This window comes from Protopterus annectens, chromosome 3.part1, assembly GCF_019279795.1.
Source record: "Protopterus annectens isolate FY-2018-M chromosome 3.part1, PAN1.0, whole genome shotgun sequence".
Classification (NCBI taxonomy): Eukaryota; Metazoa; Chordata; order Ceratodontiformes; family Protopteridae; genus Protopterus; species Protopterus annectens.
In genome coordinates this window covers 305,033,450-305,321,807 of record NC_056732.1, presented here as the reverse complement: position 1 = coordinate 305,321,807, position 288,358 = coordinate 305,033,450, and positions in this window count along the sequence as shown.

Genomic DNA, 288,358 nt, shown 5'->3' with positions numbered 1-288,358 from the left:
ATCGATACTGTCCATCAGACTATACATGGGAGTGTAGCTGATGCACATGAATGCATGTCAGAGGATGGTCACTTATTATTACTGGCAGGTGAACGTTCACAGCAATGTCATAGCTCTGGCCTGAGTGCACTTGCCTGTGCCACTGACACTGATTGTGCAGCACACCAGCTACATGTGTTACATGAAGGACAGGGGCACAGACATGGAGAGGTCATGGCAGCACTGACTGCACAACATGACAGTGAGATATGTGTTGTATGCTCTGTTGAAAGCCTTGTTACAATGGTGCTAGAGCAGTGCCATAGCACAAACTAGGTGTGATGTACCCTAACTGTAGTGAGCAGATTACTTCCAGTGGGGAGAGGCAGACCCTTTCTCAGTAGAACCACACATGGCCCTTGGACATCAGTGTCTGGTGCTGTAACATGTGCACACATTTCCTCTTTGTTACTCAACTGTGAGCCTAGCAGTCATGTCCAGACACACATCAGACTATTGCCCCAACCCACACTGTGTCCCAAAGTGCTAGTGTCCTGGGTATAGCATCATGGGCCAAGTGTTTCTGGATGTGGCAGGGGCAGCCAGGACCATGGTGTGAGCCATCAGTGTGGGTACCCTAGACTGTGTTAAAAGAACACTGATGGTTGATCAAATGTGTACCCTGTTGTGTCATTCTGACTCTGTGGCAATGATGACCACTGTGCTGACCACTGACTAATCAATCTGTACGTGGGTTTTCAAATGTCTGATGCCATAGGGTTTTTTTGCTCATTTCTCTGACTTAGGTGACTAGCTTCAAGTTGTGAAATGTAGTATCTATTTGTCATTAGTATATGTTAGTACAGATACTGACAACAGTAATGCTTTGTGTGGCAATATCCATGTTTCTATGTGTGTATCCTTTGCTAGTTGACATATAGCACATGTTTAACAGCATGTTACTTCAGTCATCCAGGATTGATTGCTACATCACACATTTTCTTGTCAGCCATTCCTGTATGCACAGGTATGTCTCTGTTTGTATACCTGTATTACTTATGATATTTTAATATGGGACTGCACATGCCTCACCCTCAACACTCATTGCACTTCTGTGGACCACTTTACATTTGGTATCCTCTTGCTTACATGTAGTTTCCATATGTGCCTTCCCATATCTCCCTAATTACACACAGACACACACACACACACACACACACACACACACACACACACACACACACACACACACACACACACACACACACACACACACACACACACACACACGCACACACATGCACACACACACATACACACATATAACTATGCTTCTGTATCCCAAACATTGCTGGATGTTCAATGGCTGCTGTGTAGTCACTTCCATTGATGTTCTGCTTGATTGAATGCATTCTTACCTCTGAGTCATGTTGCAGAAATAACCTGTGCAACAAAGTGTTAACTTACATGTGAAATTCCATGTCAGGCATGGGATGAGAGGCTTGTTTGTTTTTTTTCTATTTGGCCGGTCCTTAGGATGTTTGTAATTACTCATGCTACTGTCTACTGTTTACTGTGCTGTACTGCACTGTTACAGATCAGATAATGCTATGTGTGATGCATCAATATTAGTGTATGACCCCTGCTTTTAGGTTATGTTTGTGCTGAAACATTCCCATACAGTGCATGGGCCTAGATTTCTATTACTACTGGTTATATTATGGCTACATTCTTATGCTAGTTATCTGTATGATGATATCCTACCTGTACAATGACACCTTCTGCTGTGCACACCTCCTGCATGGCACACATTTGCCTTTGTGGTCCTCTTTGGTGATGTACCTTGCAGAGAGACTTCCTATGATGATGCATCTTCTGTATACACCCAGATGTGTTACTTGCTGAGTGTTGTGTATACAGCTATATCAATGCTTCTGTGGTGTATGATGTTCAGTGTGGACAACTAATGGTTTCTTTCCATTAGTCACACTCTGTGCTGCTGTTGTGGGGCAATACATAAAGATGATTGTTTAGTCTGTGTACATTTGCACTTGTTGCTTGTCATGACTCAAAGTTGTGTATCAGATGCTGCAGTGTTGCCTGAGCTCAGACATATGGCCACATACTCTGTCATCCATGCCTATTTCTTCTCACCCCTGTGTCCTTCTGATCATCCTGTAACAGCTCTGATAGCTCAACATTTTGGGGTTCTTGGGCTAAGACAGCCTCACCTGCAGCTAGCAGGCCGCCATGTTTTGATGTTATCATGTTGTGAAGCATGGCGCACACAGTCACTATTTGTGATGCCTTTGCTGGTCTGTATTGTAGTGCACCCCCAGATGTGTCCTATACATCTAAATATTATTTTCAGCACACCAAACACATGCTCAATGGTGTTTTGTGCTGTGGTGTGTGCTCTGTTTTTTGCATCTTCAGCAGAGTTTGATGGATCTCTCCATTCTGTCATTAACAAAGGCTCCAGTGGATAATTTCAGTCACCTGATTTCAGGGAGATTAGAAAGAATATTTGTTAATTTTGTTTTCTGTGGCAAGGTCTGGCTACTGATGACTGTATAGTGGTGGCCATATAGTAACCTAGTAGGATCCTCTTCAGTATTTTACCATCTTGGAAAGCAGAACTCACTGCACTTTCTCTCCATATTGCTACATCATGCACACTACTGCTGTATGTTGCCATGATATTAATAGTGAGGCCATCTGCACAGCATGCATGACAAGCAATGGCCACCCCTTTCTATTGATATACCATTCAGCATCAGTTACAACTTGGGCATTGAATGGGACATGAATGCAGTGTATTGCACCAAGGACACAGTGGAAGTTGTCTGTGGCAAAGGACTGCTGCATGACACTTGCGTGCTCGAGGAATGTTATTGGGAATTTGATGTATTCATCTACCTTGATGCACAGTGTTGCCAGGAACTGTGCAAGAATGAGACTGAAAGCTGTTTGGGACACTCCTATGGCATCTCCTATATGCTGCTGAAATGACCCAGAGGCCAGTATACCTAGACTCAGGCACACTTTTGTTTATGCCTGTACTGGATTAACCCTGCATACTGTGAGCATACATGTGGGGTGCACATGTCCTGCACAAAGACTGCATTAGCTGTATGTGTAATCTGTATCTATCTATTATTTCCTGTCCAGTGAGCTCTCTTAACTGTAGGCTGTCTCTGTTCCTGGCTGGCTTTTTTTTTGGACGCCTTTGCAGATCATCCTCCAGCATGTTGTAGTGCATTTTTTAAAGTTATTTTGTGGAATCCACAGGATTGCTTTGGAATTTGAAGAATAAAGTAGCACTAAAAGTAAGTACAAATTGCCTCTGCCAAGTTATTCAAGACAATTGTCAACAAAGTACTCTGTAGCATTTAAATTTCATTAGGTGGACCTGTTGCATTTTGGGATTTGGTGGGCATGCAAGGAGCCTGCAATTATCACAGTGAAGGTGTAAGCAGAGGTAAAGACTATAAACTCCAATGGATAAAATACTCTGCAATAGGAGACATAGCCACAGTCACTGCCCAGTAAAAATGCAAAAGTGAAGGAACTTTGAGCAGCACATGAAACCATAAAATATAAATAAGAATAATTTTATTCAGAACAAGTTTAGCATTTTCATCCAGAGCACCTCTAGGACTCCCCCAGACCTACATACAAAAGCTACCTGATTCCTAATATATTAATAAAATAACTAATGCTTTTCATTTAAAGAGACAGTTACACTAAGCTGAATCTCAAGCCTTCAAAAGAATGTATAAAATATTATGCAATACTTTAAGGAATACATTCAATCAACACCTAAAATTATTATCATTCCTATGTTCTTAAAGAGGGTAACCCTATTAGTCAAAAATTGGAAATGTACAATAATTATTCTGTGGTAATGTTTCCTTTCATTACTTTATGTAAATAAATATAAGATCTTTTTTCCAAAATTCATCAGAGTTTAGCAGACCTCATTTAACAAGGGTGATGATATTAATGGTTTCATTTAAACCAGAATTTTCTATTAGCCTGTGTGACACCCCACCACTGGACCAGTAATCAAGGATCCTCAATCCTCACCACTGGCACCAATGGATGACTGTACACTGGGAGGATAGCAAGTACACACACAGTATTAACAAATGCAGCTCTCTGCATCAAGTGCGTTTTCCCCAAAGAGGACACAGAGACCACAGTCAGTCCTGGGCTGGTTTCTCCCTCTTTCTCCAGATCCCCTGTAAGACTCTCCACTGGCACAGCTATAGGGTTGTGATCTCAGCTGAGTGGCCAAGTCAAGACCTCCAGCACCGTCTCTGTCCAACCAGTGCATTGTATTTCTGCCCAAGTAGCTGTCACACACACTCTTTGAGGTTTGATTTATACACACACACACACACACACACACACACACACACACACACACACACACACACATATACCTGGGAAAGGCTGGCACAGGTTTACTAACTATGACCCCTTTTGCCCAGACTATAAGGTAGTTATCACTGCCACCAGCCAACTCTTTATCAGCTACTTTAAAGTCCTTAATAAAGAGTGACCAATCTTACTGTGTAATATTAATTTTAATACAATACAAATCATAGTTTGACCAAGAGTAAGGCTATTAGGAGTGGCCCACAATGTCACCAAATAAATATGCAAGTACACTCAAAATTTAAATATGTCTCACAAAGATCAGCCACAATGGAAGGTTTAAATATATTTAATAATGAATAATAAAAGAACAAGAAAATAGCCATTATCTATTCACAGTGACTTCAGAGTTCAAAACCACAGGAAATATTTAAAGCAACATTGCAAGACAGTTTCAAATAAATAGAGAAAACAATCTAAACTATGCTTCACTATATTCCTGACTGAATCTAAGAGAATTACTATATCCTATTTAACTTACTTAAGAGCAAGGCAGATGTGATGAATGGATCTTGTTGTTGTCAGGTCCAAGACAGAATACAGAGTGCTCTTTCTCTTTAAGAGAATTTTTAAATTAATATCTCAAATATTACTGCTGTGATAGCTTGCAGAATTACATAATTTTTTGTCATTTGACTCTGTCCCACTGCTGGATGCTGGCAGTATTTAGCATCTACCTGTGAAAAGGGTCTATATTATGTGAATGAAAGTTCATAATCTTGAACACTCTAAAGAGTGAAAATGCCAGACCTCGAAGCAGCCCCCCACCCCCCACTAAATATATATACCAACTCTGAGATCACACTACAGTGAGGAAAGGGCAAATATTCTGACCTTCACTGTACTGTGATCCCACAAGAATCTCTTCGAGGTCCGGCATTTTTGCTCTTCAGAGTGTTTGAGATTATGAACTTTCGTTCATATAATATAGTTCCTGTGAAAATGCATAGACCTCAGATCTTTGGTAGAGGCTAGAAGTCATAAAACAATTGTAGTAATTAGTTCACTCCAAAGACAATACAGAAAGCTTCCTAGTATAGACATTCTGTCTCTAGCTGCCATAAAGTAATTTAATTTCAACTATTTTTCTGAAGTTAACCTCCTGTATTCCAGTTTCCACTATTAAAATATATACATTTAAACAGTTACAATAGTGTATGTACATTTCTGTTCTCTTCCAGCAGGGCACACTGTGGATACATCTTTAAGCTCAGTACATTGTGAAATACCTTTTTCAAAACACATCTGTACAGACAAGTCAGATATATACATGACATACACTTCTAATACATTTGTACAAAAGCATCTTATATGAATCATGTTGATATTCACAAGTAACATATAATTATTTACAACATTCCAGATAGCTGGGCTGGAAGTATCCCTTTCATCACAGCCTGTAAAAACAGTTGCCAGTATAATTTTCTGTATTCTATTAGATCTTCCCATTGACCTCCTCTAGGGTTTTTGTACCTATTCTAACACATAGAATTTAAACTGGCTGTCGTTACATATTCTAGTGTGTTTAAATATTAAACTGGTTTCAACATTGTGTAATATATCATATATGTGATCATAGATTCATTTTGTAATGCCATGTTCATTTTCCATATATAAAAGATGTACATTTTTCACATATGCATATATAGACCACCCCTGTACTATTACAATTAAAGTACTGTGATGTTCTAATTTGTCTATTCTGACTTATAATGTCACTAATTCCCATGTAAGGTTTTTGCTTTCAGGTACCACACTTATAGGTACCATTTCTTAACCTATTATTATTTCGATTAACGTTATCCTGTAACTCAAATAGGTTCTTTAAACTTCTATCTTTCTTATATGTGAATTTTAGAGTTTTTTGAATATACTAAGGTTTCCTGGTATCTAATCAAAAATGTTCCAGTATTTTGTTGTAATATTCTTAATAGCTTTATAGCCCCTGTTGTATTCCAAGTACAATGCTGAAAAAAATGAGTCATCTCTGCTTTACCCTATATTATTAATACTAATAGCTGTAGTTATTAACATGTTGTTTCCCTTACCATTCAATATGGGAGTAATTTTTTCTCCCCAACTAGACATTACTTCAGAAATAATATTTTCCTAAAGGTGTGATGGATATCCTCTATGTAAAAACATATTTTTCAAAACATCACATTCTCTCATAAAATCTTGAGTGTTTATATTACGCTGTCGAAAGCTCAAACTGCCGACAGTGTAATAATAATCGACACAAAAATGTCGAAACCCCCGAACATCGAACACACACAAAAAAAAAGAACACCCAAACACAACACAAATTGATCTATGCAGGGGGGCAAGCCCCCCTGCACCACCCACACCCCCGCTACTTAAATATACCAACTCCGAGATCGCACTACATTGCAGTAAATGGAAATCTCCCTTTACAGAGATTTCTGTTTACATGCGCGATGACTTTTGCTTTTGACATTTTGGTGCAGACAATATCAGCTTCGATATTGTCGGCCTTCGACAGGGTGAAGTAGACCCAATCTTGATACATGGAGATTAAACGGGCAGCTCTAACTAGTTGCTCATTTACAGTACTTCGCTTTTGTGAGTGGGGATTCTCACTATCAAAGTGTAAAAATGTGTTACTGTATGTAGATGTTTGATATGCCCTTGAAATACATGTCTTTGTTTCATTATGCTTAATAACAGAAAAATCCAAATAATGAAACTGCTCCTCAGATATTTGATGTGTAAATTTGAAGAATGGTGTTGAGTTCCCTAAATAATTAATACATTCAGTAAGAAGGTCCAGAGAACCTTATCATGACACACTAATGTCTTCCAGAAATCTGGTATAAAAATTAACAGTGCTCATAATATGAGGAGTTAACTAAAAATTTCTGTTCCCATATAGATAATACTAGATTCACAAACATGGGAGGGCAAGATGTGCCCCTAGCTCCTCTACTATTCTGTTTGAAGATTTCCCCTTCATAAAACACATAATTATGCTTAATATTATTTCCATCAGATCACATATGATACAACATTCTGATTGTGTCAAAAAATAACATCCACTGATTGCTTCCTCAAACTACACCATACCTGTATCATGTGGTATAACAGTAAATAAATATACTACATCGATAGCAGCAAATAAGACCTCCTCTTTGTAAGATACTTGATTTATTTTATCTAAAAAGTCTCAAGAATCATGTAATATATGAGTTTTTGTATTGTAAAATGGTTTTAATTTTCAATCGATATATGCTACCAAAGGATAGGTTTTTTGATTCATTGACCAAGACTATCAGTTGTAGGGGGGAGTCATCAATGTTCCTATTATGTTTTGGGATACCAAACACAATAGGAATACATGAATGCTTATTAGTTACAAAGTTAAAAGAAACATTCTCAATAACATTTTGCATCAACATATCATACATTAGGTCAATTTTCTGATAGAATATAAAAACTTTGTTCTTAGAAATTGAAGTGTATATGTCTCCCTGATGTAAAACATTAAGCACCCTTCCAGCATATTCCACTGTGCCCATAATCACCAACCCAACCCTTTATCATGTCTCATAACCTGCAATTCAGAATTGTGTATTTCTTCTAAAATATGTTTTTCTTCTCTAGTAAGGTTGTATGCCTTTTATGTATACTTTTATGTTCAGCTAAGTTGTAAAGTTCTGTTTCCACCATACACTCACAATTCTGTAAAACAGGGAGTAATGGTGGATTAAACATACTCTTTTTACTCATGTACAGATGTATGTGTCAAAGTATCAAAATTAACTTTCCTTAAAAATGTTTTAAAATCCATTAATGTCCTACTAACATTAACATTTTCTGATGGCACATATGGTATGCCTCTTTTAAAAAGTGAAAAATTAGTTGTGCTCAATTCAATATTGCTGCAATTAAATATTTTAAAATTGTATTGTTCAAATATTATCCCACTTTGCACAATATCAGTTATGGTATTGTTCCTACCATAATAAATAGTAGGTACAAATATTTTTGTCCTCTTCCTTTTCCCCTTTTTCCTCTGTTTAGGTTTGTTAGCAAGCCCATATGATGCTCCTGGGGTTGTCACAATCTGATTGTTGTAAGGGGGAAATTCTAAAGGGTCACCTAAATATATTTGCATGCCAGAACTGTCATTATTATTAAGTGGTACATTGAAAATAAAATCAGAAGTATCATTTGAATTATACATATTCTTAAATGTACCATCACGTATTGTAAAAAGTATATTTGTTGAGTAGCTGCTGTTCCTGGGTAAGGGGTAGACTTTGCTAGATTCATAGTCCTTCTCATCTCTATACAATTTTTCAACCTTATGGCTCATGGCTATAGCACACTTTTTGTCTGCTTCTTCAAATATAAATTGATACCTGTTTTTGTGTTCATCAAAGGTGTATAACAAATCATTTTGCATTTTATTGTAGAGTCTCAATTTCATTCAGTAGCGTCTGCATTACATGCTTATTGTGTGGTATTATGGAACCCATGAACTCCATATCCCAGTGGTCAAACATACTTATTATTTCCTTGTGGTATGCACTTTCTAGAGTGACATTGTCAGGGTATTTAAAAATTCTTAGACCCCTTGCTACTTGTTTCCTAGGGATACATTCTGTTATTAAACTACTGTCAATACATAATGAACAATATTTTAGCAAAACACACTTTAAATTGTTGTCATTGTCTGACTAAGACAGAGTGTCATTGTTTTGTTAATTGGCAGTAAAGTTTTCATATCAGTGTTTAACCACGTAAATAAGTCACCTGGATTTTTTTGAAGACCAGAACTGTTCACTGTACCATAACCTTCAGAAAAATTATTTGAAGTGCCAGGTAAACCATGTAATGTTTCCAGGATCTAGTTCTATGTGTAATCTGTATCTATCTATTATTTCCTGTTCAGAGAGCTGTCTTAACTGTAGCCTGGCTCTGTGCCTGGCTGGCTGGCTTTTTTTGCAATTTTTTAAGTTATGTTGTGGAATTTGCAGGTTGCCTTGGAATTTGAAGAATAAAGTAGCATTAAAAGTAAGTACAAATAGCCTCTGCCAAATCCTTTCCGAAAACTATCAGCAAAGTACTCTGTAGCATTTAAATTGCATAAGGGGAACCTGCTATATTTTGGAATCTGGTGGGCATGCAAGGAGTTTGCAATTATTGTGCGCCGAACAGATAATTACTTTGGCTTGTTTTAGCATATATTATGAAATTGCATCTGTCGATGTTGCTCTGGCTTCTTCCTTCAGCATGCTGCTGTGTCTGCAACTATCATTTGGAATCTGGCCCCAAATTTACAAAGACAGAGTTGGAAGGCAATGCTAGAAACATTTCATACATTAATACCAATTGTAACCAAATCCTCCCATGTGAAAAGAACAGGAAAAAGTACTATAATTTGTCAGGCATTATTAAAATGATATATATGTAAAGCAGACAAACTGACAAAATTCTTGACAAAGTAACTGAGGTAGTGTGCAGGTGCTACCGATGGATGGCCAACATTGTCCATATAACAATACTGATTTTAATCAAAGGCAGTGGGAACATCAGTTAACAGAAGTATTGGTGTGGGAATAACATTGTATCAACAGACACAGAGAAACACTGCAAAGTGCATAATCATTTATGACAAAGGGCAGAGGTGGATAGGGGCTAGGTGATTTTTAAAGGCAGTAAATAAACCGTTTTACAAAACCTTTGTTTTTTTTTTTTTTGTTTTTTTTTGTCATGCTGATCACATTTTCATCTATCAGTCTCTCTTTTCATTTAGATAATGCTGTACTTTTTCTAGCAGCTGTAGCCAGTTTTTTTGTTTTACATTGTTTTTTTTTCCTTTCACTTTTGCTTTGTAAATAAATATTCTGGAATATAGCATTTCAGTTTAAGATACCACCATACTGGATTTTCATGAACACTGTCCTAACCAATAACCTTACTATTATTATTTGATGTGTCTTGTACTTGAAGATTTGAATGATAACTTGTCTTGTTACAATTAACCAATCCCACAAGAAGACTCCCTTCAGGGTTTTATAATATGGTATAGTAGGTAATTTGGAAGTTAGAAATGTTCTACACCCACTATATTCATTTAATGTTTCTAAATGTGAAATATATAATGATGGCATTGTTTTCCTCTGCCTTTAAGATCAGACTGACTGACAGAAGTTTGTTTGTGTCTTACGGCTTTTCCGGGTTAGGGGTCGCCACAGCGGAACTCCGGTCCACTAATGATTGGCAGTAGAGTTTTACGTGCTGGCTTGCCAGGCCTAATGCACAACCTTCAATGAAGGAATGCCCATTCACGCATGTCGCCACACAGAAGACGCTCTAACTGAGAATCGAATGGTCAACATCTAACTGTGAGGCGACAACGCTACCGCAGCACCACCACTGCAGTTCATTGACTGACAGAAGTACTGTTTCAAAAAGATGTTCTCCTGTTTTGGCACTGTCACATCCCAAATAGCGGAGGAAGTAAATTCATCTACCTAGGTAGTTACCTTAGTTATTTATTTAATCATTGTTAACCTGGGTGCAATACTGATCCAGATAGACTGTTTTCAGACTCAGCCCAAAAGGATTACAAAAATGATAATAAGTGAATAGTAAAAAAAAAATGAATTGCTACTGATCTCTTGCACTTTAAAGTGACTATATATCACAAATGGGATGCCTTATTACCAGATGAGCACAAGCGCTCCATAAAAGTCAGTGAAAAGTCTTGGTTAGCTTCACATCCATTTTCTTCTTCTAATGGATGAATATCATCCCCAGAAGACAAGAAGTGTTAATGGTGGGAGATTCTATTGACTTTCAAGGGAGAAAAAACTCAAAATCAGGCAAAATAACTAGGAATGCCATATCTTTCAATAGTGAGGGGATTATTCCTTTCATATGGGAATTTCACTAACTCTGTAAGTGAATCATCAATTAAGTCAAATGTCAAAAACTTTACTTCTTCAAAAATAAGCAGAAAGGGGGCATGGCCAAGATGGTGAAAGGCTAACAGCTTAGTTTCTCAGCTCTGTTATTTGAGTTATATGTCTGACAGGAATTACGTTTTTGACATTGTGGACTCTTCAACTTTGAAGATTATCTCCTTTTTAAAATTTTATATGATTATATCTGAAATTTACATCTTAAATTATTTTAATTCCTGTCAATATTCAAACAGAAAGGGTTTTGCTTATTCTTCAAAATGAGCTATTCCAAAAGTAACTCACAGGACTTGTCATTAAAGAATTAAGTACAATCAGTTCTTACTAGCATATAAGACCTTTCGATAAAATTGGATAAAATGGACAATAAACTCGATAATTTCAAAGAAAAATGCATAAAACAACTGGAACAGCTACATGAAATAACGCAACAGAAGACTGAGATCTCTAGTATTGAAGATGCACTAAATTATATACAAGGAAGGGTTTCAGAAGAAGAACATAATATTGAATTTTTATTAAAGCAAAACATATCTTTATTAAATGAAATAGATGATCTTGAAAATAGGTCAAGAAGGAACAATATATACATTTATGGTATGCCTGAAAAATAGAAGGTAACAATATGGTTAATTTCCACTCATCTTGGCTCTGTAAAACTTTAAATCTACCCGAGTCTTTATCACATGGTATTGAAAGAGCTCACAGGTCTCTTGTGGTCCCTTTATCAGCAAAAAAGTAAATACAAATCCGAGATCCATAATTGTGAAATTTTCTTCCTGCCAGGATAAGGAACTGATCCTAAAAACTGCTTGGACTAATTCTCCAATTAAACTAAAAGAGAGTACAATAAGGTTTGACAATGAGTACTCTTATCAGTGATTTCAAAGAGAAAAGAGTTCCTTCCTTTGATAAAAGACCTGGAAAAGAGACAGATTAAAGTGCACCCATTACTTGTAGTTAGTTTTTCTTACAGAAGGTACTAAAACATTTGAAACACTGGAATCAGCTATATCCTTTTTAAATCAAACATTTTGGAACAAACAGAAAAAATGGAATGAAACAATATATTGAAAAAACAAGCCAAAAAGAATGGGCGAAAAACAACTGACAAGAAGAAGAAAGATTTTAAAGACAAATAAATATGTATCATTGTTGTTTTTCTCCCTTATCTATTTGGTTTATATTCATATTTTCTTGGTACTACTTTCCATTTTACAATAAAAAGGTATAACTAATTCAGACATGAAAATAGAGGAAAAATATATACACACATACACAACAGTTAGGTGGTAAAGTGATTTAATGTTCTATATCATTCTTTATAACATCATAAACTGTCTAATGTAACCAATATTTATTTAAATATCATTTGAAAATATTCTATTAGCTATAAGTAAACTTTGAATAACTACTTTTTCTTTTCTTCTTTTTTGGCTGGATTTTATGGTTGCATGTGTCTATGTTGTGAGTGAGAGTTATGTTTTGCAGGATGGGTTCTTCTTAGGTATTATGGTGATGGCATAGCAATTTTTTTGGCTGTATGGGTTTCTAGAGGTTTGGTTCTATGCTGGATGGTTGTGATGTGTGTTCATTGCTTGAGTGGAGTTGTAGGTTATATGGGTTTTTGTTTTATTTTTCTTTTTTCTCCTTTGATTAAAGTTGTGGATTTTTATGAAAATGATGGCTTAGGCAGTGTCTTTTGTATGTGGAGAGATGAGTTTTGCCATTGCTGTGTGTGTGGGATGGACTTTCCTTCTCCTAGATTGTGTGAACAAGTTAGTTTTTCTTTTTAAAAAACAAAAGCTATGTTTGAGCTATCCCTGGAGCCGTTTTGTGCTGTGTTGTTACTTGGGTTGTCTCTGCATTTACCCACCAAGGTCACAAGCTAGAGGGTCTTTTTTCCCCTTCTTCTTTTCTATTACCTTTAGATAACTTTGTAGTTGTGCGGACTGTAGAGAAGGAAACAGGTGGCAAAGCGATGATGTCATGTTCATGGGTCAAAGGTTATACAAGTGGTGATCCTGGTATAACAGTATTTAAAGTGATCTCTGCCTTTATTTACATTACTTACTGTAGTTTACTCTTTGCAATCAGACTGCCTGCAATATAGTAAAGAGTAAAATGCTCATATCAAGAAGTTATCTTTTTAAGACAGATTTACCACCCTGCTCGTATGTTCTCCAAATTGCTTTACTGAGTCTTACCTTTCCCCATCTCGCATAATATTGTCGCACACATCCACCTGGTGGAGGGAGGGGGTCTCTTTTTTGGACTGAGTAATACCTTTCATGAGCCTCAACTTGTGCCCACATGGTGGACAGAGACAGAGAGGTGCTGGCCTCCCTTTGCACATAACAGGCTCATAATTTTCTTATGTTGTGTGCCAGTCTCTCCCTGACATCTCCTTAACTTATTGAATTCCTGCTATGTTAAACTCACTGTGGAGGTGAGGCTGCCATCCACCAGTAACTCATCAAGCTAGAGGGTACTTATCAATGGCCAAACTTCTTTCAGCTAGACACTGAGATTGGATTATGACCTCTGTCAAAATGAAGCTTTATCTCAATATTCCTCATAGATGAAATACACTTTTAATTTAAATAAATGATTTTGGTCACTGCTTTTAAGTCTCTGCTTAATAAAGAGTACAGCACTCTATATTTTGCCAATTCTTATGAAAGGGATGCTTCATCAGTTAATCTGCAATCTACTTAATGATTTATAAATAAGAATTATTTTCAAACTGAAAGCTGTGAGTGGAAGTTATACTGTATGGTTTCTGACATTCCAGATTTGAGATAAATACCTTTCTTTTTTCTCTGTTGGTTCATTGATAAGACCAAGGCACATTTAACAAAAGACTTAACATAAAAAAATAAAAAATAATTAAAAGAACATTTTATTAGAGGAACAGAAGGAAAGAGTACTGTAGCAACCTTGCATAAGGTGTACTGACCTTTCTTCACTGATTGGTTCTTGCTGATGAGACCTCCATAGTCTGGCTCAGCCTGCTCCGTTCACCCTCACTACACCCAGGCTCACTCCGCTCCCCTATCCTACCTCCATTCCCACCCACTCCTATTTTCATTTAATTTATAGCTAACCACACAAAACCCCTCCTCCAACACCATCCAGTCCAACCTACACCATACTCACAATTACTAATCCATTCACAGGAGCAGACACACTCACACATACTTCTAAAACTACTAATTCTAACTTAACTGTATAGCACTACCCCAACCTAATCCACTCTACATTTTCCTTTCCTTTAACACCTCACACTCAACCAAACAGAGGTATTCTAAAATGCACTTCCTGTATGCCTTATATATTATAACACTCTCATTACTAACATACCTCACCTCATACCAAGATAACCTTGACCCCAACCTCCTAAGACAACCACCCACCCTGACCTACTCTATTCTTCCCAACCAAATAATATTTCATATCTCTTCCCCTATCTACAATCATTCTAACCTAGATCTAACCCCTTTCCGGATACAACATAACACTACAAAAGGCCGCATTTCGCTACAATATAACCAAAACATATCAAAATATCTCCAGTCCATTGTGTACATAGCTGCACAACTAATACTTAGTGGAGACATACATCCAAATCCTGGCCCCTCAACTAACCCCATAAACAGCATTAATCAGGTCAAAATCAACCTAACACCCCTAGAAAAGCAACTGACCTCTTAATTCTCAACATTAACATTAGAAGCATTCTTAACAAAATCAATGAACTGCACATCACCCTATCCTTTTATTCCCCAGATATTATACTACTTACTGAAACATGGCTTAAACCACATAAAAAGACAATAAAATACTTCCACCAGGATACACCCTGCTTGTAAAAGGCAGCACTAACACAAGAGGTGGCGGTGTCACTATTCTGTTCAAGAACAACCTTACAGTCAACCTTATTAATATAAACTTCCCTACTTTCAACAACAATGAAATCCTACTCATAAAGGTAAAGCTTCACCTTCAAAAACAAATAAATACACTAGGCTCATATATCCCTCCCGGGGACAAGATAAATACATTACAATTCATAATCCACTGGTCATCAGAATCCCTCCCCCATGAAGCAGTCATGTTAGGGGATTTCAACATAGACCGGACTTCAATAAACTCAACCCTCCCCACTACTCATACAAAAACCTGCATGGCTTTACTCAGATCATTCAAACCCCAACTAGGATTGACAAAGACATCAAAAAGGAATCAATTTTAGATTGGATCCTCACTAATTGCCCATCCATGACACGACACACTGGCATATTACCTGATACCGTAGTGACCACCTCCCTACACTTCTCTTAAGGCTACAAATCAAACCAACTAAAAATAGCCTCCTCAAACAAATATGCTACACTAAAAACTTCAGAGCAGAAGACCTAATATTAAAACTACATCATTGCAATTGGTCGCCCCTACTTCACCTTTCCCTCAATAGGGCAGTTGATTATTTTGACTCCACATTTCTAGACATACTTAACCAACTTGCTCCCCAAGAATTGTTCAAACAAAGTCCGACTCTGCACCATGGCTCACTAAGAGTACCCGACTCCTACTAAAAGAAAGAGATAAAGCATGGGATACTTGTCGAGACAACAAAACTAATACTAATAGGCCAAAATTTCTAGAATTAGAAATAAAGTAAAAAACAAATAAGAACAGATTTAAAAAGTTACATTAATATCCAAACAAAGCACAAAACTAATCCTCAAAAACTCTGGGCTACCATAAATCATATTCTCTAGCCAGGCAAACTAGTACCCCAACCCCAAACACTGACATATCTAGAAATAACATTGTGACACAATTCAATGAATACTTTATCAATTCCATCTTGAAACTATCAGAAATTCTCCACCCACAACCCTCCCACACTTATTAATCTCTGTATACGACCAAAGCTATTTCTCCTTCCAACCAGTCCAAACTAGTACAGTCCTCAGATACCTGTCCAAACTAAAACCTACTACCCTGGCTGCTGATAAACTCCCAGCAGAATATCTCTGTCTCACAGCCAAAGCTATCTCATACCCTATCTCTATACTCATAAATAGGTTGATCTTGGAGCAACACATCCCAATCCCCTGGAAAATAGCACATATAATACCTCTACACAAAGGGGGAAACTTGACTGACTTATCGAACTACCACCCAATAGCCATCCTATCCCCACTCTCAGAAATTCTGAAGAAATGTATACATTCCCAAATATTAAAATTCCTCCTCTCTAATGATCTCCAAAACTCAGTATGGTTTTCGACCTGGCCATAGGACCACCACTGCCCTTATCAGTTTTTCCAAGCATCATGTTAATCAGCAAAGAAATGCAGGCAATCTAGTATCAGCTGTCCTTTTGGACCTCTCAAAAGCATTTGACACAGTCTCCCATAGCCAAGTATTGTCTGCCCTCTCAGAACTGAAACTAAATAACTCTGCACTCCTATGGTTCAAAGGTTATCTTTCTAACAGACAACAGACTGTTAAATGGCAGGCCAATTTAATCCCTCTTCTCCCTGTCACCTTAGGAGTGCCACAGGAATCCATACTCTGTCCTCTGTTATTCACAATATTGACAAACAACCTCCACAAAGCCACCCTTCATGCAAGCTTAGACCAGTATGCTGACGACTCTACCTTAATCTGCTCCAACCCCTCTCTCCAACTTCTACAGAAAATAACTCAAGAATTCTTTTCTGGAGTTGAAACATGGTTAACTGACTCCAAATTAATACTCAACCCCTAGAAAACCCAGCTTATGCTCTTTCATCCCTCCAAAGCTATACAGCCCATTTCCTCTTTCATTGTCATTGGCTCTGACAACACCCATATCACACCAGATGCACATACCAAACTATTAGGTGCTGTCATTGACCAAAACATGAAACTTTACAAACACATAGCTCAAACCATAATTAAAGTGCACAAAAAATTAGATACACTCTGCAGATGTAAAAACTACCTAACCTCCAATAATATAATTACCATAGTAACAACTCACTTACTCTCCACATTACTTTATGCTTCTCCAATTCTAGTTAACCTAAAGAAAGGCAAACTAAACAAACTATCCACGTTATCACTAAATAGTTAAATTTGCTACTAACTCTTTCTACAGAGATATCACCATTGTCAAGCCCTCCACAAACTGTTCTGGATAGAATTACCTAACTTACTTACCCTAAATCAACTCACCTTGGCTCATCAAATTCTTTATCACCCCAACAAAACCCCAGCCCTATATGGCCTAATCAACCAGTACACTAACAGCCATCAGCTAAGGTCTGCCTATAAAGGTCTGGTTGAAGTATCCAAAAGTACATATAACTCAGGGGAATACCTATACTCCTGTACTGTCACAAAAATGTGAAAGCCCCTCCCACCCAAAATTAGGACCAATCTAATTAATCTCCATTTCCAAACACAGTTAAAATTCTATCTCAACAGGTCCTGTATTTGTAAATGCTCCAACCTGGGATAACTCCTATAATTATCTATCATGGGATAACTCCTATAAGACAACTGTAGGCATATTATCCTCCATATATTCTATTATAAGGACCTCCAAAACTTCAATACCTATATCATTTTCTTTCTTTTCTTTTTGTAATACAAACTTTACTAATGTAATAGAATTTTGCATCAAGTCTTTCAACTTAGCAGTGCTGCCTTAACTAACAATCTTTGTAATTGGAATCCTTGACAGAACTATCAAGTTTCTTTCTAGAGTGTTAGTTTGTATTTTGTACTTTGTAATGTGTATTATAATGGGTGCCATATATTATCCAGTATGTATGGAACATTCTTTGTCTTGTTTTTACATTTTGTAGTAGAATATGTGTCATGTATTTTTGGCTTATTGTATGGGGCTTTTCTCCCTGGGCCTCTGCTGAAAACGCGCAACACCTGGCCAGTCAGATTTCCCCAGTAAACAAATTTAAAATAAATAAATAAATACAATTTACCATACATGATGTTTAAAGTTGCTGGTATCATGGTTCTAGACTGTCAAACAGGATTTATGTTGTATGCATCTGTTATTCGGTAAAGATATACCAGCTTTGTTCATTTATGATTTTATATCATTTTATTCACATACACACATACACATGTATTTACACCCATACTATCTCAATTTGTAATATGTAAGATTATAAGCACTTATCTTAATATATTTTCATAATTGTGTTGTACACTAATATAAGTGTGTTCCAGACTAGCTTCAGATGTTAGTTTTAATCGATTTGGTAATGTTATACAATATATTTCTATTTCCTTAGTAATCATATAGACAATAGATAAATTAAGATATGTATAGGTTTTCATTTGAAACTGACATGAGTATTTAAATAATTAAGTAATGCAGACACTGATCGACCATCTATATGTTGAGTCTGTTCACACATTTATTATTGGACACATATGACATTTTCTTTAGTAATGATTAGTTTTAATAAACAAGTTGTACCGCGGTGGTGGTGCTGCGGTAGTGCTGTCACCTCACAGTAAGACGCTGTCTGGTTCGATTCTTAGCTAGAGCGTCTTCTGCGTGGAGACATGCGTGAATGGGCGTACCTTCATTGAAGGTTGTGCATCAGGCCTGGCAGGCCGGTACGTAAAAATCAACTGCCAATCATTAGCGGACTGGAGTTCCAAAAGCCAAAAAACACAAACAAAGTTGTAATAAACAAGTTGTTATCAAAGATATATAGATTCTATATAGGATACATAACCTTTTTTTTGTTCATATTAAAATTGTATCACTGCCAAGCATAGCACTGAAGAAGTGAATTTTACATAGTTGGGATTTGAGAATGGTCACAGCAGTTGATTTAAGAGCTCTGAAGTGTCTAAGAAACTATGTACCATATCCTTGTTAATGTTATTTTCATTTGCAGAACCTTATTATATAATTCAACAGTTTACTTAAAGATACAAAGTGAAATGCATAAAGTATTATATATGGATGAACTGAAGCTGTCACTTCAATCTGTTGCATATTATAAGATAAATATGAAAGGTCATTGTGATGGTGTGAAGTAATGCCAGTGATGCCAGGAGAAGTAAGGCAGTGTATGTGTAACATATGCCAGCACACACAGCTGGAATTTAGTAAATAATTATGTTATTTAAATATCAAACTGATTTGTACAGATGCCTGTGTTGAAAATGGGTTTGTAAAGTTGCTTGTGTAGAAAATGTACCACCAGTGGGTCCTGACTGTATTATAATATATATCACTGTGCCTAGGCCATAAAGATGTCATCTCACAGTTTTGAATGAAGCCAGAGATGCAATGTCTGTAAGAAGCATGGTTTGTTAGTCTCTGTGGGAGGAGTAGAAGTTTGTAATTTTTTATGATTTCCAGAAGCTGCATCAGATCTGAGCAATGCTCTTGTGTATGCATTATTTACATGTAGTTGCTAAATCCTGGCAGTTTCTAGAAATGGGGGTTGCATGGGAATTGGAAGTCAGATGACCAGATGTATGTGATGTCATTCTGTACAGAAATAATGTTTTAATATTAGGTAAGACAGAAGTCTCAGGGCAGTCTTTCCCGGAACTTGACATAGACGGACCCCCTTACACACACATCATCTTGCCTTGCTTTATTAAGTAAGTAGGAACAGTAATTCTCTAGATCAGTCAGGAAAATATAGTGAGAATAGTTAGGTATTGCTTTTCTGTAACTGTGTGAATCTTTCCAGCTATGTTATTTTTAATACTGTTGTGACTGAAACTCTGGAGTTTACTGTAAAAAGATATTTCATATTTTCACGTTCTTTTATTATTTATTATTAAATATGTTTAAGTTGTTCATTGTGGCTGGTCCTTTAGACAATATTTTAACCTTTGAGAGTACTTATATCTATTGGTGACACTGTGGCCACTCCTGAAGCCTGGCTGTTTGGTCAACATTACCATTTGTATTAATATTAATTTCAATCTGTATAATTGCGTACCCTTGCAAGACCCTTAGGTAGCTGGCTTTGTAGTATCTGGTGCCGTTGAAAACTACCTTATAGTCTGGGCAGAAGGGGGCACAGCAGGAATTCTTTCCCAGGTGTGTGTGTGTGTGTGTGTGTGTGTGTGTGTGTGTGTGTGTGTGTGTGTGTGTGTGTGTGTGCATGTGTGAAAATCAAATCTTGCAGAGTGTGTGTTTGTGTGTGTGTGTGTGTGTGTGTGTGTGTGTGTGTGTGTGTGTGTGTGTGTCAGCTGTTTGAAGCAAGGACCCGAAGCACTGGTTTCACAGAGAGCATGTTGGAAAGTTTGGCTTGGACACTCGGCTGAGGTCTCAACTCTATAGCTGTGCCAGTGGGTGCCTTACTGGGGATCTGGAGGAAGATAGATAGAAAAATCCAGACCCCAGACTGAGTGTGTTCCCTGTGTGCTCTTAAGGGAAATTGTGTTTGATGCAGACAGCTGCATCTGGAAATGCTCTGTGTATACATTTGTATTCCAAGTAAATGTCTCTCTTCAGTGCCATTGATGAGGGTTCAGGCCTCTTGATTACTGGTTCAGAGAAGGGATGTCACAGTCATATTACAATTTTATTCATAATTGACTGCTTTTCACTCAACTATTGAAATGTATTCATTAATATTAATGATGTATTTACACTTATGTTATTATTTAGTTTTAAGGTACATCATTAGTTACACCTTTATAGGTAATAACTGTTGACACAGTAATAGTTGTAGGTGTTGTGGTTTCAAGAGTTCTAGTTAATTTGATTTGTGCATTCTCCTTGCGTTGTTTTTTTAAGTATTAAATATAACTAGAGTAAATAGATCAATATTATGTACAATTATTTTTTATTTATATATTCTTAAAACATAAATATAATAAAATAAGAAGTATATATAATTCATTAGTTAATATTTGTTTAATAAGTATTCTTTTATATAAGATTAATTCTCAAATAGTTAGAGAGGGGGTTAGTTTTAGGTGGAGACTTTAGAGGGAACGCTTGAACAGAGATGTTATTCAAATGTGGCATCTTAAACTCCAGGGATTGTGCAGTTTACATTTTATTTAAATGTTTAATATTTCATTGTTTAACTACTTATAATTTGGTTTCTATGAATAGTAGTAACTTCAGCTTGATTGATAGACATATATACAATAATTTTCAGACATATATTTTCCCTATATTGTTGTGAGCATATGGCTAACTATACTACTACTGATGCATTGTATATGAAGTGCATTTTGATCAATGTTAATGGTTTGAGTAACAACTATAAAGGGGAGGGGGTTAAAGAAATACTTAAAAATGTTTAATGCCCAAGATGAATTCTTACAGGAGGCACATGTATTACAAGAAGATATTAATATACTTAATAGAAATATCTATTCAGTACTTGTTAGCTCACATTATTAAAAAAAAAAAGAAGAAGTGTTGCAATGTTATGGGAAAACTCTGCATTAATGCCTAAAATCATAAATACATACAATGATACATCTGGAATGTTCTATCTAGTATCTTTGGAATTAATGAGAAATATACACTCTAATATTTATTGGATATCTGGATTAGGAGTTAAAAGTGGTTAAACAGCAGTTTGAGAATATTATATAAGTTTCTAAAGGGAGTATAATTTTAGCTGGTGACTTTAATTGTATTTTGAATGATTGTGAGACTAATACAATAAATAAGCATAGGAAGTCAGTGTAATCTAAAGCATTAATAGACATTCATAGACTTCATAGATATTTTTAATATTAAGGACATAAATGCATTTTCAAAGACAAATTCGTAGTTTTGAGACATTTTTTACATTGACGTGGCACTCAATCTAGAATATTGAATATATTTCAAGTGATATAATAGGGAAATTAGATATAGTTAAAGTTGTCACATGTGCATTATCTGATCATAATGCAATTACATTTGAGTTGAAAATGAATGCCAAAAAATCCTTCTATTAGTAGAATTCCACCATATGTAACTAACCAGCAAGACTTTAAGGAATTTTATGACAAAGAAATTCAATCCTTTATCAATGTAAATTTAACCAAAGATATAGCTGTGATTTATGTCTGGGGTTCTTTAAATTGTACATATATGGTAAAATACTATCTTGGTATATTAATAAGAGAAAAACAATGTAATAAAGAAATATTTGACCTACAAATGAAAATACATAAACTTAAATTGAATATTCAAAAAGGTAATAAAAATTTAGCAAAAGAACTTGATGAGATAAATAAAAATATTTAGAGACATTACATCATAAAACTATATTTAACTTAGAGAAAATTAAAATGAGTTCTTATTCTAAGAGTCCTAAAAATCAATGTAGATTAGCAAATAGAACAAAGAAGATTATTAAATCTAATGAAATGAAAAAAGTTTATATTCCTGTAACTAAAAAAAGTTTCAGATTTAGAAGGCATTTTAGTGGCATTTAAAATTTCTTTAATTCAATTAATTTATATAATCCAGTAATAGAACCACAAAGCATACTAAAATCTTTTTATAAAACATATCAAAAATAAACTAATAGAAGATCAGACAAAATTAACAGATATGCCAATTTTAATGTTTGAACTTAAATCTCAAATTAATAAATTAAAATTAAACAAAGCTACTGGAATTCACTGTATTATTCAAGAGATGTATAAACTATTACCTAAGGAAGCTCTTCCAATATTGCTAAGATTGTTTACATTAGTTAAAGAAGCTAAAATATCGCTCCATTTTGGGAATATATACTAATTTCTCAAATTTTAAAGTCAGATAAAGATGGAAAAGAATGTTAATCTTATAGACCAATATAACTATCAAGTGTTGATTATAAGATTTTTATGGCAATACCAACTAATAGAATTAAACAGTTTCTAACTTTGTTGATTGATGAAGATCACACTGGCTTATACTGAATAGAAATTCATATAATATTAAAAGAGTACTTATAATAATTGACTATATCAATATTACAAAATTATGTCTAGACAGCAATAGTGTATTTGATTCAGTTCATTTGGGATTATTTGCTATTGGCTTTGGAGGAATATGTTTTTCACGATTTTACACGATTATTTAGACTGTTATATGAAAATTCTTTAGCTTATCTAAAGATTGGATCTTATACTTCTAGACCAATTACAATTACTAAAGGTACTACGCAGGAATGCCCATGTGTTATTATTTGCCCTGGTCATGGGATCATTTGTGAATTGTATCAGATCAAATGCTAACATCAAAGGCATACAATTTATTAATCACTTAAATTCTAAAATTCAATTGTTTTTAGATGATATTTTATTAACTTTGAATGATTATGGCAGCTCATTGCAAGTTTTATTTGAGACAATGGAACTCTTCCAAATGATTTCTGGCTTTACATTTAATGATAATAAAACTAAGATATTGCTTATAAATTGTAATAAGCATAATATAAATAAGAAATTTTCCGAATATGTAGTTCTAGATAATGGAATTGAGTATCTAGGGATTATATTATCAAATGACATTAATGAAATATTAATAATTAAAGGACAACAATGGGCTATTAAAGCAGATTGCTCAACCTGCTGCCTCTTTTAGCCCCTGTTCATTGATACAGCATCAAAAAATCACACATACAGCTTTAAAAATTAATCCACTCAACTGTTTTTCTTGTTAGGCTTCCTACCTTTCTGTACTGTTTTACTTTCACTTTGAAAACCAAGTTGAAAAACCTCTAGCTGGGAATGAAATGATGATGTCACATCTGCTAGAGCTCTTGCTCTAGCTACCGGGAAGTTTCCTTCCCCAAACTGATGAAATCCCTGCCTGATTTGTATGCTGTATAGAAGAGCCAGTGGACCTCCCACATTGTGTTGTCAGAGCTGCCTTGCCCAGCCCACTCTTAACCTAGCAAACATGTCAAACTATAATCTCACTTTTTAGAAGAGCCCTACTGATATGTGACAAAGTACAGGCGGAAGCACAGTAACAGCTGCAAAAATTAAGAGCATAAATTTGCAATGACCATGCGTAGACATTAATTGCATGTTTTTACATAAGAAGTAGATGTTTGTCACAATTAATCGACAACACTACATCAGATTACAAGAAGTATGCAATACCATAATTTTCTTAAATTACCACTTAAAAAAAGCATGTGGGTGCTGTCATGCAAGTCTGTGAAATATTTTGTGATTATAATGCATCATTTGTTAGATACTTAACCAAACAGGAAGGAAAATTAGTGGGAGATTCATGCTTTTCAAAACAGTGATTATTCCCAGTGCTATGGAGCTTGGTTCTAAGTTTGACAGGAGGAGTGCAACAAAAAAGTCTCCCACTGTAAGGAAGGAAAGGCTGACAAGAAAACAATACATTAGTCTGGTTGCCTGCTGTGAGTGATCAATCACATGCAGATAATGGGTCAAATTGCCCTTAGCTCTTTGACAGCAAGGGAAGGTAGATGTGAAGGGGGAGTGGAGATACCTTGAAAAACTAGATTTCAGCCTTCAGTAAAGAAATCAAGTTAGCATTTCTAAGAAGAAAGAGCAATAAAATGCACTTTTCAATTCTGTTCTGTAGCATTTGCACTGTTTGTGTTTGAAGTAGTCATTGAAAAAGGATAAAATTTGAACCAAAAGTAGGTGACTATAACATAGCAGTGAATGCCTTCAAAATCAGTGCACTGACAGGAGCTTTAGGGAAAATGTGGCAGATCTGATGCAATTTTTTGGAGACAAACAATGCATTCTGGGATACTTAGAGGCAGACTAAACAGTCAGAATTATTTCAAGATGCCAGACCCTATGTGGTCAGAGCCAGAAATCACTTATAAAAATATCTAAAAAGCTCTAAATAGTCCCAGAGTGGTGTTAATATGTAGGAAACACCAAACCATGATGAAATAAACATGTTTTTGGAGTCTGTGGGTGCAGTTGTCCTTTAATTATACTTGTATTTAAAATAAAATAAAACATATTTTGGATATATGGAATACTTTTTTATAATGGAAGATATTTTTTCTTAATTAAAATGATTATTTTTCCAAAAATGTTATACTTTATACAAGCTTTTTCCTCTTCCCCTTTCTAAAGAATGTATACTTCAATTTAATAAACTAATGTTGAACTTTTTATGGTGCCCCTATAAACCTAGAATAGCACTAAATCATCATCTAAAAGATTAGACAACAGGCAGAATTAGCCTCCCAGTTATAGAAATGTATGCTTTATAATCCATTATTAAGACAATAATGTTATGTTTAAATTCTAATTATTCTGCTAGGTGGAAACAAACACAAGAATCATTTTGGTTAAAATCAAATCACTCATTGCCAGTACAATACAGTAGAATATTTTCCAATAATTTTCACTGGTTGGTAAGAGAATATATTCTGGAGATAAAAATAGGTTTATAGGTAAGTACTATTGCTATTGGCCCTACGGCCTATACAAGCTTAGCCAAAAAGGTACCCTGGCTTTCACCTCCCAAGAAAATTATGTAGCTCTATATGTTCCAAATATATCACTAATACAATAAATATATTTTAAAATTATTTGAATGAAAATCCAAGATTTAGAACATGGTCATTTCTAATGTATCCTATAGTCTGTACACAGAATAATATTAACACCTTTAATGTCTGAAAAAATGATTACATTCAGGGAAAAATATAATATAGTGGCATCAGTTAATGAATTCTGGAAAGTTGTCTCTATGGAAGACATTATGAGAAAATATTATATAAATTGTAAAGTGTGGCTAGAAATACAAACTTTAATGCAATTTATTATTAATAAACTAGAGTTAATGCATATAACTATCAAATATACTGTTCCAAAATTTATAGAATCTATGATTACCATAGGAAACCAAATGTAACAGGAAATGGGTACCTATTTAAAATACATAAAGTAGTTAACAATACAAAATCATATTCTAAAGGAAATGTTTGGCATTATTACAGATTAATTAATCAACTTTCTAGAGAAAATGATAAAAAAGTTCATGTTAATTTATTCAAAGCAAACAACTATTTCATTGCAATGGAAGCAGTTTTCTTGGAAATGTATGCATGGAACTCATTACTCCTCATAAAATGGAATTAATGTTTAATTATGATTTTGGGTATTGGAGATGTAAATTAAAATTAAAAGCAGATTTGCAATATATGATTTACAATTGTAAATTGCTTAAATCATTTTGGGGAAAATTGAAGTTTTTCTTGCAAACTGTTTTATGACAGATTTCAGTTAATTAAATCTTTGATTTTGTTTAATGTTCCAATACCTAATTGTATTTCCAAATCAAAATATACACTTTTATGGAGTTTACTAGCTATTGCACATAAAGTAATTACTATGACTTGGAAAAGTGAGACTACTCCTTTCTTTAAAGAATTCAAGAATATTACACTTAGTGTTTCTCAACTAGAATTATCTGCAATCAAGATGATAACTGATAGAGTCACTTTTTATCACAACTTCTGGATAAAAATAACATGACATTAAATAAAATTATAATTTGAATGGTCAACAATTGTTTTTATTTAAGTAGACACCTATGTAAATAATTTTATTTTAATTTGCTGTTATGATTTTTTTCATTCATGCAATTAATTTGTTCTAAAAATTGTTTCTTTTTTCTGTTATGAATTGTTATATTCTTTAAATCTTAATAAAAATATTTGAGTACCAGAAATAAGGAGAAACAGGAATTTCATAATTGCATTTAACAACATGTGGACCACATCTCTGGTTAAGCCAAACAGCAGGTGACATCCATGATAGAGGTGGATTTAATTTATTTAGATATGGCAAAGGTGTTCAACTGCATAACAGCTATAATACAACTCTTTATTCTTTGTATGTTAACCTTGAAAAGCAAAATACCAAACTGTCATATTTGGCCAACATCCCATTCTGTCTGCTGGTACAGAATAAAACAAAATTAAATAACTCTATGCCTCACCTTCACTAAATGCAGTGAAAAACAAAGTAAATAAGCACTTGTGATATGTACAAGGAAGTAAACTACACATAAATTGTCAAAAATAAATTCCTGTATGTATTTGGTGCTCATGCATGTATTTCCTGTGTTCCATTATAAATTTAATACTACTACACTTTTAAAAGCATGGCTATCGCGTGGCTATATATATATATATATATATATATATATATATATATATATATATATATATATCAAGGGTGTACAATACGTTATATTTGTATTACATTATCACAACAGTTACGTAGTGGTACATTAAAAACTTGTACCTAACTAACAGCATGGTTTAGGTTTATTCAAAATAAAATGAATGACATTTACATTAATTTTGTTTAAATAACATTTGAAATTTACAGTTTTGTTATAAATAACTTGGAGAAGTGCTTTAGAACTTGTACGGAATGCCTCAGTTACGCACCACGTGACTAAACAGAGTGTGACCAACTATAACAATTCGGTATTTTGCTTTTCAGCATTTTAACATTTCAATAATGATGCAGTTCGATGTTTATGTGTTGACGTTTTAGTCGGTTATTTTAACGTTAAATAAGGTAATATAGACCTGCCTGATATATGCATCATCCAGAGTGCCTCACTTTATGGATGTGCAACTAGCCAATCATGCACAAGTAACTAAGGAAGTTAAATACCTATTAAAAGAGGTCATGAAATCAGGTTGTGTTGGAGTAATGGCATGCAAATGAAATTGACTAAGGCAAGTGAAAAACTTATAACAGCCCCTTATCATCCGTGTCCTGTCAATTGAAACTGGAACATATTATTACAGTATATGAAGGTGATAACCCTTCTCCTACCTTTAACAATTAGCAGATCAGATATCTCTGCCATTTGACCTTTCTATGACACTAAAACATTTATCTCCCTACCTTTGACCTATTAAACCCTACAAAAGCAAAGGTTTAGTGCTGTAGTGCCATATCATTGCTGCTTACCCTTAGATACCATTTAAGGTGGAATGGAAGAGGAGAACTGAAGTTGTTGTTCTTCTTTCGGCTTTTCCCAGTTAGGGGTCAAACTGTTATTCATAAAAAATATGAAAAGAATAACAGACTCAGTGGACCACTATCTACTCCTTCATGAACTATGCAGGATTGACTTTCTGTAAAATGACTTGGTAGCTAAATAGCTCACAGATGCAGGCTTGCAGCCAGTTGTTTATGCCATATTTCCTAATAGCTCTGCTGCTTGATCATAGTAGCTTGAAATGGCAGATACGCATGTGCTACTGCTCACTTCATGTAGAAGTTATAAAATACTGCTTGAAGTGTAATGTATTTTGTGATGTGATCTCACAACATGCGAGAGAAAGAGGGAGACAGATTTTGCACTGCCTATCATTCATTGTTCTTTCTCTGAGTCGCTAGTACTTCAAGTGAAAATAATAAAGTAAATAGTTGTGGGGACAACTCCCCTCCCCCATGATGGCTGCAGGGAGGCTTGGACACCTTCAAAAATGGTTTTATTATTTATTATGTGGTGTCAGTTGCTCATAACTTGACGAGCTCATGTGTATGTTTTGAGCATCTGTGTGCTTGAGATGTCAGTTATATGCAGTAGTTGCTTGACAACTGTGACACAAACTTGGATATTGTAGCACTCATACTGGAATAATAGCTCCGTGATGCTAAAAAGACATGAGATTATCCACTGGCTAACTATTAGTACTTTTTCTTTCCATTCATATAATACCCATACCATAGTGTCTCCCTAACTTACAACAAATTCTATAAGCAGGCAACCACTTAAGCATATAGTCCCATAAATGCCAAGTTTTACAGAAAAAAATTGCACATTTATACCAAAAAAATAAATCTATGCTTTTTGCTTATGTCATGTTGTAGAAGACACCATGTGTATATGCTAGAAACTATTACCAGTTTTAAATACATGAGCACAAAACTGGATTCCTTGGTTTTACCACCCATGTTGACTTACTTCAGGTAATGCTGGTGGTTGACATCAGAACTTGTAGAAAAAGCAGCAGATGTCTTCTCCATAAAGTGAGACTGGCTATGAATAGGGAGGTGTTATGTGACCAGTCAGAATCTGGTATATTGCTTGCTGCTCATGTCAGAGACAGCTCCTGGTTATAGCCACTTTAAAATTAGATACTTAGATTCCTACTCTTCTCAAACTAATTTATTATTCACAAGAAAATAAACTGTCCATTTGCTAGGCTCATGGCCCAAAAGCAAACATATCTTTATTTTTAATCTTCTAAACCCACACCACTGTCATCTAGCGACCATTCATACCCAGCTCATACTTCCACTCGTCTTATTCACTAAACTCTACTCCATGGACCTCTCCCCAGTCAAACACCCTCCTCATTCTCTGTTAAGACATTTTTTCTCCAGCTTGACTTTCCTCTGTCAAGCTCCATGGATCTAGAATAGAGCTCCCACATAAGCTGCTGCTGTCCCACTTCAAATAAATCATCTGTTCATTCCTACTGCTTTCTTGCTGCTGAAAGAAGTATGCCCTGTTATTAATACCCTACAAATGCCTTCAAGGAAAAACATTATGTTACATAGTTAACTGACAGTAGTAAGTAGCCTTCAGGGTATTATACCATGCATGAAAAAAAAAGTTTCTTTGAAGCTACTGATGAATGACAGGATGAGAACAATCCACAAAAAAAAACCTCATGGTAGTTCGAAGTCAATCTAAAAGGACATTGGTTAGAAGTGGGCTGCCAGAATCCTTTTCTGGCACCAAGCCTAGGGGTTGTCTCCACTTTCACGTACTAGATGGGCAGGTTACCCATATAACCTCTGCAGGCTCAGCCAAAAATAGCTTTGTGGAGCCATCTTGTAGGCTCACCATCTGGAATGCAAAGGCTGGGGAGCCAAGAGTAATGGGATCTGAGTGACATGTTTGAGCAAACTGATTCAAGCAGCCTAGACCCTAGCAGTGTAAAATGGCCTAAAGCACTTAAAGCACTATGTCATTGGTGGGGAAAGAGCCTGAGCTGGTACACGAGTTGGATGAACTTGGCTGAATTCACCTCTATGTACAATGTGGGCTCTAGAACCTGACCTCAATCAAAAGTGGTCTGTTTTCTTTTCCAAAGTTGCTTTTTACAGTTGGTGCTGCAATATGGGGATATCCAGCTCCATATTAGCGCTTTCATAAAACATAGTTCACGAAGACAGAAATATACACAAAATATACACAAAATAGCATAAGGAAGTACACTGAATTAAACAAGACAGAATGCATTTACACAGTTCAAATGAGGTGAGGTCCTGTACCATTAATGTTTGACTTTACTACTACTACTGATTTTCTTTTTAAAGATTGATCACTTTTCATATACCTCACTGCATTTTAGGGAGATTCTTTGTCTGTTCTGTATACATGTTTAAATCCATTAATCAAACTTGATTTCACCACATTCTGCAAGATTTACCTGGAGAAGTAACATTTTTTCTCATTGATCTTACCAAATTCTGCATATACTCATTGCATTTAGTTTACATGTTCATTAATATGGGATTAATAATGCTATTTATCCATGCCTATGATATACTAAAAATTGCAGTTCCATTGCTGCCACTGCTTTCCAACATGTACTTCTATCCTCTCATAATATGGCTTGTGCTCATTCAAGCCTGCAACACCTTTCATATATACTTCTAGCTAGCATCCATAGTTCCTTATGGCGTTCAGACCTTTTTTCAGTCAGACTTTTTAACTAAGTGGCTTACCAGATTATAATAGGCAGAATTAGAAAGGGCAAGGACTCATCAATTGAATGGCACTAAGATTGTTAATCTAGCATGTCCAGCAGTAGAAATTATTTTATGCTTTTATGTTGATTTTTCAGAAAATGCTCTAGAATGCAAGGATGTGTGGAAGCTGCAAAAGGTGCAACATTCCACAACACATAGGTGTTAATGAGTTAAGTCTTACATCACCTCTGTCTCTACTTCATCAATTAACTCAGAGTTCTATTTGCTGTCTTTGTCTTTTTTTTATCTGGCTTCCTTTTGGTTCCTAAGATTTATTTTAGTTAAACACTGCGGACCTGCCCTTGTCTTCTTCCTGTTGCTAATGTATCCATAGGTTCGTAAGTTCATAGGTTGGTACTAGGCTATCAGCCCTAGGGCCTATACAAACCTAGCCATAACAATTCCCTGGATATTTCTTCCCACAATATTTACTTCCCTGGAACCCAGTCGAGCAGCGCGACTGACATGATCCCCAGGGTGAATTTCTTTTTTATATATGTGTTCATTAGTTCTTGTATCTGTAAGTTTACTTCCCTCAGGCTCACCTACTAGTATTGCATGTCCTGTTTACCTTATATATTTTTGTACCTCTGGAATGTTCTTCTTTTGTTTCACATCTTGAATGCCACTTCTTGCAAGCCATAACTCTCCCTGTGTTTTCTTTCCATTGCTTTTGGATTTACAAAACAGTCTAATAGCTTCTGGAAGTCTATTTTTTACCTACCAAACTTTGTTCCATTTCTCCATCTCCCCTTTTCACAGAAATACCTGTCTTTCTACACTACATTAATTTTCATCTTGCAGGGATCTGGCCCCTGAAGTCCACAAATTGCCCCCTGTATGGCTATTTCTGTGTTGTTTTTTCAGCATCCTTGCTTCGTAAAGTGAAAGTTTGTAAATACCAAAGACTATTTTTTCCATGCACTCACCTTTAAATGATTTAGGAGATATTTCCTGACTAAAATGATTTGTACTGAATCCAGAAATCTTAGCTACAATAATGAAAAAGTACAGAAAACATATCTGATAAATTCTGAATTAAAACACTATGGAATGTAAATCTAGTTAGAGTTTAACGTTTGATTGAATTATTAAGTTCTCAAATGTGCTTTAAAAGAGATGAGCAATCACTGGTACCAGTACAATACCATATGACTAACACACATACACCATGATAAAAAGTTGATTTAAAGATTTCACTTCCAGCTCCATTGCAATAACCACTGGGTGTCTCCATGAACATAAAAACGATTCTTTGCATACATCAACTATATTCAGGACTAAACTGCACTGTTTAATCTTTCTTTCTACCTACACTATTCCTGATGTTGTATTAATATACTTTTCAACATTAGTAACCAAAATGCAACCTATAATTGAAGAAAAATATGCTAGATAGTTTCAGATTTCACTTCTATTCTGCTATTGCATTATTACATTATATATAGTTCTACTGTCCTACTTGCCCTTTGTTTTTTCTGCCTGTAGGCAGGAAGCTGAAATTATATATGACACAGAGATAAAAGAAGTTAAATGGCTAATAAAGCTGCCTTTAAAGAAAAAAGTATTTGGTCCTCCTGAGGGAAGGGTAGTAAAACACTTTTTATTAACTTTTGTCCTGTTTCTCAGCAGTCACAAAAGTGCAATTGTTACTGGAAACCGCTATTGTTGCCTTACCAAGATGCTATGTCTTCTTTTCAGAAAAGTAGACAGTCTTAAAGGGAAAAAGCCACTGTTTTAAAAAAAGTGCAGCTAAAGTTCAATTCCATTTTATGTTCATAGTCAACACTGATCTGTAATCAATGAAATAAGAATGGATACTCTGCTGTAAAACACAGTTCCATAAATAAGTTATGTTAAAATCAAGACAAGCATAACTGTTTTGGCAAAATAGTCTTCAGAGTAAAGAGGGTTGATTTTGTAGAGCTGGGCTGGGGATTTTTAAGACTCAGCTATAAGACAAATAGTATAGAAACTACCTCTCAGTTCCCAGTCGGTCACTACGATCCAGTGACCAAAAACGTAAGGCCTGGAACTCCTTTCTTTTATTTATCAGGTCAATACCCTTTCTCCCATCTTTCAAAACCACTCTGAAAGACTTCCTAGCTAAAATCTGCATTTGTTCAAATAAGGAGAGATTGGGATTTTGAATGCAGACTCTTAAGGAGAACAACAAAATCATGCAGAGTATTAGATTCATAAAATAGCAGGGAGTATTCTAAGAACTAAATCAGCACAAGAATGAAGAAATGAGATTCTGCCTCTAGGGATGACTGTGGTTAGGGATACAGCTAATAGGCAAGAGGGGGCTGAAATTTATTGGAGAAAACTGGAAAGGGAACCAAGGTATTATGAGCAAATAACTAGAAAGGGAAAGGTAATAGAATGGGAAGAGGCCAAGAATTTATTTGGACTGCAGGTTTGAGATTGCCTTCCTTATCAAGGATTGATATTAGAGTATAGGCAAAGACAAAGAAATTAGGGGGTCCTAAATAAAAGACCAGCATTGATAGAGTTTTTAATAGAATCTAGAATTGAAGCTGCCATTAAAAATGAATAATTAGTAGAGCATATAAAATATTTCATAATAATTATAAAAAATCAATCAGAGGTGCTTAGAAAGGATTGGGAAGAGAGATTGGATAAGCAGTTCACAAAGAGACAATGGGGGATATATGTATATCTCCCAAATAAGTAAAACTGGAAGCCTGGGAACAAAAATGCTGGCAGCTATGAGATAACATTTTCTTGCATTATACTAGTTGCCATCCTCACCATCAGAAACGGGCTGTCATCAAAGGGCAGATGGTGAGAGCTGCAAGAATGGTTTCTGATGACATCCAGTTTGAACAAGAATGTAACTTATTGCAAGATATGTTTCTCAATAAATTATTTAGTTTCAGCAAACTCTGGATTCTATCTTCCATTATTAAATCTAAGGCATAGATTGGAACAAAACACCAACGGAATACTAGTTGAGACCAAGTGAGCCTGATATTAATTTGACAACTTGTACAAACAAGTTGTCATTTAATATTAGCTTCTTGCACACTTTTTCAACTGACCATGACAAGATAAGATACATATTATGCAAAAATTGGGCTCTTATCAATGGTAATGAAGCATTGTTGGGAGTTTTGGGTGATAAACCTAAATTAACATACAAAAGAGGTTTAAATCTCAAAAATATACTCGAAAGAAAGAATGAAATATGTAAAACACACTCTAAGATCAAGGGTATGTTTAAATGTGGTTGTTGTGCCCAGTGTAAAAACATTTTAGTAGCAAATAATTGTGTTATCAACAACATTAAGTATTACATTAATTCTAGATTTAATTGTGAATCTCAAGCAGTAGTTTCAATCCTGTAAGGCATTTTATATAGGCAAAACGGAGCGTAAATTTAAACAAAGAATATATGAACATTGTTACGCCATTAAAAACAGGGATGGTAACAATGCTCTAGCAAAGCATATTCTTGTAAACCCAGCACATCATTTTAAGTTTCTCATATTGCAAAGAAGAATTAATGACATTAGAGGGGGTCCATGGCAAATTAAGTTAGAAGTTGATGAACTTAAATGGCAGATTTTGACAAATGCCCATGTATTTTGTACTGAATTTATTGTCTCTTAATAGAAGATGAATTTGCATAATCATGCATAATTCATATTTTTAATGTATAAAATTTATTATTATAATAATTTATTTAGACAAGATAATTCTTATATTAGTATGTAATAATTTTTGAATTTGTGGTTTTAATAGGTAATGTGATTTATAACATATTACTAAGTTAAGTAAACTAGTTTTAACAATAAAGCAGTTTTTATCTCATAGCTGCCAGCATTTTTGTTCCCAGGCTTCCAGTTTTACTTAGTTTTAATATCTCCCAAATATGCAACAAAGTCTAGAAGATTTAGGATCTTTGCCTGGAAGTATTTACATAGGTATTTTTATACCCAAAGTAGACGACTCCAAACAATTTTTTCTCAGATGGATAGCAAATGTTGGAGGTGTGACAGACAAGAAAGAGATGACTGGGAACATATTTTTTGGGAGTGTAATGAGCTGGATGACTTTAGGGATTCCTTGCGGCCCATTCTGTCAGAGATATTGGGTCAGCAGATTGTATTGACTGGGGAGATGACTTTTTGAGCTATGATATAGAATTGGAATTGCCTAGACATAGTAAAGCCTTGCTGAGTCTAACTATGTTGGCTGCCAAAAAAAAAAATATTAGAAAATGGAAATCAAAGTCCAGACCAACTTTATTTGAAGTACTGGATATAGTAACAGAGATAAAACAAATGGAATTGGAATCTTTAGAAAAGAAAAATAGCAAACTACATAGAAAAATGGGAATTGTGGTAACAATATATGTAGAGAAGGAATGAGGTTTAAGAGACAGGATTTCAGTGAGCCATATAATGCTTAACTGACAATTACTGGCTAGATTATAAGTGATATATAATGTTTGCAACTACAATTGTTTCAGTGGTGTCTGTGATGTATAATGTTTGCAACTAAAGTGGTGTCAGTGTTTGTTTTTCATTTATATAAATGTAAGATTCACTATGGGCAGGATTCACGAAGCCTCCGTGTAAGAGTTACAAGTCTTACACGGAGGCTGCAGTTAAACGGTGTGATGTCAGCATGCCATGCATATTCATGAGGCTAACACAGTCTATGTAAGAAAGTAGGGGGCGTGTCTGCAGGGTGAGTCCTGCAAACGGACACGCCTCCAGAAGAGTAACAGTCCCGAAAGTAAACCCCACGAGAGAGTCTGCGTAAATGTCAACAAACACAATACAACACATGCCCCCACAGACTATAAACATAAAATGTAAAAATTAACATGTTATATATTTTTTATAAGTTGTAAAGATGTTTGCCCGTAATTGCGCTCGTTTGTGCGGGCATGACCATCGCTTAGCCACAGTTAGCAGTCAGTGGAAAAGCATATAAAATCTAAATATGCAAAGTAAGCCAGGAAGCAATAGCATAGCGGTAGAGATGTCAGCTGAAGAGGAGGCAGTCACGGTTCGAGCCCCCACAACATCAATTTTTATTTCTAGTGAAATAAGCACGAAACAATTCCCTGACATATATGTACATATATAAAATTATATTTTATGTAAAATGTAATGAAATGGGCCATGTATTTTGAAGAAATGTGAGATAATAAAAAAAAAATGTCAGAAGTGCCTATAGCTGAGCTACACTCTAACAAGCTGAGTATATCTGCCCGTAGGTGAGCAGTGGTTTAACAGGTGTAAAATGAGTGCCTGGGGTTGAGCAGTGTTGTAACACGCTGAAACTGTGTGCCCGTAGCTGAGCTGAGCGTAATATGCGTGCTGACAGCCAAATGACGCGTAAACCAGCGTAACCCATTTGCGCGGAGGTGCCAACAAGCTAACCGGCGGGCAATGTTGAGCAAGCTGTATCAAAACTGCCTTTACACAGACACACCTCCTAGCCTGTGTAGACAGTCATATAATAAAAAAGCAATGGCCAGGCTTGAACTCAGGATACCATGCACCATAGTCAAAGTACTGAACCACTAAGCCATGACAGTTGCTCTTAGAAATGCAGTATTAGCATATATATAGGAATGAATGGAAAGAGAAGCATGACAAAGCAGGTTTTGTGAAGGTGATACATTTCCAAAATGGCCAATCACAGATAAGTGCGGGAAAAATGGCATATATAAGTCCCATAGGCGGGAATACACAGCATAACTGATTGTGGAATAGATTTGCAGTCAGGATGGCAGGTGTAGGAGAGGGTAGTTGCTTCCGAGTACAGAGGTGGGGCATTGAGGAGTCCAAATATATGGCTTGGCTCCTCGTCCATGATCATGAGGCCCAACTCATGCAGGGACAGGTCCTGTGGGGAGCATACAAGGCTGAGGCATGGGACCGGTTGGCACATGATCTCACCAGTGCCACAGGAATACCAAGGACTGGTGAACAGGTCCATCACCACCATGCGGACCTGAAGAGACAGAAGCAGGACCAACTGAACCATTGGATCCAGGAGGCCCGGCAAATGCCCAGTGCCCCACTACTGAGTAAGTTACATCTAATTATTTATGTAAGAAATTAACCTAGCTGATATTATGGAGATGTGTATTCCAATATTACTTCATTTATATTACAGCTGCAGGTGTCCGTTCCATGAATCGTCGAGCCTATGCCGATAGGCTTGTGCGGTTGCGCCACCAGGCAGGTTAGTAATTCTCTCCCTGTAACTGTTAAAAATATAAGTATGACAGCTTGCAAAAGAGTGCAGTGTAGTCACTTATTAATAAAAAGTTCAAGTAACAGTGTAAGAGAGATTCTGCTAGTACTGTGTGATTACATAAGTGTGATGCAGCCTGTAATCCAAAAATAAAAATGAAACAAGTCTGAAATAAAGATGTTCCACCTGTAATGTAATAGTACATAACCTGCAGCAGGCTGTAAATTACAGCTACACAAGCTGAGTACAACATGTGTGAAATATATCCCCGTTTAAAATCTGAAACATGACACAAGTGAGACTGTTGGAAAGGATTGTTGTAACCAAGTAAAACATGTCAATAAAGCCTGAATTAAGTACCATCCTGAATTGTAAAAATAAAACAAGTGAGAGTGTGAGAAAGAGGTATGAATCCACCAAGAAAGTTGTAATAACTCATGAATAAAGTATACTGCAGTCAGTACAGAATGAAATGAATGTGACAGGCACAATCAAAGAGTGAAATGTGTGCAATAAAGTACTGAAGCTGGAATGTCTGCCCCACAATTTGGATATGTTGCTGTACCTTTGCAATATGCAGATAGTATGGTTGTATGAAATACCAAACATCCACAGTTGTCTAGAGCCATATAAATCAAATGTAGCAGGATGCTGTAGCTGAACAGAGCCAGATATGAATGTGTATGAATAAAAATGCAATGTATATTAATGTAGCAGTAACATTCCCATCACCAACATGCCTAAGTTTACACATAGGAAACTGTAGTGAGACCTGTAGGGTGTATATATCTGCAGCTAGTAGAAATGTACAGCATATGTATAGGTATTTGAAGTTGTTAATGAAATATTTCTTCACCCTACCCTATAACCACAAATAATCCATTCCACATGAAATGGGTATGTGTATTCACAATTAATTCCCCTGGATATTTGTCCTGTTGGTTCATACATATTTGCATGTACGTTGATGCATGTGCCCTGTTCATACATCCAAACCTGATGGCCTGTTGCCATCAATCAACCCTGCATGCTGTTGGATTGTGTACTGTTGTTCAAATTATGCATGTGTTATGCTTGCTGTTCAATGTCTTGAATTTATGGGTGTTTGGTTAATGGGAATACTAATGCATGCTGTTACAACTAATTGTGAATGGTATTGTTTGTTACTAACCCAAACTGTCATAAAATAATGCAAAACATAGGACAACAGGGAAGGCGGGTTCCAGCGGACCCACCTCTCCCACCTCAGTTGGCGAGTGCACTTGGCACTAGTGCCCAGGCCGGACCCTCCTCCGGTGGACCTGTGCCACCTTCAGGTGGAAGCGCTGCAGGGGATGGGGCTCGTCCCCCCCTCTGCAAGCGTGGCCGTCGGAGACCATCCACTCACCCTCCGTAGTGTCCGGACTGTGGTGCGTAGGGAGATCAGGCATTCTGTGCTTGAGCCCCTACGCCAGCTTGAGGCGTGGGTGGCACAACTTACGGGCTTGCCTGCTGCCCATCCTACACAGTCCCCAGCACAGCCCCGTCCTGGGCAGTGAAGGCACAGTGGCAACTGCCCATGGGTGGGGATCTCAGTTCCACTGTTGCCATCTGTGGGCTCATGGGCTCGAAATATCCAAGCATCCGTCCCCGTCAATTGTGTTTCCCCCCCCCACATGTGTCATACACCACCCCTGTATGCGTCTTGTTTGTCTTGTCTGTTAACCTCCCCTACCTACCTCCCCAACTATACCTACTTCCTGTACCTGACATTCCACTCTCACCTGAAAAAAAAAAAAAAAGGGCACTCTGTTCCCGCAAAAAAATTACGCCCCATACATAGCTGTCCATTTCGCAGACATGTCTGCTGGACATGTAAACTGGCAATTACAATTGGCTGTACAGCAAATATTGTTGTCCTCACCCCTCTCTCAGGGGTGGAAGGTTTCAAATTTCACACCAAATTACACACATATGCACAGCTGTTGCTGATAAAGAAATGGGCAGCTATAGGCCTTTCCTACATCCTTCCTGCAAATCCTGAGCTTGTTTTCCTACTGTCCTACCCTCTTTGTGCCCCCTTTTTCACCACTTTCCTATCTCACCATTTTCTTTTCTTTCAAAGATATTAGCATGGGTGGGCGCGAGAGTAAACACTTTTAAGCAGTTGTAAGCGGGTGTGCACTTGTGTGTGCTTAGCTAAGCATGTGTGCGCGAAGCTAAGCGACAGTGCGTATGCGTGAGCTCTGTGCAAACCAGTGCTAACCTGCTTACAAGTGCTTAAAAGTGCCTTAGTCACTCTGAATGACAAGGCCTGTAGTCTGCTCAGCAGCAAAATAAAATTCCTCTGTCAGTCTCAAACCCAGGACCTTGGAAACACTAGTCTGCATGACTTACCACTAAGCCATGACTGATATACAAGAACATTGTGCTGAAAGAAATATATCATGAAATAGTAGGAATGAATGTAAAGGGAATATAGGAAGTCTAGTACACAAAGCATGTCATGTATATTTACTGTCAAATCTAGTGGATTTGTAAAATATTACTGTGTGAAGAGAAACAGCCATGCTAGTTGGTAGCTAGTAGGTAATAATGTCACAGTAGCACCTTGCAAGCCACACACATACTCAGAGCAGGATAAACACTGCCATAGTTTAATAGTTAAGAGCCCAGACATAGCAACTGTGACTGAGTTACAGGGATGTCCCTGATTTGAAAACAAATGTTAACTGTGCCCCACTGACTCCCTGTGAAATGTACTAACAGTAGGCAGAAATGTGTTACAACACATGCAATGGTAACTATGAATTACTGAAAGTATGCACCACTTGCATATCACAAATGGTGTAGTAATACATATGCTCAAAATAACCCACAGTCACAACTGCAGAATATCAGAAAATTTCATGGGTGTATCCCACTGATATGTACCATTCCATGAGGCTGATAAAAGATGCACCTGAGAGTATCTGAGGCCTGCTCAGCAGCATAATCAAATACCCTTCTAGGTGTCAAGGCCCACACCATGGCCAGATCACACTGCATGCAGTACCACCCTACCAGAACAAACACATAGGGAATTGCTGCTCAAACAGATATAGCAAGCATTACAAGTTGTGAATGTAAATGGAAAATAGGAAAGCCATAGCAACACATTACAGTAAAGACACCTAGCAGGCATACAAGGAGTGAATGTAAAGGGCAAATATTGAAGCCATAACAACAAATTGCAAGAGCCACTGCTATATACCAGTTACACCACAAGTCCCACAGGAAAGCACACACACCCATATACACAGTATTACTAGTCTTAGGTGTCAGTTTACATACACACTGAGAAGGGGAAACTGGAGGAAGGAATACTCAGGTTACAGTACAACATGCATTGCAGTATCTACAACACAGCCTGAAATATGAGAGACATACCAACCGTTACACTCACAGAACAGTGTCCACAGCATACCAGCATGGTCCCCACCCTGATAATCTGAAAGGGCTACGCCTACCTAACAAACCTTTTTATAGCACTGTCCTGAAATCACAGTGAGAACTGCAATCACTACACAACAGGCTGCATGCAATTAGTAAATGCTGGCTAACAATTGGTGCAGAGGCCATCACATGGACATGTGCAGATACCTACAAAAGCATCCTGTACTCCAAGTCCACACATGTAATACTTTCATTGCACCCTCTGGAGGTAGAGACAGAGAGAGAGAGAGAGAGAGAAGAAAGGAAATTTAAAACAACAAAACAAACAGGTTGTCATCACAAACTGACACTGCCAAGCCAAACTGAAGCTGGCAAGAGAAGCAGCAGCAGGCCAACTATCACAAAGCCAACGCAAACAGTTGTAACAAACACAATAATGTAAAGTAACAATATAATAGTCTACATACTGTGAACCCTCCATATGTGTTATTGGTCTGTATCTATGTATATGAAGATGTGCATAGGGCAGGGGACATACTGCAACTGTCACTGAAGGCTGTACATACATATGTATGTGAAGGTAACTATGTGCACATATCAATGTAGGTTGTAGTGCAATGTACAATGTAGGTTGTACAGTAATGGATGTTTATCAGTATGTTAGTGTGTGTATACATATGTGTAAATAAAAAGGTTTATATATATATATATATATATCTATCATATGTATACGTATGTATATCAAGATATGTATGTATATATATATATATATATATATATATATATATATATATATATATATATAATATGCATATATGTATACATAGATAGAGAGGGATGTAGAAATACATAGACATATATAGATAGATAGAATATGTACATACATATATATCTAATACACACATACATATATAGATATATCTAGATACATATAGATATACGGACACATCTGACTGTCTACAGATATGTATGTATATGACTATCTCTCTCTCTGTCTCCCCCCCTCTCTCTCTCCTCTGTCTCTGTCTCTCTCTCCCCCTCTCTCTCCATATCTACATATATATATATATATATATATATATATATATATATATATATATATATATATATATATCTATATATATCTATCTATATATATATATATATATATATATATATACTGAGTGAGGCACATGTGTGCAAATGCATTGCAACAGGTGCCTGGTGACAAAGGCATGGAGTGAACACCAGTGTGGATACTGGAGTACCATACCCCATTCCAAAACACTTACACCAGTAACCACCACATATGTGCTTGCCTGCCCACCACTGCATGTGTCAGGGGGGAACAGGGGCAACAAGTGTACAATAGGCTCCCCATTGATATCCACAGTGGCACACTAGTCCTGTAATACTTGTACATGGTATGTGTCAACAGACATGGTGTGTCAGCTATGGACATGTAGGTCACTGTACCCCTCTACACCCTACAATGTCCTACATGGTATGTACCTCCCATGACAGCTACAGATATGGAGGAGGACACAGTCATATGTAAGAAACTGTGACAATGCACTCAAACACATTACCTATGCAGAGTGACTGACAAGACCAAAGAGCGCACCCATACTACCTACATAGAGGTTACCACTGCTGGATATACATAGTTAAGTCACACCCATGACAGTTGTCCAACAACCATGGTAACACCTCACAACATCCACAACCTAAATGACCTATGTCTGTCGTCCTTGTCACCGCAGTAAAGAGCACATGGTGGAGGTACAGGTTCCTACCCACAGATAAGACATACCCTGGAGTAAACCACACAGCATTAAGAAGCAAAGCTCCCCATGAGTAGATGTCAGTCATATCCTTGCTGAATGTTATGCAGATAGGTAATATGCCATATGAGTCACCCTGTGTAACTGTTTGACAGGTGCAGGTATGATCACATCACATGTGTCACAAGGGGCAGGGTAGCATAACAGTATGCTGCTGTAGGCCCAGGGCCAATAGCATACTACCTACCTAAGACACAATGCACACCCACGAACCCATTGCAAACCAACTATGTGAGGTGGAATGAGTGTGCCAGTGACTGGGTGCATGTTATGTAATGGTGTGATTGCTCACCATGACTGTCTGTCTGTCATGGTAGTGTGTCCATGGTGTGAGGCCAGAGACAGATGTGAGGTATTGCGATCCAAGCATACTACATTGCCATATGTTGTGCTGTGTTACCCTGTATGTGACTGCGGTGTAGGTAGGGTTATGGCAAGTAAGAGTAGTGTGCATTACCAGTGAAATATGTAACATGCATTGCATGCATTGCATGAGTTGATAATATTCCCCATACAGTATTCTTGATCCTACAGGAAAGCACACACACCCATATACACAGTATTACTTCTTAGGTGTCAGTTTACATACACACTGAGAAGGGGAAACTGGAGGAAGGAATACTCAGGTTACAGTACAACATGCATTGCAGTGTCTACAACACAGCCTGAAATATGAGAGACATACCAACCGTTACATTCACAGAACAGTGCCCACAGCATACCAGCATGGTCCCCAAACTGATAATCTGAAAGGGCTACGCCTACCTAACAAACCTTTTTATAGCACTGTCCTGAAATCACAGTGAAAACTGCAATCACTACACAACAGGCTGCATGCAATTAGTAAATGCTGGCTAACAACTGGTGCAGAGGCCATCACATGGACATGTGCAGATACCTACAAAAGCATCCTGTACTCCAAGTCCACACATGCAATACTTTCATTGCACCCTCTGGAGGCAGAGACAGAGACAGAGAGAGAGAGAGAGAGAGAGAGCGAGAGAAGAAAGGAAATTTAAAACAACAAAACAAACAGGTTGTCATCACAACCTGACACTGCCAAGCCAAACTGAAGCTGGCAAGAGAAGCAGCAGCAGGCCAACTATCACAAAGCCAATGCAAACAGTTGTAACAAACACAGGTAATGTAAAGTAATAATATAATAGTCTACATACTGTGAGCCCTCCATATGTGTTATTGGTCTGTATCTATGTATATGAAGATGTGCATAGGGCAGGGGACATACTGCAACTGTCACTGAAGGCTGTACATACATATGTATGTGAAGGTAACTATGTGAACATATCAATGTAGGTTGTAGTGCAATGTACAATGTAGGTTGTACAGTAATGGATGTTTATCAGTATGTTAGTGTGTGTGTACATATGTGTAAATAAAAAGGTTTATATATATATATATATATATCTATCATATGTATACGTATGTATATCAAGATATATATATATATATATATATATATATATATATATATATATATATATATATATATATAATATGCATATATGTATACATAGAGAGGGATGTAGAAATACATAGACATATACAGATAGATAGAATATGTACATACATACATATGTAATACACACATACATATATAGATATATGTAGATACATATACATACAGACAGATATGACTGTCTACAGATATGTATGTATATGACTATCTCTCTCTCTGTCCCACCCTCTCTCTCTCTCTCCCTGTGTCTCTCTGTCTCTCTCTCCATATCTATATCTATATATATATATATATATATATATATATATATATATATATATATATATATATATATATATATATATATATATATATATATATGTGTATATATATATATATATATACTGAGTGAGGCACATGTGTGCAGATGTATTGCAACAGGTGCCTGGTGACAAAGGCATGGAGTGAACAGCAGTGTGGATACTGGAGTACCATACCCCATTCCAAAACACTTACACCAGTAACCACCACATATGTGCTTGCCTGCCCACCACTGCATGGGTCAGGGGGAACAGGGGCAACAAGTGTACAATAGGCTCCCCATTGATATTCACAGTGGCACACTAGTCCTGTAATACCTGTACATGGTATGTGTCAACAGACATGGCGTGTCAGCTATGGACATGTAGGTCACTGTACCCCTCTACATCCCACAATGTCCTACACGGTATGTACCTCCCATGCAGCTACAGATATGGAGAAGGACACAGTCATATGTAAGAAAATGTGACAATGCACTCAAACACATTACCTATGCAGAGTGACTGACAAGACCACAGAGCACACTCATACTACCTACATAGAGGTTACCACTGCTGGATATACATAGTTAAGTCACATCCATGACAGTTGTCCAACAACCATGGTAACACCTCACAACATCCACAACCCAAATGACCTATGTCTGTCGTCCTTGTCACCACAGTAAAGAGCACACGGTGGAGGTACAGGTTCCTACCCACAGATAAGACATACCCTGGAGTAAACCACACAGCATTAAGAAGCAAGGCTCCCCATGAGTAGATGTCAGACATACCCCTGCTGAATGTTATGCAGATAGGTAATATGCCATATGAGTAACCCTGTGTAACTGTTTGACAGGAGCAGGTACGATCACATCACATGTGTCACAAGGGGCAGGGTAGCATAACAGTATGCTGCTGTAGGCCCAGGGCCAATAGCATACTACCTACCTAAGACACAATGCACACCCACGAACCCATTGCAAACCAACTATGTGAGGTGGAATGAGTGTGCCAGTGACTGGGTGCATGTTATGTAATGGTGTGATTGCTCACCATGACTGTCTGTCTGTCATGGTAGTGTGTGTTCATGGTGTGAGGCCAGAGACAGATGTGTGAGGTATTGCGATCCAAACATACTACATTGCCATATGTTGTGCTGTGTTACCTGTATGTGACTGCGGTGTAGGTAGGTTTATGGCAAGTAAGAGTAGTGTGCATTACCAGTGAAATATGTAACATGCATTGCATGCAGTGCATGAGTTGATAATGTTCCCCATAAAGTACCTTGATACAAACCTCCAGTGTGAGGTTGTGCATTGGACCTGAACCAGTGTGCTGACTGCTAGAGTATACTAGTCTGTCGTATGGAGTGTGCCAGGTACTGTTGCACAGTTGTTGGCTGAGCACTGATATCTGGTCATTTACATGTGTATCCCCCAATAGACAGACAGATGCTATATATGGGAGTTAAGTTATATCACTACAGTCGAGTATTATGTGTATTATGTGTGCCATATTTTGCTGACATATATTGCTGACATATTTTTCTTTTCCTTTTCAGGGCTAAGGTTCACCAGCGAAGCCCAACCTACTCCGCTGCGGAGGATGAGGAGATACACCAGAGCCTGGTGCGGGATTTCGCAATACTCTTTTCCCGCACCAGCCAGAACCAGCAGGAGAGGGCTGCACTGTGGCAAGACCTGGTCCGTCGGGTAAACGACATAGGCACACATAACCAGACATATGAGCAGGTACGCCATCACTGCAGTGATTTAATTAGAAATGTCCATCAGCGTGCGTCGGATATCCACAGGCAACAGCTTGCCACAGGTGATGAGGTGGCTATACATCCCCCCTCACCAGACTGGAGGGACTACTCCTAAGTGTTGTGGCTCCAGCCCAACAGCAACAACAGCAGCAGCATACATGCATAATGATGGAGGCTGGAGCCACCCAGCAGCAGGACTCGGAGTGTGCAGGTAACATGCCATATGTATAGTTGACTGTTCTGTACACAGGTAGTTTATGCATGTGTGAGGTGTGTCCTCGGTTTGTAGCTGTTATCTTGGTAATTATTGTGCAAGAGTGATATTCTCAATATCAGCAGTAGACCTGTGGAAGCCAACTGTTGTACTACTGAACTGTATCATACTCACAGTATCAATGGCACAGTTGTGCCCACTGACAATAAATGTCTAATTTCTGCAGGTCCCTCTGGTGTAACAGCAAGGCAACCTATCCATGCTGGTGAGTGTGTAATAACAATACCTTCAATACTCTTGATACTAATAGTAATAATAGGCTGAAGCAGTAGTGCTCTGTGTTTGATTGCAGGTATGTTTGTGTCTATGTGTTGATATCTCATATACTGAGGAGTGTGCATGTGTGTATGTGTGCATGTGCGCCTGTGTGCATGTGTGCATGTGTGCATGTGCACCTGTGTGATTGTGTGCATGTGCGCATGTGCACCTGTGTGCATGTGTGCATGTGTGCCTGTGTGTATCAGTGGTGACATTGTGTACACATTGTAAACTGTGTTTCCTGTCTTACTCCCACAGGTTTTGGTGCTGCTCTGGTGTTGTGCAGCAGGGAACCTGAATCAGCTGCCGTGGATAGTGATAATGATGATACCTGTGTAATGGCACAGGGAGGTGTGCCAGGGTCCATCGTTGGTCAGCCAGTTGACAGTACACAGCTGTCGACCCCATCAATGCGCACAGTCATCCTGCCAATACATCCTTTGTCACCAATGTCCCTAGATGATGGACAGGATACAGTGGGCATTGACCAGGGTAATGTGGTATCGGTGGCACATGCATCCCCACACAGCAGCCATGGCCAGGGTCCTGACATGGTACCACACAGGCAGATGTCCAGGGGTTCTCGTGGGAGCATCCATGGGCGTACTGCCCCTGTCAGACGTGCCCACAGAGGTCTTTCAACCTTAGCCATGTTTCGGGCTGTAATGCAGGCACAGTCACGTATGGAACGGTACACCAGACAGAGTCTGAGGGAGCTGAGAGCATGTCGCACAGCTATGAATGACACTATGCGTGATGTTGCGGCTGCCATCCATAATTTCACCGAGGTCATTGACAGACGTTGGGGGGACACATTAGATCTGTTCCACAACTACATGTCCATGAGCCAGGGCAATGGTGGATGGTTGAGGTGTCGATGTGGGCGTATGCCAGCAACAGCAGCAGCTGGCAGTCATCGCGGATGACAACAGGCCCACGGCCGCTCCCATAGTGCCAGCAGCAGCCCCAGCAATGCTGGGTCTGTGCTGTCATCAGACCGCCCCAGGAGACCACGTGCACGTGGCTCTGGAGAGTCCCAACAGGGACCTGTCTCCAGTCACCAACCACCTGCTTCTGATGACAGTACCCAGTCTGGCTTAGTACCTGATACGGTCTGTAGCACCCCTGCCAGACACAGGTACCGTGTCTGTGGCCAGAAACAGTGATCTGTATGACCTGGCAGGTACAGTCTGTGGCTGTCCACAAACACCTGTATATGGCAGCCATGAGGTGGAACTGTGTGCATGCATACACACATGCGAATTGATAACACCTAGGGCTACTGCATACACGCACACACTGCATCAACATTGCCCTATCTTGTACTGCTGTCCCTCACCAACACACACACACATACATGTCAATTGGTCGTATCAGTGGCAGACTCAGGCATATATGATGAAACTGTGCCACCTCCTGCAATCTGTAACATCGGTGCAGGAACAGGTTAACATGGTGCTGATGCACAGGGTGACTACATAGAAGTGTAGTAATAGTATCATGTTGTCAACAGTACAGTGTAATGATATCATTGTGGGTATATCCCAGCATGCCTGATGCAGTAACAGTATGATTGTCACTGTATTGTTTTGTACACCTATAGTAATTACCATAGTGTAATGTCTGCACATCTTTGCATACTGGTGGTGAGGCTGTCAACAGAAGGCCACCTACATAGGTAGCACAGGGGATAAGAAAATGTAAGTAATGATACTCAATGATGGACATGTAAACTGCAAGTTGCATGCTGTCCACACTCAACTCTGCAATGAGGATGTTTGAGGATGTTGATATCTATGCAGTAATACACAACAGGTTCAAGGCTCACAAGAGCATCCTAGCACTACAAGGTCACACCTCATACCATGCTTGACAGCCCCAAAACACAGAACTAACTATGACAGGAGGGAGAGTCTCCATACATGTCAAGGATACTGTGGTGCCAGGGCAGGTAGCATACATCCTACTAAGTTTGGAACTGCTGAGTGAGGGCTCAGTGTCTGTTATTTGAAATGTGTATTAGTTCAGGTATGAGCACTTGGGTTTCAGGCCAATTATTCTACATTACGAAGGTACATGGTCTGTACACTTGTGGGAGGTGAGGCTGGACCCTGCCCGTCTGACCTGTGAATTTCTGGGTACAGGCTTATAGTGCCTGCATATTTGCACTGTTACCTACTGGAAGTGGTACACCTTGTTTGTTGTAACATAGACTAGATCCAGGCCTGCTGACTGTAGCTTTGTTTGTATGCATGTTTGCTTATTTTCCTGAAACACTGATTCCACCGGCAATGCAAATTTACAGTGCCTCTGTGGATCCCTAGTGACATCTGTATTGCTTACTGTACTGATGTCCATGTCTCACTTGACAGAACATCACTGTTTGTCCTGTTTGCATGTAAGTTGCCTGTAACACATTGCATATGACTTACCTGGCATTTGCTCATGAAAGCATTTATATATGCCAGCACTAACAAATCAGAAGCACTACACCCTCACATACTCACCTTGAGTACCTTGTTCCCCATTGGCCCTATGTGTTGTTAATTATTATGGAATTCACAATACTATGGTAGCATGTGCAAAGGTCACTTGTCAATCTCCTATATGGTCTAGTTGGTGAATCTGTGAGTCATGTGGCAATGTTACAGCTGCCTCATGTACACAGACAACCCTCTCCCCTTCCCATAAACTTACAACACATGTGAGAGATGCAACCATATAGCCAAACTGGGGGCTAAGCTCTCTTAACTCAGTACTGGCATAATCTGTCAGGTGGAGTGGGATACTACAGTGAATACAATACCAGTCTCACATAGACCTACCACGACAGCAATCCAAACACATAAACACACAGGAACATTCTTGGAGTCTCAGAATAGCATCCTGCCTGAGCAGCAGACACCTGCGAAGCAGACACACAAGCAAATGTTACGCCAGAACAGAGCACGTGCAACACATAGCTCACAAAGCATGTGTGCCGAACAGTCACAGCCCGTATGGCTAAACAACACACCTGCTACAGTTGTAATAGGTACCTCTATCATCAGGTACACTGAGGTCCCGCTCACCAGGCTGAACAAGGAGAAGGTCATGGTGAGATGCCCATCGGGCACTATGATCCACCACATAACACAAGCATACAGGTCACTCCAAGGCATGTGCAAATATGACTCAGTCATTGTCCATGCCAGTGTGAATGACCTGTGACGTACCTCCCTGGACTACATGATAGGGGACATAGAGGGGCTCTCTGAGCATGTGGCACAGGCTGGTATGACCCTGACCTTGAGTAGCATCTTACCCTCACCAAGAATGCTACCACAATATGTAGACAGGATGATCAATTTCTACAATTGGCTTATGTTTCGGTGACATTCAAAGGGGATCCAATGCCTGTCAGCGTGGGATTACATGCTAGACAAGCCAAGATGCTTTGCTAGGGACAGCTTGCACCTGTCACCCATGGGCCGTTGTATATTGGCAAAGGCTCTTGCTACACACATAGTGCCTTTTTATGCAAGACTCAAATTACATAGCCACCTACAGAGGTATCACATGGGATAGGACACTAATAGTAATGCTACTCAACGCCAGCAGTGTAAACCTCAAGATGTATGCACTGGAAACTGTCCTTAGCATGGAGAACAGCAATATCTGTGCAGTAACAGAATCCTGGTACAAGGCTTCCAGGTGACCCCATCACTACCAGGTCATACCTCATACCATGCTTGTCGTCCCCTAAACATGCACCAAACCAGAACAGGGGGGAAGTATCCAAAGGCACCACAGATACACACACCTCCAGGTTGGTGGCACAGCACAAAGCATCAGAGCCTATCCATGTGCAACTAACAGTGGGTTAGACTGCCTTCAGGTTCATAGCCTGGCACACACCACCCTCCCTTACCCAGGAAACCCACTTGACCTTCCTGACAACACTGGGAATATGATGGTCTCTACAAACACCATTACATGGGTGGACTGCAACTACCCAAACATAGAGTGTGAGCATTACTCTAGCTCCAAGACCCTAGCTGAAAGGTTCCTAGCATTTATTCACTGAATTGCTATGGAACAACTTGTTACCACTCCCACAAGAGGTGAAAACATGCTGCACCTGTTCATCAACAACATGTGGATTATATGCTCCAGACCAGACGTGTATCCCTCGCTGGTAGGATGACACCATATACAACTCACACTGTATATTCACATACCACATGCAGCCCCTGCACAGAAAACCACTGTCATAAAGTTGTCTAATGCAAATTCCATGTATTCACATGAGGCAGACTTCAGACATGGGAACTATTGAAGGTCACAGATACATATGTGTATGTGGCACACACATACATCAAGTGTGCATTGACATTACTGATATAATCTATGTCGTGCAATATTAGGAACAACACCCCACACACATGGACAAACTGTGTGACAAAAACACACATGGCGTTTGTAGGATACAAACCCCTACCTAACTGTGTTATGACACTTGTGAGAGACACAGTAGCAGAGCAAGCTATTTGCATTACTGGGAGGCTTGCTTTCTCCTGCTGTACTTATAGGGTGCTGACATCATCAGTGTTTAGACAGTGGAATATGCAGCATGTGGTGTGTTGTACTAGTTGCCAAAAGGGACATTTCTCGTACACATAGAATTGCACACACCCTACTCCACCCCCCACACACATTGAGCATTTGCAGGATTCAAACCCCTACCTAACTATGTTATGACACTTGTGGGAGACGCAGTAGCTGAGCGTGCTATTCAGATTACTGGGTATCATTTGTGCTCCTGACATATGTATAGTGTGCTGACATCATTATTTATGAAGAGGTATGTACATCTGTTACTATCCATCAGTAACGGGGAGAGCATATATATGCATTAACTTTGCAGAGGCACAGTGGCCTACTGTACTGCGGAGGCAGACGCCAAATACACTGTGGATAGCCTTCTGTATGCCCGAGGGACAACAGCCTAGTATTGAACTCTACGGACATATGTTTACCTGTCAGATGCAAGTATCTGTTGCTCATAAACTGTTTGTGGGTCTTTATTGCCATAGCTTTCCCTATCTCTATGAACAACTTGTGTACTGTGGCAGATGTTTGCATATGAGTGGGATACACTACTTTACTTATGTCTCTGTTGTAATTTCACTGTGTGCACTGGGCAGATTTCTGTATTGTGGGAGGTTCCTGTATTAACACATACAAATGCCAGATATGTGTGTGCAACTGCTGAACTGTGACATGGCCTAAGTGTGTGAGCATGCCCAGTTCACAGTTTATATGGCTTCTTGACTGACACGTCTCATTTATCTAAGTGTGCGAGCATGCCCAGTGTGAACTTTCCATATGTTGAGATCTGTGGTCCACCACATTTGTGTTTGTGTGTGGACTTCATCTATATTTCACATGTACAGTTGAGTGTTGGACATCAGGTTGTGTTCTTACTGCCCAACTGCTTTGTGTCTAAACCTAACAGGCATTATGCTGTGCCTGCAGGGTTGCCATGGGATAGTTTGCATACAGTTGTCAACATCCTTTCATACTGACCAAACAGTGTATTGTCGTGTAGTGTACTGGTTCAGTACTTTCACTGTGGTGGACAGTATCATTGGTTTCAGTCCTATCACTGCTTGTAATATTTATAGTGAGCACACCAGACTGGTTGAGGGCCAGTTGTGCAGATATGACCTTGTTGCTTTTTGTTCAGATATGGACAACATAGAACAAGATTGTCCGACATTGTTAATGTATTCCACAACTTGTGTGGACAGTGACAAACAATGGCCATGTGCCCTAGGCCATTTGTAATGCTAGTCAGAGAGTGTTTGTCCTTCAACACACATATTTACTGGTGTTTGCCATGACATATTTCAAGGTTAGTGTGCTGTGTCTCTGTCTACCCGTGACATACAGGTGATATCCAGGGTGCACCTACCATCTCCCATCCAGTCATCATGATTCCTCTGGATGACAGTCAATGAGGGACTCCCTGGATAACCTGTACTGGGAGTTTAGCCATGAGTGGAGTGAGCTTCTGGGTTATGGACCAATCAGTACAGCATGTCCTGTTTATGTCTGTGCTGGGTTTCAGACCTGTCATGTGCATAGGTCACCAGCATTCAGATTTTACATGGTGCCAAATGTCCATTGATTCCAGCTTGGTCATGGCTTTATACATCAGGCACAGATCACCTCTAGCCAGGTGGTATGGCACTGTGTGGAGCTGCAGTTTGTTTAATCAGGCAACACATGGCATCTGTTACAGCTTTGAGATCCTCCTGGTGGGGTATTTGTGGGGTCTTTCCAGTTGATGCAGGTGTCTGCTAAGTTACATCCCACAAGGGCCATTGTATGCAATTGTGAGGCTGCTGATGGATGACTGGAGAGGCACAATGACCTACCCTGACCTAGCTGTGCTTACCTTCATGATTAGGTGGGTATATGGTTTGTTTCTGTAACCACTACAGACACATGGTTGTCACATGCAGGATATCTATCACTTTGTGTCCCCAGGTCTCTTATTACTCCTGATGTACTTAATGGGTTAACACCTATGTGGTAATTTGTGGCCACGTACTGTGTTTCCACAGGGGATGACTATACACTATTCTGCATTTTGCTTGTTGACATGGCTGTGGCACCACTTGTCTGTTTCTATGTGTGCCTTTTGTAGGATGCTTGTGTCAGCTGGAGGGTCCGATATGCTGGGCAGTTTGTAGTCATCTGCGAACCTGTTCAGACACAATCCTTCCATGTTGGCCTGTAGCTATGTGACATATATACCATACAAGAGAGGTCCCAGGACTGTGCCTTGTGGGATGCCAGTTGTACCTGGCTTGTAGTCTGACATGGCTGCAGCATTTCTGACCAGGTCAGTTCTGTCCTTGAGCTGGTTTGCAACCCATCTACTTGGATAGGGGTTTATAGTTAGGCTGGTGAGCTTATCTGTACTGAACAACTGGGGTATTGTATGGAAGGGTTTAGCAAGGTCCAGATAGGCTGTGTGAACCACATTCCCCTCATCAATGGCCTTGGTGCGTGTTTCATATGAGTCAGACATGTTTAAGGGGCAGGATCTGCCCTATGAAAGCCACACTGGGTAGGGTCCAATGTCTGTAGATACCCAATTTCGTTATTCCTGGAGTCCATGATCATCCTCTCCATTACTTTGCCGACCAAGATAGTCAGGGTTGAGGGGTGATAGTTTGCAGTATCCATTCAGGCACCACCTTTGTGGTGAGGGACCACTGTTGCTGTACACTGCTCTTTGGGTACATATCCTGTGGTAAGACTGAGAGTGAGCAGTAGTGCTACTTGGTGTTCCATTCTTCTTACAGTTCTTGTTGGACTCAACCCAGGACACCATCTGGTACCACTGATGCTATGTGGTGTGCTTTGTAGATGCTGGCTGTTACCTCAGCATCTGCAATGTCAGGGGGCCAGCACTCTGCTGGGATAGATATTTGGCAGTTTGGTGCTGGTGGGGAGTTTGCAAAGAATCTGTTAGGCTGGATGTTGGCAATGTGTGTGGGTTTGGTGTATTGTTTGTGATATTTGAGTAATGCAGAGCATATCTGTGGATTATCACCATGGTTCCTACCATCAGTTAGGACAGCTGTGTGATTATCCTTTGTGTCCTGCACAATTTGTATCGTCATAAGTTCATAGATTCATACTAGGCTATCTGCTCTGGCCATGTTTGAGCCTAGACAGACTGTGTGTGGCTTTTGACACCCCTTGCAATGTGCATATTATGCCCATTTAGGGTTTACTTTACTAGATGTGACACAGAGATGGCTCCCAGTGTACACCTACTATCTCCCATGAACTTGACCGGATTTCGCTTGTTGAGTATGAGTGTGGAGCTCAGCCTATCATGGACTGGGATTCTGTTCTAGAGTGTAAGGAGCCTCTGTGTTATGAATCTGTCCTTCCAGCACATCCTATTTATCTATGTGTTGAGGTTCAGATATCTCACTGTGGTGTCTCTGCTGGATTTGGAGTTTCTGCAGTGGAGCATGTCCATTCATTCTGGATTGGACATGACCTTGTACATCAGGCATACATCGCCTCTGACTGGGCAGTATGCATGTGAATTGGGCTGTGGTTTCTTCAGCCAGGCAGTAGATGACAAATGTTTGGACCCTTTATCCTCTTGGTGAGGTACGTTTGGGGTCTTTCTAACTGCTGCAGGTGTCAGGTAAGGTACATCCAAAATGGGGCATTGTTCTCAAGTATGGGCCTGATAAGAGAAGAGTATGGGGGCACAGTGACCTTTCTTGATCTACATGTGTATCCTTTCATGTTAAGGTGGGCAATATAGCAGGTCTTCCTGACCACCTTGGCAATGTGAGTGTCACATGATGGGTTACTGTCCACTTGTGTCCCTAGGTCCCTGATTACTTCTTCCGTACATAATGGATTACCACCTATGTCATACTTTGTGTGTCCCTTGTTTGGTATTTGGTGAGACATTCATACTCTGCAGTGTCTTCAGGAAGGCTGGCTGGGGTTCCTGGGTTTGGGAGGGTGGTCTGTAGCAGGCTGCAAACTGGGATGCAGTTTGAGCCACTGTTACTTGCCCGTGGATAGTCCATGCTGCTTCTTGCTGTGGTACCAACCTGGGGGTGTGGTTATTTTTGACAATTATTGATAGCCACACTCCTATTGTAGTTTGTTCCATGTTTTGGGGCTGTAAAGCATGGTATAAGGCATAACCTGGTAGTATTATGGTGCTCTTCTGAGCCTTGACTCAGGTTTCTGTTACTGAACAGATATTACCATTCTCCATGCTGAGGTGGGTTTGGTCTGCATGCATCTTGCAGTTTAGACTTCTGGCATTGGGTAGCATTACATCCAGATTGTTATCCCTTGTGCTACCTATGGTGGTGGGTTTGTGTTTCCAGCCTTACCTATTCAAGGCACAGTGGGGGTGACAACAGCCTTTGCCAGTATCCACACAGCCAGGTGTGCTGGGTGCGTGCCATCCCTAGCAGGTGGAGCATCATGTCTTGCTCGGCATGTCATCCCAGGCTGTCAGCCATTTGTTCCCCTTTGACTAACAGCAATACTTCAGCCAATTATTGTACTTGATCTTGTTGTCTTCATAGTGTGGCATCATGCTTGGTGAGGGTGAGATGTTAGGCAGGGTCATCATGTTTGCATATACTAGATGGTGTTACATTGCTTAACACATGGCAATCATGCCTCAGGTGGTGCTGCAGGGCTGCCTATGTCAGATGCACATATTACACTCCCTGTACATGTTTGAAAGCAGGTTGTGTCATGTTAGGCATCCCTTTTACTATATGAGTGAGTCAGAGAGGGGTATCATTCCCAGGGTTCCTACTGAGCCAGTGTATGTGCTATGCGTTGCTTCTTTGCCAAAGCCAGGGCATACTGGGCATGCCTCCTTCTGCCTACTGGGGTAGACACAGGTTGTTCCTCCTCCGAGTCACACTCTAGCTGTGATGGCCTTGGCAATGGTGGGGGGCTGTTTGCCCCGGCCCTATGCTGGTCCTGCTGCAGCTGTTTTCGCAGGATCATATTATGTAGCATAGCACATACCATGACAATTTGGGTACTTGTAGTTGGTGAGTACTGTAAGGCTCCACCAGATGTGTCCAGGCACCGGAACCGTGACCTGAGCAGCCCAAACACACGCTCTATTACATTTCGAGTTTGTGCGTGTGCCTCATTATGGCGTTCTTGTTCAGGTGTGTGTGCGTTTCTGATGGGTGTCATCAGCCACGGCTCCAGTGCATATCCAGCATCCCCCACTAAGTGACCATGTGGGATGTCCCCATTGGCAAATGTCTGGTACAGCTGCGTCAGATGCCAGATATGGGAATCATGGTAGCTTCCAGGGCAGCCAGCATACACATTCGTTATTATGCCCTGGGCATCACACATGACCTGGCAGTTGATGGGGGGGAAGCCCTTGTGGTTAATGTAGGCCCTACCCCACTCACCAGCTGGTGCCTTGATGTGTGTATGCGTGCAGTCTATTGCACGCACTACCTCAGGGTATTCCGCTATTTGCTGGAAGAGTCGCATATTGCTGGCCAATGCCTCATGGGAATTGGGGAAATATACATGATCTCCGACATGTGCCGACATGGCATCCAGGAACTGGTGCAGTACCCTGGATACTGATGCCTGTGAGATCCCCATCATATCACCAGTTGGTCTCTGGAAGGTACCTGTTGCTAGTATTCTTAGGACAACACATACCTTGGTTTCCACTGGGATGGGTTCCCCTCTGTTGGTTCTGTGTGTGAGGCATGGCCTGCACAGCTCAACAATTTGCTGCAGGAGGTCCCTGTCCACTCTATAGCGCTCCACTATCTCCAGCTCATGTAACCCCTGGTAGGTGACCCTGGGCCTGTACACTCTTCTCCGTCTCCTCACTGTGGGTTGTCTGGCAGCATTTACATTGTCACCACCCTCAGCAGGTCTCCTATGTCTCCTTATAACAGCTATGGCAGCCCCTAGCATGTTTGGTCTGAGTGCAGCTTTTTCAGTTTTCACTTCTAATAGCTTACTCCTGTCTTGCAGTGTCTCTTGAGAGAAACATACTGCAATGCTGTTTGCAGTGTTTTAAGTGCTGGGCTGGGCTAGTATTCTGCCTGTGTAATTGCCTGCTTCTAATTGTTTTCACCTGCTAGCTCTACCAATATTCCCTGCTAGCTTCCTACTATTTCTTCTGCTTCCTTTTCCCTCTCTGTTTCCTCAGGGGGGAGCAGCGCACATACCAGCGAAAATACACTCACAGTGGCTACCACGCATGCACACATGCTTACATGGACTAGAATCTGCTTATTCGGGTTATAACGCTCGCACACCAGCGCAAACAGGTTTACAGATCTTTAAACAGGCTCCTACATGCTTACTCTGCCTTACACGTGCGCACTCTGTCTTACTCACACCTCCCAGCACGCATGCACGCACAGCAAGAAACTTTGGTGTTAGCCACAGTGTACACCTTCCATTTCTTGACTTTCCCATGCTTATCTGTTGACACTCCTCTTTATATGCTGTGGAACTGACATCTTTCACATACCACTTTGCTCCAATGAGCTTGATTTCTTTATAACATTCCCCCCTGTGATGTCACCTATCTCCTACTCTGTTACTCCCCCTTATCCAACTCTTACACTACACAGAATGTGCTCATTTGCTATGTGACAGTGAGATTCACTATCCTACCACTCATTTACATAGGATTGCCTACTAATGCTTAGTTACGTGTCTTACACTCAGCTTCCCCCCTTGGCAACCACTAAACGGTGGCCATGTTGTTTTCGGTCTGCTAGTCCCTGCTTTGTAAATCCATGCATTGCATAAAACCCACATTTGTGGGTTTAAAACCTTTATTTTTATGTTTTATATAGCGCAGCCTGTTTGCACGGGGCTGCGCTGTGTTTAAACATCGCCGATCGCGGAAATTTTTTTTAATTTTTTTCATGTTTGCATCGGGGTCACCGTACCAATGGCTACATATCTGGCCATTGGCATGCTGCCTGACACATATGCACACTTTATTTGGAGCTGACATGGCTCCATTGTGTTATTTGCAGAAACGTACTCAGTTGTCAACTGAGTACATTTCTGCACCTAACACGACTCTTACACGGGCTGGTTTCAGCTTTGTGGATCGCTAATCTACCTCATTTGCATGCCTTTTGGCTGCAAGTGAGGTAATTAGCATATCCACGCCCTGCCCGTGTAAGAGATGTTTTAGCTGGTCTCTTACACAGTATTTTGGGCTGTTCCTGGATCGCTATGGCTTCATGGAGTCTTACACGACTCTTAGACTCTGTACAAGCCATGGTGAATCCTGCCCTATGTCATACATGATAATTTAATAAAGATGTTTATTGAAAAAAAATCTGGTTTTGTTCTTACTCAAAACCAGAATAAGATATATCCCTAAATGTGAACAAGTATCTTTTCCTTCCATATACTGCCTTACTCCCTTATTCACTTACTTCCTTACTTCTATTAAATTCTCTTCCCTGACTTTCTCTCTGAATATACCAAAAGCCTATTATCCCTTACTTCATATTGCAATTCCTGTTTGTATTAGTGTAACTTACCTTTAATTTCTCTACAAATTGTCTAACATTTCTATAAATATTAAATGATTGTTATATACATTGTACTGATTATTAACCAATGCTTTTATATCATCATTAATTTTTATAATTATTTAAACTGCAGATGTTTTTGTTTTATTTTTGAAGATTGTAAAATTATTGTTCTTAAAATGTTTTGTAATAATTTAGAGCTTTTCTCCCTGGGCGTCTGCTGAAAATGGGTGCCTACTCAGTCAGACTTTCCAGATAATCAAACATCAATAAATAAGATACCTCTGTTATAACATTTTACCTCTTTTGCATCGTTCACTGCTTAATTCAAGTATTGGATCTTCTTTCCCCTCTGAATATAGCTGGAGAGTTTTACTTCTAATGATTGGCATTGCCAATCATACATACATGAAGTACTGCATATATATTCTTTTAAATACAATTTATTTTGTGCGGCAAGATGTGATAGCATTTAAACAAAAATCTGTACATTTGCATAGGTATGCTTAGATATTTAAATGAATATTTGCTCAGACTACCTGGCTAACATTTTTTATTAAAAAAGTATGTTATACAGCTATCTTGAAACATGCACTGCCTGAAGTGGGTGGGTAAGAGTTGCATTTGCGGGAGGGGTGTACATTCTAAATCTCAATACATAATTTAAAAACTCCTAATTGCACCATCTGATAGCAGTTCCACCTCTTACAAATAAAGATTACAATTTTAACTTTCCCCACCTCTTCAGGTATACAGATTATGTTCTATACATCCTTCACATTTATTGCTGAATTCATGTTCTCACTCAATACTTAAAACAGTCATTGCTGTTATCCCATTAACTGAAAATTAAGTTTTACATTTTAATTACATTTATTTCCTGTCCAGGATAGTCTGACTAGGAATGTCCCAATTTTGTAAGAGACTTGTGGTGACATTAATATTGACTGGTGGGAATTTGGCAGGGCATTGGAGAAATTCACTTGCTGTTCTTAATAAATGCAATGATGGTTCATCTGCTGTTTTTAATAAGTGTGATGATATATTTTGCATAGGGATGACTACTACAAACTCATACAGATGGGGCCATGGCTTAACATGTCATGGGAAGGATGGCACATTAGGAATACAACACCTCCCATGTTATACTACACTGCCAATTCCAGAAAAGTCAATTCAAGTACATGTTGTGGGAATGGCACCCATAACCCTCAGAACTTCCTGGCATCAAAAGGGAGGGAGATACCTGTTTAACCTCTGATGGGATCTACTCTTTAATTAGCTTTCAATCTGTGTCACAGATGATGAAAACTTGAACTAATTTTAGATGTATGACTTAACCAGTGTAAAACATTTGAAGAACATCTTTCTAATATGGTGATACTTATTTAGTCCCTTATTTCATTTTTTATTGTCTGTGAATGATCCATTGTGACATGTTCCATTTTTAGTGGTAGACAAGATAAGAAAGTACAATAAATAATATACAGTATAATAAGGCATACAGCAAGCACAGAAAATGAGAATAGAAATGCATTCTGAAATATTGTAAGCATGCAGTAAATATATTTATATATATATATATATATATATATATATATATATTTATATATATATATATCAATCACTGGCGTGCACATATAGTTTCCATACTGGTATTTACACTTACTGCAGCTAAACAGGTCTACAGAATAAGCATAGTGTGATACAAGAACAAACAAATTTTGAAGAAAATTTCTATAAAGATATTGAGCATAATAGGAAACCTTTTTATAGATACATAAGATGTGGAAGGAGTAAATACACACAAATAGATAAAGTGGGTGAACTGGATAGGTTGGGACTTGAAACCATATATCAGCATGCATATGTTGAAAACAGATCTATTACCACCTGTAACATGATGTTCTATAACAATATAATAACAGCTATGAATGAAAAATTGTGCTGTGTGAAAGAATATTAGTACTCTGTTTTGCTAGCATAATTATTAGCTTGAATAAAGAGCTGCAAGAATGATATGAAATATAAAGGGTTAATTTAGAAATAGTATAAAATGGTGAAAAATAGAAAGTAGTAAGTGTGCTGGCATAGCTTAATTAGATATTGGCATCCATGCAAAGGAGTATGTTATTGAGAAAACAAAGTCTGTAAAAATAACTGTGCAGATGGCAGCTGGAAGGACATCAATAAAGTAAAGAGATGTAATATCAAGCAAAATAATGTTGGAACATCAAGTTTCAGATAGTGCTGGAACACCATGTTTCACATAATGCAAGACTGAATTTCCATGGACAAAAAAAACAAGGACAAGAGAACAAAGGAAAACTGTTATACAAAGAAAGAACTGTTATACATCAGACTTTGAGAAAAATATCAGACCTTTTGGTATAAATATGAGTGTGTATAAACAAGCTTTGGGAATTTGTCATAGAGAGCTGACAGCATCTGTGTTGCATGCTTGTAGATTCAAAAGGAAAATGTAACAGTAAAATGTATTAACTGAAAGATTGCCTCCGTGTATTTATTGTACTCAGTACCATACAGTAATAAGACTAGTTGATTACAATAAATAGTTAAATAAACTGTGGTATGCATGCATGTAAATGCAAGTAACCGCAAGAAACCAACAGAAGGCAGAACATAATTACTCACTGTGATGTAATTTATATAGCTTTAACTTCAGCATTTGACAGGGTCATAAACATAACACTGATCAATAAATTAGTACAACTAGGTATTGATGTACCCTTGATAAGAAGGATAGCTGTATGGCTTACAAATAGGACATGGCAAGTATCATACGGCAACTGGACAGGCAAAATCCTTGGTTACAGTCAGGGTATCCCACAGGGCTCTGTCCTAGGCCCTTACTTGTTTAGATTGTAACTTTCAGACCTAACTTTTTCATCTGAGGTGTTTTACAGTCTATATGCAGATGGTCTGAAATTGGGTAAACTGACTACATGTGTTACAGATAAGGCATGTCTGCAAAATAACCTGACTAAATCAACCATTTGGGCACAGGAGAATAATATGCTGATAAATACGTCAAAAACTAAGCATATGAGATTTGGTAGGCATAATCTGAAAGGTGGTTGGAGATGATACCAAAATGAAAAAACTTCCCCACACCAATCAGCTAGTTATATCGACACATCGATCCACGAGAAAATGTAATTTAACGGTTTTTTCATCATCAACACATCACCAACACATCAAACAAAAGAAGACTGGTCAAGACTGCCAGAAGATACTCCACACATCAGCCTGCTACATCAAACATGCTACATCAAACATAATAAAATTAAAAATACCAAAGGGACACAAGCAAAGCGAAGGCGCAAGTAACTGGTCTTCCTCAGAACTAAAGGGAAAAAATCATCAGTAACCCTTTAAATAATTTTGGTTAAAATAGCCTTAATTGTGTTTTAAAGATACACTGCAATATAAATGATGCTATTGTAACACCATTATTGTCCATGTAAAAATACATATGGAAAACATACATTCAAACAAATCTAATATAAATAGATAAATATATATGCAGAATATATGGAAGATTCAGATATGCAAAATGGAATAAAATATACTAAAACGATCAGGTTAGTAAAAACTTAAAATGTAAGGTGTACATCAAAACGTTTGCCTTCTCTTTATAATTAATGGGTAGTAGGAAAATATTGAATGGGTAAAGATGGATGTGATAATATAATACTCATGCGAGTACTATAATAATAAAATGATCTAAAATAACACAATAATAAAAAATCTAACAAAATTAATAAAAATTGTTATATGTGAATAAATATTCAAATATATGACTGGGTTAATGTTAAAAAGAATTAATTAAATATAATTAATATATAAAAATTCAATGATGTATATGAAAACAAATGAAATCGACAGGACTTATAAATATGTATATGATATTATGTAAAATATATTTATGAATGAAATATTGTATAAAATTGCATATTTAAATTCTATATAATATATATATAAAAATGAGAGAGACAAAAAAAGTTAATAAAATAAATATCCATCCAGAGGGGCTAAAAAAAAAAATAGCTTTTAGAGACTAAACTTGGGTTATATTATATCTTGATGCCACCAACCCACCTGGCCTCAACGAATGCATTTCAATTAAATCATTGCTTTTGTGCCGCTTTTGCGAAGCTTTTTGAAGTGTTTTTTGAAGTATTTTCGAAGTATTTTTTGAAATATTTTATGAAATACACTACTTTTAATTATGTTTTACGAAATGCTTTATGAAATGTTTTATGAAATACATTACTTATTTGCAATATTTTATGAAATGCATTACCTTTATGAATTATTATTAGAAATGCATTATTTTTAGAAATGCATTATTTTTATGAAGTTTTTTATGAAGTATTTTTATGAAATGCATTATTTTTATTAGTTGCTGTATTCTCACTATCCTCATTTTATTGATTGTATTACATTTTAAATTATTGGTTAGTACTGTATTTACGATGCAAGGGTTATATTATTCTATTTATTATTATTTTTTACTAACCTGATCGTTTTAGTATATTTTATTCCATTTTGCATATCTGAATCTTCCATATATTCTGCATATATTCTGCATATATATTTATCTATTTATATTAGATTTGTTTGAATGTATGTTTTTTTTATGCATAAGCATATGTATTTTTTACATGGACAATAATGGTGTTACAATAGCATCATTTATATTGCAGTGTATCTTTAAAACACAATTAGTGTATTTTGCAAAAAAATTTATTTAAAGGGTTACTGATGATTTTTTCCTTTAGTTCTGAGGAAGACCAGTTTATTGTGAAAGCTACTAAACTTGTGTCATATTACCTTTTTTTTATATGATGCACATATGTTGATTGTATGTAGCATGATGTGTGGTGTATGCTTTCATACTGACCTGGCAGTCTTGTCCTGGTGATGTTTGATGGATGTTTTGTGGTTGATTGGTTTAACCGTGAGAGTTATTACTTTCTCGTGGATCTTTGTTTCTTTGTGTCAGATAATGGTGGAAGTTTGGTTTTCATAATCTGAAAGGTGAATATTTAATACAGCACACAGTGATTGAAACTGTAGACTCATTTAAGGACCTGGATATATGGGTAGATTCAGCTATGAGTTTTTCTAATCATATCAACCAATTGGTTAATGATAGTTATAGAACTATAGGTTGTATAAAAAGATTTATAAAGTCTAGGAAATCAAAGATAATGAAGTCATTTTTTTGTTAGTTATATTAGACCCAAACTTGTGTATGGAATAAAAAACCCTATAAGAAAACAAGCATGAGTAAACTGGAAAGAGTACAACGGAAATATACCAAGGATGTCCATGGATGTGAAAATTTAAGTTATTATGAAAGACTAAAATATCTGAACTTGTACAGTGTCTTTTACAGATATCTAAGAGGAGATCTTATATGGGTATATAGGGCATTTAGTGACAACTACCTCTGAGAATGTTTGGGGTTAATAAAAAGTACTAGAGAATCATCAGATAACCAATGTAGAAAGTCTATAGGAATGAGAAGTGAACTAATTGGTTCTCTGACAGAGTAGCCGATGAATGGAACAGACTACAAAATTACATTAAAGCAAGTACTAGTTTATATATTTTTAAGATCAGCCTGGATACTTATTATGGGAACAAGTGTTTTGGCATATTGGCAAACTTAAAGAAAATCAATGCCAGTGTTTGAAATATTTGTATGCATGTACCTTTCTTGTAAGTAAATAATTCCTAGGAGCCAAAGAGCAATGTGTAGCTGGTTTAGCAGTTTGATTCAATGTGCTGGTAGACCCATTTTTCTAACATGAGATGGTAGGTCAGAATATGCAGTAGTGAGAAATTAGCTGAGGAAAGACTGCAGTGATATAGTGACAAAGGCAGTGCTTCACTGACAAGAGCAAAATACAAGCTAGTGAGCCAGGCATACATGAAGACGTGTAGTCAGTTGTCAAAGAAAGACCAACCTAGAAAACCGAGAACACTGCAGAGTTGTTAAGAAGTAAGCAACGTGGCTATAAAATAATAAGTGCTGTTGTAGTGTATTTGAAAAGATAATATCAAAGAAGAAAGCAAATATAAGATGTGTGCTGACACATGATACAAGACACAAGACATGACATGCACAATATTACACTGCCGATCTGCAAAGACTTGATTATCTTAACATGAAGAGCTGAAGATCTAACAAGGGAAACTCTACAAACAATTGGCCCTACTTTTTTGTAACACTGCATGAGCTATACTGTGCTCTTGTACTGCCTATTACAGACAATACTTAGAACCAGACTATAATTGTGTTTTTTGTTACAATACTGTCTCTGCAAAACCCTGAGTTACATTGTGGCTACTAACAAGTTCACAGCTAGTTATTAGGTTTGTAGTCCAGGGGACCATTTAGGAGCCTAGCCTAAATTCCAAGTTGCCTCAATCACTGTCTGGTTAAGTGACTTGCTCAAGGTCACACAGTAGGTAAAGGAGGGCTGAAGGAATCAAACCCTGTACCACAGCTCACAGCCTTAACCCAATTCAGTTCTGTCTAGTTTTTTGTTATAAGGTATACTGCTGGTCTAATAGCCTATCTGCTGCCAGTGTGTGTGTGTGTGTGTGTGTGTGTGTGTGTGTGTGTGTGTGTGTGTGTGCGCGTGTGTGCGCATGTGTGTGCATTTGTTTGAGATTATATTACATATTTCATCATACAGCTTGTATTTTTTTATATTTAGCTATGTCACTGCTCCTCTCTGATACTAAGAGGTATAGGCTCCCTATTAAAATTTTGGCACTCAAAATACAGAGTGCTGATAAGGCAAAAAAAATATGTAAGTCCATTCTTTTGACCATTAGTCTCTCTATTTAGGTTATAGCTAGAGTAGGTCATTGTGAATATTTTACAATTTAAAGATAAACTCAGAATCTGAGAAATAGTCTTCCCTAGTTATTCTATGTATGTAACTGATCATGAAAAGGAATATTTGATCTTAGCAGGCTCTGCGAGCTTTCTGATATCTTTTACAGTGTCATACTTCAGATGTGCACAATCCTTTTTTCTGTAATCTAGTACCTATATCCCATTTACAGTATGAATTATTGTATCTGAGTTTAGAAGAAAATAACCCCACAGTGAGCTCTGACAGCTAAAGCCATATTCCTCTGCTTGGACTAGTTTGTCACTGTGCCCTCTTTCTCTTTCCTCTTGCCCATTTCCCACCGGATTCACAGCTGTGAGACTGCGCAGAATCTGTGTCTAATACATTCTAGGTAAGGAGTTCCTAAGCTCTTGCCATATGTTATAGACTTCTTCCATCCTTTACTACTTCATTTTTCTCTGTAAACCATATTATCTTTGTATATCCTTCCTTTCCTTCTTCCCCCTCTTTTCTAAGCTTCTGCCATTAGTTATCTTTTGCTCCAACCTTCAGCTGCCTCTTTGTTATATATTTATAAAAGGCTTACCTTACGTTTGCATTCCATAATTTGCGAAATCTAGCCACTGAAATCCTATGCAGTCTATTGATTTTCCTCTAGATCTGAAGAATTATGTAAATATGTTGAGCATTGTTTACTGATAGAACATTGTTTTGTATAAACATATTAAGATTCTTTTCTAATTTAAAAAGTTTTAAATGCCACATAAAGGTAAATAATATAGCAATAACCCACGCCTGGGTGTGGGTAATGCTGGATTTACCCACGGTTGGTGTGGTTTGGTCACGAGGGCCAGTGGCCAAACAAAGCCAACCGTGGGTAAATCCAGCATTACCCACACCCAGAAGTGGTTATTATTATACAATGACATTATTTAAGAAAAAATTACTTTTCGTAAATAATGGCATTGTATAATGCCTCCTTGCTGCCCTTCTGCAGCTGTCTGGTATTCTGCGGCAGTTCTGATGTACTGCGCATGCCTACACAGTACATCAGACCTGTGGGCAAAAGCAAAAGCAACGGAGAAAGCAAGATCTCTGTTGCTTTTTAAAAACTGCTTCACTATGTTAAATGAGTTAACATAGCGAGAAAGCTTTTAAAAAAGCAATGGAGAATCTCTGTTGCTTTTTTAAAGCTGTCTCGCTATGTTAAACTCGTTTAACATAGTGAGACAGTGTGAAGCAACGGAGATCTTGCATTCTCTGTTGCTGTAAAAAAAAGTTATAGTAATGGAAAAAGTCCGGGCGACTGGACCTTTTTCCATTACTATAACTCTGATTTACAACGTACATGCTCACCAATCAGCGTGCACGTTTTTGAATATCAATTGGGGGGTTGTATAATAATATATATTTAACATGGACTGTGCTAAGAAAGAAGGCATTCTCATGTTTTGGATTGTGGCTAAGCTGAATTAAACATCTGATTAAATGCTTCGCAGAATTTGAACAGCTTTGTTGCTGAAGCAGACTTGACATGGCTGAATATGAAATCTTGCAAGGAGGCAGACATGTCAGTATGCATCTAAAAGGCTTAGCATGAACTCATTCATGATAAGAGGGCAATCTAGGGTTATTATCCACAATAATTTCAGGAATATGATGTTGCTCTTTTTTTCCAGATTTATTTTATTCAAAGCAGATCTGCCTTCATGACTACCACCGCACCAACCACCACTGCATCAAGTACTGAATCTTCTCATGCTGTATATATTTAAAATGTGCCACATAAAAGAGCAATACTGATCAGCAAACATATGGCTACAAAGGCAGAAACTGTGCTAGTTTGGAAACAATTAGTAGGGTAAGAATGTATATATATATTTTTTGAGAGGAGACTGCAGTATCATCCACTTATGAATATGCAGAGAAGAAATGTTTGGAAACTACTGTGGTTTTCTGGTGGAAAATAATTAAATTATTTGATTGCTATATGCAGAGAAACAGCAGTATGCAATATTGTAGATTTGTAGAAGAATGATTTGGTACTTGCAGTATATACACACACACACACACACACACACACATATAAATAAAGATGACCAAGCAGTAATTCTAGTCTGTTTTGGAAGACAGATTTTAAATCACATTATAATGACTGAAGAGGATTCTCTATATTAGAGAAGCAAACACTTATAATCTACAGCCAACCCATTTTAACAGAAAGTGCATTCAGAATGCTGCTTCCTTTTAAAAGAGGTATTATTTGTAACAAGCTACTATTTTTTTAGTAATATATTGTACCTCATTTATTATGGGTAAATAAATATTGAATTATCCTTGGGTAGAAGTCTGTGTCACACTTAGTCATACAAAATGGATACAAAAATGGTATCATACTGTGAATGTCTTTTTCACCTATCTTATTTACATATTTTTTATGATTATAATTGATCTGCATGGCTTTTTTTGCAGATAATGTTTTTAAAAGTTTTGCAGATTCCTAGAAATGATTGTTAAAATTTGAAATTGCGCTTACACATCTCTGCGGTGCTATGCCTCAACAAGATGACCTATATTTACACCATATTCTGACTGCATTTGGGAAAGGGTTTTGCAAACAATTTTCATGCCAGGGATGTGGGTTCAAAAATAAATTTGATCATTGAAGGAAATAAATGGGTAGCTGGGAATGAACGTCTAACAGTCTACCCTCCCATTTCAAAAGAAGTATGAGGACCCAGGCTGTCTTTAGTGGGCTTGGAGGTCCAAAGTGGCAATATTACCAACTTTGGATGCATGATGTCTAGAATGTTTGTATGAGGGATGTATCTGGTTACTCCACTGCCACTCTGACTAATGCAGTGGGAACCCACAGGAGAGTTAGATAAGTAAATTTTAGGATACTAGGCTGCATGAGTTTGTAGGTCCTGTTGTCTCTGAACCATTAGGTGCTCGGTTAAGTTATGGATAAACCTAGACTTTGACATGGCAGGCAGGTGAACTCATATCAAGTTTATTTAAATGCTTATGATCTAAACACTTTACAGTATACAGGTAAGATATAGCAACTTTCTCAGTCATCATATATACAAGGATGTGCTATGATCAGAGATATAGGAACAGAAATTTACATATTCAAAAAGGGTATACATTAACATGTCCTTTGACTTGAACTGAAATTTCTTTTTTTCTGATGTAACTACAATCTCTCATGTATGCACAAGTGCAAGATGCCTTCTTAAGTTAGTTATTTCATAAGAAAATCATTAGGTATATGTCTTGTAGAAGTGATCTGAACTTTTGTGTTAGCTAAGTGTTACTACTGTGAAGTTTGGTGGACAGGAGCTATGTGGTACAAAGGTCTTCAGACCTGTTCCATGGCCCACAAATAAATTATCATGATCTAAAATCTGATGGCCACCAGGGTTATGTTCTCTTTCAAGTCACACCACTGATACTAAAGAGATTAAGGTATGAAAAAACACATACATATGGATCACTAAACAACTCACCAAGTGCAGCTTGGCCTCCACAGCATGTAGGGAATATATATCATATAAGAAATATGCACTGTTGTCTTGGATATGGACCAACACCATCCACACCCAAATCGTTTTATTTATTTGTTTGCATTAGTTAGTAGAAAGGTCTAACTAGGCACAAAACATCTTTTTAGCATAGGCCACGGAAGAAAAAGGTCTAATTTATACATAGTCAGTATATATATATATATATATATATATATATATATATATATATATATATATATATACCAAAAGAGAAGTAGTTCTTACAGAAAGATATTGTATATTTAAACAAAAAATGATTCCAAAATGGACAAAAATATAGATTATTATCTATTGAATCTAAGCAGTTTTGTACATTATTTATAGAATTGGAATTTTGAAAACAATAGCATTTATTAGAAGTAGATAAGTTAAGAAAAAAATCAAGTAAGAAGAGAAGTTTGAGAAGTACAGTTCCCTACAAAACGGTGTCTACAGGACTGCAATCAGTTTCTCTCAACATTTAAACAGATTGAACTCTACAGTTCCCTACATAACGGTGTCTACAGGACTGCAATCAGTTTCTCTCAACATTTAAACAGATTGAACTCTACAGTTCCCTACAAAACAGTGTCTACAGGACTGCAATCAGTTTCTCTCAACATTTAAACAGAGTAGGTTACACACAAAAAGCATTTGTTAAGCTTTCACTTACAGTGCTTCGTAATTAAGCAGGTCACCATATTAGTCAGCCATCATAGGGCTGTTTGTTTCTACTTGAGTGGTTGCCTCCTTCCCCTGTAACTGAAGTAAATTGACTCTTACATTAGAGCTGTAATACTTACCTTATAGCTTTAGGACACCTTAGGAAACCTTGTAAACTGCAATAGCCTGACATTTGAACAAGCAACCCTTGCAAAAATTCCCAAAATTGTATACTGTTGGTCTGTCTTTCCTGCTAAACATAAGTGAAATTACAGTGCTGAGTGCAAGTAACATTAAAGTACTGAGTGCAAATAACACAGTGCTGAGTGCAGATTTTAGGCCCTTACATTCAACTTATCTCTGGTGTGGTGTCTTGAGTCAATCAGGGTATTCCTTGTAACCACTCCTACTGCCTTCTCTTTTCCCCCACCCCCTCTTTCCTCAAACAGGTTAAACTGCTACAATTCAGTACAGGCATCATTTTCAAATCTAGGTGCTTAGGCTTTCCTCTCTCTTCCCCCCTTGGCTGACCTGGTGTGACTTAGTGTAAGTTTCTTCATTGTATGGATCTTTTACTGTTTTTTGTGTAACTGAATGACCTGCAGCTAAATTCTGGTTCTGCACAGACTGCTCTATTTTTTCAGAGGCTCTATAAGTAGCTAGTGACTTTACTGAATTTCTGTGGTAATATTTGTGTTTAAACTGAACCTGTACCTAGAGAAAGTGTATAATCAGAGCTCCTCCTTGCTGCATGTGTTTTTTAATGTTTAAATTGCACACACACATTGAAGAAGTGCTTTTATGACTTGAATAACTTGGGCTAGCTATACCTGAAGTGCTTTTACTGGCAATTTTCCAGTTGTACAATTGTGAATAATTGATTTAGTTTTTCTGGCATATCTTTAAAATCTGGCAAGTGTTTATTTACTGCATTGCTCTCTTGCTTAGGTTTCTTAGCTATAAATCTTAGTTAATTCTGAAATATGCTACTTTACCCCCCCACCAAACCTTTCTGAATGCATTATCATATAATACCTGCCTGTTGTTGCCTTCATGCTTACCCTAGAATTTCTGCTTTTCTCTTTTCCTAGTTGAACTCTACAGTTCCCTACAAAACGGTGTCTACAGGACTGCAATCAGTTTCTCTCAACATTTAAACAGAGTAGGTTACACACAAAAAGCATTTGTTAAGCTTTCACTTACAGTGCTTTGTAATTAAGCAGGTCACCATATTGGTCAGCCATCATAGGGCTGTTTGTTTCTACTTGAGTGGTTGCCTCCTTCCCCTGTAACTGAAGTAAATTGACTCTTACATTAGAGCTGTAATACTTACCTTATAGCTTTAGGACACCTTAGGAAACCTTGTAAACTGCAATAGCCCGCTATTCGTTAAGCCTCGCTCGGGCTCTCTTCCTCCCTCCCTGCCCCCAATTTCCTGCCGCCCCAGTACCTCTAAATTTATAGTACTATAGCCACTCCCCCACTTTCTAGATCCTATCTGCTTTCATCTGGGATAATTCCACCCACCCCTATTTTACTACCTACATTTAATAGCACCTATTAGCTTTCATCTGGCATTCTCCCATCCCCCTTCCAGTACCTTTACCTCACCACTCTATCTTCTGGTGTTGCATCACCAGGTAAAACAGTTCCTTCACTCACTAGCTGAATCACATATAATGATATACTCCTCTTTACTACCCCTCTTGTTCACACCATACCTCCTTACCTTGTATGAAAACCAGGTTCTTACGGGATTCCAGGTCCCAAAAGGCCATACTATCACCCCAGCTGTAAATCCTTCCACCTTCAACCATACTTACAGTACCAGATCCTATCCAACATCTTGTTCAGTCTATCAACATCTCAACCCCAGGTACATTAGCTCTAGATCCAAACACTACCACAAACTAATAAACAAATTCCTGAAGTTCATCACCAAGTATAGACTCAACCTAATACTACTTAGTGGTGATATTCACCCCAACCCTGGCCCACTCACTTCAGATACACATACCCCTCTACTTGTAATCTAAGCTACAAACCTACAATTAATAGGCCAACTAACTCTCTCCTAGTCTGTCATCTCAATATTAGAAGCATTAATAACAAGGTACATGAATTGCATGCACTTCTGGATGTCCACTCCCCTGAGATTCTCTGTTTATCTGAAACCTGGTTAAAGCCTAACACTAAAGACAATGAAGTGTTACCACCTGGGTACAACATACACAGGCTGGATCGTGCTTTGAGGAAGGGAGGAGGGGTAGCTGTACTCTATAAATCTGAGTTGAATGTCACCATAGATGTAATACAACCTCCTCAGATTAATAACTCTGAGATTCTTGCCACCAAATTGCAACTTAATAAAAATAAATGCATTAATATCATCTCTATGTATATTCCCCCAGGTAACAATATATCTACATTTGAAGATATCCTGCACTGGTTATCATGTCACTACCCCCTACTACTTGGAGACTTTAACATAGACTGGGGCACCTGTTCCTTAGAATCCCCAACCACCCATATTAACCTGCATGCATTTACACAAATCATATCCACCCCTACCAGGATAGGTAAACCCAACCAAAAAGAAAGTATACTTGACTGGGTACTCATAAACAGTCGCCCCCAACTGTACACCTCTGGTACCCTCCGTAATGGCCTAAGCGATCACCTTCTCACATATGTAATTAATCACAAAACCATTAATTCCCAACAACCCTTACTCAGAAAGGTTAGAAACAATAAAAACTTTGACCCTGCCAAATTCCAACAAGAACTAAACTCATGTAATTGGTCTGTTCTAAAACACCTCCCCTTAGAGGAAGCAGTAGCATACTTTAACAACAAATTCCTTGAGATCCTTGATTTGCATGCACCTGTTCGTTCAAAGAGAACCAAGGCAAAAACTGCACCATGGCTTTCTATAGAGTCTAAACTCAAAATTACCCTTAGAAACAAAGCATGGGCTTTATGGCATTCTTCTAAAGACCCTCAAGATCACATTAAATACAGGCAATCCAGGAACGAAACCAAAAATCAATTTTACAAGACAAAAACAATACTACTGTAATTTACAGACAGTAAATCAAAATAACCCTCAGAAGTTTTGGGCAGGTTTAAATAATCTACTACATCCTGGACAAACTTCAACCCCAATCCCTGCTACTACTATTGATAAAACCCTGAAGATGTTTCTGATAGTTTTAACCAATTCTTTAGTGAGAGAATTCAAGCGCTAGCTAGCCAAGTAGCTCCTAGCTCCGCTGGTCCTGAAAGTAGCACCCCTAGAAACCTACTCGCATTCATCTTCCAACCAGTTGCCACTTCACTTATCTATACCTTGATCAAAATATTAAACCCACTACACTTTCTGCTGATCAACTCCCTGCCAAGTACCTACAAAAATCAGCTGATGCTATTGCTTACCCTGTCTCAATACTAATCAATCAAACCATAGTAGAAGCTAAAATTCCCACCATCTGGAAACTATCCTATGTAATTCCACTTCACAAAGGAGGCAGCTCTACTGAATTCTCCAATTATAGGCCAATAGCTATACTCTCTCCACTTGCAAAGATTATGGAAAAATGTATTCATAGACAACTCATGCACCACCTAATCCAAAATTGCCTTATGGCAGACACTCAGCATGGCTTCCGTCCTCATCACAGCACTACTTCAGCCCTCCTAGACTTTACTAACACCACAAACCATAATCACAACAATAATTATATATCCTCAGCCCTCTTTTTGGATCTTTCCAAGGCATTCAATATGGTTGATCACCAACTTTTAATCCACACCCTGAAAACATTCTGTCTAGATACTGGAGCCCTCCAATGGTTTCAATCCTACCTGAATGGTTGACAGCAGGCTGTCCTCTGGCAGAACAAACTCTCTAACCTTCTACCTTACACCCTCGGAGTACCACAAGGCTCTATACTAGGGCCCTTGCTGTTCTCCATCTTCATTAACGACCTTTATACTGTCATCCCAAAAGTCAGCTGTATCCAATATGCTGATGACTCTACTCTGATTTGCTCAGCCACATCTCCAGTAGAGTTATGGTCAGCTACCCAGACCACCTTTAATATAATAGAAAACTGGCTTTCTGAACATCATCTAATCCTAAATCCCAAAAAAACTAAAATGCTGTTATTTTCACCAACACGTAGGTCTACTGCTTTCACCTTTACCATAAAATCAAATGATGGTACAATAATCTCCCCTGACCCATCTACAAAACTATTAGGTGTCATCATAGACAATAATCTCAAATTTGACCTACATGTTAACCAAACTATCAAAACCATCAATAAAAAACTAGGGTCACTTTACAGAATAAAAGCCTTCCTAACCCCTCCAGCTAAAATTGCCATAGCTCACTCTCACCTTCTTTCAACCCTTCTGTATGCATCCCTCTACTCGAATTTGAACAAGAGTGTCCTTAACAAACTCTCAATTTGCTACAACCACATTGCCAGGTTTGCCACTGGGCTGCCTTTTAGGACACATCATTGCATCAATCTAAATCATCTTGGTTGGCTTGAACTACCCAGCCTAATCCAGTATAACCAACTGATTATGGCCTATAAAATCCTCTATAATCCGGACAATACTCCTGCACTTAAAAATATTATCACCCCCTATAACAATCCTAGATCGCTTCGATCCTCCAACAAACTACTAATTCAGACTAGCAAAATTAATAACACAGCCAGTGATTCTCTCTTTGCAAACTCTGTAAGTAGATCCTGGAACTCTCTTTCAGCTGATATTACCTTACTTTCCACCTTAGGTCAATTTAAAACTAGACTCAAACAACATTTGTCACTTAACTGGCTATGTCAATGTATCAAGCCTGGCTAACTCTCTCTAGAATGTGTAAAAATATGTTAACTAGTTTACTGTGTAATTTAATTTAATCCTGACTTGTGCTCAGGATTAACTGTAACCTGTGGAACTTGTTTAACTTGCTTACTTATGTAATCTCTGTAAATAGTCTGTTTGTAATATGTAATGTTGGTATTATGTAATGCTGTATCTGCTTACCCTTGGAGCTTTTCTCCCCGGGCCTCCGCTGAAAATGGACATGCATCCAGTCAGACTATCCCGGTCAACAAATGTAAAATAAAAATAAAAATAAAATAAATGAAAGTATCACAATGATGTATAGGAAGGAACAGTGGTGAGTGTGAAAAGTAAGGTTTAGGAGGTAGAAGTATTGAAGGCGAGGAAGAAAAATGAAGAAGCAGAGGGAGGGGGACAAGGAGACTTGAATGAAGAAAAATAAGTTATCTTCCAAGTTGTACTTAAGTTAACAGTTATGACTGAACAAGGAGTAGAGGTAAGGAGTGGTAGTATTCTTTAGGAAAAGTGTATGGGTAGGTCCACGTGGTTGTTAAATGTTTCTTAATTATAATTTGTACTTGTTTAGTATTTAGTTCAGTTTGAAGTAAAGCTGGGCTTCAGATTCAGCCTCCCACTAAGCAGACTGTTTGACCTACATTACCAGACCTCTTTCTCACCACTCTGTCTGGAGTTCCATGCCTTCTAGTGCTCACTTGCCCATACTAACTGCACTTTGAATAAATTCTTACACAGACACACGCACACACACACACACACACACACACACACACACACACACACACACACACACACACACACACACACACACACACACACACACACACACACTCATCCTAGGTAACTTGACTGATAAACTACCAGTTATTATTCCACTTGTTAATAAGCCAAATAATTCTAAACACTCATGGTAGTGCATAGTAGAGCAGTCTGGCCAGTTAATGGTGGATTCAAGAAGCTTTTTACAATACAGCAATACATACCTCCTTATCAATGAATAAATAAGCAAATGAATGATCAGCCACAGCCACAAGCTTTTTAAAAATAAATTAATATACTTTATTATGAAAAAACAGGATTAGCACTATAGTTATATATAAGGAAATATAAATCTACATAATGAAAATGGAAATAAGTCCTTTGAACAAATATATTACAAGAAAGGAAAACAGTTGTATACAATTAAAAGTTTTCTATGTGTTTTTAACTAAATGTATTACTGAGCCCTAAGCTACAGAAAACACCACAGGCAGAGATATAAGTGCAGAAACAAACTCACAAGCCTGTACACTAGCAGCTCCTGGATACTTCTTCTTTTTGAGTCCTGTTCTGTTTCTTCAGGTGCATGCCTAATATAGTTTCATATCAAAACCAGAGATGCAGTCTAGCAGTTTCACATTTACCTGCTACTGAATTTGTTTTCCTGAGCTTGGCTAGCTATCTCCTTTTTAATCGTCTTTAAAAGGTCCTTAGCCCTGTGGCCTAGGAATAGTCGCAGATCTTATAATCACCGGACATAATATTAACAGTGAATGTTTTATATTTTTGCTGTACATTTCATGCCTTTTGTATGCTTCCTGTATTTCCCACCAGAAGGTAGTTACAATTTTATATACTTTTTATACATTGCATAGAAAAAAGGTCACGTTGTCACATCATTTCTTGCCACAGAAAATACATATTGCAAATTCAATCACATATCTTCGTTTACCTGCAGGTTTTGTAATGCTTAAGTGCAACTCACAAATCTTTTACAGTCTGACTCAAAAACAGTGACAGATTTATTTTCAGACATTACAGTAGCACCTTTACTTTCCCAAATAATCTCTTCTACTTTTATGTTAGAAAAAAATGAATTATTCAAAGTTACTGCCTGTATGTAAACATCAATAGTTATGCTAAACTATCCAGGGGGTCTATAATCAAATTAAAATAATTTATTTTGCCAAATGAATAAGTGAATTTTAATATTATTCACTGAGGTTTTGTAATAGTTAACTGTTTCCACCAAACCTTTTGAAATAATGCAAAAGTGCATTTGTAAAAGAAGGTCTACAGGTGCTTCAGCTGTTTTTATTAATTTATCAGCTAGAGACTATCCCATCAGCACATGTGCTCTTTCCACAGATGACACAGAAGCATTATTCTATTTAAGTGATGTGGCATGCAAGTAAATATTAGGAGATGTGAACCTAGGACAACAAGATATTGCTTGAAAGAACACTTTTAGATTTGCTCTTAATCCTTTACTGGCACGCAGTTCCCTATCAAAAGTTTAAGTCCTGACATTGTAACTCACAGTTCAAAACAGAACCTGGAATTCAAACAAAAGAAAGCTCTCTGTTACACTTTTCTTACTCTGCACCTCAGTGGGGCTGCCTGTACTCCCTCACCCCTGCTGCTTACCTACAGTAATTCCAAGAATACTGTGTCTTGGAGGGGGAGGGGGGCTATTTTGAAGTACACTTGCAGTCCTGCAGTTCTGAGGAGTGCAATTACAATCCACAGACTTTCAACAACCACCCTTATCAGCCATACATAGTTACTTCTTTAGACTGTGTAAATCTTAGAATAAATAAATAAGCAACATTTTAAAAAAGCTTCATCTTTACCACATTGATCATCATCATGTTTAGATGAAGAGGTTTATTTGTTTATCGCAGTGAACTTTATTGCTATGTAATCTAAAAATCTGAAGTTTTGTGCTCATGGTAGAGGCTCTCTTAAAATAGATTTGTTGGAAAGGGGCCATTATACTTGTCTAGCATAAATCTAAGAGAACCATACCTGCATAAAATTATCAGGAAACATCTCTTGTCCCAGCCAGGGGTGTTGTTCACCTGCAAGTGCCTGGTGGCCAGGCTACCTATGTAATCTGGCTAGACTCAGCCTGAAATGGCTACATGAAGCCATCTTTTGGGTTTGAGATCTCCAAGGTGAAGAGTAGCGTTTTGCTGAGTTAGGTGATAGGCATGAACTGGACAGAAATAGGTAATCTAGATCCTAACAATAGAAACTGGCTTTGCAGATGTGGAATGTCAGCTCATTTGTAGGAAAGTAGTCTGAGATGGTGGAATATGTTGCAAAGTACAGTTCTCTTATGATAATATCACCTCTATGAAAAACTTTTGCTTTGGAACCAGACCTGGTTAGTCCATGACTAGGAAGGTTGTTAGGAAATATAAGAAGCAATTTGTAGAACTCAACACATCAGATATGCAGTGCCTGAAATCACTAGTGTTTTGGGGCACATCAGTGTTACGGCAGAGGTTAAAGTTGCTCAGTATGAGAAGTCTTGGGTGATTGTGGGGATACGTACAAGTCCCTTGCTTGGGGCTGTGCAGTTTGAGATGTTCCCAGTGGACAAATGAGTACTTCAATATGGCAAGAAAGGTAGACAGGAACACTCTAACAGTCATTTGTGCATATTCACAGCACAGTTATAAAGTGTTTTCAGCCTTCTTGGAGAAGGTGAACAAAGTGCTCAAGAGGATTTATCTCCTCAGCAGACTTAATGGGAGACTTCAGCATTCATATAGTGAGCATATGAGATACCTTGAAATGCATGATTGAGAGGAGCTGCATTTCTAATTTGATCCAGAATGGTGGGTAATTATTGAACTTCTGCACAAGTTGTGGACCATCCATTGCAACCACTATGTTCAAATACAAGAAGGCTCATATGTGTTTGGAGCTAGTGCATCACAGGTTGAAGTTCAACAATTCAATTATGGTCATGTCATCCTACCTTAGACTACATGTTCTGGATGCTCCCTCTTTAGCACTTCATGTTCTGGATACTTGGGTAAAAAAAGGAACAGGGCTCCCAATTAACCACCACATAGTACTGAGATGGATTCACATTATATAGTGTCAGTTGGGCAGACAGAGGATGCTTTATAAGCAAGACACAGGTCCCCTCTCAGCAGTACGTAGGATACTGAATACAGTGACAGTGCTTTGAGACAGTCTGTGTAGGATTTGTGTTTTAGGTCCCGAATCCTTGTGGATGTTCAAATTGTTTCACATTCCTGGCCAGATACATGCCAAAGCTGGTACTGAACTCAATGATTGACTTAATGAGAGCAGAGTTAAGGGGGATAATGACATCCCTGGATCTGGAGTCTATCCCTTGGTTTATAAGCTGTGCAGTATAGAAGGACTTTCTTACTGCTGTGGACACAAGTTGGTCAAATTACTATCCACATATGTTCCCAAATCCTGAATTACAGGGATTACTCTCAGGGTCATATTGTCAGTGTAGTCATTTCCTAGGGTAATGGGTTTCTCAAAGTATACAATAATGCACTTTTGGCATTTAGTTGTAGTCAATGGATCTAGCATTAGTTATTTGTTTAGGACAACCCTGCAGTCATTTGGGGACTCAGTGACTGCTCCTAACTTACAAACATATGCAAACTTTATCAGACAGAGACCCTTAGTGTTTGTCGTTACTTCAGAAACATAGATATCAAACAGAAGATGTCCCAGTAATGAACCCTGTGGGACTCCACTAGTGAATTTTTTTTTGTTGATGTAGTTTCCCCTTTCCTGGCCTCTTGAGTCCTATCTGTGAGCCAGGTGGAAATCCTGTAGGTGAAGCAGGAGTTTATTCCCACTTGAGTAACTTTCTCCCCTATGCTTGAATGAGGTAGTGTGTCAAATACTTTGGTCAGATCTAGGTAGATGGTATGCACCATCTTGCCTTTGACCATTGCTTTGGTAATCTTTTCAAAGAAGTTTAGTATGTTGAGTAATCAAGACCTGCCTTTAACAAACCAAACTGGGATGGGTCCAGTATTTGGAGGTTCCCTATGCCCTTATTGATTAATTTCATGATGAGTTTTGCCACGGCCTTACAAATGAGGATCTTCATGCTTATGCTTTGAAAATTACCTGGGTCAGTGGACAGCCCTCCCTTGTGCAGGGGTATGACTGTTGCTGTCTTCCATTCACTTGGTACAAAGCCTGTGTGGAGGCTGAGATTGAACAATATTGTTAGGGAGCACAGATAAATTATGCTTCTGATATTACAGCTATGATTCTCTTCCTTTATTGTAGAGCTTGCTTACATTGTGGCTCCACCAGGGAGGTTTGTTTTTGGGGTTAGCCCTATGCTTTTTCCTACAGGGTACAGATGCTTCTATGCAGTTGTTGACAGGCTGGTAAAGTTAGTGGTGTATGTTTCCTTATACTCAGTGGAGTTTAATGGGTTTGAAGGGACTTGAAACTTTCCAGGGGTTCACTTAGAAGTAGGAAGTTTGCCTTGGAGAAGTTTCTAAAAATTCTAGGTGCTGCTGATATCCTGGTTTCAATTTTATTTCAAAGGAAACAGTTTATGGTTTGACCTGATGAGTGAAGATGATATGCAAGTTGTGGTCATGACTCTCCCATATTAGTAAGGATAAAGTTTTTGCTGGAAATCCATATTTCCTCTTTCTTTCTTTCTACCTTTTTCTCCCAAATCTTAGGTTCATAGGTTCATACTAGGCTATCTGCCCTAGGGCATTTATAAGCCTAGCCAGAGTATGTTTGGCTTTCGCCACCCATTTTAAATTAATTTTGCTGTGCCCTTTTTCGAGGTTAGTATACTGTGCCTCTGTCTAACAGTGACACAGAAGTGATACCCGGGGTAAATCTATGATCTCCCATCCACTCATCAAGATTCCTCTTGAAGAGAGTCAATGAGGGACTCTGCCTAACCTGGACTGGGATTTTATTCCAGAGTGAAGGGAGCCTCTGGGTTATGAATCTGTCCCTCCAGCATGTCCTATTTATTTCAGTGCTGAGGTTCAAGTTTCTCAAGCGTGTAGCTCGATGGGATTTGGATTTTTTGAGGTGCAGCATGTCCCTTAATTCCAGGTTGGACATGGCTTTATATGTCAGGCACAGGTCGCCTCTGAGCAGGCGGTATGCCACTGAGTAGAGCTGGAGTTTCTTTAACCGGGCAGCATATGGCATCTGTTTGAGCCCTTTGATCCTCTTGGTGAGGTACTTTTGGGGTCTTTCCAGTTGCTGCAGGTGTTTGGTAAGGTACATCCCAAAAGGGGCACTGTACTCAATTATGGGCCTGATGAGGGATGACTAAAGAGGCACGATGACCTCCACTAATCTAGATGTGAATCCCTTCATGATTAGGTGGGCTACATAAAATGTTTTTCTAACCACTTTGGCCACGTGGTTGTCAAATGAGAGATTGCTATCAACTTGGGTCCCCAGGTCCCTAATTACTTCTTCTATACTTAATGGATTACCACCTATGTGGTAATTTGTGGGCACTTTGTTTTTGCCAAAGGGGATGACTATACACTTTTTGGCATTTAGCTTGAGGCCATGGCTCTGGCACCAGTTGTCTGTTTCTATGAGGCCCTTTTGGAGGATGCTTGTGTCAGCTGGAGAGTCGATTATGGAGCCCAGTTTGCAGTCATCTGCGAACTTGGTCAGCCACAGTCCTTCTGTGTTGGCCTGTACCTCTGAGAAATATATACAGAACAAGAGAGGTTCCAGGACTGAGCCTTGTGGGACACCACTTGTAACTGGTTTGGAGTCTGACATGGCTCCAGCAATTCTAACAATGTGGGTTCTGTCCTTGAGCCAGTTTGCAACCCATCTAGTGACATAGGGGTTTATATTTAAGCTGGTGAGCTTATCTATAATGCCCGAGTGGGGTATTGTATCGAAGGCTTTTGCGAGGTCCAGGTAGGCTGTGTGGACCACCTTCCCTTCATCAATGGCCTTGGTGACTGTTTCAAAGAAGTCGACCAGGTTTAAGAGGCAGGATCTGCCCTTAATAAAGCTGAACTGGGTAGGATCCAGTGTCTGTAGGTCGCCAATATCTTTATTTATGAGATCCATGATGATCCTTTTCATAGCTTTGCAGACCAAGCTAGTCAGGCTTATGGGGCGATAGTTTCCAGGGTCCATTGAGGCACCACCTTTGTGGAGAGGGACCACTGTTGCTGTACGTCACTCTTTGGGTACATATCCTGTAGTAAGGCTGAGATTGAACAGTAGTTTTATGTTTGGGTTTAGCTCTTCTTGGAGTTCATGTAGGACGCAGCCCGGGACACTGTCTGGTTCTATTGATGCTGTGTTTTTTGCTTTGGAGAGGGTGGCTCTTACCTGAGCATCTGAGATGTCAGGGGGGCAGCACTCTGCTGGGATAGATATTTGCCCTTTTAGTGGGGAGGGGGGGGGGGAAGTTTGTGCTGAACTTGTCAGCTAGGATGTTGGCAATGTCTGTGGGTTTGGTGTATTTTTTGTCATTTTGGACTAATTCTGAGCATATCTGGGAATTACAACCCAGGTTCCTAACATAACTAAAGAAAGCCTTGTGATTATCCTTAGTGTCCTGTGCAATTTTTCTCTCGAAGCTGGCCTTAGACGATTTTATGAGTGCCCTTACTTTTTTGCTAATACCGATCAGAGATGCCTTCCCTTTTTGGGATTTTGCTCTATCATGTAGTAGCTTCCTCCTTCTATTGTATAGTTTGTTTATGGCTGGGGTCCACCAGACAGGACGTCTGCCTTTGGAGGATTGGGTCTTGGTTTTATTTGGGATTGCATGATCCATGCATTCCTGAAGGTGTTCATAGAATGCATTTTTAAAGGATTTTGCGGTCTGGGACGTATTTTCCACAGGCCCGGGGTCTTTGAAGGATTCCACCTCGGTTTTGAGGAGTGTGAAATTTGCTTTAGAGAAGTTTTTCACTGTGGTTTTCTGGGCAGGGGCTGGGGTCGGGATGTGAATATCCAGTGAGATCAGTTTATGGTCTGATCCTACCAGTGAGGGATACACTTATGGTCTGGAGCATAGAGTCCCCATGTTGGTGATGATCAGGTCCAGTATGTTTCCCCTCTTGTGGGAGTGGTAACAAGTTGTTCCATAGCATTTGAGTTTATGAATTCTAGGAACCTTTGGGCTAGGGTGTTGGAACTAGAGTAATGCTCCCAGTCTATGTTTGGGTAGTTGAAGTCGCCCAATATAATGGTGTTTGGAGAGACCTTCATATTTTCCAGTGTTCTCAGGAAGGCCGAGTGGGGTTCCTGGGTTTGGGAGGGTGGTCTGTAGCAGGCTATAAACTGGAAGGCAGTTTTACCCACTGTTAGTTGCACATGGATAGTCTCTGATGCTTCGTGCTTTGCCACCAACCTGGAGGTGTGGGTATCTTTGATGAATATCGATACTCCCTCCTTTGTGGTTCGTCCAAGTTTTGAGGCCAAAAGCATGGTATGATGTATAACCTGGTAGTGCTGGGGTGCTCTCGGGAGCCCTAAACCAGGTTTCTGTTACTGCACAGATATCGATGTTCTCCATGCTAAGGAGAGTTTTGAGTGCGTGCATCTTGAGATTTAGACTTTGGCTGAGTAGCATTACTCTTAGTTTCTTATCCCTTGTGATACCTATGGAGGTGGGTTTGTCTTTTGAGCCTTGCCTAAAAAGGCACTATGGGGGTAGCAAGAGCCTTTGCCAATATCCGAAAGCCCAGGGGTGACAGGTGCAAGCCGTCCCTAGCGAAGCATCGTGGCTTGTCGAGCATATCATCCCAGGCTGACAGGCACTGGATCCCCTTTGAATGACACCAGTACTTAAGCCAATTGTTGAAATTGATCATCTTGTCTTCATATTGTGGCATCATTCTTGGTGAGGGTAAGATGCTACTCAAGGTTAGGGTCATACTGGCCTGGGCTACATGCTCAGAGAGCTCCTCTATGTCACTTTTCATGTAGTCCAGGGAGGTACGTCTCAGGTCATTCACACCAGCATGGACAATGACTGAGATATATTTTACTTGCCTTGGAGTGACCTGAGTGCTTGTGTTATGTGGTGGATCTTAGCACCCGACAGGCAGCTCACCATGACCTTCTCCTTGTTCAGCCTGGTAAGCGGGACATCAGTGTGCCTGACGATAGAGTCACCTATTACAAGTGTATCAGGTGTGTTGTTTAGCCTTAAGGGCTGTGACTGTTCGGCACACTGGCTTTGTGAGATATGTGTTGCACATGTTTTGTTTTGGGGTAGCGGTTGCTTGGGTGTTTGCTTTGGAGGTCTCTGCTGCTTAGGCAGATCTTTATTTAGAGCCTCCGAGTATGTTTTTATGTGATTATGTGTTTTGTTTGCTGTCGTGGTAGGTCTATGTGAGACTGGAATTTGCTCACCAAATCCTCTTCTGCTTTATTGCATGTGTGTCAGAACCACTGTGATCTGTTCTCTTGACCTTTTCTGCAAGTAGGGTTATTTTGGTTTCTGTTATGAAATAATCATTTCTTCATCTGTACCACAATGTGCATCCTACTACCCATCTCAAGCATTTTGTCTCCATCACATCTCGCTTCCTCAACTACTCTGCCTCCACCACCCCAGTTTCTGTACTATACAGAATTACTAGTCACGTCACTGTTTTATAGGATCATAGGATCATTGGCCCTGAAGCCCTTATAAGCTTAGCCAAGAGTTTAGCACATGTTTAAACAAGTCAGCACCCAGAGCCCTTGTCCAGCAGGGACACAGGTGGAAATCCTAGGAGTGTATTTTCTGTTTCCCATACTGTTATCCAGATTGCACTTAAAAAGGGATAATGAGGTACTCTGCTTGACGTGGAGAGGGGAGTCTATTCCACAACTGGGGGAGTCTCTGGGACACAAATCTGTCCCACCAACAAGTCCTGGTGATATCTCAGACCAGGTTGAGGTTGATTGTACTGGTTGCTTGTGTGGAGCTTGACTTGCAGATATGCAGCAGTCCCATCAGGCAGGGTCTGAGATTGCTTTGTGTGCCAGACAGAGGTCACCTCTGAGGAGTCTATATGAAACTGAGTAGAGGGACAAAGGCTTTTAGCCTATCTGTGTAGGGTAGTTGTTTGATGACCTGGATTCTCCTGGTGAGGAACCTCTGTGGTCTCTCCAGCTGCTGCATGTACTTTGTGAGGTACATGCTGAAGGGGGCTTTATACTCAATAATTGGCCTTATAAGGGAAGAATACAGGGATCTTATGACCTCTTTGTCTTTGGATGAGATACCATTACTTATGAGGTGGGCCATGTAGAAAGCTTTCCGTACAATGGAAGCAACATGGTGGTCAAAAGTCAGGTTGTTATCAACCTGGGTGCACAAATCCCTCACCACTGATTGTGTACTTAGGATGTTGTTATTAATGTGATAATATGTGGGGACGTCACTATCCCCAAAGGGGATGATGATGCATTTTTGGCATTCAGCTTGAGGCCATGTTTCTGGCACCAGACATTTGTTTGGGTGAGACCCTCTTGGAAGACATCCACATCACTTGAGGAATTGATGACTGCACCCAGCTTGCAGTCATCTGCACACTTGGTCAACCATAGCCCACTGGTTTTGGCCTGAACCTCAGAGAAGTATATCCCGAATAACAGACGCCCCAAGACCAATCCCTGGGTATGCTGTTTGTTACAGGTCTACTGCTTGAGGTAGCTTCTCCTGTTTTGATTAGGTGAGCTCTGTCAGTGAGCCACTTTGCTACTCATGTGATAACATATGGATTGATGCCAAGCTGAGAAAGTTTATCTACTATGCCCGAGTGGGGAATAGTGCTGAAGGCTTTGGCCAGGTCAAGGTAGGCAGTGTGCACCATCTTCCTCTCGTCCATGGCTTTACTGACTGTCTGAAAGAAGTCAACCAGATTGAACTGACATGACCTCCCCTTGACAAAGCCAAACTGTGTGGAGTCAACTGTTTGGAGGTTGGCAATGTCCTGGATAATGAGGTCCATGATAATCCATTGCATGGCCTTGCAGATCAGGCTAAGGCTGAGGAGTCGATAATTTCCTGGATCAGTGTACGCTCCACCTTTGTGTAAAGGGATGACAGCGGCTGTCCTCCACTCGGCTGGGACAAAGCCGGTACTCAGGCTTTGGTTGAATAGGGTGCCTAATGGTGCTGCAAGTTCTTGTTTGAGATCATGTAGGCTACAGCCTGGGATGTTATCAGGTCCCATGGAGGCTGTATTTTATGCCTGTGAGAGGGCAGTGATGACCTGTTCCCTAAAGATAAGGGGTGGGGCGCAGGTACTGGGGATATCCTAATTTACTGATGGGGGGACAGAGGGGAGGAGTCTTTTCTGAATCTGTCAGACAGTAGATTGGCTATATCTACAGCATTTGTGTATGTGGTGTCCTTGACCACCAGTTTTGAACAGATCTGCATGCTTCCTTTGAGATTGTGAACATAAGTGAAGAAGGCCTTATGATTGTCTCTAGTAGATGTGACCAATTTGGACTCAAAGTTGACTTTAGAGGATTTCACTAGGGCTCTTATTTGTTTGTTCAGGCTAAGGAGAGATTGCTTCCAATTGGGCACCTGCTCCTTCTTGGTTCTGGACAGCAATTTTTTTTCCTTTTGTTATATAGTTTATTTATTGCAGATGTTCACCAGACAGGTTTACTCTTCCTTGTAGAGGATGATTTTGTCCTGTCAGCTATTCCTGATTCCATGCATCTATATAAATAATCATATAGTACTTTAGTGTAGATTTGGACATTGGTGCCAGTTCCCACAGTGGGGGATGGGGCTGTGAAGCTGTTTATACCATCCCTCAGGAGGCTTTGGAGAAGTTTTTTTTGTTTGACCCTAGCTAGAAGGTTTCAGGGGAGATGGTGACTTTGAAAGTGACCGCTTTACGTTCGGATCTTATCAGAGAGGATGATACCGTAGGGGTGCTGCAGTGGTTATTCATGTTGGTTAATACCAAGTCCAAGATATTATCACCTCTTGTGGGGGTATCGACTAGCTGTTCCAAGGCATTTGCATTAATAAAATCGAGGAATCTCTGGGCATTTGTGTTCTGGCATGAGTAGTTTTTCCTGTCTATGGTTGGGTAATTAAAGTCACCCTGGATCAGGGTAAAGGGTTGAATCTTGATAGATTTGAAGAGGTCCAGATAGGTGGAGTGGGCATCTTGAGTCAAATTTGGGGGTCTGTAGCTAGCTATAGTTTGAATAGGGGTCTTGTCAACAGTTAACTGCACCTGGAGTGTCTTCTGTCTGTCATAACTGTTTGACCAGCTTGGAGGTGTGTGTGTCTTTAATACATATTGAAACTCCACCACCTTTGGCTTTACTGGCCACATTTTGGGGTCTGAATGTATGATAGGATGAGTAACCAGGTAATGCTGGTGTACTTTCTGTAGCTTTGTACCAGGTTTCTGTGACTGCACAAATGGCAGCATCTTCCAGGGTTAAAAATGATTGCAATGAGTGCAATTTCATGTTTACACTCCTAGAATTTAGTAGCATGACCTTTAATTTGCATTTTGTTGACATTTTTATGTTGGTAGTATTGACCTCGTGACTTTTCCAAAAATAAGGCACTATGGGGGAGGCAAGGGCCTTTGCCAGAGGAGTGAAGCCCAAGTGAGACAGATGTAGGCCATCTCTGGCAAAGCATCGTGGTCTATCGATCATATCTTCCTAGGCTGTCAGGCACTGGATCCCCCTGGAATGACACCAGAAACTAATCCAATTGTTAAAGTCAATCATTTTCTGTTTGTATTATACACCTTTTCAACTTCTTCAGCATTTTTCTGTTATACATTACCCCTAGCACTCTGTGCCAGTTAGCTACAACCCCTGCACTTTCAGCTTTGACCTCTTCATTCAGATTTCTCTTCTTCTCAACTACCCTCCAGATACTTGAAGTTGTTAACCTACTACACTAGTTTCCTTCTTTCTCAGTTTTTAGCTTCTGCTGATTTTCCCATTTTGTTGCCATGACAACTGTCTTTTCTGAATTTAGTTTCATCACATGCCTGTTATTATGCATTCCATTTCACTGTCATTTGTTGAAGTTCCTGTTCACAGTCTGCTTGTAATGCCACAGCATCTGCATACAACAGCTTTGTTGTCTGTCACCTCCAACCAATTTGCTAATGTAGTCCATCGTCAGTATGAACAGCAGTGGGCTTAGAGCCGAACACTGATGGGCATCTTTTTCCCACTGTTTATACTTATGTTACTGGATCCTTGTACATAGCCTCCACTAATTCTAGCAATGTTTCTGGGACTTACCATCTCAGGACTGCCTAAATCATATTTCTTAGGAACTTGTCATATGCTTTCTCCAAGTATAGGATTTCCAAGTTGAACTCTTTCCTCATCTCCAGCTTCCTCTTCACTATCTGTCTCACTGCAAACATCAGGTCTGTTGTGCTGCATCCTAATCTGAATCCAAACTGCTCATTTCCCCTCTTATGTTTTATCAGTCACACTCACTTTCATGCAGTGTGATAGGAGTTTGATATCTCTATACTGCCCACAGTTGTGAATGCCCCCTTTGATTTTGTGTTTATCTTTCTCTCCATACTGATTTGAGTACCCCGAGGAGCCATTTCTCCCCTAAATCAGCCAACATCTTGATCACATCTGCTGTGACCTCATCTGAGTCTGCTGCTTTCACTGACTTCGTTTTCCTTAGTGCTGTTCATACTTCTTTTGTGGAGAGCTCTTCTTCTTCCTCTTTCATTATAAGCTCTGTCTGGGGCAATACAGCTTTTGTGGTGTTTTCTTCATTCAGAAGCTACTGGAAATACTCCTTCTATCTACCTTTGATGTCCTGTGGACTGGTAAGCAGGTTGTTGCTGGCATCCCTTATGAAGAATGTCTAATGACTACCTTCTTTATCTTTTTGTCTTTGCTTTGCAGTCTGTGCCATTTGTTAAATCACTTACCAGAAACTGTTAGAGTGTCTCTGATGCCTTGCTCTTCACTACTGAGGCTGCTTTCTTTGCCCCTATGTTAGCTAGCCAGAATTCCTTCTTAGCCTGTTCCATATTTTCCATCTCCAACTTTTCCAGCACTCCTTCTTTTGATAACTCCCTGGACTTCTGTATTCCACCACCAGTCTTCCTTATGTATCTTGTTTCTATACCTGGCTTCATCACATTTCTTTCCTATAGTCTTCACAAATGCTGTTTTGATACACTGCCATTATCCTTTGACTCCACCAATTCCTTGTCTTGTTGAGTTGCCACAGCCCTGATTATTTCATTGAACATTTGTTCATTCACATCAGTCAATCTCCAGATTTTTAGCCTAGTGTCTGTTGACCTTAGAGCCTTCTCTGACAATTACTTGCAGTTGATCATGGTCATCAGTGGTTTATGCTGTAGATGACCAGCGATTTTACTGGGGATGTCTTTGTTTCTACCCCAATGCCTTTTCTTTACTATGAATAAGTCTACTTGAGATGCATTTTGGCCACTCTTCTACGCAATCTTGTGAATGATCTTGCTGAACCATGTATTGACCACCATCAGACTGTTTGCCAGTTAGAAGGTGTTTCTTTCTTTATTTATGTCTCCCTAACATTGTGGGCCTAGGTGGTCCTCATTTACTGTTCTGTCTGTTCCAGTATGAACATTTGTCATCATCATCAACAACCCCCCTTTTCCCATTTTCTGCATGGGGTTTGAGTGTCATGTCAACTGTCACCATTTGCCACTGTCATACCTTATTTGACAGTCATACCTGATTATCACAGGTCTTCTGTCACACAGTCCATCCCTTTTACAGGACACCATAGTTTCCTCTTGCCTTATTCCTGTCTGTCCCAAATCTTCTTCATCAGATTGTCTTCTGCATTTCTGCACATATGTCCAAACGACTGTAATCTGTTCTCTTTGACTTTCTTTGCAATTGGTGCTACTTTGGCTTCTACTCTGATGTCTTCATTTCTTTGCCTGTCCAGTAGTGTGCATCTTACCACCTGTCTCTGATTCTTGATCTCCATTACCTCTAGCTTCCTAAAATAATGAGCATTCAGGTCCTATATTATAAAAAACAGGTCATGTTTTACCTGATTTATCTAGCAGGTCCTGGAACTGCAACTTGAATGCACACCTTTTTCTTGCCATCACAGCCTTACTGCGGACAATAGGGTGAGCTTATGAATACTGCTCATTCCTTTCACTGGAGTTTGATTACCACGAGACTCACTAGTTATGATGACTTCACTCACCACACTCAGAAAGCTCTCCCTCATCACAATTCCCGCACTATTTCTAGTCTGTCGTCCCCCCCCCCCCCCGAGTCTCTGGATCTCAAGCCAAGTGGCTCTGCTGCACTTCCACCTTGTCTCCTGGATATACAGAATGTCCAGACTGCTTCTTAGCATCATGTCATCCATGTCCAAGCTGCATCCTATCAGTGAACCTCTATTCATCATCCTATATATATTTATATATATTTGCTTAGTTAATATTTAGCAGGTTGATTGTTTATTTTATATTCAATAGATCAAATAGACCTCTCCCACCATTAGCAAAGGTCCCTGGTGAAAGTCAGAGTAGGCCAGGTCTTCAACCCACTTATTACCAGCAAATTCACACACCCATTTTTGGTAAAATTAGTCAATGTGACATGTCACTTATAACCAATTTTACACCAAGTGGCTAGCCCAAAATGCAGTCTGTGATCCATGTTCTATCTTTGGGATACTTCCCACAATAGTTGCTGCTTGAAGTGGTTTCTCTACACATCTCTTCCTCCAATAATTATCAGATGCTGCGGCCCATGATTCAGTTCAGTTTTGGGTGAGTTTGAGGTAGAAATCCCCAATATGTTTTTTATGGTGATGGGAAAAATCTCACACATACAAAATGAAAACTCCACACAGGCATTTGGCAGAGATCAGGATTGAACCCTGCACTTTGTGCTTGGGATGTGAAGACCTTAATCATTATACCAACTATGTGTCCATAACCATTAATATTTTCTCTGATAGTAGGCATAAGCAGTCTAATGGTAGACATGTGCCACAAAACTTGTCAAACAACAGTGTAAGTAATAATTACATTATTTTCAGATGGATATAATAGAGAAAGAAAAAATATCAGTCATAAGAGCCCACATACTAATAAATGACCTTTACTTACATGTCAATAAATGAACTTTACTTAACTAATAAAGAAAGCAGTGCAAATATAGCTTGAAATATATGTAGCTTGGCATCCACAGAGACCTAAAATAAAAGACAAGAAAAATAGACAGGTCCCTGGATTCAATAAACTCCATGCAGGAATAGTGCTATTCCTGCATGAAGTGGTTCATGTCTGTGTAGCCACAGCAGCGCGCCTTGCATATTCATGAAGGGGTACTGCTGTTCAGGCTAAACGGATACAAAGCATGAACAAGTGCAGGGGGGGTGTTCAAGTAGTGCATGGACTACGAACATGTCCCCTGCACTCAGAAAGTGACGTATGGCACTTTCTAAACATGATGCGGCATAATATTAGAAAATTTCTCTAATATTATGGCAGTATTTTAGTGTCCACAGACACTGAAATGAAATAAATGCGTATTTAAGTGTCCACGGACACTGAAATACATAAGGGAGCAGGCAAGCAATGCAGGGGGTATGTGACAGGTTCTGTGACACACCCCCTGCATTGTAAAAGTGCTGTATGACACCTCAAAACCTGCTAAAGCAGGAAATGTGGACAAAGGCACAAATAAAGTTACTGTTTGTCGTTTTTGCATTTAAGTTACCTGTAACACATTGCACTTAAGTTACCTGGCACTTGCTCACTAAAGCAATTATATGTCAGCACAAAAAATTAAAAGCACTACACCCTCACTCCCCACTGGCCCTTGTTTTCAATTATTAAGGAATTCCCACTATTATTCTAGCATGTCCAAAGGTCAGTTGTCAATCTCCTCTCCGGTCCAGCTAGTGAATCTGGGAATCTTGAGGCAATGTTACAACTGCCTCATGTACACAGACAACCCTCTCCTCCTCCCAACAAATTCCAACACGTGAGAGATGCAACCATATAGCCAAACTGGAGGCTAAGCTCTCTCAACTCAGTATTGACATAACCAGTCAGGAGGAGAAGGAAACCACACTCACTACAATTCCAGTCTCACATAGACCTACCACGACAGCAAACCAAACACATAATCACACAAAAACATACTCAGAGGCTCTAAATAAATATCTGCCTAAGCAGCAGAGACCTCCAAAGCAGACATCCAAGCAACCGCTACCCCAAAACAAAACACGTGCAACACATATCTCACAAAGCCAGTGTGCCGAACAGTCACAGCCCTTAAGACTAAACAACACACCTGATACACTTGTAATAGGTGACTCTATCGTCAGGCACACTGACGCCCCGGCCACCAGGCTGAACAAGGAGAGGGTCACGGTGAGCAGCCTGTCGGGTGCTAGGATCCGCCACATAACACAAGCACTCAGGTCACGCCAAGGCAAGTACAAATATGACTCAGTCATTGTCCATGCTGGTGTGAATGACCTGAGACGTACCTCCCTGGACTACATGAAAAGAGACATAAAGGAGCTCTCTGAGCATGTAGCCCAGGCTGGTATGACCCTGACCTTGAATAGCATCTTACCCTCACCAAGAATGATGCCACAATATGAAGACAAGATGATCAATTTCAACAATTGGCTTAAGAACTGGTGTCATTCAAAGGGGATCCAATGCCTGTCAGCTTGGGATGATATACTCGACAAGCCACGATGCTTCGCTAGGGATGGCTTGCACCTGTCACCACTGGGCTTTCGGATATTGGCAAAGGCTCTTGCTACCCCCATAGTGCCTTTTTTAGGCAAGGCTCAAAAGACAAACCCACCTCCATAGGTATCACAAGGGATAAGAAACTAAGAGTAATGCTACTCAACTCCAGAAGTCTAAACCTCAAGATGCATGCACTCGAAACTCTCCTTAGCATGGAGAACATCGATATCTGTGCAGTAACAGAAACCTGGTTCAGGGCTCCGGAGAGCACCCCAGCACTACCAGGTTATACCTCATACCATGCTTTTCGGCCCCAAAACTTGGATCGAACCACAAAAGGAGGGGGAGTATCGATATTCATCAAAGATACCCACACCTCCAGGTTGGTGGCAAAGCACGGCATCAGAGACTATCCATGTGCAACTAACAGTGTGTAAAACTGCCTTCCAGTTTATAGCATGCTACAGACCACCCTCCCAAACCCAGGAACCCCACTCGGCCTTCCTGAGAACACTGGAAAATATGAAGGTCTCTCCAAACACCATTATATTGGGTGACTTCAACTACACAAACATAGACTGGGAGCATTACTCTAGCTCCAACACCCTAGCCCAAAGGTTCCTAGAATTTATAAACTCAAATGCTATGGAACAACTTGTTACCACTCCCACAAGAGGAGAAAACATACTGGACCTGATCATCACCAACATGGGGACTCTATGCTCCAGACCAGAAGTGTATCCCTCACTGGTAAGATCAGACCATAAACTAATCTCACTGGATATTCACATCCCGACCCCACCCCTGCCCAGAAAACCACAGTGAAAAACTTCTAAAGCAAATTTCACACTCCTCAAAACCGAGGTGGAATCCTTCAAAGCCCCCGGGCCTGTGGAAAATACGGCCCAGACCACAGAATCCTTTATAAATGCATTCTATGAACACCTTCATGAATGCATGGATCATGCGATCCCAAATAAAACCAAGTCCCAATCCTCCAAAGGCAGACGTCCTGTCTAGTGGACCCCAGCCATAAACAAACTATACAATAGAAGGAGGAAGCTACTAAATGATAGAGCAAAATCCCAAAAAGGGAAGGCATCACTGATCAGTATTAGCAAAAAACTACGGGCACTCATAAAATTGTCTAAGGCCAGCTTCGAGAGAAAAATTGCACAGGACACTAAGGATAATCAGAAGGCTTTCTTTAGTTATGTTAGGAACCTGGGTTGTAATTCCCAGATATGCTCAGAATTAGTCCAAAATGACAACAAAATACACTGAACCCACAGACATTGCCACCATCTTAGATGACAGGTTCAGCGCAAACTTCTCCCCCCCCCTTCCCCACCAAAAGGGCAAATATCTATCCCAGCAGAGTGCTGCCCCCCTGACATCTCAGATGCTCATGTAAGAGCCGCCCCCTCCAAAGCAAAAAACACAGCATCAATGGGACCAGATGGTGTCCCGGGCTGCGTCCTACATGAACTCCAAGAAGAACTAAACCCAAACATAAAACTACTGTTCAATCTCAGCCTTACTACAGGATATGTGCCCAAAGAGTGGTGTACAGCAACAGTGGTCCCTCTCCATAAAGGTGGTGCCTCAACGGATCCTGGAAACTATCGCCCCATAAGCCTGACTAGCTTGGTCTGCAAAGCTATGGAAAGAATCATCATGGACCTCATAAATAAAGATATTGGGGACCTACAGACACTGGATCTTACCCAGTTCGGCTTTGTTAAGGGCAGATCCTGCCTCTTAAACCTTGTCGATTTCTTTGAAACAGTCACCAAGGCCATTGACGAGGGGAAGGTGGTCCACACAGCCTACCTGGCTCAAGGACAGAACCCACATGGTTAGAATTGCTGAAGCCATGTCAGACTCCAAACCAGTTATAAGTGGTGTCCCACAAGGCTCAGTCCTGGGACCTCTCTTGTTTGGTATATATTTCTCAGAGGTGCAGGCCAACATGGAAGGACTGTGGCTGACCAAGTTCGCAGATAACTGCAAACTGGGCGCCATAATCGACTCTCCAGCCGACACAAGCATCCTCCAAAAGGGCCTCATAGAAACAGACAACTGGTGCCAGAGCCATGGCCTCAAGCTAAATGCCAAAAAGTGTATAGTCATCCCCTTTGGCAAAAAGTGCCACAAATTACCACATAGGTGGTAATCCATTAAGTACAGAAGAAGTAATTAGGGACCTGGGGACCCAAGCTGATAGCAATCTCTCATTTGACAACCACATAGCCAAAGTGGTTAGAAAAACATTTTATATAGCCCACCTAATCATGAAGGGATTCACATCTAGATCAGGGGAGGTCATCGTGACGTATAAAGCCATGTCCAACCTCTGGGTTATGAATCTGTCCCTCCAGCATGTCCTATTTATTTCAGTGCTGAGGTTCAAGTTTCTCAAGCGCGTAGCTCGATGGGATTTGGATTTTCTGAGGTGCAGCATGTCCATTAATTCCAGGTTGGACATGGCTTTATACGTCAGGCACAGATCACCTCTGAGCAGGCGGTATGCCACTGAGTAAAGCTGGAGTTTCTTTAACTGGGCAGCATATGGCATCTGTTTGAGCCCTTTGATCCTCTTGGTGAGGTACTTTTGGGGTCTTTCCAGTTGCTGCAGGTGTCTGGTAAGGTACATCTCAAAAGGGGCATTGTACTCAATTATGGGCCTGATGAGGGATGAGTAAAGAGGCACGATGACCTCCCCTGATCTAGATGTGAATCCCTTCATGATTAGGTGGGCTATATAAAATGATTTTCTAACCACTTTGGCCACGTGGTTGTCGAATGAGAGATTGCTATCAACTTGGGTCCCCAGGACCCTAATTACTTCTTCCGTACTTAATGGATTACCATCTATGTGGTAATTTGTGGGCACTTTGTTTTTGCCGAAGGGGATGACTATACACTTTTTGGCATTTAGCTTGAGGCCATGGCTCTGGCACCAGTTGTCTGTTTCTATGAGGCCCTTTTGTAGGATGCTTGTGTCAGCTGGAGAGTCGATTATGGCACCCAGTTTGCAGTCATCTGCGAACTTGGTCAGCCACAGTCCTTCCGTATTGGCCTGTACCTCCGAGAAATATATACCGAACAAGAGAGGTCCCAGGACTGAGCCTTGTGGGACACCACTTGTAACTGGTTTGGAGTCTGACATGGCTCCAGCAATTCTAACCATGTGGGTTCTGTCCTTGAGCCAGTTTGCAACCCATCTAGTGACATAGGGGTTTATGTTTAAGCTGGTGAGCTTATCTATAATGCCCAAGTGGGGTATTGTATCAAAGGCTTTTGCGAGGTCCAGGTAGGCTGTGTGGACCACCTTCCCCTTGTCAATGGCCTTGGTGACTGTTTCAAAGAAATCGACCAGGTTTAAGAGGCAGGATCTGCCATTAACAAAGCCAAACTGGGTAGGATCCAGTGTCTGTAGGTCCCCAATATCTTTGTTTATGAGGTCCGTGATGATCCTTTCCATAGCTTTGCAGACCAAGCTAGTCAGGCTAATGGGGTGATAGTTTCCAGGATCCGTTGAGGCACCACCTTTGTGGAGAGGGACCACTGTTGCTGTACGCAACTCTTTGGGTACATATCCTGTAGTAAGGCTGAGATTGAACAGTAGTTTTATGTTTGGGTTTAGTTCTTCTTGGAGTTCATGTAGGATGCAGCCCGGGACACCATCTGGTTCCATTGATGCTGTGTTTTTTGCTTTGGAGAGGGCAGCTCTTACCTGAGCATCTGAGATGTCAGGGGGGCAGCACTCTGCTGGGATAGATATTTGCCCTTTTGGTGGGGAAGGGGGGGGGGAGTTTGCACTGAACCTGTCAGCTAGGATGCTGGCAATGTCTGTGGGTTCGGTGCATTTTTTGTCATTTTGGACTAATTCTGAGCATATCTGGGAATTCCCACCCAGGTTTCTAACATAACTAAAGAAAGCCTTGTGATTATCCTTAGTGTCCTGTGCAATTTTTCTCTCAAAGCTGGCCTTAGACGATTTTATGAGTGCCCATAGTTTTTTGCTAATACTGATCAGAGATGCCTTCCCTTTTTTGGATTTTCTTCTATCATGTAGTAGCTTCCTTCTTCTATTGTATAGTTTGTTTATGGCTGGGGTCCACCAGACAGGATGCCTGCCTTTGTAGGATTGGGTCTTGGTTTTGTTTGGGATTGCATGATCCATGCATTCCTGAAGGTGTTCATAGAATGCGTTTATAAAGGATTCTGTGGTCTGGGCCATATTTTCCACAGGCCCGGGGGCTTTGAAGGATTCCACCATGATTTTGAGGAGTGTGAAATTTGCTTTAGAGAAGTTTTTCACTGTGGTTTTCTGGGCAGGGGCTGGGGTCAGGATGTGAATATCTAGTGAGATTAGTTTATGGTCTGATCTTACCAGTGAGGGATATACTTCTGTTCTGGAGCATAGAGTCCCCATGTTGGTGATGATCAGGTCCAGCATGTTTTCCCCTCTTGTGGGAGTGGTAACAAGCTGTTCCATAGCATTTGAGTTTATAAATTCTAGGAACCTTTGGGCTAGGGTGTTGGAGCTAGAGTAATGCTCCCAGTCTATGTTTGGGTAGTTGAAGTCACCCAATATAATGGTGTTTGGAGAGACCTTCATATTTTCCAGTGTTCTCAGGAAGGCCGAGTGGGGCTCCTGGGTTTGGGAGGGTGGTCTGTAGCAGGCTATAAACTGGAAGGCAGTTTTACCCACTGTTAGTTGCACATGGATAGTCTCTGATGCTTCGTGCTGTGCCACCAACCTGGAGGTGTGGGTATCTTTGATGAATATTGATACTCCCCCTCCTTTTGTGGTTTGGTCCAAGTTTTGGGGCCAAAAAACATGGTATGAGGTATAACCTGGTAGTGCTGGGGTGCTCTCGGGAGCCTTGAACCAGGTTTCTGTTACTGCACAGATATCTATGTTCTCCATGCTAAGGAGAGTTTCGAGTGCGTGCATCATGAGGTTTAGACTTTTGGCACTGAGTAGCATTACTCTTAGTTTCTTATCCCTTGTGATACCTATGAAGGTGGGTTTGTCTTTTGAGCCTTGCCTAAAAGAGGCACTATGGGGGTGGCAAGAGCCTTTGCCAATATCCAAAAGCCCAGGGGTGACAGGTGCAAGCCATCCCTAGCGAAGCATCGTGGCTTGTCAAGCATGTCATCCCAGGCTGACAGGCATTGGATCCCCTTTGAATGACACCAATACTTAAGCCAATTGTTGAAATTGATCATCTTGTCTTCATATTGTGGCATCATTCTTGGTGAGGGTAAGATGCTACTCAAGGTCAGGGTCATACCGGCCTGGGCTACATGCTCAGAGAGCTCCTCTATGTCTCTTTTCATGTAGTCCAGGGAGGTACACCTCAGGTCATTCACACCAGCATGGACAATGACTGAGTCATATTTGTACTTGCCTTGGAGTGACCTGAGTGCTTGTGTTATGTGGTTGATCCTAGCACTCGACAGGCTGCCCACCGTGACCTTCTCCTTGTTCAGCCTGGTGAGTGGGACGTTAGTGTGCCTGATGATAGAGTCACCTATTACAAGTGTATCAGGTGTATGGTTTAGCCTTAAGGGCTGTGACTGTTCAGCACACTGGCTTTGTGAGCTATGTGTTGCACGTGTTTTGTTTTGGGGTAGTGGTTGCTTGGGTGTCTGCTTTGGAGGTCTTTGTTGCTTAGGCAGATTTTTATTTAGAGCCTCCAAGTATGTTTTTGTGTGTTTATTTGTTTGGTCTGCTGTCATGGTAGGTCTATGTGAGACTTGAATTGTAGTGAGTGGGGTTTCCTTCTCCTCCTGACTGGTTATGCCAGTACTGAGTTGAGAGAGCTTAGCCTCCAGTTTGGCTATATGGTTGCATCTCTCACATGTGTTGGAATTTGTTGGGAGGAGGAGAAGGTTGTCTGTGTACATGAGGCAGTTGTAACATTGCCTCAAGATTCCCAGATTCACCAGCTGGACCGGAGAGGAGATTGACAACTGAACTTTGGACATGCTAGAATTGTATTGGGAATTCCTTTATAATTGAAAAGGGCCAGTAGGGAACAAGGTACTCAAGGGGAGTTTGTGAGGGTGTAGTGCTTTTAATTTTTTAGTGCCGACTTATATAATTGCTTTAGTGAGCAAGTGCCAGGCTTTAGAATAGAGTAGCAATGACTTGTCAGAATACTACAATACTTACTATATAGAATAATAATATAATAATATAATAATATAATGTACCGACTGGCTAGACAGAGGGACTGAGCTAGTAAAGATGTGCAGCAGGTAAGGGTGATAAAGGATAATGAGGGAAACATACTCACAAGCGAGGAGAGTGTGTTGAGCAGATGGAAAGAGTACTTTGAGGGGCTGATGAATGAAGAGAATGAGAGGGAGAGAAGGTTGGATGATGTGCGGATAGTGAATCATGAAGTGCAGTGGATTAGCAAGGAGGAAGTAAGGATAGCTATGAAGAGGATGTAGAATAGAAAGGCTGTTGGTTCAGATGGCATACCTCTGGAAGCATGGAGGTGTTTAGGTGAAATGGCAGTGGAGATTTTAACTAGATTGTTTAGTAACTGCAGAGGGATTAAACTGATCAGTCACAGCATGAAGTTATGAGAAAGAGCAGTGGAAGCTAGGTTAACAGGGGAGGTGATGATTAGTGATCAGCAGTATGGTTTCATGCCGGGAAAGAGCACTACAGATGTGATGTTTGCTCTGAGAGTGTTAATGGAGAAGTACAGAGAAGGTCAGAAGGAGTTGCATTGGGTCTTTGTGGACTTAGAGAAAAAATATGACAGGGTGCCTAGAGAGGAGTTGTGGTATTATATGAGGAAGTCTGGAGTGTCAGAGAAGTATGTAAGAGTGGTACAGGATATATACAAGGGTAGTGTGACAGTGGTGAGGTCTGCGGTCGGAGTGACGGATGCATTTAAGGTGGAGGTGGGATTACATCAAGGATCAGCTCTGACCCCTTTCTTATTTGCAATGATGATGGACAGGTTGATAGACGAGATCAGACAGGAGTCCCCGTGGACTATGGTGTTTGCAGATGACATTGTGATCTGTAGTGAGAGTGGGGAACAGGTGGAGGAGACCCTGGAAAGGTGGGGATATGCTCTAGAGAGAAGAGGAATGAAGGTCAGAAGGACTAAGAAAGAATATATGTATGTGAATGAGAGGGAGAATATAGGAATGGTGAGGATGCAGGGAGTAGAGGTGGCGAAAGTGGATGAGTTTAAATACTTGGGATCAACAGTTCAGAGTAATGGTGAGTGTGGAAGAGAGGTGAAGAAGAGAGTACAGGCAGGATGGAGTGGGTGGAGAAGAGTGTCAGGAGTGATTTGTGACAGATGAGTACCAGTAATAGTGAAAGGGAAGGTCTACAAGAAGCTAGTGAGATCAGCTATGTTATATGGGTTGGAGACAGTGGCACTGACAAAAAGGCAGGAGTCAGAGCTTGACGTGGCAGAGTTGAAGATGTTAAGATTTGCACTGGGTGACATGAGGATGGACAGGATTAGGAATAAGTATATTAGAGGGTCAGCCCAGGTTGGAAGGTTTGGAGACAAAGCCAGAGAGGCAAGAGTACATTGGTTTGGACATGTGCTGAGGAGGGATGCAGAGTATATTGGGAAAAAGATGCTAAGGATGAAGTTGCCAGGTAACAGGAAAAGAGGAAGGCCTAAGATAAGGTTTATGGATGTGGTGAGAGAGGACATGCAGGTGGTTGGAGTGACAGAGCAAGATGCAGAGGACAGGGAGAAATGGAAACAGTTGATCCACTGTGGTGACCCCTAACGGGAGCAGCTGAAAGAAGAAGAATATAATAAATCTTTTTTTTTTACATGCTAAGGAATGTTTAAGCATAGCTAAGCAGGTGTGCACATTATGGCCCTCTGCTTAGCAGTGCTTAAACATCCCATAGGAGATAAACAGAAATATACAGTTGAAATTTCTAAACTGAGATAGTGTAGTGGTTGGAGTCCCAGCTTTACATGCAGGCATTCATGGTTTGAGTATCAAGACAGGCAAGTTATTTTGATATGGGAAAGCAGTGTTAAAATAATTTTTTAAACGTTAAGCATGTAGTAACTGTTTTTGTCAACCAGGGTAGTGTAGATGGTATAAAATGGAAGTGTGAGTGCATGTAACATGTGAAACCACCCATGTATACACAAGTATCCCATACACTATAGTCACACCCCTTGCTAATGTAATGAAAGCACATAGAGGGATGTCATGTAAAGTAAATCATATACACCTACTAAATGAAGCCATTATCCTGATAGTTTTTAAAAATGAAAAATGAGCAATGGTCAGCAATGCCCAGCTATGCTTACCAGGTTTAAGCATCGCTTACCCAAACTGGAGGCTAAGCTCTCTCAACTCAGTACTGGCATAACCAGTCAGGAGGAGAAGGAAACCACACTCACTACAATTCCAGTCTCACATAGACCTACATGACAGCAGAGACCAAACACACACACACAAAAAATAACAATATAGGTAAATAAAAAGCAGCAGGTAGCTCAGCTAAGTGGATTTGCTCACTGTTAAGTAGTGTTCAGCAATTACTCATTTAAGCACTGTTCAACCCAGCTTAGCGAGTCTGCGCATTGCTAAGCTGTGCTCAGCATTTTCAAAATGGTCCAATGACAGCAAAGGATGGGAATATGGCCTTATTTAAACCATGCAGATGGGAATACAGCTATAACCTCTTTAGGTTGATTTCTGCAGGAACGTGTCTGGTGCTGGAGAGGGAGCACGCTTTCAGGTGCAGCGCTGGAGCATTCAAGAGTCCAGGGTCCTGGCTGGACTCCTTGTCAAAAACCATGATGAGAGACTGATGCAGGGCCAGTACCAGGGCTCATATACAAAATGGAGGCCTGTGACCATATTGCACATGATCTCACCAGTGCTACTGGCATCCCCCAGACTAGACAGCAGGTACGGCACCACTATGCTGACTTAAGCAGAGTAAGGGGGAGCTCTTGGCTCAGTGGATCCAAGATGCACGGGCACAGAATGCTTCAGTAGTGAGTAAGTATCACAATCAAGTAGTTTGTAGCAAATACTAGCCTGAGAATGTAATAGGCAGGTATGCATAATGTTTGTTTCTCTCCCCTACAAATGCAGCAGAGAGGGCTATGAACATTGAAGCCCATGGTGACACACTGCTAAGGCTGCACCAACAGGCTGGTGAGTAAAAATCTATTTTGCAGTACATTGTTCAAATAGCTAAGAAGGAGTACATTGCTTACTGCTAGTAGGTATACTGTTACTGTGTGAACTGAATAAATAAAAATATTTGCCAGACTAATATTGATATGCAATAAAACTACCTACAAAAAACTGTTGTATTTATTCTGGTATGTTGTTATTGACCTTTAGAATGTATGCAGATTCTTCACAGCAAATGTGGTTGTGAAAGCATGCATTAACTGAGCTTCTTCTGTGAACTAGCTCTAAGAAAAACTATAGATGGTGGAGCTGTAAAACAAGATATAACTGAAATGTGAAATATATACTGCACTAAGCTCTGAACCCTGAATAGTAATGTGTACAATTTCAAATTGTGTTCCATACAGCATTGCCTTGTGTTAACTTTTACTTTAAAGATTGTAGTAATCCAATAGATTAATGCACAGTACAATAACTATCAGTGACGTATGCATCACATGATTACAAGTTCAGACTGTTTTGAAAATAGAATCAGCAGTTCCCCAGTAGCTCAGTCTAATGAGAAATAGCTTAGTTGTTAATTTTGCACACCCAGACATAGTTCAAATCTAGGGAGTGATACTAAGATGTGTGCATATCTACACACAAAGAATCAGGAATAGATGTAAAACAATCAGGTAGTGTTAACAGATATTTTCTCCACAGGTTGTACAGGTAAGGAAATGTTGGTAGTAGACATATGAAGGGTATTCTAATAAACTGTGTACAACTATTCAACTGTCCCACCACATGACTGAAAATGACAGCAGGATAGGTACATACAACATGTACTCTTCCCGATACATATCTCTCAAGTGTCATGCTGTCATGACTACTGGTCACTGCTGTCAATAACCGTTGACACAGATAGGAAACCAGTTGAAGTATGCCAGTAGCATACTCACATAGCAGCATTCAGGGTACTCCTCCTGTGCCAGATATGTAGCCCTGACATGTACGAGTCCCCTCTAGACATGTACCCAGAGTTGTCACAGTTTGCCTCATACCATTTCAGGCTGACAGTTTAATAGGTATGTTTATGCTACAGAAGCTATGGGCCATAGGCAGATGTAAAGTGAGGGCAGACCCATAGAGTATTGAGCAGTACTATTGTGGAAAATAGAACCATAAACAGTTGTTAATGGACTTTTTGTCTCTCTCACCACCCCTCATCTGGATAAATACTAAAATTCATATACTATGGGTATGTTTTACTCCAAACCTAATGTTGGGGACTTGTGTTCTATTATTGTTCATATATTTGATTGGTTGCATGTTAACATACCTTGTTCAAATACCATTGTTGGTGGTGTGTTGCCATAAATGTTACTGGCATACTGTTACAATGCATACTGTTGCACCATTTATGCATGTATTCATTTTGCTATGCAACTGTTTCAAATCTGTTTTATGGGGATAATTGAAACACCCATACATGCTGTTATAACTAATCTGGAAATGTGTTGTTCATAACTAACCAACATATTCTTTAAAACCTCAACACCATAGCACATTTGGGAAGGCAGATCCCAGTGGATCCACCTGTTCCACCTCATCTGGCTGTGGCAATGGGCCCCAGCACGTCTGGGACCCAACCCGGGCCTTCCTTGTCTGCTGGTTCTGCACCACCTTTGGGTGGAACTGCATCAGGGGATGGGGCCTGTCCCCCCCTTGGAGCAGGCATGGACAGGAGCCTGTCACCCACAGTCAGGTCCGAGGTTTGGTGCGCAGCTCCATCCAGTCATTGTTGGGTGGGCAGCTGCACCAGATTGAAGGCTGGCTGGTGCACCTCAAGGGGAAGGCTGCCCCTCCTGTCTAGCCCCTAGCACAGCCACCTTCAGGGCCATGAAGGAACAGTGGTTACTGCCCATGGATGGGGACCTCAGTCCCACTGTATCCATTTGAGGGCTCATGGGCTTTGGATTCTCAACCACCCTACCCGTCAAAGCTGTTTACCCCCCCTCATGTGTCATATACCACCCCTTTCTGCTGTCTTGTCTGTTTGCAAATGCAATCTAACCCACCCAGCCTACCTCCCCAAACATACCTACACCCGTTCCTCAACATCCTACTCTCACCTTAAAAAAAAAAGGAGGGCATCTGTCCTGTAAAAAAAAAAAACATTGCCCCATACATAGCGCTACATTTCACACATATCTTGTACAATGAAACTAATCAATCAACCCACTGATTACTCTGCAAATGTCTGTCACCAACACCCCTCCCTGTGGGGTGTGAGGCTGTAAATTCCAAATTCTATACATGTAATTCACAGCTGTTGCTGTCGAAGAAATGTAGAGCTATGATCCTTTTCTACATACATCCTGCACATCACTAGCTGCTTTTTATAATGTTTTACCCACTGCATGCCCCCATTTCACCACTTTCCTATCACCCTTTATTCTTTTCTTTAAAGAAAATTAGCAAGGGTGTAAGCGGGAGTAAGCAGTGCTAAGTGAAGCTAAGAGTTTTTTTAACCATCTCTTAGCAACGCTTAGCAAAGTGCAAAACTGCACAAACCTACTTGCAACTGCTTAACAGTGCCTTAATCACTCTGTCTCCATCAGCCCTTGTTCTGCCCAGCAACAAAATAACCAGCCCTGCCAAGTCTCGAACCCAGGATGCTGTGCACTACAATCACAGCAATGTACCACAATACCATCTGAGCTGTGGGAGTATGTAATGCTTTTACAAACATATCATTCATTCTGGTCATTTCACATTAATGAAAAAATGCAATCACCTCCTAGTCTGGTACCCAGGACCCTGTGCACAGCAATTACAGCAACATACCACTACACCATCCGAGCTGTAGGAATATGTAATGTTTTACAAACATATCATGCACAACAGTCATTCAACATAAGGGGGAATTATATATCTGTAGTACTGTTATATACATCTATCTGTATATATAGATACCAATATATATCAATATATATATATATATATATATATATATATATATATATATATATATATATATATATATATAATATATATCAATATATATATATATATATATATATATATATATATATATATACACACACACACAGATACACAACCTCTTACTGCAACACATCTGCAAACAGCCCGACAAACTGAGGGGATAAAGGGCAAGCAATAGTGACATCTGTGAAATATGGTTGTCATACTTAAAGAAGTCTGCTAGAGTGGCATGGTTTGCTTCAACATACAATGCCCGATAGATTCCAGGTCTGAAACACAATTGAATGTTATTAGTTACTGATGTCAATGCTCACATCATCCCAGTGATTTCTCAGAAATCCACAACTGTTGTGGCCAACAGACAAAACATATGAGCCACACATCAGGACAGTGTCTAGACATCTGGACAGTGGAGAGGTATGACTGCAGTCATGTAACAGAATGGAAAAACCCATGACAGCCACCAACCATGTCACCCAGCACCTTCTGAACCACAGTAAGACCAACACGACACTAACCCAAATCAGCTCTGGGAAATTACCCATGTATATCCAAATATATCATGCACTACAGGGATGGAACTGTAGGGAAAAACAGATAGTGGTGCATAAATATCCACCCACAACCATTTGCACCACAGTCACAGCAACAAACCAGTACCCCAAATGAAATCTAGTGTAGAATGACTGTTTGAACAAGCATATCATGATTCCCAGTCACACAATACACTGACAGATACTGGCCCAACTCACAGTGTACTGGGAATCCTGAGGTGTTAAAGGACCTTTCTCAGCCTGCCCCTACAAACATACACACCTGATAGATCACCAGCAGCCATAGCAGTATGTACAGTCAGATAGATAAAGGATCTGTGACATTCACATCTGCTACTCTCCCTACCCAGCCAAACAAGCATCTACACACAACACTGCTACACAATCTTGGCAGTTGCTTCACAATGGCCAGACATACATAACTCTCATATGTACATATTTCCACAGAATGTCCAGGGTGTGAGACCATATTCATGGCCACTGCTGCATACCACTCCCAGGAGTCTGCTAAGTCAATGGGATGATACCTTGAGTGCAGTCAATAAATAATGATATCACAACCCTCTGACCCTCTTACTGCAAGACATCTGAAAAAGCATGACATACTTGGTGGACAGGGGGCTGGAAAGAAGGACATCTCACATAATGGTGTTACAAACTGAAACAGTTGACAGAGTCACAGGCTTTGTTGTAACATAACATCCCTGAAGGATATGATGTCTGAAACACCAATGGATGTCAACAGTTACTGACTACAATCTTCACATTATCCTACTGCTTCCACAAAAACAGATGTTGCCTGAGGAACAGGCAAAACATAACAGGTGAACCCCTGGGAAGTCTGTGGACATCAGGACAGTTGAGAGGTATGTCAGAGACATATCACTGTCACACATCAAGTCACATAGAGAATACATATCCAGATGAAGCCTGTTAAACTAGGAAACCTCTATGTGTATAATAGCACTACTGACTTACAATCTGCACCCAATTTTGGAGCTTTGTTACCCATGTTGCTGGGCTGTCTCCACATGTCCTCTCCTGAGAGGTATTCCCACCTACTGTCTGTGAAGCTGTAGCCTGCACACCTCCATTATGTCCTCCACACAGGCAAGGGAAAGGGGCAAGGTTCACATGAAGGTTGTCATTATAGCATTGTGTTGCTATGGCATTGGCAAATGGAAAGACAACACAGCTGCTCTGGATGCAAGTAGCAAGTGGGAGACACCGATTGTTGCACAGGCCATCACCTGCTTATGAGCAGTACCTACAAAAGGTAAGCTGCTGCCTATGCAACACAGGTATCAACCCATCTACACAAAGACAGACTGTGACTACACAAATCTAACCAATTGCATTGTTGTGAGGTAACTTCTGAGCACTATAACAGGTATGTCAGTCATGTAAGCATGTAATGAAATACAGAAGGGGGGATGCAGTGATGTCAAATGGGACATTAAACACTAGGCCACAACAAGACCTGAATGACTCACATGCTGCTGTCCAGCACCGATGGCCATTTCTGCTTGCCCTGCCTGCATTGACATGGAGAACACAGCTCATGTATGCCTAGTAATGGAGTCTCCAGTTGTCCAATATGTGTGTGTTGTGTGTAGCTACACATGGGCGGATGATGTAATTAGTCATATGTCACCTGTGAATGCTACCCTGATACATATGCTTGTCTTACAAAATGATATATGTGTATAGTATGTACTGCATACACATGACAGGTGCAGATAATTGTGTTGAACTGTATGTGATATTCTGCCTCATATTTGTAGTCATTTCTTCAATCATAACAAATTGGCATACACTTCATTGTCAGATGTCATATCCTTTCAGCTAGATTCATAAAGTGACACTATTTACTGGCTTTTGCCAACCACTGATGTGTGCTTTTGTGTAGATGTCATGCTTTAACAGGAGCTAAGTGTCTTACCATGACACACATGTCAATGCAAGCGGACCATGTCCTGTAGGATGCTGATATTTGTGCAGTCACTGACACCTGCTGTGTAGCTGTGGAGAGCCCACCAACCTTGCCAGGTCACTCATCCCATCATACATGTAGACCCCAACTGGAGGAGCAGAAAGCCGCAGGAGGTGGAGTGTTGAACATTAGCATACACATACACACCTCCAGGCTGGCCAAACAGTATGTTGCATTGGGTGACATCCTGAGTGCATTTAACAGTTGACAAAATACCAACTGAAATCATAGCTAGCTACAGGCCTCCAAACATGACTATGGACACTGACTACACCTATTGGGACCTGCTGGAATCTGTCAGGATTCAATCATCTACCCTGCTCCTGGGTGACTTCAAATACCCAACCATAGTTTGCCTGTCCTATGCCACCTGAACATGAATGCACATAGATTCATTGGCTTTGTCAATGGCAATGCAGTGGATCAGCTAGTCAACACCCCTACGTCAGGTTGGAATCTCATGTACTTGGTCCTAACCAACATGAGCAGCCATTGTAGCACTCTTACAGCGCCATCCCCCTTGGTAATATCTGCCCACATAGCCATCACTGCTCAGGTCACCATCTCCCCTGCCCTCCACCCCCCCCCCTTTACAGTGTCAAACAGAATGAACTGTACATAAATTACTATAAATCACCTCAGAACAGGTAGAAGTAGATGTACAACCAATGTCCCATTTGCTCTGTAGTGGTGGTCAGTAACACCACATGCACATATGGCATAGATATAGGCAACCGGCTGCAGATAAGTGAAGTGTAAACACCACCCCTGTCCCCCAGTGGTACAAATGTGCATGTGCAGCACCTGCCCCTCTCCCCTCATCATCAGGAAGCAAGTCTGTGATGCTCTCTCAAAGGCAACATACAGAGGTCTCCATAGTCATGATACCATCCCTGGCTGCATCTCACATGAACACAGGCATGGGCTCTCAGAATCATTCCTCACTGTAGTCAACCACACCCTAAGCACTGGTGTCATCCCATCTACACAGAGGACAGCCACTGTCATCCCTATACACAAAGGTGGAGTAATCCACCAACCCAGCCACTATGATGCACATCAGCCTAACTAGCCTGCTCTGCAAGGGCATGGGAAACAATATCTATGACATTATAAACAGGGACATCGGCAACATCAAAATGCCTGGGCCCACACACTATGGTATTGTCAAAGGGAGATCAGGCCTATGAAACCTAATTCACCTCTCTGCAGTGGTCAACAAACACAGGGTCGAGGGGAAGATGGTGAACAATGCCTACCTTCACCTAGCCCTATCCTCTCACACTATTCCCCAGGTGGACAGGATACATAAGCCAAAACAGCTAGGCACCAACCTGTAGGTTACCAGATGGGTAGCTAACGGGCCCAATGATAGTAGCCACTCAGTCAAAGTAGTAGAACCCACCTCTAATAGTAGATTCATCCACAACGGTGTACCCCATGGATCAGTCTGGGGGCATCTACTGTTTCACATATATGTATCTGAAGTACAGGACAATAGCAGTGGTCTGTGGCTGACCAGGTGTATGGATGCTTGCAAGCTGCCCAATGTCTTACATCCCCCTGATACATATATATGTGTGTATATATATATATATATATATATATATATATATATATATATATATATATATATACATTTCTGAGTTTAAATACTTGGGATCAATAGTTCAGAGTAATGGTGAGTGTGGAATAGAGGTGAAGAAGAGAGTACAGGCAGGATGGAGTGGGTGGAGAAGAGTGTCAGGAGTGATTTGTGACAGACGAGTATCAGTAAGAGTGAAAGGGAAGGTCTACAAGAGGATAGTGAGACCAGCTATGTTATATGGGTTGGAGACAGTGGCATTAACAAAAAGACAGAAATTTGAGCTGGATGTGGCAGAGTTAAAGATGTTAAGATTTGCACTGGGTGTGACAAGGGTGGACAGGATTAGGAATAAGTATATTAGAGGGTCAGCCCAGGTTGGAAGGTTTGGAGATAAAGCCAGAGAGGCAAGATTACATTGGTTTGGACATGTGCTGAGAAGGGATGCTGAGTATATTGGGAAAAATATGCTAAGGATGAAGCTACCAGGTAACAGGAAAAGAGGAAGGCCTAAGATAAGGTTTATGGATATGGTGAGAGAGGACATGCAGGTGGTTGGTGTGACAGAGCAAGATGCATTGGACAGGAAGAAATGGAAACAGATGATCCACTGTGGTGGCCCCTAATGGGAGCAGCCTAAAGATGAGGATGATATATATGCACATAACATGTAGTGCAGTCATACCTCAGAACCATACCTTTCATCCTCAGTGCAAGAAATCTGGGCAAAGGCCGTCAATATAGAGGGATAATGGGCCAAAGCTAGGGATCTATTTTAAATATTGCTCTTATAAATGTAGAAAGTTGCTAGAGTAGCAGGGTTTGCTTCAGCATACATGTTCTGAAGGATGTGAGGTCTGAAACTGAAATATATGTCATCATTTACTGACAGAAATCCTCAGATAATCAGAGTGATTTACCAGAGAAATAAAAATAATCTGTGGAACAGACCAAAAAATATAAGCAATAAACCTGAACATTCTGCAACAATCAGGCCAGTTGAGAGGTATGCTCAGAACCCCTTAGTGCAATGAATCTGGACCAAGTCTGACACAGTGGGGGATAAAGCCATGAAAATAGGGACATATCTCAAATACTGGAGTAGATAAGCTGACACAGTTTCTGCAGTAACACTGTCTGTTCTATCACATGTATTGACTGAAATAGAACAAGTCCAACACTCAATTGCTTCTCATTAGTTAGTGACTTAAATCCTCTCATCATCCCACTGATTTGTCAGAAATACACAACACTCATGGGGGCCAGACAACTGTACATCATATGAATATCTGGACATAACATGACATTAGGAAAACTACATTGAGCTGCCAAGCATGTCACCAAGCACCATCCAAACTACAGTCAGATTGACACAATATTACCCCAAATCCGCTATGGGGAATTACACAAGTATTTGCAAATATATCAGGCACTACAGAGATGTAACAGTACTGAAAAACAGACACCAGTGTGAAAGTGCATACACACAACCAATTTCACCACAGTCACAGTGACATACCAGTAAGCCAAATGAACAGTAGAGTATAACAACTGTGTGAACAAAAACATCATGTTTGCCACTCACACACTACCCTTACACATACTGCCCCATTTCACAGTGTAGTATGAATCCTGACTGTGGTACGAGACATGTCTCAGTCTGCCCCTACAAACATATACAGCCGATAGACCACCACAAACTGAAGCAGCATGCACACTCAGATAGAAAAGGAGCCATGACACTTACATCTACCCCTCTCCCTACACAGGCCAACTAACATTTACACACTACACTGCTACACAATCCTGACAGTCTGTCAACAATCACAAGAGATACACAGACATCTCAACTATACAGAATCCCACAAAATGTCCAGGCTTTGTCCTCATATATATGGCCTCTTCCTCATAACATGTCTGGCATTCTGATACATCACCAGGATGATATCAGGAATGAAGGCACTAAATAATGATATACCATACCTATCAAACTCTTACTGCATGACAGATGGACAAAGCCTGACATAATTGGAGGACAGAGGCCCTAAAACAGGGGCATATTTGAAACATTGCTATTATAAACTGAGAAAGTTGCTGGTGTAGCAGGATTTGTTGTAACATACCTTTTCTGAGGGATATGAAGTCAGAAACACAAATTGATGTTAACATTTACTGACTGCAATCCCCAGAGTATGTTATTGACTTGCCAAAGACAAAAACTGTCTGAGGAACACACCAAGCATAACAGTCCGACCTATTGCCATTCTGTGGATAGCACTACAATTGAGAGTTATGTCAACCACATAACACTGTCATTCGTAAAATCACACAGAAAATCCATGTCTGCACAAACCCTGTTAAACTAACATTAATCCAACTGTATAACATCAATACTTACATTATGTCCCTAAGACTGGAACTTTCTCCCCAATTTTGTTGGGCTGTCATCACAGTTATAGTTGTAAGAGTTATTTCCAACTACCCTCTGTGATGCTGTTGTTCACACACCTACATGAAGTCCTACTCACAGGCAAGGAAAAGAGGCAATGCCCACATGAAGTACTTGATTATAGGAGTGTGTTACCATGCCATTGGCTATAGGAATAACAACACAGCTGTTCTGCATGCAATTAGCATGTAGGGGACACCAATTGGTGAACAGGCCATCAGCTGCTCATGAGCATGACCTACAAAAGGCAAGCTGCTGCCTATGCAAGACCGATGTATACCTTACATCTGAGAGAGAGAGAGAGAGAGAGAGAGAGAGAGAGAGAGACAGTGAATAAAATAAAAAGAGTCAGAAACTATACTTGGGAAAAAAAGTATGTCAAACAAGTAAGCATGTAATGGAATGCAGTAGGGGGTATGTAATAATGGGAAATAGGAAGTTTAACAAATATGTCTCAACAAGACTTTCTGTACTAATATATTGCTGATCAGCACCTATGGCCATAGCATCTGGGTCTGTCTGCAGTGACATAGATCACAGCTCATAACCCTGAGTCATCCCAGGAAAGGATAGCTCACATATGACTACTACTGGAATGTCTGTTGAACAATACTGACTGTGACACTGCTAGGCCAGCTACTGGGATGTTGTAGATATCCATATGTTACTTCTGAATACAGCTATGATAAACATGTTTGTCTCACAAATCTGAGAAACCTATACAGGGTATGTGCATAGTAAACTACTGTTGCATACATGTGTGTTGAACTGCATGTAATATACTGAGGTCATACCATTCAACTGTCCAGTGTTATGCATATTGACCATATGTATGCCTCACATTTGTAGTCATTTACTCATAAGAGTTGTGTTATGTCCCGCAAATCATTGACAAATCTGTGAAGACTGACATTAGAATGTAATAGAATACATATGAGTGTTAGACATCCTCCAGGGTATTTCTGTGAATGCAAAGCCTACTTTGCTATCAACTGACTTAAATGTGTTACAGCAATATTAACAAAGTGTCAGTAACTTTGGTCCATTGCCCCCCATTTACATGTGCTGTCCTCCAGATGTCCTGCTCTAATAGGTTGAGAGGTATGACTGAGCAGGAAGAGTGCAAATACAGTGTGCCATGCTAACATAAAACAGAAATGTGTATCAGTTATTACCTGTGCACATGTATGTATGTATGAGAAGGTGTAGCTGGAAGCCTCAAAACAACAGGCATGAGATGCAAAACATCAGGTAAATAAGCTATACATGTTGTACATGTGTGTAATATTAGTTTCAGTGCATCCAACAGACATAGATTCCCACAGCTACTGGTTGTTGCATTGCCCAGACACAGAAATGGATACTAGAATAAGCATGATTATCCAGTTGAAATTGGAGAGGTGTCCAACTGCGTCATGACCTTGTGTCCATGCCCTACTACAAACAGCTATATAAGAACCTACATAGCTATATGGACTCAGCAATACCTGACGTGTAAAATCTGCCTTCACCAAGGTAGAGTAATCTCCTTTGGTGGACAGCAGCAATGCACAAACCTCATAATCAGTCGCTATATTGGCTGTACAAGGACAATTAGGAGCAGGCAACAACTTGGAATCAGATCAACCTTTGTCTGAACAAGCATATAAGGTCATTGGTATGTTACTGTAAGGCTAACTATGAGAACAAATTGGACACATCCACCAAGGCCCATCACAAGGCTGTCTTCACATATGTCTTCCATCTCAGAGGCAACAACCCAACCCATCTTGTACTAGTGGTTAGTCACACCACATACACACACAGCATAAGCTATAGCCATCCCACTGCAGACAGGTTAAGGGAAAACATCACCCCCCTGACACACCATCAGTATAGGTGGAGATGCACAGCACCCGCACCCCTCCCCTCATCATCAGGAAGCAGGCAGATAATGCCTACTCAAAGGCAACAAAATAAGTCTCCATGGGATGTGATAACATCCCTCTCTGCATCCTACATGTACTCAGGCATATCCTCCCAGCTCCATTACACACTGTACTTAAGCAAAGCCTGAGCAACATTGACATCCCATCTGCAAAGAAGATGGCCACTGTCATCCCTCTACACAAAGGTAAAAAATGAATGGTGGAGTATGCAATTTACTGGCTCTCATTGGGGGGAACATGACACATCAGGACCAGGAGTGCAATGCAAGTTCATACTGTGCTGATAGATGACAGGGGTATGATGTGGTCGTATGTGGTGACTAATGATAAACATTGTTGATGTTTAGGTTGTGTAAAGAATGTTGACCATTGTATGAGTTCCTGTAATTTGTTTCCCTGTTTATGTCTTCCAGGTGACATGCCACGTGTCTGTCAGCCCCAGTACTCTGCAGCTGAAAATGAGGCTATTATTAACCTTATCATCCAGCACCATGGGGTGATGTTTGGCCGTAGCTAACAGGATCTGCGGGAGTGGACTGCCCTGTGGAATGAGCTTGTCCACAGGGTGAACAACACTGGCCACCATGGCCACACATGCGATCAGGTCAGGTATCATGTGACTCACATGATACATCGTGCTCAGCAAAGGTCTGCTGCCGTGGCCAGGGACCATAATGCTACAGGTGGGGTCCTGCCACGTAGACCCAACTTACGGCAACAGAGGAGCTCCTTGCCAACCTTGAGGTAGTCCCAACACACCAGCCAACACAAGAAACACAAGTCATGGAGGTGGGTGGCACCCAGACAACAGGCAAAGAGGGTCCAGGTAAGGCCACAGTACACATCAATTGAATCATGTAGCAGTCATACTGGCTTCTGTAGAGTATCTAGATGCATATGTGAGGTCAAACTGCATTTGTGGGTGGGGTTTAGTAATGCACACAAGTGCACATCTATGGTGAAGGACAGCAAATTGTGTATTATCAGAGCTTGTACTGTACATGTGCAGAAAAGTAGCATTCATCTTGTACCAATGCCAAATGTGAGTCTGCTGACAATACCACTCCCCCACAACTACATAGGTACCTCTGGTCTGGATGTGGGATGGCAGCCTGAAGCCAGTGAGTATGGGAGTGCCCTGTTGTGGCTCACTAGTACCCCAAGCATATTAAGGTCATGCACACAACTGTTATTCTCAGCCATATTGTGATATCTGCATGTTCACTTGTGGTGGGGTTAACTGCATCACAGGTACCTATTTGCAGGAGATGTAACATATCTGTGGCATACCTCACAACCTGTCATTGCAAGAAATCTGGACAAAGATTGACAAAATGGGGGGACAAAGGCCCAAAACTAGGGGCATATTTTATAAATTAGTGTTATACAGTGTATATAAATGGTGTACACACACCTGTTAAAATGCCAGTATTTGTGATATACAAAAATGAGAGCACAATAAAACATTTCCAAACTCTTCCAACCTTTCATGTGACCTATAACCTCTACAATTCAATTGTAAAACAAACAAATCTGTTAGGGGAACAATTATGACAAATGGAAAATGTACAAGAAGCTATATGCATAAGTGTGCACAGGCTGAAGCTAATACTGTGTTGAAGCAGCTTTCAATATAATTACAACATTATGTCTTATTGGGTACACACCTGCCATCAATTAGAGACTCTTTGATTAACGGCCAATAATGGTCAGGCTGTCCTACCAGGATTTTCCTGACATTTACTCAGTTGCCTGCTACAACAACAGTCATGGTTCACATAGAACTTAAGAAGCAGCAAAGGGATCTCATTTTTGAAAGGTTTCAGCCCGGAGAAGGGTACAAAAACATTTCCACAGCATTGCATATATCATGGAACACAGTTCAGACAGTCATTAAAAGGTGGTGAAAATATAGGGCAACAGTGACATTGCAAAGAAGTGGACATCCCTCTAAATGTGTTGAAGAGACAAGACCCGAACTGGTCAGAGAGGCTGCCAGGAGACCTACAGCAACACTAAAAGAGTTGCAGGAATTTCTGGCAAGTACTGGTTGTCTACTACATGTGACAACAAACTCCTGCATTCTCCACATGTCTGGCCTATGGGGTAGGGTTGGAAGATGGAAGCCTTTTCTCACACAGAACATCCAGGTCTGGCAAAATTCTCAAGAACAATACATCAGGTCTCCCAAAAGCATGTGGGAAAATGTGTTATGGTGTAATGAGACCATGGTTGCACTTTTTGGCCCCAGTTCCAAAAGGTTTGTTTGGCACAATAACAGCACTGTGCATCACCAAAAGAATATCATCCCCATGGTGAAGCATGGTGATGGCAGTGTCCTGCTTTGGGGTTGCTGTTCATAAGCTGGAAGTGAGCCTTTAGCTAAGGTGGAGGGGATTATGAACAGTTCCAAATACCAGTCCCTTTTGGCCCAAAATCTTCATGTGCCTGCTAGAAAGCTGTAGATGAAGAGAAATTACACCTTTCCACATGACAATGACCCAAACCAAACATCCACATAAAAAAACAATGGCTCCACCAGAAGACAATCAATGTTTTGGAATGGCCCAGCTACAGTCCACACTTACATCCAAAAGAAAATCTGTGGGGTGCCCTGAAGAGGGATGTGCACTAGAGATGCTCTCACAATCTGACAGAGTTGGAGTTGGAGGGCTTTTGAAAGGGGGAATGTGCAAATATTGCTAAGTCGCGATGTGCCATGCTGACAGACACCTTCCCAAGTCCTGGGAACAACCTGACTGCTGTTATTAAATTGCTTTAACAAATGGTTTGACAAAATATTAGTTTAAGGGTGTGCACACTCATGCAACCAGCCTATTGCATATATTTCACCTTCTATATGTTACCCCTAACCAACGTGTTTGTTCTTCAATTGGATTGCACAGGTTATAAGTCACATTAAAGTTGGGAAATGTCATGACATGATTTCTGTGGTCTCATTATATATCAGAAAAAACCTGGCATGTTAACAGGGTTGTGTACACTTGTCATATCCACTGTAAGCTTAGAAGGTTGTTAGTGTAACCGGTTTTGTTTTAACATACATGTACTGCAGGTATTGAAGTGTGAAACTCAAACCATGTCATTAATTAGTGACACCAATCCTTAGATCTTCCCAGTAATGTATCAGACAAACACAGAATTTATGAGGAACACACCAAAAATATGAGCAATGTAGACATTCAGTGAAACTCTGTACAGTTGAAGAGGTATATTCTGTAGGAGTTGGCACTGTGCTATACAGGGGAACAGCAATAATGTGTATGTGGCTGTAGTGCATGCTAGGTGAAGGCCCATCACCTACTAACAATACTCACATATCCCAGAGGTGTATATTAGTAATAATATTAAGTGGAAAGGCTGCACTGCATGATGTTTAGGGCCTGTTCAGAGTGTGTATGTTGTGGTCTGACTGTATCGTGAGTGTCACCAGTTGGCTATTGTGAGGTCTGTGTAATGCCTTTGTGCCACCTCACCTGTATGTGTCTGTGTGTGTGTGTGTCCATGTGTGTTTGTGTGCACTCACGCATGTGTGTGTGTCTGTGTGTGTGTGTGTGTGTGTGTGTGTGTGTGTGTGTGTGTGTGTGTGTGTGTGTGTGTGTGTGTGTGTATGCGTGTACCAGCAAACCTTATAGTACAGGTATTAATTTGCATATGTTGTCTCCCCTCCCTCACAGGTGGACATGGTGGTCATGGTCTCTCCTGCTCAGAATCTGATATCAGTATCTCTGTAGACTCTGACAATGATGGTGGTTCTAGTGGGGCACAGTGCGGTTGTCAGTGGCTGAATATGTGCCATCAGTTGGCATCCAACAGTCATCCACAATGTTCCCACACAAAGTCACAATGCCCAAACATGCCCCGTCCTCAGCAGCTACAGATTGTGGCAAGTGTGAGTGTAGCCACTAGCCATAGCCAGAGTGCAGGCAAGGTCCCACACAGGAGGATGGACAGGGGTGCTTGAAGGAGGACTGTTGCCCATCAAGCTGCTGTCACAAGTGCCACAGCAGGTGTCACCAGACACATGTTATGGGCTGTCATGGATGCACAGGAACATAGTGAATGAAACACCAGACAAATATTCAGGGTCTTGGATGCAACTCTTCCGGGCTTATGTGGTGACATACATGACCTTGTTGAGGCCACACGTCAAAATACTGAGGTCATGAATAGATGGTGGGATGAGACCTTGGCAATCCTTGACCATAGCATGCCTGTGCTAGTGCATGTGGTGGGAGATGGGCATTGGCTACGTGGATATAGGTCAGCAACAACATCAGCTGAGAGTCTATGGGGCCATGCACCTTCACACTCCCATAGTGGCAGTACCATCAGCACTACTGAAGGGGTGCTGTCCACACCACAATGAAGCAGGTCATGGGCACGTGGTCCTGGCCCATCCCATCAGGGACATGGATCCAGCAAACAGCAGTCACCATCGGGAAGCAGTACTGCATCTGGCCTTAGGCCTGGTGGTGCCAGTGAGACTCCTGGCAGGACCAATTCCCGTGTTCATGGCCAGAAATGGTGAACTGTACACCCTGCCATGTACGGTCCACAGCTGTCTAACATACCCCTGTGAAGGGCAGCTACATGGCATGACTATGTGCATACACACACACACACACACACACACACACACACACACACACACAGATCACCATCACAGCCAGGTCACCTCCAGACACACACACACCATCTCTGCACAGCCCATTCATAGAACACCCCTCCAAACACACACACATGATGTCAACCATATGGCCCAGCTTAGGCCTCTATCAAACCCACACAACACCCTGTGCATATGATACCTGTGCCACATCCCTGTCATCCATACCACTGATGCAGGGACATGCTAATATGTTTCTGATGCACAGGGTGAATTAAATACAGTTTAGTTATGTAATGCTGTGTAAGGTGCTGTCAACTTGCAATTGTAATGGGTACACTTCAGAGTGTTTGCACCTTTTCAGCCATGATGCATTACTGGTGTTAGTAACGCTGACTGAATGAGTCTCACATGCTGTATTCTGTTTGTGTTCTAAGTGTCTGTGTGTCAGCAGGAGTTGGCCCTGCAGAAATTGGAAACAAGGGGTATGGCAGAGTGGTAACACATCGATCATGTCAGAGCTGAGGTACAGCTGTATATGTAAACATTTACCAGGTCTGTGTAACAGTTATTGCATGTGCCACAGAGCTTATAGAGCTGAGGGGTGTATTCAGGTAAGTCCATGGTGCTTGACGTCAGCAGGCCTTGTGAGGTAGACAATGGTAAGTGTACTGGGTGGAACACACCTCAGATTGGTAAAACCAACACCCCCAGAAGATATTGTGTTGACCAAACACACAGAGAATACTGTTCCCATACACACACACACACACACACACACACACACACACACACACACACACACACACACACACACACACACACACACACACACACACACACAGGATCACAGTTGCCAGTGTTGTGTTTGGAACATCTACCCATCTAGTTAGTGGTACTACAGTGTTATGCAGTTATCGCAGGTGGCATGGAACTAATAGTGTGATGACTGTTCCAAGGTACCTCTAAAGTGAATAACATCATGTGCCCTTGTGAGGTATGGCAATGGGATGTGTACTGGGTGTGGAGGACTCATTAGACTGTCACCTATGAGTCTACAAACTCACAAACACTGCTATACACGTCAACGCACAAACATTTGCCTGTACTGACATTAGCAGCCCTGCCTATCATGTTATTTATTCCATACTGTTACAAAACTTGCACACAGCACAGGGCTTATAGGGCTGAAGAGTATCCACAAATACCTCTATGGTGGATGTGAACAGTGATCTTTGTAAAGTGGACCTTGGGATGTGTACTGGGAGTACCATGGCCTAAAATTGTAAACCACAGCTACCCAACTGATATAGTTCTCACTAAAAATCACACACACAGGATACTGTTCTTACATACATGTACACATTTTCCAGGACTGAGAGTAGAACCCCTACCTATTGAGTTACTGGTAATACAGTGTTATGCATTTATTGCATGCACCACAAAGCTTACAGGGTGAAGAGATTCCCAAGGAAATTCCAAGGTAAACAACATCACCAGGCCTTGTAAAGTATGGCAATGGGTGATTTATTGGGTGAGACTGGACCCAAAATACTTGAACCTACAATTATACACACTTACACACAAACAAATACACTCATACACACATTTGTCAGGACAGAGATTAGAACTCCTACCTATCTAGTTATTGCTAATACAGTGTTATGCATTTATCGCATGCACCACAGAGCTTATAGTGTGAAGAGTGTCCCACAGTTCGTCTAAGGTGAACATCACCAGCCCTTGTAAAGTATGGCAATGGGCAGTGTACTGGGAAAGTGAGGCCTCAAAATGCTGTATCCTACAAATATACACACTTATAAACACTTACACACACATTTGCCAGGACTCAGATTAGAACCCCTATCTATGTAGTCACTGGTACTATAGTGTTATGCAGTTCCCGCATGCACCATGGAGCTTATAGGGTGAAGAGTGTCCCAAGGTAACTATACAGTGAATAACATCACCAGCCCTTGTAAGGTATGGCAATGGTAGTTGTACTGGATGAGAAGGGCCTCAAACTACTTTCACCCACATGTTTACATGCCCACAAACACTTTTATACACACTAATGTACACACACACATTTGCCAGTACTGAGATCCATAGGTTCATAGCTTTATAGTTGTGTACTAGAATGGCCTTGGAGCCTTTACAAGCCTAGCCTATGGGAATACCTTGGCATTGTGTCATCTGACGATAGTCCCCAGTGTGTCTAAGGAGTATAGTCACTGGAGTGATCCCCAGGGTGAGATTTCTATTCCCCATCTACGCATCCAGATTTCTCTTGAAGAGGGCCAGTGATGTGCTCTGCTTGACATGTATGCGAAGTCTATTCCATAGCGTGGGCAGTCTCTAGATTGTGAACCTGCCCCTCCAGCATGTTCTGTTGATTGTGGAAATGGGGTTGAGGTCTCTGGGGTATGTGGTGTAGATGGATTGGTTTCTTCAGATGTAGCATTCCTGACAGAACTGGGTTAGACATGGCTGTGTAAGTCAGGCAAAGATCACCTCTAAGTAGCCAATATGAGACAGAGAATAGTTGGAGTTATAGGAGTCTGTCCATACAGGGGAAGTATTTAACACTTAGGATCCTCTTTTTGAGGTACTTTTGCAGCCTCTCCATTTGTTGCAGGTGTCTAGTCAGGTACATGTCAAATGGACCATTGTACTCATTGATTGGCCTAATGATGGGAGAGTACAGTGAGACAATGACCTCTTACTTCCTGGATGCAACACCCTTAGTAAGGAGATGTGACACATAGAACTTTCTGAACATAGGGGCACTGTGGTGGTCAACACAGAGCTCACTGTCAACCTGTGTTCACAGTTCTCTTATAACAACATTAGTGTTCAGTGGACTACCATCAATGTATTACTTCATGGGAACCATGTTATCCCACAGGGAATGGTGGTACATTTTCTGGCATTGTGCTAAAGTCCAGGGTTCTGACACCAGTCATAGGTCTCAGTGAGGCCTTTGTCCAGGATGTCAATATCATGTGGGGAGGTGGCACCCACCTTGCAGTCATCTGCAAACATTGCCAGCCAGAGTCTCTTCATGTTGGGCTGGACTTCAGAGGTGTAGATCCCAAGCACATGGGGACACAGGACCAAACCCTGTGGGACTCCACTTGTGACTGGTCAGCAATCTGATATGTAGTCCACTGCTTTCACACTGTGAGTTCTATCTATGAGCCAGTTTGCAAGCCACCTAGTGATATAGTGGTTGATGCCTGAGTGTGTTTGTCTATGATTCCTGAGTAGGGAATGGTATCCAAGGATTAAAAGGGCCGCCTATCTTAGTATTTATTCCATACTGTTACATAATTATTGCACATGGCACAGAACGTATAGAGCTACAGAGTGTCTACAGCTACCTCTATAGTGGATGAACACAGTGGGCCTTGTAAAGTGGACATTAGGAAATGTACTGTGTGGGTGACAGCAAAAAATTGCAAAACCTACCTTCCAGTGGATATGGTATATATATACACACACACACACACACACGCACACATGCACACATGCACACACGCACACACACACACGCACACACACACACACACACACACACACACACACACACACACACACACACACACACACACACACACACACATTTATATTTGCCAGGACTGAGATTAGAACCCCTACCTAACTAGTTATTTGCATACATCCCAACTGTACCAAATTATTCGGTTTTTACTGAGTTTTGTGGTCCAAATAATGGGGTGCCATGATTCCCGAGTGGCATCCCTTCATTTCCGACTTTTTCACAGTTTTTTTATTTGTTTTTCCATTGTTTGAACTGATGTCATCATGTGCATCATGACATCAACTCTGTTGGGGCTACCAACCTGTCAGAAATGAGCTCAAGGGCTCACATGCACACATTTCCAGCTGGCTCTTGAATGGATGAATGTGCGATGTGAAGGATGCAAGCATTTAATGGAGAGCCGGAGCAGTTATTTTTATTTGTTCTTAATTGGGAAACACTTTTATTCAAATAACGTTAGGATGCAAGCACTTTGGGAAGTAATGGCGTTATTTTTATTTAAATGGAGCTGAAGCAGTTACTGCAGAGAGAAGGAAAGAATTGTGGCTCAAGTAGCAAACATCTTTGTGTGTGTGTGTGTGTGTGTGTGTGTGTGTGTGTGTGTGTGTGTGTGTGTGTGTGTGTGTGTGCATGTATATGTATGAGACTGCCAATGCAGAGAGAAAGTAAACATACAGTTGGTCCATGTATTTATTTAGGTAGCCTAATTAACTGAATATGTCCAGTTAGTTATCATTGCTTGTCTCCAAGAATATTATATGAATTTTTATTAAATGAACTGACTTAATTATAATCAAACAATATAAATGTGAAAATTGTTGGACTGAAGCCCTATTTCTACTGACACTTATACTTGGCTTATAACTCTATACCTTCCTGAGTTATATTGCCAATCAGAAATTTTTGTGAGGTTGAGACAAAGTGGAGATGTCCCTTATTTGTTTTGGTCAATATTGATCATAATGTTACTAAGGACTGCTGTGGTGGACTTTGTTGTAGTGTGAAATGTGAATTAAACAGAAACTGTGTTGAGCTGAGGATGTAAAATTATTATTAGTAGTAGTAGTAATAGTGTTGTTGCAAATGCTAACCTTGATGTATTCAAAGACAAAAAAATCTTAAAAATGGCATTAAAGAAGTATAGTGCCACCTGCAGCACTTGTTTAAACTTAGTTGAACCTGACCTTCTTTCAAAGAAACTTTTCCATTGTACAAAGAAAACTTTAATGTGGCCAGGTTGAACCAAGCTGTTCTGTTAGTGGCAGTCCTTAGATACTTAGTGTAAATGTCATCATGCCCAGATGAACCTTCAGATCAGAGCAGCAATCATGTGTGCACATGCATAAACAAACACATACATGCAAACTTTTTTTTGAGTGTGTGCGTGTGTGTGCGTGTGTGTGTGTGTGTGTGTGTGTGTGTGTGTGTGTGTGTGTGTGTGTGTGTGTGTGTGTGTGTGTGTGTGTGAATGCCCCAATTTAATACATCTGGTGGCTTAGAGGTAATCAGACTCAAACCCTGTATTTTGAGTACATGGTATAAAGAGCCTAAAGTCCCTAGGCACAACCACTTGTAAATTTATGCCTCCTATTTTTGATCTGTTCCTCATAAAGTCTGTGGTTTTTTGGATTTTTGTGGCAAATCACTGAATAATTGAATTCACTAAATAATGACAGGCATTTGAATTTCAGACTTCATATTCTTCAGAAAATAAATGGTAACACAGAACCTTTTATTCTAGCAATTTTCTAAGTTTATAAGATACATTTGTCCATATTTTGGGGCTATATTCCCCCGTTATTGGCTTTGTCCAGGTTTTCTGTGCTAAGACGTTGAGAACTATGTTGAGAAATGAGAACTGAATTCTGTATTCCCCCATTATTGGCTTTGTCTGTTTTTTTGTGCTAAGAAGTTGAGAGCTATGTGAGAAGTGAGAACTGAATTCACTACATAATAGCCATTTACGTTTCAGTCTTCCTGTATTTCAGGAAACTGCTAATTTGGCATTGTGGTATGTTTTTCTGGCTGTAGTGCACAGGGTCCTGGGTTCAAGACTTGGCAGAGAAATGCATTGTGATAACATAACATTTTATTCTAGCAACTTTCCAAAATGTTTGTCTCCACCCTCAAAAAAAAAAAAAACTAAAATTGAAAATAAGTGAAAGAAGATGTGCAAGATGCCTATGGCTTACACTACTGCCATTCTATTATATATATATATATATATATATATATATATATATATATATATATATATATATATATATATATATATATATATATATATATATATATATATATATATATTGTGTGGGTGTGGAAGTAGACTTTTATGACGGAAATGTTCTGAATTGGGCAGATTTGTCATTATTGGTTCATGCATTTTGTTTCATTGCCTACTGAAAAAATGTTCAAACAATAAATTTAAAATGCGTTCTGTCTAACAAGTGTGCTGTACAAGGAATATAATTTAATAAAGTCAGGAAGGTGTATCAAAGAACACATGTATGTTTCTTTTTTCGTGTACAAGGGGCCAATGATTTGAAAACAGCCCAACGTAATTGTTATCCACCACTGGCCAGATGCATTTTCTTTGGATGTGGTGTGGGTTTCAATGCTGTTTCAATTAATCTGAGTTTCAAGTGCAGAGAAGTTCTAATGCCAAGTCTATTTTCATTGTGAGACAGTATTGCTTTGTTAGCAGATGTCTATTAGTGTTTGTGTGCTGTGCTATAAAATGTAAAAATAAAATCCAAATAATCATTGTAGAAGTAAAGCAGCATGCACACATTAGTGTTTATGGTAAATGATGCGAAATAGGTAATGGGACATTGGAATGGTTGGATGGCGACTTTGGTGCCATATTTTGCTTGTCTGTTCTTCAGTTTGCATTTGAAAGTTGGTATTCCACAATTCCTTTGGAGTGGACGGGGTTACATAATTATGTATGCAAATTTGATGTTAATCAGCTTACAGATTTGTAAATATTTTTCATGGGCCTTGTCCAGATTTTTGATGTTTCCAGGTTGAGAGGTATGATTATTTGTACTATAGTGTTACGTAATTATCACATGTGCTACAGAGCTTGTACAACTGAGGGCTGCCCAAAGGTGCGTCTAAGGTGACTGACATCAGCAGAACTGCTAAAGTCGGAGAACGGGAAGTGTGCTGAGTGTGAGTGGGCTCAAAACCTTTAACCTACACACACACACATACAAACACACTTTTACATTTGCCATGACTGAGATTAGAACCCCCTACCTAAATAGTTATTTGCAATATAGTGTTATGCAGTTATCGCACACACCACAGAGCTTACAGGGCAGAGGCCAGTCCAACAGTACTTCTACAGTGAATGACATCAGCAGATCTTGTGAAGTAGGGCAATGGGAGGTGTACTGGGTGGGAATGGACTAAAACACTTATTCCTACCCCACACACAGCCACTATTACACATGCTGGGACTGTGAATAGAACCCCTACATATCTAGTTACTTGTATGACAGTATTACGCAGTTATCACATGCACTATAGAGCTTAAGGGATTGAAGCCAAACCAAAGGTACTTCTAAGGTGAATTACACTGGTAGATGTAAAGTAGGGCGATGGGAAGAGAACTGGGTGGGTAAGGCATCATAATACTTAGACCTACAGACACAAACACACACACACACACACACACACACACACACACACACACACACACACACACACACACACACACACACACACACACACACACACACACACACACACACACACACATACACACAAAGGTAAGTGATGTGATATTTCAACCCCCACCTCAGTACCATCAGACAATGAATCTCATCTTTATGCTGGCACATGCCAGTGTTTACAACTGGTATGCAACTGTCTGCAGCAGGACATCACTCTATGCCATTCAGGGTATCTCTGTGTGTGCCTCCCTGTGTGTCTCACTCTATCACTGTCTGTCCCTGTCTTCCCCATGTCTATGTGTGTGTGTGTGCTTGACATATTCTAATATGTTGCTCATATATCTATATCTATATATAGCTTCACTTCTCTAAGTGTAGGACCATGCTCAGTATGACCTTCTCTAGTAAGAGTGGGAATCCATTCCAGGTATAGTTGTACTCCAGTCCGGTTTTTGTGTGCTACAGCCATACCTTGCAACCTGTTTGTGCAAGATATCTGGAGATAGGCTGTGAATATGGGGAAACAATGGGCCAAACATAGGGGGTACTGTAACTATTGCTCATATATATATATATATATATATATATATATATATATATCTTATATAGGAGTTGCTTGAGTGACAGGGTTTGTTTTAGCAGACATTTTCTGACATATATAATGTTTCACTTGACACTGTACTGTATTGTGTCATTACCTACTGACAGATATAATCGGATCATCACAGTTATTTACCAGAGAAATACAAGATGAATGAGGTACAGATCTGTATTATGAGGTAAAGGCTAAACATTTTTGCACAATCCAGCCATTTGGGAGGAGTGGCCACATGATGAAGCTGGGTAAAAGGTCCAGCACCTTGGTGATATGCTGGCTGGGGATCTCCTGGTTTTGCAGTATTCTTCTTACCTAACAGATCATATCCTGGTGTGGCCATACCTGCCAACTGTACAGATTCTCACATATATGGTCAGTTTCCCTTAATATTGTGGTTTTCTAGCACATTTGTTGCAAATCACTCAGGGTTGCAGTCAGGGAATGCAGACAGAATATTAGAGTTTCAGACTTCACACTATTCAAGACATCCATTCTACTACACACTCCCTCTGTTATTTGATAAACTTTCTAACATTATGAGAGCAATATTTCAAATGTGTCCATGTAGTTGTGCCTTTATCCCACCATTATAGGTTCATAGGTTCATAGGTTCATACTAGGCTATCTGCCCTAGGGCATTTATAAGCCTAGCCAGAGTGTGTTTGGCTTTCGCCACCCATTTTAAATTAATTTTGCTATGCCCTTTTTCGAGGTTAGTATACTGTGCCTCTGTCTAACAGTGACACAGAAGTGATACCCTAGGTAAACCTACGATCTCCCATCTACTCATCAAGATTCCTCTTGAAGAGAGTCAATGAGGGACTCTGCCTAACCTGTACTGGGATTTTATTCCAGAGTGAAGGGAGCCTCTGGGTTATGAATCTGTCACTCCAGCATGTCCTATTTATTTCAGTGCTGAGGTTCAAGTCTCTCGGCCGTGGCTCGATGGGATTTGGATTTTCTGAGGTGTAGCATGTCCATTAATTCTGGGTTGGACATGGCTTTATACATCAGGCACAGATCGCCTCTAAGCAGGCAGTATGCCACTGAGTAGAGCTGGAGTTTCTTTAACCGGGCAGCATATGGCATCTGTTTGAGCCCTTTGATCCTCTTGGTGAGGTATTTTTGGGGTCTTTCCAGTTGCTGCAGGTGTCTGGTAAGGTACATCCCAAAAGGGGCATTGTACTCAATTATGGGCCTGATGAGGGATGAGTAAAGAGGCACGATGACCTCCCCTGATCTAGATGTGAATCCCTTCATGATTAGGTGGGCTATATAAAATGTTTTTCTAACCTCTTTGGCCACGTGGTTGTCAAATGAGAGATTGCTATCAACTTGGGTCCCCAGGTCCCTAATTACTACTTCTGTACTTAATGGATTACCACCTATGTGGTAATTTGTGGGCACTTTGATTTTGCCGAAGGGGATGACTATACACTTTTGGCATTTAGCTTGAGGCCATGGCTCTGGCACCAGTTGTCTGTTTCTATGAGGCCCTTTTGGAGGATGCTTGTGTCAGCTGGAGAGTCGATTATGGTGCCCAGTTTGCAGTCATCTGCAAACTTGATCAGCTACAGTCCTTCCGTGTTGGCCTGTACCTCCAAGAAATATATACCAAACAAGAGAGGTCCCAGGACTGAGCCTTGTGGGACGCCACTTGTAACTGGTTTGGAGTCTGACATGGCTCCAGCAATTCTAACCATGTGGGTTCTGTCCTTGAGCCAGTTGCAACCCATCTAGTGCACAGGGGTTTATATTTAAGCTGGTGAGCTTATCTATAATGCTCGAGTGGGGTATTGTATCGAAGGCTTTTGCGAGGTCCAGGTAGGCTGTGTGGACCACCTTCCCCTCACCAAAGGCCTCGGTGACTGTTTCAATGAAATCAACCAGGTTTATGAGGCAGGATCTGCCCTTAACAAAGCCAAACTGGGTAGGATCCAGTGTCTGTAGGTCCCCAATATCTTTATTTATGAGGTCCATGATGATCCTTTCCATAGCTTTACAGACCAAACTAGTCAGGCTTATGGGGTGATAGTTTCCAGGATCCGTTGAGGCACCACCTTTGGGGAGAGGGACCACTGTTGCTGTACGCCACTCTTTGGGTACATATCCTGTAGTAAGGCTGAGATTGAACAGTAGTTTTATGTTTGGGTTTAGCTCTTCTTGTTGTTCATGTAGGACACAGCCCAGGACACTGTTTAGTCCCATTGATGCTGTGTTTTTTGCTTTGGAGGGGGCAGCTCTTACCTGAGCATCTGAGATGTCAGGGGGGCAGCACTCTGCTGGGATAGATATTTGCCCTTTTGGTGGGGGGGGGAGAAGTTTGCACTGAACCTGTCAGCTAGGATGTTGGCAATGTCTGTGGGTTCAGTGTATGTTTTGTCATTTTGGACTAATTCTGAGCATATCTGGGAATTCCCACCCAGGTTCCTAACATAACTAAAGAAAGCCTTGTGATTATCCTTAGTGACCTGTGCAATTTTTCTCTCAAAGCTGGCCTTAGATGATTTTATGAGTGCCCGTAATTTTTTGCTAATACTGATCAGATGCCTTCCCTTTTTGGGATTTTGCTCTATCATGTAGTAGCTTCCTCCTTCTATTGTATAGTTTGTTTATGGCTGGGGTCCACCAGACAGGACGTCTGCCTTTGGAGGATTGGGTCTTGGTTTTATTTGGGATCGCATGATCCATGTGTTCCTGAAGGTGTTCATAGACTGCGTTTATAAAGGATTCTGCGGTCTGGGACGTATTTTCCACAGGCCCGGGGGCTTTGAAGGATTCCACCTTGGTTTTGAGGAGTGTGAAATTTGCTTTAGAGAAGTTTTTCACTGTGGTTTTCAGGTCAGGGGGTGGAGTCGGGATGTGAATATCCAGTGAGATTAGTTTATGGTCTGATCTTACCAGTGAGGGATACAATTCTGGTCTAGAGCATAAAGTCCCCATGTTGGTGATGATCAGGTCCAGTATGTTTTCCCCTCTTGTGGGAGTGGTAACAAGTTGTTCCATAGCATTTGAGTTTATACATTCTAGGAACCTTTGGGCTAGGGTGTTGGAGCTAGAGTAATGCTCCCAGTCTATGTTTGGGTAGTTGAAGTCGCCCAGTATAATGGTGTTTGGAGAGACCTTCATATTTTCCAGTGTTCTCAGGAAGGCTGAGTGGGGTTCCTGGGTTTGGGAGGGTGGTCTGTAGCAGGCTATAAACTGGAAGGCAGTTTTACCCACTGTTAGTTGCACATGGATAGTCTCTGATGCTTCGTGCTGTGCCACCAACCTGGAAGTGTGGGTGTCTTTGAATATTGATACTCCCCCTCCTTTTGTGGTTCGGTCCAAGTTTTGGGGCCGAAAAGCATGGTATGAGGTATAACCTGGTAGTGCTGGGGTGCTCTCAGGAGCCTTGAACCATGTTTCTGTTACTGCACAGATATCGATGTTCTCCATGCTAAGGAGAGTTTTGAGTGCGTGCATCTTGAGGTTTAGACTTCTGGCGTTGACTAGCATTACTCTCAGTTTCTTATCCCTTGTGATACCAATGGAGGTGGGTTTGTCTTTTGAACCTTGCCTAAAAAGGCACTATGGGGTAGCAAGAGGCCAATATCCGAAAGCCCAGTGATGACAGGTGCAAGCCATCCCTAGCTAACCATTGTGGCTTGTCGAGCATGTCATCCCAGGCTGACAGGCATTGGATCCCCTTTGAATGACACCAATACTTAAGCCAATTGTTGAAATTGATCATCTTGTCTTCATATTGTGGCATCATTCTTGGTGAGGGTAAGATGCTACTCAAGGTCAGGGTCATAGCCTGGGCTACATGCTCAGAGAGCTCCTCTATGTCTCTTTTCATGTAGTCCAGGGAGGCGTCTCAGGTCATTCACACCAGCATGGACAATGACTGAGTCATATTTGTACTTGCCTTGGAGTGACCTGAGTGCTTGTGTTATGTGGCGGATCCTAGCCCGACAGGCAGCTCACCGTGACCTTCTCCTTGTTCAGCCTGGTGAGCGGGACGTCAGTGTGCCTGACAATAGAGTCACCTATTACAAGTGCATCAGGTGTGTTGTTTAGCCTTAAGGGCTGTGACTGTTCGGCACACTGGCTTTGTGAGCTATGTGTTGCATGTGTTTTGTTTTGGGGTAGCGGTTGCTTGGGTGTCTGCTTTGAGGTCTCTGCTGCTTAGGCAGATTTTTATTTAGAGCCTCCGAGTATGTTTTTGTGTGTTTATGTGTTTGGTTTGCTGTCGTGGTAGGTCTATGTGAGACTGGAATTGTAGTGAGTGTGGTTTCCTTCTCCTCCTGACTGGTTTGTCAGTACTGAGTTGAGAGAGCTTAGCCTCCAATATGGCTATATGGTTGCATCTCTCACATGTGTTGGAATTTGTTGGGAGGAGGAGAGGGTTGTCTGTGTACATGAGGAAGTTGTAACATTGCCTCAAGATTCCCAGATTCACCAGCTGGACCGGAGAGGAGATTGACAACTGACCTTTGGACATGCTAGAATAGTATTGGGAATTCCTTTATAATTGAAAAAAGGGCCAATGGGGAACGAGGTACTCAAGGGGAGTTTGTGAGGGTGTAGTGCTTTTAATATTTTAGTGCTGACTTATATAATTGCTTTAGTGAGCAAGTGCCAGGTAACTTAAATGCAATGTGTTACAGGTAACTTAAATGCAAAAATGACAAACAGTAACTTTCTTTCAAGTGAAACAAGGAAATAAGTACAGTAAGCAATGCAGATATCACTAGGAATCCACAGAAGCACTGAAAAGCCGCGTTTTAGGTGGAATTAGCGTTTCAGTGAAATAACAAGCAAACAAACAACAAGCATACAAATAAAGCTAGATTCAGCAAGCCTGGATCTAGTCTATGCTACAGCAAACAAGGTGTACCAATTTCAGTAAGAAACAGTTCAAATATGCAAGCACTATAAGCCTTTAACCAGAAATTCCCAGCTCAGAAGGGAAGAGTCCTGCCTCTCCTCCCACAAGAGTGCAGACCACAAACCTTCTTAATGTAAAATAACTGGCCTGAAGCCCAAGTGCTTAAACCAGAACTAATACACTTTTAGAATAACAGACACTGAGCCCTCAATCAGCAGTTCACAACTTAGAAGGATGTAAGCTACCTGTCCTGCCACCACAGTGCAGGCCACAAACCTTCCTAATGTAAAACAACTGTTCTGATGCCCAAGTGCTTAATCCAAAAGACTTAGAATGATAGCTACACTTTAATCAGGTTACTACCAAGCAGTAATGGATACAATTGAATACTTTAAAGAATGCCTGGATTAGTGCTCAAGTTATACAAACAAAGCTAGATTCAGCAGGCCTGGATCTAGTCTATGCTACAGCAAACAAGGTGTACCAATTTCAGTAAGAAGCAGTTCAAATATGCAGGCACTATAAGCCTTTAACCAGAAATTCCCAGCTCAGAAGGGCAGAGTCCAGCCTCTCCTCCCACAAGAGTGCAGACCACATATGGCTTTGTCCATATTTTTTCCTTTATGAGGTTGAGAGGTATGCTACTAAAATTTAGCAGCATAGCATTGCATTTGCATTTTGTTGACTGTGTTATGTTAGTAGTATGGACCACATGACATTCCCTGCAAAGGCACTATGGGTGAAGCATGGGCCTTTGCCAGAGGCCTGTAGGCCATGTGAGACTGCTGCAGGCCATCTGTAGCGAGGCAGTGCGTTCTGTCACTCTATGTGTTTAGGGTGCTGGGCAGTGGACCTCCCATGGGGTGACAATGGTAAGTGACAGAACGCACTACTGTGCTACTAGGTAACATATCTCTCTACATATGTGAGCTAGACATCTGGACAAAGCCATGAGTGATTGGGTGACAAAGGCCTAAATATACAGACTATTGTAACTATTGGCCTTACAAACCTGGAAGGGTAATACAATGACAGTTTTTGCATTAGCATGCATTTTTCTATAGGATATGAAGTTTGAGACACTACAATCCATCAATATTTTCTGACTTTAAACTTTTGTGGTTTGCCAGTGATTTGCCAGGCAACCACTATTTCAGAATAAAGACACCACAGATATGATGCAAATCTGTGTATATTCTGCAAAAGGTCTGTACAGTTGTGAGGTATGGTAGGCACTATGTAGGTTACTCCAACTTGTGTACTGTTCATATGTGTGGCCCCCTGTACATGACCTGTCCAGCTTTCAAGCAGTAATGGATATTTGCACCTGGACAGTGTGTACAACTCCCACCATATGTGTAGCTGACATGCAAAATAGTTGGAACTGCATTTCATGGAACATGGCCCTGTCTACCACAGTAGTGTACCTAGGCCAGTAGGAGACAACAGCCATGACAAGTTACTGGCCACATCCTGACGAGTATTCTCCACACATATGCATAGCTCATTGACCCCTGCATATTGTGGACATGCAACAAGTTATGTTGATTGGGACAGCCCTGGCAATGTGTGCTATGCTGCTATTGCCCTACAAACTTACTTGTTACTGCATTTCTATGTGAATATGGGTGTGTGGGGGGCACACCTGTCAACAGTACACATTTGCATGGACTGTGCTGATATTGGCTTTACATTTTGGCTCCATTGAGCATAGTATTGTGCCCTATCTTGGAAGATAGAGGCACATCACTAGAGACCACAGGTTAGATTGTAATGCCATATAATTGAGTTTCAGACTTTTTACCCTTCAGAGAGTCTTACTGCAACTGCAAAGTCTGCTGTGATATCACTGTGTAAGTCTGTAGGAAGTATTCCATCATTATCACCATTTGTGTGGCTTTGCCAGACATTCCTTTATGGTTTTCTATGGCTGACTTGCTGTGTGAGTCTGGAATGTTGAGGCTACCTATGTTGGATGTACACAGTACACTGTCTTTACATGGTAAAAATTACAGGATGTGTGTCATCCATCCATTTTGGATTATAATGTGAAGCATGGCACATACTATGAACATGTGCACATGTGGCTGGGCTGGTACTGCAAAGGCTCCACCAGATATGTTAGAACAGAGAAACTATATGACTGCATCCCAAAATGACATTCTTGTGTGCATTTCTGATGGGTGTCATCATCCACGGCTTGATTGCTTTTATTCTGTGATTTTCTTTTTTTCGTTTTTTTTTTTTCCCATTTCTGCCCAAATGTTAATAGTCCTGCTATTTCCGAGGTTTTTTTTTTTTTTTTTTAGACCGAAACACTACACAACACAAACCTGTTTTAGCTGTAAACACTGAAATGGCTGGCCCCTGACATGCACCTCGCTCTTCATTTCATGGAATAAGTCAAAACAGCCTTAGACACAATCCCCTTTTCATGTCTGCTGCTCCTGCCTAACCACTGCCTTATAGCACCTACATGGTTAGGTGCAGTTGCAGTTTTTTTTTTTTGGTAATTCTCCTCATTTAGCACATACTGCCTACTGCCTCCTTCTGCTTATTGCACTGCACTTCCTTCTTCCCCCTTTTGTTCCACTGTTCCCTGGTGTTGCTTTTTGATGTCATGTCATAGACTATAATGGCAAAATGCAGATTTCCTGTGTTTTTTTTTTTTTTTTTTTTTTTTTCTTTTTTTTTTGTATCCTCTCCTCTTCTAGTTTAAGCTCCAAAAAAAAAAATTAACTTTTATTTTTTTTATTTTTATACATTTTAATATTTTATATAATATATATTTATATTTGGCTATTTGGCCACAACAAGATTATAATACATGCTTTTATTTGAGCTGTCATGCCTCCATTTTGATTTTTGCAGAAATGATTGGTAACACTATTCCTGCACAGATGCCTGCCTGTTTCCCGAATCACTAATTCACCTCATTTGCATGGGTTTCACCAGCAAATGAGGTAATTAGCATTATTCAGTGGTGTCCGTGCAGGAATAGTGCTGCCAAGCTCGTGCATGTCCCCAGGCTTGATTACAGGATTGCTCTGTGGCCTTATTTCGTGCAGTAATGCTTGCAATATTCTTGCACTCTGTGTAAGTGTTACTGAATCCCAGGGAGGATGCATACTCAGAAACCTAACCTTCAGATACCTAAGTTCCCTGGCTAGAGCTTACTACAGAAGTACTATCCCTAACTATTACAAGTTAAATAAATACCCTTTTCTGATAAATACACTATACAGATAAGTCAAGATAGCATCTTTATCATAGCACAGCAAAGCAAACGTACAGTTATGTTCACTGATGTTTTCCCAGTCCCCCCATGTTCATCATATTACCTCATCTCTCTGTTGCTGCCTGGAAGAAATAAGTGGCCATATTTGTCCTTTTACTCACTATAGCAAAAGTAATGATTGCCAATACACATCCAAATCTGTTTCCTCTCCTTGCCTTCAATCCTGGTGTGGTTCAGTGATATGCGAGGGATTAGCTCCATCGAAAATTGTATTTATAAAGACAGTTCCTGGCCTTTCATCTTTTTATCTTTTTAGTTATATTCACATGAGTTGTTTGTTGACTTAATCTGTAATCAGTTTTATGTGATAGATAAATATTAAGGAGACAGAAGTATTTGTAGCTTTATACTTTAGTGTTTTCCTTTTACCTTGTGAAACTGAATTGTTAAAAATATTGCTTTTACTTGGTTTACATAGGTTTGCAAATAGCATGGTCATTAGAGTAGTTACATTCAGTGTTCATTTGTTTGTAATGGAGCAATTACATATTTATTTTTTATTAGTTGGATTACAGTTTTCTTTGTTGAAGTGGTCAGATCTAAATAGAAGGATGTCAGCTGCATACAAGCTGTTAGCATTAGGCGATGTGATGGAGATTATGTCAGTCATGAAGATCAAGAACAGAAATGGCCCAAGTACAGAACTCTGGAGCACACCTGTTGTAAAAGTTCCATTTAAAGATACTTAATTTTCATTTTTTTTGCATTTCAAAGGTCCAGTTGTTTACAATAGCTTAACAGGTATTTGAGTACTTTATTGCAAAAACACTTTTGTGAGTCTTATTAAGAGGAGTTGGTTTGTGTACTCTAAGGATCTCTAGTTCTATGATGATATCTCCTCCTATGTTGCCAGATTACATGCTGAAATGCATTGTACTAGTAGGAGGAATAGTAGGCAGGAGATCAAGGGGACCATCAGATGTCTAGACATATACACCTTTAAGTAGACACTTAAAAGTTCTTGACACCGTTTACACACAATTAATAGTGCTCACCTCCCAAAATGAACGAGGCTGTAAATGATTCTGAACAGGCTCTAAATATTCCAGTACAAATTTTTACCTATATATTCGATCATCAAGATTAGCCTTAAAGTCAGTACTTTGACCTATGCTGGTAGCATATCCTATATGCTGGGAATGTACTGAATTAGGAACCTCCAGTAAGTCTTGTTTATTTTTTTATTTTTATTTTTTTTTGTCTTACTTATCTCTTCATGTAAATTTTGGTCCCTCGTGTGGGTATTTGTAGAGCCACTGGTTTTGTAAAGATAATAGCAAGTCAAATAAGATTGGGTCATCTTTTACAACACTGTAAGTGAGCCACTTGTCACTTCAGAGCAGCCATGCAGTACTGCATATATAATTGTTGAGGTTTCATGTTCTGACCTGTATTAGATCAAATTTGTTTATGCATTCCATTACTTGATTGTGCATTATTTTATCAAATATTTTAGTCAAACTGCACAAAACTGAAATAGGTGACCTGTTGTGGAAGAAACTTTGGGCATTGGTATTATAATTAAAGAATATTTGAATCAATGTGGGACTTGGCCTGCAGTTAAAGAGAGTTTTAGAATATATGAGTTTATCCCTGCCATTTATGTAGGTGATATAGGGAAAGGTGGAGTGTAGAGCTTTAGGGTTGGGGCTACCTTTCTCTTATAGTTCTTTGAGTTTTTCCTTTACTGTTTCTACTGAGATGGTTTGAAAATAGAAGTGGATAGGTTGCGTAGGTATAAGGATGCTGTGGCTGGAGCTGTATTTGATTGCCTTGTCTGAGCAATCTAGGGGGAGTTTGCATCTCTGATACAGCCTTTACATTTTTTGAGTAATGAGGAGTCCACCATTTATTGATTATCATAGTAGGCTATGCCTTTTATTGCCCGCTAGAAGTGCTTAGGGTCAGAAGTCAAGATTAACTGTTTGTTTTTTTTTCTTGAAGTAAATGGACTTTGCTTCTTTAACATTGCATTTTCGTTTTTTTTTTTCTTAATGTCAGTTATTGCTGACCTACTGTGGAACTGAATTACTTATATGCTTCCGTGTGTTGTCTTTTGAAATGGCTGCTATATATTGATGATAATCCATGAGCATATTTTGTTTTCCTTTTTATTCTTTTATTAGTTAAGGGAAAGGTTTATCTATTATGTCATGCAATCTTGTAGCAATTATTGCTAGGACAGTTGTTGGGTCTGTTTCTTATTACAGAGTTGTCCAATTTAATTTGTGCAACCCTTCTTGACATTCATTTACTTTTCATTCAGGGAAACTTTGTGTTTGTTTTACTTTATGTTACAGTAATGCTTTTGTTATACTCTAAAAGAGTGCTTTATGTGGCAAAATTAGCTGCTTCTGAATGATAACATGCCATTATGCAGACTTCACACCATTTCTGTTATATAGCATTTCTAGTATAGGACACTGCAAAACCTTAAGGGAGTAGTCAGTTCAAAGTATATAGCAAAATGCCTTTTTGATAAGATGGCAGGTTCATACTTAACCACTGAACAGCATGTTATGAGTTTTAGTTAGTTAGTTAGTTCCCATCACAGCTGCCTTCTGTCCCAGAACCCCTTCCCTTCCTTCAAACCTTCCCTGACCTCTGTCTGACTCTTTCCATTAGACCAAGGCCCTGCAAGTTGGAAAACCTTAGTTTATGAATCAGAGAAATGTACAGGGGGGAGATCAAGGCATTGTGTTTTGTTATGCCCTATCCACTTCCCAAATAATTTTAAATGCACATGCATCTGGACTAATCCGTGGTTGTAAACTCTACCCTATACCTGAATTAGGTCAAAATACTGCTCTGTCCTATCCCACTGGCAGACTGCAAGGAGCAATATCATGGCGTGTTTTGATATTTTGTTTAGTCAGTTTTATACATTTATGATTTATGTTGTATGCATCAGCGTTCTTTATTTTTGCAAATGAAATTAAGTCAAATGTTTAGTTCACGTCATGCTTGCGTTTTAGATCACTGATTCATTGCCTTTGTATTAAATGAGATTGTACTGTGAAGTCACTGAGGCAAGAGAGTTGATTTTTTTTATGGTCTTTCAGTCCAATCAATTTACTTTTATTTATAAAAGAGTACTTATTACTCCAGACATTATGCTCTGGTCTTGTGATAAACAGATTTATACAACAGCCAAAAAGCAGCCATAGGTATTCACTTCTATGCCCTGAATTGATTTGTGACTAAGCATCTGACAGAGACAGGTGAATGCTTAATACTACAAATCACACTATTAAGTCTTTGAATAATTAGAAACATAGTCTTTCTGTCTTAATAATTGCCTGAAACCACTTAGAAGTATAATATTAATTGACTTCTGCTGTTTTGTTTTCAAAGTTGTTTGAGGTTGTAATAATTTGAGGACTTTTTTGTTAATGATTTATACTGCTTTGTTAATTGGTACCTAGAAAGAAGCATTTCCCAGTAACTGTCTTGGACTGAAACACTTTGTCCCTGTTGCAGTGCTGCTGTATGGTAGTGCAGTATAACTCAGGCCAACCAGACAAAACTTTTCAGTGTGTGTTGTTCCCAGTGCAAATTCAGTACACATACTGTTTGCATCAGTGGGTTCTATTTAGAACATGCAAAGTCCTGCCTAATCTTCTTTTCCCTCAGGGTGTTGCTCTCTGCCACTGCAGATCAGCCCTGCCTAATTCCCACCCATTTAATGAATGCCTTGTTTCTGGCACTCTGCCACTTGTTTCAAGCCTCTTTCTGTTACTGGACTGCCATGTGATTTCCCTGGGGGGTGCTCTCACAACCATTTCCTTTTTGCTACAAGGTGTGTACTGTAGTAAAGCCATACTTTGCCCGTCACTAGCAATTGGTAGGATTCTCAGGAGGCCTGGTTCTTTCCACAAAAAGACTAGTATGCTTCTGATTGCTACTTTAGGCTCCGAAGTCTTTCAGTCTTTAGAAGCCAAACAATGAGACCCTTTAGATGGAAAAGATTTAGTTCATCATGCAGGTTCAGTCCGTACTTGGCAGCTCTATCTACCAAACAAACCTCACTACTGTGAAATAAAAGGAGCTCTGGACAACAGTAAAAAAGATTTCTGTTGACAGACACAATTAGTAATATACTAGTAAGAAATGCAGCATAACATAGTATTCACTTCTTTATTGCTGAAGATAATTTTGGATAAAAGCAGAATCTATGAACCTTATTATTCAACATTAGCTAGAGAGTTTATTCCTAGTAAGTATGCTCTGCAATTTACTTCAAAGCATAACAGTTAAACGTGCTGATTAAGTGCTACTCACAGGATGGTGTGCTATACATCCATTATAGCGTTGCCTTTTACTTGCTCATTTTCCAGCTTCTCACAGCCCAGTTGCTCACACCTGAATATCCATCTGTGTATGAGCGTGAGATGCTCAAATACATGGACTTTAAATATGCTTTCTCCCAGTTGGTGTGACCTTGGAGGCAGTAGAGATCAGGGGTTTGGGGACAAAGTGCTTTCACTGTGACGTGCACTAGGGACTTGTCTCTTCCAAAAAAACACTTATTAAACTCAGTGCTGATCACATGTGCCTTTTCAGTTATCTACAGTGAGTTGCTGGAACTCATGCAATTTTAAAGTAGGTGCATGTGTGTGTGTGTGTGTGTGTGTGTGTGTGTGTGTGTGTGTGTGTGTGTGTGTGTGTGCACGTACGTGCATGCGTGTGTGTGTGTGTGTGTGTGTGTGTGTGTGTGTGTGTGTGTGTGTTTGTCTGCCTGGGAGGTAGCAATAGGGGGTTTGTTAGAGAGCAGGATATATGTGTGTGTGATGGGGGGGTGAGTGGATGGGTGAGCTGTGGTGGCTGTCATATTTCCACAGACCCTTAGACAAACTAACAAAACCAGCAACAGTGGGTTAGGAGGGACCATTAGCTACCAGTGATAACTCTAAAGACCAGGGTCAAGATCAAGAAGGACTGGTAGCCACCCAAGAGAACTCTTACATCTCATGCCTGAATGGCACATAAACAGAACAGGGATTGGAGAGAAACACTAGCCACCAGAGAGACCTCTTTAGTTATGTGCTTTAACAGAACACATGGTCAGGGAGAAACATTAGACACCAGTGATATAGTAGTGTGCCTTAAAGGCACTTAAAAAAATAGGAGCAACAACTACTAGGCACAACAGATGCTATAAACATGGTATCCTAAAGGCACTAAAGTGGATTCCAACCTTGTACCCACCCCCTCTTAAGAAGCTATTACACTGCTGCACCAAAACTAGATGCCAGGATTGCAACTGAAAAATATATTATACTTAAACAAACAAACAAGGAAAAGAAAACTTATAAAGTGTTCACAGGGAAAGCAGCTTTTGACTCTAAACCTTTGCCGCAAGAAACCTCAGTATTAACCCAACGTGTTAACTGATAAGTTAGTATAGAAATGTGTTTTTTAAAAGAGCTCAAGAGTTACAAGTGCAAGGGATGGGAATATAAAACATATGTCACAACTTTATAGCATGAGAAAAATACACAAAGCCAAAAGTAATGATGGGGCAAATATGCAGGCACAGATTATGATTATTATTTTAAGGAACTTAGAGAGTGTAGAATAACAATGTTTGTCTTACCCTGCATTTACTGAAGGATATGAAGTGTGTGTGTGTGTGTGTGTGTGTGTGTGTGTGTGTGTGTGTGTGTGTGTGTAACGATGCACCAGCTACCAGTGTTAGCTAACAGTGAAAAGTGCTAATCTTCACTTGTAGTAGTTAATGGCTATTCAGGGGCAAGGAAATTGGTCAAAAATGAGGTCTTTCCTCATTGAGGCTAATGTTTCCCTGAATCACAAAATACCAAATTATGGAAACAGGACCTTTTTACAGCAGCCCTTATAACAAGCGGTGAGGATCTTTCTGAAACCCTGCAGTTGTCAAGTACAGTGACTTCTGTTAAGTTTAATAGATTCTTAAGTGTCTGTGACTCAAGGAATATTGAAATAGCATATGTAGTTTTCCTCAGCAAATCCATGGCGGTGTTATGTGCCTGCAGTGATGGACAAAGGTAGGGCAGAGGAAGAAAGGGACACCATGGTCATAGTTATATCTGTGCTGATTACAATGCACTGTGAAAGGGCAGTAGCCACTGTCATTGGGATGCTGGAGTGCACAGTATGTGCAAAGGAACTGCAAAATGCTTAGTTTATTCTCGTGCTATGGTGGTATTTGTAAGGCTACCACTGATGCTGTGTCTAGATGTAACAGTCTTACAGGTAAAGGAAGGTCAGCATGATAGACAGCATGCAATGATGAGTCAGCATAATGATGAACAAACGGAGGGGGTGTGATTTGAGGCGGGGCTCTGAAAAGTTGATAGGCATACACTGCAACAAAAAAAATTAAAATAGGGAATAATGTAGAAACACTGCATTGTCACGGTGGGGAAACAAGTGTAAAGTGTGGAAACAAGAAGGTGAGACAATGGGAAGAGGAGACGAAATGGAAGGTAAATTGAAAGGGATTATTCAAGACTTTTAAAGGAAACGCCATTTCGCTAACATGTAGTGCTTTTGTACAAATTGCTACAGGCATTTAGTAAAGGATAAAAGAGTGGTATGAGAATATGTGAGACAGATGGAATTAATGGATGTAGTAGGAGAGGGGTATACTTATTACACAGATAAACTATCTGGGCCATAGATTTTCTTCTGTCAACGTTTTATTATATTCATATGCTCAAATGATCATGAAGGAATTATTAAACTAATAACCAGTCCATGGAGTACTGCACAATGTAAATTGCGACCTGTACATCCACCTTCTACAACTGACCTAGGTACAATATTTTTCTCTTCACTACACTACATGCAGCAGATGTCCACATAGTCACACAAATATAAAATATTATGGGAATCCATTCTGGGGGTTTAAAACAGCACACAATGTGATCACCATATCATTGTACATCAGCTCAAAGTTATTTAAAGTTATGTGTTGTAACTGAAAACACACTGCTAGCTTGCAGCGCTGTTCAAACTTTTTGCATCATCCTGCTGTTTGTATTTTTGCTTATCCATGACTCTTATCACATTTTTGTTTCACAATGGCAAATTTTGACTTACTGCAAAGGCTGTATTATTATTCATGGAAGAAGATGAAGTAGCCTATAGTGTGAAAGGGCTGAAATAGTTATATTTCATTTAATTTTAATAATGGTATGGTCTTTTCACAGAATGCCCTCTAATTTTGTTTATTAAAATACTCTTCTTATCTGAGACTTACATTCTAGTTCATGCATTTCTCTTTTGTTTGGAAGCCAAAATATAGCTTGGTTCAAAGACTCAGATCTGTTCCTGGGAAGGCATTTTATATCTGTGTTATTTAAAAAGAGGTAGCTTAGGGAGGAAGGGGACACTCTGGCCTAGCAGTACTGTAAGACAGGTTTAAATTAGGAGCTTAGCACCAGCCCATTTGGGTGTACTCCCTATAATAAGCAGAACCATTATCTGTTGAGGATAATGGAAATACCCTGTACCATCAAGTTCCAGGAAAAGTCATGAGGAAGAAGAGAGAAGTCAGGTTAAGCAATTACACTAAAAATAGTGAGTAGGCAACCTAAGCATTAAAAAAGCAATGCAAAACAAAAAGAAAGAAATGGGAAACTCTCAAAAGGCAAAAATGAATAAACAAACAAACAAACAAACAAATAAATAAATAATATCAAGTATTTCAAACAATACTACAACAGCGTGCACAAATAAAATTAACTCATGCCACAGTTTTCTTATTTATATGAAAACAAGAAAATATTTGTTGCACTGTTATTAGAACTACTTGTTAAAAACTGGCCAATAGGTCTCAATTTCAGTATATTTTTACACTTAAGTGCCCATTCAGACCAGATGGATCTCTTATATCCAAACATATCTGCCATTCCAGTTCATGATTCTCCAACATTCTGTTTAAGCCATCTCCCAAATAATCCAGCATTTTCTGATGTGCTTCTTGCTTATATGGGGTACTGGCTGTGTTTTTCTTTTGATGTTCAGCATACTGTACTGCAGCAGCTTTGTAGTTTTCTCAACATAGAAACCATTCCAGATTAAGAATGTTGCAACTACATTATCAGCGTGTCAGGTAAATCATTCTTGCACTTCAGTGGGATGATTCCAATTGATTTAGATGCAATGGTGGGCCACTATTTATAAACATACAACACCATGTTCCATGAGGAAAAATGCCAACCTGTCTGCTGGTAATACTAGGCAACCTTATGATAGCACCTGTCTCCACTACAGTTTTTATGTTTGTACTAGCATTGTCCTGGGGTATCTTATTTATCCCCAAGGTGTCAATGTTGAAGGTTACAGGAAAAGAATACAAATACAAGTACATTTTTTCACTAAAGTTGTGACTGGCCAATACTGTCCGATCTAAAACCACTGGTCTATTACCTAGGATGAGGACATCTTTGATAAACCTATCACTGATAATTTGTTCTAGAATACATTTCACTAAATCCTCATCATAGCCTCTATGTGTTTAACAACTTTGTCATAGTATTAATTTCTTCCATGTTACTGAATTAAAAATGAAAGCATTGTGATGCTGGATGTTTTCACTATTCACCCACCTCGCTCAAGATTTATAGAATACTGCTTTTTATTACACACCTCATGAACAGAACTCATGAGCCTCATGGTCAATTATCTTTCAAATCAGACCTTTCTTGTCAACATTGCATCTAACCTGTGCTCCAAAGCATTGCTTCCTGTTTGAGTGCCATGGGGGGGGGGGGGGGGTCAAAGCTCAGTCTACTTCAATTCCCTTCTTCTGTGACCTATATTTAAGCAATCATATAATTTCTACTGATGATTTAGTCATTCTAGGTCTTTGAAACCATCAGATCCTTAAAAACTGACCTAAAAGACCTCAAAGCTCTCACTCACTAGGAATGTTTACATTTTCCTGCTCAGTCAGTTTTAACCCTCTCTGTCTTTCTAATAACCCTGACTGAGGATTTGTGCTCTCCTTCTAATATTTTCTTTTTTCTTTTTTCTCTGTAGAATGGCAGTGTCTATAACCCCTGCACTTTGGCTGCCATTTACTCCTGAGACCTGCAATTGCAATTTTTCTGAGAAATACAAGGTCAGGTGCTGCTACCCATCATCCAGATCTGGAATAGCAGACCAAGTAGTGATTGCACCCACCACAAGCACATAGTGTATGTGTCTCTATATGTAAATATTCACCATCTCAGAGAATCTACTTAAACTTCTGTGGTAGTGCATAGCCTAACAATAAGACCTGGGTGTTCATGCAAAGCAATAACCTGATCATTTGTATCCCCCAAGGTACTTCTCACTACAAACAGGTATTTTTTAGCCTACACAAAAATGTACCTACAATACTTACATACTTAAAAGTTGACTTTGACCATTTTTTAGTGGATAACTTTTGATATGTAGCAAAATCCTTACTGATTGTTCTTGGAACACTCTGAGTTTCAGGTTTGGCCCAGTTCCATTTGCCCTCACTCAGCTTGTACTCACAATTATATTACAGAAACCCATTCCCCTTCCACCTCTACTATCACCCTCACCTGACAGCTACAACACCCTATCAGAACATTCCAAACTGGTACTACTCCTACTGCACATTTACTTGCAACATTCATTAATCTATAGTCTCCCAACACACAGATCAGTCCATAAAAATCTACCTCAAACCCTATGCAACTCACAAATCAAAACAAGTTCTGTCAGTCTAGCATCTCTTCCCTCCCACCTCACCATCAATCTTTATCCTAACCTATTTTTCATAACGTCACTTCCTCTTCCGCCATACTACACCTCCTTCCATAACAATTTTCTTCCAAAACCTACTACTTTCACATCTACTATATCTCTTCTTGAACTCTTGTCTATAACCATTCCTATCAGCATTATTACCTCTATCCAACCACTGCTTCCCTCCAAGATCAGTTGTTATACCTTGCCACCCCACTACATAAACTCCATCCACATATCCTTTCATAACTATCACAAACCAAATCCTTATAAATTATTTCCTACCACCACACCCCATCTGCTAAATTTCCAATATCCTCCTCCAATCCATTGTCACTATGCTATTCTAACAACTGCTGTATCCATCAGCACTTCTTCTTTTATCCCGTACAACTTCCTTTACTCCACAAATTAATTTATTTCCAATTCATCAACAAACCACTAATTCTCTACCCACATCCAAATGCAATAACTATCCTTTTACATTTACACCCACTTTATAGTCCACTTTGCTTTATACCTTCTTAAAATGTATATCACCCTTCCATCTTCACTCAGGGTCTTAAAATCAAAATCAAAATAAAAGGGATATCTTCTTACCACTTTATTTCCTTAACAATACAACTAACTGGTGACATTCACCCAAACCATAACCCCATTATTCTCTCACATGCAGACCACTTCTCAGCTTTTTTAATGTCACATTTATTTCTAATATTTATAGAAAAAAGACCTTTACTAATTCATATCCACATTTCAACAGTTGCCACACATTTCACCAGATGAAGGGAATTGTAAATAGGCATATGGTAAGACTATTTATATTAATAAGTAATGACAGTGATTTTGAAAGAGAATTTTTTATTTATGGAACATGTTTTAAGATAGAGGATACCTTGGCTATTTGTTGGTATCAGTAAAAGATGGGGTTTCTAAAGGTAGGGCAACTAGGTTTGCCCCTTATTAAATGAATCATCCCCTATTTTTTTATCTGACAATGGCACTTCTATTCTTGGGATGACAAATAATGAAGATAGGACAGTATGTTTTGTGATACCCTTCAACCAGGAAATAACAAAATATGTGAATATGTTCAAACAATTAAGGGATTCTATTTTTTTCTACTGAAATGAAATTTTTATTCAGGGGATAACCTATGGTAGTTTTTAGCAAAGGCTCTAATATTAAGAATTTAATGGAAAGAAACATTGTTTGATGGAAAGGAGCATAATCTGTTAGTTATGTATATTCCTGCACTTGTATGTGTTGTTTCACTTTCCTTACTTGTTGTTTGCCTTTCAGCTTTTTGCCGATAAGGGGTCACCACAGCGGAACTCCGGTCCGCTAATGATTGGCAATAGACTTTTACGAAACGCCGAGGTGCCAACTCAACACCCAACCTTCAACGAAGGCACACCCATTTACGCACGCATGTCTTTCTAACACTACCCAACCACGCGGAGGACATGCAGACTCCACACAGAAGGCACTCCCAAGCCACATTGAGAATTGACCGGGAGAACCTCTTGCTGTGAGGTAACAACGCTACTGCTGTACCACCACGGCATTGTTTCACTTTCCTTACTAATCTCAAGAATTGAGCTGATGCACAAAATTTAGTTTAGGCTACACATGTGTAGTTCTAAATGACAAAAAAGGTACTTTGACTTTGACTTTGACATTGATAATTTTATTCTTAACCAAGTCCACCTTATGTCCAAAGTTGGGAGATATAAATTATGTAGATACGTACATAAGGGTCCCTATTTAGCTATTGAGAATTACTTTGTCCAGGTAGATGTAACTGTGACACAGTTTAGGTGGTTTATGCAGCTAAGTTGTGAAAACTGCACAGCATTTTATGTAGGAAAAACTACCCATAAATTGAAGGAACACATGAGAGAACACCTTTATGATATGAAGAAATAGAACCCTACTAATGCCTTGTATGAACATTCAGTATCTTGCTCTAATTTTAAAAGATTCATATTTTTTATTATTGACAGAGTCTTTAAGGTGATGATGTAAGGGGGTGATGATGCTGATTTTAAGCTAGAAATGAAGGAATTAATGTGGAAACTTAGATTAAATGCATGTCATCCCCCTGGTCTGAATGACTCAGTATTTATTACAAGCATTCCCAAGGACAGGGTTAGTATATTAAACTGATTTTTAAGGAGAAAAACATTTTCATAGGTTAAAACTAGGATAACTGCCCTTTTGGGCCTGGCCAGTTATCTCAAGTGAGAATCAAACATTTCACTGGCAGTTTCCTTTCAGAGACCAAGGTTTCATTTAGCTGCAGCTTAACTGATGATTCATGATTGGCTTTTTCATATTATAAAATGAAGGTGGAGCTGTAGTTTAACAAAGTTTGATGAAGTCCAGATCACTATGCATGAAAGCGCTCAGTCTGTTGGTTTTATTTTCATTGTTTAAATAAAGTTTATGGTTATTTTTATCAGAGGAGCTGTATTTTATTCAACTATTATTTGGTTTGGAAGTTTCACTAAAGCTTTTTCTTCCATTTAGTTTATGGAAGTTACAGCAAGTTTTTGTTTCTGTGGTCAGATGTTCTGGGTGGCCTGGCTGGATTCTTTATTGGTTACTAGCATTTTGAGCATCTGCATCGTTAGAAATTCACCAGAACCTGCTAAAGTAGAGACTATCCAAGCATGGCCTTCTCAGGTTATTGAAAAATATGTAAGGCCATTTCCTGGAACAGAAGGTGTTACAAGAAGTATGTCCAACCACGGTTTTACCATAGCTAGTCTGCTCATAGGTCTTATTAAAGAAGGATGGATAAGGTAATCTGAACACTAGCTGGTGAGTGAACATTTCAAGATTAAAGACTTGATTGGACCCCCCCCTCCGTACTACTCAGTCTCAAAGGAATTTATTGTGCAAGGACATGAATCAGTCCATGAGCTAGGGGCTGTACTTAGCCAGGCTCCTCCATAGGGAGAACAATATCCAGTATTATATCCAAGTCTCATGCTTTGGCCAAAAGTAGGATATACCGCTATAAAAAAAGAGATTTGGAAATAGTGTGGAGCATACAAAAGCTCCATCTTACTTATATAACAGGAAATTCAGAAAAGTGATAGGCCACACTTTCTTAAAGTGATTTCATAAAGCTTGTGGAAAGAATCACATGCTTCTTAAATGGTATTTGGGATTGCGCTTCTATAACTGACCACTACACAAGTCAAGTGAAGAATGCAAATGTAGATGGCTTTTTTAGGCAAAGATCGAGATAGTGAGACTTCAAAAATAAATTATTTTATCTCAAGTTTCATTTTTTGATGGTGTTGCAACACATTTCTGTTGAGTCTAGGAAGGAGGAAGATGTGTATAAAACATTAAAATGATACTACTATTCCAAAGAAAAATGCAAGAAGATTCAACTAAGCTGTACTCAGTTTATACTGAATTAAAAATGTTCAGTAACATAATATTTAAAAGACATGTTTAATATGTATACATAAAAATATGTATGAAATGTTATGAAATAACCCATTACTCATTCATGACTGTGTGGATCTCAGCAGTGCAAGTCTAATGATCCTTGGACGATGCTATACTACTTCACATGATGGTGCTAATGTCTAATTAGGATGTTTCTTTGGACTCTGTCCTCCTACCACCACTGTTTGCAACAAGAAAGCATCTCATAACTTTCAATCTGTTAACACAGGAAATACTGGCTGGGGCTCATACAAAAAGATAGAGAGAGAGGAAGTGTTTGTGTGGTCTGCATTGATTTGAGTATCACTCATCTCTGCATTTAATTTTGATTTGAAGCTCTTTATTTAAGGTTTGATCACTTCTATTTTGTATTTTATTCTAGTATTACATTTGTTTTGTTTTAAGTTTTCTGTTCTGTTGGAGTTTTAAGACTTCTTGGCTAGGGTCAGTTAAAACAAAATTACCAAGAATTCCTTTGCAAACTGTGAATAACATCAATTAATTGGTGGGAGGAGCTGAAAGACAGTATTGCTATTTTATTTAGAAATATTAAGAAGCTATTTACTTAACATAACGTTCTATGTTTGTTGTCCATCTCGCCTACATTCTTGCAGATTGGGTTCAGAGCCAATCTTGGCTGAATACTAAAGCTCGAGAGCTTCCACTGGCTCGAAGCTAACCTCTGTTCCATGATGCTCTGGACCACATCCCCAGATTTTGTATAAGAGAGATTTAGACCAACCCAAATCAGTATACCAGGGAAAAAAAAATATATATATATATATATATATATATATATATATATATATATATATATATATATATATATATATATATATATATATATATATATATATTTCTATCTATATATCTATATCTATATATATATATATATATATATATATATCTATATCTATATATATATATATATATATATATATATATATATGTATATACAGATGTTTGGCAATAATCCAAAAGGAGAAACAGATACTCCAAATCATCATAACTATGTACATAAGTAAAGAATTGTCCACAAGTTCCTCTAAGAACACAGGATGGGGGCAGGAGGGGGGGGGGAGACGCAAGAATGTAGGCGAGATGGACAACAAACATGGAACGTTATGGTAAGTACATAACTTCTTAATGTTATGTAATGTTGTCCTATCTCGCCATAATTCTTGCAGATTGGGATATCGTCCCTAGCACCTTTATCCCAGGTTGGATCAGGAAAAAATACTCTTCAATACAGTGGATCCAAAGGAAGACCTGTTCCGGGATGCCACATCCATTTTGTAATGGGAGATGAAGGTATAAGGTCTCACCCATGTGGCAGCTGCACAAATAGAATCAATAGGAAGCCTGGCCTGAAAAGCAGAGGACGTTGAGACTGATCTTGTGGAATCTTATCTTCCCTGGTAGTTGTTTATTATTCTTACTGTAAGAGAAGGAAATGCAATCAGTAAGCCACTTTGACAAAGTTACTTTGGAAATTGGCAATCCTTTCCTTTTATCAGAAAGGGAGGCAAAAACTGATCAGATTTCCTGAGGTCCTTTGTCCTATGCAGGGAAAAATGCAACTGTCTATGTACATCCAACTGATGCAGGTTATATTCTGCCTTGTCGCTGTAGTTTGGAAAAAAATACCAGCAATTCAATGCATTGGTTTATATTATTCTCTGAACAGACTTTTGGAAGAAATGAGGGATTAGTTCTCAAGGATACCCTATCCTTGTGAAAAATGATATAAGGGGTATGAACAGTGTAGTTCCGATACCCTTCTGGCAGAGATTATGGCTACTAGAAAGAGAGTCTTCCATGACAAATACTTCACATCACAAGATGATGTGGGCTCAAAGGGTGATAAAATCAGTGAGGTTAGAATGAGATGCAGATCCCAAGGAACTGGGGGTTCTCTCATCAGAGGTCTGAGAAGAAAGGTATGTTTGAGGAAAGCTTTACACAACCTATGAGACATAATAGGAACTCCCATTTCTCCAGTATGGAAATTAGAAATGGCTGCCAACTGAACTCTGATGGTAGCTGCTGCAGCTGCTTCATCAAAATGTCTAGAAAGAAATTCTCCAATTGCAGTAATAGGAGCTGTAAAAGGTTCTATGTTCTGTCCCGCAGCCCAGCATGAAAATCTCTTCCACCTATTGGAATACAGTCTCCTCGTGGATGGTTTGTGGGACGAGGTGAGAATATGACTCACTGCAGGGGAAAGGGAGTAACACCTGGCTAAGTGTGAAATTGGAGCAGCCATGCTGTCAACTTGAGGGTTCAGATAGACAGATGGAACTCCCCCAAAGAGTGGGTCAGGAGGTCTGGAATTATATCCAGAATCCAAGGTTCCTCCAGCAGATGGGTCCAAAGAAAGGGGAACCAAACTTGTCGAGGCCAGTAAGGAGCAATGAGGATCATAGTGCTTTTTGCCGAGTTGCCTTTCTGCAGTACTTTGGGAATTAGAGGAAAAGGGGGAAAGCATAGAGAAGTCCCGGGGGCCAATCATGAACCAGTGCACCCCTGGGTGACTTCCCTGGAGGGGGAATTAGGGCAAAGTAGTTGCATTTGGCATTCATGGATGTGGTAAAAAGGTCGCAGCAAGGCTGGCCCCATTTCTGGAAGATCTTTTCCACAATCTCTGTCTTCAGGGACCACTCATGAGGCAACAGAATAGCTCTGCTGAGTTTGTCTGCTATCATGTTGCATTTCCCCAGGATGTGTGTTGCTATCAGAAAACGTTGAGGAGCAATTGCCCATTGGCAAACTCGTTGTGCCTCCCAACATAGTGGGTAAGATTTGGTTCTTCCCTGCTTGTTTATATACCACACTACTGACATATTGTCTGTCTGAATTGCAACTGTCCCCATGGGTAGAGAGTCCTGAAATACCTGCAACACACAGAGCACTGCTCTCATCTCCAGGACATTGATGTGCAAGTTGCTTTCGTGTTCTTGCCATAGATCTTGGACTATCATCCCCAGATAATGCCCCCCACCCAATCAGGGAAGCGTCCATGGTCAGTACTGCATTAGGTTGGGGAAAAACAAGAGGGAGGCCCTGATACAACTGGTCTGTCTGCAGCTACCAAAGGAGATCTTTTTTGCAAGATTCCGTGATGATAATCTGATGTGAAAGAAGAAGATCTTGTATTGACCACTGAGCAAATAGTAACCACTGCAGGACCCTCATGTGTAGCCATGCTAGGGAAACTAGAAGAATAGCTGCTGCCATTGTACCCAGACCTTGCAGCACATATCTGGCCTGAACTTTCTTCTTTGATATCAAAATTCTGACTTGCTGATGAAGGGACTGTATTCTGTCTGGGGTAAGCTTTGCAGTCATATTGCTTGAATCCAATTCTGCACCTAAGAAGGTAATATGCTGAGACAGCAACAAAGCAGATTTTTTAAAATTTACTGTGATGCCTAGTCTGGCACAAAGTGACATTGTTTTGTCTCTCGCCTGTAGTAGTAGATGCTTGGGGGTGGCAGAGAGGAGCCAGTCATCTAGGTATGGAAACAGCCAGAATCCCTGACATCTCAAGTGAGCCATGACCGCTGCCATGCATTTGGTGAACACTCTGGAGGCTGTAGTGAGATAAAGGGCAGGGCTCGAAATTGGTAATGACTGGCTCCTAGCCAAAAGTGTAAATGTCTCCTGGATTTCCTGCCCATCTTTATATGGTAGTACGAATCCTGGAGATCTATTGCGCACATCCAGTCGTCTTTCCTGATAAATGGGAATATAGATTGCAGAGTAACCTTCTGGAACTTTGACTTCTTCAGTGCTCTGTTTAGCTTGCTGCAATCTAGAATGGATCTCCAGTCCCCTGTCTTTTTTGGAACTAAAAGAATCTTGAGTAAGTTCTGGACCCAATTTGGTCTGCGGGGACCTCTTGGATAACTCTTTTCCCTAGCAACGAGAGAATCTCTTGTGTTGCATACTGCTTTTGACCAGGTGGGATGTCTGGTAATGAATGGTTTACCGGGGGGTGGGGATGGAAAATGGTATGCAATAGCCTCTGGATATAATTGTTTGTACCCATTTGTCTTGAGAAATTTCCTGCCAGGTGCTTGGATACAGTGACAATTGACCCCTGACTACCTCCAGAGAAGAGCAGGCAGGCCTCCCTTCAGGAACGCTGGAAGGGCCTGTCAGAGAAAGTATCTCTGACACCTTGATTCTGCAGACTCCCTCTGCTGCGAGGTCGGCATCTTCCATTATAACTTCCCCCTCTGCCCTTGGGGAAGAGTCACCACATGCATCAGAAAAAACTTTTTGGGACTTGCGGAACCACATCTTTCCACCCTTTTGACCTATGGGATAAGGTCTAGATGGGGCAGAAAAACAGACTCCAATGGCAGACAAGGTTTTTCCATCCTGCTTGCACCTGGTCAAAGTATCTTTCACCTTTATCCAAAATCGGATGAACTATCAAATGGGGCATTTGTGAAAGAAGACTTGAAGGGTTCGGCAAAAATTGCAAAGGCGCATCCATGAATGTCTCCTCAGGGAAATTCCTGTTGCAGCTGCTCTGCTCGCTCCATCAGCCACATATGAAATCAGTCCCATGGAGGAGTTTACTATGCAATTGAGGGTAGAGAGCTGAGAGGATACTTTGTCTGTGGACCCCGAAGCTATGGTACCCTGAAGGGTATCTCCACGTTTTTTGAGGAGATTCCTTTGAAGTCTCGTAAAATGGGTAAGGTAATTCAGTGACTGGAGGGTGAAGACCACTGAAGAAAAAGCATGCTTTCCATATCTGTCCATAGTCCTGGATTCTTTGTTAGGAGGATGAACAGATGAGGAAGTCTTTGATAGCTCCTTCTTGGTGGCAGCTGCCACCACCATCGCATCTACAGGGACACCCTTAGTCACAAATTCCTTCTCTGAGGGAGCAGTGATACATTTATTAGCCCTTCTTGGAACAGGCTCCACTGTATCAGGAGATTTTCAGGCCTTACGTGATATGATGCCTAACAGTTGGTCGTATGAGGGAGTCACCCATGAGGTGGAAGGGCGAGACACAAAAGCCTCCAGGTAGACCAATTCATCCTCTGAAGGGTTGGTGGGCTTCCAGCCACCCCTCTGTTTCAGGATCTCAAGGATATCTGCAAAGGAGATATCTTCAGAGGGGGACATGGGGACCCTTCTGACACATCCAAATTGGTATCAAAAGTGACAGACTCAGGGGAGTCTATGTGCTTCCTCTTGCACTGTCTCTTCCAAGGGACTTACTCAGAGGAGTACTCCAGAGAAGTTTCAGAAGAGACAATGCCACCTGCAGGGGCTTGCTGAGGTTCTGGGTCTCTGTGCTTGGGAGGGGGCAGTGGTGATGAGATAGACACTGGCACCTGGGAGGGGCAAGAAGTTGGCTCCAAGAGCAGGGCTGTCTGAGGAGACAGCACTCTCTCCATCAGTTCAAAAGCCCCCCCCCCCACTCACTCCGAGCAGCCCCTCTGCTCTGAGACATAAGGTCAACTCTGAGGTGGAGCAGGTGCCTCTGAAACTGAGGTAGGAGCCAAGCTCAACCTAGCCAAGGCATCGAGGGATAGAGTTGAATCAGACAACTGCCCTCGCTGGCTCCCCTCCCCGGACCCAACTGGTGAGCATTGGCTCCTAGACTCCTCAACATTGGACGGAGCCAAGGACATCAGAGCCGAAGTCAGAATCAAAGATTCCAAAGGTGGTCTCGGCACCGACAGTTCCGCTGCTATCGTATACAAACTCTCTGGCTCTGAAGACTCCAGAGTGATCAGAGGAGGAATCGATGAAGCAAGCTTCATATGGGATGGCTACGATTCCTTCAAGTCCAGAGACAACAACATTTTTGCCAGGGCCAGTGTTTGAAGCAATCTCTTCACCACCCACTCCACATCTTCATCAGATAAACTCCTGGAAGAATGGGTGGACAAGGAAGGAGATCTACCTCTCTCTAGGATAGGAGATCTCAGCGTTGGAGATATTGGCGCCAGTAAAAGGGAATGACTCTTCAATACTCCTGTTGGCTCCATGGACACATTTGGCACCAAAGAAGAAGTTCCAGGTCTATTGGAATCAATAGCTCTCAGTTCCAATTACACAACTTTTTTGGTGGCTCTGAGACTGGAGTTGTTGTAGCCGGTTGTTTGGTTGACTTTGACTGGGTTGAAGAAGGGGAGGATGATTTGGAGCTCTGAGAGCTGTCTAAAGCTTCCAGAAAAGGCCCTTTCAACAAACCCCTTGCAATTAATTTATTTCTGTGCTCATGGAGCACCTTGCTACTGAACCCCTGACATATGGTGCAAGGGTCCTGTAAGTGGATAGCACCGAGGCAATAAACTCAACTCATGTGCCCATCTGTAAGAGACATCTTTTGTGTGCATTTATCATACTTTTTGAACCCTGACTGCTTATGCTCCTTGGGTTCCCTTTCTCTATCCTTGTCTTTGGACATTACGTGGTAAGAAAAAACAAGGCCAACACTATAGAAAAAAGTTAAACTAAGCAACAGCAAAACTACCTAAGGGGACACTACCTCTATATCTTATTTGTTTTTTTTTTTTTTTTTTTTACAGCAACAAGCAGAAAGAAGGAAAGGAATAATAAGAATCCTCTAACTAAATGGATTCTAGTACAGAGACAGGACAAGGAAACATGGGGTAAGTGGACCTCTAACTTAAACAGACAGGGAGAGCCCTCTAAGTTAAACGGAAACTCTCACCAGGTTTGGGAAGGGGTTTTAACACTAACTACAGTTACCTAACACAGACAACACAACAAACCAAACTAACTCTCTAAAAATAAAGGGAGTAGAAGGAAAGAGTTTTAGATAAATTCTAACACAAACTATATGTAGCCAACAAGCCAGCAGGAACACTTTGTGATCGCTTGAACGGCAAACGAGATCTGGGGATGTGGCCCAGAGCATCATGGGATAGGGGTTAGCCTCGAGCCAGTGGAAGCTCTTGAGCTTTAGTATTCAGCCGAGTCAGAGCCGAGATCAGCTCTGAACCCAATCTGCAAGAATTACGGCGAGAATGGACAACATAACATCTGTAATTATCTGAAGTGTTTGTGTGGTCTGCAGTGCTCTGAGTATCACTTATCTCTGCATTTAATTTTGATTTGAAGTTCTTTATTTAAAGTTTGATCACTTCTATTTTGTATCTTATTCTAGTATTACATTTGTTTTAAGTTTTCTGTTCTGTTGGAGCTTTAAGAGTTCCCCGCCCACCCGGTCCTTGTTGTGTTCTTAAATTTGGTGGCTTTTGAGTTGCCCACCCCTACTATAAATCTCATTTTGGACACTCTTCCCAGTCCCATCTCATCAGCTTATTCTACTGAGTAGAGAGAGATCATTTGGGAAGGCCCACCCCATTAGTTTATCAACCTTAAATTATTGTGTTTCATCCCTTCCCACTTAACCAAAAAAAAAATTACACTCTATTCATCTGCTTTTACTGTATTTGTGTTTCGTCCTACTTTATTAATTTATTTTGTTTTTGACGCTTGTCCTTAAAAGTACTCAATTGCATGTATTCTGCTGCATTTATTACTGCTTGTTAGTAGCCTGATTAAATTGTAACTGTTATTCTAAGCCTTTTGATTTAAGCACTTGGGCTTCAGGCCACTTGTTTTACATTAAGAAGGTTTGTGGTCTGCACTCTTTTTTGTAGAAGGTTCTCCTAAACCGTAGTTGCAGGAATGTGCAGTTAGAACTTGTCTGATTGAAGACTGCTGGAACGGGGCTTAGGTTTTAGCTTTTTTATTGGTTAATTGGTTAATTTGTTTAAATTGGTTTGCTCGTTTGCTACTGTTATATTAAAAAAATGCACTTTATTCATCTACTTTTACTGTATTTGTTTCTTCCTACTTTATTAATTTATTTTGCTTTTGCAGCCTATTTATAAAAGTACTCAATTGCATTTATTCTGCTGCATTTATTACTGCTTGTTAGTAGCCTGATTAAATTGTAAGTGTTATTCTAAGCCTTTTGGTTTAAGCACTTGGGCTTCAGGCCAGTTGTTTTACACAAAGAAGGCTTGTGGTCTACATTCTTGTGGCAGGACAGGTAGCTTACATCCTTCTACATTGGGAGTTGCTGATTGAAGGCTTAGTGTCTGTTATTCTAAAAGTGTCTTAGTTCTGGTTTAAGCACTTGGGCTTCAGGCCAGTTATTTCACATTATGAAGGTTTATGGTCTGCACTCTTGTGGGAGGAGAGTGTAGATTCTACCCGTCTGAGCTGGGAATTTCTGGTTAAAGGCTTATTATGCCTGTTTATTTGAACTGTTTCTGAAACTGGTGCACCTTGTTTGCTGTAGTATAGACTAGATTCAGACCTGCTGAATCTAGCTTTGTTTGTATTACTTGAGCACTAATCCAGGCCATTTTTTTTTGGCGAAGGTTCCCCTGCACCCTAGTGGCAGGAGTGTGCAGCTGGAGCTTGTCTGATTGAAGACTGCTGGAACAGGGCTCAGTTTTGAGTTTTTTATTGGTTAATTGGTTAATTTGTTAAAATCAGCTTGCTTGTTTGCTACTGTTATATTAACAAAATAAACAGTTCTAGCTTGTTTTCCTGCCTTTCCTGTTACTAGAGTAGTCCAGATACAGATTTGCTATATTCAGAACTGTATTGTAGTTTCTGAGTTCCCCAGACCTTTCTATGTTAGAGGGAAGTCTCAGCTTATCAGTGGGAGTGGTAAGCACTAGGTAGCCTATCGACCACAAGAGGAGTGGTTTCTAGCTCCCTTTCAACTTTCTTCTTTAAAAGCCCATGTTTGCTTGGGTTTGCGCTCTGTGCAGCACCACTAAGCTAGGGTAAATTATTACCAGTGTCAGAAAGTTTGCTCTTCAGTTTTTCCCTTAGATCTTGCTAGTTCTCATCTCTGTTGCATTTAACTAGCTTATTCACCTAGAACTTCATCTGGTTTCTTGTAGCAATTATTGTAGCACACATAAGTGCTAACAGTACTAAACATCCTATAAGGAAATGGCTCCAGTACTTATTAATAATGACCATCCCTCCTGGCATGTCTAAAGGTCAGTTCCCTGTGCTTTATCCTATTAAACTGGTGAACTTGGGAATTCTGAGGCAGTGTAGCAACTGCCTCATGTACATAGACAACCTTCTCCTCTTACTTCCCAACATTCGGACTTGTGAGAGATGCACTTATATATCCAAACTGGAAGACATGCACTCTCCAGCCAACACTGGAATAACTGGTCAAGAGGAGAAGGTCAACACCTGCACCACACCACATGGAACACACAGCCCTCCAGAACATCCACCATCACAGCTCTCACATAAAAACACAAACCACACACCCACCTTCGTGGAGGCTCTCAATAGAAATCTACCCAAACAGCAGAGACCTCCAAATCAGAAATGCACTCAATCACCACAACACAGCATAAATCACAAGACACATAGCTCACCTGCACAGTGTGCCCTTCAACCTAATCCTCTAAGGCAAAACAGCTTGCCCAATACACTAATTATAGGTGACTCAGTAGTGAGGCACACTGATGTCTCACTCACTAGGTTGAATAAGGAGAAGGTAACAGTCAGCTGTCTGTTTGGTGCCAGGATCTGACACATAACACACACACTCAGATTACTTCACAACAAGTACAAGTATGACTCTGTCATTGTCCATGTGGGTGTGAATGACCTGAGACGTACCTCCCTGGACTACATGAAAAGAGACATGGAAGAGCTCTCGGATTATGTAGCCCAGGCAGGTACGGCCATAGCGCTGAGCAGCATCCTATCATCTCCCAGAATGATACCACAGTATAAGCAGAAAATAACTGACTTCAACAATTGGCTAAGTTTCTGGTGTCATTCTAAGGGGATCCAGTATCTTTCTGCTTGGGAAGACATGATTGACAGACCTCAATGCTTTGCCAGAGATGGCCTGCATTTGTCACCCCTAGGTTTCCGGATACTGGCTAAGGCTCTTGCCACCCCTATAGTGCCTTTTTTAGGTGGTGTTCCAAAGATCAAATTACCACCATAACAGCTATAAATAAATGCAATATGAGGGTCATGCTGCTCAATGCTAGAAGTCTAAATTTCAAGATGCACTCACTCAAAGCACTCCTCAAAATGGAGAACATCGACATTTGTGCTGTAACAGAGACCTGGTTTAAAGCAGCAGAAAGCACCTCTGTGCTACCAGGCTATAATTCATTCCACACCTTTTGGCCCCAGAAAATGGACCGAAGCTCCAAAGGTGGTGGCGTCTCCATATTCATAAAGGATATGCACACCTCCAGACTAGTAGCCCAGCATAACGCATCAGAGATACTTCAGGTACAACTAACGGTAAGATGGCGATTCAGGTCATAGCCTGCTATAGGTCCCCAACCATGTCCCAAGACTCTCATTCTACATTCCTAAGCACCCTGGAAACTATTAGGGTCCAACCCAACACTTTCATACTGGGTGACTTCAACTACCCCTCCAGTACTGGGAAAACTACTCATGCACCAATACACTTGCCCAACGCTTCCTGGAATCCGTTAATTCAAATGCGCTGGACTAGCTCATTCTTACCCCCACTAGAGAAAGCAACATCCTTGACCTCATTATTACTAACATGGATAACTATTGCTCAACACCAATAGTCAACTCCTCCCTGATTAGATCTGACCACAAACTAATTATCATGGAAATCCGCATCTCACCCACACCACCAGCAAAGGTAACTACCATGAAAAACTTCTCCAAAGCTGACTTTGGCCTCCTAAAAACAGAGGTGGCTAACTTCACAGCACCCATGCAAATGGAAAATAGGTGCATGACTGCTGAATCATACACCAATGCACTGTATGAACACATACATAAATGCATGGAACTAGCCATACCCAACAGAAACAAGACACTCTCCTCCAACAAAAGGAAGCCAATCTGGCGGTCCCCTGCCATTAACAAACTCTACAACAAAAAAAGAAACTGTTGCAGAAAAAGGTGAAGTCCAAAGACTGGAAAAACTCCCTTATTAGCCTTAACAAAAAGTTGAGATCCCTCATCAAAACCTCTAAAGCTATGAAGGCAGAATTGTGGCAGACACTAAAAACAACCACAAAGCCTTCTACAGTTATATCAAGAATCTCCATGGCAATACTCAGATTTGCTCTGAGTTACTGTACAATGGTACATTCTATACTGAGCCAACAGATATTGCCAACATACTGGCTGACAGAATCAGTGCCAACTTTACCCCTCTTTCCTACCCTAAAGGACCAATCACAATACCAGAAGAATGCCAGCCACACAGCATTACTGCAGCACAGGTTAAAGCTGCATTGTCCAAGGCCAAGAATACAGCTTCCATGGGACCTGACAATATCCCTGGCTATGTTCTACATGAACAACAAAATGAACTGGCATCACACCTGTGTGCTCGGTTCAATCACAGCCTCACCTCAGGCTTTGTTCTTACAGAATGGTGCACTGCTACATTCATCCTTCTCCATAAAAAAGGAGTGACTACAGACCCTGGGAATTATCACTCCATTAGCCTAATGAGTCTGATATGTAAGGATATGGAGCGCATCATCATGGACCTAATTAATAAGGATATAGGGAATCTCCAAACTCTGGATCCCACACAATTTGGTTTTGTGAAGGGTAGATCATGCCTGCTCAACCTGGTTGACTTCTTTGAGTCAGTCACCAGAGCTGTGGATGAGGGCAAGGCAGTTCATACAGGCTACCTCAATCTAGCCAAGGCCTTTGATACCATTCCCCACTCAGGAATTATTGATAGACTCACCAAATAGGCATCGACCCCTATATCACTAGGTGGGTTACAAGTTGGCTCACAGATAATGTGAAAGTAGCAGACTCCAAGTCAGACTGCTGACAAGTCACGAGTGGAGTCCCACAGGGATCGGTCCTGGGTCCTCTCTTGTTTGGTATCTACTTCTCAGAAGTCCAGACCAACATGGCTGGACTCTGGCCTAAAAAATTCACCAATGATTGCAAGCTGGGAGCCATTATTAACTCCCCAAGTGATGTAGACATCCTACAGAAAGGCCTCACTGAGACCAACGACTGGTGTCGAAACCATGGCCTTAAGCTTAATGCCAAAAAATGCGTTGTTATTCCCTTTGGGAAAAACTCAGTTCCCACTAATTACCACATTGATGGTAGCCCACTGAACACTGAAGGCATTATAAGAGATCTGGGGACACAGGTTGACAGCAACCTCTCCTTCGACCACCACAGTGCCACTGTGGTCAGAGAGTCCTTCTATGTGGCACATCTCATTACCAAGGGTTTTGCATCCAGGAAGAAAGAGGTCATCATCTCTCTCTACTCTTCCCTCATTAGACCAATCATCAAGTATAATGCCCCATTTGGCATGTACCTCACTAAACACCTACAACAGCTGGAAAGGTCACAAAATAACCTCACGAAGAGGATCCTAGGCCTTAAATGCATGCCCTACATGGACAATCTCAAAAAAACTCCAGCTTTTCTCTGTCTCATATCGTCTATTAAGAGGCGATCTCTGCTGAACTTACAAAGCCATATCTGACCCAGTCCTGTCAGAAATGTTACACCTAAAGAAATCCCAGTCCCTCCACACCACACACTCCAGGGACCTCAACCTTATTACTGCAATCAACAGAACATGCTGGAGGGAGAGGTTCATAACCCAGAAATTGCCCATGCTCTGGAATAGACTTCCCATACATGTCAAGCAGAGCACCTCACTGGTTCTTTTCAACAGAAATCTTGATGAGTGGATGGGAAATAGAAAGTTCACCCCAGGGATCACTCCAGCGGCTCTGCTTGATAGAGGCACTGGGAACTAATGGTGGCATGATGCCAGGGCACATCTATGGGCTAGGCTTGTACACACCTATGAACCTATGAGAAAGAGAGAGAGAGAGAGAGAGAGTGGCTGCTAATTCAGTCCATTACAATTCTGCCTTTTAGACAGTCAGTTGATGAATTTTTCTTTCTGATGATAAATTTTGAGACAGAGCTCAAGCTGTGTTATACTGCCTATAAGAACTCTGAAATTCTCTTTTGATCTTAAACCCCAAGACAATAAGGGCACAGCATATCTTACATCCAGAAACTCATATGTTCTCATTCAGATATTAGGTAGATTTTTTAACATTATCTAGTTAAATGTTTATTTTAAATTCCTTCTGAAAATCCAATACTTTTTGCATGTTTATTTGTAAAGAGAATGCTTTAACTTATTATTTTGTGTATGGAATTTTGTTATTTATCTTTGCATGTTTGTGGATGATGGCATATTTATTAGCTTGAGGGTTTATATATTTTACTGGTACTTTCAATTGTGTGGTATGCCCCTTTCAAAGTGTTACTGCTCAAACTATTGCTACCATTCAAATATTTGAATGCTGACTTATTTTAATGGTAGATAGCAATATGGGGTTTTTGGTCTGTCAATATAGCTTGTCTGGTGGCAGCATGCACTGAAAATAAAGAAGGGGATATTGGTGCTGTAGAGATATTAGTACCCCTTCCTGGAAATCATGTGTGTGTGTGTGGGGGGGGGTTGTCTGTGTGTGCATGTACACACCTGCATGTATGTGTATACAAAATAAACTCAGTGGTGCTTCAGTTATTGTTGATAAGACTGCACTTGGTATGTGAAATCCTGGGAAGCCAGTGATTATAACTCTGGCATGTGGTTGAACAGTGTAAAGCTTATTTGGGTGTATTTGTTAATGGCAGTAAGGCAATGTAGCATTAAATATTTACCATAATCCCTTAAAGCTCTTTGTATAATAACAGGTACTATTGGTGGAATTCAAACCTCATATTACCTCTGTGGCTATGTTACAGGTGATCTATGTTACATTTGTTAATGCCTTTTACTGTGGAGCTTTCTCCCCCGTCTCCGCGAAAAATGACCCCCGCGCAGTCGGACACTCCCGGTCACAAAATGTACCACTGGCTAAGCAGGTTAAGTGTGAGAATCTATTGTTTTGATGAGTGTGTTGCAATGCATTGTACTGTACAAACCAGCTTTTTGTTTTGTTTTTACCCTTTTCTTCACTGTGGTACAACTGTGAAATTTGTATATATAATTTTGGGAGGGATATCGGGGGCTTGCCCCCACATTGGGGTACAAGGGACTTATACCCCTGCAAAAAATATTTTTCAGCTCATTTTTGGTGTGTAATTTGTGATGAACAATGTGCCAAAATATCTGAAAAACAATGTTCACAATCTCATAGGGAAACCTTGCTCTTTCATTGTACATTATGTGTAGACAGCAGTGGTGAGACGTTAAATACCATAGCCACTATCTATTACATGAAGTAGTTAAAAGCTGGACTAGCCAAAATTACACTTGCCTTTAGAGAAACAGAATTTTTTTAAATTTTATTTTATGTTAGTTATACAAGCCAATAACAACTTGGATTTTTGCACTCATATTAGGAAAGTTGACACTGGAAAATAAAATAACTGACATCTTTTCTAGGACTGATGTCTTTATCATGTGCCCACTGAGTACCATGATAAACTCCATCTCAACCATGTCCATTTGCTGAAAAAAAACAGATATTGTGGAATGAATGACTGTAAATGAATAAACAAATGTGTTAACTGGCTAAGCCAAATAGACATAAAGTTCCTTTTCATGGGTGACCCAGTAATAATGTCTGGTTAAATGACTTGATTGTATTGAAAGACAATGTGCTCAGTCTGAAGTGTATGAAATCCTGAGAAGACAATGAATATAACTTATACCTATGTCTGTAGGGGAGAACGCTGGATTCTGTTTTTTCCAAAGTTTTTTAAACTGTTTTACTCATATTCTCATTGAATAAATCTGAACTATGCACTTCCTGTAAACTTCCTCTTTTATCTTCCCACAGTCAAATGCTCTTATGGTTTTCCTGTGTGCTTTTAAAAACTTGGAATATGATAAGTTCACTAATAAATGAGGTAGAGTATGCTATTCGCTGGCAGGAGCACATATGCAGCTGCTTCCTTATTGCTCAGTATTTTCCAGTCTTTCTCTCCTGCCTGAACACTAAGGCAAACATCCTAAAAATGTCATTAAATCTCTACTTACATTTTTAGTAAATGTAAGACCCAAATCATTAAGCTATAATTCTTTGAAAATCTTCAGTATTGCTATTATAAACAGTAAATTGTGTATGAAATTCATACAGAATATAACTTCCTTAAATAAACAAGAAACATAAATATGTTTGTGCACAAAATGACCACTGGGATGGGTGCAGGCTGCTAGGTTGCTGCATATCTTAGTAAAGGAAACAGCAACAACAGCAACAACAACAACAACAACAAAGAGCAAAATTAATGTATGCATGAGAAAGGATAGGGCAAAGAGAGGGGAAGAGAAATATAAACACAATGAAAATGAATTTTTAACTATCTTGGTAATGACACAGATAAAAAAGTATACAGTTTTCAAAGCAGTAAATAATCATGCAATTCAAAAGCCTGTTTGTAATATAATATATATATATATATATATATATATATATATATATATATATATATACTTATATGTACATGTATATGTATATATGGTTCTACTGTAAAAGACCGAAAATCCACTTGTTCAAAAATAAACAGTGGATCCTCGGTTACGTGAAAGTGCACTTAAGCAAAAGTGCACTTCCGTGAAGCACGGTTCGACGAACCGTTCAGGGAAACTGAAGCATCGAGGCACACTACAGTAGGGAATAGGGAATTTACCTGTTTCCCACTGTTGTGCAATCTCAGAGTTGGAATATTTAAGTAGGGGGTGGGGGGGGGGCGAAGTAATGTTAGTGTTTTCTTTTCTTTTTTTATCTTTTTATCGGTTTGTTGAACCGAGTTTCATGAAAGTGCACTTTCGAATAAGTGCATTTTCACATAACTGAGAGGTCTACTGCTCTTTTATGAATAAGTAGTATTCGATTAAAAGCAGTAGACCCATATATCTATACATATATATATATATATATATATATATATCTATACATATATATATATATATATATGCAGGGGGACCTAAACCAAAAGCCATCCTCCCATGACTTTGACGTTTGATGGAGAGAAGATTAACAGAAGGGTCTATGTAGCCAGAACAACTGGTGCCTGTGGTCAGAATGCAATTTGATGTCTCAGAATATTATACACACACAAAGTAAATATACCGGTCAGAAATGTATATTGCAATCAAAGGTGATGGATAGACAGCGAAAATCAAATTTTATTGTATATTGAAAAATGTTCACCAAACTACTAGAGATGATTTTACGTATATGGACTGTGTACTGCTACAGTGATACTACTGGACAGATAAATATACATGAAATACTTTTCATGAGAACACAACTGTGTGGTATGTGAGAGAGGAATGAAATTCATGAGTATCCTTACAGTGTGAGAGCAAAGAGTCTTAACATTTTGACCCACTTGTCTACCTACACAGGAGAAGGCATGCATAAACATACTTCGAACATTACACAGTCATAAAGTTTTAAGCTGTGCCAGTATTAACAGATGTGGCACTGGTGTATGAAAGTTAAACATTCTTTTGTAAATCCCTACTAATGTTACTATTAAAAAACTAGGCATTTTTATGACAGCATGTATACTCATCTTGCACTCCCTTAGGAGCTCTAGTGTTCTCCTCTGCAGCTACCTATTCCTTTTGAACTCTTCAAGGGGTAAAGACATAAATAAAAAGTATAATGTAAAATTTGTGAATGGGAAACAGTGACAGATTCAATAGCTGAAACAGGTTTTACTTACAGTACAGAGATAGTGACTGTTGTTGAACTCCATCAGCCAAGGATCTCAACATTGTCTCATGTCACTGTAATAATGACAGCACAGTTCCCGTGTGCATGGGATGCTATTAGTACAGGTGACAGCCCTGCTGAAAGTATTCCAGGTTTCAGCCTTATACTGGGGCCTGGTAGGGTCCTTCTGCAGAAGCCTCAAGCTGTACTCCTTATGCTGTTCAGGTGTTTACATGGCATCATGTAGAACTCTGCTCAATGTTTACCAGGTGTGCTCGTTGCACAAACTGAGTGAACCAGAAGCAGTAATGAGCTGAACCCTAATTAGCATAATTAATGCTACCAGAATAGTGAATCTACACAGTTTGGTTGGAACAGTGGGACAACAGATAGAGTTTTTGCCTCACAGCAAGCTGTTCCCCCAGTTTTATTCTCAGCTGGAGTGCTTTCTGTGTGCAGTCTGCATATCCTCCTTGTATTCACATGGGTTTCCTCTGGGTACTACCGTTTCATCCCACATTCCAAAGACATGCAGTAGATGGATTGGACACTCTAAACTGGTCATAGGTGTGAGTGTGCATGTGAGTGTGTGGTGTGGAAGAACAATCATGGCAGGGCTAGCACCCCTGCAGTATGTACCTTGGCTCTAGATGATTGTCACTGTTGAAATGACACCCAACCCGATGTGCAGAAATGGGAAAAAGGGGTTGTGGATGGATGGATGGATGGATGGATGGATGAATAAGCCCAGACCCTCATCATGTTATAGAAGAAAACACTGGTAAAGGAGTTTGATTCTGGCTAAGAGTGTTTGTGGTGAAATCTTTTCTTCTCACTTAGGCATCTGCTTATGTAAGTTAATTGCAATTACTTACAAATCAGTTTCTTTGTACAATAGTTGCTTTTGACCGTTCTTTACGCTGATGCCTTTAAGGGATAAAACTTTGTCAGTATTTTTAAATACATTAGCTAAATGTTTCTTAAGGAGTACATTGCAAGTGTACTGAACATTGTAACCTGTAGGCTTAAGATAGATGGAAGACAAACTCCTCAGCTCATATTCAGGACACTGTTCAATACTGATTTAGTGCTGTGTGCCTTGCACATATGTCATTAGCTAAAACATTTGTAATAGGGCTGTTGTAATGGTCATGTGTTCTTGGTAAGCTGCACCTCTGTGCTTGTTTTGTGGGGGATATGTGCTCTGTACATATACATGCCTGACATTTACTTAAGATTATGGATACAGATATCTAACTATCAGGCACAAATACAACATACTATATGAACTAGTAAGGATTTGTAATGCCCATGTAGGAACGAGGCTGTTAATTACATTGTTTTCCATACGAACAGAGCTATACTTAAAAAAACACAGGGCACATGAAAAAGTACTGTATCAAATATCCAGCTGCAAGCTAAAAGTCATAGATGCTGATAATGAGGTTGCACCAAACGGTTCTACCTCTATGGCCAATGACTCTTTACTGTCCATGCCATTGACCTAACCCTATCTTGATGAATTTTCCAGACCATGGCTATAAAATGATCTGTCAGAGAGCCACAGATATGATCTGTTCTGCAACCCACAGAGCAGAAACCATGACACAGGAATGTAGGGAAGTAGGTGGAGGGCCACTGAAAGAACCACCTCTTACAAAGACAGAGTGTCCATCCCTGGCTTCTCTTAAAGGCAGTACCACTTCCACTGAGTTTACACTTGTAAAGACATCAACTGCATGTGTAATTGTGGTACTGGGCCATACTTAAGATTAGATATTTTGTGATTTAGTGTATATACAGATCATTCTTTATCCAACACCAGCACTGTGAACCTACCCCTATCTGATGTTGGAGGATCTGTAGCCTCTGATAATGACAGCAACAAGGAGCTGGCACAATCAGGGGGTGTAGAGTGTGTATTTGACACAAGGAGTATGACCACAACATCTCCTCCACAGACGCTAGACATAGTCTCTATGCCTGCAGATACCCAGGATACACAAATATTTCAGAGAGGACAGGTTGATGGGTTTACTGTAGATCAGGGAAGTATGTAGGCAATCAGTAGACAGATGTTTGAATCTACTCCTAGCAATCATAGGCAGATAGTTCCACAGAGAGAGGTTAATAATGATGTTCACTGGAGATATGGCTAGTGTGCTCCCTGAGGTAGGTGCACCTTTGGCTGCAACCCAACATACTTGCAGGTCCATCGTGGAGGTGCAAGCTAGTGCCAGCAGAGCCACAGTACAGAAGGTGATCCAAAGTGTCCATACTAACCTATGGATGTGCATGTTCCATAGGTGTGATTGTTTGGATAGACTGAATCACACACTGGACAGTGCAAAGTCTTCTCTGGATCATCTGTTAGGGGTGGGGGACCATCTTTGCAGGCAGGCATTTGCAACATCCACAGATGTTAGCCAATATGGCTGTAGATGTGCATGATCCAGTTCCCACAGGACTACCAGCTCCACAGCAACATATTTTTGGAGGTGTCTATTCTCTGTGAATGGTGTCATCTTGGTCATGGAACTGTCATACTGACACATCTCCTAGCAGATGACAAAAAAGATCACATAGCACACCAGTGTCTAGGTAGGGACATGGTACAGCCAGTGCAACTCTTGGTAGAACCAGCTCTCATGGGGTTCCAGAACATTTCCAGGATAACCAACAAGATGTCCCTGTGGGAAATCACCCTCTCAAACTGATGGAATGGAACAGATCATGTGTGTCATATGTGGGTGTCATGAAAACTGCCTAGTTGATCTGCAAATACATTGTAAATGATGCTCTGTGTATTACAGACCATCTGGCCATTGATGGAGTAATACCTTTTAGTATTTATGTACCTCCTTCCCAGAGAAGCAGATGGAGTCTTTATTTCAGTGTGCATACAGTTTATGACCCTCTGTACTTCAGAGAAGTGGGCTACATCATAGAGCTCCTCTATGGTGCTGAATCTGTTCTCTGGGGTAAATGGAAAACACACATGCTTTCCCACAGGCTGAATCATGGCATTGAGAAACTTGCTGGGCTATTTTCCCTATGCTAGTTTACATAGGCTTATTTCTGGATTACTTTTGAATAAGATCATCTCTTATCATGAGCTGATATATTTATCTCCTGAAAATGCATTTGTAACAGTAAAGTCAATTGCTTCAGGCAAACCAATCAGTACCACAGCATGATTCTGCAGTGTTGTCAGCTCTGCAGCTGTCACTTCTTGTAATTTGCTAGCACCCCCTTACGCACACACACACACACACACACACACACACACACACACACACACACACACACACATGCATCATGAATGACAGCTATACTGCGTTCCATGTGTATGCACACTGAAGTGCTGTTGCAGTTTTCCACAGTTTGGTTGATATTATGAAAACAGGAAAAAGGGTGGCAATAGTTTCACTTTCTAAAAGGTTTTAATGCGTGCATTTCTTTTCAAGCATGACCCATCAAATCACAGTTTCACATAGGTGCCATATCAGGGATTCACTCTTTCCTTTGATGCACTGACCTCAGTTTTACTTGTATATAAACTGCTAATCATATCAGGCCATAGACATAATTACATACATCTTTATCTGTGTCATGTGAGTGTATTTATGATAAGCAAATATTTATATTCATTTCTGCATGTCCTTTACCACAGAATGCATCTGCAGTGTATAAAGTTTAGTGCAACAGTCTGGCTGTATGCTACAAAAACAGCTTGTTGTTTACTAATGGATATAATAGTAACTCACTCTCCAATAATTTAGTTCCACATTATATATTTTACAGTATTGCCTTGACCTCCTTTTTTATCTTTATTTCTGTGTGTTCTTCACTCCTGTGTACTACTGAAGGGTTTTCCCCTTCCCTTCATTCACCTCCCTTATAAAAGCGATAGTGTTTAAGTTAATTTTCCATTGAAACCTTTAATCTCAGGCTTATTGTCAGGAAGATGAGATACATGAATTCACTAGTAAACAAAAAGTCTTTGTATTCAAGAGATCCAGGCAAGACAACTTACAGTAAACTGAACAATGAGGAGTCACCAATGAAAAGCTCAAAGTAGAAATAAAATGAACAGCAAAGCTGAAATAAAAACTGGGAACAGAGTTACAAGTAGCAAGTGCAGATGTTTTGTAACTCTGCTTTACAAAGGTTACTTGAACCCCCTCAATACAAATGCAGCCTTATTCTGTGTACATGGATTTGTTTTATCCTTCATATTCCATGCATATCTTGTAACTGCAACCTGAAGGGAGTTTCCATTGGTCAAACTTCCTGAATAAAAATCCTTTATATTTATTGCTTCGTTTTTGTCATCTGTTGTCAAATTTAAGTTTTAACAGGCAAAGATTCTGCTTGTTATGGGTGGTGCACAAGCCACGACCCACAATGGGTTTTGATAAAGAATTATTGGGTCTTTCTGTTTTGCTTTTATTTATTTATCCTTCCTTTCGAAACCGGAAAAGTCTGAATGAGCCAATGGCCCATTATCAGCCAAGGCCCAGGTGGAAAAGGCCAACAACAGATTAAAAAAAACATTTAAACAATAGTTAATAAGTAATTATATACAAGAAAGTCCTGTAACAGATTAATTATTTTACAATAAGTTGATAAGTAATTATATACAAGGGGTAAAAGTCCCACAACAGATTAAATATCTTATAGTGAGATGGGGAGAAAGACTTCACAAACACACATAAAAATATTTTGCAATAGTTGATAAGTAATTATACACAATGGGAGAAAACCAAACAACAGATAAAACTCTTTACAAGAGATTGGGTGTGTACCGTATATACAAGGGGATAAGACCCCCGCAATAGACTGAAATACATTTACAGAATATTGCTGGGAGAGAGAGAGAGATTGTGATCAAGAATGCAGTATGTACTACAAGCAGCAAGACCCTTTGAAGAAGTGGATAGCCTATGTAGAATAAAGTTATATATATTTATTCAAAATACTGATTTGTTTTTTAATGCTGGACAGAGGCACAGGGAACTAATGGCTCTACTGGACAGAGGCACAGGGAACTAATCTAAGGGGGCGGCGAAAACCAACACATTCTGGCTAGGCTTACAGATGCCCTCAGGCATATAGGCTAGTACTTACCTATGAACCTATGGACCTATAATTAATGCATCTACTGATTACTGCATCTGAGAAAGAGATGTAAAACTGAAACTATGTAGTTTGCATTGCACTTTCCCTCCCTCTTTTTATTAAAGCAAGCATGTCTCAAACAGAGATGGGCATGAAACATCTGAATATTATTTGCTCATTTTATAATTTACAAAATGTTAAATATTTACTTTAAAGTTGCACTTTAAAGTTGCACCTACTTCTTCCAGAAGAGCACAAAAAGACATTTTGAACAAAGAATGATACAAGTAGGAACCAATATGACACTCACAGCTTTACAGAACTAATGGACTCATTAAAACTCCAGCTACAAACACAATGCCGTGTATCATCTGCTCTGTGTGTTTTGCAAATTACTTAAAATCCAACACAATCTTCATCTAGTATACCTTCCTATCCAGAGTCTTTATGAAATAACATAGTAAACAATGAAACATTCCGTATTGACCTTATCAGTCCTTTATAGGATAGGACTGTATGTAATCTGCCTGGGCATGTTGCAGCAAATACCTCATATTAAAAATGGAAAAAAGAAAAAAATAATGTGATCATAAAATTCTTAAGCCACAGGTTTATGAATAGTGTAGCCAATAAAAATCATATTTCTTTGCAGAACAAAATCATGGATCTCATGACCAGTGATAAAAATATACTGATCATTTAACATGTAACATTGCTTACTACTCTCAGAAGGTGGCTGCTCTTGATTCTTGACTGGGCAGTCTTGCCTGTTATAAACTGTATAACCTATGTACAGCTTTATCAATCGAAGAAAGCAGTAAATGCCCTGAAAATGATGTAGATAATATTAATTGTACTTATCAAGGCTGTGTCCCCCTGTCCAGATTGCTAAATTGCTCTTCTGAATGTGTTCCATTGGATCTCACATAGCCACTAGCCTATGGGTTCAGCTACTTGCCAAGTGCCCACTGCCCACAGTTGTATGCTCAATGCTACCTAACAACTGTAACATTCAGTCTATTTTTGTTACTGTGTGAAGCTGCTCAGGCACTCACCTTCTGAGAATTCAGCATCTGACTAAGGCACAATATTACTTTCCTTTACATGCATTACTTCGTGTTGCAAATTTGGGTAAAAGAAGTATTCAACTTTTGTGTCAACCCTAAGAATTAGATGCAATGCCACCTGTAAATATCACCACAAGCAAGTTGACATGGGATTATTATAAAACTTACCTAACTGCTGTGGAAATTGACTAGAACTATGTACATAACTGTAAAATCTGAACCCACAGGTGGTTTACAGTAAACGGAACAAGTATGACTGTTACTCACCCTTCTGGACTGCTGTAATTAAGCACACTGTCATTTCCTGGTTTTATGCAAAAAGTGAAGGAGAGTGGCACAGCAGTGCAGTGGGTAGTAGTTGTCACCTCATAGTAAGAGATTTTCCAGTTTGATTTTCAGCTGGGGTGCCTTCTGCATGGAATCTGTATGTCCTCCTTATGTTCAAATAGGTTTTCTTTGGGTTCTCTGGTTTCATTCCAAAGACATACAGTGTATGGAATGGACACACTAAACTGGCCGTAGGTGTGAGTGTGCATACATATGTGTGGTATGGAAGTAACTGCAGCAGGGCTAGTCACCCAGAAGTGCGGACATTGGCTCTAGATTATTGTCACTGTTGAAGTGACACTCCAAACCCATGTGCAAAAATGGAAAAAAAGGATTGTGGATGGATGGATGAAGGAACTTCCTGGCACTTGTCAAAACAGGCTCCTAACGTTTTTCATTATAAACTTTGTAACTAGTACTTGAAGTTCAGTATTCCTTCTGCACACTCACAGAAAGTTGATAAACTAAAAAATGCTGAAGCCAATCGATGCCAAAAGCTACAAGCTATGTTATTTCCAAAGATTAAGTGCTTTTGTCCCTCCAAAAATGGGACCTCATCAGAATCTTATCTTGAGCAGTAGCTGAAAGGAAGCCTGCTAGAACATCGATTGGCTTCTACATTTTTGTAGTTTCCCAGTGTTTTATTTATGCTAATAAAGTAAGTTCTCACACTGTTAAATGTGTTAAAAATGCTCTGTAAACTGTATAATATCATTTTATAAATATAAGAAATGGAAACAGGTTAGCACTAGAACTCTGAAAACTGAAGTAAATAAATTAGACAGGAAAAATTAAATGGTATTAGACAAGATCAGGAAAAAATGAAGTATATAGTTCTGTTACACTACATTTTTGCTGTTTAAGTAGTCTAACTGTTTTTATTAAATCCTAGTTTTATTCCTAATTACTGAGTGTATGTCTGGCTAGTTCAGTACTTGTCTTTGCAGTAAGGCAGTTCCAGGGCAGGCATCTCAGAGCTAATCGTCTAAGAATTCCAAAGTTGCTGTTTGCTGTATTTTCTTATTACTTATTGTTGCATTGTAATAGCTCCATTACACAGAAAAAAGACAGGTAAGTGTTTTCACTTCTTGATCTGATTTTAGATTAATTTTAAGAGTTTATATCTGCATTAGCTAAGGCCTTTAAGCCTATATTAGTAATTCCAGTACGTAGTTGCACTGCATTTTTCTGTTTAAGTGATTTAACTGCTGTTATTAAACTCTAGTTTTAATCCTATCTACTGAGTGTATGTCATTCTAGCTTAGGACTGGTCTTTGTATAAAGACAGCTCCAGGCCAGTCAGCTCAGTATTAAGGGTCTAATTGTTTTTCTGTTCCACCCACCCTCTTGTATGTGTTTCTAATCTCAGTATGTCTGTTGTTGCCTGCCCTTTATGATAATTTGACAACATAATTCTCTCCCTCTCCCCATTTATTAGCTGTTGACAATAAACACATAAGTATATTTTTGCAAAGTCTCTCCCCTTAAACTACTCACCAGGCTGAAAGACCTTTGATAAAATTACTTAATTTTAATACTTAGTGTGTTGATACTGCTTGCATGGATTTTAGTATCAAAATTACTGTTTTTACTATAATTAGTTTACTAGTTCATGCTAGTGGCAGAAGAAGGTTTCCAAGCTACATGCTTTATACTGAAATTAAAATACTCAGTAGCAAGTCCACCCTAACATTTTCTAAAACCAAGCTCCAGACAGTTATAGTTACACCACCCCAGAGTCATTCCTGTCAGTATCATGGATAATCACTTTCCCATAACTTCTCTAGCCATCCTAATTGAGATGGGTATCTTGAGAAAGTGTAAGAATTGTCTCATGCTGACGATCGTCTATTACTCAAACAGCATAACACAATGTGTGAAAGATGTACATGTATAATATCCGCGGAGGCAAAAATCTCTCACACAGTAAACTCAGACACCAAGATCGTCAGCAGTGCACCACACAGCACACCTCTCCAAGGCCATCACAATACACATAACCATCATATACTGAGTTCTAAAGATTAACTTCCCTAAACCTCAAAGACCTCTAAAACACAGCACAGCCACAAAGCACAAATAGCATATTAAGCCTACTTCCTCATATAGCACAAGGAGTCCCAAAGCCACAGATGCTGAGCCCGTAAGGCAGGCATTGTCCCAACAAAACATTCTTGTTATAAGTGACTCCATTGTAAGACATACAGATGAATGTCTCATCAGGGTGTGCAAGTAAAGAGTAATGGTTAGTTGCTTGTCTGTTGCCAGGGGCCGTCAGATCATGCATGCCCTTAAGTCCTTGAACAACAAATATCAATATGACGCTATCATAGTTTATGCCTGTGTCAGTGATTTGAGGTGCACCTTCCTGAACTATATGAAGAGAGACATAATGGAGCTCTCAAATTATGTGCCCAAGGCAGGTATGAGCCTTGCATTGAGCAGCATTCTACCGTCTCTAAGGATGATGCTGTGATATGAGCAAAAAATAATTGACTATAATAACTGACTTAGTTTTTTGGTGTCATTCAAAGGGGGGGGGGTTCAATATTTGCCAGCCTGGGAGGATATATAATCAACAGGCCATGCTGCTTTGCCAGGGATGGCCTGCATCTGTCCCCTCTAGGTTTTCAATTAGTGGCAAAGACATTGTCCACCTTACAGTACCTTTTTAGGCAATATCATCCTAATAAACCTACCAACATAAAACAAGCAAAGGAAAATATGAAGGTATTACTGATCACTGCTAGGAGCCTAAACAAGAAACTCCACTCCCTAAATGCCCTTCTCACCCTGGAGAAAATTGACATCTGTGTAGTGACTGACACATGGTTTAAAATAGCAGAGAGCACTCTGGCTGTGCAGGGCTATAACACCTTTCACATGTTTAAACAGCTACTGCTCAGAAGGGGAAAAGGTAGAGGTGTCTCAATCTACATCCAGAAGAGACTCACAAGGCTGATAAGCCATGATGCACTACAGCTTCTTCATGTCCAAAAGCTCCCATACCATATATTAGCTAGCTATAGAACTTCTTGTATGACACAAGAAAGCCACAATGCCTATCTACAGGAAGTAGAATCACTCAGTATTAAGCCCATTACTATTTTCATAGGTGATCTAAACTATCCAACTATAGAATGGAAAACCTACACCACCACCACTAGTGCACAAGCACAGAGATTATTGGAGTTTGTCAATACAAATGATCCAGAGCAATTAGTCAGAGTATCCACTAGGAGGAATAACATCTTTGATCTTGGCCTATGAAATATGGCAGCATCTTGCTCCATCCATTGTGTATCTTAATCACTTGTTAGCTCTGACCATAAAGCAGTCTCTTTCGAAACAAAACTGAAAACAGAGATACCTTCCACACGAGGTATCTTTAAGAATTTCTTTAAGATAAACTGCCTACTCCTAAGTGACATATTGCCAGATTTCATATTCCCACCAAATCCAGTTAACTTCACTGAATGTGTAGAAATTTGCATCACCATACTATACCAGCATGAAAACAGCTGCAGAGATGCAGCTGTATCCCTTATGAGCAAGTGCAGGGCAAACCCCAGAAAAAAAAACACATAGCGGAACCATAATACCAACAAGCTTTGTAATAAAAGGAAAATAATTTCGACCAAAACTAAGAGGAGTAATTCCCAGAATGTTAGAGCCCATGTCACTGAAATAAACAAACAACTCAGGAGTTTAATAAAATCCACTAAAGCCAAGTTTGAGGCTAAAATAGTTATCCAAACCAATGACAATCACAAGGCATTTTTTAGTTATGTCGATAATCTCAAAAGCACAATGCAGCAATGCGATGAGTTGATTGTTAACTATGCTACCTACACTGAGGCTGACAATATAGTGAACCTACTGTCCAATAAATTTATCTCTGACTTCAACTCTCTCTCCCCTGTGTCTTTCCCTCAAGATATACCTGAAACTGACTCGCCTCCAGCTATCACACAAGAACAAATCCTAAAATACTGCATAGATGGGTCCTGGCAATATCCATGAATGTGTCTTAAATAGTATGAAGCATGATTTAGCCACACCACTAGCAACACTGTTCACTCTCAGGCTCCCATACAAGTTTTGTACCAAGTGAATGGAGAACAGCTGCAGTCATTACCCTGCATATGAGAGGACCTTACACAGATTCAGGCAATTACAGTATATTGGAAAGAGTACAGCGGAAATGCACCAAAGGTATCTATTGATGTGAAAGTTCCAGATATTTTAATCCTTCATAATAACTTAACTTGTACTTGTGTCTCATATAGATATTTAATAGTGAACCATATTCAGTTATGCAGGGCATGTAGAGGCAACTACTTCTAGGAATGGATTGTGTTATCACCGTGTGATGCAGAAACATCAGACAAATGTGAAGAAAATAATACAGGGATGAGAATGTACTTATTGATTCCTTGAGAGAGTAGCTGATGCCTGGAATAGACTACCAAATTATATAAACAGTAGTTTAGATATTTTAAGAACAATTTGGACACTTATTCTGGGGATGATCATTTTGATGTATATATCTCTCAACTGCTATGATTTAGGTATAGTGCTATGATTTTGGCCCTGCATTTATGATGTTCCTCATAAAGTCAGACCCTGTTTATGAGTACATACTTTATTGAATACATAAACTAAGTATAAAAAAAAGATTCAATAAGAAACTATATGGGGTCTAGTATACAAAGATCTTTTATTGTGAAAAATAATGTATCTCTCTGACCCCCTGCAATAATTTTTAAATGGAAATGATATGCAAATGCAATGATGTTTATTGCTCAGAGGTTGACAAGTGTGTTTTGGTATATTGGTAGAATAGAATAGTAATACAATATCTGATTACCAAAATAACTTCATACCCAGTGCTATGGAATGGGTCTACTTCATATGACCTAAATTTCATTTGACTGAAATTCATTTGACTGAGACCAAAACACTGAAAGTTCAAAAGACTGAAAACTAATTTGACTCAAACTCATAACACTGACACATTAAAGTAAAAGGTATATGCCCTTTTCTCCACTTTAGTGCGATCCAGGAGTTAGTATATATCGTTAGGGGGGTGTGGGGGGCACAGCCCCTCCCACATAGTTTAGGTAAATATTGTTTTCTGTAAAGAGTTATTCATTGCAGTTATAAATATCTATGTGAATGGTTTAAAATGTATAAAGTATGTGGGGGGCTTCACCCCCCACACCCCCCAATGTGGGGAGCTGTGCCCACTATACACCCCTAACTATATATACTAACTCCAGGATTGCACTACAGTGGGGAAAAGGGCATATACCTTTTACTTTAATGTGTCATTGTTATGAGTTTCAGTCAAATGAGTTTTCAGTCTTTTGAACTTTCATTGTTTTGGTCTCAGTCAAATTAATTTCTGTCAAATGAAATTTAGGTCATATGAAGTAGACCCTATGGAATATAAATACTTAGGACTTATCCTTTACTGTTCTCTCATCAACTCTGACCACACAGATAATATTTTGACAAGTCCTTTCCCAATTGAAACTGTGCTTTAGAATTTCTACCTTCTTTCCCCTATAGCTAGATTGGCCTTAGCTAAAACTATTCTGCCTAAACTGAAATATGGTCTGCCTCTCCTCATTTTCCATTCTTCCCACAGCACAAAGCAATTAAAGACCACTGCAAACAAAATCTGATGATTTGCCCTTTATGATGACTTCCTTAATTACTGCTGTCTTATTCTGAAGAAGATAAATTAACTCCAAATAACTGAAAGATCCACCAATTTACTCAATAAACTTATACTTACATTTTGAATGAAGGATATTAACAACCCCCCCCAACAAGACTTTTTTTCCCACCAGCGAACCAAATTACTCCCAAAGAATTAATCAACTTTTACCAGATTTCTCTGCACAGATCACTCTTTGAAACACTTATATGTGACTTGGACCTGACTAAACAGGTAAAGAAACTTTTGTAGATTTCAAGATAATACTTTCTGAACAACTTCATAATGACTCTGTGTCTACATGCTTTATAGATAAAGGCTAACAATTCTGATGTCTACTCCTTATTTTTGCCAGCCTCATCAATAGAACTTTGTGCAACTCATCTATACAGTTTGGCATTGCCTCCTATGTGTTTTGTATGTTTTCTTTGTCAATCATTATTCATTATGTAGGCAAACTAGTATATACTTGTGCATACATTTTGACTGTATATTTGCGTTTACATTTATTCATAACTGTACCATTATTTTTACTCTTCTGCTTTGTTTGCTCATCTGGGCCTGGGTTGTAGCTGGAAATGGTCTTTGGACCATGCTATCTACATGTTTATCAAAAACAGATAAATAAATTACTGCCCATGTATGAAATATTTGTATGTGTGTGTGTGTGTGTGTGTGTGTGTATATATATATATATATATATATATATATATATATATATATATATATATATATGTATGTATGTATGCAGACCTTCCTTGACAAAGCAGAAAGACTTGCGCACCATGCTATCCCAAGCTAATACATACTGTATGTTCCTAGAATAACATCAGCTTCATAGGGAATTATTAAAGCCAATTATCTTGTCTTTGAATCTTGGCATTACTAGATATGAAACACCCCTCAAGACCATTGTTTTTCCTGCCTCATTTTCATGCATAGTAAGTTCAGTCATATCTTTTTGCATGTCTCTCTGGGTACAATGCCTAAGGCCATTCTTCTGACATGGACCACTACCACTTCATAATGATATTGGTCAGGATGGAGGGATCTGAGAGCTGAGATCCCTTGTTACATCTCAGAACCTGGCTCTGGAAAGACAGCTGTCATCTTGTTTTTTCCAGATTGTGAGAGCTATGTCCATATATCTTACAATATAGTCACCTATTTCTAAAACATTAACTTTGGTGGATGCAGTCTCAGTGGGCTTTAAGGGCCTGAGGTTGGTATTCTTGTAATTCTTAGAGATATGAGTATTGGTTATGAGCATTAGGAGCAAAGAATGGAGAGTGGGTCTGTGAACTAATGGCCGAGTTTTCTTGGTCCTTAGTTTGGGAAGCTTACACAGTGTTCTCTTAACACCCTTGGTTTAAGCTGATATAGTGGAGGTGCTCTGCATCGTAGGTATTGTGTTTTGTGCTTACCATATGTGTTTTGAAGTTACATAGAAGTTAGCCTCTAAGTTCAGTAAATGCTTCCACTTCTCACATACTGAATCATTGTGAGGTAGGAATAAATGTTTTGTAGCACCATGAGACAGTTGCTGCCTTGTTTCAAAATACTGAGTGCTATTATGCTGGCTATAGATGGGTCAACAGCTGACTGAGCTTCCAGTGATGTCAAAGTGGCATGAGAAAACAGGATAGCTTAATAAACTGCACTTGATATGAAACAGATTGGTATGATGGATTGTACTAGAAAACGGTGATGGTGATAATACGGAATGCTGCTAAAGCATACAAGCATAGGTAATGCGACTAGTGCATATCCTAGATATAGTGACTAGTAGACACTAGGCACAAAAATAATAGTCGTAGTATTCCCAAGTACAAAAAAATGTAAAAGCTCAAGAATATGTAACAACGTAAATTAATCAGTAACAACTGACAAATTTAAATATAATATTCTTACCCACTAGTTCCAACTGTAGTAACTGACAGCAATAGCTTCAATGTCTGTAACATAGGTTCATAGGTTCATAGGTTCATACTAGGCTATCTGCCCGAGGGCATTTACAAGCCTAGCCCATAGTTTTGTGGCTTACGCCACCCCTTTAGTATGGGGAACTATACCCATTATTTTGCTGTGCCTCTGTTGAGCAGTGACACTGAGGTAATCCCTGGGGTATATCTGCGATTTCCCATCCATTGGTCAAGATTTCTCTTGAACAAGGCCAGCGAGGTGCTCTGCCTCACATATACCGGGATTTTATTCCACAGCATAGGGAGTCTTTGGGTGATGAATCTATCCCTCCAGCGTCCTATTAATAGCCGTGTCGAGGTTTAAGTCTCCGCCCTTGTGGCTCTGACGGATCTAGATTTTTGAGGTGAAGCATATTCATCAAATCTGGGTTTGACATGGCCTTGTATGTTAGGCAAAGGTCACCTCTGAGCAAGCGGTGGCGACTGAACAGAGCTGGAGTTCTTTCAGTCGGGCAGCATAGGACAGATGTTTGAGACCCTTTATCCTTTTGGTGAGGAACTTTTGTGGCCTCTCCAGCTGCTGCAAGTGTCGGGTCAGATACATTCCGAATGGGGCATTGTACTCAATCATTGGTCTGATGAGTGATGAGTATAGGGAGACTATGACCTCCCTTGATCTAGATGAGAATCCCTTCATGATAAGGTGGGCAATGTAGAAGGTCTTCCTAACTACTTTAGCTACATGGGTGTCGAATGACAGACTACTATCAACCTGGGTCCCCAGGTCCCTGATAACTTCTTCTATGCTCAGTGGATTGCCACCTATTTGGTAGCTAGGCGTAACCTTGTTTTTCCCGAAGGGTATGACTATGCATTTTTTGGCATTTAACTTTAGGCCATGGCTCTGACACCAGTTATCCGTTTCTGTGAGACCCTTCTGAAGGATATCTGTGTCAGATGTGTTTTCTACTATGGCGCCCAGTTTGCAGTCATCTGCAAACTTTGTCAGCCATAACCCTCCTGTGTTTGCTTGTACTTGGAAAAGTAGATGCCAAACAAGAGTGGGCCCAGGACTGAGCCCTGTGGTACACCACTTGTGACAGGCTTTGAGTCTGACATGGCGCCAGCAACTCTGACCCTGTGGGTTCTGTCACTCAGCCAGTTTGCAACCCATCTTGTGATGTATGGGTTAACATTTAAGCTGATGAGTTTTTCAATGATACCCGAGTGGGGTATTGTATCGAAGGCCTTCGCCAGATCGAGGTAGGCTGTATGGACTGCCTTTCCCTCATCAATGGCTTTGGTGACTGTTTGAAAAAGTCAACCAAGTTTAGAAGGCATGATCTGCCTTTGACAAAGCCAAACTGGGATGGATCCAAAGTCTGCAAATTCCCTATGTCTTTATTTATGAGGTCCATTATGATCCTCTCCATGGCTTTGCAGATAAGGCTTGTCAAGCTAATGGGCGGTAATTTCCAGGGTCGGTGGAGGCACCGCCTTTGTGAAGTGGGACCACAGTTGCAGTGCGCCACTCCTGGGTATGTATCCAGAGGTAAGACTATGATTAAACAGCTGTCCTAGCTGTGGGTTTAATTCCTCATTGAGTTCGTGGAGCACACAGCCGGGGACACCATCAGGTCCCATGGATGCTGTGTTTTTGCTTTGGAGAGAGCAGTTCTCACTTGGGCGTTGGAGATGTTTGGGGGCTGCAATCGCTTGGTATAGATATCTCTCCTTTTGGGGAGGGGAGTTTGCACTGAACCTGTCAGCCAGTATGTTGGCAATGTCTGTAGGATCAGTAATCTTCACATCATTTTGAACTAGTTCTGAGCATATCTGGGAGGTTCCTCCCAGGTTTCTAACATAGCTAAAGAAGGCCTTATGATTGTCTTTTGAGTCTTTAGCTATTTTTCTCTCAAAATTTGCTTTGGATGATTTTATGAGAGCTCTTAGTTTTTACTTATAGTGATCAAGGGTGTCTTACCTTTTAAGGATTTTGCTCTATCTTGTAGTAGCTTCCTCCTTTTGTTGTAGAGTTTGTTTATGGCTGGGGTCCACCAGACTGGACGCTTGCCTTTGGTACAAAGAGTCTTTGTTTTGCTTGGGATTGCCTTATCCATGCAGTCCTGCAGGTGCTGGTAGAAGGCATTTGTAAGTGATTCAGCGGCTTGAGTACTGTTTTCCGCCGCTCTGGGGCCTTAAAGGAGACCACACTAGTCTTTAGAAGTGTGAAGTCGGCTTTCGAGAAGTTCTTTACTGTGGTCTTTTTTATTTCAGGTGGGGGTGGGATGAGGACCTCCAGCGAGATTAGTTTGTGATCTGATCTCACCAGTGAGGGTATACTTCCGGTGTTGAACATTGTGCTCCCATGTTCGTGATGATGAGATCAAGTATGTTTTCTCCTCTTGTGGGGATGGTGACTAGTTGTTCCATGGCATTTGAGTTTATGAATTCCAGGAACTTTTGGGCTAGGGTGTTTGGGCTTGAGTAGTGTTCCCAGTCTATATTAGGGTAATTGAAGTCACCTAGTATGATGGTGTTTGGTGATACATTTATCCCTCTAGTGTTTTCAGGAAGGCCATGTGAGGTTCCTGAGTTTGTGAGGGTGGCCTGTAACATGCTACAATTTGCAGAGCAGTCTTGCCTATGGTTAATTGCACCTGGATGGTCTCCGATGCATCGTGCGTTGCCACCAGTCTTGAGGTGTGGGTGTCTTTGATGAATATGGATACCCCCTCCTTTCTTGGTATTGTCCGGATTTTGGGGCCGGAACGCATGATAAGAGGTAAAACCTGATAGTGCTGGGGTGCTCTCAGGAGCCTTGAACCAGGTTTCTGTCACTGCACAGACATCGATGTTCTCCATACTGAGAAGGGCCTCGAGTGCGTGCATTTTGAGATTTAGACTTCTGGCATTGAGCAGCATTACCCTTAGTTTTTTCCTTTTTGTGTTCTAGGGTGGTAGGTTTAGAATTTGAGCCTTGCCTAAAAAATGCACTATGGGGGTGGCAAGAGCCTTTGCCAATATCCGGAATCCCAGGGTTGACAGGTGCAAGCCGTCCTTTGCGAAGCAGCGTGGCTTGTCCAGCATGTCATCCCAGGCATACAAACATTGGATCCCCTTTGAATGACACCAGAGTTTAAGCCAATTGTTAAAGCTGATCATCTTATCTCTGTATTGTGGCATCATTCTTGGTGAAGGTAGGATACTGCTCAAGGTCAGGGTCATACCTGCCTGGGCTACATAATCAGAGAGCTCCTCAATGTCTCTTTTCATGTAGTCCAAGGAGGTACGTCTCAGGTCGTTTACACCAGCGTGGACAATGACTGAGTCGTATTTGTACCTGCTGTTGAGAGACCTGAGTGCTTGCGTTATGTGGCGGATTCTAGCACCCGACAGGCAGCTTACTGTGACCTTCTCCTTACTCAGTCTGGTGAGCGGGGCGTCAGTGTGTCTGACTATGGAGTCACCAATGACTAGTGTGTCTGGCATTGTGTTTGGCCTTAAGGGCTGTGACTGTTTGACACTCTGACTGTGAGGTCTATGTGTTGCAGGTGTTGTGTTCTGAGGTGGTGGTTGTTTGGGTGTCTGCTTTGGTGGCCTCTGCTGTTTTGGTAGATTTTTGATCAGAGCCATGAGTATGTCTTTGTGTGTTTATGTGTATGATTTGAGGTTGTGATGGTACTATGTGAGACTGGGTCTATAGTGTGTGTGGTAACCTTCTCCTCCTGACTGGTCTTGCTAGTCCTATGTTGAGAGAGCTCAGCCTCCAGTTTGGCCGTATAGTTGCATCTCTCGCATGTATTTGTGTTTTGTGGGAGGAGGAGAGGGTTGTCTGTGTACATGAGGCAATTGTAACATTGCCTCAATATTCCCAGGTTCACCAGCTGAGCAGGAGAGGACACTAGCAACTGATCCCTCGACATGCTAGAAGGACTAGACAAAAAACTTTAAAAGAGATTCCGGGGATGTGGGTGACCGAGAAATGGGGTTTTGCCTTTTGGGGTGCTATCTATAAGAGTGCTGTATCAAGGTAATAAGTACTGTAGGAGCAAGTGCTAGGTTTAACAGATAGAGAAAAGTCTACTTGGAGTCAAGTAGAGATGATCTTTTTAGGTATTAGAGAAAGTGCTAGTAACAGGGATGCTTAAAGGTAAGATTGAAAAGAATGCACTCTGCAGTGTGCACTAGAGAAGTTAGATATGAAAGTAGGTATTTTTAAAACAGCAAGATGGACTGAAAGGGGTGGTTACTTTTGTATTTTGGTACTATGAAATACTGTAGGATGGCCAATAAATTAAAATAACTGAAGGGGTATGGTTTTGTGATTACTCACATAAGCCAGTGAAAGTAGAGAGAAATGAGATATATGGTCAGATTAACATAAGAGGCGGGCAACTAGAAAGACAGTGGTATTTAACAAGACAACTTAAATGGGTGGGAGGGAGGGAAAAATTCTGCTTGACTCAGAACAGAGAGAGCTGTGGTCTCTTTTGAAGTTTTAATATGCTGTTTAAAACAGAATGCAAGCAAAACACAAGATAAAGAAAACAAACTACAGTATTCAAAATATAGAAAGGCAATACAGAAATACAAAAAATAACAGCAAACTAACCTTTCCTTCACAGCAAAGTGTAGCAGAGTCTGGATGAGCCTTTCTGGTACAATTAGTATAAGCAACAATGCAACAATGACAACGATCAAAAGAGAAATCAAAATAATAGGTTATTTCTGTCTCTAGTGGCAACAATGAGCAAGTGAAGTATCATCCAATTGATCCATGTGAAGTAATTGTAGAACAACAGCAAATAGCCTATAAATGAGTAATAAGAAGTACAGTAACTGTAAAGTAAGTTGCTACAATTAAGTAGTTTATATATATATTAATAACAAGAGACAGCTACCAACCAAAGGTCCAACTCCACAAGTTTCGGAAGAATTAGATGAAAATAAAGATGAAAGTAGGACCACCACGAACCACAAAACAAAATGAAACTCGTATTTGAAAAACAAAGAAATATTTAATGAAACAAGCGCTTTCACGTGCTGTAAGACATGCTTCTTCAGGTTTTACTCACATAACAATTGAGTCCATATATATATATATATATATATATATATATATATATATATATATATATATATATGTATATGCAAAACCTAAAATTCAATAAATTAACAAATTGGTAAATTGGTGCCAACAATCAATCTATTAACCAGTTAACAAAAAAAACACAAAATATGCTTACAATCTGTTTGATCAAATACATCAAATTTTCTCATTCTATTACAAAGGTAAAAACCTCACTAGATAAAATTACTAAAAAATAATATTGAGGCGTCTCGAAGACGTGCTCAAGCAGTCGAGGGTGGAGAAAAAGAAAATTCTCCGGCGAGAACACAGAGGTAAGGCGAAGAAGCAGGAACTAAACGGCCAGGTTTTTAATATATCCAAACATGAATTGAATGACTCTGATGTGACTTTATTAAACAGGGGTCTCTCCTTTATTCCCTCCTAAGGTAGTGACCTCACTGAGTTATTAACTGATGTACGCATGTTTGGTAGGTCCATTTCATTGAAGTTATTGAAATGATGGAGGGCATTGTGTTGGACCTAACTTTGATTATAAACGTAAAGGTACGTTTATACCTAGTATGCCTGCGAGTGTTGAATGCTTTATACAGCTATGTGAAAAAGATTTTTATGCATATTTTTTGGAAAAAAAGAAAAAATGTCAATATTTTAATTTGAGCGCACAAGAAAGATGCTCTTTAAACAATCTTATGTATGATTCTGAGGTGACGATAAAACCAGCTGATAAAGGGGGAGGGGGGGAGGGGTGGTGTTATTAGATACGGATCAATATAATTCTTTGATGTTAGAGCTGCTGGCTGATAATGAAACATATGTTGGGATTAGGAAGGAGAATATAGAAAGAGTTAAGAAGAGGGTCTATGATGAATTGTATGACCTCCTTATGTGCAGACAGATTTCGTATGAACTTTATGATTATTTTAATATTGAATACCCAGTGATTCCGCATATTAAAGGTCTTCCCAAGGTACACAAGGGGGTTTTTCCACCGCCCTTGTGACCGATAGTAGCGGGACAAGGTTGGCTTACTGAAAATATATCTCGCTACTTGGAGAATAATTTAGGCCCTTTAGTTAGGAGTATACCCACAGTTTTGAAGGACACTTATCAACTAATAAATGATTTGGATTCTTTAAAGATCCAACCTGATTCCCTTTCTTCCTTGGTGTTAGTTACCCTGGATGTTAAAAATCTATTTACAGACATTCCTAATACCTACGGTTTGGAAGCAGTAAGAGAATTGCTGCATGCAATCGGTAGCTATACCAGTGATAAACAAACCCTTATGTGTACTCTGTTAGATATAGTTCTACAAAATAATGTTTTTATGTTTCAGGATATGTTATATTTACAAGCATGGGGTGTCGCTATGGGCATCCCATGTGCGAACTCTTATGCAAATTTGGTGATGTACTACTGGGAGGAGGAGCATGTCTTTAACACTGCATTCTTCCAGCATGTTTTGCTGTATCGATGTTTTGTAGATGATATATTAATAGTTTGGGATGGTGAGTTGAATTTATTGAGAGATTGTGTTTCCTATTTGGAGACAACTACGACTTTTCTGAGATTTACTATGGAAACTTCTCCCTCAGAGATACATTTTTTAGATGTGACTATCCGTAAAGATGGGGTAGGACAGATGTTGACTTCGTTGTATAGGAAGATGTGCTGGAGGAATGCTTTGTTGCATTTTGACAGCATGCATCCCCATTATACTTTTCCATATGTTGTTAAGAGCCAATATTCTAGAATTATTAATATCTGTACAGATCCTATTGATAGGTGTACACAGCTAGAGCATTTGAATGAATTATTTCAGAATAGAGGCTACACAGAGAAGATAATAAATAATGTAAGGGAATTGGTAGGTATTAGTTCTGAAGGTACAAGGGATAACTATCCTCGAGTTTATAATAAAAGGAATGGAGGTCATAAGGTGAAAAGCTCAAAGGAAGTGGCCTCTAAAATAGATTGTTTAACTATTATGATCAGATATACAAATGATAACATGAAAATCACAGAAATAATCAAGAGGAATTGGAAGGTGTTGTTGTTAGATAAAAGTGTTTTAGATCTAGTAGGGTGTACCCCGAGGTTTAGCTACAGGAATAGTAGGAATTTGAAGAGGTTACTATGTTTAGAGAAATGTAATGGGTGCTCGAATGAAGTTAGACAGGTTTTGGATAATGGAACACATCCATGCAATAGGTGTAATATGTGTAGATATATTACTAAAGAGCAGGAATTTATACATCCTTGTATAGATTACGTCTTTAGACCCAGATTTCATGCATCTTGTAATAGTATACATTTGATATATCTAGCAACTTGTATAGAATGTGCAGCTTTCTATGTAGGCATGACGTCCAGGAAACTTAAGGACAGGATTTATAACCATATTTATGATATAAGGAAGATGAATTCCACCAATGCATTGGTTAAACATATTGATACAAATCCCGAACATAGTTTTGAGTTTAGAGTGCTACAAATGGTTAGGTTAAATAAACGAGGGGGGGACAGGTTAAGTCATCTTGAATTAGTTGAGCTAGATTGGATTTTTAAATTGAGAGCTCATATTGAACCTGGATTGAACCAATATGTTAGCATCAGGCCGGCTTTGATTGCTCGTAGATAATTAGAGTTATATATATTTTATATGCAATATATAAATATGTTTTTAATTGTCTTTTATTATTGTCATAATTTCAATGCATTTTTTATTTTTTAGTAATTTTATCTAGTGAGGTTTTTACCTTTGTAATAGAATGAGAAAATGTTGATGTATTTGATCAAACAGATTGTAAGCATATTTTGTGTCTTTTTTGTTAACTGGTTAATAGATTGATTGTTGGCACCAATTTGTTAATTTATTGAATTTTAGGTTTTGCATATATATATATATATATATATATATATATATATATATATATATATATATATATATATATATATATATATATATGGACTCAATTGTTATGTGAGCAAAACCTGAAGAAGTGTGTCTTATAGCACGTGAAAGCGCTTGTTTCATTAAATATTTCTTTGTTTTTCAAATACGAGTTTCATTTTGTTTTGTGGTTCGTGGTGGTCCTACTTTCATCTTTATTTTCATCTAGTTTATATATATATATATATATATATATATATATATATATATATATATATAATATATATTTTTTTTAGGGCAGGGGTCCATCTTTAGTTGATCATTTAAGTATACTTTAATACGTGTACATATGTATACCCTTTCAAAAGAAAAGGAATTAGGAAATTATACTCTTATTGTAGATAGCTGATAGGTGTTGTTAACAAGTGGGAGTGGGGTCTACGTGGAGACTATAAAATTTAGGGGATGAAATTTGATGTGGGCTTATGTGGTATTAGCCTGGCTTGGTGCAGGAGCAGAGCCAGTTGTTAGTGAGGTGGTCATTGAGCAGAGTTTTGAATTGGTGTAGGTTGGTAGCATTTAGGATGTGTTGGGGATTGAGTTCCAAAGTTTAGAAATGTGGTGGGAGTAGAGGGCATCCCCAGATTTGTTGGTGCTTTTGGATACTTGAGGGAGTGTTTTGTGTGAGGATCGTAATTGCTGAGTGTCGGCATATGGCTGGCATAGTTGTTGTAGGGCTGGGGTTCTGTTTAGCTGGTATATTAGTTGGTGGGTAAAGAGAATTTGGGTATAGGTTAGTTGCTGTGGGAGATCTAGCCAATTTATTTGTTGTAGGGCAGAGCAGTGGTGGGACCTACATGGGGAGCTAGTGGTGAATTTGGATATTTTATTGTAGGCTGATTCAAGTTTGGCAAGGTCAGTTTTGTTAAGGTTTGTAAAGATGGGAGAAGCATAGAGAACAGTAGATAAGAGATGAGTCCTGGCGATGCTTAGTCTAGATTGGCTAGTTAGGAAAGGATTAATTCGGTAAAGAGAGTCTAGTTTGATGTGTTTTTTAATGGTTTGAGAGAGGTGTAGGTTGAATTTTAATTTGCTATCAATTGTGGCACCTAGTAATTTGGTATGTGAGCTGGTGTTTATAAATGTGTTGTTGGAGGAGTGGATTTGAAAAGTGGCTGAGGGATTGGGTGTTTTGGTGGGGAGAAAGAGCATTAGTTTGGTCTTGTTTGGGTTCAGTATGAAGTTAGTGTTACTTAGCTAGGATTCTACTTCTAGGAAGGATTGTTGTGTTATAGCCTGTAGTTGTGTTAGAGAGGGGGCGGAGCATATCAGGATAGAGTCATCTGCATATTGGATGACAGAGGCGAGGGATGTGGATTTATAGAGTTGATTTGTGAAAATGGTAAAAAGTAGGGGGCCTAATATGGAGCCTTGTGGAACTCCTATGTTAACAGGGAGCAAAGATCATAGCTCCTGTTGCCATCTAACAGCCTGCTGGCGTTTGGTTAGATAGCTGTGGAACCAAGCTAGGGAAGAATGATTGAGATGTAATGTGGCCAATTCTGACAGCAGTTTTTGGTGTGAAACTATGTTGAATGCCTTTGAGAGATCTGGAAAGATGGGTGATACATATTCATTCTGATTTCTGTGTTCATTTATTGTGTTAGTAAAACTGAGGAGGGTGGTTGTGGTGTTGTGGTGGGGGTGAAAACCATGTTGTGTGTTTGGTAGGAGGTTATTGGAGAGAAGGTAGTTTAGAAGTTGGGAGTGAATACATTTTTCTAGTATTTTGGAGTGAGGTGAAAGAATGGCAATGAGCTTGTAATTAGTAAGCTCGGTAGAGTTGCCACCTTTATGCAGTGGGGTGATATAGGAGGCTTTCCAGATTAGTGAAACATAGTTTTTGGAGATAGCGTGGTTGAAGAGGATAGAAATGGGGTTATCTATGACTTTGGAAGCAGCTTTGAGGAATTCTGATGGGAGGTTGTCAGCAGGTAGGCTGGTGGGCTTGAGCTTACTGACTAGTTTGTTTATGGTATGGGTTGGGACAGGGTTAAAGGAGAAGGAGTTTACACCATCATTGTTTGCTATTGGGATTGTAGTAGTGATGTTTTGGTTATAGTTAATAAGTGAGTGAATTGTGTTTATGAAAAAGGAATTGAATTGTGTAGCGATGTTATCATTTGATGGGGGTGTTGTAGGAATGGGGGTGGACGTACTACCAGGTTGCAGGAGTTTGTTTATAGTGGCCCAGAATTTTTTTGAGTTTTTGTTTCTTTGCTGTGCAGTGATGAAGTAGGCTTTTTTGTCGGCTTTTATCTGGGATTTGGCAATATTCCTAAGTTGTTTGAAAAGTAGAAGTTTGTCACTGCTTTTGCTAGTTAGCCAGTGTTCCCATGCCTTGTCCCTTTCTTTTAGTAGGTCTTTGGTGTTGTTTCTAAGCCAGGGTGTGTGGTGATGTTTTATTCTAGCTATTCTGCAGGGGGCCAGGCTGTTTAGGATGTTGAGGAAGGTGGTGTTAAAGTGTTGAACAGTGTCATCTATTGGTAGTGTTTTGAGGAGGACCAGTTAATTTGCTGGAGGAGGGAGTTGAAAGTGTGGGTATTAAATTGTTTCTTGTTGCAGATTAGCCTATAAACTACTTGTCTGGGCGGACTAAGATTGTTTCTGATTAGGTAGGTATGTGGGTAGGTGGTCACTTATGGTACTGGGAAGGCATCCTGCTAGAAGGGGTGTGTTATTTTTATTTGTGAGAGTCCAATCCAGAATGGATTGACTTTGGAGGTGTGTCTGTTCTTGTGGGGTTTTGTATTAGCTGGGAGAAACCATATAGGTTTATGAAATTGGATGGATTATTGGAATTATAGGTGGAACAGTCAGTGTTGAGGTCACTCATAATGATGGTTTCTTGGTGGAAGGTTGTGGTTAGCCAGTGACGTATGTCTTTAACTGTGCTAGAGTTATCTCCTGGAGGGATATAGATAGCCATTATGATTAGTGTTTTCTTGTTGTTGATATCCAGTTTGGTGATGAGTAATTCTACATTTTGATGTAGGAAGTGTGGTGTTGATAACTTCTAGGGCTATATTTTGTTTAAACATTATTGCTACACCTCCTCCACATTTATTTTGACGATCAAGTCTATATATGTTGTACGCTGGGGGAAGTATTTCATTGTTTTTGACATGTGGCTTAAGCCAAGTTTCAGTCAAAATGGTTATGTCAGGGGAATGTAAGTCAGTTAGTGCATGAAGGTCATGGATTTTGTTTAGTATACTTCTTAGATTTATATTAAGGAACAGCAGGGAGTGCTGTTTGGGGTGGGGAATAGATTGTGGTATAAGTCGTAGTTTGTTTATTTGTAGTCTTGGGGCCAGGGTTCAGGTGGATGTCACCACTGAGTTTTAGTTGTGATAATATATGAAATAAAGTTTTTATAAGTTTGCTTAGTTAATTGTGGTTTCTAAATAGTGGTTCATTTTTGTGTCTGGTTTAGTGGTATTTAAGTGGGAGGTAGTCTATTTTTGTGTTGTTGTAGAGGTTAGGCGAAATTTGGGAGTTGTAGTGGTGGGTTATGGGCAGTGGAGAGTTAGTGATGGACTTGGTAGGGTGGTCATAGTAGATGGGACTGTGGAAGTTAGTTAAATGATAAAGAAGGGCTAGTGTGAATAGGTTGGCTGTGTGGAGAGATAAGATAGTAAATAGTGTTTTAGTGGATGTAATGATGTGTGTTTTAGTGAATGTAACATTGTGTGCTTTATTAGTGGGTTGAGGTTGTTAGAGTGGGACTAACAGTGTGTGGTTAGAGTGTGTTGTCAAATGTTGGAGAGAGAGGTGATAGTTGTGAGTTTGTGGGTATGTGGTAGAGCAGGGGTCAAATCAGATAGGAGGGTGAATATGTGTGAGGTGTTAGAGGAGCAGAATGTGTAGGTGGATATGTGTTGTATTGTAATGGTGGGGGAGGGGGATATACTGGAGATTGGCCTGTTTTGATTACAGGGTGTGACAAGTGTTAGATGTGTATGAAACAAGAGGGTTGTTTGTATTGACAGCATCAATGTATTGATAGCATTTTGTAATGGTAATGGTAAAAAGGGTAAGATTAGTTAAAGGTTAATATATGTCTGCTAATGGACTGGTGTTGTTAAGATCAGTGTGGAAATGTGAACTACTTTATAATGGAAAATTGTATATGTGGTCATTGGTAGATACGTGTGAATGGGAATGGTTAGGTTTAGATAAATTTGAGTGATTTGGGGGTGGAATGGAGGCAGGGTAGGGGAGTGGAGTGAAGCCCAAGCGTAGCGAGGGCAGAACGGAGTGAGCAGAGCCAAGTTTTATGACTGCACAGCAAGGAATAATCAGTCACTTAGACTACCAGGTAATGTGAAAGGTATCTATGCAGCTGACAGTTTTATAGACTAGGAATTCTTAGAGAAATAGAAACCTTATGCCAGGATTGATTATGGAGTGGGAGAAATATGGGCAAGTGTATTGGGGAAGGAGAAGACTGAGTAAAACAATGATACCAAACTAGAAAGTATTGGGTTTAGAGAGATGTCTGGTGGGAGTTGCCAGTAGTGTGCACTCCCTGAATACATTCTAATGAAATTTACAATCATAGAAGGGTTAAAGCCTTAACATACACTGTAATGTTCATTTACTTTAAGTAAACTGGCCACAGACTTTTGAAGATGCAGCTTGCTGGTAGAGAACTGCTATAGGGATGCCTCATAGTGTGTGTATTAGCTGGCAAATGGAGGTCACATGACTGGAAGATGCCAAAGCAGAAGGCAGAACAGGCTAGAATAGTTAAATACCATAACAGTACAGTAATCAGTAACAAGCAGCAATGCAACACCAGTGATCAAAAAGCACAGCTGATAATTGAGATAAGCTAGGTTGGTCTCTGTCTTTCTAGTATTACTAATTGGCAATAGTGCAAAATTACCTGAATAGTAGTAGTAGCAGCAGTGCAGTGTTATCTTAGATATTGCTAATCATGAATAAGAACCCTAAGCAACAAGACAGTACAATATTGCTTAAACATAATGGTACCTCTATGAATAAAACATCCAAAAAGTATACATACCTGAAAGCCAGAGCTATTGCATAGAGGGATAAAGCCCTATCTATGGCATAGATGACCCGGGTTCAAGTAACATCTTGGATGTTTGAGGCACTGGCAGACATGGTTGGGCAGGCACATCTCACAAGACAGGACATTTTCTGATGACACTTCCTAAGGTCAGGCATGGTCCAATGAGGGAGCAGCCTTTGGACAAGTTTGGTGAACTTAGGGGAGGTGGTAGGGTCTCAGATAGGTTATAAAAAATACCTCCCATATTGAAGATAGACGGCACCACACCCTAGGATGCCCTTAAGCTACTTCCTGTACCTAGCTTGAAATTTCTCAGTGATGGGGGGAGTGCTGGTAGATCAAGTGAAGTACGTGGGGAACTGGGAAGGCTGTCAGTATGACAGAAAGGGGACAAAAAACTTAAACCTATCAAACTTATTCATATTCCTTGTTGTTACCTGAAATAATATTTTCCATGTAGCCTTGTATGCATGGAGAGATAAATGTAATAGCTTTAATAGAGCCATATTATAATGCATCTCTGGCTCAGGAATATTCAAACTGTCATCTGCTTTGAAATTGTCATCTTATCCTAGGGCATACTTAAGTTTACCACCATCACACATAAAAATCTCTTTTCATATTTATGCTTTTTCTAAAAAAATCTACTGGAATATCAAATAAAAATGATTAAAGCATTGGATTACACTGTGGTGTGTCGTGTTCTTTTACTTAAGAAAGAAAGACGCGGGACAACTGTGTGCTGTTGCTACCAACTCCAAACTTTATTGACAAGCCAGCGTACAATACAATCAACATCCTTCCTGTCTCACAGTCCTTACGTCATGCACCTCTCCGCCCCCACAGAACATTAGCTAGGCAAAACAACTCAGTCCATTGAATACACCACATCTCCTTTTCTATAAGGCCCCTTTTCCCTTATTACAAAGCCCAGATCTATTCAATCTCTTCGTCTTCACTACGAACTTGGTGCGTGGCCACAACTGCTCACTTAGCCATGTTCAGATTACTATAACACAAATGACATTGCTATTTACAGACTGTTCACTACAAATCCAATCGGTCCGGCTTGTTAATAATCCTTCCTGATCTGGTCCTCACAACATCACTATGTACCCGGGTTTCCGGGGAAAGGCCATTGCAAGGTGGCAAGGCCTCAGCGGTCTTACTTGACTCACTCTCCTGACCCACAGGGTTTGATTTGCACTCAAGCTCTGGCAAGGGAATCAGATGCACACGGTTTCTCCGCACAGTCCCTTGGGGCACGTCTACCTTAAATGACCTCGGCGAGTAATGCTTTAGGTCTACAGTACCTGGGGTCTTCATATCTGTCACCCACACCTGGTCACCGGGCAACACATCACCCAGCGGCCTTGCCCGATGGCGTCGGTTGTAGTTTGCCGCATTATACACCCTCTTCTCCTCCTCTTTCCCCACGAGCCTTCTCCAGTCGGGCAGCACCGGGTCCAACTGCGAAGGATGAATCGGAAGAGAAGTCCGCAACCGACGTCCCATGAGAAGTTCTGCAGGGCTATAGCCATTCTGCAGTGGCGTTGTCCTGTACGCCAGAAGAGCCATGTACGGATCGACACTTTTCTTAAGCAGGTTCTTCACAGTCTGAACCGCATGTTCCGCCTCCCCGTTACTTTGCGGGAACCTGGGGCTGCTTGTAACATGCTCGAAGCCATACGCCGTTGCGAAGTCCGCAAAAGATTGGCCTGAAAACTGAGGGCCATTATCGGACACGAGGACCTCTGGGATACCATGGCGAGCGAAGAAGGACTTTAGGTGGTTGATGACCTCGTCGGATTTGCTATGTTTCAACAATGCGATCTCAAGAAACCTGGATAAGTAATCCACAGCAAGAAGGTAAGTATGTCCTTTTAGTTCAAATAAATCCGTGCCCACTCTTTGCCATGGTCTGTCCGGACATTCAGTTGGGATGAGGGGCTCAGGATGATTCCTCCTCTCTGAGATGCACGTCCTGCATCCCGAAACCATGTCGTTTATCTGTTGGCTGAGCCCAGGCCACCAGACAGTCTGACAGGCTCTGGCTTTGCACTTCACGATACCTTGATGTCCCTCATGTAATTTTAACAACACCTCATTACGCATGGCAGAGGGGATAACAAGGCGTGAATCTTTTAACAGCAACCCATCTTTCACTGTTAATGTAGAACGATCTGGCCAGTAGCTCTTCAGCAAGGGTTCCTGGTTCGCATACAGCGCCACCCCTGACTGCACAAGTCCATAACCCGCACACACACACTGTCTGCTTTCAGCTGCTCCGTAGTGTCTGGAGGAAGGAAGGCTTCACCTGCATGTTTTCCACAATACTGTTCACATAGATATCCGTGTCCTCCATCAACTTTGTTTCCTCCAGTGTTAGCCTGGTTTTAAGTGGAGAACGTGACAAGGCATCTGCCACCCACAGTGATTTCCCTGGAGCGTACTGCACTGTGTATGAGAACTGCATCAGTCTCATCCTGAAGCGTTGGATTCTAGGCGGCAGAAGATCCAGCGCCTGACCTCCAAGCAATGAAACCAGGGGTTTGTGATCAGTTTCTAGACAAAACGATTTTCCTAATAGGTAATCTCTGAAGCGTTCACATGCCCAGGTAGATGCTAGAGCCTCTTTCTCAACCTGGGCATATCGTTGCTCTGTAGGTGAGAGTGACCTTGATGCGTAGGCCACAGGTCTCCAGCCATCCTCCCATTGTTGCTGCAGCACGCTCCCTAACCCAAAGGATGATGCATCCGCAGAAACCTTCGTATCCCTATTCGGGTCGTATACAGCCAAAACTGGAGGTGAGGTGATCGCATCTTTTAAGTCATTGAATGCCTTTTCCTGGTCCCCCCCCAGTACCAGCTATTCTTTTTTGATAGTAAGTCTCTCAGAGCTCTATCTCTCTCAGCTAAATGAGGGATGAACTTCCCCACCTGATTCACCATGCCCAGGAAACTCCTGAGTTCTCCTACTGTTGCAGGTGCTTCCATCTCCGTGATGGACGCGGTCCTCCTTGGGTCTGGGCTTATGCCAGAATCCGTGATGACATGGCCCAAGAAGGTCACTTTGCTCCTTGACAGGTCACATTTCCCCACATTCAGCGTGATGCCTGCCTCTTCCAGTCTCTTTAATGCCGCATGAAGCCGGGCATCGTGTTCCTCCTGGCAACGACCCCAGACCAGCACGTCGTCCATGTGGCAAATCACCCCTTCTAGTCCTTCAATGACCTCTGCCATCATGCGTTGAAAGTGTTCGGGTGCAGAGTTAATGCCAAAGGGAAGGCGATTAAAGCAAAACCGCCCAAAGGGGGTTATGAATGTGGTAAGCGCAGCCGACTCCTCTGACAAAGGAATTTGCCAAAATCCCATATTGGCATCCAGTTTACTAAACACCTTCGCCCCGGCAAGCATCCCAAGACTCTGCTCGACCGAGGGCAGCACGAACCTCTCCCTGCATACGTATTCATTTAACTTAGTGTAGTCTACACATAGTCTCAGTCTGTTACTGTCTTTCTTTGGGACGACAACCATGCCTGCACACCAGTCAGTAGGTTCCTCCATTCTGGTAACAACACCCAGCATCTCCATCCTCATTAACTCCTCCTTCACTTTCCCCATCAAAGGTAGGGGTATCCTCCTGGGGGTCTTCAAAGAGTATGGCACCGCATTTGGCTGAAGCTTTATATGGTATTTCCGCTGCACTACCCCCAGCCCAGAGCACAGTTCAGGGTATGAGGCCTTCAAAGACTCCATGGTAATAGTGTCAACCCGCTTCAGGAGACCCAGCCCCAAAATAGCAGGAAGACCTAAAAGCGGCGTGCGGAGGCCTTTAACAACATACACCTTCTCGCAGGTCTGTCTTTGTCCATAACCAAGCTGAAGCACCAAGGATCCTGTGACCTCCAGTGGCGTCCCTCCAGGCCCCAACAAGGGTCTCTCCGGCCGCTGGAGCAGAGGAGCATCCTTCCCCCTGAACAAGTTGTCCAGGTCTGACTTGGAAATAACAGTAACATCCGCCCCCGTGTCTAGCTTGAAAGTCATAGATGTGCCCTCTATTTGAACCTCCACAATCCAGGAATGGTTCCCGGAGGAGACAGAACCAAGGAAAAAGCCCTGTTCTTCACGCTCGCCAAGCTCCTCGTCCTCCTCGATACACTGCACCGCCTTAATCTGCCTGCAAACTCGCTGGTAGTGGCCCTTCTTCCCACACGAGCGACATCTTGCAGCAGTCGCCGGGCATAGGAGTTTATGATGAAATGGGCCCCCACACCTGTAACACTGCGAAATCGGAGCGTCTTTACCCTTTTGCGTCTGTCGCTGAAAAATCGGTGTCAAGGCCTTGCCCCAACCTTTCGAGGTCTCCAGCCGGCGTTTGGTGTCGAGTGGTGTCTGCACAGCGTTCACGTTATACTGCAGGGCACTAATATCGCACCTCAAGGCCGTCTGCTGCTTCTTTACCTCCTCCGACTGTCTGGCCATGTTTACAGCTCTCTCCAAGTCCAACTCTTTCTCCATCTGCATCCGCTCGGACAGTCTGGTGTCAGCCAAGCCCACAACAATTCTATCTCTTATGAGCTCATCGTGCAGTGTCCCATAATTGCAGTGCTCAGCTAAAGCATGCAAAGCAGTAACAAAAGCATCAACAGTCTCATTCAGTTCTTGTTTCCGCATGTTAAATCGTGCGTTCATAAACAATGTTCTTTTTGACAATAAAAAATCTTTCGAAGCCGTCTTTCACTTTGGCATACTCCTGATGCTCTGCATCGGTTAGTTTGAGGCCTCTCAGGACATCGTCTGCCTCATCGCCCATGCAGTATATCAGGGTGTTCACCTGGTTCCCTTCTGGGTTCGAAGATAAATTGCTGGCCTGACGGAACCGTTCAAAGCGGCGTATCCATCGTGTCCATTCATGAGGTTTGGAGAAATCAAAGGGCTCAGGCGGCTGAATGCTAAACGTAGCATTTGGAGCGCTAGCCACCATGTTAATCCTAGCACGCGGCTGCCGACCATTCTCTTCGTCCAACATGTCCGCCCCCACGGCACTAGGCTACTCGTACGGTCTTCAGCAAGCATTCAGCAGTCCCAGGCACAGCCACACAGCACTTCTGACACCATGTCGTGTTCTTTTACTTAAGAAAGAAAGACGCGGGACAACTGTGTGCTGTTGCTACCAACTCCAAACTTTATTGACAAGCCAGCGTACAATACAATCAACATCCTTCCTGTCTCACAGTCCTTACGTCATGCACCTCTCCGCCCCCACAGAACATTAGCTAGGCAAAACAACTCAGTCCATTGAATACACCACATGGTGTGGGCTACATCCGTTTTTATCTGCTGGTAAAGTTGTGTTTGGAGTATCTTCAGCAGTTCCTTTTGTTTTTTCTCATTTATAATAACAGCTATAGCTCAAAAAGAATAAAGCCCTGACTATGGCACATGAAACCTGAGTTTTATTGTCAGCTTGGGTACCAACCAGAGTTGGCAGGGGAGGATAGGAGTGAGCGGCCACTACCAGGTCAGTCATTCTGGGGACAGAGAGTTGACTTTGGTTCAGCACTTGAGTGACATCTAGTGGGAACACTGTGTGCTCCACCCATGGATCATAAGTCTGTATAACACATATGCACACATGGTGTAAATGATAAAAATTGTGCAACAAGCAAAAGGCCGTTAATAACAACAGAGAACCTCAAAATAAATATATGATTAAAAAATCCAAACTTTATTCACCACTAGATAAGCACTTTCATTTCACAACATGTAAAACTTCCTCAGACAAAATACCCTGAAAACATTCAGTGTTTAAATATAATTAAAAATCACATGATAAAACTTGCTGGTATTAAAATTAAAGTAATAGTGTGCAGCTGACCCAGAAATCCATTCACTAAAACATTCACATTGTTGAGCTCTTTTCATTGTATGTACAAAAGTATAACCTGAACAGATGAACAACAAACTCCAACTAACCTCTTGCAGTGCTGATAGGCAGACAATTCGAAGCCAGCAAATTAATTCATTTATTTTTTTATTGGATTTATTGACCGGGAAAGTCCACTGGACCTGGAGGAGCCCATTTTCAGTGGAGGCCCAGGGAGAAAAGCTCCACATTATTACTTACAATTAATTAAAAACAGTGTTAATACATAAATAAAATGGACACAATAGAAAATATAAGGCAGAATTGGCAGAGATATAATTTCATTAATTACATACAAAGGACAAATTCTTTAAGTGAGAGCATAAATAGAAACTGAAGTATAAAAGTCAGCTTAGAACAAAAGAGTAAGGATGTAATATAAGTGAGTTAGAAAATAGTATATACATGTGAATGTGTAGTATTCAAAGTTGGGGAGTGTAGAGTTCAGGGTGAAAAGCAAATTAAAACCAGCAATGAATTTTATTGTTCAAGCTGAGCACTTTTATTCCTGTATTTAATGGAACTTCATCAGAACTACATTACACAAATGTAAAACACATTTAAATACAAAACCTTAAAATGATGTGACTTCTACCAGCCATTAAAATTCTGAAAAGGATTAAGTAATTAATCACCTCAAGAACCATTATAATATTTTTATTTTAAAACTGGATTTATAGTACATGCCTCATTTAATCCTGGAAGGCACTCAGCATTTAATCTAAGCTGCCATTTAAATTCACATGCATCAAGATGTTCTGTAATAAACCATCCTTGAAGATTTTTCCATTTTTCTATTTCAAAAAAAAAAAAAAAACAAAACAATGAATGATTGTTAAAATTGACTATATGTCTATACAAAGCATTAGTTGTTTTCTCTTTTCTTATGTCTGATAAATGCTCGTATATACGGTCTTTTAATCTCCTAGCAGTTTTTCCTATATAAAATGCTGGGCACAGTTTGCACTTTACCATTTATTCTACTTGTTTCATGTAACAGGAATAGTGTCCATGTATTTTGCATGTAATGTTGTGGTCACATGGGTGCTCCGGTTTCCTCCCACATTCCAAAGACATGCAGTAGGTGGATTGGACACTCTAAATTGGCCGTAGGTGAGTGTGTGTATGCGAGTGAGTGGTACAAATGAACTACTGCGGCACGGCTAGCCACCCAATGGTGTAAACCTTGGTTCAAGATGATTGTCACTGCTGAAGAGATACCCTGACCCCATGTGCAAAATGGGAAAAGGGGTTGAGGATTGATGGATGGTTTCCAGTACAAAAATTGACACTCATAATATATTGGAGCATTTTTTTTTCCAAACACCTTTATTGAATGATGACTTGTGACATAGGCAAATTTACATTCATGTAAAATTAATCACACTATAATTAATATAATTAACATAAACATTTTACTTTACATATATTGCTATATTTCATATAACCTAAGCAACATTACATAAACTAATCAATTCCTGCCTTCTTTTAAAAAAGAAAGATCTTTATTAAACCATCACTTACTGCATAGGCAATCATGCATTTATACAAATGAAAGCAAGTCACATCAACGCAATCCTAGTTGCAAGCATTTTACATCACAAACCATACTGACACACTCCCAGCTGCAAACATTATACTTCACTTATAATCTACCCAATTTTTTCAGACATTACACAGCTTATTTAAGTCCTAATGTCTTTTAAACCTCATTCTTCCTTTGTATTGTTCCCACAATTCCCATTTTTTTCTATGTACTGTGCTCCTACCCTTTTCTAGAGATCTCAGCTCCAGTTGTTTTATCTCTGTTACTATATTCACTACTTCTAAAATAGTTGGTTAAGAGTTTGATTTCTATTTTCTAGTAACTGCTTTTTTTGGCAGCCACCATTATTAGACACAGCAAGGCCTTACCATGCCTAGGCAATTCCGATTATATACCATAGCTCAGAAAAATCATCTCCCTCATCAGACCAATCTGTCCACCCAGCATCTCCAACAGTGCATCCAGCAGGGAATCCTTAAAGTCTGCCAATCCACCATACTCCCAGAAAATATGCTTCCAATTACCTCTTTATTCCATCACACCTCCAGCAGGAGAAATTCTCTGGAGTCTACCTGGGGTATAGAAATATCTATGCAGGCATTTCCAGGCAAAAATCCTGAATCATCTAGATTTTGTTGCATATTTGGGAGACATACATATATCTTCCCATTGTTTCTTTGTGAATTATTTATCCAGTCTCTCTCTCTCCCCCCAATCCTTTTTTACCTCCTCTGACTTATTCTAATAGTTATTATGCAATATTTTATATACTCTACTAATTATTCCTTGGCAGCTTCTGTTCTAGATTCTTCTAAAACTCTACCAGTGCTGGTCTTTTGTTTAGGACCCTGCTATGTCTTTCTCTTTGCCTACACTCTGATATCAATCCCTGATAGAGAAGGCCATCTCTAACCTGCAGTCCAAATAAATTCTTGGCATCTTCCCATGCTATCATCTTTCCCCTCTCTAATTATTTGCTGCCAATACCTTGGTTCCTTTGCCAGTTTTCTCCAATAAATTCCAGCCCCATTCTTGCCTATTGCTATATCACTAATTGCAGTCATCCCTATTGACAGAATCCCCTTTCTCCAATCCCATGTTGGCTTAGTTCTTAGAATACTTTCTACTACTTTATGGATATAATATTCTGTATGATTATTGTTATTCTCCTTTAAAGTCTGTATCCAAAATCCCAGTCTCTCCTTGTCTCTTGAGCTTCCCCCTTGTTTCATCATCATCCCTTTCCACTCTGAAATATAGTTTTCTGCTTGTGCTATGTATAGGAGTCTTAACTGTTTAGCTCTGAAATACCCCTTCAAATAGTGTAAACCCAATCCACCTTGTTCTAGTGGAAGAATCAGCTTATCCCACTTGACTCTTGTCACCTTCCCTTCCCAGATAAAGCCCTTCAGTGCTTTATTAATTGCTATCCACAACTTCTCCTCTGGTTGATAAAAATATGCCTGATCTGTGTATAAGTCTAAAGGGATGAAAAATATTTTAACTGCTTGTATCTTATTTTCCGTATCCATATAACAAAGGTTCCATTTTCTCAGTTTTTGTATTATCTTTTGTTTAGTCTCTTCCCACAAATCCTTAGCTGGCACACTAGAATCATGTTTAATACATACTTCTAAATACTTCATTTTATCATGTCCCCATAAATATGGATATAACTGAGCCAATTTGTGTGTGGTTACATAATTTATCACTATTGCCTTTGTGTTAGCTTCATTAATTTTGTATCCCAAAAACATCTGAAACTGTCTCAAAATGTTCCATAACACTGTAATGTCTCTTTCTGGTTTTGGCAGGTATAAAATAATATCATCTGCAAATATAGCCAGCTTTTCTTGACTACCATACCAATTATATCCTTGAATTTCTGAGTCCTTTATTTTCTTTGGCAATGGTTCTAAATATAATGCAAATAATAAAGGGGAAAGAGAACACCCTTGCCTGGTTCCCCTGCTCAAGCAGAAATGATCAGAGAGGACCCCAGCCACTTTATTGTTTGCCTGCGATCCTCATATATCCTCCTAATCAACCTTATAATTTTTCAGGAAATGCAAATTCTTCCATTGCCCTGCTCATAAAGTCCCAGCTTACACTGTTAAATGCTTTCTCTGCATCAAGACCTTACAACAACAATGGTATTTTCTTACATTCTGCTTCCCCAGATCATCAATGTTCTGTTAATGCTGTCAGATGTTTCCCTCCCCTCCACAAAACTGCATTAATCCATATCGATCAATTTTGGCATTACTTTTGCCATTCTTTTAGCCATTATAGACATGAGCACTTTATAATCATGGTTTAGTATTGAAATGGGCCTTTATGAAGCTGGAGCTGATGGATCTTTACCCTCTTTAGGTATTACAGCAACCACTGCTTCCTTCCAGGACATCGGTACTGCTCCTCCTCTTAAAAATACTGTTAAACAAAACCTTCCAAATCTTTATCAATTTTTTTTCCTCCTAGCTTCCAAATTTCCACAGGGATACCATCTATTTCTGGGGACTTTCATGTAGATTGGTTATACATCACAATTTTCATCTCACCTCCTCCTGTACTGTTAGTAATTGAGCCTCATCTACCTCTAACCTTGACATATTTAATTCTTCCATAAACATTTCCATTTGTATCTTTTCTTGATTTTCATATTTCTCTGCTTTATAGATACTCTCATAAAATTTCTGAAATATCTCTAATACCTCTAAAGGATCTCTTGTTACCTTCCTTGTTTCAGGCTCCCTAAGTTTGACAACAGCTCTTTCTACTTTCTGTGGCCTGAGTCGTGCTAAAAGTTTTTGTGCTCTAGTGTTATTATCAAAAAACAGTTGCTTAATAGCAACCTTTCTAAACTCATGCATATTATTGAGGTAATCCTTTATTTCTGTCTAGCATTCTGCAGTTGATCCTCTTCCTGTTCTGTGAAATTCCTCCTATTCTGCAATACTTTAACATTTGTCAGTCCCTCTAAATAATTCTAGTTACTTCTTAACCACAGCTTCTTTTCTTTTATTTCTACCCTTTTTAAAACTCCACCTTAATTTTATCACACTCCCTAGCTATATTTTCAAAGAAATTTCTGTCCTCTCTAACAGCTCCTGAATAATTTCCACTAGCCATTCCTTAAATTCCTCTCTTTTCAACAGATAGACTGGAAATCACAGATATCTCATTTCTATTTCATTACCCTGTTCTTTTATTTTAGCTATTATTGGTGCATGATCTGAAGTAGTTGTTGGGTGAGTATCAAGACCATTATTAAATGCACATGTTCCTGTGAAATGTAAATTATGTCTAGCCTAGCCCAGTTTTTATATCTTGGGAATAATATGTAAATTCACTCTGAACTCCTATTACTGAACTCACATCTTTCATGTCAAATATTTTCATAAAATTCTTCAAAAATCTACCCTCCTTTGTTATATTTTCCCTTCTGAGGCCCCAGATACATCTTCACTGCTGCAAATCAAATTCCAGTCTCCACCTATAAGTAATATTCCTTGCTGAAAACTGATTATTTTCCCTAGAATTTTCTTAAGCTTCTTTACAGCAGTTGTAGGTGGAATGTAAATACATACCAGTGTAATCCTCTTCCCTTGCCAGGAGCCCCTTAGCACTAATTTGCTATTGTTATCTCTTTTATCTTCTTAAATCACTATTGGAGTTCCTCTTGCAATTAATATAAGTAATCCTATTTTCCTTTGTCCCAGGTATTCCACTGAATAACCATCCTGAACACCTTTCTTTATCAAATTCATATGTTCAGTTCTTTCCAAGTGTGTCTCCTGTAACATAGTTATTTGCACTCTACATTTTTAATATAGTTCACTACTCTTTTTTATCTGTCAGGCCATTTACATACAAAGACATTACAGAAAGCAACATTGTGTTAAAAAGTTATTATTCCCACTTTTTGTGTATAACACCTTTTTTTGTAAAATGTCTAGTTCCAGCTTTTGTGTTACAACCATACGCTGTTTGGGAGGTTGAACTTTTATACAGTAGTTTCTTGTTATATCCATTTGAGCCTATGTTGCATCTTATAAAAAAATTGTTTTCTTGAAAGCCCTCAAACAAAACAAAAAAAAAAAAAACAAACACACCCCAATACCCACTAAAACGTATTAACTTAATACTAACACACAAAACTATGTACACCTTCAAATATTGAAGTTTTACCCTGCTAATAGGAATAAAAGTCCCAAACTGACAGCCACACTCACATACTTGAGTTAACCTGAAAGAAAGGTTTTCCATGCTAAGACACATGGTGCCGCCTCTGCTTCTACTAAGTGCTAATTGGTTTTGTCTTATCTTTAGAGCTCTCCCAGCTGGGAAATCCCATGAATGCATTCAGAGGACATTAACTACCTTGAGAAAGCTCCTGAATGCTTTCAGAGAACATTATCTACCTTGGGAAAACCCCTGAATGTTTTTAGAAAACATTCTCTCCTAGCCGATTTCTCTTTTCTTTTTCTTCCCTCAGCCAATCACCCCTCACCAGACTGTACCCAGTTTCTCTTTATCACATTGTCTCCATGGAGACATGAGAACCAGGCAGCCTGTTTCTCTTTATCAGATTGCTTCCATGGAAACATGAAGACCAGCTGCAGAATTGTTACTGAGCATACATGATTATTTGATGGAATAAAAGTGCCTACATTTCTTAAAACTGAACAAGAAGAAAGAGAGAAGAAGGGAGAAAGATAAAAAAAAAAGAACAGCAGCACCTCTTTACAATCTCCATTATGCTTAAAAATAACTGAAAAAAATTTTACTTTATAGCATGTAAAGAAAACCACGTCACAAAGTTAGTACTAGTTAAGAAAAAAATCTTTACTAACAGTTAACATTCTCTCTCCTCTTCCCCTCCCGAAAGTACTTTTCCAAACCTTAATGACATGAAGTAGGGTATATACTTTAGAGTCCCCCACAAGTCCAACAAATTCTGAAAAAGTCCAATATTTCCAGATTTTCTTGTTCTGTCATATTTCACAAATATACTTCTTGCATTGTAATCCCATATTAAGTTACTGGTTTTGTTACTGTTCAACCTCAAAATCCTGTCTCTGCTTCATTCACAATGTCCTCTCATATTCTTTTTGTCATCTCTCGTGCTCCTTTTACTTCTCTCTAACATTTTCCATTGAAAATTTTGAAAAGGTTTCACAAGCACAGTCCGTATGTGGTCTTTATTACCAGAAAAACAAGAAGCGTAATCTCCTTCTGTTTCACAGCTTACATTTTGTTGGACAAACTTTTGTATTTCCTCCTTACCATGTACTTCGTCAAAAAATGATTTTGTCCCTCCAGGGAAGAATACCTTGAAGACAGCTGGGTACTGCAGTTTCAATCTCACACCTGTATACTGACATTCCCTGAATAGTGGAATAAGTTTGCTCCTATACTTTCTGGTGTACAATGAGTAATTATTCTCCAAAAACACTCTGCTGTCTCCCACTTTTAGTAGGTTATCCTTCTGCTACAGTTTTGTCAGAATCAACTTCTTCTGATGGTAGGATTGCATCTTTACTATTAAAAGTCTAGGGTGCTTATTTGTGCTTTTATAAAATTAATACAATCTGTTCCTTCCAGCTTCTGTGGTATAGTTGAAAATCTCACGTTTTTCCTATGTACTCTGTCCTCTGATTCTATTATTTTTTTTAAACAACTCTTCTTCTTTCTGAGCACTCTCATATTCATCCAGACGGTTCTTCATTCTGACCTCTGGTTTTTGAAGCTTTATCTTCTCCTCTGATTATCTGCTTAAAGCTTCTTCCATTTTTTCCAGCCCTTTGTTGTTTGTGTTGATATACTCCATCAGTGTTTTGTTTATTTTAACCAGGTCTGTATGTAGTTGTCTTATATTTTCCTGTAGGTTATTGGAAGTCTGTCTGAAGGATGCATTGTTTTTTGCTGAACAGCTGCAGAACTTTCCCCAGTCAGTGTTTCTTCCTCACTTTTTGTAGCTGATTTTTTTCCAGCTCATCTGTATTTGTTTATTCCTGGCATCCCGGCAGTGTACTTACTAGCCAGTTACTGAAATTTACCCATAAACACAAGTCTACTGGCCTTCTCTGCTGAGTTTATGTTTTCCCACTGGAAGAGCTAGAAACAAGCAGTTACTCAATGTTCAGCCATCTTGGAAATTCCCCATAATTATATTGGAGCATTGAGAACAACTTCCACATTTAATTGGTCCTGGTTTTCATTTGTATGTGTCTAAGGATGAAGTCCTGTTCACCTCCAGACACGTTTTCAATGCTTTGTCTCTTCTAAAAATAATATGTGTGACCTCGAACCTAATATAGAAAAAACAAGTTTGATATCAATCCTTCCTAGTCAGTCATCCAAAAATGACATGTTAGTGCATCACTTCTTGGAGTCCGGATAGCCATTTTGTAATTTCATGTTACTCCTCTGTCATAAGAGCAATTGTAGGTTTAGGCTCACATTCTTATAACCTTAACAATGTCAAATCTCCTAAAAAGCAACTATCTTATGCTGTCTACTGCCTCATTTTGTTTGAGCCATATTTAATTGTTCATTCCCAAGTCAGTTATCATCATCACTAGATCACAAACATAATACATCTCATATTCCTTTTTCAAACCAGCTATAATTCTGTTTTTTTTTTCTGGATCAGTTTTGCTGGTAATGACTTCTAAGTATTTCTATCAGTGATGACATAAAATCACTATTTTTTTAATCTTACAAATCCTCCATCTCTTGATTAGTATTATCTATCTCTCCCTAAACTGTCTCCGCCCTACTTCATAATACTTACTCTGATAATGGTCTCCTATCATTCATAATACCAGCTCTGTTAACTACCTAATTCTCTGTGTAAAACATACTCTGTAAATCAATCAAGTTCTCCTTACTGGCCTGCAGATATAGTCTAGATTATGACCTAATCTCGGCTGTACACTATTTGAGCTATGTTTTTGCTTGAATTTTAAACTGGTCCCACTATTTCACCAAATGCTGATTATCACATTTCTGATCTTGATTTATAGTAGTGCATGTGGTATTTTCAGTTAAGGCTTGTTAAAAACCTGCATAGCCAGTGATAGGTGGGGGTAGTAGTTTCCTTCATTGTTATTCAGTTTCTGTCTTATACAAGTGGTACAGTGAATTATCTTCTGTTTAAACTGTGGGCTTTGGCCGGTTAAGACCTGCATGATATCAATTGAATGCATAAGTGTAGCTAAGTAACTTTTATCTGCACTTTTTAAAGTAATTTGTTTGTGTTGCATTGAGCAATATCTAGCTAGAAGTTGACTGTTTTTTCAGTAGTGCATGTGGTATTTTCAATTAAGGCTTGTTAAAAACCTGCATAGCGAGTGATAGGTGGGGGTAGTAGTTTCCTTCATTGTTATTCAGTTTCTGTCTTATACAAGTGGTACAGTGAATTATCTTCTGTTTAAACTGTGAGCTTTGGCCGGTTAAGACCTGCATGATATCAATTGAACGTATAAGTGTAGCTAAGTAACTTTTATCTGCACTTTTTAAAGTAATTTGTTTGTATTGCATTGAGCAATATCTAGCTAGAAGTTGACTGTTTTTTCAGTAGTGCATGTGGTATTTTCAGTTAAGGCTTGTTAAAAACCTGCATAGCCAGTGATATGTGTGGGGAGTAGTTTCCTTCATTGTTATTCCATTTCTGTCTTATACAAGTGGTACAGTGAATTATCTTCTGTTTAAACTGTGAGCTTTGGCCGGTTAAGACCTGCATGATATCAATTGAACGCATAAGTGTAGCTAAGTAACTTTTATCTGCACTTTTTAAAGTAATTTGTTTATGTTGCATTGAGCAATATCTAGCTAGAAGTTGACTGTTTTTCAGTAGTGCATGTGGTATTTTCAGTTAAGGCTTGTTAAAAACCTGCATAGCCAGTGATAGGTGGGGGTAGTAGTTTCCTTCATTGTTATTCAGTTTCTGTCTTATACAAGTGGTACAGTGAATTATCTTCTGTTTAAACTGTGAACGTTTTCCGGTTAAGTCCTGCATGATATCAATTGAACGCATAAGTGTAGCTAAGTAACTTTTATCTGCACTTTTTAAAGTAATTTGTTTGTGTTGCATTGAGCAATATCTAGCTAGAAGTTGACTGTTTTTTCAGTAGGTCCCCACCCACCCTCCCTGTTTTTGTCTTGGTGTTAATCTTGGTGACTTTGAAACTGCCCGCCCCTCTTGTAAATTTGCACTTGGATACTCCTCCTGGGCCCATCTCATTTGCTCACTCAAAAAAAAAAAAAAAAAAAAAAAAAACTTACTTACTAACCTCCAAAATAATCTCTTAACCAAACTAGATACCAGCTCTGACAATATAGCCAGATTCACAGCCAGTAATAGCTACAAATCCCATCACTGTATATCTTTCATAAGATTAAGATGGCCTGAGCTCCCCCACATGCTTCAAATATCAGAACTACAAATTGCACATAGCATCCTAAATAGCCCTAACTCCTGCCCTGCCCTTACATCCATAATTACACCCTACACACCTAATCGTGACCTCAGAAGCACACAACAAAACCTACTTCAGGTGATCAATCCAAACAAAAATATTGGAAAAATACTTTAAGTCATTCAATTGCATACTCATGGCTCAAACTTTCATTGTCCCTTCACTAAACTACCAAAAGTAGCGAATTCAAAAAGCAGCTAAAAATTAATTTCCAACATACATGATCTGTACTTGTCAGGAAATAACCTAATTAATTTTTATTCTTCTCCCAATTAACATATCTGCCTGGGATCTGCTGTCTAAACTGTCTACATATATTACTCTCTCTGCAGTTAATACCTATGCTATTAAATGCATCTTTGTTGTACTATGTCATGATGTTACTCTGAATTGTATATTACATATTTTTTTATTCTAGGCATTGCTATATTCCTTGTATGTAACTTAATGCTAACCATATTTCTCAAATATATTGCTACTGCATTCTAAAAATACTGTACTTTTGCCTTGTAAATATTCATGTTGTATATTTCTCTTTCTCTGTTTTTGTACTGTTAAGTATCTTACAACTTGAATTGTTAGTTTTTTTCTTATTTTTTAATTACTTTCCTGGAGCTTTTCTCCTCGGGTCTCCACTGAAAAAGGGCTCTCTAGGCCCAGTCAGACTAACCCAGTTAACAAATGTAAAAATAAATAAAAAACTACAAGAAAGACTCAGCCAAGCTTGAGTCTTCATTGTGTAATACCATAAACCTCCTGTAGTTGAGGCCCATGGGATTTATGCAACTGACCCCTTAAGGGCATAGCAATGTTTCAGCCATGCAGCTTCTAAATACCTAAAACATTTTACTACTATGTCATTTCTGGTACATTCAGGCCAATAAAACCAATTCCCACTAGCTGTAGACATGCACGTTTCAGCCTTTTTTTTAACTTGTTAGTACAGCATAAGTGAATTGTTTGGCAATTCTTTAGAAACACATAGCTTAAAAATAAGCCTGATGTTAAAAAAGTTAAAAGAACAACAGTCCTTGTATCAACATACATTATCTGAACCATAAGAGGTATGAATCTGTAATTTATGCCATTACTGACTGACTGTAATCCTCAGTCACTTACCAGAAAATCAAAACATTTATGACAGACATGGCAAAACATGAGACAAAATTTGGAACAAGGTAAAACATAAACAGTTAAGAGGTATTCCAGATGTCACACAATCTCCATCACAGGGTGCACCTGTGAGTCCAAAGCAGCCCTTCCCGACCCCAGCTCAAGCTGTAGTGCAGATCCCTCTGTATGTGGAACTAGGCACTGCCTACAGGTGGAATATCCACCACTCCAAAAACACATTTAAGCTTAAAAACACCAAACCTTCTCTCAGTATGAAACAGTTCACTACATATATATATATATATATATATATATATATATATATATATAATTCCCATATAAACCCATACAAATTCAAATATTTATTAAAATAAAAACACATCAAGGAAATGTCAATGCACAAATGCATCATTTTCCTTACACCTTCATTAAAATTTATTTTTAGTTTTGCCAATGTACAAACATTTATACTGAATGCAAAGCTTTTATCAGACATGACATTCAACATAAACATCAGCTAACAGGCATTTTTCATGCAATATCAATTATTTTTAATATAGTGGGGAAAAGCCAAAAGATAGTTTATACTGAACACACATCTGAAAACTTTCTTTCTGAATAAGTTCCAGCACTTTAAAGGAACAAAATCGTATTAGCACATCAGTTGGTTTGAATTTATTTTATTTGAGTGATATTTTTTTTCTTTTTTCGCTTTAGTTTAGTTTTCAGAAGTATTTTCAGTATTTAGTATTTTCTTCTGGTGACTGTCGTTTATTATTTGTAGAGATATATATATATTAATGGAAAACATTTTAATTTATTTATTTATTGCCTTTTGTTTTCTGGGATGGTCCTACTGGGCACTCAGGCCAATTTTCAGTGGAGGTCCAGGACAAAAAGAACCATTAAACTTATAAAAATTACAAAAAAGTTTGCAGCGAAAAAGGAATTTCAGCTTCTTAACAGTAGAAATGGGGTTTTAGAATCATGGAATGGGTAAAACAAACAGAGGTTAATGCAATTTGATTTCTATAGGAGTGTTACATAATAATAAACAGGTTGCATTTATATATATAGCAATATACACATTTTATTTCCAGACATGTGATGATAAGTAGTATGTAGTTATAAATGTAGATAGGATTTATATACATTATTTAGAGGATACTCTAGGAGAGCTGGAGAGTCAGGAGTTGGTGATAGTCTAGAGATCTGAGAGAGAGTAAGAGAAAGTTTGTCAGGGTGTAAACAAGAACAGAGTCATGAGGGGTTTAGGTGCTGTTTTAGGTTGTTCTTAAAGCTAGATGCAGAGCTCTCCTGTTTTCGTGGGATAGGTGGGGAGTTCCATTGTCTGGTGACACAGGAAGAATATAGTGAGTCTACAAATGTATTATGGGATTTGGAAGTTATTATTTATTTATTTATTGCAGTTTGTTTACCAGGATAGTCCATTGGGCCAGGGGAGAAAAGCTCCAGAGAAAAAAATACAGTTGAAAAATACTTAGTACATAATATATAATTGCACAATAAACATTTCAAGCATTCACATAGAAAATACACATTTTAACAGTGATAGAAATATGACAGAATGACAGATAGTGTAAATCAATTTTTTTTTTGAAAGCAACTTAGCATCACATTTAAAGTAGATATTTGAATAGTACACTAGAGATATGGATTTCTAGGAGGCAGTAATTGCATACTTAGGTTTAAGAGAGTAAAAAGTGATTTAGAGAGTATTAAGTTGGATGGGAGCAGGAGCATAGCCATTGTGATGTGAGATGTGAGTGCAGCAAGGGTTTGAATGAGGAGAGACTGCTAGTGATGCGGTTAGGAGATGGTAGCGAATTCCAGAGGCGTGCTAGGGAGAAGGACATAAGATGATTCCCTGCTGGATGTTTTGGTTTATGTAATTTAATTAGCTTATGGGAATTTTATCTAAGAAGTCGATCTGGTTCATGCATTTCAAAGGTCGTGTAGAGGGAGGGACATAGAGAGGGGTTATAGATGAGTTTGTATGTCTGGATCAGTTGGGTATATGTGAGGAAGTTAGGTAGCTCAAGCCAACTTAGCTGGTGAAGGGAGGAACAGTGGTAGGAAGAGGCTTTGTGACCTGTGGCGAATTTTGAAATCATGTTGTAGCAAGAGGAGAGTTTTGTTTTGAGGGAGGATTGCAGGTTGTTGAGGATAATTGAACCAAATAGGAGGGATGGGATGAGATATGTGTTTGCTAGTATGAGCCTGGTGGAAGGGGAGATGAAGTGATAATGTCTGTAAAGCATCCCAAGTTTTTTGTGTTTTTTTTATATTTGCTTGTAAATGTTACAAAATAATTTTGTCTTTGTTTTGACAAGATATTGGGTCAACATGTAATGTGATTATTTAACCAATAGACGGTGATATCATTGAGTTTTTAACTGCATAGCGAATGCACACAATTTTGTATATATTATATATTAGTTTATTTTTGTTTTACTTTTTGAATTTTTATTATAATGTTATAATTAATGCGTTAAAATTAGGGTGTTTTTAACATGTTTTTAATAGGTTATTAAAAAGTATTTTTTTACATAGAATATTTAATGTCAAAGCTTGAAGTAGTACTAAGTAGTTGGATTTTTAACCTAGACAATTAAGGTTGCTTAGATATTTATTATTTAATTAATTACTAGGGGTGCAAGGTGGCTATTTGTTTATTGGGTCATTATATAAGGAATGAAATGTGATTTAATTGTATTTCTGATGAAGTCCTGTTTGTACGAGGACGAAAACACTGTTGTTTTTTTTGCTGCATTAAAACAAGATTAAATTTCTGCTGCCTTTACTCGTGAAACATTGGTTACTGTGTTCCAGAGTGCTTTGAATAGGTATGTTCCTTTCACTTACATTGCTAACATTAGGCATGGTTTGTGCTGTTTTTCTGAGATTGGTAGATAGTGGAGATAGGAAATTTGTTTCCCTTCACCACTGTTATGCTTTCTCAGAGTTTGCATAGTAGTGTGGGGATGTGGAGGGTGACGGTGCAAAAATGCTGCTTTTTTATTAGTAGTAGATTTTGTGTGCATATGTGCGTGTGTGTGTGTGTGTGTGTGTGTGTGTGTGTGTGTGTGTGTGTGTGTGTGTGTGTGTGTGCATATTCAATGTGTTCAGTAGAACCATTTCAGATCAATGTCTTGTGTTCTATGTTTCCAGTTCTTGATGTAAGTGCACATCAATGAGCTGATACTAATGAGAAAGTGATTCTAAACAGGCTGCTGAGAAAGTGATTCTAAACAGGCTGCCAGGAGATCAAGCAATGAGAATTATAAAGTCTGACAAGGGAATATGGAGCCTTATAGATTTCGTTGATAAAACTGAAACTATTTTGTCTGATGATAACTGTTATGAAATGGTTAGTATTTCCATTATCAATACCACTTACAGTATTCTAGATGGGAAGTTAGAGCTTTTATCAAAGAGTTTCATTTCACAAATAGCATTTGACAATGGTTTGGCCTTTAAGCCCATCATTCCATTTTTTGGGTATACCAAAGATACAAGCTGTTTTTCACATCTGGGACGGGGCTAGCAATAAGAAAACAACAGACAGTAATCAAACAGTTTAAGTGGGAACACAGGTTGTAGCATGCACTTTAGCATAGAGTAACCTTAATTTTAGTTAAGGTAATGCCTGTTGATGCAGCTATTGATTTGGGGTAATTTTTCTTATCTAGAGGGTTAAACTTCATTTTTGAAGATATACATAGTTTTGTGTGTTTGAGGCCGCGGTGGTGCAGTGGTTAGCATTGTCACCTCACAGCAAGAGCTCTTTGGTTCAATTCTCAGTTGGAGCATCTTCTGTGCAGAGTCTGCATGCCCTCCCCGCAGTTGAGTGAATTAAAAACATACAGGTATGTGTGAGTGTGAATGCATGTGCCTTCTTTGAAGGATCGGGGGCTGGGCTGGCAACTCGACACCATAAAAAATTCACTGCAATCATTAGCAGACCGGAGTTCCGCTGTGGTGACCCCTAACCAGGAAAAGCCGAAAGACATAGTTATGTGTGTTTGTTCTAAGTTTATAGGGGATGGGATTGTCTTGCAAATGTATTTTTTTGTTTGTTTGAGGGTTTTCATAAAATCAAAGAGTCTTGAAAACTGGGTCATAGCTTCAAAAGGAGATGAAAAGAAACAACTGTATAAAAGATCAGCCTAGCAAACATTACTGTGTGCATGTAACACAAAAGTTGGAAATACACATTCAAAAATATCATGTATAATAGGTGGGAACAATAACTTTTTATCAAAATGGCTGCACTATCCGTATTGTCTTGGAATATAAATGGCCTTACTAGTATAGACAATGAGGAAGGAGGATTGCATTATAATAAGAAATGTAGAGTGCAAATAGTAATGCTGCAGGAGACACATTTGGAAAGAAATGAGCATGTGAATTTGACAAAGAAAGGATTTCAGGATGGATATTCAACAGAATATCAGGGACAAAGGAAAAGAGGAGTACTTATACTAATTGGTAGAGGGGCTACAATAGTGATAGAAGTGGGGAAAAAAGACAATAATAGAAGATTTGTGGTTGTAAGGGGCTATTGGCAAGGTAAGAAAATCACACTTATGTGTATTTATATTCACCAAAAACTGCTATTAAGGAGCTTAAGAAAATCTTGGGAGAAATAGTAAGCTGTCAACAGTGAATATTATTTATAGGTGAGAAATGGAACTTGTTTTGCAATGGTGAGGATATATCAGGGGACCTAAAAGAGAAAATATTGCAAAAGATTTTAGATTTTTGAAGAAATTTATGAAAAGATTTTGTATGGAAGATGTGAATTCATTAGCAGAAACTCTGACAGAATTTACATATTATTCCCCAAGTACTTTAACTGGGCTAGACTAGACAGAAATTATATTTCACAGGAACCTTTGCATTTAATTGAAAGCTTTGACAAGCATCCATAGGTTCATAGGTGCGTACTAGACTTATGGCCCTGGAGCCTTTACAAGCCTAGCCCAAAAAAAGTGCCCAGGTACCATGCCACCCGATGTTAGTTCACAGTGTCCCTATCTAGCGGGGCAACTGGAGTGATCCATGGGGTGAACTTTATGTTACCCATCCACTTGTCAAGATTTCTTTTGAAGAGGGCCAGTGAGATGCTCTGCTTGACATGAATGGGAAGCTTATTCCAGAGTTTGGGCAGTCTTTGGGAGATGAACCTGTCCCTCCAGCATGTTCTGTTAATTGTGGTAATGAGGTTATGATCTCTGGGGGGTGTGGCATGGGGGAATTGGGATTTCTTTAGGTGTAGCATTTCAAGTTGGGCTGGGTCGGACATGGCTTTGTAAGTCAAGCTGTGATCACCTCTAAGTAGATGATAAGAGACTGAGAACAGCTGATGTTTCTTGAGTCTGTCCATGAAGGACATGTGCTTAAGGCCTAGGATCCTTTTTGTGACGTACTTTTGTGGCCTCTCCAGCTGTTGTACATGTCTGGTCAGGTACATACCAAACGGGGCATTATATTCGATGATTGATCTAATGAGGGATGATGACCTCTTCCTTCCTGGATGCAAAACCTTTGGTTATAAGATGTGCCATGTAGAAGGACTTTCTGACCACAGTGGCAATGTGGTGGTTGAAGGTTAGGTGGTTGTCGACCTGGGTGCACAGATCTCTTATGGCCCCTTCAGTGTTCAGTGGGCTCCCATCAACATGGTAATTTGTGGGAACTGAGTTTTTTCTGAAGGGGTTGATAACGCATTTTTTGGCATTAAGCTTCAGGCCATGGTTCCGACACCAGTCATTGGTCTCAGAGAGGCCCTTTTGTAGGATGTGTGCATCACTTGGGGAGTTGATAATGACTCTTAGCTTGCATTCATCAGTGAACATGGTCAGCTAGAGTACTTCTGTGTTGGCCTGGACATCTGAGAAGTGGATGCCAAACAGGAGAGGGCCCAGGACCGAGCCCTGTGGGACTCCACTCATGACTGGTCAACAGTCTGACTTGGAATCTGCAACTTTCACTCTGTGGTTCCTGTCTGTGAGCCAATTTGCAACCCACCTAGTGATGTAAGAATTGATGCCTAGTTTGGTGACTTTATCAATGATACCTGAGTGGGGAATGGTATCAAAAGCCTTGGCCAGGTTATGGTAGGCTGTATGCACTGCCTTACCTTCATCGTCAGCCTTGGTGACTGCCTTGAAGAAGTCAACCAGGTTCAGCAGGCAGGATCTCCCCTTGACCAAGCCAAACTGTGTGGTGTCAAGAGTTTAGAGATTGCCTATATCTTTGTTAAGCAGGTCCATGATGATGTGCTCCATAGCTTTGCATATCAGACTTGTCAGGATAATGGGGCAATAGTTCCCAGGGTCTGTAGTTGCTCCTCCTTTATGGAGTGAAATGACTGTAGCAGTGCACCATTCATTAGGGACATAGCCTGAGGTAAAGCTGTGACTGAACAGTGCACACAGATGTGGTGCCAGTTTGTTTTGTAGCTCATGTAGGATGCAGCCAGGGATATTATCAGGTCCCATGGATGCTGTAGTCTTGGCTTTGGGCAATGCAGCTTTTACCCATGCCACAGAAATGGTGGGTACCAGGCTTTCTTCTGGTATTGTGATAGGGCCCGGGGGGATAAAGTTGGCACTGAATCTGTCAGCCAGTATGTTGGCTATATCTGTTGGCTCAGTATAGGAGGTGCCATTGTGCAATAACTCAGAGCAAATCTGGGTATTGTCTTGGAGGTTTTTGATATAGCTATAGACGGCTTTGTGGTTGTTTTTGGTGTCAGCTGCAATTCTGCCTTCATAGCTGGCTTTAGAGGATTTGATAAGGGATTTCAGCTTTTTGTTGGGACTGATAAAGGAGGTTTTCCAGTCTAGTGACTTCGTTTTTTTCTGTAACAGTTTCTTCCTTCTGTTGTAGAGTTTATTGATGGCTGGGGACCACCAGATTGGCTTCCTTTTTTGGAGGAGAGCATCTTAGTTCTATTTGGTGTGGCAAAGTCCATGCATGTGTGCACGTGCTCGTATAGTGCATTGGTGTATGATTCAGCAGTCATGCAGCTATTTTCCATTGGCATGGGTGCTGAGAAGTTAACCGCCTCTGTTTTTAGGAGCCCAAAGTCAGCTTTAAAGATGTTTTTCAGGGTGGTCAGCTTAGCGGGGGGTGTAGGTGAGATGGAGATTTCCATGGTGATCGTTTTTTGGTCGGATTTAACCAGGGAGGAATTGACTATAGGTGTGGAGAAACAGACTCCCATGTTGGTGATAACCAGGTCAAGGATGTTGCTTCCTCTAGTGAGGGTCAGAATGAGCTGGTCCAGAGAATTGGGATTGATAAATTCCAGAAAGCATTGGGCCTGTACATTGGCACTTGAATAGTTTTCCCAATTGATGGAAGGGTAGTTGAAGTCACCCAGTATGAGAGTATCGGGTTGGACCTTGATAGATTCTAGGGTGCTTAGGAACTTAGAGTGAGAGTCTAGGGACATGTTTGGGGTTTTGTAGCAGGCTATGACTTGTGCCACCATCTTACCCAGTGTTAGTTGCACCTGAAGTATCTTGGATGCATTATGCTGGACTACTAGTCTAGAGGTGTGTGTATCCTTTAAGAATATGGAGACAGCACCTCCTTTGGAGCTTCCGGTCATATTTTGGGGTTGAATGGTATGGAATGAGTTGTAGCCTTATTTATTTATTTATTATTTATTTATTTGCAGTTTATTTTCTAGTATAGTCCATAGGGTTGCATGAACCCGTTTTCAATGGAGTCCTAGGGAGAAAAGCTCCAGAAAAAGTACAAATACATAGCAGATAGAGCAGTAAAGATATTGGTACAACAATTGTTTTGTGGTACACAAATTCTAACAAACAATACATTTTTACATTTTTATATTTTTGGATTTTTACAACATTGTAGTACACAGTTCTGATAGCGAACAGATTGGTAATATAGCAGATCAAACACACAGATTTTTTTTTTTTTTTTGGGCCAATCAGCGGAGTTTTGTTTGGATGTCTGTAAAAGATTTAAGGATGGAGAGTTCCTAGGAGACAATTTTAGGCGCAATGAGTGAATTAATATTGGATGAAGTATAATCAGGGGTTAGGTGGGGTGAGAGCATGAGCATATCCATTGTGAGGTAAGATGTGCATGCAGTGAGGTTTTAAACACGGAAAGGCTGTTAGTGGTATGAATGGGAGCTGGGAGAGAGTTCCAGAGGTGAGCTAAAGAGAAGGACATCAGGTGATTACCAGCTGGATGTGTAGGTTTGTTCAATTTAATAAGGTTTTGAGAATTAGATCTGAGAAGTCAATTTGGGTTGTGCATTGTGAAGGTGTTTGCAAGGCAGGGGTGCTTTCTGCTTCTTTAAACCAGGTCTCCATTACAGCACAGATGTTGATATTCTCCATTTTGAGGAGAGTTTTAAGTGAGTACATCTTGAGATTTAGACTTCTAGCATTGGGCAGCATGACCCTCAGATTGCATTTGTTTGAAGCTGTTACGATGAAATTTTGGTCTTTGGAACACTGCTGTATTTCAAATCATGCACCAAGATAAAGATGTAGGGTAATGAAATCAAAATGAGACAATGATGGTTTCCCACCTACCTGTTAAAAAGAAGAATTTAAGGAATGGGTAGAGGAAAGTATTCAAAAGTTATTAGGGAAGCTAGAAATATTTTCAGAAGTTATAGATAGTGAGAGAGATAAAATGAAATTCGAGTTTTAAAACAGGGTCAAAATAAAAGAGAAACAAATATGGTTAAGAAGTCAATATGAATTACTTAGAGGGGCTGACAAAGGTTAAAGTATTGCAATATAAAGGGAATCTCAAAAACAAGAGGTGCAAATGTAGCTTGCTAAAGAGAAAATAAGGGAGTATCTGGATAATATATCTGGATAGTATGCATGAGTTTAGAAAGATTGCTGTTAAGCATCTATTGCTTGATAACAACTCCAGAGCACAAAAAGTTTTAGCACAATGGCTTAGGCAGCAGAAAGTAGAAAGGACTGTTGTCAGATTTAGGGAGAGTTTAACAAGAAAAATAGCCAGAGATTCTGTATATGTTTTAGACATACTTGGAAAATTTTATGAAAATTTGTGTAAAGAAGAGAAACATGGAAATCAGTGACTATTACTTATAGGTGAGGAGTGGAACTTGATTTGCAATACTGAGGATATATCAGGGTAACCTAAAAGGGAAATTTATGAAAATATTTAATATGGAAGATGAAATTCATTAGTAGGAACTCAGGCAGAACTTGGATATTATTGCCAAGCTATGACAGCTGGGTTAGATTAGAGAGAAATTATATTTCACAGAAACATTTGCATTTAATTGAAAGATTTGACACACATCCAATAACTATTTCAGATCATGCGCCAATGAAAACTCAGATAAAAATGCAGGTTAATGAAGTTAAAATGAGACAATGGTGCTTTCCCACCTACCTGTTAAAAAGAAGAATTTAAGGAATGGGTAGAGAAAATTATTTGAGAATTATTAGAGAATATAAATATCTTCAGAAGTTATAGCTAGTGAGTGGGATAAAATGAAAATGGAGTTTTAAAACAATGTCACAATAAAAGAGAAACAGATATAGTTAAGAAGTAATTTCTCGGAGGGGCTGACAAAGGTTAAAGTATTGCAATATAAGGGAAATCTCAAAGAACAAGAAGAGGTGCAAATGCAAAGTGCTAAAAATAAAATAAGGGAGTATCTGGATAATATGTATGAGTTTAGAAAGATTGCTGTTAAGCAACTATTTTTTTCATAATAACTCCAGAGCAGAAAAACTTTTAGCATAATGACTTAGGCAGCAGAAAGTAGAAAGGATTGTTGTCAAACTTAGGGAGCCTTTAACAAGAAAAATTTCCAGAAATTCTGTACGGGTTTTAGAGATATTTCAGAAATTTTATGAAAATTTGTATAAAGCAGAGAAATGTGGAAATCAAGAAAGAGTATGAATGGAAACATTTATGAAAGAATTAATTATGCCAAGGTTAGAGGTAGATGAGGCTCAACAACTAACATTTAAGATAGGAGAGGATGAGATAAAAACAGTTTACATTTAAAATGCTGAGGGAAGTTTTGGCGACCGTGGATTATTGAATAACCATTGGCCAACCCGTGTTGCCGATCCTTCAAAGGTTTGTGCAAGCCCCGTTTCAGTGAATGCTCAATGCATTCACAAAGATGTGGTCGGTCTTTTAACTAGAGATCAAGATACAGTGGGGATCGGGAAATTTACCCTTTTCCCCACTGTAGTCTGATCTCAGAGTTAGAATATATATTTTTCATGGGGTGTGGGGGCACAGCCCACTGGGGGGTAAAGGGGGGCTTGCCCCCTGCAAAATCATCAACTTACGTCTTGTGCAGTGTAGGACTGCATTCTATGAATGTCAAGAAAGGTCGAATTTGCAAACGGAGGTGTGTTTGCAACATTCTGATCTTGTCGACATTATGTGTTCAACCTTTTAGTCGACATTTCAGGTGTTTCTTTCTTGTGAATCTCGACTATATGAAAGTAAACCGATAAAAACAATATAATCTGTCTTTAGGAAAGTCTCCAGGAACAGATGATATTCCTGTGAAAGTCTGGAAGCTAGGAGGAAAGAAAGTGATAAAGTTTTGGAATATTTTGTTTAATGGTATTTTAAAAGGAGGGCAAACACCAACATCTCGGAAGAAAGCTATGGTGGCTGTGTTACCTAAGAATGGTAAAGACCTATCAGATCCAGCTTCCTACAGACCCATTTTAATTTTTAACCATGATTATAAAGTTTATATGTCTATACTAGCTAAAAGAATGGCAAAGGTGTTGCCAGAACTGATGGATATGGATCAGTGTGGCTTTGTGGAGGGAAAGCAAACACTTGATAGCATTAGAACAATAAGGATCTGGAGGGAAGCAGAATATAAGAAAGTACCACTGTTGCTTTTGGGTCTTGATGCAGAGAATGCATTTGACAGAACAAGTTGCAATTTTATGAGTAGGGCAGTGTAAGCATTTGCATTCTCTGATACAATAATAAGGTTAATGAGGAGGATATATGAAGAATTAGATGTAAGAATAAAAGTGTCAGGGTTCCTGTCTGAACTTCAGCAAAGGATAGGTGAATGGAATGCAGAACTGAAGGCACATATGATGAAACTGAGGCAGATGTATTGGCAGCATATAGGGAAAATCAGAAAAAGCTGAGAATTGAGATAGAAGGGAAAAAGTGGGACAGTTAACAGCTTTAAGTATCTGGGAGGGGCAGTTGGGCAGAAGGGAATTCTGAACGAAAAGGTCAAAGCTAGAATCAGTGGAGCTGCAGGGTGTCAGATGTACTGTATGACAGAAGAATGCCAAAGAAGGTGCAAAGTAACATATACAATAAAATTGTGTGACCCATATTAATCTATGGTACAGATCCTGGGAAGTAAAGGCAGAACAGTCGAGGAAGCTAGTCGTGATGGAGATGAAGTAACTGAGATGGGTGGTAGGATGCAAACTGTGGGACAGATGAAGAAATGAGGACAAAAGAGCAGAAGCCAAAGTTACTCCAATTGCAAAAAAGGTCAAAGAGAACAGATTATAGTGGTCTGGGCACATGTACAGACAACTGGAAGGCAATCTGATGAAAAAGATGTGGGACACACAGGAAGAAGGCAAGAGGAAATGAGGGCATTCAACAAAGAGGTGGATGGACTGTGTGTGAAAGAAAACCTGCAACAGTCAGGCATGAGAGTCGAAGAAGGTAGGAGGGTGGTATTGAACAGAAAGAGAAGACAGCCGTTGACTGACAGCCTCACCTCATGTAGAAAATGGGAAAAAAGGGGTTGATGATGATGATGATGATGGTTCCTCTCTGATGAGTTGTGTTTGAACAGAGGAACCAGGCAGGTGTGCCCTCTTTCTCCTTTTTTATTAGCTTTATATTTACAGTCATTGCCAAAGAATATAACGGGCTCAGAAATGTAAGGATATCATTTATACTGAATCAAGAAAAGTTGGCTTTATTTGCAGATTATATTATTTTGTACCTGATAAATCCAGAAACATATCTCAGTGTTGCTGAATATTCTGAGACAATTTCAGATCTTTTCAGGATATAAAATTGATAATAATCAAAAATTAGTACTGCCAACAAATTCACGGTGAGGAAAGCCTAGAAATCAGCAAGAAGTGAATTCCATTAAACTTTGTGTAAAAAATAAACTGTGTTTAATGGAATTGGCTTCTTGTTGATTTCTGGGCTTATCTCACTGTGAATTTGTTGTCAGTAATGAATTTTTGATTATTGGTAAGTTTCTGCACGGCTGTGTGGTGATATAAAATTAATGAAGATAAAACAAAGGCTATAGCCCTAAATACCGATATTTATGGGGACACAATAAGATGAAGTATTTAGGAGTACAGATTAAAAAGGCTTGTTATGGCAGCTAAGGATATGTGAAAAGAGACTAAACAAAAGATAATATAATAAGTGTCTCAAGGACAAAATACCCAAAATAAAAAATCCATCTAAAAACAACCTCAAGGTTATGTTGCTAAATGCTAGGAGTCTTAACATGAAACTGCACTCAGTAGATGCAGTCCTCACCTTGGAAGATGCAGAGATTTGGGCAGTCATGGAGACTTGGTTGAAGGCATTGGAGAGCACCCCAGCCATACTGGGTTACACCTCCTTCCATACATTCAGACCGCAAACTGAAGGTTTGAAAACTAAAGGAGGCAATGTATATTCATTAAAGATAAATACACTTCTAGATTGGTAAAAACAAAGAGTTAGAAGGTCACACTGAAAAACCAATCAGAAAAAAACTAAATGAAAACTCCAGCCAAGCTAGAACTTCCAATGAGTGACCTCCCAAACCTCCTGGAACAAAAGCACATGGGATATATGCGAATGACCCTTATGAACATCAGGTGTTTCAGCTTTATGGCGATTCTGATTGCCCATGACTTTTACATTTGAAGTCATTTTAATGGACAATTTCAGGCCAATAAAGCCAAATCCCATTTAACTTTTCATGAGACAGGATGTAAACTCCAGGTTTATCAAACAGCTCTATACATAACATTAACAGATAGGGACCAAGGTTGAGGAAGGAGCAGCAAAATCTGTACAAGAGCTCTGACTTTTTGGTAACCTATTAAAAAAAGATTACTTTTGCATAACATTTCTGTTTGGAAGCGCGGTGGTTTTTTGATTATTTGTAAACTTTACAGATGGGTTGTAGATTTCATAAAAGTAGCTTTGACTATCTTTATGACAGTCCCACGAAGCTTGGATGATCTGAAATAGTCATCAAGTACTGCATTTATAGTCTCCTCCTTTTAGTTAAAAAAATAAATCACTGGGTATATGTATAACAGATAAAGTATTTGAATTAAAGAGGCTCAAACATGTTACAAACATCCCAGGGATGTACATGCAGTGCTGAAAAACCACAATGAACAGGTCGCAGATAACGTAACTACCCAAATTGCTAGTAATAAAGACAGTGAAAGTGAAGTGATTTCTTATAGTGAGTACTGTTGTTTCAGGGCGATATTTAATATCTGTCCCTATTTTTGGGAGTTTTCCCCCCATTCTGTCACGCTTTGTTCAGGTTTTTTGTGCTAAGAGGTTCAGGGGTATGCAGCTATCCGTTATTTTATTGAATTTCAGTAAGGACCCACAGACCAGCTACACTGCTTTCCTTTTCCCACACTACCATTTGTTGATGATGTTTCCAAGTAGCAGAAAACAAACAACGGTACTTATATATATAAGACATTACTACCAGTTTGGGTAGTTACAGGATCTGCGACCTGCTCATTGCTGTTTCTGAGCACTACATGTACAATCCGTGAGATATTTGGAATGTGGTTGCGATAATACCAGGTAAGTAGAGTGGTCGCCAAACCCTTTCAGCCATGATCCAGGCAGCATGATGTAAGACACAGGGAACTATACACAGACTAAAATATGCATAGAGTTGTACAGAGTGCAGCAGCAAAGTAGAGACATTACATTTGTATGCTGTTTACAGTTATAAATGCAAGTGATATTATTTACAGGATGTACAAGTAAGGTAGACATTCAACCAGTGGGCATTTGTTAAAAGAATAACTTTACAAGAAAGATGTGAATACAGCACCATTGCCATTTTAGCAACAGCATTTGGTGACCTTAAACAGTTGTTCTTTTACTTTGTTTCTAAATGATTGAAATGTCTCTTGCTGCCTCATTTCTGCAGATAGATGATTTCAAACAGCTGGTGTAACCTAGAGATAGCTCTGGTACTCCAGTACCAGATCACCTTATCCACAGGATCTACTTTCAGCAGTAGCTTCATGACTACTTAGACGTAAGGTATCAATGAATATTTTCAGGTCCTTCCTCATGTCCTCTATGGCCATACCTCTGTGTTTTTCCAGAGGTGTCTGCCTTTATCCAAATTCCAACTTTTAATCACTAGTCAAGTATTCTGTCTGTATGAAGAATGCCTTCTGGGCTTCCTTTATTAAGCTGACAGGATACCCCCTTTGCCAAAAGCAGACTAAACACTGTTGTCATGTTCCTTGTGGTTAAGTTCAGTCTAATTCAGGAATACCATTAGCACATGAATTAAGTAATTGAAAGTTTTTTATGAAGGAGAAACTACATGCTATATATGAAAAGAGACATAAACTGTCATCCTGCACAATTTGTTTACCATTATGTATAACCTGCAGAATATAGAGACCTTATGATCCAGTTCCCGCTTTGCAAGTGATATACAGTTTTCATCTTTTATTACAACAGGTAACCACACAGCTTGAGTACCCCTTACTGAAGGCACTGACAGGCTTCACTTCTCCTGGCCCAGTGAAAGTATTAGAAATGAGTCAAGGACATAGTGATGCTCTTTATGGAAAAAATCTTCAGGTAGTTCCATTTCCTCAAAGTCCCATATTTTCACCAACAAGGAGTAATGGTAGTGTTTTGGAAACTTTGCCATTTCCAACTAGGCATGAGTTTCTGTTCCAGTGGGGCAGCATTGGAGGATGCTGGTATGCTGAGCATTCCCTACACTAAAGGAAAGGAGTATTTTTTTCTTTCAATAACATTGCCTACACAATGAAAATAAAGCAGGTATATTATCTTTATTTATTTAAAGTGAAGCAGGCCAATCACATAATGCTGACTTTGCACAGTGCCAGCAGAACATTGCCATCTTATAAAAATACATGAAAGGGAATGCTAGCAAATGCCATAGATGAGGAAATAACATAAGCAAAACTGAAAACAATTTGCGGTACCAGCCAAAAACTTACCCCCCCCCCACACACACACACACCTTGAAATAGCACACTGAAAATAAAGAGCTACACTTAATGGAAACCTCCATGTAGGTAGTTGGAATACTTACAAATCAAAGTCTGCCATCTAGTATCGAGTATGTATGGAGCATGGAAACTTTGAATGACGAAAATGTACATTTCCTTAAGTGATCCTTTCAGTAGTTTCACCAATTATGCACAAGCACCAAACTGAAGCAATTCCCCCAGCAATCCCTTAAGTAATATGTCTAAGTATGCACCAAAATGAAACATTTCTCCCAGTGATCCCTTCAGTGGTATGTCCAAGTATGTACAAGCACCAAAATTAAACATTTCCCCCACTTATCCCTTCAGTAGTATGTCCAAGCATGCACAAACACCAAAATAAAACATTTGCCCCAGTGATCCCTTTACTAGTTTCACCAAGTATGTCTAAGTACCAAAATGAAATATTTTCCCCAGTGATCCATTTACTAGTTTGACCAAGTATGTACAAGCACCACAATAAAGCATTTTCCCAGGTATCCCTTCAGTAGTTTAATGAAGTATGTACAAACACCAAAATTAAACATTTCCCCCAACAACCACTTCAGGAGTTTGTCCATGTCTGCACAAGTACTTCACTGACACTAAAATGAAACATTTCCCCAAGCAATCCCATCAGTAATTTCACCAAGTATACACAACCAAAAAAATGAAGCATTTCCCCCAATGATCCCTTCAGTAATTTGACCAAGTATGCACAAGCACTTCACTGATGCCAAATGAAACATTTCTCCCAATGACCCCTTCAGCAGTTTATCCATGTATGGACAAGCACTTTACTGACACCAAAAAGAAACATTTCCCCCAATGACCTTCAGTAGCTTGTCTATGTATGTGCAAGCATTTTACTGACACCAAAATGAAACATTTCACCCATCTACCCCTTCAGTAGTTTGTACAGGTCTGCACAAGCATTTCACTGACACTAAAATGAAACATTTTCCCCAATGACCCCTTCAGTAGTTTGTCCATATCTACACAAGGGATCTATATTAGAACCACAAAAAGTCAGTTCAGCGAATGGCTTTCACATAGAAAATGCTGTTCGTTAAACTTGCTTTTGTGGGGGACTGCACCCCCTAGACTCCCCCGCTAATTATATATACCAACTCCGACATTGCAATACAGTGAGGAAAGGGAAAATTTTCAGATCTTCACTGTACTGCGATCTCACAATAACAGTATGTTGAACGGCATTTTCAATGTAAAATACCATTCGCTGAACTGAGCTTTTGTGGTTATATGGATCCTGCGCAAGGACTTCACTGACACCAAAATGAAACATTTCCCCAATGACCCTTTCTGTAGTTTGTCCATGTGTGCGGAAGCACTAAAAATACAATAAAAAATGATGTAATGTGAGTATGTACCTCCTTTTAAAATGTATGGCAGTACACGTTCCTTTTTTTCCCTTCCCCTGGCAACTCTGTATTGTCATGGTAAATTGCTGCTTACTGGCATAAGTTCAGGGCCATTTACATGTTTAGTATACAAATAAAGTCCTTTCAGATTTATCTCTATGAATCCTACTGATACGCAAACTTGTAATGCCCCTCATCTACATATTAGCTGTCCCCCTATCAGTTATGCCTTAAGATTGTTAGGCTTTTGCGATACATAGGCACTTTAACAAAATGCTTTAACATTTTCATAGTCATCCTAAAAGATGTAATTTGCATAACCATGTAGTGTCACTCTAAGCAGATTACAACTATGAAAATGTGAAGAGCTGGGCTATGAATACCGCTATATAATTCTGCCTGGCTTTATCTCTGAACTCATGGGTAGGCATTTGGATTCCACTGAATGTTTTCTAACGCACTAATGTCACCAGTGCTTTTTCAAGTTAAAAATTTAGTTGTTGCTTCCTAGCGTGTTTTTACCCTTTGATATAATTTGAGTATATGGTAACGATAAATTGAAGCATTGCAGAATTGCAAATCAGCATCTGGCTTGCTTGTGCTACAGCAAATGACTGCTTTGCTCTAGCTGTGTGTTAATTCTATAAATAAATGAAAAAACAGTAAGCTATTTATTTTGTTTTTTTTCCCTCAGGTTCAACAATGTAATATGCTTCATTATGGACTATGGTTCATACACATGATATCCCCAAATGGTGTGACACTTTAATTTATACACCTTGGGTTGCCTTATAGCTAAGCAGAGACAGTGCCATAATATCTAGAAATTAAACAATTCAAGTTTTTTTTTTTTTTTAATGAGTACTTCAATGCTAATCAGGGGCTTTTATTATTTAAAGGGACAGACCCAGAGAATTTTTGTTTTGATTCTGGTCTTTACATTTTCAGTCTTGCTTTGTGAGCATGTCCCAGCATTGGCTGCAAGGGTTAGGGGTGTGGTGCTTACAGGAAATTTCAATAGTCTTAGTCAAATTCTGTCTCAAATTGCAGTTGTACTCACAACAACTCTCACTGAGTCATTCATTAGTTTCACCTATGCTTTTTATCCTCAGAGAAATGTAGCCTTTCAGGAATTTTATGACCAGACTTGCTACTGGAAGAAAAAATAATACCAGTAGCCAAAGGTCACCCAGCTTAAAAAAGTATATTCAACAGCAAAAAACAAGCGTTCACCAGAGCTGATAAGATAAAAAAAAAATTTTAATGCAAAGGATAAGTGCTTTCACACATAGTGCTTCTTCAGATCCATAAAAAATCATCACAGGTGTGTTCATTATATACTAAAAAGACAACAAAAAAACAATCAATCAAACATGGAACAGCAACAAATACTGATGTATACTCTACTCCTCAATTTTCTTTAGATGTGAGCAGTTTACTGGGTCTGGCTCAGGGTAGGGTTGCCACCTTTTCAAATGGCCAAAGTGGGACATTTTCGGGACACACATCAGATTTTACAGGCCGACACATACCCATGGTCAGTGCAAAGGATAGAACGTAACTTTTTTGCCTATATAAAAGCTTATTCTTGTAGCAGTTTAGTTGCTTATTCTGTTTCTTGTAACATGTAGGTATTTTAAATACAGAAATAACTATTTTATGTAACTATTACATAAAATATGGGACATAATTATGCCCTACATTCTCAGGACATTTGCCATTTTTAATATTTTTTGTCAGGACACAACTGCCCAAAGAGGAACTGTCCCTCACAAAGTGGGACAGGTGGTAACCCTAGCTCAGGGTTTCATTCAAGCTATCAATCCTTCTTGTAAAGTAGTTTATTGTAAAAGAAAGAGAGATTCCTTTTTTCCTGAAGAGCTTCAAGATTATGAATCTGAACAGGAGGAAGCAGGAACAGATTCAGTTTTTTTTTCCACAGATTTCTGATCAGGCTCAGAGGACCTTAGTTTCTTATTCCTCCTGTGGAGGTTTCTTTTTCTCTGAGAATATTGCTAAAATGTGCCAGTGTTTCCAGTGGGAGAACACTGAGGTTTCCCAGTCCCTCAAAATATGTTTTGCATAAGGATTTTCCAGAACTTACACCCATTCCTTCTGTTCTGTCAGTTTTAGAGGATGTGTACATTAATGTCTGCAATTTTCCTGTGAGTCAGCAAGCTGCCCCTAAAAAGGCAGATAGGATTATAAAATTTCTCAGTCTTTTACATTTTTGTACACTATTCTCAAATCTGGCCTGCAGCTATAGCCTTAGTTGATCCCACTGCTGCTAAGCACTTAGTTAATTCCAAACCTACTCTTTCTGAAAAGGATGGGAAAATTATTGATAGGTATGGGGGACAAAATGTATACTTTTGTAACTTTAGTTTTCAGAATTTTGAATTGTCAGGTTCATATCTTAAAGCTTGGTCTGACAAATTGTGAAAGTATGAAGAATGCTTTACCTGCAGATCCTTCTTGTGAGGATAAATCTGCTTTAAATAACTTAGTTTCTTCTTCTGCACAGGTTGCACAAACGCATTCTTTGTAGCGTGTTGTATGACTGTTGATGCTTCTTCCAAGGCTATGGTTACTGTAAGGAGGTTTGTATGACTACATTCTTAAAACCTTTCAGTTGATGTTAAAAATGAGATTTTAAATTCTCCCTTGGAGAGAGACTTAGTGTTTGGTCCCTCTCCTGCAGAGGTGATCAAAAAATGAGAAGAAAGGGACAAGCTGAACAAGGGAATCTCTAAATAATTTCAGCTGTCCTTTTTCAAATTGTTCAAGGGATTTTCCTTCTCCTCTTTCATTTTTGTCAGGAAACAGAATAAACAGTGTCAACAGAATTCAGGTAAACAGATGTTTAAGAAGGAATGGCAAGGGAGTTCCAAAAATAAGTCATTAACTTCCCAAAACCAAGAACAGTCCAATATGTCTGACTATTCAAGAGGCCTTGTGACACACTCCCACCCTGGTCCCCTTTTTCTTCCAGAAAGTCTTAATCTCCTTTTTTTCTCTTTGGTAACAGATTGCTTCTGAATATAATTCATAAGATTACAGATGACAGTGGGAGGAAATTCCTCCTTTCCAGGGGATTATTCCTCATCTTCCAGCTCAGGCTCTTTTGTTTCCACCTGTTCTTCATCACATGCTGTCCCAAGGACTGATAGAGCCAGTTCCTCTTTCTAAGTGGGGAAGGGTTTTTATTCAAGGATGTTCTTAGTGACAAAGAAATAAAATGCTTAGAGATTAGTTCTGGATCTTTCTTTCCTAAACCTGTTTGCGATAGTGTCCTATTTCAAAATGATGTCACTTCACAACCTGTTACCTCTTCTTCCTCTTTCAAGTTTCCTGGTAACACAAGACTTATAAGATGTTTATCATCACACCCCTATTCATCCAGAGTTTAGATGTTTCTTAAGGTTTTATGTGTCTGGATCACGTTAGGAGTTCTCTTCCTTAACCTTTGGACTTTCCACTCACAAAGAGTGTTCAGAAAGTGTTTAGCTCCAGTTATAGTTCATTGCAGGCTGCAAAGTATCCACATTTTTCTACATTTAGACAACTTGCTTATCTTTACAGAATCTTTTTCAAAATGTCAGTAAGAGAGAATACCTCAGGATTTTGGATCTCATGTCATCTATGATTCTCATGATACACCTGACAAAACTCCAGACAAGGAAGATTCAGTGATATCTGAAATCTCTTTGGTCCCAGCATCAGCACCCTTCAACTTTTGAAATCCTAGTGCTGGACTTTGTTAGAAGAACATTTTTTTTTGTGGAGACAAATATCCATAAATCCAGGTCACACCTTCTCCCTCCTTGCTCCAAAGCCGCCAGTCATGGCAGACATCTTGGACTTTTCTTTGGGATCTTTTTCAGGAGAGATAAAAGTGCAGGGATGTGGGACACCAAGGACAGATGCAAACACATAAATATCTAGGAGATGCTTGCCCTGATCAGGGCACTCAACTCTCTAAACCATCTTTGGCCCCTGGGACCTCTTCAAAGTGGTTTCAGATAATACTACAGTGTTGTGGTACACCAACAAACAGGGGGGAACCAGGTCATACTCCCTTTGCAGACTAGCCACGTTAACTTGGGGCATAGCTTCACAGTACAGTCTCACTCTACAAACATCCTACATTCCATCAGAGCAAAATTTGTGGCAGACAAGCTGAGCAGGACTAATGCTAACTAGATCATGGGGGTCTTCAAGATTTGATCAATCTGTGAGGAGTTCTTCATGTAGACCTTTCTGCTTCCTCTTTGAACAAACAATTGGCAAGCTTCTGTTCCAGGACTCTATGCAAAAAAGGCCTGGAAGACGAATGCCTTTTCTTTTCTTTTCTTCAGACAGAAATATTCCTGTATGCTTTTCCACCCTTTCCACTAATATTCAGGGTACTTGTGAAGATTCAGTAGGAATCTCCCAAGATCACTGAGGTGGCTCCTTTGCTTAGGCAACTGTGGTTCTCCCTTCCATCAAAAATGGCCAGGGACAATTACCACCACTTCCTCACAGAATTGATCTACTCACACAAGAACAGATGTTTGTACACTTCAACATCAATCATTTTCAATTGACTGCCTGAATGATAAGGTCTTAATTCCTTTCAGGCACCTGTTTACTGAGGACGTGCAGCAAGTTCTAATGGAGGCAAGAAAGCCTGCTACTTGAAAATCATATTTTAGCAAATGGAAAATGTTTTCTAGTTGGTGGCAACTACGTAACTAGCACCAATTCAGAGATAGTCGTTCTCTTGTTTTACAATATTTTTGTGAGTTACTATCCAATGGCTTTTCTTATTCCTCTTTCAAGGTTCATTTATCTGCCATTTCAGCATGCCTGCCCTTAGATCCTCCTCTTTCAAGGCAGTGTCATGTCAAAATGTTCTTGAAAGGTGTTTTGCATAAGAAGCAGACAAGTAATCTGGTGGCCCCTCCTTGGGATTCTAATTTTGTGTTACAGAAGCTAATACTTGCTCTATTTGAACCAACTAATATGGCTGACTTGAGGTCCTTAACATGGAAAATTTTACTGATTAATCTGGCCTCTCCAAGAAGGGGATCTGAATTTCAAGATCTTACTGTGAGTCAACCCTACCTCCAATTCGATAGTGACAAGGTTTCTTTGAAAACTAATCTTTCTTTTATACCTAAAGTGGTGTTCAGTTTTGCTTTAAGCCAAACTATTCATCTCACCATTTTCTTTACTGAATCTAAAAATGAGGGAAAAGGATATTAGACACCTTGGAAGTCTACAGACAACTCCGGTATTATCTTGACAGAACTATATTTTTCAGATCTTCCGATCAATTGTGTATTTCTTGTGAAGGTAAGAAGAAGGGACAACCTATGTCAAAACAAGACTATTTTCAAATGGTTTTCTAAGGCTATTACCTTTTGTTATACTCACCATTATAAATCTGTTCTAGTCAGGGTCAAGGCCCTCTCTACCAGGGCCTTGGCTTCATCTATGGCTTTTTGGAAAAGGGTAGATTCTAGAAATATCCTAGAAGCTGCTACTTGGTCATCTGTACATACATTTACAAAGCACTATAAGCTTGATTCCTTATCTAGGCCTAGATCAAGCTTTGCTAGGACCATTCTCTAAGATTCCTGGACTCTTCTTCTTCCATCTCCCAAATGTAGTTAGCTATGGTAGTCTACCCATATAGCTAACACTAATGCAGCAGCAATTGATATGATGAATGTAGTACAGCTGTGTAAGCTGAACTTACCATAACAGTCAATGTTCAAAAGATCACTGCTGCAGTAGCTACTCCCTCCCTCCACCCTTTGCATTTACATTTATGTTTTGTTGTTCCTAGCATAGTCCTTTCAGGGCTCAGCATCCCTCTTTCTGCTGGCAGGAAAGCTCTGAAGAGTCCAAACTTGTCTTCTAGTCAGTTCAGGTCGAGCTGCTTGACAGTTTGGGTATGTGAATGGTGCCCTGAAATTTGGAAGCTGGCTGGCCATTATATCCTTAGCAGGATATAACCCATATAGCTAAGGCTACTGCAGCAGTGCTCATTCGAATACCTACTCTAATGGTTAAGTTCACCTTACAGAACTGTACTTTAGCATTTCATTGGTGGACTATTTCTAATTACCTAGTCTTAATTTATCTGTCCCTACCTGACTTGGGCCTCCATTTGCAAGATACTCCTGATCTTACTTTATCTGGGTCTACGTGACTTAAGCCCCCTATTTGAGAGATCTTCTTGCATAGTATCTGCTGCCCTTGTGCTTGGTCACCTAGGGGAATTCTGTCACTTACAAAGGTGCATTATGAGTTCTGTGGCATTCATGCCTTTGTGTATCAAGAGCTACATATCTAGAATTTACTACTTGGGTGGCTAGGAGACTCTTCCATAGTCAATGAGTAGTTTCAAGCATGCTCTAAAGACATACCTATCTGGACTACTCTAAAACTTAACTAGGTTTTTTTATATCAACTGCTAACTTTGCCGTAGTTATTATTCATTTTTTTCCTTGTTTTTTGTATTCATTTTATTTCCATATGCATAGAGTGAATGATAGAGGGAGAGAGACAGAGAGAAGTAAAATGAGTGACCTTGTGTTGTACTTATGCACTTTCTTTTATCCTTGATTCCTAGATGAAACACATTTCTATTTGTCTGCTGTAATATTGCATCTATTTTTCCAGAAAAAAGTTCACTGCTTACTCATTTATGTTGAGATGTAGCTCAGTGATGTAGTATTTGTTTTGTGTACATCAACATTTATTATCTGTAGATAGGCCCTTTGAGTTTAGTATTTTCACATAATCAACAATAACCAACAAAAATGCATTTTAAATTTCTGTGTTAGTATTGGCAGTGAATAAATTATTGTCTGCATAGATAAAGCTCTGCATGAGTACAGATTGTAGCAGTGCAGAAAGTGACCAAGCGTCTTTGTATATTAGAAAACAGTTATTATATCTGTCTGGCACTAGAGCATCTGAGTCAGAATTTTGAAAAGCTGCTGTCCTGTAAACATCATTCAAATATTTCAACTAGTCAAGCACACATAACAGGTTTGTCTGGCACGACCTCACCTCCCACTCTCCTCTGCCTGAGCGAATATCTTTTGCCCTGAAACACATTTCCCTTCAGGAAACTTGCTATTATGTTTGTTGTTATGATTTTCAATAAACGATCCATAATAGTCACAGAGGCTGACAGTTCTGTTGTTCTTTCATTATCTGTGTTTTCTCTGTTTTGTGGGGGGCAGAGACTATGTTCATGCGGTCAGGAAGGTTGGATTAACCAGAGAACAATGTTATTGTACAGTAATGTGTAATTAACTCTAAATAACAATGTAGTTGTGTGTGACTATGTAATTAATTCAAAAATCAACGTAGTTGTGCAGTGCTATGTTATTAACTTGAACTGCAGTGCTGGTCTGCAACATACATTAAGGTTTACTGATAACTGCGATCTGTTTTAACTACCACTTACAATCAAATTAAATCTCTAAAATGTTTAGGCTGCTTAATGTTGAGTTATTTTTAAAATTAGATATCGTATTTGCCAACTTACTAGAAGAAATGTAGCTGGAATATGTTGTTGCTCTTACAATGTGTACATTACTGCTCTAGGTAATTATTTATTTATTTGTGGCTTGTTTGTTTGTTAAAAATGACAGCAGACTGATCCAAATCAGGCACATTTCAACCACATCTCAGGAGTTACTGCAGGATATGGAAAATGGTGTACAATACTGCAATAACAAGAATTAAATAAATCTCACAGTTAAGAGTACAATAATATAGTGATTGTAAGATGACAGGGACATATAAGGTAAACTGTACAACATTTAAATATTAACATTAAGCAGTACTATACTAATTCAACTGGAGTTAATGCAGTGTGCAGTTAGTCGTGAAGAGGATACTGTAAGTCAGTGATGTGAGAGGGGGAACTGGGTGTTGACAGCAAAGTGCCAGAGGAAATGTTTAGTTAATAGAATTGAAGGAGGAGAGAAGCTGATCTTGTCAGTAGTTTAGCTCTGGTAATTTATGTAACTGAGGGATTACTGAAGCAAGTACAGGGATATCTCTTCCCAAGAAATGTTAGTAATTTATCTCTGAATCTACTGTAGACAGATGTTACAGAGTCCAGCAGAAAGAAGATTCCAATAATTTAGGTAGCAAGATGAAAAAGGCACGTTCAGTGGATGAAAGTGAGTTTATAGGTCTAGCCAATGCTTAGGCATTACTAGCTTGTGACCAGAGTTTGTTTGGTATATCTATAATGTTCAGCCTGTAATTCAGGTGTATGAAGACAGGAATCACTATAAAGACATATATATCAGACAATGGAGTTATAGATCTGCTTATTCTTTGATGGGGGGCCAGTTAGCTCACTGTAATGTGATACAGAGGTGCTTACTAATAAGACCAAGGAGTATGAATCTGCATATTTTGTTTGATAGGATCTGTAGGTCTTTTGGGTTTTTATTAGCCACAGACAACTAGTAATAGGGTGTATTCTATGGGTCTACTTTAATTAAACGAAAGCGGAATCAGTCGAATACGAATCCGTCGACACGTAAACAGCAAAACGCAGAAACGTCGAACACACTAAATAGCAAAATCGGAAATGTTGAATTGTCATAGTTGGCCCATCTGCGGTATAGCTCCGTAAGGTAAGTGTGCAATAGTTATGGATCTTAGGGTTATGGTGCGGGTTAAGTGCATAGATAAGTAATGTGTGTAAGGTTTAGTGTAGGGTTTTGTTAAGTGTATGTGTGTAGAATATTTACTCTGTGTGGGTATAGTTCTGTAGAGTAAGTGTGCAGTAGTTACGGACCTTAGGGTTAGGGAGGGGTTAAGGGTAGTGCATAGATAGTTGTGTATGTGGGGTTTAGTGTAGGGTTACAAGTGGGGTTTTGGTGCTTTAATTTAGGGTTAGTAGTAGGGTTTTGCTTAGTGTATGTATGTGTTTTTTGTTGTTGTGTTTGCGTAGGTAGTATGTTACGGGCGGTGGGGTTCGACATTATCGCATTTCACTGTTAATGTGTCGACGGATTCGTATTCGATGGATTCCGCTTTTGTTTAATTAAAGTAGACCCGTACTCTACCTGAGATCAAAGGGAGTTTCTGCCAATGGCTTTTTCCCTTCAGGGGTGAGAAATTGCAAACTTTTGTGATATCCAAAGTGTGTAAGGTTAAATTAGTCTGTAATGTGTAGGGTCATCTATAAGCTGGGGTCAAGTGTGAGACCAAAATATCTGAAGGATAACAGATATTCTGTAGGTGCCTGTTGTAGGTTAGGGGTGCAGAAAATGGGAGTGAGTTTTCTTATTCTTTGTGGAGAGACAAATGTATTAATTTAGTTTTTTTGGGGGGGGTTATCATTAGTTGCTTACTAATGACCAATGATTGTAACATTTTAAGAGGTGTTTGAAGTTGTTGAAGAATGTCCTCTTTTCATGTTTTAGCTGGAAGAGGAATGATAAAAAACAATGTCATCAACACACAAGATGACATTGTAGGTGTTTAAATCAGTGAGCAAGGAATATCTGCAGTGAACAGTCATGGAAATGATAGGGAGTTATTGTATTTTATTGGAAAGGTCCTACATGAGAGGTAATTAGTAAACCAGTCTGGGGTGGAAAACACAACATTTGAGTATGCCATTTAATTTAGCAAGACTGATTTGGACAGTACACCTTTCAGGTGAACTTTATTAATGCTGTGAGTAAAATATCAGTTAATACGCATGGAACTGTTTAGGTATTTCTGTGTTTGATGCAGTCATGCCAGTGGGAGGAAAGTATGCAGTACTGGCAGAGAAAAGAAGGAAGTTGGTTATGAACTACTTTTTCCAATGGTTTGCTTAGGTGTAACTGAGAGAAATAAATCTGAAGTCAAATGCATTTAATGGATTAGCACACTTGGGGATTGCATAAGACTGGCTTTCTTCTATCTGTTTGGGAAGACTTATTAGGAAAGTGAAAGGCTGAATAGGTATCAGGTATAGTGAGATAGGCTGTCCCCATATTGCTTGAAGAACCAGGGGGACAACCCATTTGTGCCAGATAGTCCAGTTTCTGGACAATAGTAGTCTATGTGTCAATTTTTTAGAAGGCTTTTTTTTTTGCAGAAAAAATGTTTCAGGTGGGGAGGTGAGGTTTTAATGATGGCAGTTTAGAGAAAGTGAATTGACTAAGTACTGGACATGAATTGGCTAGAGTACAGAATATGATGGATTGTGTTGTTACCATTTAGGCAAGAAACCTTTTTTACAGAAGTGCCTAGGGTTACAGGAGACTGAGGTTTGTCTACTGTATAGGTAAGTGGCTTTAGTATGAATGGATGAATATGGATGAATATTAGGTTAACTACCCTGAAAAGCCATTTTAAGCCTAGTGAATAATCTGAGGTCAGACTCAAACCCTGTACCTTGTGTTTATGAGGTAATGACCTTAACCACTGTGCCAAACTCACCCTATTATCTTGCCTGATTCCTTTTTTGGCTTGTTAAATAAAGTCATATAACAGTAATGGTCCTGATGGGAATGAGGATGTTTCTAGATTTTCCAAGCATTGGCACTTAGTTTGAGAAGGTCATGGAGTTCAGGAATCAGCCATGACAGATGTGTTGGTTTGCACAGTCAACATTTTAGGGGAAAGAATTGAGTTTTACACTGTGTAGTGCTTCATTAGAAATGACACTACTTGATTAACATTACTAGTGGTGTATAGTAATGGCCTTTTGATACTGCTAATGGTACTCTTGTCAATTTGGATTTTGGCTGTGGAATTGGTTTGGCATTGAAGCAGGACTGGTGTAAGCTTTGGTTTCTGTAAAGAGTATGTGAATGACATGGCACAGTGGGTGCTTATGTTTGTAGGTTCATAGGTTCAGTGGTAAGCTCAAGGCAATCAGTCTGCAGACTATTACAAGTCTAAATAACAATCATATTTGAAAGTTCCCTCCACCCTTAAGGAGTACAACACAAAATGACCCAGGAGAGAATTTGAGGTGACCATTCAATTATCTAAGTTTACTGTGAAGGTAGCAAGGGTGCTATTCTGCTTTACATGTAGTGTACATATTCTCCAGATGTGGGAGATAAATTGAGATACATTAGGATATTAAATTATCACACCTACATCAAGTTCCCGCTGATTGTATTACCATACAGTATGCAGATGATTCAACCATAATCTGTACCCCCAATAACTTCTCTGACCTCCAAAAATTAACACAAAAGGCCTTTGCAGCCACAAAACTCTGGCTAAACCAATCACAGCTATTACTTAACCCTAATAAATCTAAAATACTCATCTTTGCATCTAAACCTATCCCCACACTGACTTTACTATATTCTCCATAAACAAAACCCAGTGTTAGTAAAGCAGGCCAAACTGCTAGGAATTACTATTGACAGTAAACTTAGCTTTGACTTGCATATTAATAATGCAATAAAAAAGACTCACTTCAACTGAGGCAAACTTTACAGAAACAAACAATACTTAGAAAAATCCATCCAAATAAAGCTTTCAAAAACTCTTCTTCTACCAACCTTAGTATATGGGCCTCCTTTCTTCACCAATCTCCACAACTGTTTGCAACACAAACTGCAGTCTTGTTATAATAAGATTGGAGAATTTACATCAGCCCAACCAAATTGCACCCACCATTGCCAGGCAACTAGAAAACTAAACTGGCTAGAATTTGCACATTACCTACAATTTACAAAACTTATCTGCGCCCATAAACTCATTTATAAACCCGAGTGTTACCCTTCCCTGAAAAATATCATTGAACCTTACATCCCATCCAAAAATCTACATTCTAACAACAAACACCTACTTAAAGTATCAAAACCTAGTAAAATAGCAGGTAGCTGCCTCTATTCCCATTTCATAACTAAGATGTCGACTGCCCTCCCATTATCAGTTACAAAATTAGACAACAAAATCTCCTTTAAAGGAAAACTAAAACATCTCACTGATACCTCCAGCTGCACATGCAACACATATTGACAGTCTCCTTAATCTATCAAAACTGTTTCACATAGAAAATATACTTATGTATATGTCATACTATTACACAGGGTGGCCACAGTGGTAAAGCAGTTAGCGTTGCCACTCACAGCAAGAGGTTCTCCGGTTCAATCCTCGGCTGGGGTGCCTTCTGTGCCGAGTTTGCATGTCCTCCTTGTGGTCCCGTGGGTTTCCTCCAGGTGCTCCAGTTTCCTCCCACATCTCAAAGACATGCTGTAGGTAGATTGGACACTCTAAATTGGCCCTAGGCATGAGTGCAGGAATGTGTGTGCCTTCTGTGGAAGGTTTGGTGCTGGGCTGGCAACCTAACACCGTTAAATTCCACTGCCAATCATGAGCGGACAGGTGATCTGCTGTGGTGACACCTAACCAGGAAAAGCCAAAAGAAGAAGAAGAAGATATGCCATACTGTTATACCATAGGAGTCATCCCTAATCTTTAGTATCCTAGTCTGCACATCTGTACAACTATCTTAACACATTTTCTCTTCTCGGTCACTTTCTACTTTTAAGACTACCATTAAATACATGCCACCTATAATCTGCATATTCCCACCACCTAGCTATAAGATTCTAACCATATCTATCCTACCTTTAAGTTTAACTCTCTAATTCCCTCTACACTTCCTTTCCCTTTTCCTACCCCCTCCTAAAAATTGAGCTGTATTGTTAAATATTTCTAACTGTATAATTTTCCTACATGCTAATGTTCCATTTTTACTGCATTGTGCCTTTTTACAAGATATGTGCTGTTTAGATAGTTTTCTATATTATTTCACTTGCTTTATAAGTAATTGTTTCCTTACAAATTCATGTCATGATTTTCATGTAACCTGGAGCTTTTCTCCCTGGGCCTCCACTGAAAATGGGTCTCAAGCCAAGTGGACTTTCCCAGTCAACAAATGTCAATAAATAAATAAATGTGTCTGTGGATGAAAGTTTACTTCCTTTAACCAGGTTTTTGAGGATTTATTTGCTCTGTGAAGGAATAGAAGGTCAAAGAAGGTAGGATCCTTCATGTCTTGAAAGGCTAGACACAGATCTCCATGGAAGAGTCTATACGAGAATGAGTACAGGGAGAGGGCCATCAGTCTGTCCTGATAAATAAGATTTTACAGGCAAACAATCTTTTTAGTTAAGAACTTTGGAGGTCTTTCACATTGAGTGATATGTTTAGACAAGCATCTGCCGAAAAGGACATTATAGTCAATAATGGGTCTGATGAGATAGGAATAAATGAGAATTAAGACATATCTTTGTGTGTCTATACATGTGTGTGTGTGTGTGTGTGTGTGTGTGTGTGTGTGTGTGTGTGTGTATATATATATATATATATATATATATATATATATATATATAGATATATACAAGAGATGCCTTTGGAAATTAGATGAGACAGACAGAAGGCTTTCTATCTTTTTTGTAAATAAAACACCTCATATACTTGCAAACAGTTTGGATTTTGTTAACCAGGTGAAGAATGTATCTACCACTTCTACTTTTTTTAGTTACACTTGTTATTTCTCTACTTATTACAATTCCACATGATAAAAAATTTGACTTTTGTCACAGTATGTCACCTCTTGTGATCACTCACTAGATATGAATGTGATATGTGAGTTATTTAAAATTGTATTTAATAATAATTATCTTATTTTGCTGATGAGGTGTAGCAACAGGTCAATGTGTTACAGTGGGGGGGGTTAATGGCAACACTTATGCAAACCTTATTATGTTGGTCTGTGTAACAGATTATATTTTTAATTATACCTTTTTTAATCATGTTCTTTTTATGATCACTTTATCAATTACACTATTTTTGTTGGGTGTATCTGAAACTGATCTTAGATTATTTTTTGACTGTATTAATCATTTCTGCAGCTTTTTGAAATTTAATATAAGCAAAAGTATGAATGAAATAAATTATCTGCATGTCATATTACGTAAAAGTATGGATTTGACTAGATTGTTTGCAAAAATGTATGGAAAAGAAATAAAAGCCAATAAATGCCCATAGTTCCAATATGACCTTAAGAAGAAAGAAGATAATAGTTAAGAATCAGTTTCTGAGGATTATTAGATTAATGTCAGAAAACAGTCTGTATGAAGAAAAACAGAAATCAGCATTTTTGAAAGGGATTATCCAACTGATCTTATTAATTCTGTGAAAGCAGAAGTTGATGCACAGAGAAGCAAGTGATTTAAATCTGTTCCTGCTATATAGCGTTAGTTACATCTAACAGTAAAAAGCTTTTAAAAGTCCTTTTTATTTAAAAATACACCAATAATATAAAAGAGGTTAAGGATGTTGTTGAAAATAATTGGAACATTTTAAGGAGTAATGAAAGAGTTAAACCAAATTTGCAAATAAAAGGAAACCAAACTTGAAAAAATAGATAGATATGTAGACAGATACCTTTGAAAGAATAGAAAAGGAAGTGCAACTGACTACCAACAAAGAGGTCATCCTTTCAAAGCTTTGGTTGTCAGCATTGCAAGCATATGCTGCTATTCCATACATTACGAACTGTCTTCAGGGATACCATAGAAGCATTGGGCAGGTTTATTTGAAAATCTAAGCAAGCTGTTTACCATGTCCAGTTAATTTCAAGTGATAATTTTTACATTGGAAAAGCTATGTTGACATTAAATCAAAGGTAACAAATGAGAGATTTAAGAAATAAAACTGTTATTAACTCACTCAAGCCTAAAATGCTTTTTTTATGTATACTTCCAGTTCATACCCGTACCACCCTATGGTGTCTAGAACTTTTTTTGGGTCTGGCTTCTTTAACTAAGAGACTTATCAACTAGTAATAGGCAGTAATAAAAAGGGCAAGGAGATAGTAACAAAATGACACAATATTGTTAGTCTAGGATGACCTGCAGTGGAGAAATTTATCTTTGCTTGTCACTTACTATTCATATTTCCATATTTATGTTCATATTTTCAAAACTGAGACATATGTGTTATTGAGGTGTATTGTGTAAAACACCAATGTAGGAGACAGGATAATTCACTGTTAGCGTTGGTTTATATCACACTATACTGGAAATATTGCTAGTTGTTTGCTAGCAATTATGAAAATAAGCAATATTTCCATATGTTCTTAAAAAGAGTGACTTACTAATTGTAGCATGACATTGGAACCTTAGATGTTGGAGAAAAACTACAGTTGTGTAAGTTGAACTTACCATAACTTTAGATGTTTTAATGATCACTGCTGCAGTAGCCTGAGCTATATGGGTTACATCCTGCCAAGGATATAATAGCCGGCCAAATGACAAAGCTTCAGGGCACCTTCCACACACCCAAACTGTCAAGCAGCTCGAGCTGACTAAAAGCCTTTCAGAGAGGCAGATAGGGCCTTGGTTTAACATCTGATGTGAAGGATGACACACTCAGAAGTACAGCATTCCCTTATGCTGCACTACAGTGTCAGCAATCAATCTAACAGGTATGGGAATAGAACCCACAGCCTTTTGCACCAAAGGCAAGTGTGCTGCCTGTTGCACTACTGACACTTTCCATACTAGTCCCCTACATCAAATTGCGCTCTATAGGAAATCTTTGAACCAGAAGTAGGGGAGACTAGTGTGTGTATGGGGAGCATACAAGTACAATGTCTCTGATGGTGACTGAGGAAACCATCTCACTTGTTTCAGGGAAGGGTTGAGGCTGCTTGCTGGCAATGTTCCTTCCAGAAGTTAGATGGACTACTTGAATAGACAGCTCATTGCATGTCTCCCATTAGCTGCATAGAGATATTCAGAAAACCCTTGAACCACCCTAATGGCCATCTAAATGATGGCCACTCCCAGATGACACTCTCTCCAGAAATGAAGAATGAATGGGGCATTTAGTCAGGAGCTGATAGTCACTAGGCAGCAGGGGCACAGTGTATAAAATAAATATCTAAGTTCATTCATTATCAAGATTAGCAAATTGCCTTTCCAAATCACCAGTTTGCAGTGTAGTTACTTGTAGTTCTACCTCATTTTTGCATTCATTGTTACTTTCAACAGCTTATCCTAAACTGCTCACTCTACAGTTTCCCTCTGACTAGTGTTGATTCCTTAACGTGTTGTTTCACATCAGTATTCCTCCCTCACTCAAAAACAGAAGATGAATCTCATTAGTGCACAGCAGAAAGTTTGTGGGTTCATAGGTTCATACTAGGCTATCTGCCCTAGGGCATTTATAAGCCTAGCCAGAATGTGTTTGGCTTTCGCCACCCATTTTAAGTTTATTTTGCTATGCCCTTTTTCGAGGTTAGTATACTGTGCCTCTGTCTAACAGTGACACAGAAGTGATACCCGAGGTAAACCTACGATCTCCCATCCACTCATCAAGATTCCTCTTGAAGAGAGTCAATGAGGGACTCTGCCTAACCTGGACTGGGATTTTATTCCAGAGTGAAGGGAGCCTCTGGGTTATGAATCTGTCCCTCCAGCATGTCCTATTTATTTCAGTGCTGAGGTTCAAGTCTCTCGAGCGCGTAGCTCGATGGGATTTGGATTTTCTGAGGTGCGGCATGTCCATTAATTCTGGGTTGGACATGGCTTTATACGTCAGGCACAGATCGCCTCTGAACAGGCGGTATGCCACTGAGTAGAGCTGGAGTTTCTTTAACCGGGCAGCATATGGCATTTGTTTGAGCCCTTTGATCCTCTTGGTGAGGTACTTTTGGGGTCTTTCCAGTTGCTGCAGGTGTCTGGTAAGGTACATCCCAAAAGGGGCATTGTACTCAATTATGGGCCTGATGAGGGATGAGTAAAGAGGCATGATGACCTCCCCTGATCTAGATGTGAATCCCTTCATGATTAGGTGGGCTATATAAAATGTTTTTCTAACTACTTTGGCCACGTGGTTGTCAAATGAGAGATTGCTATCAACTTGGGTCCCCACGTCCCTAATTACTTCTTCTGTACTTAATGGACTACCACCTATGTGGTAATTTGTGGGCACTTTGTTTTTGCCAAAGGGGATGACTATACACTTTTTGACATTTAGCTTGAGGCCATGGCTCTGGCACCAGTTGTCTGTTTCTATGAGGCCCTTTTGGAGGATGCTTGTGTCGGCTGGAGAGTCGATTATGGCGCCCAGTTTGCAGTCATCTGCAAACTTGGTCAGCCAAAGCCCTTCCGTGTTGGCCTGTACCTCAGAGAAATATATACCGAACAAGAGAGGTCCCAGGACTGAGCCTTGTGGGACACCACTTGTAACTAGTTTGGAGTCTGACATGGCTCCAGCAATTCTAACCATGTGGGTTCTGTCCTTGAGCCAGTTTGCAATCCATCTAGTGACATAGGGGTTTATATTTAAGCAGGTGAGCTTATCTATAATGCCCGAGTGGGGTATTGTATCGAAGGCTTTAGCGAGGTCCAGGTAGGCTGTGTGGACCACCTTCCCCTCGTCAATCGCCTTGATGACTGTTTCAAAGATATCAACCAGGTTTAAAAGGCAGGATCTGCCCTTAACAAAGCCGAACTGGGTAGGATCCAGTGTCTGTAGGTCCCCAATATCTTTATTTATGAGGTCCATGATGATCCTTTCCATAGCTTTGCAGACTAAGCTAGTCAGGCTTATGGGGCGATAGTTTCCAGGATCCGTTGAGGTTATTAGGCTAGCAGCACTAGAGCCCTTACAATCCTAGCCATGTTAATCCTGAGTTGCCTCAATTGTCCTTGGTTAGGTGGATGTAACTTTCAGAGTGAGTCTGTGATCAACGCTTATTATCCCTGTCCATGAGCATTATGGGTGCCACCCCCTGGGAGAATTTGTGGTCTCCCAGCCATTTTTCCAGGTTGCTTGAACAGAGTCTTTGAGGACTTCTGCTTCATGTGAACTGGAAGTTTATTCCAGAGTAGCAGCAATTTCTGGGAGATATATCTGTCTGTCCAGTATGCTCTGTTAATGTTACAGGTGAGTTAAGATCCCTAGAGTGAGTGACTCTTGTGCCACTTGACTTGCAGATGTGCAGCATTTCCATCAGGGCAGGATCAGAAACTGTCCTGTAGGCCGGGCACAAGTCACCTCTCAGCAGCCTATATGATACAGAGTACAATGACAGGGCTTTCAATCTATCCACTCAAGTCATGGTTTGGAGGCCCTATATTTTCTTGTTGAGAAACCTCTGTGGTCTCTCCAGCTGCTGCAGCTGTCTGGTGAGGTACTTCCAGAATGGATCATTGCACCATTTTAATGGTCTGATGAGGTCGAGTATAATGGAGTTATAATATCCTTAGACCTGGATGCGATGCCTTTACTGATGAGATGAGCAATGTAGAAGGCTTTCCTTACCACTGTGGAAACTTAGCGGTTGAAGTTCAGATTTCTATCTCCCTGTGTTTCAAGATATTACGTCACTGGGTTTCAACTTGGGAAGTGGTGTCAGTATTGTAATTACAGGGAATTCTGCTTTGCCAAAGGGGACAATAATGCACTTTTTTACATTTAGTTTTAGACTGGCTTTGGCACCAGTCATTTGTCTTGTTAGCCCCTCTTGTTTTATGTTAACATCACTGGGGGACTCAATGATTGCACCCAGTTTGTAATAATCAGTGAACAAAGGCTGTCTACTTTAGCCTGAATTTCTGAGAATTACATTCCAAACAGTTAAGGGTCCAGCACAGATTCTTGTGGTATGCCACTAGTTATGGGTCTACTGGTAGAGGTGGAGTCACCAACTTTGACAGCATGTGTTGTGTCAGTGAGCCAGTTGGCTACCCATCTAGTGATGTAAGGGTTAACCCCCAGCTGGGAGAGCTTTTCAATGATACCTGACTGGAGGATTGCGTCAAAAGCCTCGGCTAGGCCAAGATAGGCAGTATGTACTCTTACCTTCATCCAGGGCTTTGGTGACTTTTTTGAAGAAGTCTACTAGGTTTAATAAGCATGATCTACCCTTAACAAAGCCAAACTTCTTTCCACAGCTTTGCAGATGAGGCCGATTAGACTTATTGGTCTATAGTTCCCAGGTTCGGTTGATGGCCCCACTTTGTGCAAGGGAATTACTGTTGCTGTTCTCCACTCTGCTGGAACAAAGTCAGTTCTCATGCTATGGTTAAAGAGAATGCCAAGTGTGTCCACTAGGCCCTGTTTTTAAATTGCTTAATAAGCTACCTGGGATTTTTGTGGTCCCACTGAGGCTGTGTTTTTGGCCCTGGAGAGTGCAGATATGGCCTGCTCTCTAGAGATACTAGGCAGAGGAATGGTGTCAAGTATGTTTTGGGGTATGGAGGGTGGGGACAGAGGGGTGAAGTCTGCACCAAATCTGTCAGGTCAAAGGTTGGCAATTTCCTCCAGTATAATATACGAGTGGTAGCATCTACTAACAGTCCATCACATAGCTGGGCATTCCTTTTTAGATTTCAGACGTAGTTAAAGAATGTCTCATGATTATCCTTAGTTAGGGATGCTAATTCAGATTCATCATTAGCTTTAGAGGACTTTACAATATTTCTTATTTGCTTGTTCAAGCTGTGATGGGAATTCTTCCTCTGCTGAGTCAGTTTCCTCTTGTTCTTAGACATCAGTTTCTTCCTTTTGTTATACAATCTGTTTATATTTGAAGTCCACCAGGGTGGCTTGTTTTTTCAGGAGGAACTGGTTTTAATCCAGTCAAGTACAGCTGAGTCTATACAGTTGCTTAAGTGTTTACCTCTGCATAGCAGTCATTGTTGTCTAATTGTGAGGGTATAAAACTTTGTATACCATTGATTAGGAGGCTGTAGTTTGCTTTGGAAAAGTTTTATTTTTTTTTTGCTTCTGTGGTAGTGACAGCTTCAATAGTTGCTTCAAATGAGACTGATTTATGGTCTGACCTTACCAGGGACGGTTTCACATAGTGGGAAGTGCAGTGACATTTGAGCCCCTTGTAGGGGTGAAGACCATCTGTTCCAGAGTATTTGTATTGACAAAGTCTAGGAACATCTAGGGGAGCATGTTCATGCTCATGTATGTCACTGAGTTAATGGAAGGAAAGTTGAAATCTCTCATGACTAAGATGTTGGTCCATTTGGGGTGAGTGACTCCAGTATGTCCAGCTAAGCGGTGTGCTTTTCTTAGTTTATGGTGGCAGACATATAGTTAGCAATGATGTGGTAAGGTATTTTGCCTATAATTAATTGGACAGGGAGTAGATCAAGAGGGTCATACTTTTGACCAGTCTCGAGGTGTAGTTGGCTTTAATGAAAATGGATATACCTCCACCTTTGGTTCTTTTACACTCATTTTGAGGTCTAAATGTGTGGAAGGCATTGTAGCCTTGCATGGCCGGGATGCTTTCCATGGCCTTGAACAATGTCTCAGTGACTGCACAGATGTCAGCATCATCCAAGGTGAGGAGCGCTTCCAGGGAGTGCAGTTTCACATTTCGACTCCTAGCCTTAAGCAGCAGAACCATGAGTTTGTCTCGAGTGGATTTTGTTACATTGGAAACATTTTTTTTTACATTGCCTGTAAAAGGCACTATTGGGGAGGCAAGTGCCTTTGGCAGTTTCCAAAGTTAATAATTTTTTGTTTACATTGTGGGATCATCCTGGGTGAAGGTAGAATGCTGCTTAGGGCTAGGGTCATACCTGCCTGGGACACATAATCTGAGAGTTTAGTCATGTCTCTCTTCATATAGTTCTGAGAGGTATGTCATTCACCTTACATGGACTATGACAGAGTTATAACGGTACTTGTTGAGTGACTTGAGTGCATGTGTGATTTGACAGATCCTGGCATCTGACAGGCAGCTAACCATGACCTTCTCCTTGTCCAGCCTGGTGTGTGTCTCACCATGGATTCGCCTTTGACCAAAGGATTAGGTTTTGAGGTGTTTTGCCTCAGGGGCTTATTTGCTGAGGCACTGGTATATGTGTTGTGTAGTGGTTTCTATTTGCATAGCAGTGTGTGTGTAAAGTGGTTTATGTTTTGGAGGTCTCTGATCTTTGGATAGGCTTCTAGTGGGTACCTCCATGTATGTGGGTTTATGTGTCATGATCTTATTTTGTGTGACAGGTCAAGGGTGTGTGCTGACAACCTGTTTGATGACTGGTTTGTTGTTACTTGAGCGAAACAATTCCAGTTTCATAGTGTAATTACATCTCTCACATAGGCGATTTGGTTGGTTTTAGGAGAAAGTGACTGTCATTATACATTAGGCAATTACTACATTGCCTCAGGATGCTCATGTCAATCAGGCTGGCCGGGGAAATGATGGGAAACTGCCCATCCATTCTAGCAGGTTTTTACCTTTATGTACTATTAGGGAAGGGAGTAGGATAATGTTACCATTTTTTGAGCTAGGACTAACAAAGGTGCTTGTTTTGTTGAAGGTTTATTGATAAGTGTGGTAATGCTGCTCAGTGCACAACCGAGTTGCCCGTAGTATAGTAAGGAAGCCTGGGAGGGTTCCATTGACATATGTCTAGGGAAAATTGGGTTTTGAGGTGTTTGCATCTATACAGGGCACCACTTACCCCTGCTGCACAATGCACTACAACTTGCAAATGCAAGACTTAAATACAGGTGAAATTATTTAATTATTTACCATTAACCAGGTAGTGTCTGACTGGATTGAAAAAAAAAGTTTTTAGCAGACACCCGGGGAGAAAAGATCCACAACAAAAAGAACTTTATCAGGGTACAAGTTTAACTAGTACATTGCTAACAATATGTAAACATTGCTTAACAAAAATATAATAGCAACATATAACAACAGAAATACAATATAAACATGCATGTTTCAGGCATACAGGAATACTTATTTTTTTTTTTTTTAACAATATGTATGAGGTACATAAGTCATGTAGTTTTACAAGGTGAGTCACTTATGAAAGACCAAACTTGGTAATGTAGTTTTACAAGTTAACAGCAAAAGTACACTGGTGGAAACAAGTGCTCGACAATTCTTTTAGTGTAAACCAAATTTATTAATCCACAATTCGTCCAAAGACTTCATCAGAAACAAACAATCATATAATATTGCAGCCATATTTAAACCAAATTTGTTAAACAGTTAACCAATAGGAAAACACTGATGCTAACCCTTAATGTATCAAACAGAATAAATGAGACATTTTATATACTTTAAAAAACATTTAATATTTACAATAAGAAAAGAATTGACTAGTGTGTTGGCTGATATTATGTTAAATTCAAGGAGTAAACAACTCCTTAAATAGACGTTATACTTTTTATACGACTGTCCCTTTAAAATAATGACAAAGTATAACAAATTTGTCCGAAGTTCTGCAATAATAGACAATAGTGCTATATAGCCAATGGTGCCTTATTTCAGAGAATGTGCATTGCGGTATATAACCAACAGTACCTTATTTCAGGAATATTCATTCATCGACATTCTCATACCACAGTAGGAATATATAAATATATGAGTAAATAGCTGATTCGCTCAGTCGGTATTCACTTCTCCAAGCGTTTCACGAACAAACCTCTTCAGGTGCTTCCAACAGCAAATAATCGAACTTGGCAGTTCACAACCAATGTTTCCAGGGCAGATAATTCACAGTGCCTCTCGCAATATAATCCAAGTAGTATAAACCCACAAGTTCTATTCCTTCAGCATGTGTTCACGAATACACCACGCATATATCTTAAAAATAAAGGCTTTTTATTGTACCAGATATTCAGCAAACAAACAATTCGGCTAGCGCTTTCACCTACTGGCTTCCTCAGGCCGTTAAATTAAAAAATGTTAAATTGGGATATATATAACCTCAGGATTTGAAATCTCTGATGTCATTTCCTGTCCCAGTTTAAAATACTTCGTAACTATTTAGTATAATAATGTTACGAATTGTCACATTCCATACAGCATATTAACATTGAATCAATCTTTGTTTCAACTTCTATAAGTAACAAATACATAGTTAACACTATAATAATACATAAAATGCATCATTTAAAATATGCGTGATCAACAAATATCAGAATGATACTACTTAATGTCATTTCCCGTTATTGTTGTCATGATGCGTATATAGGCTGTTAAAATAAAAATCATTTCATGAAATGCGTTAACATCCAATAATAATTGTTAACTTCAATTTATTAAAAATATCTGAGGAATATATATGTAAAAATAAAAATAAAAATAGAGGTAATAATAATAGTAGACAAAATTGTTATTTAAAAGTATATATTTGGTCTACTATTTAGGATATCAATACACCCTTTGTCCTAAAAGTCTTTTTATATAGCACTCATAATAAAATATGTGCAGTCAAAGGTTTATATGTTTCTATAAACTATATTTATATTTTACGGCTGTTTGCTGATCAATGTCAGAACTTTAGAGTATTTGTTCTGCCTGTTCGTATTTATAAACTAGTCTCTCAGACTATCATTGCCGGCATGATTATTATCAAATTGCTTTGTGCTGCTGTCGTTATAAAAATTAATATTTTAATGTTTTAAAGGTGTATATTGAGATGTTTATTAGGAAGTATGTGTACACATTAATATTAGCTTAAACATATCTTTTCCTATTAACTCGATTTTTAATTTCTCCACCTATCATGTATATACATAATTAAATTATATATATCTCCACCTTTAGTTACCAACAAAATTACTCGGCAGTTCGTATTTATAGTATGGAAGCAAAATCTATTTAAACGCTCGCATATTACTTGGAATTTAGCGATAAAATCTTATGGGGCACGGTGTGAAATACTAAATACGGGGTTATTAGTATAAAATATAAAATATAGAATATGTAAGAATATAGCAATATGTAGATGTAAGTAGTGCATCCCATTATATTTTATTCATTATTAAATTATTTTTATTGTACTAAAAAATTATAAAATACTACTTGCATTCTATAAATAAATAATAGATAATAGAATTCCGACGAGATAAATACAAGAATATTCAAATGTATTAATTAAATTCATGTATCACTTAATATGGAATATATAGTGTAATACATAAATTTAGTAATATCACAACAAATATATAATTACTTTAGCTATTCAATAGATAGTTTTATAATCTATTTACAATAATCTAAATATATGATACTATTCAAGTCATAAACTATTATAGAGAAATATATTATATTCAATTGGATTGATTATTTTCTTTAAAAATCTTCCTGTTAAAATATTTACATAATATTTATATAATTAAAATTATTAATAAATAAATCTCAAATATGTATATCTCTATTTATATTTGTATTCAGAACCTATAGTTATGCTTGAAATTATTAATATTATTAAATAATAAAAGGAATAACTATATTAAATATTGGTATGTACCATGTGTTATATGTACTTAGTATTCCTTTAATATATAAAAACTATCTATGATAACGTACTTTTATTTGGATATTATACTTAATTTTCTAGCCTTTAGTACAGGTTTAATAGGAATTCTATCATTGAGTCCCGGTTTTTGATCAGCTCTTAAGCGAATAATCCAATTCATTTCCAATTCTTCTGTTTTATTGGAGATATCTCCCCTCCTAATATTAATAGAATTATTCTGTAGCACTTTAAATCTAAATGTATGTTCTGCAGATGTGTTCATAACATGTTTAGACAAGGCATTAGTTATGGAACATATTCTTATATTATATAGGTGTTCCCTGATACGGTCTTTCAACCTTCGATCGGTTTTGCCTATGTAGAAGGCAGGACAGATTACACATTGGGCTATATACACTATGTGCTTAGTGTTACAAGTGGCTTTCGCTGTTAATTTATATTCATGTAATGTAACAGGATGTACAAACGTTGCGTTCGTATCAATATATTTACAATGGTTAAATTTCATACATGGTACTGTAGCTTGTTTCTCCATTTTATTTGTTGATTTCCCTGATATTCTATTAGGTCCACATAATTTCCTATATAAATTGGGTTTGTTTTTATATGTGTACCTAGGAATTGCTCCAACTATTTCACATATTTCAGGGTTAACAGTTAGGATTCCCCAATATTTTTCATAGATATGTCTAATACAACTAATACTATAGTTTATAGAAACATATAAACCTTTGACTGCACATATTTTATTATGAGTGCTATATAAAAAGACTTTTAGGACAAAGGGTGTATTGATATCCTAAATAGTAGACCAAATATATACTTTTAAATAACAATTTTGTCTACTATTATTATTACCTCTATTTTTATTTTTATTTTTACATATATATTCCTCAGATATTTTTAATAAATTGAAGTTAACAATTATTATTGGATGTTAACGCATTTCATGAAATGATTTTTATTTTAACAGCCTATATACGCATCATGACAACAATAACGGGAAATGACATTAAGTAGTATCATTCCGATATTTGTTGATCACGCATATTTTAAATGATGCATTTTATGTATTATTATAGTGTTAGCTATGTATTTGTTACTTATAGAAGTTGAAACAAAGATTGATTCAATGTTAATATGCTGTATGGAATGTGACAATTCATAACATTATTATACTAAATAGTTACGAAGTATTTTAAACTGGGACAGGAAATGACATCAGAGATTTCAAATCCTGAGGTTATATATATCCCAATTTAACATTTTTTAATTTAACGGCCTGAGGAAGCCAGTAGGTGAAAGCACTAGCCGAATTGTTTGTTTGCTGAATATCTGGTACAATAAAAAGCCTTTATTTTTAAGATATATGCGTGGTGTATTCGTGAACACATGCTGAAGGAATAGAACTTGTGGGTTTATACTACTTGGATTATATTGCGAGAGGCACTGTGAATTATCTGCCCTGGAAACATTGGTTGTGAACTGCCAAGTTTGATTATTTGCTGTTGGAAGCACCTGAAGAGGTTTGTTCGTGAAACGCTTGGAGAAGTGAATACCGACTGAGCAAATCAGCTATTTACTCATATATTTATATATTCCTACGGTGGTATGAGAATGTCGATGAATGAATATTCCTGAAATAAGGTACTGTTGGTTATATACCGCAATGCACATTCTCTGAAATAAGGCACCATTGGCTATATAGCACTATTGTCTATTATTGCAGAACTTCGGACAAATTTGTTATACTTTGTCATTATTTTAAAGGGACAGTCGTATAAAAAGTATAACGTCTATTTAAGGAGTTGTTTACTCCTTGAATCTAACATAATATCAGCCAACACACTAGTCAATTCTTTTCTTATTGACAGTTTTGTTGAATTACTTAGACTGTGTGTTTTTGGAGCAGTAGTGTTTGTTTTTGCATTCATTTAATATTTACAGCTTAATTTAAACCAGGAGGAAGGTGAGCAGCCAACCGAATCTGCCACTCAGCTTTCTTCCTTTTAACTTCATTCTTAAAATCACTTCCTCTTAAGTCCATATGTACCACGTCCGAAACAGAAAAAATAAATTTCTTAAAATTGGAACATTTTACAGAATGCTTGTACAGCGCATTGTTCTCATCATGTGTCGTAATAGCATATACATGTTCCCTAATTCTAGTACCCAGACTTCAGGTAGTCATGCCAACATAAAATGCTGTGCATGACATAAATAAAGCAACATAAACAACCCCAGAAGTGGAACAATCAAATCTACCTGGCACTTTTATAGTTCTATTACAATGTGATACGTCTATGAAGGAACTTTCAGAAATAAACCTACACATCCTGCAGTTCAAACATTTGTAATTACCAAAGACCTTATTAGTACAACCAAACCAAAAGATCAGAATCCTGAAACTTTAAAACACCAAGTCCCACAACACCGAAAACCGAAAAGCAAATGTGAAATCCCTACCCTACATTGATGCAAAATACCTGAAAAACAGACACATATGTGACATCAAAGCACCACTTATACACTTCATAATAGCACCACATATTTCAAACTAAAACTCCAAACAACAAATTATCATAACTAAAAACAAGTTATGTAGCAGTGTTCTATCTCAGATACCGCTCTAAACAAAAGTAAGTGTAACCTCAGTGATTTGCAGATTCAAAAACTGCAACTATATTTGTTATTCTACGATTTTGCAGGGGGGCTGCACCCCCTGACATTTAATATATCAACTCTGAGATTGCACTACATTTTGAAAAAGGGTAAACTACGACTACACATTGAATATTCATGCCTCAGCACTTCAACACAATTCCCTGCATTACTATAAACAATCAATGATTTCAATTTATCACCACCAGCCAAACATAAAGACAGAGCTCTACCTCGCCAAACACAAACCGCTCAGTAACTGCCACTTCTTTTTTTATTTTACAGTTAATGCTGGTCATATACATCATACTGTTTTCTTAACATGCAATCTGTGTTTAACATGTATTTAAAGTCTAATGTTATGATGGGAGTTTGCCATATATATTTATCTTTTTTTTATTTTTAAGTTTTTTTATGTTAAAATATTTTATCCTGCGCATAATATTTTTCTTTTGTAACTCTGTTTTGATCGCATTCTGAAAAAGGGCCTTGGCTCAGTCGGACATACCTGGTTAACAAATGTCAAAATAAATAAATAAAAAAAATAGCAAAACATATCCACTGACACCAGAAACTTGGAATGTAAAGTTTGGCGTATTCTTTCTATGTATGTAAAACAAATCTTAAAGTGACAGAGCATAATTTCATCACGTACTGATTCACCTTTACATTACAACCCGGTATTGTGGGACTCAGTGTTTTAAAGTTTCAGGTTCGGTCTTCTGGTAATTCCATATATATATCCTGCTTAAACCTAAGCTCTTCTGAAACCCAAGATTATCAAATATTTTGTCTTGGACTATCAGGAAAGACCTGCCAATTCCATGATTTATCTAAATGAAGAAAAAGCAAAATAAGTAACCCAGATCATCCAAAGGTATCATTTTGATAACTTACCTCCATGAGAGGTTTTACATGAACAAACCTCATCTCTAAATGTATTAACTCTTAGGTTTTGTCACATCACAGTAAAGAGAAAAGCTTATTTTCCTTTACTCTGAGATAATGTGACCTTTTAGCTTATACATTTGGAGATGGTAAATGTCGGAACAATATCTCCACTTTGGAGGGGGGATTGCAGTTTGTTTTTTGTTTGTCTTTTCGGCTTTTCCCAGTTAGGGGTTGCCACAGTGGAACTCTGATCCGCTAATGATTGGTAGTAGGTTTTTTTTTTTTATGGTGCCGAGTTTCCAGCCCAACGCCCAACCTTCAGCAAAGGCACGCCCATTCATGCATGTCTTTCGGAGGCCACTCGACCACGGGGAGGACATGCAGATTCCACACATAAGGCACTCCAGCCAAGAATCGAACAGGAGAATCTCTTACTGTGATGCAACAATGCTACCACTGTACCAGGAGGGGGGACTGCAGTCCCATGCATAAATATAGTTGTTAACTGTATTATCTTAGTATTTTTCTAGTGTGGAACTTATATTTGAACTATCTGGGAACAGCAGTATTTGAGACTATATTTTTTGTATATCTGGCTTATGATTCATAGCCTGATTAATAATTACATTTGTATAAATCCATTTGTTATTCTGTCTCACAAAAAAGCAGGGTACAAATGTAAAGATCTTCTACAACACATGATAGTATGGTTTGGTATGTAGCTGTACCATATGCAGACACATAAAACATACCAAAAAGCTAGAAAATATCTGTGGTGTTCATAGTCCAGAGCTTCACAGAGGCATAGCAGTTATTTGCGAAGAGTGTCACTATGCCTGTATGCAAATACACCAATTGCAGGTTATTTGAATGTTTTATATAGGGATACCCTTAAATGTACACTCTGTTAGTTTATATAAAAGAGCAAGGGAAACATAGTAAATACTGAAAAGGAGAGACATAAGAAAGAGGGAAACACAGAAGGAACAGCATAAGAAGATTGTGCTGGATGATGTTGGAGAAGGGTACCATGATTTGCTTTAAACTTTACTTTATAAATAAATGTTCCTGATGATGACATTTCCCATAATATAAACTAGTGAGTTTCTTGAGATGGTGAGGTATGTCACAGTATACAGGATGGGCGAGGATTAAGCATCACAGTTAAGCAAATTTAATTGCTGCTGACTCCATTTCTCTTTTCAAAGTATAGGGATATTTGAGATATATTAGGCTTGTTCACACATTCCCGAGGCCAACTTTGCTCAGTGCCAATCACAGCAGCTCTTCCACAGCTGCCTGAGGATGAATCATGTGAATTTGATGATATGCATTTTTACATATTGCTGTGATTCACAGAGATAAGCTTAACTAGGCCTAATTTGCATACAGAACACATAAATAAGCTTAAATTAATGTGAATAAGTTTAAGACTGCCATATTTAGTTACAATCACTTGAGATACAAGGCAAATTGCTGAGGACAGCATGAACTTGTGTGTTAGAAGCTGTTATGAAGAAGTTCATACTTATTTTTGACAACAATTATTTGTAGATGAATTGTGTCTTTCATTGTTTGTGTGGGTTTCCTCCATGTGCTCCACTTTCCTCCCACATTACAAAGACATGCATCTGGAGTGTTTCTTCCTGAGCCTCCACTGGAAATTGGCTTTTTTCCAAGTCAGATTTTCCCAGTAAACAAATAAATATCAAATAAATAGATAAATTGATTTGATAGTCAGATACAGATGATTTATGTTAATATTGATAACATGAATGCCATTTATAAATATGAATTTATGAGAGTAGGGTGGAAATGTATGGGGAAGTAGTCATAATGGCAAATGTGAAAAATATATTTGAAATATAATTTTTGACATTTATAGATTATACTACATGGGATATGCATACTTGATTTGAAGTGAGTGAAGTCTGATGTTCTGCATTTTCGCCAATATATCATGTTTTCAGGATACATACTGTGTTACTGGGGATTTGTGATTGTCATTCATAAAATGAAAACCAGCAGTAGAAATACAGACAAGCGGTAGGAGAAAAACACAATGGCATAAGACGGCAGTGTATTGATAAGTGGTTGAAATGCTATTATGCATTTGTTGATGACACTGTACGGGTTAATACAATACAATTTTATCTGGCTGAAGCTGGACATGCAATATGTGTATATGAATATGGATGCTGTGTCACTAGTCACTAGAATTGATTTTGTACTCAGATCTTTGATTAACTGATGATGAAAGCAGTCATGTTTTCATTGCTGTTTTCTTTGGCTGATGAGTTTTGCATGTTGTTTTAGCAGCTTGCAGAAGCTGTCAGAAGAGTGCGAATCCAACCTTCTCTGAGCTGCGGATTGTTGGGGGAAGGTTCATCATGTACTTTCCTATTGGTAGATTATCTTAAAACTGTTTTAATTTCACCTGTATTTAAGCCTCGTTTTTGTGTGTTGCAATGCAACGTATAACAGGGTTAGCTGTGCCCTGTAAAGACGTAAATGCCAATTGCAAAGTAGATAGAAAAGACATGACTCCGCCTTTTATAACCTACCTGCAGATGGAGTGTAAACATGTCAAATATGACTATAAATCACAAACAGGTGGAAGAGGGACTCATTAGCATAAGATGTTTTTACATAATTTCCCATTTGCATCCGATTATAATTTAATTTGGATGAGTTTAATCATGGTCATTGTGCTTTAGTGCAAGTGGCTGATTGTCTAATGACTATAAATTCTACCCATGATCTTGCAAAGACATTTTAGTTGAAATATAATGGTCTAATATTCTGACTTGAGTTTGAAACCATACATATTATCATGTGCAAAACCAAGATCTTATATTTTTTAATCTTAAACTTTTGCACTATTTAGTAATTATTTGCACATTATACATTAAAAGATGCCTGATATTTTTAGGTAAACATTTTTGAAGTGCTCATGTTATGTCTGCAACAGTGCCCAGAGAACCATAACTGTAGACAGCTATTCTGCAAATGTAAAACAAAATCCCTGTAGACTTGTGCTTCACATTTCCAAACGCAACATCCACTGCTTTCACAGCGAAACAGGATTTATATCAGAGAAAAGAAACTCTAATGCACTCAACTGCTGCAATTCATTCACTTGTGACAAATAAAGGAATTACACATTTCAGACGTGGAAACACTTGCATACCTCTCAGCTGCTCAGAATTATGCAGGATGTCCATGATTTTGCCTCAAACTTTTGTCCTGTCCCTTGTAAAAAATAATTTTCTGGTAAATCACTGATAATTACAGACAGTTAATTCCACACATTAGTTTCATACTTGTTTTGTTCAAAAATTTATGCTGATGCAAATCATACCTTTCTACTCTCCAGATTTTCACAGAATATCCGCATTTTTGCCTCACATTTTTGGTCTATTCCTCATAAAATCTGTGGTTTTCTGGCAAATCACCAGATGATCTGCAGATTGAAGTCATTAAATAATGACAGACATTTCACTTTCAAACTTCATATCCTTCTGAAAATGTATATTAACACAAACCCCGTTTCTCTAACAACTTTCCAAGTTGATAAGAGAATATTTAAAATCTGTCCCTATTTTTGGCCTTTGTTCCCCCATTTTGTCAGAGTTTGTCTGGATTTCTTGCACTAAGAGGTTTGATGCAAATTATGTTGTTATATTAACATTTTAGAATGAATTAGAGTCTTCTTCTTCTTCTTTTGGCTTTTCCCGGTTAAGGGTCGCCACAGCGGATCAACTGTTTCCATTTCTTTCTGTCCTCTGTATCTTGCTCTGTCACACTAATCACCTGCATGTCCTCTCTAACCACATCCATAAACCTTATCTTAGGTGTTCCTCTTTTCTTTTTACCTGGCAGCGTCATCCTTAGCATCCTTTACCCAATATACCCAGCATCCCTCCTCAGCACATACCCAAACCACCGCAATCTCGCCTCTTTGGCTTTGTCTCCAAAGTGTCCAACCTGTGCTGACCCTCTAATATACCTATTCCTAATCCTGCCTACCCTCATTACACCCGGTGCAAATCTTAACATCTTTAACTCTGCCACATCCAGCTCTGACTCCTGCCTTTTTGTCAACGCCACTGTCTCCAACCCATATAATGTAGCTGGTCTCAATACCCTTTTGTAGACCTTCCCTTTCACTCTTACTGGTACTCGTCTGTCACAAATCACTCCTGACACTCTTCTCCACCCACTCCACCCTGCCTGTACTCTCTTCTTCACCTCTCTTCCACACTCGCCATTAATCCGAACTGTTGATCCCAAGTATTTAAACTCATCCACCTTCGCCAACTCTACTCCCTGCATCCTCACTATTCCTATATGCTCCCTTTCATTCACACACATATATTCTGTCTTAGTCCAGCTGACCTTCATTCCTCTCCTCTCTAGAGCATATCTCCACCTCTCGAGGGTCTCCTCAACCTGTTCCCTACTCTCACTACATATCACATTGTCATCTGCAAACATCATAGTCCACGGGGACTCCTGTCTGATCTCATCTGTCAACCTGTCCATCACCAGTGCAAATAAGAAAGGGCTCAGAGCTGATCCTTGATGTATTCCCACCTCCAACACATCTGTCACTCCCACTGCAGATCTCACCGCTGTCACACTACCCTTGTACATATCATGTACCACTCTTACATAATTCTCTGCCACTCCCAACTTCCTCATACAATACCACAACTCCTCTCTAACCACCCTGTCATATGCTTTCTCTAAGTCCACAAAGACACAATGCAACTCCTTCTGACCTTCTCTGTACTTCTCCATCAACACTCTCAGAGCAAACATCACATCTGTAGTGCTCTTTGCTGGCATGAAACCATACTGCTGATCACTAATCATTACCTCCCTTCTTAACCTAGCTTCCACTACTCTTTCCCATAATTTCATGCTGTGACTTGATCAGTTTTATCTCTCTGTAGTTACAGCTCTGCACATCACCCTTATTCTTAAAAATTGGTACCAAAATACTTTTTCTCCACTCCTCAGGCATCCTCTCACTTTCCAAGATTTCATTAAACAATCTGGTTAAAAATTCCATTGCCATTTCTCCTAAACACCTCCATGCTTCCACAGGTATGTCATCTGGACCAACAGCCTTTCCATTCTTCATCCTCTTCATAGCTATCCTTACTTCCGCCTTGCTAATCCATTGCACTTCTGATTCACTATCCCCACATCATTCAGCCTTCTCTCTCTCTCTCTCTCTCTCTCATTCTGTTCATTCATCAGCCCCTCAAAGTACTCCTTCCATCTGTTCAACACATTCTCCTTGCTATTGAGTATGTTTCCCTCATTATCCTTTATCACCTTTACCTGATGCACATCTTTCCTAGCTCGGTCCCTCTGTCTAGCCAATACAGAGGTACAGGTACAGGTCCTTTTCTCCCTCCTTAGTGTCCAACCTTTCATACAACTCTCCACACGCCTTATCCTTTGCCACCTCTCTCTTTACCATACACCTCATCTCCTTATAATCCTGTCTACTTTCTTCATCTCTCTGACAATCCCACTTCTTTGCCAACCTCTTTCTCCGTATACTCTCCTGTACTTCCTCATTCCACCTCCAGGTCTCCTTGTCCTCCTTCAATATGTAAAAAAATGTTCCTTATTTTGGCCCTTTGTCGGCCCCTATTATTTTGGCTTTGTCTAAACTTTTTGGACAAAGAATCTGAGAAGTTTGGAAAGTAGCTGTCTTTCAAAATTCTTTCAGTGTTTGTTTTTTATAAGCTATTTCTGCAATAACTATGATAAACTTTGAAATCATCATCCAGGATTACCTATAGTTAGCACACTATCAGCAAACCTGGAAGCCTAATTAAGTGGCTAAAGTACTGAATTATAAAATTATGTGCTCTGGAGACATCTGTTAAATTCCTGGATCCTCCCCTTAAATTTTGTATGATTCTAATCAAATTTCTTAAGTACACAGTATGCTACACAACTTAAAAACAAGCATACAAGTCTAGTGGGATATACATGGTTAACAACATGGGCAAACAAAAATGCTATTGTAAAAACATGTTTTCTATCATATCTTGAGGCAAGCAATTATGAACCAGATTGCTGAACATTAACTGTCAAAAAACAGAATAGGTGACCTTGTGGAAAACAAAAGGATACACACTGAACTAAAACCAAAACATTGTCACTGTTACGCTGCTTTATATCTCCTGTTTTAGCAGAACATGAACAAATGCTATGTACTTTCATGGTCTTTGCAATGTAACATTAAACTTGGCTTTCCTTGTGCACCTGTTAAGGAGTTATATGACTCGTACAGTAGTTTTCTTCTCTAGATCTATGGATAGGTTTTGGTTACAACTTTGCTCTTATTTTATGATGTGCATATTCTGACTATTTCTTGTATTAAAAAATGGTTGTTTGGCAAAACTGGAGTGAACTGTTTTGAGAGAATCTGAACTTCGCATGTGTGATCTTGAAATGCAGTTTATTATAACTTTTTTAAGACATTGCAGGCCTTCCTATGCAGACACTGAGTTCTTCATCATGGCACTGGTGACTGCGTTTCAGCTTATGGAGTAAGAAACTTATAGCTCTCAACTTTCCATCCCCAAAATGACACATGCCCTCCTAATGTGGAACAAATGGGCAAAATGTGGAACACATACTAAAGGCTTACTAACAACTTTAACTAGGAAGGTCATAGGATGGTTAAAATATGCTGGTTTTACTTATAAAAATTATCTTTTATGAACTAATATGATTCATTTCTATTTACCATGGATATCAGTCAAATAATGCCTTATATAGAATGTGTGTCAGACCCTTTCAGTGTGGGACTTTGGGGAACATGAACTTTTTAAGACCCCAAATAAGTTACAGTCCTTGTAATGAGGTACACTTGAGAGGTATGAGGAAACTCTTGGTGAATGTCAATGTGATAGCCCAAGGCAAAATGGTTAGCTTGATAGCAAGTCATTTTGGGATAGGATATACCTGTTTGCAGGGTTCTGGGTATGTGGAACCATGTGTCCAGTGTAGCTCCCAGAACTATATGGATTGCGTACTGACCATTACTTTTGCCCAAAGTGGAAGAAATATCTGGTATACTGAAAAATCTTAGGTTTCCTGCATCTCTGACAGCTGAAATTTCTGTCATTAAAAAAAAAACAATAGACAGCGTAGCTGGAATATAGCAGAGGGCAAACAATCTAGTAGGTACTGTGACAAATATTAACATACATGCAGTTATTAAGGCTGTATGCGCAGCCCTTGTGTGAGGTTTAGCATAATGGGCATAATGGTTAAGGTCTTTACCTTATAGACACAAGGTACAGGGTTTGATTCTGACTTTGGGGTATTGACTAGGCTTAAAATAGCCCTTCAGGACAGTTAGCCTGGTATTCAGATATGAATAAGACAAGCTAACATAAGTTCAACATAGTTGCCAATTTTTCTCCTTTAGTGGACCTAAGTTAGTATAGGAAGCTTGGTGCTATTGTCCAATGTCCACAGAGAAACAAATGACCTGGTTCGGAAATTAGTGAGATTAATACTGAAAGAGTTTGAGGAACTGCAGAGCTACCTTAGATGAGTGGCTACACAGTGCTATTTCCAGCTGAGCTACCTGTTTATGATAACTATACTAGAGGCAATGACATGGTGTTGTTTATTGCGGGGTTCAGGGAATGACTGAATCAATAATGCTGAGCAAAGAGCTTTGGTTTCACTAGAGATTGGAAATAATTTGCAGGAAAATCAATATTAATTTTGATTGTCTGTATTGGAATATGAAGGAAATTTGGATCCTAAGTTACAGGTTCAGATTTCATTAGAAACCATTTAAAGTAGTCAAGTGAGAAAGCATTGAAATGTGTCATTAAATCTTGACCTCTCTCTGCAAAAAATATGGTATCTAGCTAGGTAAATTTTTATGGTGAGAGCAATGTTTGGTCATTTGGAGAAGATCACTGGAAAGTAGAAAAATACAATGTTAATACATATTATGAAACAAAAAAAAATAATACAAATGGAAGTTATGAGCACCAAAGCACTCAGTCGAGGTGAAAACAGTGCCTCAACTACTGACTTTAACTGAAGGACATTGTTTTGATAGTGTAAAAATAAGATAAACATTACATGTATGAAACCTTTACTGGGATGACAAATACCAGGGTGCACAACATATTGGTAGAACAGTGTAGATAATACTGGATAAAGTATTGACGTCTGCATAAAAGGAGGAATACAATCACAAAGCAAGCAAGTAAACAAGCAGGAGACGGGTCAGTGTGTGGAAGGGATTTATATCCTGAACAGCTTGTTATGGAGTGGAAATACAATAAATGGATTCAGTGTTTCATCTGAACACCAGATAAGGGAGAGGAGTTATTCATGGGGGACTTTAATACACCAAGTCTGGAGCACTTCATAAAGCAGAAACATTATTAACTTACAAGGGGCAGGATTTAACAGACAGTACTAGGACCTATTTGAAAAAGAGTAGTGTTAGAAATGGAGGTCATATGGTAAAGTGGGTGCAGCCTCAGATCTGAAACTGGGAAGTGATTTTAGAATAAGATGTCACCAAATGACATGATTCATAAACATCTCTAGAGTCAAGTCACTGTAAATGAGAGTTGTGGCTTTCAGAGGGGAAGACACATAGCTATTGAGGAAGTTTTTTTTTCATGTATGCAGCCAATTATACCACTCATTGTAGATTTGGAATATAATATGAAATACATGCAGTGATGGTCCTTATACACAACACTCTGAATTTCTCCAGTTCTCCAGAGGTCAAACCTAGTAAAGGAGCTATCTCTTAATTCTCATCACAACATGGGCAAACCACCATTGAGAGCTCAGTAACACCATTCATGGCCATCCTTTCCAATAGCAGGGCTTCCATTAGAACTTGTCATTGGTACCGAAATAGGGCCAGACTTTCTGTTCAGTGTTCACAAGAGGGAAAAAGAGAAAATAACTAGATGATGACAAATAAGGATCATTTACCCCACCTAACTACCCCATTTTCCTACCTTCTGAATAAGCTACAGATCCTAAACATCAGTTTACTTTTCTTCCAAACAGTATAACAAGTTTATGTCAGTTCAATACATTCTTGAATTCAGACATTGTTTTCTGATGTGACTGTCATTTCAGGAAGCCCATTCCAATTCTATACATTCCTTTTCATAAAAAAAATATTTGCTTTATTTCTCCTGCACATTCCACTTCATGTCTTTAAACTTTGTATTTTTGCTGTTACACATATGTTTTTGAATGAGTGTACTTACCTGGGCTCTGTGAATTCCCATGTGGTACTTAAATATTTTATCATTAGCCTCTGCCTATTTCTTTCTTGAAATCTGTTCTGATTCTATGCTGCCTGTATCCTAGTGAACACAAAGTGTGCCAGAGTCCATTTAGTGTTCCATATAGGGCCTTACCATCCTGGTGAACATGAGGTGTGACAGAGTGCATTGCTCCATATGAGGCTGCCTCATCCTGGAGGAAAATGAGGTGTGCCAGAATGCACCCAGTACTCCATGTGGGGCCTTACCATCCTGGTGAATATGAAATGTACCATAGTGCATCCAGTATACCATATGGAGCCTTACCATCCTTGTGAACATGAGGTGTGCCAAAGTTTACCCAGTACTTCAAATGGGACCTACTATCCTTGCTAAAATGAGTTATGCCAAACTGCATGCAGTACTCCAAATAGGGTCTTACCATGCTCGTGAACACGAGGTATGACAGAGTGCACCCAGTACTCCAAATGGGGTCTTACCATGCTTGTGAACACAAGGTATGCTGGATTGCACCCAGTACTCCACATAGGACCTTATCAGCTTGATGGACATAAGTTATACCACTGTATATGCAATACTCCACATGAGACCTTGCCAGCTTTCAAACAGATGGGCAATAGTCACTTGTTCTCAGCTGGTGGACTGGTACATTTTCCACACATACTAGTACTCCACCTGCTTTCTTTCTTATCTTATCTTGTCACAGTGCTTGCTTACTTATATTTCATCTGATAGGACTTCTTCTCAATGTCTTTTTCCTTTTCTTTTGATAGAGCTACATTCTCCACTCCAGATGTGTACTCCTTTCACTGGTTATTGCTTCTTACATATTATTTATTATTTCATTTTACTGACATTAAGTTGTCATGTTTTAAAAGATTCCACAAAGCTTACCAAGTCCTTTTCCATCCTTTTAATATCATTCTGTGTATAAACCTAATCACATATTGGGATTTAGTGGTGTGGATATTGAACTCCTGTAGCCTGTAAACAGTGATCACTAAACAAGGTGTTTGTACTCTCCAGCAGCCACATGGTAGGCATTCAGAGTTTCATATCACAATTGTTTTATTTATTTATTTATTTATTTATTTTTTGTTAGCTTAGTTACTCAGGGAGAGCAGGCAAAGATGTCAGAGGAGGATTATGGCAAGCTGGCAAAGGAGCCAGCTGGCTGAGATGTGCCAAGCCAAAGGACTGGTGCATGCCAACCTGACTAAAGTGGAAATGATTGCAGCCTTAGCCACAGCTGCATCACAGACCAGCAACCAGAAAGACAACCAGACTGGCCTTGGGGATGTACTATTCTCAGAAAATGGACAGTTCAACTTTGCTTCAGAAGACTTAAAAATCTATCTGGAGTTAAAGAGACTTGAACTGGAGGCCAAACATTTGGAAATAGAATCAGCAGAGATGCTGAAGCATTTGGAGGCTGAAGAAAATGAGAAACTACAGGGTTTGGAGGCTGCAGAAAATGAGAGACTTGAGACATTTGGAGGCTGAAGAAAATGAGAGGCAGAGGCAATATGAAAAGGAAATACTGACTCTTTGCCAGGGTCATGGAGGTAATGGGGAAAGGAGTAACCAAATCCCAGAAGCAAAAAAAGGTCATTAAATTTCTTACACAATTTACAGAGGGTGATAATTTTGATAGTTTTATTTATATGTTCAAAAGGGTATGTAAACAGTATAATGTTGACCAAGGGATCTGGGTACGGTTCCTGACCCCCTTACTCCATGATAAAGCTGTAACTGCTGTTTCTAAATTGTCTGATACTGATTGCTTCAATTATTATACAGTTAAAAAATGTTTATTAGAGTGTTTTAAGTTAACACCTGAAGCTTATAGAAAACAGTTTCATGAGCTTAGGTGCAAGTTAGATGAAAGTGTATGTGAATATATTGCTGAACTAAGCACTAATTTTCATAGGTGGGTGAGTGGGTGGCAGGTCACCACTTTTGAATGGTTGGCAGACCTTTTGGTGAGGGAACAAGCCCTTAGCACTTTGCCTGAGGACATGAGAATTTGGTTGGCAGATACAGAATGCAATACCGCAGATGAGTTGGAGCAAAAAGAACACCTATACATAGCAAGCAGGGCATCACTGCACAAGAAAGGGAAAGCCAGTGTTGCACATGGCTGTAAGGGAACCCATGGTGGGCAGCCTAAATCACCCTGACAGAGTCCGTCAGTAACAGAGGAAGCCACTAGTTCAGGTACACAGCCAGGATCAAGGGTTAAAAGTTTTAAATATAACCAGTGGAGCCACGTAGCATACAGATGTCCACAGAGGCAAGGTGGGGAACAAAAGGTAGGGAAGCCAGCATGTGGGAATAACAGAATGCCAGTGATACGTTATCTGCAGACAACAAGGGTGCCAATCTATCACAGGAGGTTATATCCTATCTTAGTAGATGGGAAACAGGCCACTGCTAAGAGTGACACAGCCTTTGACTTAACCATTGTGAAGCATGCAATGGTTCAAGAGAAGCACTACTTGCTTGGGCAGTCTCCTCAGAGCTTTAGGTGGGACCCCATTCCAAATACCTTTGGCTAGGGTGCACCTTGACTGGGAGGGTGTCAAAAAAAGAAAGCAAGTAGGTGTGTCTGAGGATATCCCTGTAGATGTCCTGATAGGGAATGCTTTTGATAATGCAGTACCATGTGTGCATGCAGTTACATGCAGTCAGGCTTGGAGACAAGCATGTGGGTCTCTTAGCCTGGGGGCACCCAGACAGACCACAGACTTGAAGCCAGAACTGGTGAGGTTGTTACTTCAGAGATGGAGCTACCCTGTAACAGTGAGACTGAAAGTGAGCCACAGCTGCTTATGGGTACTGATGTTTCCTTGGACAGAGTGACTGCAAGGGCAGAGGTGAGTAGTAGCACCCAGGCTGACAGTGAGGTACCACTGTCACAGGATGCCATACTTCATGTGGAAGGGGAGCTGGGAAATGTGACAAAGAAAGAGTTGAGACAAGCTCAGCTCTCAGATCCTACAATACAAATATTGAGGGAGGTAGCCAGGGAGGCACCTGATTCTTAAGGAAAAGGAGAATCTGTATACTGGGACAACCACAGCACCACCACAGCTCTAATGCCCTTCTCCAGCCTAGTCAATCATCACAGAAACAATAGACAGTTAGTTTCTGCCATCTTTCTAGATATTTCCAAAGGTTTCAATATGGTCAACCATAATAGACTCCTTAATACACTAACTGCCCTAAACATCTATACCTCCTCAATCACGTGGATCAGAAGTTACTTATCAGAAGGCCAACAAGTAGTAAAATGGCAGAACCAACTATCCCCACTTCTACCAGTATCCTTAGGGGTCCCTCAAAGATCCATACTGGGTCCACTACTCTTCTCTCTATTTACCAACCAGCTCTCACCTGCCACACTCAAGGCTGCATTAGTACAATACACCGATGTCACCACCCTCATATGTTCAGCCCTCACACTAAAAGACCTTCACTCCATAATCCACAACTGCTTCTCATCAGCTGAATCCTGGTTCACTAACATCCACCTCATCTTAAATCCAAATAAAATAAAACTTCTTCTTTTCAGTCCCTGTAGATCCCCTCCCCCCTGTGCAACTTTACCATAATGTCTAAGAACAAAACTATTATCACCCCTACCTCCCACACTAAACTATTAGGAGTAGAAATAGATAACATACTAAAATTCAACATTCATATAGCCCAAACTATCAAAAAGGTTCACAAATAACTAGGTCTCCTTTACCAGAATAAGCAATGTCTCACTAAATACACCAAAACCACTATTGCCAGGACACATCTGTTGTCTACCCTCCTCTACACATCCCCAATTCTAACCAACCTCCATAAAACTGACCTACAAAAACTAGAATCGTGTTACAACAAGATTGCTAGATTTGAAACTGGGACTCCTTTTAGGACCCATCACTGTGTAGCTCTCAAATTAAACTGGATAGAGCTACCTCAGCTACTGAAGCTCAATCAATTGACATTAGCTCACAATATATTACCACCCAACTAAAACTCATGCTCTCCAAAACCTAATTATCCCTTATTCTACAACAAGAACATTAAAATCTAGCAACCAAAAGTGCCTAGATGTCACCAGATATAACAATGATGCAGGGAAATCTCTCTTCAGCTATTCTATCTACAAAGCCTGTTATACACTACCTAGCCACCTGACTTCCATTAGCACTACCCCACAATTTAAAAAGCTGCTCAAAACACACTATATAGATGCATGGCTATGCTCCTGTGACTCCCCAGGATAAAAACCTACTGTACAGCCTATATTTTCTCTTTACTAATATGCACTATTAATCCCTTCTTTACCTAATAGTACCCTACAACCTAATTGGAATCTTACTTCCCACAACATGTCTGATGTTACATGGCTTCATCCCTTCCATTAGCAATCATTCCAAAATAGCTTCAACATTTCCCCACCACCTTCAAAATTAAAGTATTGTACATATCATATCTATACCACCATGATGAGTTGCAAGGCTCATACATCCAGAGACCTGCAAAATGTGTTAAAACGCTAAATCTGTTAATAGTAAAGCTAGAATATTTACATGAATCCCATTAATATTCATTGACTTCTATAGCTGTTTTCAACAGAACAATTGCAAGATGCACTTATTATGTTATAATGTTCTATAAGAAACTACAAGCAAAACAATATTTCTCATCTTGTTTGCTATGTGACATCTTACGGATTTTATTGTGTAACAACATAATGTCAATAATCCAGCTGATGTCTGATTGATGGACTATATCATGTCTGATTTAATGTATTATATCATGTCTGATTTAATGTATTATATCATGTCTGATTTTATGTGTTATGTCCTGATTTTATGTATCATGTCCGGAGCTATTTTCCCTGAGCCTCTGCTGAAAATGGACCTGTGTCCAGTCAGACCTTCTCAGTAAACAAATGTAAAATAAATAAAGGTTTATTGTATGGAGAGTGGACCTCTGAGGGAGGGCTAGAAGGTGAGGTAGTACAGCAGTTGGTAGTGCCCAGTGCCTACCCTCTGGCACTTCTAGCCATAGCCCATGGTATTCCCTTTGCAGGTCATATGGGCACAAAGCATACAAAGAGATGTATTATGCAGAACTTTTATTGGCCTGGGTTTTCCAGGTATGTAATAGGGTACTGCAGGACCTGTGAGCAGTGCCAAAAAGTAGGTAAGGCAGAAGACAAGGTGAAGGTTCCTTTGATCCTTTACCTATGATTGAGGAGGTATTTCATTGGGTAGCTATGGATATTGTGGGGCCTCTGAGTACCCCAAGTTCCACAAGGAAGAAGTATATCCTAGTAGTAGTAGATTATGCTGCCAAATACCCTAAGGCTGTGGCTCTGTCCTCCAAAGAGGCAAAAAAGGTGGCAAATGCTTTGTTAATGATTTTCAGCAGGGTAGTTTTCCCAAAGGAAATACTGACTGACAGAGGCGCCAATTTCATGTCAGACCTGCTGGCTTGTCTGTGGGAGTGCTGTGGGGTGAAGCCCCTAAAGACCACCCCTACCACCCCACAGACTAATTGTCTGCTGGAGAGGTTAAACTCTACACTAAAGACCATGCTACAGGCATTTGCAGACCCATTTAAGAGGGAGTGGGACAAATATTTGCCCCATCTGTTTGCTTACAGAGAGGTGCCCCAGGAATCCACAGGTTTTTCACCCTTTGAGTTGCTGTATGGGTATAGGGTGAAGGGACCACTAGATCTGATTCATGATGAGTGGGAGGGTGAGTGTGAATCCCACAAGGAAACTGTTGTGCATATGTCCTAAACCTCAGGATAAGGCTCAGAGAACCTGGCAGAAGCCCAACAGCAGAAAAAGGTCTGGTATGACAGGAATGCTCGAGCTAGACAGTATGCTGTGGGGCAGCAAGTTACGGTTCTCATTCCTGTCAAACACAGGTCATAGAGTGAGGACTAGTAAGAACAGGCCAGAACCTGCCAAAGTGGAAGCCATTCAGGCATGGCCTGCCCCTGTTACTAAAAATCAGGTGAGGGCATTCTTAGGGACAGCAGGATACTACAGAAAGTTTGTCCCCAGTTATAGTACCATAACTTCTCCCCTCACAGACCTGACAAAGAAAATCAGGCCAGATAAGGCAGTGTGGACCCCAGCATGTGAGCAGGCATTCCAGAAGCTTAAAGGAGTTTTGGGAGGATCCCCTGTGTTAGCCAGTCCAGATTACAGCAAAGAACTTGTGTGCAGGTAGATGCTTCCAACCATGGGGTGGGGGTCTGTACTTAGCCAGGTTTCCTCAAATGGAGAAGAGCACCCAGTGGTATATCTCAGACATAATCTGTAACCCAGAGATCAATGCTATGCAGTTGTAGACAAGGAATGTCTAGCCATAGTATGGGCACTGCAGAAACTTCAGCCTTATCTGTATGGAAGGAAATTCACGGTAGTTACAGACTACAATCTCTTGACATCGCTACATTGAGCCAGCCAGCAAAATGCCAAGTTACTAAGGTGGGGCCTAAGGTTGCAGGCATATGATATGACAGTGCAGCACCACAGTGTTGTTAGCAATGCCAATGCAGATGGGCTCTCAAGACAGGGAATGGGGCAATGTATTCCCAGATAGGCTCATCCCTCACAACCAGTGTTTTTCAAGGGTCACTTGAAATGCTAGCTTGAGTCTTTGATGGGGGAAGAAGTGTGATGAAAGGAGATACTGCCAGCACAGCTAGCTGGAATTTTGTAAATAATTATTTGTCATTGGTGAATATTGAAATGATTTATATAAGATGCTTGTGTTACAAATGTATTGGAACTGTATGTCATACGTATATCAAACTGTTCTATACAGATGTTTGCGTTGAAAAAGTAATTGCAAAGTGCTGTTTGAAATGTAACTACAGTGTGCCCTACTGGAAGAGAACTGAAATGTACATGCACTATTGTAACTGTTTAAATGTATATATTTTAGCAGTGGAAACTGGAATACAGGAGGGTAACCTCAGTCTAGTAAATTTTAGAAACAATATCTGAAATTAAATTACTTTATAGGACGCAATAAAGAGGCTACCTCTCAAGTTTTCATTGCAGCTAGAGACACAATGTCTGTGCTAGGAAGCTTTCTCTATTGTCCTTGGAGTGAACTAATTACTACTTTTGAAGCATGAAGAAAACAATTGTTTTCTGAATTCCAGCATCTGCCAAAGATCTGAAGAAAAGCCCTTGTCTGTATATTTTTACAAGTAGATATTAAATGCTGCCAGCTTCTAGCAATAGGGGTTTTGGCCTGGGAACTAAAAGTCAGATGACCAGAAATTATGTCATTCTGCAAGCTATCCCAGCAGTAATATTTTAGATATTAATTTGAGTAGTCTCTTAGACAGAGCATTCTGCATTCTGTCTTGGACCTGACAACAACTAGAAGATCCATTCGCCACATCTGCCTTGCTCTATTAGTAAATGCTTACGTTATAGCATAATTCTCTTAGATTCAGTCAGGAACATAGTGAAGCTTAATTTAGATATTTTTCTTTATTTATCTGAGACTGTCCTGCAATGTTGTTTTAAATATTGCCTGTGGTTTTGAACTCTAATGACACTGTGAATATATATTTAGTATTGTCTTGTTTTTTATTATTTATTACTAAATATATTTAAACCCTTCTTTGTTGCTGATCTCTGAAGAGATATTTAAATTTTGAGAGTACTTGCATATTTATTTTGTGACACTGTGTGAGCCACTCCTAATAGTCTTGCTCTTGGCCAAACTACCATTTGTATTAATATTGGTATTACACAGTAAGATTAGTCACCCTTTGTTAAGGGCCTTAAAGTAGCTGACAAGGGGTTCTGGTGGCAGTGGTAACTACCTTATAGTCTGGGCAGAAGGGGGCATAGCTAGTAAATCTGTGTCATCCTTTCCCAGGTGTGTGTGTGTGTGTGTGTGTGTGTGTGTGTGTGTGTGTGTGTGTGTGTGTGTGTGTCTGTAAAACAAATCTCCAAGACTCTGTGTGTCAGCTACTTGTCAGGGACACAAAGCACTGGTTGGACAGAGAAAGTGTTGAAGGACTTGGCTTGGAACCCTGGCTCAGGACTCAACTCTACAGCTGTGCCAGTGGGGAGTCTTACTGGAGATCTGGAGAAAGACGGAGAAACCAGCCCCAAACTGAATGTGGTCTCTGTGCTCTTAAGGGAAATTGCACTTGATGCTGAGAGCTGCATCTGGAAAAACTGTGTGTGTGTGTGTGTGTGTGTGTGTGTGTGTGTGTGTGTGTGTGTGTGTGTGTGTGTGTGTGTGTGTGTGTGTGTGTGTGTGTGTGTGTGTGTGTGTTGTTATCTTCCCAGTTAACATCCCCCACTGTTGCCAGTGCTGAAGATTGAGGCTCCTTGATTACTGGTCCAGTGGAGGGTTGTCACAGTCTGTGTTTGTAGCTGCTAATAAAAGCCATACATTTCCTTTCAGACCCTCCACAGTATCAGTTACGTAGATGTTAACAAAGTCTAGCCATAGTACTGACCCTACGGTACCCCACCAGTAAAGAACAGCTGGCTGAAGTACTCACCATAACAGTAAAACTATGAGGGACAAATAACTTGGGGCAGTAAATCCTAACATATAAACTTTCTAGGCACTTGAAGCATCAGATTCCTGCCTTTTTTCAGTAGCAATACCAGTAGCTATTCTTGTGTGAGCCAGCTCTGATGTATTACACTGGAAATTAGCAATCCAAGTGTGATGGAAAGCTAACATCAGCTGGCAATTGCTTTAGCTGATCTGAGTGAGAAATCACTAAACCTTGCAGTAACAGCTAATTTTATTTTATTTATAAGTCAGATGGTCCTTCTTTGACTTTTTTTAGTCATGACCAGGGCAAACAATATTTACAATTCAACAAAAAATTAACATTGTGGGACCAGAGTTACAAGGAGATCAGCTTATAGTAGTGTTTAAGGAGTTTTCCCTTTTCTCCACTGTCATGTAATCTTGAAGTTGATATATATAACTAGCAGTGGTATGGGGGGGGGGCTTATTACAGGTAGATGCAGCCATTAACATGGTTTCTGTGAATAATTCCACATAGGCAGTAGTGTTCTCAGGGTTTGAGAGGGGCTTGAAATTTCACTAGGGTTTCACTTAATAGTAAGAAGTTTACCTTAGACTAATTCCTAAAAGTTCCAGGGTTAGCTGTGATCGCAGATTTTATTTTGATTTCAAAAGAGACAGCTGTATGGTCTGACCTGTCCAGTGAGAACATTACAATGTGAGGGGAGGGGGGGGTTGAAACATTTTTACAGGTTTGTGAGGACCATGTCAAGGATGTTAGCACCCCTACTAGGCAAATGGGCTCAGAGTATTTGTGTTGACAAACTACAGGAATCTCTGGACCTGCATGCTTGGGGATATGTATGATTCCCAGTTTACAGTGGGGTAGTTAAAGGTCACCAATCAATATGGCATTGGTTTGAATGGGGAGTATCTCCCTCACACTTTAATATGTGTTATGGATTTTCTCAGCCAAAGAAGGGGACCTATATCTTGCAAGGATATGGTATGGGATTTTACCTATGGTAATTTGGACATGGATGAGCTTGAGCATGTCATACTGTTTGATCAGCCTTGAAGTGTGTTTGTTTTTATGTAAATTTAAACGCCTTCTTCTTTTAGTCCTGTCTGTACAATAGCTAATCTAAATATGTGGAAGGCATTATAGCCCTGCACTGCTGGGGTGCTCTCCATGGCTTTAAACAATTTCTCATTAACTGCACAAATGTCTATATTCTCCAGGATGAGGAAGGTTGCAGAGAGTAGAATTTCTTGTTTAGCCTCCTGGCATTGGACAGTAACACCTTTAGATTTTCTTGGGTTGGTTTTGCTAAGTCAGATTTATCTAGGTTGGCAATGAGTAAAAAAGGCACTATGGGGTGGACAAGATTTTAGTCAATATTTGAAAGCCTAGAGAGGACAAATACAAACCATCCCCAGTAAAACAGTGTGGTCTGTCAACCATATGCTGCAATGCTGACAAATATTGTACCCCCTTTGAATGATACCAAAAACTAATCCAATTATTAAGGGTCCATTATCTTCTGTTCATCGTGGTATTGTCCTTGAAGAAGGTAGAATGCTGCTGAATTCTAGGCTTGTACCAGCCTGGATTAGGAAGTCTGAAGCTGAGCATATCTCTATTCAAATAGTCCAGGTAGGATACGTCTCAGTTCGCTTACACCCACATGGACTATGACTGAGTCATATTGGTACTCATGGTTCAACGACCTGAGTGCATATGTGATCTAGCGGATCTTGGACCCTAACAAGCAAACGATCATGACACTGTTCTTAGCCTGGTGAGTGGGGCATCTGTGTGTCTTACAAAGGGCTCTCCTATGACCAGAATATTGGGCTGTGCTGTGGTTTTCTTCATGAACTTAGAAGTTGAGATGTTATGAATTGTGCCTGTGTGTCAAAGTTGGTGTTGTTTTGGTAGAGTGCTTTTGAGGTTGCTGAGGATACTTATTGTAAGTGCAATGTCTGGCAGTCATTTGGGGTTTAGGATGATTATCTGTACCTGAGAAAGGTTGTGATATTGCAAAAACATTGGTTGACTTGAAATATTTTGTAAGGAAATTGAATCTCCATGTCCTTTTCCACAATGCTGAATATGTGAGCAACCCACTACATGTTTCGAGTACGTTTAACCCCCAGATCCATCCTGCTTTGTTAATGTAAGAGATATTGTGTAAGACTGATATTAGAGACATAGGTCTTATAAATGCTGGTTCCAATTTGACCAGTGTTGAACATAAAAGATTGTTTGATTAAGTATTGATGTTAAGATTATTAAACCAGAAAAAGGGGGCGGTATTGTATTGATGAATATAAGTGATTATAATGAGAAAATGAAAAATGTTTTATGTGGCAAAGCTTACATGAAGGCATCTCTCAGTGAGTTAAATGGGGCCTATAGAAGGATCAAAAATGAGTTAAATGACTTGTTTATTGATGGAAGTCTCTCTACAGATGGTTTTAACTACTTGTCTGTGGCACATCCAAAAACGCCTACTATGTTTGGCCTCCCTAAAACTCATAAAGATCTTTTGAACCCACCCATGTGACCAATAGTGGATGCTAGAGGTTTGATAACCCACCATTTAGCAACATTTTGGATATTAAGTTGAAAACATTAATATCGGATGAGGTTAATTTATGTAAAGATTCATGAGACTTCTTGAATAGAATTAATAGACTAGAGTATTCTGAATCTGGTGTGTTCGTTACTTTTGACATGAACGCTTTGCACACAGTGACCCCTCACAGCACTGGCCTTGAGTGGTTTTGTGAATTTCTAGTCGACAAAGGAGTCCCTCAGGTGACCATTAACCTGTATGAACATTTACTTGAATTGGTACTCAGAAATAATTTTATATTTTTTTATAAGGACTTTTTTGCACAAACTGAAGGTAAAGACATGAATTCCCCTTGTAGTGGGTTGTATGCGAACATAGTGATGCTCCAATAGGAGAAGAAATTTTTGTTTAACTCTCCTTTTTACACCTATTGTAAAATGTACATCCATTTTTTTGGATGACATTTTTATCTTTTGGGATGGCTCTATGGATATTATTGGTGAATTTATTGATTATATTAATAATTTAACCACATTTCTGAGGTTTACCCATAATATTGGGCAAGGTGAAATTTCCTATTTGGATGTGTGGTTTAGGAAGAACGTGTTACTAAAAGCTTTTATAGCTGAGATTTTTAGAAAGATAACATACTCCAATAGCTTTTGCATTTCGACAGTTCCCATCCTTTTAAGCAGAACAAAGCTGTTGTCAGGGGCCAATTTGTAAGAGCTGCCAGGATGGTTTCAATCTTTGAGACTTTTTTGGTGAAATGTGACTTGCTATGTTCCTAAGGAGTGGTTACTCTTTATCTTTGGTAAATGAGGTGATGATCGAGGTAATTAATAAAAGAGAAAGGGGCCATTTCAAACCCTTACTTTCTATGCCGCAGGTTGAAATGGTAAATTGTGGGTAACCCAGAGTTGTAGATGAGAGGGCAATTGTTAATATGACTTCCAAGGGAAATAACATATTAAAGAATGATAATTTTCAGTGTGGCTTTATCACACCATTCAATAAGTGTAACAAATGGATTGCTAATATTTTACACAAAAATTGGGTGATTGTGTCTAATTGTAATGATATTAGGCAATGTGTTGGCGAAAAACCCACTACTGTGTATTGTAAAGGTAGGTGTCTCAAGAATTTGTTAGAGAATCAGTATAAAGGACCTCTTGCAGGGTCCATGAAAAAATGTGGTTTTGTAACTATTGTTCCCATATATGTGAGGGCTCCTTCTTTAGCATTAATGGTGTGGAAGTTATACTAAATAAGAAATGCACTTGCCAAACAGAAAAGGTGGTTTATTCTGCCTTTTGCATGCTCTGTCCTGTATTTTATATACGTAAGATCGAAAGGAAACTGAAATGTCGGATTTATGAACATTTGTGAGACATCAGGTTGAATAATGATACCAATGCATTAGCAAAGCACTGTAATGAGTTTAATGGTCATTCCTTTAGGTTTACTGTCATTGAGGCTTAGACGTAGATTTGAGGGGGGCCCTTGGACCCTACAGCTTGGAAGACAAGAAGCCTTATGGCAATTGAGGGTTAATGCGACCCAATGGCCTGGGTTTAATGATTGTTGTTCTCTCTTGCCTCCTAAAATTAAGAGCTTTAGAGAGAGAATTGTATAAAATAGTATGTTTAAATGGTATTGTTTTATAGGCTGAAAGTCGTGCCTTTTTGCTACATATATTTTATACACATTTTTTACATATACTTTTACATATGTTTTTATATAACTATTAGCAGGTTTCTTAACTGGTATTGACTGAAATTATGCATAAATGCTTCTATATGGTTGTGTTTGAAGAAAATTTTGATATTGGTTCACTTTATTGTTCTGAAGAAGTCTCTGAATAGTCAGAGATGAAAGCGCTTGACAGAGTGGTCTTTAATAAAAATTTGAGTGGAAGGGACTGACGACTTGTTTCGTGTCCTAGAGGCCGTTTTGGAATATAGTTTAGGAAGATTACATGTAAGAGCCTCAGCTTATGTGGGTCTATGTGTCTGGTCTATACTATGTGTGGTGTGTGTGTATGTGTGTGTGTGTGTGTGTGTGTGTGTGTGTGTGTGTGTGTGTGTGTGTGTGTGTGTGTGTGTGTGTGTGTGTTTCTGTCTACCTGTTTGGTATTATAAGTGCTTGTATGTCAGAGCCTTGCCTCCAGTGACATTGTGTAACTACGGCTCTCATTTCATGAATACAGTTATCATGAGATAATCAAAGAAGAGATAACCATAGACTAAAGTGCCCAGGTCCTTGGCTGCATTTTTATTTAGTAAAGGTTTGCTTTCTTATAATGCATGCTTTGGGTAATTTCTCTTTCCAGAGGAAACAATATATACTTTTTGGCTTTCACTGTAAGCCTATTTTCTATACACCAGGTATGGTATTAAGCAGAATAAATTCTTTCTGAAAAGTAGATATCTGAGGGGGGTTTTAACAAAGGTAACCAGTTTGCTGTCATCTGCAGATTTCATTACCCAGAGGTCCTGATTATCATTTCTGAGATCAGCGAACTAGCTGCCAAACAGGAGAGGACCCAGTACTGACCCATGAGAGACTTAGATGAGGCTCCTGTTAAACACATGAGGTGGGTTCTGTCTTTCAACCAGCTGGATATACATCTCACTTTGTAAGGATCTTTGTTTAAGGATGTCAGTTTCCTTACAATTCCGGCATAAGGTATGGTATTGAATTCTTTATCCACATCAAGATAAATTGTATAAGCAACATGACCACTGCCTTCATCTTGCATAACCCTCTTAAAGAAATTAACAAAGTTTAACAGGTATGATCTTCCTTTGATGAAGCCAAATTATTGGGGATTAAGCCTAACACGATTCTTAATATAATTGCTGAGCATAGCTTTACAGATCAGACTTATAAGACTGATTGGTCTAAAATTTCCAGAGTATGTGGAAGTGGCATCCTTGTGGAAGGTCATAATCACTACTAGGATTTGGTAACAAAGCTTGTGGCTAGACTTAGGTTAAACAGTTTACTGAGAGGTGCTGCAAGAGCCTGCTTGACACTGTTTAATAGGTACCCCGTATGTTGGCAGGACATCATGGAGGAAGTGTTTTTGGATTTTAATAATACCTTAAAATCAGGTTCTTTAGTAATGATATGTGGTGTAAAAGATTCTGGGATGAGTTTATTGCAATGGGCGAAGTTTGCAGAAAACCTATTTGTTGATGTATTTACTATGTAATTTGAGTCAGAATATTGGGATTTTATTAAGGAAAAGTTCAGAACAGTGTTTGGAGTTATTCCTTAGCTTCCTAACATAGTTAAAGAAGGATTTGCAGTTATCTTTCACAGAAGAAGCTATTCTCCATTAATGGTTTGCTTCACCGGTCCTTATAGTGCTTTTCAGTTCCTTGGTGATATTGTTATACTGCTCTGAATATCAGGAGTTCTAGACTTATTGTACAGTTTAGGGAGTTTTTTTTTTTTTTGTAAAGTTTGGTTATGTCAGCTGATCACCGGGAGAAGTGATGTTTTTAAATTTCTCATTGTATATGGCTCCAGTAGGACTGCTAGAATTTGTCTAAAGTGCTCATAAAACTCCTTAGTGAAATTGCTTGCATCAGGGTGAATGGTAATAATGTCACGTGTCAAGTTAGAGAGCTTGTCATATAATTGTATATGGTTCATCCTTCTGAAAACCTTTAATACAGTGACATTAGTAACAGGTGGTATGGTGCCTTTGAGAGTAAATGTCACTAGTTTATGGTCCATCTTAACTGGAAAAGGAGAGATTAGGGGAGTAGAGCAGGTAGATGTGATATTATTGAAGACCAGATCCAGAATAGTTTATCCTTCCGTGAGCTCACCATTATTTGAGACAGGGAATTCCTATGTATTGAATCCAAAATCTCTGGGCATATCCAATGGTAGAGGTTAGAGGTATACCTGATCCAGTTTTTGGCAGAGTAATTGAAATCACAAAGGATTATAGAGTTATTGGTTGCAGGGATGTATTCTAAAATTCAGAGAATCTAACATGGTCAACCTGAAACATGTAGGGGTTTCTGTAACATGATGTAACCTAGTAGCTTGTCTTTTCTTGTCCATGATAAACTCAAAATTCTAGGTGCTCACTTTGTGGGTCTCTGTGTAGCTGTGTAAATGAGATATAGTCTTATGAAAGCACCACCACAGTTCCCACCAGACCTGAAGGCATGGCAGGCATAAGACATAGGTATGGAGGCAGTGCTGTCTTTACATTTAAACCAAGTCACTGTAACTGCACATATCTGGACATTTGTTATTGAGACTCCTGGCATTGAGAAGAGCCATCTTAATGTGGTTCAGTTTCATGTTAGATGAATTTGCTGATTTGGAATTGTAATAGTTTACTGAGAGGTGACATCCGACTGGTCTTTATGGCAATGTCTGATCACTGAAAGTTTATGCATGGAAAGTGCCACTATAGGAACTAACACTAGACAGGGAAACTTATACTAAAAAGAAATGTCAATACTAGAAGAAAACATGGCTGCTTTTGGGAGAGAGGTTTAAGCTTTCCCCTTACCACCAGAACAAGAAACTAACTTTCTTCAAAATAATTATATATATATATATATATATATATATATATATATATATATATATATATATATCCAGGTATGGTGGGAATTTAAGTTTAATGAGCAGGAGGGGAGTTTTAGGATTAAGGAGTAATCAGGGATTTTACATTTAGGGAATATGAGCGGAGATTTAGGATTAGAATAAGGGTTCCAGGAGGGCTGTTTAATGTAGTAGAACCAAGTTATGGAGCAGTTGTGTAAGTTAGGAAGATCAAGGTAGTTGGAGATAGGGCAGGTGGTATTTTATGTTGTTCAATGGGCTTTTCTTATTTTTAATAAGATGGGATTTAGTGATATGTTCATCAAAGTTATCGGGTTTTGTTTTAATGATGCCCAAGATCTTTATAGTCAGGCCTTTCACTTCTATTTGTGCTAGTCCCAGGCTATTCAGCAAGAGAGCTAAATGGCTGAAAAAATCCAACTCTCCTACCTTGTTCTTGATGCATTCTTAAACCAGTTCCTCTTTTGTTATCTGCCCTTTTTGTTAATTTCACCATAAAACTCTCCCCTCTCTTCTTTCATTGCCACAAAACTATCATTTTGCAAAGTTACCCCCTTTTAGATATTTATATACTTTTACCGTACCATTGTTTTCTACAGATCCTGAGTACAGGCTGCCTACCAAATATTGCTGTTTTATACTTAATGTCTCTTTACCTGCCTTAATGTACAGTCCAGTAACCTAGATGTACCAACCCTTTTTTCATCTAACTTTTAAACCTGCAACATCTGGGACAAGACTAAGCTCACTGGAGAGCCTTTTGTATATTTGCTGTAACTACATTTTCTGTATTCTGTCAAAGTTACATACATCTGCTGCATTTACATTGCTAGGCAATCAACTCTGCAAGATGTAAGATATTTTTTTCCTTCTGAGTTTAATATGACAGCTGTATACTTTGTACACTTTTTTTGTGCAATAATCTACGATAAAATTGCTCCTGGTTTGCTGCATTATGAGTAAAGTGGGAACCAAACCACTTTTAGGCCTCAGATTGCTGTAGACCCCTGAAGTGCGTCCATTGCCATTGGTCAGTGTGCTCACTTGAATCTTTTCAGTTTTTGTCAGTGCCTCTATACATAGTCCCGAGCTCTTGATTCCACAGCTGCTCTGTATTGCCCTACATAGCCTATAGCTGCTCTACAGTGCCCAAAGCAATCTATTACTGCCTATATAGCTCATAGTCTGTAGCCATATATCAGTTCTGTGCTGTCTTTTGTCACAGTTACAACTTAACCAATATTATTTTGTTTCATTTATTTAGTTAGGCAGTGTACCACTAACAACTATACCTGTTTTACCTCATTTAGTTCATAACTAAAGTAGTTCATTTAAAAACGAAGGTCTTTTTTGTCTCCTCAGTCTTTCTAGACATGTCAAATGCTTTTGACACTGTCTGCCATCAAACACTTCTTAACAAACTTGCCACTTACAACTTGAGCTCCTCATCCCTTCACTGGTTCCATAGTTACCTTTCCAATAGAGAACAATCCACGAAATGGGTGAATAACCTCTCCCCCCGCCTGCCCATCTCAGTAGGAGCTCCACAAGGTTCCATTTTAGGCCCCCTTCTTTTCACCATATTCACTAACGACCTTTCCTCAGCCAGTAAGCATGTCAACATAGTCCAATATGCAGATGATGCCACGCTCATCTGCTCTGCACCCACTACCTTCAAACGTAAAAATCTATTTTAGACCTGGGAACCTATCTCACAGACATTGAACTCATCCTCAACCAAAAAAAAACTAAACACGTGGTCTTTACCAGAAGCAAGTCCACTAATAAATATCCATCACTCACCATTTAATCTTTCAACCAAACTTCTATTGAACCTGTAGAACATACCAAACTCCTCATGTCACAATAGACAGTCAACTAAAACTTGACAAACACATAGCAATAACTAAAAAAAGTTCATATCAAATTAGGTCAACACTATAGAGCTAAACACTACTTCACCAGCGCTTATAGACTAGCCACTGCCAGGTCATTTCTTCTCTCCTCTCTCCACTACTCTTCACAAATCTTTACTAATTTACATAAGACCAATCTAAACCATCAAGAGGCATGTTACAATATAATAGCTAAATTTGCTGCCAACATACTCTATAGGGACCACCACTGCCTAGCCCTAAAAAAACTTAACTGGATTGAGCTACCTAATCTACTACAACTAAAACAACTCACTGTTGCCCATGCCACTTTAACCAAACCAAATAACTGTCCACCCCTACTAAACTTAGTCCAAGCTAATGCTAACCTCAGAGACCTATGCTCCTCTGATAAACTTCTGCTAAAAGTATCCAAATCTGTAAACAATTTTGGAGACTCACTCTACTCCAACAAATTAAGTCTTGGAACCTGTTACCTCAACACATACTCAAACTTAATGACACCTCCAAATTTAAGCAAAGTGTGAAAAATCACTTTACCAACCACTGGCTCTGCCCCTGCTCCAACCCAGACTAGGAATCCTATTTTTTTTCTTCCTTGCACCTGATCATTTTGTCAGCCATGTTACTTGCTTCAGTTTCTTCAGTCTGGTAATCCTATATTGCATTCCAGGTATATTGTTTCACACCACTGTTTTTCATAGTAAGCCTATTCTTTTTGTTTGGAGGATGCATACTACTGTACTAGAATTTTACCTGATGAATTTATTTTTTTCCCTTATGCTCTGTCTTAAATGTTTTTGTTCTATTTTGTTTTTGTGCTATAATTCCTGAGCAATGTTATCACTCTGTCTTAATTTTTTGTACTAGTTGTTTACGTATTACTTAAATGTATGGAGCTTTTCTCCCTGGGTCTCTATGAAAATGGGTGTCCAGCCCAGATGGACACTTACCCGGTAACAAATGTAAAATAAATAAACATAAATAAATAAATACAAATAAATAGAATAACAGGCAGTGTATCCCTAACAACCGAACCTAATTTATTTCATTTAGTTCATATAAGAACTCAACGTAAACCCTTCATAAGAAAATCTGCATAGCTACTTTGCTTCACAGTAAAGCCCATTAACTATTTCACTAACTACATTTAATACTTAGTGTAATCCTAAATAATTCTTAGAATCTGCATACATAGATGGAAGGTCAGGCTGCTTACTTCTGTGTTGCCAGCCTCATAGCACTTGGTATCCTTAGACAGTGTAGTAACTGCCTTGTGCTCTCAAATAATGAACTCTTACTCAACAGAAGAGATTCTGTTTGTGAGTTGTAAATATTTAAAAAATATGGCAGTCTATCACAGAAAACATGGACCATGAGCAACATACAACCACCACATCTCTACTGTAACTCACACTTAGATGTCTGATGCTTAGGCTGGAAAAAACATTATTGCCAAAGCATCTTAGAACCATGAATCTGAGTGAAAATCCAGCACCACATCACCTTAAGGCACACTTTCCATAAAGAGTCACCAAGATGTTTTTTCTCAAATCCAGTCCACTCTGCAATAAAAATGTTTTAGTGAAAAGTGGATCTAAAGTCAGGCACACTGATTATTTCACTAGGCTGGAAAAGACAGGATAATTGTGAGTTGTCTTTCCTATGACAGGATATCTGATATCTCAAGGACTCTTAAGACCCCTTCACCTAACAAATATGACTGTGACATAGTGGTGGTTCATGTGTGAGTGAATGCAAAACTCTGAGCTATATGTGTATCAAACCTTTCAATTAAATGCCCATGTTCCTGTGAAATGTAAGTTTTGTCTAGCCTAGCCCAGTTTTTGTATCTTGGGGAATAATATGCAAATTCACTCCAAACTCCTACTACTGAATTTACATCTTCCATGCCAATTATTTTCATAATTTTTTTCAGAAATCTACCCTCCTTCATTATATTTTTCCCTTATGACCCCCCAGACACATCTTCCTTACTGCAGATCAAATTCTAGTCTCTATCTATAAGTAATATTCCCTGCTGAAAACTGATTATTTCTCCCAGAATTTTCTTAAGCTCCATTATAGTAGTTTTAAGTGGAATATAAATACATGCCACTGTAATCCTCCTCCCTTGCCAGTAGCCCTGTAGTACTACATACCTGCCATTATTATCTTTTTTATCCTCTTCTATCACTATTAGAGCTCCTCTTGCAATAAGTACTCATCTTTTCTTTTGTCCCAAATATTCTGCTAAATAGCCATCCTGGAAACTTTTCTTTATCAAAGTCACATGTTCAGTTCTTTCCAAATGTGTTTCTTGTAGCATAACTATTTGCACTCTATATTTTTTGATAGAGTCCAGTACTCTTTTTTTGTATATATCTGTGAGACCATTCACATTTAAAGATAGTATCAAAAGGGTTATTATGCTGAAAAGTTATTATTTCCACCTTTTATTTGTAACAGCTGTTTTGTTAAGTATCTAGTTCCAGCTTTTGTGGTACATGCACACAATAATGTTTGTCAGGTTGACCTTTTATACAGTTGTTTCTTGTCATATCCTTTGAGCCTACATCATATCTTACAAAATCTTTTGTTTTATTGAAATCGCTAAAAACAAAAAAAGCAAATGTACTCCAATACACCCCCAAACCCTATTAACTTAACTCTTGACTTACTATTAACACAAAAAACTATGTACATATTCAAATATTGAAGTTTTACCTTTCTAATATGAACAATTGTCCCAAACTGACAGCCACACTTACATACTTGGGTTAACCTAAAAGGAAGGTTATCCATGCTAAGACATATAGTACAGTCTGTGCTTCTACTAAGTGCTGTCTGTTTTTGTCTTATCTTTATTGCTCTCCCAGAATGTGAAAACACTTGAATGCTTTCAAAACATTATCTCGTAGCCATTGATAGAAAGCCATTAAAAAAAGAAGTATTCTGTTTTTATTGCTCTTTACCAGATTGTCAATATGAGACATAAGAACGAGATACACAGTTGCTTATATGTTTGTTTATTTATCTATTTGCTAGAGGAGAGCTTTATTAAGTTCAATGTTCTTTTTTATTTATTTGCTTTCTCTTAAAACGTATTACTAGATAACGCCAAGAACCTTAATCCAGTCATTCCCGTGTGCAAGAATGAGAAAAATCACATACTTTTTTCATGTATCATAATCTTCTGAACATGCTTTATGTTTTTTTCTTTTGCTATTGATATTCATCCAATAAATATTTCAGATCATGCTCCAATAATAACTAAAATAAAAATGCAGGGAAATTAAATAAAAATGAGATGCTGACACTTTCCCACCCATATGATGGAAAGAGTGGAATTTAAGGAATGAGTAGTGGAAATTATTCAGGAGGCAAAATTTCTTCTGAAAATATAGCAAGGGAGTGGGATAAAATTAAAGTGGAGTTTAAAAATAGGGTGGAAATAAAAGACAGAGAGACATGGTTAAGAAGCAACAATAATTATTTAGAGGGACTGACAAATGTTAAAGTATCACAGAATAGGGGGAATCTCACAGAACAAGAAGAGGAACAATAACAGAATGCAAAGCAGAAAATAAAGGATTACCTCAATAATATGCATGAGTTTAGAAAGACTGTTGCTAAGCAACTGTTTGTTGATAATAATGCCAGTACACAAACACTTTTATTGCAACGACTCATGCAACAGAAAGTAGAAAGGGTTGTCTCCAAGGAATCCTGTAGAGATACTAGAAGTATTTCAGAAATTTTATTATAGGCTGTATAAAGCAGAGAAATATGGAGATCAAGAAAAGGTACCAATGGAAATGTTTATGGAAGAATTAAATATGTCAAGGTTAACGGTAGATGAGACTAAATTACTAATAGTTGGGATAGGAGGACATGAGATATAAATGGTGTTGTATACCAATAAACAGGAAAGTTCCAATGAATAGATGGTATTCCTGTGGATGTTTGGAAGCTAGGAGAGAAAAAAAAATGATAACGATCTGGAAGGTTTTGTAGTATTTTCCAAGGAGAACCACCAACATCCTGGATTAAAGCGGTGGTGGCTGTAATGCCTAAAGAGGGTAAAGACCCATCAGATCCAGCTTCATAGAGGACTGTTTCAATCCTAAACCATTATTATAAACTGTTTATGTCTACAATGACTAAAATAATGGCAGAGGTGATGCCAACATTGATAGACATGGATCAATGTGGTTTTGTGGAGGGAAGGCAAACATTTGACAACATTAACAGAACATTGATGATCCAGAGGGAAGCTGAATATAAGAAAATGCCACTGTTGTTGGTGGGTGTTAATGTAGAGAAAGCATTTGACAGAGTAAGATGTGAGTTTAGGAGCAGGGCAATGGAAGCATTTGCATTTTCTCATAAAATTATAAGATTGATTATTAGGATATATGAGGGATTGAAGGCGAAAATTAAAGTTGGTTGGTTCCTCTCTGATAATTTCTGTTTGAGCAGAGGAACCAGGTAGGGGTGTCTTCTTTCCACTTTATTTCCACTATGTTTAGAACCACTGGCAAAGAAAATAAGAGACTTAAAATTTCAAGAATATGCTATGGTAGTCAAGAAAAGCTGCCTCTATTTGCAGATGACATTATTTTATACCTGACAAAACCAGAAAAGGAAATGTCGCTGTTGTCGAACATTTTGATGATGTTTTAAATCTTTTTAGGATACAAAATGCATGAAAATAAAGCAAAAGCAATAACTGTAAATTATGTATACACACACACACACACACACACACACACACACACACACACACACACACACACACACACACACACACACTGGTTTAGTAATACCCATATTTAAGGGGACATAATAAAATAAAGTACTTAGGAGTATGGATTAAAAAGGATTCTGGTGCAGCAGCTAAGGATATGTGGGAATAGTCTAAACAAAAGATAATACAAGAACTGAGAAACTGAAAGCTCTGTTATATAGATATGGATAGCAAGATACAAGCAGCTAAATGTTTTCAGTCCTTTTAGCATTATACACAGGGCAGGTATATTTTTATCAGCCAGAGATGTTGTAGATAGCAATTAATAAAGATCTGAAGGATTTTATCTGGGAGGGGAAGATGGCAAGAGTCAAGTGGGATAAGCTAATTCATCCAGCTGAACAAGGGGGGTTGTAATTACCTGGTCTGAAGGGGGATTTCAGAGCTACACAGTTAAGGTTCCTATACATAACAGAAGTAGAAACCTATAATTCAAAGTGAAAAAGGATGATGATGAACTGGGGAGAAACTCAAGCAACAAGGAGAGACTGTGATTTTGGATGCAGATCCTTAAGGAAAATGACAATAACCATGCAGAATATTATATTTATAAAGTAGCAGGAAGTATTCTAAGAGCTAAGCCAACATGGGAATGGAAAAAGATGATTCTGCCAATAGGGATTTGCAATTAGGGATACAGACAATAGGCAAGAGGGGGATGGAATTTATTAGAGAAAATGGGTAAGAGAGCCAAGGTATTGGGAGCAAATAATTAGAGGGGAAAGGTAATAGAATGGAAAGATGCCAATAAATTATTTGGAGTGCAGGATAGAGATTGCCTTCCCTATCAAGGCTTGAAAGCAGAGTATACACAAAAAGAAAGTAAGAAATAGGGGGATCCTAAGTAAAAAAAACCCACACTGGTAAAGTTATAGTAGAATTTAGAACAGAATCTGCTTTTATGAAGGAATATTTAGCAGATCATACAAAATACTGCATGATAACTATAAGAATCATTCAGTGGAGGTTAGAAAGGCTTGAGGAGAGAGACTGGATAAGCAATTTGCAAAGAAACAATGGAGGGTATAAGTAAGTCTCCCAAATATGCAACAAAGTCTAGAAAAATTAGGGTCTTTTCTTGGAAGTATTTACACAGTTATTTTTATACCTCAAGTAGACTCCAAATAATTTTTCATTAGGTAGACAGAAAATGTTGGAGGTTTGATGGGGAAGAAACAGGTAACTGGGAACATATGTGCTGAAAGCTGGGAGTGTAATGAGTTGGCAGATTTTAAAGATTCCCTGCAGACTACTCTGGCAGAGATACTGGGTGAGCAAATTCATGCAACTAAGGAAATGATTTCTTGAACTATGATATAAAATCAGAATTGTCTCAACATAGTAAAGCCTTGTTGAGTTTAATTACGGTGGCTGCCAAAAAAGCAATTACTAGAAAATGGCATTCAAAGTCTAAACCAACTTTACTAGAAGTAGTGAATATAGTAACAAGAGATATAACAACTGGAACTGGGATCTTTAGAAATGGTAGGAGCAAATTACATAAAAAAAATGTGAATTGTGGGAACAATACATGCAGTGGAGGAAAGAAGTTTGAAAGAAGGCAGGATTTAAACGAGCTATGTAATGTTTGTCTGACAATGACTGGATAGATTATAAGTGATGTATAATGTTTGCAACTACAATTATGTCAATATGGTTTGTTTTCATTTAGATAAATGTATGAGTGTCTATGTCATATTTGATAATTTAATACATATATTTCTTGTGTAAAAGAATGAAACCTCTGTGATAGGTAATGGTATTAAAAGATTTCAAAAGGCTGGATGGAAGGTTGTATTCTGGCATTCCATATATCCATCACAAAAGTTCTCAAGTTCATGAACAGTATTGAATTTAAAGTTGTAACACTTTACACTATTTATATTAATATTCAAAAACGTGCAATATGGAGGAGCTAAAGATAAGGAGATGAAGGAGAGAGAAGAAATAGATGTTAGGGGGATCCAAAAACCCATACAAGGTGTCGCACAAAACTACAAACAAATTACAAACTATGTTTCACACTGTCAGATACACTACCATGAGGAGTGTATAGTATGTTCCCTATGCAAATCAGTGTGTAAATGGGTAAATGTCATTCATGCTAAAATACACACATGCATGTCAATACACATTCATGCAAAAAGAAAATTTGTATATCTCACATTTCCATTATAATAGTAATATATTCTTAATAGTTTCTTTTTTCTTCTTAAAATGTGTATTAGTTGTTTTTATTATCAAATAATGTCATATTTTAACAAAGTTCATTTCTAAATTTAAGATCAATTCAATTAAACATCAACAATGACAACTAGTTTTGGTTTAAATTAAGAAAATCAAGCATTGCAAATATTTATATATTTACAGTGGTGCAAGACATCCTGATTTATACTTTGCAGAATCATCTTGTATAACAAAACAGAAAGTCCCCTTAAAGTCTTTGATAGTTCAGATGACTTATCATTGTCAAGTTTCAACTTCTCAAGTAGATGTTAATATTTGAGTCAGGGATTGGGATCAATATATTTCTTGGATGTTCTAATTTTCTTATTTTCTATGTCTTTATTACTTTTTTTAGTAGTTGTAAGAATTCTTTCAACCAATGAGATGAACTGTTCTTCCAATTTATTGTAATGACTTTTTTTCTTTGAAATGGCTAGAGTAGTCCAAATAACATAATAATAATCACTTTTAACACTTTTGGATAAAGAAACATTGAATAAAAAGAACACTTCTGTAATAAAAAAATATCAGACCATAGAGATTGTAAGAAATATTAAAAAAAATTTCCCAGTAATGACCCAATTTTATACAATCATAATATATATATATATATATATATATATATATATATATATATATATATATACAACTAGCTTTCAGTTCTAAATTACATCATCAGAAACATTATTTTATCTTTTTTAATCTTTGCTATCTTATCAGGTGTAAGAAAATGTTCAGTGAAAGCATGTCAACGTGAAAACTTTCCAATATTGAACTAAGGAGGACTTATTTATAAAGTTTGACATTAGACTTTCATCACTATCTAGAATATTTTTAGACTTTCATCACTATCTAGAATATTTTTTCTTATGTTTGCAGTAGGTTTATTATCAAATGACTGGAAATAAAAAGACTGAATCCCAAAAAGACTGAAAATTCAAAATATTGAATACATTTTTAATGCAAGGGGCAAGCCCCCTGTTCCCCTCATGTGGGGGGGCTGCACCCCCACACCCCTTGCTAAATATATATATATATATATATATATATATATATATATATATATATATATATCAACTCCAAGATCGCACAACAGTGTAGAAGGGGCAAATTCCATCATTCAATATTTAGAATTTTCAGTCTTTTTGGGAATCAGTCTTTTGATTTTCAGTCATTTGATAGTAAACCTTGCAATATCTATTTCCAAAATTTCCAGTCTAATACCTCATTGTAAGTTATTAAAATTATAGAACAGTATTGTATCTTGTTCGTCAATATTACATTTATTTAATTTATGACACCTCCTATATAATACCATATTCATGTTATACATTTACATCTTTCCCATCTGTATTCATTTTTAAACATTTCCCAAAATTATTTATTCTTTTTGTAATCCAAAGAACTGTTTTGTTGTTTCTTCTTTACCACATTCAACACATTTTTCCTGCATCACCTTATATTTCATATTCCTTTTAACAAGTAACTTGTCTTATAAAATTATCCACAAAATCCTTTGCTTCATATACAGTTTCAAAACTTTTCATTTAGTTTTTTTATTGCCTTTTTTTCATTTTCTTTAATTTTTTCCATGGGTATACCATTTTTTAAATCATATTATATCATTCTTTTCCAAACACCCTACTTTTAACTTCCATAATTTAATTTTTTTCTCATATTCTTTTTCTTTCATGTCATTCTTTTATTTTCCCTGTTTTGTTTTTCCTATACATTTTTTATATTTTTAATGTAACATCTTGTCTAGAATTTCTTTTTGTCTTTCTTTTAGCTTTCTTCTTACTCAGAATAAATGCATAGATGCGAAATTCAAACATTCATCTTCTTTTTTATTATAAATTGTCCCTTGTCTCACTGGACTCAGCTTTGTCCCCCAAATGAAGCTAAAAATCTCTAATAACTCTTTTTC